Source organism: Amblyraja radiata, chromosome 10 (genome assembly GCF_010909765.2).
Source record: "Amblyraja radiata isolate CabotCenter1 chromosome 10, sAmbRad1.1.pri, whole genome shotgun sequence".
Taxonomy (NCBI): domain Eukaryota; kingdom Metazoa; phylum Chordata; class Chondrichthyes; order Rajiformes; family Rajidae; genus Amblyraja; species Amblyraja radiata.
The window spans coordinates 17,261,709-17,550,066 of record NC_045965.1 but is presented as its reverse complement, the minus strand read 5'-3'; the positions used below and the strand labels follow the sequence as shown (position 1 = coordinate 17,550,066).

Sequence of the window (288,358 nt, the reverse complement as noted above, 5' to 3'; positions counted from 1 at the left end):
AGAGCATTCAGGGTCAGTGTCAGACAAGCCCAGGGGCAGTTGGCTGGAGCATCGCTCGGCATCAGAGAGAGTGCCATCCACTCTTGGTTCTTGGTTCTTGATCCACTGGGTCACTATTCACCAAGGAATTTCATCAGCTCACTAAACGTGTCAGAGTGAATCATGCACCAATGTAAATGCTTCCACGTTTTTACACACACAGACCCTGGCATATTTCCTGCACAGGAAAGCAGTCCGTTCATGTGGAACAACTCATCAGAATGGAGGAAACTACTACATTACCAACAAACCGAGAGGTCACTGAGGTTCAACCCCCTTCCATCATAGATGTTACCCACTCCCTCCTGGCTTACTCACTGACAAAGTTTCCTAGTGATTAAAACATCCCCTGTGGTCTGAATCACAGAAGACACCATCATACTGTTTGTGCTGCTATGCCTCCAGAAACGTGCAGTGGCTGCTGCTTTCAAACCAATTGTATTGTTTTGGCATTGCAGGGAACAAGAAAAGACCCCCCCAAACCTCACCCCCAACCCTCACCCCCACCGCCAACCCTCACCCCCATCCCCACCACCATCCCCACACCCATCCCAACCCCCATCCCAAACCCCACCCCTAACCCCACCCCCAACCCCACCCCCACCCCCAACCCCACCCCCACCCCACCCCCACCCCCACCCCCACCCCCAACCCTCACCCCCAACCTTCACCCCCACCCCTCACCCCCAACCCTCACCCCCAACCCTCACCCCAAACCCTCACCCCCAACCCTCACCCACAACCCTCACCCCCAACCATCACCCCCAAACCTCACCCCCAACTCTCACCCCCAACCCTCACCCCCATCCCCACCACCATCCCAACCCCCATCCCAAACCCCACCCCTAACCCCAACCCTCACCCCCATCCCCACCCCCAACCCTCACCCCGAAACCTCACCCCCAACCCTCACCCCCAACCCCACCCCCACCCTCATCCCCACCCCATCCCCACCCCCAACCCCCATCCCCACCCCACTATTATACCTTTTCCTAGAACGCCACATTGTGGAACAGGAGAGCGGAAGGGGAACAGAGAGGGAATGGAGATGAAGATGTCCCTTATCTAGGATGTCCATTTTGTTGATTAAACCTATCAGTTGTGAGTTGACTGAATAATGGTGTTTCCTGAGATTCCATCAGTTGTACCTCATTGGGCTCTTTGAAATGTTTAGATTGTGTGGTGCTTGGCACTTTAGTTCTCAATGTATCTCCCAACCTACTGAGAGCCAACTGATCATTATGTTGTTGCGTGCAGTACTCTCAGCTGCTGTGAGGACAGTGCTAACAAGCTTCCAACAACGCTGAGCAGGTCAAATTAGATCTTAAGAGTCGAGCTAATTCAAAGAAAGTCTGTTTTGTGAGAGGCTAAAGGGCCTGTCCCACTTGGCCATTTTTTCGGCGACTGTCGGCATCATTGACTGACGTATCATGTCACCGAAAAATGTGCGGCGTGTCGCAGCGTGATGAAGTATTGACGCACGGAGTTTCCTCAAGTGTCGCAACATTTTTTTTGCCGCCACTGGATTTTGAAATGTTCGAAACTGTTCGGCGACCCTGATAAGTCAGTCAATGACGCCGGCAGTCGCCGAAAAAATCGACAAGTGGGACAGGCCCTTAAGGTGCCAGTCATCAGGAAATACTGACCATTGTTCGAAAGCCACTGATGATGTTGTGTCACAGCAAAATATAAGTGATTACTGTGTGCTACCTGGGCTGTCCCAACTGATTACTGGTGTTAAAGATTCTAATGTCGAGAAGGTCACTTTGCCTTGATTAGGAAAAATAAATTATCTATCTGCATATAATGCATATATCTCCATTCCCTACAAATCCATGTGCCCGTCCAAAAGTCTTGTAAATGGCACTAGCGTATCCACCTCCACCATGATGTTGGCAGCACATTCCAATCACCCACCACCCTCTGTGTAAAAAACAGCTCCATTAAACTTTGTCTCTCTCATCTTAAAGCTATTGCCTATAGTCTGACATTTCCACCCTGGGGAAAAGGGTCTGACTGTCAACCCTGTATTTGCTTCCTCATAATTTTACACATTTCTATCCGATTGGTGAAATCATTTGTTCAGGTTAGAATGCTCGGGTGACCTGTCTAATGCCGCAGTGAGCCACAGACAATGAGATGTGGCAGAGATCTGCTGTGACTCTGCAGAAAGAACTGTAGTGAGCCTGACCTCAGTGGGGAGAGAATGACAGGCACAGGGAGATGCCAGAGTTCTTCCTGCTGCGTTTCACGTGTCTCAATGATGACAGCCTTGGAATGCATTGTTTATCCGGTCTAGGATGAGGTGGTGTCTCTAAGGTCTGTGGGAGTGTTGGTTTCTGAGATGAGCATCATTCTGCCTTTTTACCTAGAAAACCCAGTCGATACTATGATGAAATTTCCAGTAATAAACAGCAACCAAAACAATAGCCACAGATGACACAGTGGATCAACATGGCAGCAGCCAAATGTTGGAGCTAATACTCACTGTTGCTGCACACATGGTGGGTGAGGGAAAGTGGTTGGGCAGCCCAGCGGGGTACTTGCTGAGGTCGCTGGACTGAAGCAGACAACGGATTTCCTCAGTGATCCATCAGTAGGACACATTTATCTGTTTTTGTAGTAAATGCCTACTATTTTCTGTGTGCTTAAGCAAAGCAAGAATTTCATTGTCCTATACAGGGACACATGACAATAAACTCACTTGAACTTGAACACTTGATTCTGGTGCTTGTGCGGCTCTCAGTCTATCACTGATTGTAGGACCATGAAGAGTCAGAGGAGACACGGATGTGGCAACTAGTCTTTGCCCCAGAATCCTTTCCCCCAACAAAGTGTCTGGTGATTCTGTCTCTCGGAGGATGGAGGAGGTCACACATGCTTTCCAGAAATAAGGCATTGGTTGTGAAGAACATCTTCTGATCATCTTCCAGTATCAATTATGCAGTGAGAGAGTGGAAGCTTTCCTGTTTATAAAAAGGTCTTTATGACTTATTTCTGTAAAGCATAGGCGACCTACTCCATCCTCTGGGACACCAAAGTATGAGACATTTTCAGTCAGAAGCAGCTGTCGGGTCTCCGACTTCTGCCGTGTGTCTTTTAGACCTGCAGCTCCATTGAGGCGAGCCAGGCCAACGTGTCATCGTCCAGGTCAATCACACCTCGTTCACCATTCGGTAGCCGGTGTTTGGGACAACTGGTGACGAAGTGCTCCAATGTCTGTGTTGGGTCCCCACACTCACAGGAGGCGTTGTCCATGAGGCCCCACCTTTTCATCGCTACTCCATAGCGTCCGATGCCTGTCCTCAAGCGGTCTCCAACTGCCAGCAGCGTATTCAACTTAAGTAACAAAACACCAGAAGTACTTACAGATGAACTGTGAGTCTACCAAAGTTCTTGGTGGCACACAAAATCTCCATTTGATACCATTTCTTACCCTTTTGAAATTACTTAATATTACTCGAGTGGTTAACCATATTATCACTTGCTCACTAACATATGTACAACCTCCCACAATGATACATGATGCTGTATATTCATTCTCTTTTACTGACATTGATGAAAAGTGCTACATTTAGCACATTTTATTGAGAAGTTAAAATTTTATTGAGAAGTCAAACACAAGTTTCCATGTCCTGATGGACGAAAAAATATTATCAATTCAAATACAGACATCCAATAGGTTTCATTGCGATATCAGCATTTAATCGTGTGTTTGGTCTTCATCAAAAACACATTTAAACTTATCTTATCTCGTCATCTCTGGAGAAATAGTTTTCAGCCTGCCTTCTCAAAGCCACCAACAAGTGGCAGGCCACAAAGTCTTGCAAAAAAATAAGCAAATATGGATTCCTGCAGTTTAGTACAGTCAACATGCCAACCTTTAATTCCTTATTTTACCATTAACCTACATTAAAGACAATTCACTGCAGACCTACCAGCATGTCTTCAGGATGCGGGAAGAAATTCATGAGTCAGAGGAAGGACAGACGTTACACAGACATCACCTAAGGCTAGGTTTGAACCCAGGTCTCTGGAGCTATGAGGCAATTAACATAAGGTTCTTTACTCTTTATTACTCTTAGCATTACTCTTTCTTTCCATCTATACAGAAGCTAAAACTATAACAATTTGTTTTTGCCTATTTCACAAACATTTTTGTAGTTTCTTTTATCTAATGGAAGTATTCTAACTGACCACTCTGATGGATCTTTGTATCATTGTTCCTTCAAATGATGGCAACCAGCTTTGCAGTTGCCAGTGGGGATGTTTGTTCACTTGTTACTGAAGGGAGGAATGTCAAGGCTACTACAGCCCAAACAGCAAATAATGAGGCTCTACACCCATTGAACCCAAGAATCTTGCTGGATGTTGACAGATTTTAAAGCAGAAGCTCTGCTCTCCACACTGAGAGACTGAAGTATTGACACTAGGCTAAAGGCTCAATCTTTCATCGTGTAGTGAAATGATCTCACTTTCACCTTCCAAAGTTAAACGAGAACATTTGAAGACCCGGTGTCCAGTGAGTGACCATAATAGGTTTACTGAGATTTTACCTGGGGGAACAACCTGAGTTACCAAGGAACAAGGTTCAACATAAAAACCTCAAATCATTACCTTGGTCATTCTTCAGTAAATCTACTAAGTCCAAACAGTAGAAAATTGGGAATGACCCAGGGAACATCGCAGAACAGCCCAACACCATCCTTAATCAACTTTCTCTGTGTTTTACCTGTAAAGGAGACGGAGGCAGCTTCCATTGTGGCCTTCAAGAGGGAATTGTATAAATATATTAGAAGGAAATATTTGCACAGAGATGGGGGCCAGCGCAAACACAATGAGCTAAATAACGTCTTTCTGTACTGTAATCATTCTATAGAAACATAGAAACATAGAAAATAGGTGCAGGAGGAGGCCGTTCGGCCCTTCGAGCCAGCATTCATTGTAATCATGGCTGATCATCCCCTATCAATAACCCGTGCCTGCCTTCTCCCCATATCCCTTGACTCCACTAGCCCCTAGAACCCTATCTAAGTCTCTCTTAAATCTTCAATTCAGCATATGGATAGTTCATGGATTGGTTACTATGCTTTCCAGTTATTCAATTTTGTTTTAAGTGTTTTGTATTTTTTTAATTTCTGAAACGAGGCATGGTCACAGTTGGTAAGGCCAACATTGATAGTTTATATCTCAGTCCATCAGTAGGTGATGGCTTGGCATCTTCTTGAACAAGTGCTTGCGTTGAGAAGAGGGTATTCCCTAGCAGAGTTATGTAGGAAGTTTGCAGATTCTGATCGAGCATTGGTGGAGTGATGTTATGTATTCCCAACTCACAAGGATTGTGCCTGCAGGGATCTTGCAAGCCATAGTCTCCCAATGTGTCCATTGTTTTTGGTGGTGATAGAGACTGTGGGTTTGACAGGTTCTGGTGAAGTAGCCTATGTGAGTAAGAGGAGTTCACTGCAGCAGGCGACACTGAATGTATATGCTAGTAAATCACAAGGGCTGCATTGGCCTGGATTGTTTTGAACCCCTGGAAGGGCAGCAGCATCCATTCATATAAGTGGAGGGCATTCTGTCACACCCTTGAGCCATGGAGCACAGAAACAGGCCCTTCAACACATCACATCCATGCCAACCCACCAAACATCCATCTACATTAATCCAATGTTTCCTCTCACATTCCCATCAACTCCCTGTCCCCAAACTAGATTCTCCTGCCACCTACCTACACTCGAAGCAATGTACAATAGCCAATCAACTTGCCATGCAATGCTGGAGGAATCCAGAGTACACTGAGTGAAAGATATTTGCAACTCTCCTTTGGAAGCCTTAATGTTCAAGTCTAGAGAAGTTATTTGCATGCCTACACTTGTTTAAAGTGTCTAACTTACAAGTAATTGATGTCACTGTTTTACGAAACAGCTGGCACGATGTTAGCCTTGTGGCAGAGTATTTCTACATTAAGTGACATAACTATTGTATGTCATGACTGACTACACATACTGTAACATCCAGGTAAAACCAGACCCACAAATTCCTCTTGGTGACATGAGATTGACTTCAGATGCTGGAACCTTGAGCATCAAACAAATTGCTGGAGGATCAGGCAGCATCTGTGAAAGGAAATGTACAGAGGACATTTTGGGTAATGGCCCTTCTTCAGACTGATGGAGTGGAGGGGAAATGGCTAATAGAAAGAGAGGAGGGGAAGTGATGGGACAAAAACAAGTGTTAAGTGGATCCAGGAGAGGAGGGGGGATGATTAACAGATGAGGACACAAAGTGCTGGAGTAACTCAGCAGGTCAGGCAGCATCTCTGGAGAACATGGGTAGGTGACTTTTCGGGTCGAGACCCTTCTTCAGTCTGACACTTTGTGTCCTTCTGTGTATAAACCAGCATCTGCTGTTCTTTGTTTCTACATTCTTCATTTTGGATATTGTTGGGGGGGAATGACCTGTCAGAGGTGAGCAGCAGTAGCAGTCAGTACTGAGGCACCGAGCCCGGCTCTGAGGCAGAGTAGGGAAGGGTAATGTCAGGCAGAGCCATAGAGGTAGGAGACTCATTAGTTAGGGGGGCAGGCAGGAGATACGATACAACATACTATACGATACCACTTTACTGTGGCAGCAGTCGGATCTCCATGACGGTGTGTTGCCTCCTTGGTGCCAGAATCCAGGATGTCTCAGTGTGGCTGCATGACATTGTAATGGAGGAGAGTGAGCAGGCAGAGGTCATATTGGCACAAATGGCATGGGTGGGAAAAGGGATGAGGTCCTGCAATTAGAGGGAGTTAGGCAAAATATTACAAAAGCAGGATCTCCAGGGTAGTGAGATACTATTTGGAGTAATATAAATCAATGGCAAATCTTCTAATGGTAAAGAGTAAAAGTGCAGCAGAAATTATTGATGATAACTCAAGCCTTTAGGAAGGACATATCAATGTGATAAAGATTTGCTTCTGTGAGTTCTCTTACATGCATTCACATGTATATATGTGCAGATCAGAAGCAACCACCCAGCATGGAGAAAAATAAAAGGATAGAAAACAATTTGCATTAACTGGTCCCTAATATTCACTGTGTGTTATTATAATCTGTCTCTAATGTATTCAGAGTGAAGCTTTGGAATTATTCCTTTAGTCTGAGAATATGTAGCAATTCTCGTGTAGGGAGCAGTCCATTCCCATGTATCACAGAAGAAGATGGCAAGATGTTAGGATTACTTTACACACACCAATGGAGCTACAGGCATCTTCTGCCGTGGGAAATTGGTTTGCAGCAATATCTGAATGGTTGAGTAAAATGCTCGGGTTTAATGACATGTCGCCTTTGGTTAGCCCATTTTTTATTTATATAGATTGCCAGGCAGTTGCAGTCCTGGTGAGTTGCATTATCTGTATAACACATTATCACCTCGCCCACAGCCACCAATGAACCATTTTGTTGATCATCATTATTTTTTTGCATATCTCTCATTCATTTGTTCATCTCGCTACATCTCTCGTTTCCTTTTCCCCTGACTCTCAGCCTGAAGAAGGGTCTCGACCCGAAACATCACCCATTGCTTTTCTCCAGAGATGCTGCCTGACCCGCCGAGTTACTCCAGCTTTCAGTGTCTATTCCCGAGTTCTGACTCAGGTTATGAATAGATGTCAGGAACAGAGCTGTGTTGTAAACTGAGGAAGACCTGTCTGCATATTCTTGCCCATAACTCCCCACATTTTTGCAGTGAAAGAAGAAGAGCTCAACAAGTCAGGCAGCATCTGTGGAAGGAAATGGATGGGCGATGGTCCAGGTTAGGAACCCTCATTTAGATTGGATGACTTAGTTTATCTAGAATAATGGTCTCAAACGGAAACGTCACCTGTCCATGTTCTCCAGAGAGGCTGCATGACCTGCGGAGTTACTCCAATTATTTGTTTCTGCAGTCTCTTGTTTCCATGTTCAGGAAGTCAAGGATCCAGTTGCAGAGGTGAGTGTTGACTCCAAGCTCCACGAGTTTGGAGATGAACTTGGATGGGATAATGGTATTGAGAGCAGAGCTGTCGTCTATGAATAGAAGTCTGATGTAGGTGCCTCTCTAATGCAAGTGTTCCAGGATGAGTGTAGGGCCATGGAGATGGCATCAGCCATGGACCTGTTGTGGTGGTAGGCGAACTGTAGTGGATCAAACTTGCTTGGTAGGCTGGATATAATGCATTCCAAAACTAGCCTCTCAAAGCACTGCATGATGGTGGATGTCAAGACCACTGATGGTAGTTATTGAGGCATGAGATCTTGCTTTTCTTTGGCACCAGGATGATACGGGTCTTTTTGAAGCAGGTTGGTGCATCAGAATGGAGTAAGGAGCGATTAAAGTTGTCCGTGAACATTCGTGCCAGTTGGTCCATGGGTTCACCCTCAGTAAAGCCGATCTAACCTCTGCAACAATGACCCTGGGAAAAGACACACTCGAGTCTGACAGGACAGATGTCATTGCCCCCTTGGTCGAGCATAGAATGCATTTCAACCTATCTCATTACAGACATTGGACTGTTTTTGTGGAAATATAACTCTACAATTCTGAGAAACTATATGCTGCTCACTGGTATATTTTCTTCGCTCTACTGTTGCACTTGTGTTTGGCTTGATGTATTCATGTATAGTATTACCTGATTTGACTGGATGGCATGTAAACAAAAGGTTTTCACTGTTGCTACACATGACAATAACAAACCTAAACCTTTATATATAATCTCCAAAGCCGAATGATTTTTTAAGGGTAATTACTAGTTGTGAAGCAAGTTACCTCATTTACAACATGCAAAAAAGCCCTGGAAACATTTGTTCAGATGATACATATCTATTCATAGAAACTGCCCTTTTGTTGTGAATGCCTTAAAACCATTGAGAAAACCCAAATTATATCATTCATTTCATGTTTGAACTGCAGAGGAATTTGAGTGGGAGGGGAAAGATCCAATTGCCATGTCCATGTTGGTACCAATGACGTGGGTGGAACAAGGGAAAACAATGGCAGAGTTGTTTGCAAACCAATGTGTGATGCAACCAATGAATATGCTTTATATGATGCATCTGTGGACGTTTGCAGGAGTCTCCTGAGGAAATTGTGGCGTTTTGGCTGCTGAGGGAATTAGAGCAGCTAGGGACTAAATTAAAAAGCGGAACAAAAAGGGTTATAATCTCTCTTAAAGAAGGAACTGCAGATGCTGGAAAATCGAAGGTAGACAAAAATGCTGGAGAAACTCAGTGGGTGAAGCAGCATCTATGGAGCGAAGGAAATAGGCAACGTTTCGGGTCTGAAGAAAGGTTTCAGCCCAAAACATTGCCTATTTCCTTTGCTCCATAGATGCTGCCACACCTGCTGAGTTTCTCCAGCATTTTTGTCTACCTATAATCTCTGTTACCTAAGCCAAAAGCAAATTGGCATGAGGGTTGTTTGAGGACAGAGAATTGAACATATAGCTCAAAAATTGGTGTGGGAGAACTGGGTTTAAACTCGTGGGACATTGGCATCAGTGTTGAGGAAGGAGTGAGTTGTTCTGATGGGACGGACTCCACCAAAAACCTGCTGGGACCAGGGTCCGGGTGAACCGCGTTACTAAAGCTTTAGATAGGGCTTTAAACTATATAGTGAGGGAAGGAAAGTGCAGCAGAGGTCACCGATGTCTGCAGAATAAGAAATACTGCAGGACAGAAAGTTTAGAAAGGGATAAGAGGCTAATGTCAGGCAACATAGGGACCAATGTAAAAAGATGGGTGGTGAAAACAGAACTGAGGATATTATATTTATATTATTTAAGAAAGAACTGCAGATGCTGGAAAATGGGGTTGAGGGGGAAAAATAGATCAACCATGATCGAATGGTGGAGCTGACTCGATGGGCCGATTGGCCTGATTCTGCTAGTATCTCTTACCGTCTTATGGCCTCTTTGGTAGATCCACGCTTTTCAGAACACGTTACAAATATTACCTTGGGAATGCAACAACAATAGAAGAATAACCAATTACGACAAACGTTGAGAACAGGATGATTTATTAAGTCTTACAGCAGTGTATCGGGCTTACTTATTTCCTGCTACTGACCCATCCATCACTATCAGTTCCAGCAGGGCAGCTTCATCACCCCAGGCGTCAATGTGGTAACCTTTATGAAACTATCCTCAAGCTGGGCATATCCTTCCTAAGATAATGAGATCAAAACTGTACACAGATGTTTCAACTTTTGTCTTTCTGATGTCATTATTTAGATGACATTTGGAGCCTGCTGATAGCATCGTGGTTTTCACCCGCATCCAATATAAACAATCGTGCAGTAAACCACTCAATAGGTCAATGGAGGTCCATCTTGTCCCATTCCTTCCACTCATACATCATTGTTTGGACAGAGTATTTTTCATGAGCTATATTTTTATCTGAAGATCCCATTGTTCTGTCAGTTCTCTAAGAGGTTTCAATCATCTTCATTTACACTTTTACATTTGTTAAGTGATTTATGTTAGTTAATAGGAGCAAACACACGTCTCAAAAATTCACAGCTCTCTATGAGAATTGTAACCCGTTAAAAATGTAAGACTATAAAGCACTCATTTTGATTGGATTTAAGGATCTCCTCCAAAAATACTTTTTGAAATCACTCTCAAGACTCCAAGGCATTGTTTGTTTTCACAGAAAAGAACGTTCAGAATTCTAAAAATATACTACCAGCTTCAGTGGTTTCCTGATTACTTTCTCTACATCATAGGGGCAGAAGTGGGGATGTTCAATAAATTCATAAAGCTCAATTCCACTTGCAATCGAGTAATTAAGTTTTCCATAGAAATACATATTAAGGCCTTGATAATATTCAGTTCTACACTGGTCAGTGGCAAGTAAAGGTTGTGTCAGGCAATGATCATCTGCAACTACAAAGAGACTAACCATCTAAACTTGCCATTCACTCCCATTCCCATTATCAACTTGCCATCATTAATATCCTGGAAGGCACCTTTAACCAGAAAGTTTTAATAAAGTTGTACCATATTCTCCTTGTTCTTATATTCTCTGTCCTGGTAATGAAGGCACAAAAGCTGCAAAAGCTGCATCCCAGAGTACTTAAGGAAGTAGCCGCAGAAATAGTGGATGCATTAGTGATAATTTTTCAAAACTCTTTAGATTCTAGAGTAGTTCCTGAGGATTGGAGGGTAGCTAATGTAACCCCACTTTTTAAAAAGGGAGGGAGAGAGAAAACGGGGAATTACAGACCAGTTAGTCTAACATCGGTAGTGGGGAAACTGCTAGAATCAGTTATTAAAGATGGGATAGCAGCACATTTGGAAAGTGGTGAAATCATTTGACAAAGTCAGCATGGATTTACGAAAGGTAAATCATGTCTGACGAATCTTATAGAATTTTTCGAGGATGTAACTAGTAGAGTGGATAAGGGAGAACCAGTGGATGTGTTATATCTGGACTTTCAGAAGGCTTTCGACAAGGTCCCACATAAGAGATTAGTATACAAACATAAAGCACATGGTATTGGGGGTTCAGTATTGATGTGGATAGAGAACTGGCTGGCAAACAGGAAGCAAAGAGTAGGAGTGAACGGGTCCTTTTCAGAATGGCAGGCAGTGACTAGTTGGGTACCGCAAGGCTCAGTGCTGGGACCCCAGCTATTTACAATATATATTAATGATTTAGACGAGGGAATTGAATGCAACATCTCCAAGTTTGCGGATGACACGAAGCTGGGGGGCAGTGTTAGCTGTGAGGAGGATGCTAGGAGACTGCAAGGTGACTTGGATAGGCTGGGTGAGTGGGCAAATGCATGGCAGATGCAGTATAATGTGGATAAATGTGAGGTTATCCACTTTGGTGACAAAAATAGGAAAGTAGACTATTATCTAAATGGTGGTCGATTAGGAAAAGGGGAGATGCAACGAGACCTGGGTGTCATGGTACACCAGTAATTGAAAATGGACATGCAGGTGCAGCAGGCAGTGAAGAAAGCGAATGGTATGTTAGCATTCGTAGCAAAAGGATTTGAGTATAGGAGCAGGGAGGTTCTACTGCAGTTGTACAGGGCCTTGGTGAGACCACACCTTGAGTATTGCGTACAGTTTTGGTCTCCAAATCTGAGGAAAGACATTCTTGCCATAGAGGGAGTACAGAGAAGGTTCACCAGACTGATTCCTGGGATGTCAGGACTTTCATATGAAGAAAGACTGGATAGACTCGGCTTGTACTCGCTAGAATTTAGGAGATTGAGGGGGGATCTTATAGAAACTTACAAAATTCTTAAGGGGTTGGACAGGCTAGATGCAGGAAGATTGTTCCCGATGTTGGGGAAGTCCAGGACAAGGGGTCACAGTATAAGGATAAAGGGGAAATCCTTTGGGACCGAGATGAGAAAAGCATTTTTCACACAGAGAGTGGTGAATCTCTGGAATTCTCTGCCACAGAAGGTAGTTGAGGCCAGTTCATTGGCTATATTTAAGAGGGAGTTAGATGGGGCCCTTGTGGCTAAAGGGATCAGGGGGTATGGAGAGAAGGCAGGTACAGGATACTGAGTTGGATGATCAGCCATGATCATATTGAATGGCGATGCAGGCTCGAAGGGCCGAATGGCCTACTCCTGCACCTATTTTGTATGATCTATGATTCTATGAAAAGCAAACTCTGAAGTTGGGTACTGTGCACAAGTATTCATCTCCTAACTGTATAACGTCACTGTTAACACAAGGCATACGTCCGGAATGTGATAATATTCTTTTCACTCTCCTTGCTGAGCGCAGTTCCAGTAGTACTTGGGAAGCTTGGCATTTTGCACCAATAGCAAATCACTAAAGTCACAGTCAGCATGGATAAAGTCCCTTTGGACAATCATGTCTTTGCTGAACCTCCAATTATCTATCTCGAGCAATCACATTTACCAGCACTTGTTCCACAGCCCTCTATGCATTGGCAATTCACGATACTTCTTAACTGCGAGAATACCTGCCTTCGTCATACACTAGGTGGTTCAGCACTAGAAGGACTGAGCAGATCAGACAACATCTGTGGAGGGAATGAACAAGCAATGTTTCGGGTTGTGACCGATGAATGGTCCTGACCTGAAACATCTGTCCATTTCCTTCCACAGATGCTGCCTGGCCTGTTGAGTTCTTCCAGGACATTTTGCTCAAGGTTCCAGCATTCACAGTTTCCTGGATATCAATAAGACTACTGAGTTTGTGTAATCTGCAAATGTATTAATCCTACCTCCCAAATGCATATCCAAATTATTAATATTCATAACTAGCACTAAGGGTCCCAGTACTTGTGGTATGTCACCGGTCACAGCATTCCAATCACAAATTCAATTATTTACCATCACCCTCTGCCTCATTTTATCAAATCAATTTTAGATCCAATTTATCAACTTGTCCTGGCTCTCGTGACCATTAACCTTTTGGATAATTTTCCCATTTGAGACCTTGTCAAAGGCCTACAGAATGTCAATGATCATGTGAAGCATACTCCCCTCATCAATACACTTTGTTACCTCTGGAAGTTTCAAAATAATCTGACAGTATTAGCTGACTCTGTTATTCTAAGTATAGATGAATCCATTTCTCAGAATTTTTCCAATAACCTCCTCATCACTAACATTTGTCCTCCAGACCTGTAATTACCTGGCTTTTCTCTGCTGTCTTTCTTGAATAAGGCTGCCAATTTTGCAGCTCTCCAGATATCAGGCACCACTTGTAACCAACGTTGATTTACCAGGACACCAACAATTTCCTCACTTGCTTCCCATAGCTTCTGGGGAACATCTGAATAGGGGTTTTAACTACCTTTAAGCTTCTAAAACATAAAATGACTTTAACAAAAACATGTTCCAGACTTTCACCTTCCCCATTCCTGAATTATTCAACTGCAATGTCCTTCTCCTCTGTGAATAAACAAGAAATATTCATTTGAAACCTCACCGACATTCCCTATTGTCCTTCCAGTGCAATCTGTACACTGGCTCAGAAGGCTCTCACTTTAAAAATCCCACATCTTCCCCAACCTTCACACTGAAGTATCCCCAGCTAAAAATAGGAAATTTAAATTCCATTACACAATAACGCTATTATTCTCATCTATCTGTGCTTTGTCTACATATCAGAATAATAATCATAATCATAATCATACTTTATTAGCCAAGTATGTTTTGCAACATACGAGGAATTTGATTTGCCATACAGTCATACCAATAAAAAGCAACAAGACACACAAAATACATTTAACATAAACATCCACCACTGTGACTCTGCCACATTCCTCACTGTGATGGAAGGCGAGAAAAAAAGTATAATCTCTTCCCTTCTTTGTTCTCCCGCGGTCGGGTGTCTCGAGCCTTCCGTTGACGGGACGATCTTGGCTTCCGTAGCCGGCAGTCGGGCCCTCTGCATCAGGGCGATCAAGTTCCTGCATCAGGGGGGAATCTCAGCTCCCCCCCGTGCCGGGCGATCTGACCCCGGGTCAGGGCTGGTCAAAAATATCTGCGTCGTTTGGAGCCTCCCGACGTCTACACGAGACTGCGATCACCTCGATAGTGAAATCCGCAGGCCGCTGTTGGAGCGTCGATCCCAGGCAAAGGATCGACTCCGATGGTAAGTCCACGGCCCCCGCGGTGGAGCTCAAAGTCAGTCCCGAGCAAGGCCGCCAGCTCCATGATGCTAGGCCGGAGATACGATCCAGAAAACAATCGCATCTCCGGCAAGGTAAGAGATTAGAAAAAACGTTTCCCTCGACCCCCTCCCCCACCCCCCACATAAAACAAACAAGAGAACATGAATACAAGCTTTTGAAACACACTAAAAATAACAAAAAAAAGATGGAAAGACAGACAGACTGGTGGTGAGGCTGCCATCGCTCTACCCGGTGGAATGATTCATTATCTCTTATTGACTGTTAAGTGACCTCATAAAAGGATACAATCATCAATGTGATGATCCCCTTCTAGTCCCTAAACACTACCCACCTGGCCTCATTTGTGGAGCCTCAAGGATATGCTCCCTCCTTATCACTGTAATGGATTCCTTAATCCAGATTACTATATCATCTCTTCCTTCACAACCTTCTTACCACAGTCATGCCTGAAGATTATGCGCATTAGAAAATGAAATTGCCAATTCTATCTCTCTTTCAACTATCATATTGCTGTGCTATGATGGTTCTTCTGCCTTACTAATTCCTCTTGTTGTGTTAAAATTTGGATGAGAATGTACATGGCATAATTAACAAGTTCGCAGATGACACAAAAGTGGATGGTTTTGGAGATAATAAAGATGGTTGTCTGAAATTGCAGCAGCATCTTGTTTGGTTGGGCAGGTGGGCTGAGAAATAGTTGATGGAATTTAATACAGAGACATGTGAGGTATTGTGTGAGTAGCAATGTTACAAAATTTTGAGATTTTAAAAATCAAGTCTGTAATTTATCCCATCAGATAAAGCATAAAAATAAGTTTAATTTGACACCTAATTCACTTTCATATCTCAAGTATTTAAAAAGTTATGGCCATTTTCATACTCGGAAATGAGCATCTTGTTCCCTATTGATTTTCTATGGACATAACAAAAAAGTTGTGATCGTGAACAGTCAAAAGCCCATAACTTTCTTAAAAATTAAGAGAACTGAATGAAATTTTCAGTTATCATAGATTGAAGCATTCTGAAACAAATATAAAATAATCTTACTTGGATGACCTGAAATTAAAGCATATAATTAGTTAGTTACCTAATTGTAGCTAATTTCAGACTTCAATTACTAGATCTAAACATCTATCCATTTCTTAATAAATTATTAACATTTTTAAATAGCCTAAATGTCCAAATAATATTCACAAATAATTCACAATAAAACATGATTTTTAAATCTCATTTACATTAATTTATAGACCAAATGGAAGGAATTCAGTGTTCAATTGCTGTAAATAAATGCCCATTTAAATCAGCTTTCTAGTGGGATCCTGTGGAACGCGCTGGTTTAGAACGTTCACATTGCGGTAGATTTGTGCCCCAAATGCCCAGAAAAATACTGCGCGATATAATGGGCCCAAATTGAGCTACTCGCAATATTAAATTTTGTATAAAGGGATCTTTAGAAGCCCTTTTTAATGTAAAAATATACAACCTAACTTCTGCTATTTGCTTTATGAGACTCTGCGGTTGCTGGCGGTCGCGGGTTTAGAGATTGATTTTTAAACTACTATAACTATTATACGAGGCCTTTAAACCTAATAATAGCCTTTGCGACGGGGTCTTCCAGCGATTTTTCGTTAATAATTAACTAGGCTGAACATCTTCGATTTGAACAGCCTAGAGAAAATCGCGTTTTAAACCCGCCCCCTATAAACGGCGCCAAAATCACGCACACCCGTAGCGGCAGATTTTCAAAGACGCTTCAGGTAGGCTTTGCAACATACCTAGTGTGAGGTCCAACACAGGCAGGATCTACACGGTGAATTGTAGGATTCTTGAGGAGTGTTGTAGAGCAGAGGAGTGAAGGTACATCTTTCCTTGAAAGTGGCATCGCATATAGATAGATAGGTAGATAAATAGGTAGATAGGATGGTCAAAAAGACTTTCGGCACTTTGACCTTTATCAGTCAGTGTACCGAGTATAGAAGTTGGGGGGGTCATTTTACAGTTATATAAGACGTGGGTGAGGCCACATTTAGAGTATCATGTTTAGTTTTGGTCCACATGTTATAGGATAGATGTTGTCAAGCTGGAAAGGTTGCAGAGAAGATTTATAAGGATGTTGCCAGGACTCAAGGGCCTGAGCTATGGAAGTGGTTAAGCAGGCCAGGGCTCTATTCCTTATGGGCCTGTCCCACTTAGGCGATTTTTCAGCGGACTGCCGCCGACAGTCAAGTTGTCGGCAGTCGTCTGAAAAAAACAGGAACTGGAACGATGACTGTCAGCGTGGAACACACACACACACACACACACAATCAAGATTTAGTTTAGTTTAGAGATACAGTGCGAAAACAGGTCCTTCATAGAAACATAGAAACATAGAAATTAGGTGCAGGAGTAGGCCATTCGGCCCTTCGAGCCTGCACCGCCATTCAATATGATCATGGCTGATCATCCAACTCAGTATCCCGTACCTGCCTTCTCTCCATACCCTCTGATCCCCTTAGCCACAAGGGCCACATCTAACTCCCTCTTAAATATAGCCAATGAACTGGCCTCGACTACCCTCTGTGGCAGAGAGTTCCAGAGATTCACCGCTCTCTGTGTGAAAAAAGTTCTTCTCACCTCGGTTTTAAAGGATTTCCCCCTTATCCTTAAGCTGTGACCCCTTGTCCTGGACTTCCCCAACATTGGGAGCAATCTTCCTGCATCTAGCCTGTCCAACCCCTTAAGAATTTTGTAAGTTTCTATAAGATCCCCTCTCAATCTCCTAAATTCTAGAGAGTATAAACCAAGTCAATCCAGTCTTTCTTCATAAGACAGTCCTGACATCCCAGGAATCAGTCTGGTGAAACTTCTCTGCACTCCCTCTATGGCAATAATGTCCTTCCTCAGATTTGGAGACCAAAACTGTACGCAATACTCCAGGTGTGGTCTCACCAAGACCCTGTACAGCTGCAGTAGAACCTCCTTGCTCCTATATTCAAATCCTTTTGCTATGAAAGCTAACATACCATTCGCTTTCTTCACTGCCTGCTGCACCTGCATGCCTACTTTCAATGACTGGTGTACCATGACACCCAGGTCTCACTGCATCTCCCCTTTTCCTAGTCGGCCACCATTTAGATAATAGTCTGCTTTCCTGTCACCAAATCTGCGCTGACCAGCGATCCATGTACACCAGAACTATCTTACACATTAGGGACAATTTTATAACTTACAGAAGTAAGTTCACCTACAAATCTGTATGGCTTTGGAGTGTGGGAGGAGACCAGAGCACCCAGAGAAAACCCACGTGGTCAAGGGGAGAATGTACAAACTCCATATCGACAGCACCCTTAGTCAGGATCGAACCCGGGTCCCTGGCGGTGTAAGTTAGCAACTCTACCGCTGCGCCACCGTGTTGCCTTTGACGTATTAACACCACATCCCTGACGGGTAACTTTTTAACACAAAGGGTGTTTGGAATATGGAACGAGCTGCCAGAGGAGGTAGTTAGGCAGGTACTATCGCAACGTTTAAGAAACATTTAGACAGGTACATGGATAGGATAGGTTGATCACTGGCCTGGACCTTTTGTCTCTGCACCATCTGCTCACCTTGGGTATGGAGAATACCATCTACCAAATGCATGGAAGCAACTAAGTAAGTCCTCCCCAATATCACCTCCCAAACGTCGGCCCTCTACCATCCAGAGGAGTATAATAGTGCCCTGTAAATCAAACATCATGTTGACTTGGGAATGATTCACAGTTTTTCATAATTACTTGGTTAAAATCATGGGACACCCCACACGGCAGAATCTAAGGACAGATCTTCACCACACGGACTGCAGCACGTCAAGAAGGCAGATCACATTCCTGGGTACTTTTGGGGATGGGTAATAAATGCTGGTCCTGTTAATAATGCCCTCATCGTGTGAATGCAGGCAATAGATGTGAACACCTCACCCTATCAATGGGTGTCACAATCTATACAGATCCTCGCCAGGGTTCTGTTCCTGAGAACTGTTCGAAACCCAAACAGTTTGCCAGTCAGCAATCCTACTGCCCCAGCAATATACTTAAATAAAAACATAGGCAGCCAGGGGGCAGAGTCCAGATAATAATAATAATAATGGATGGGATTTATATAGCGCCTTTCTAATACTCAAGGCGCTTTACATCGCATTATTCATTCACTCCTCAGTCACACTCGGTGGTGGTAAGCTACTTCTGTAGCCACAGCTGCCCTGGGGCAGACTGACGGAAGCGTGGCTGCCAATCTGCGCCTACGGCCCCTCCGACCACCACCAATCACTCACACACATTCACACACAGGCAAAGGTGGGTGAAGTGTCTTGCCCAAGGACACAACGACAGTATGCACTCCAAGCGGGATTCGAACCGGCTACCTTCCGGTTGCCAGCCGAACACTTAGCCCATTGTGCCATCTGTCGTCCCAAACCAGGCGTTTAACTGAACCATTCAGATATTGCAACAAACTGAGTTCCTACATAGTAGACCTGAAAATCCATCCTGCCTTTCTCTGATAAACACAATCGTGTGTACAGGCTGCACATAAATTGGGTGTTCGAAATCTGAGGCAGATCTTGACTTGCAACTGCAAAGCCAAAATCCTCACAACTCAGACCAAACTCCTTCCTATGAATGTGCCAAATAATAATCTATAATTTTGCTAAAACTCTCATCTAGACCATCTGTGTTGTCATTAAATTTGAGCAAAAACGCGATCCTATATCACTAGGATTTTTTCGCCACCTTTCTCACAGTTCTCTTCTGTACCAAGCCACTTCCAATCGGTGAAATATGAGAAAAGATATGAAGGTTTATAAAATCGTGAGATCAGCAGATTGGCCTTCTCACCTGTCAGTCACCATGAAGGTGAGACAATAGACAAAAGACAATAGACAATAGGTGCAGGATTAGGCCATTTGGCCCTTCGAGCCAGCACCGCCATTCAATGTGATCATGGCTGATCATCCCCAATCAGTACCCCGTTCCTGCCTTCTCCCCATATCCCCTGACTCTGCTATTTTTAAGAGCCCTATCTAGCTCTCTCTTGAAAGCATCCAGAGAACCTGCCTCCACTGCCCTCTGAGGCGGAGAATTCCACAGAATCACCACTCTCTGTGAGAAAAAGTGTTTCCTTGTCTCCGTACTAAATGGCTTACTCCTTATTCTTAGACAGTAGCTCCTGGTTCTGGACTCCCCCAACATCGGGACCATGTTTCCTGCCTCTAGCGTGTCCAAGCCCTTAACAATCTTATATGTTTCAATGAGATATCCTCTCATCCTTCTAAACTCCAGAGTGTACTAGCCCAGCCGCTCCATTCTCTCAGCATATGACAGTCCCGCCATCCCGGGAATTAACCTTGTAAACCTACGCTGCGCTCCAGCAATAGCAAGAATGTCCTTCCTCAAATTAGGCCCTGGAGGCGGGGCTGAGTAAACAAGCCGTACTGATTGAGTCCGCAAGTGGAATCGGGAAAGCTGCTGTGTGGAGTCGGGGAAGCTGCTGTTTGGAGTCGAAGGTGCTGTGTGGTGTCACGCCTGGTGGCCGCTGAGTGGAGTCCCTCCCCTCCCACACACACACCCTCCCCCCCACACCCCTTCTCCCCACACACCCCCATTCCCTCTCCCCTTCCCCCTCCCCCTCCTCCCCACACATCCCCCTTCCCCACACACCCACACCCCCTTTTACCCCTCCCCCATTCCTCCCCCCCCCCCACACCACCCCACCCCCCCCCCCACCACACCACCTCACCCCCCCCCCACACACCCACCCCCCACCCCACCCAACCACGCACCCCCCCTCCCCCCCCAACCCCCACACCACCACACACCACCCCACCCCCCCACACCACCCCACCCCACCCCCCCACACCACCCCACCCCCCCCCACACCACCCCACCCCCCCCCACACCACCCCACCCACCCACACCACCTCACCCCACCACACACCAACCCACCCACCCACACCACCCCACCCCCCCCCACACCACCCCACACCACCCCACCCCCCCCCACACCACCCCACACCCCCCCCCACACACCACCCCTCCCACCCCCACGCTACCCTCACACCCCCCCCACACCACCCCCTCCCTCCCCACACCACCCCACCAGCCCACACCACACCTCCCACCCCCCACACTACCACCACCCCCCCCCACACCACCCCCTCCACCCCCCTCCCCCCACACCACCCCCTCCCCCCCACACCATCTTTGCAGGTTCAGTAGTTTATGCCTTCCTGCAATTATTGTATAATACAAGGAAATAAACAGCAAGGGTTCACAAGCTTTATTATAAACGTCATTTAATATCATTGCTGACGTATATCCACCTTCACATTGTCTCATCTCTTGTGATGTGCCCTGTTTAATAACATCAAATCCTGGCCGCTAAGCTTGAGTGATTATTGTACAATGGAAGCACACACATTGCTCATTAGGGAGTGAAATGTCTGCGTTTTTTATTGTCTTTATCATATTGGGCTAACCACAGGCACTATTCCATTGAACCAGCTCATTCTTGCAGATTCCTTGAAGCCCTATTCCTTTAATGTCCACTCTATCCATCTCAATCATGAACAATAAATGCATCCAGCCCTCTGGAACTTCAAAAATCCTGCTAACCTCAGTCGGATATACCTGATCTTGTATTGTATGCCTCCTAGTTCTTAATTCTCCAGCCAGGGAAAATAGTCATGATGGTATCTAAATGAGTGGATTAGGGGGCAGGATAATGTTGAATCCGAAAATGTGGGGAAGACATACATTCTCCCTACTTATTTTTCAACCATTGGTTTCACAACATCCAAGTTTTGAAGTGTTTGAGAGCTCAGAAACCGTCACGCATTTTTAAGGCTTCCATTGTGTAAATAGGAATCTGTTTTAAATTTCAGTGCAGCTGAGCGGACATCCGTAAGTCCATGAATTCTGGCAGGGAAGCGGAAGCTCGGGCTCCTGACTCCAAAACGATCAGATAATTACCCTGCCCTTCATACAGATCTCACAGTGACATCTGCTCTCCTCAAGACCATCAGACTGATTCACTGATCATGAACTGGATTTATATTTGTGGCATCTTAATGTCAAACTCTCTACAAAATAGCAAAACTGGAGAAACCCACACTGCGCTGGGAAAAAGCATCCACAAATCTGCACAATTTAATTGAACCATGATATGCAAAATGATTTTCCAGATTGTTGGGTAGATATCCGTTTTGTAGCAGTAGTGAAATGTGTTAACTGGAAGATGGCTGGAAGACGCCAATGTGTTGGCTGGAGGATGGACTTGTTCTGGCAGCAGAGGTTTACAATACTGCAGCTGGAATATTGTTGGGTCATGTAGCCTTTGCTGCATCCTGTTCTCTCTGGCACTTCTAGATATCACATAGGGAGAATCACATTGCCTCGGGACTGACTGCTGAGATGGTGGGGGTCTTGGGAGGAAACTAAGATGGATCATTAACTCATCACTTCTGGCAGAACGTGGCTGCAATACTTCAGTCTTGCCTCCGGCTTTCACATGCTGAGGCCTGCAATTATTGAGGCTGAGCATATTTTGTGAACTATTATCTGTTTATCAGTTACAAATTCTGTTAGCTGTTTAACTGTTCACCACTATTCACGACTTGATGTGAGACCGATGCACAGCTTTGATCCACCCATAGTTTGAGAGGTTGTCTATTGCATGCTGTCCTACTGCTCAACATAGATGGAGCTCTGTGTTACAGCTACACCAAGTTGGCACAAGATTTTTAATGTAAATCTGGTAAAGATCCCAGTCTGTCCATCTGCACTCTGTGTTGAACTAAGGATGTTCCTCTTCCTTGATTGTAATGGTGGAGTGAGGCAGATGGGATTAGAGATTTTGATGGTATATATTTCTGATGATGCTGATGGTACACAGTACCTCGGGGTTATGCAGGCTTGAGATGCTAGATTTGTCCTGAATCTCTCTCATTCCGCACATTTTTAAGGCCACCAATACAAGGGAGGGTGTACATGGTATGAAGATAGAACTTTGTTTCCACAAGCTGATTGCAGTGGTCACTTCCAGCAATGGTGTCAGGGTAAGATCCACCTGCCACAGGCAGGCTGGTGAGGATAAAGTTTATCTCTTATGTTCGTTAACTCCCACGCCTCGTGGACTCAGTCTGACAGCTTTGACCTTCAGAACGCAGCCTCCTTTGTCAGTGATGCTATTGCCAAGCCCACTGCTGGTAATGGATATTGGATTCCCCACCCAGTGTACATGCTGTGCAGTTTGACTCCTTGCAGTGCTCCTTCCAAGTATTGTTTAACATGAAGGAATTCTGTTCTTTCAGCTGAGCGAAGGCAATCTGGAGGAGGTTTCCTTGTCCATTGGACCTGTTTCTTTGACAATTCACAACAGTCTGAAATCACGTTGAAGGTTCCCAGAGTTTTTCGCCCTAGTCTGGAACCTGCCATCTTGGGCATCTGCTGCCCCTGTGTGACAAGACGTACCTGGGGATTGTAATGAAGGTGCCTGGAAGATGGTCAGTAGAGGCACATGCTGGGAGTATCCACACTCTGAACTTGGCCCTGAGCCACCGGCATTGGCAGGACCCGCGCTGTTCAGAACGAGGAGAGACCCACGAGCAACCACTAAGAGTGAAGGGACCGCAGAGAACGAGAGGACTGTAGAGGGCAAGGAGGGCGCTGAGAGCGAAGAGGTCCATGGAGAGCTACCCGGCGGGGGCGGCTGAGGACGTAGGGGGACCTGGTGGAAGGTGGGGGGGCTGCAGCCACGAACAGCGACAGGCAAAAGATAGGACTGTTCAGTGAACTTTTATAACTTTGTGGGTGCCAGAAATATGGCGACACTTGTGTAATGCCTAGGTGAGGCCTGCTCTATGATTTTACTTCGGAGTCACGTGAGTAACTACGTGAAGAACCCGCTCAGCGCGCATGCGCGGCATTGCGTTCAGCAGTGCAACAGCGGCCGCATCGGGAGTCAGGCGCTCCCGCTACAGATTGAACGACGGACCGTCAGGTAGGTACCCTGAGGTCGGGTTTCTTTCACAGGAGAGCCTTCTGCTTCGTTTTACAGGCAGAGAACAAAAAGGCTCTTGAACAAACCTGTCCTCCGCTCGACTCCAACGGAGGAGCGTTCCATCTGGGGGGGGGCAGCAACAGGCGGTAGGACCGCTTACCAGGCGCTCCGCCATCCATGACACCGTGCCGAGCCCAGTCCCGCTAGCGCCTGAGCAGCAGGCTGGATGTAAAGCTACCCGAAAAAGCTTCCGGCCGGTGGTTTCCGACTCGTCAGTTGGGGACGTCTCTCCACCCGCACGGGGAGAGACAGCCGCCTGAGCCGCATGGAGCGGCTCCTGAAGCAGGTGCTCCAGCGAGACGCACTGCGTGAGGGGCGCTCTCGCAGGGGGAGTTCAGGCACTCCCTCCATAGTGCCTTTGTGCACTGCCCATCGCTTCCCCCTCATCCGAGGGCAGCTTTGGCGACCAGGACTGGGCTGGTCAGGAAGAAGTCAGGAGTATGCAAGGGGTGCAGGACCAGGAAGAGCAAACCCAAAACAACAATACCCAAGCGGCAGCACCCCATCGCGTCCACCAGTCGACGTCTGCCATATGGGACTGGTGAAAGCTCGGGGTCCGCATTTATCACCGGAAGTCTTTTTTTAGACCAAGGCCCCATGGAAAATGCGCCACCCCACAACATCACCGCCACGTCAGACAACGCGCAAGACTCGCTGGTCTGGGAAGAGACAGAAGAAATATCCATAACCATGGAGGTAGGTGGGTCTGGTTCCTACCAGCATATAGAAAGTAGGGGCTCAATACTAACAGGGGGGAGATTACACCTGTTTAAGGGAGCATGGGAGTCTATCACGAGTGACAAGTATATACTCAATAGCATTAGTGTATACAAAATACAATTTATACTAGAAAAATTGCCACCAGTTCAACATTCACCCCAGAGGGTCTTTTCCCTCAGTTAAATAAAAACGAGAGGGACAAGTTGAACTAGTGACACTAATCACAAAGGGTATCATCGAAAAAACAAAACATGAACCCTTGGAATTTGTATCAAATATATTCACAAAAACCAAAAGAGATGGTGGATGTCGCATCATCATTGACTTAACTTCACTAAATATGTTTGTTAAGTATGTACATTTCAAAATGGAAACGCTTGTTCCTGCCAAACAACTAATTTCCAAAGGATACTTCATGGCAAGCATTGACCTCAAAGATGCTTACTATTCAGTACCCATTCACAAGGATCATCGCAGATACCTGAAATTTACCTGGATGGGGCAACTATGGCAGTTTAAAGCGTTACCCAATGGGTTAACATCAGCCCAAGATTCACCAAGATACTAAAACCAGCCCTGGCAATTTTAAGAAGACAAAAACATATTGTCACGGCATATCTTGATGATATATTAATAGTAGACAAGACCATGGAATTGGCTATATCAGCTGTATCAGCTACCAAACAGTTGTTCGAAACCCTGGGATTTGTCTTACATCCAGATAAATCTAAGTTGAAGCCATCCACAACCATGGACTACTTGGGCTTCACAATTAATTCAGTCCACATGTCTGTAACTTTGCCAAAAGACAAAACAACTGAATTGGCACAATCATGCAACAATTTAATGGTCAACGAGCGACCAACTATTCGACAAGTAGCAAGAGTAATTGGGGAAATGGTAGCAGCATTTCCGGCTACACAATTTGGACCTTTGCACTATCAAAACTTACAAAGAGCAAAGGTACAGGCGCTAAAACGACATGCAGGTCATTATGATCGTATTGTAGTGCGTGGGTCTCAGAATGAAGCACGAAGTCGTGTTTTGAGAGGCACTTTTTATTATGTTCCTCCCAGTTGTAGGGAAGACCAAACGAGAAGAAGATGGCACCCAAACCCCTGCCTTTAAAGCCTCCGGCTAAGGGCCGCCTCCGGACTGAACCACTCCTGTGCCGAGGGGTTCGACACTATGATGGCACGACCCTTGGGAGCCGCCACAGTATCATGAAATTACCCACTGAAGCAATATCAGAACTACAGTGGTGGGCAGAAAACGTTTGGCATAGTTTCAGCCCTATCATCATCATTAACCCTACTTTAGTTATCCAAACAGATGCCAGTGCTCAAGGCTGGGGAGCGACTAACTCCATATCCAGCATAGGTGGTAGATGGACTAACCTAGAGTCACCATTACTACTTACACTGGGCATTAACTATCTAGAGATGTTGGGTGCCTTTTATGGTTTAAAAGCATATGCATCCAATATACATCACTTGCATGTACGGTTACAAATAGACAATACTACGGTGGTGGCCTACATTAACCATATGGGCGGCATAAAATCGATATCATGCAACAAATTGGTCAACACAATTTGGCAATGGTGTGTCGAAAGACATATCTGGCTATCAGCAACTTACCTGCCAGGTAAGCTAAATACAGTGGCAGACACCAGGTCAAGTAAATTTAATGACAACACCGAATGGATGTTAAACCCCAAAGTGTTTGCAAAGATTATTAAGCAATATGGCACGCCAGATATCGACTTATTTGCATCAAGGCTAAATCACCAGGTACCTATGTATGTCGCTTGGGAACCAGACCCTGAGGCAGCAGCGGTAGATGCGTTCGCGCTGGATTGGGGAAATTTCTTCTGCTATGCATTTCCTCCCTTCTGCCTCATCAGCCGTGTACTACGCAACATACAAATGGACTCTGCTTCAGGTATTTTGATAGTACCCGACTGGCCTACACAGCCATGGTTCTCATTACTCCACGACATCCCTCCGAACATCCACAAGAAAACAGTACTTGTCCAGCATCAAAAAGTGGGAGAAGTACTGCTTGGATACAGGGACCACCTACTCAACCGCTACAGTTACCAACGTACTGGAATTCCTGGCGAACCTTCACCACGATGAAGGACTCAGCTACAGTGCCATCAACACAGCTAGAAGTGCCCTGTCTGTCTATTTAAAACAAGCTCCAGGACAACAGGCCATGGGGTCCCACCCGCTGGTGGTCAAACTAATGAAGGGTATTTACAACTCTAACCCCCCCTAGACCAAGGTACACCCATATATGGGATGTCAGTGTGGTCCTGACATACCTCAGGGGATGGCCACCAGCCAGATCCCTCAACCTGGAACAATCTATGCTCAAAACACTCATGTTGATGGCACTTGTATCTGCACAGAGGGTCCAGTCACTACACCTATTGCGACTGGACAACATGATCACAGCTCCAGACCAGATCTCTTTCATTATCCAGGGACTGATCAAACAGAGCAGACCAGGAACACCTAATCCAGTCGTGGAATTCCGGGCTTACCCGCCAGAACCACGGTTATGTGCCATAACCCACCTACTGTCCTACATAGACACAACCAAAAATATTCGAGGGAGTGAAAAAGCCTTATGGGTCAGTCATAAAAAACCTTATGGTCGGGTGACGAGCCAAACCATTTCGAGATGGCTCAAGCAGGTACTAAAAGCTGCTGGGATTGACACTAACATGTACAAATCTCACTCCACCAGGGCAGCATCCACATCAACGGCTGAAAGAATGGACGTGCCGATAGACCACATCCTGGCTACAGCAGGATGGTCGAGGGAAACAACGTTCAGAACTTTTTATATCAAGCCTTTGGCAAAACCTGTTTTATTTGCAGAAAAGATTTTACAGACTGCAAATATTTAATTTAAGCCCAGGGGAGCAGTTTAATTCTTGTTGATATTGTTAACAAATACCTTTGTGTTTTTCTACAAACTGATTCATTGGTTGATTACGATAACACACTTCCTCCCTCAAGGACTTTGGCAGTGAGTGAAGTAATAACTGTTACACGGTTTGAAATCACAGAGCTTTAAAATCTTCACGTAGTCACTCACGTGACTCCGAAGTAAAATAGTAAGATTAAACGAGAACTTACCAGTTTGAAGTTTGATCTGTATTTTGATGAGGAGTTACGATGAGGGATTACGTGCCCTCCGCTCCCACCCTCAATAATATGGGTCAAACTGATAACTGATGTCTCCTTTTCTTTACTATGTTTATTTCAATAACTGTGTCTATCTGTGACTCCACACTGCTGCTTTGAAGTATGCCGCGCATACGCGCTGAGCGGGTTCTTCACGTAATCCCTCATCGTAACTCCTCATAAAATACAGATCAAACTTCAAACTGGTAAATTCTCGTTTAATCTTACTATTTTACTGGGTTGTATGCAAAACAAAGCATTTCACTGTACCTCGGTACATGTGACAATAAAGTATCATTGAATCTGTGAGGTAGACAAAAATGCTGGAGAAACTCAGCGGGTGAGGCAATAGACAATAGACAATAGGTGCAGCAGTAGGCCATTCGGCCCTTCGAACCAGCACCGCCATTCAATGTGATCATGGCTGATCATCCCCAATCAGTACCCCGTTCCTGCCTTCTCCCGATATCCCCAGACTATTTTTAAGAGCCCTATCTAGCTCTCTCTTGAAAGCATCAAGAGAACCCGCCTCCACCGCCCTCTGAGGCAGAGAATTCCACAGACTCACCACTCTCTGTGAGAAAAAGTATTTCCTCGTCTCCGTTCTAAATGGCTCACTCCTTATTCTTAAACTGTGGCCCCTGGTTCTGGACTCCCCAACATCGGGAACATGTTTCCTGCCTCTAGCGTGTTCAAACCCTGAACACTCTTATATGTTTCAATGAGATCCCCTCATCCTTCTAAACTCCAGAGTGTACAAGCCCAGCTGCTCCATTCTCTCAGCATATGACAGTCCCGCCATCCCGGGAATTAACCTTGTAAACCTACGCTTTACTCCCTCAATAGCAAGAAAGTCCTTCCTCAAATTAGGGGACCAAAACTGTACACAATACTCCAGGTATGGTCTCACTAGGGCAGCATCCATGGAGCGAAAGAAATAGGCAACGTTTCGGGTCGAGACCCTTCTTCAGACTGATATGAGGGTGGGGGGTCCTGCTGAGTTTCTCCAGCTTCGATCGTCGGAGCCGTATGGAGTTGTGCGGAGCTGGGCTCCAAAAAACTGACACTGTCCAAAAATTCCTTGTGGCAACGGCCTGCCGGCTCCCAGCCGCATTGAGGCCGTACGCACCACCTCGACGGGCATGCGCAGTGTCTCGACACCGTACGCAGCGTCTTGACGCCGTACGCAGTGTCTTGACGGCGTACGCCAAACGCGAACTTCCCACGGACTTCGCTCGAACTTCACGTCAACTCGCACGGGGATCACTCAACCCCCGCGCGGCCCCCTGCTTCCGGTTTGGTCGCGCTTGCCGCATGCAGTCGCATGTTCGTGGGACAGGCCCTTTAGTGAGCCGGATGCATTAAAATAACATTCTGGTACCGTTGCTAGTTCTAACAAATTCGTTTTTTTATGATATATATTTTTTTATTAAAGGTAATCAATTACAATGCTTCAAACAACTTTATATCAAATTAATTCAATTTGCATTAAGTAAAACACTAGTAATACTTATCTACTATTTTTTTTAGAAATAATGATAGAAAAAGAATAGAACAGTTATAAATCATTAAGAGAGTGATTAAATAATAATTTGATTATATAAAAGAATGAAAAGAGAAACGAAAAAAAAAAAAAAGAAAAAAAAATGAAAAACCACAATATGTATTGTTAATAACACTACTACAAGTGATAGTATCAATAAAGACATATATGTTAATTCCAATATAAAAATGAATTATTCTCACCAAATCCCGCAGGGTGCACGCCGAGCTGTGTTGCCAAGAACAGCTACTTCTCTAAATACTGTATATATGGAGACCATATCTGTTCAAAAGAATTATACTTGTCCAATAGGACAAATCTAATTCTTTCCAGATGTAACGTCTCCATCATCTCTGTTGCCCACATTTTGGTTGTGGGGGATAATGTTCCCTTCCAAAATTTCAATATGATTTTTTTCCCAATTATCAAACAGTAATCAAAGAAATTTCTTTGATTTACTGTAAGTGATAGATGTAAATCCGGAATTCCAAATATTATTAGCTTTGGGTTAGGGTCCAATTTAACTTTGATGACTTCAGAAATAACTTTAAAAATTTCTGTCCAGTAATAATTCAATTTAGGACATGTAACGAAACTATGTATTAAATTTGCCTCTGCTTTCTTGCACTTATCACAAATAGCGGAGAGATTCGGAAAAATACTATTTAATTTAGTTTTCGAATAATGTAACCTATATAATACTTTAAATTGTATCAATATATGTCTGGCGTTTAATGAACACCGGTGTATTCGTTGTAGACTTTCTTCCCAGTTTTCTTTTGTTATAGCCAATCCCATTTCATTTTCCCATGCTTGACGATATATTTCCGTTATTGGATTCTCCTTATCCAAAATGATGTTATATATATAGGCTATTAATTTTTCTGTATTTGGATATAAATTAAACAGTTCGTCTAACAATCCTGCTTCTTTATTTTTATAATCTTGTGTATTGGATTTAATATAATCTCTAATTTGTAAATACCTAAACAAATGTTGTGGAGACAATCCATAAATATCTTGTAACTCCTGGAATAAAAGAAATTTTCCTTTTCTATAAAGGTGTTCTATCCTTGTAATTCCTAAATCATCCCATTGTTTAAACCCCCCATCTAATATAGCAGGTTTAAACGATGGGTTATTCATAATTGGTAATCTAAATGAGAGATTATCCAAATGTAGAGTCTTAACTATTTGTTTCCAAATACGTCTATTATTATATATTATTAGGTTGTCTTTATAAAAAAAATTTTGTACTTCCGTTGGTGCAAAAATTATCGAACCTACATTGAAAGGTAGACAGTCTTCCTTTTCTATATTTAACCATGTCGGTTCATGATCCATATTTACCCACCAGAAATTCATATTCTTAATCTGAACAGCCCAAAAATAATATAAAAAGTTTGGAAGTGCTAATCCTCCATTTATCTTAGCTTTGCATAGATGTTTTTTATTTATTCTGTGATTTTTATAATCCCAAATAAAACTATTAACAATATTATCAATTTTTTAAAAAGTTTGAAAGTTTTCGGAAGAAAAAAAGGAATAGCCTGAAACAAATATAACAACTGTGGTAGAAATACCATCTTTATGGCACTTATTCTACCAATCATGGATATAGGAAGTGTTTTCCAATATAAAATATTTTTTCTAAGTTTATCTAATAGTTGAGGATAGTTGGATTTTATTAATGAGTTATGAGTTTTAGTTACGTTAATCCCTAAATATTTAAGTTTGTCTGTAACTACTTTTAATGGGTATTGTTGTAATGTATTTAGATTTATTCCTGTTATTGGCATAATCTCGCTTTTATCCCAATTAATCCTATACCCAGAAAATGCACCAAACTTAGTTATAATGTTTAGCAGGTTGGGAATACTAATTTCCGGTTTTGTAATATAAATCAAAACATCATCTGCATATAAAGAAATTTTATTAATTGTTGTATCAGTATTATAGCCATATATTTCAGGTTCAGATCTAATTTTTTCCGCCAATGGTTCTATCACCAATGCGAACAATAAGGGTGATAACGGACATCCCTGTCTGCATCCCCTAGAGAGTTTGAATTTGGCTGATAAAATTTGGTTAGTCAAAATTCTTGCAATAGGATTCGAATATAAAATTCTTACCCATTTACAAAATCTATCCCCCAATTGAAACTTTTCCATTATATTAAATAAATACATCCATTCCACCTGATCAAACGCTTTTTCTGCATCTAATGATATAACCGCTAGTTCCGTATCTCGTATTCTTTTTGAATATATAATATTAAACAAGCGTCTGAGATTATGGGATGAATAACGTTTTGGGATAAAACCTGTTTGATCATAATGTATTAATTTAGAGATCACTAAACTTAATCTCCTAGATAAGACCTTAGTTAATATTTTTTGGTCTGTATTTAAAAGGGCAATCGCTCTATATGATCCAGGATCTTCCAAATCCTTATCTACTTTAGGGATGAGTGTAATTGTGGATTCATTTAGAGATTCTGGTAATTTTCCTTGGTCATATGCATATCTATACATTATTTGTAATCTTGGAGAAATCAGATCTTGAAATTTTTTATAAAATTCTGCACTCAGGCCATCCGGGCCCGCTGCTTTTCCGTTCTTTAGCGAACTAATTGATTCTATAATGTCTTTTACTGTTATTTCAGCATTTAACAGTTCTCTACCTTCCTGATCTAAGCTATTGATTTGACATTCTTGTAAAAATATTTCCATACTATCTGTTTGTCCTGTTAGTTTTGACAAATAAAGATTTTTATAATATTGTAAAAATCTATCATTAATATCTTTTGGAGTAGTCAATATATTTCCATACTCAGATCTAATTCCGTGTATCATCTTCTCATCTTCTAATTTTCTAAGCTGTCGTGCTAGTAATTTTTGTGGTTTATCTCCAAATTCAAAATACACTTGTTTAGTTTGTTGAAAAAGTTTAATAACTTGATTAGAATATATTTTATTTAATCTATATTTTACTGATGCAATTTTATTACTTAACTCTTTGGAAGGCTGTTTTATATTTTCATTATCTAGACGTTTTATCTCATTTTCTAAATTTTGTTCTATTTTTCGATTTTCTTTATTGAGATGTGCTTGTGCGGATATTATTGCGCCACGCATGAATGCCTTAAATGTGTCCCAAAATAGTGATGGGGAAGTTTCAGGATTATCATTAGTTTCAAAAAATAATTTAATCTGATCCATCATATATTTACAACAGTCATTGTCCTTTAATATCTGAGGGTTAAATCTCCAGGTAGTAGTTTTATTAGATATATCTTTTAATTTTATCTTAAATGTTAATGGCGCATGATCCGAGATGATAATATTATGATATTTTGCGTCATACGTAAAAGGAAGTAATTTAGAATCTATTAAAAAATAATCTATCCTCGAATAGGTTCCATGTACGGGCGAGAAAAAAGAATATTCTCGTCCGGATGGATTATCTAACCTCCAGATGTCTTTAATATTAGATGTATTGATAAAAGCATTTATGAATTTACTTGATTTCGAGGCAGCTTTCCTTTTTGCAGATGATCTATCTAGGTAGTTATCTAAAGTACAATTTAAATCACCTCGTTTTTTTAACTATTTTGAATTATTAATTTAAATTACACAGCTCGGAATTGAATTAGATTTGAACTAGATTGTTTGTCCTTGCCTTTGAATTATTGGTCTGGTAAACCTAACCTCTGCACCCCCACTGTAACCTTTATGTAAATTTACGAGTCGTCCTTAAATACAGCAGAGGTGTTGGAAGACTGGAGGGTGGCAAATGTTGTACCTCTTTTCAAGAAGGGCTGCAGGGAAAATGCTGGGAACTGTAGGCTTGTGAGCTCAATATCTGTAGTTGTTAATTTACTGGAGAGTATTCTGAGGAATAGGATATACAGGCATTTGGATGGGCAAGGGCTGATTAGGGACAGTCAGCATGGTTTTGTATATGTGAGGTCTCACGATTCTGATTGATATTTTTGAAGACGTGACCAAAAAGGTTGATGAGGGCAGAGCTGTAGATGTTGTGTACATGGACTTCAGTAAGGCGTTAGTCAAAGTTCAGCATGGTAGGCTGCTCTGGAAGGTTAGATCGCATGGGATCCAAGTAAAGATAGCTGAATGGATAGCAAATTGGCTCCATGGAAGGAAGCAGCGGGCAATGGTGGAAGGTTGCTTTTCAGACTGGATGCCTGTAACTAGTGGTGTCTCAGGGTTCGGTGCTGGGGCCTTTACTGTTTGTTATCTACATCAGTGATTTGGATGAGAACATAGGCAAGATTAGCATGTTTGCTGATGATACAAAAGTTAGTGGTTTTGCAGATAGTGAAGAAGTTTGTGAACGATTGCAGCGGGATCTGGATCGAGTGGCCACGTGGGCGGAGGAATGGTTGATGAAATTTAATACAGAAAAGCGTGAGGTGTTGCATTTTAGGACGTCGAACAAGGACAGGACATACACAGTGAATGGTAGGCCTCTGGGGAGTGTTGTAGAGCAGAGGGATTTAGGAGTGCAGGTGCATTGTTCCTTGAAGGTTGAGTCGCGGTTAGATAAGGTGGTCAAAAAGGCTTTTGGTACTTTGACCTTCATCAGTATAGAAGTTGGGAGGTCATGTTTCGTGAGGGGCTGTGACGGCCGGCCCGAGGAAGGAACGGGGCTCCCGTCGGAGTAGCCGAGCTCGGGGAGGTACGGCGTTCCCAGCCCGAGGGAGGAGCGGCGCCCGGTCGGGGCGGCCCAGCCCGAGGGAGGAGCGGCGCCCGGTCGGGGCGGCCCAGCCCGAGGGAGGAGCGGCGCCCGGTCGGGGCGGCCCAGCCCGAGGGAGGAGCGGCGCCCGGTCGGGGCGGCCCAGCCCGAGGGAGGAGCGGTGCCCGGTCGGGGCGGCCCAGCCCGAGGGAGGAGCGGCGCCCAGTCGGGGCGGCCTGGCGCGAGGGAGGAGCGGCAGCCTGGCGCGAGGCTGAGACGGTGGCAGTACTCACGTGAGGGCGATCCGGCTCGGGGCTGGAACGATGCTCCGGGGGCTGGGACGGCAGTTCTGGTGGCGGTGGCCTGAGACCGGGGGTTCGGCCGCGGGCCAGCGGCTGCGTCAGCAGGTCTGGTGAGCGGCAGCTTCGACTACCCCGGGCCGCGGTGTTTGAGCCGCAGGACAGGTTTTAACATCGCCCGGGGGGTATCGCCTCAGCGCAGAAGGAGAAGAGGAGGGAAGAGACTGCAGCCCTAAGACTTTTGCCTCCATCACAGTGAGGAGATGTTGGGTGGACTCACTGTGGTGGATGTTAATATGTGTTTATTGTTGTTTTTTATTGTATTGTATTGTATGTATGACTGCTTAAATTTCGTTCAGACTTCGGTCTGGATGACAATAAAAGGCTATTCTATTCTATGTTGCAGTTGTATAAGACGTTGGTGAGACCGCATTTAGAATATTGTGTTCAGTTCTGGGAAAGATATTGTTATAGGAAAGATATTGTCAAGCTAGAAAGGGTTCAGAAAAGATTTACGAGGATGTTGCCAGGACCAGAGGGTGTGAGCTATAGGGAGAGGTTGAGTAGGCTGGGTCTCTACTCCATGGAGGATGAGGGTAGATCTTACAGAGGTATTCAAAATCATGGGAGGAATGGATCGAGTAGATGCACAGTCTTTTGCCCAGAGTGGACGAATCGAGGACCAGAGGACATAGGTTCAAGGTAAAAGGGAAAAGATTTAATAGGATTCCGAGGGGTAACTGTTTCACACAAAGGATGGTGGGTGTATGGAACAAGCTGCCAGAGAAGGTAGTTGAGGCTTGGACTTTCCCATTGTTTAAGAAACAGTTAGACAGGTACATGGATAGGACAGGTTTGGAGGGATAGGGACCAAGCGCAGGCAAGTGTAGCTGGGACATTGTTGGCTGGTGTGGGTGAGTTGGGCCAAAGGGCCTGTTTTCACACTGTATCATTCTATGTCTCCACATACTCATTGACATAGTTATTTAGCTGGAAATGAGTTTTCATGAATGCCTTGGCTGATATGTTACTCTGTTGTTCTGCTTGGGCAAGATATCAAAACACTACATGAAATCAATTATTTCTAGACCCATCAGAGGAAAAACTTATAAAGATAAATTACGAGTTTTAATTAAATACAAGCATCACCTAAAGATTTGAAAGTTAGTTCAAAAATATTAAACACTTAAAAAAGCTCCAGCTTGTAGCAGGAAGCAGAGATACATATGATTCACAAACGAGTTGCATGCCAGAAAACCGGAGAGAACAACTAGCATTAAGAAATATCCAGCAATGTATCAATGCTCATTCATAATGAGCAATCCTGTATACATCTTATGTATTACTTTACGTGCTGTGGAACATTCTAGAGAAAATGTTATGGAAAGTAATTAAACAACCCAACCACTTGTTTGAACAAAGCCAACTATGCAATTTATTGGATAAGCTGCTGCTTAATAACTAAAACTATGTTTGTCCCACTATAAATGTCAAGCAAATACACTATTAATATCCACAAGTATATATATGACCTTTATTGTTTAAAGGAAACAAATGGCTTTAAGGGACGACAGCAGAGATGGAGGTGGTGATTCTGACAACAACTATGCTTACTATTGAGAGGAATCTTACATTTTGGATTAGCAGGGTTTAAGTGACTGTATTTCATCATGTTTGTATGGAACTTGGGACTTGTGTGGGCTTTGCCATTCATAAATTTTCGTGGAATACTCATCTGAATGCTCCCATGCAATCATAGATTCACGCAATCTAGGAGGTACTTGGCACAAATGACCTGTGCTAATCTCTTTTAAAAAATACCAATCCTATGTCTTTTCCGCAAAGGATAGGATGAGGCTTTTTTTTTTAGAATTTATCCCAATGACTTTGGAAAGTTATTCCTGGAAGTCTTCCCCTTTCAGGTGGGACATTCTAGATCATAACATCTCAATGCAGAAGTAAATATTCTCATGTCACCTCAGATTCATGGTAACAATCTGCTCTCGTGTTAATAACCCAATGCCACTCCAAATAGTTTATTCTATTTCCTCTATAAAACAGTTCTTAATTCAGAACACCTCAGTTAAATCTCTATTTAAACTACTCTGCCTTAAAGAGAACAAATTTAGCTTGTCAACGACACAGAAGTGCTGCATCCAAGGCCGCATTTTAGTAAATTACTTCTTTAAGAGCTTAACATTATTCTGAAAGTGAAATGTCCATAAGTAGATGTGATGACACATGCAGGGCCTAATTCAAATAATGTCCTTCCTTCTGTTTGTAATGTCATTATAGACCATTGTCTATTAACAGCATTCTCATATATTTTACCAGCTTCAATATTTCTACCTGTACCTGTACATTCCAATACCACTTTGTCACTGTACCCACTTTTGAAATTGTACATTTAATTAATATTCACTCTCCCCTCTCCTCCTACCAAATTGTATCATATCATAATTCATGGTATTACATTCCATTATCCAGTTACACAATTCTATCCTGCCTAAATCCTTTTCTTTCCTCCACATTGTTTTCTATGTTCCTAAGCTACATGCCCTCTGCTGACTTTGAAACGATACCCTTTAGCTTCAGGACTAGGGCGTTTCAAAGTCAGCAGAGGGCATGTAGCTTAGGAACATAGAAAACAATGTGGAGGAAAGAAAAGGATTTAGGCAGGATAGAATTGTGAAACTGGATAATGGAATGTAATACCATGAATTATGATATGATACAATATATCTGTAGCCCTAATTTTATTCTTCATGGAACACAAACAATATGTGTCCCTTTGATCTGTGGAATAGTTATTCATCTTTACATGCCACTTTGTCTCTTATTTCCCTGCAGTCACTTTATAAACTCGTAGCCTTTGGTAAGTATTTTTTATCAAATGCTATTTGAAAGCCCATCATCACCTTTCATACATCCCCTTCCATTATTCCATCAATCAAAACAAATTGTCTTTAAAAAGCTCATATTGACTGACATTTATTATCTCTCATTGTGGACCAGATTTATTTTATTCGCTTTTTATCAACAGGATTGGAATATTTTCTGTGCACATTTGCACGCTTAAGAAGCTTTGAAAGATTTGTGGCCTGAGCATCTTTTATATATCCCACCTGGACCAGCCAAATTTTCAGCATTGACCACTGTCAAATGTTCAGATGCTTGTGGACTGTTAAGGGCCTGTCCCACGAGCATGCGACTCCATGCGGCAAGCGCGATCTAATGGACCGGTCCCACCAGCATGCGCCTGAATGCGGCAAGCGCGACCTAACGTGGTCGCTTGAGCCATACGGCCTCCCAGGGCCGGTCCCACTTCGATCGCCGGAGCCGTATGGAGTTGTGCGGAGCTGGTCACGACATCGCGCGGGGTCCGAAAAACTGACCGTGTTAAAAAATTCCGTGCGGCAACGGCCTGCCGGCCTGCAGCTGCCTCGACGCCGTACATCACGCGCGAACTTCCCACGGACTTCGCTCGAACTTCATGTCACTCACTCGACCTCCGCGGGGCCCCCGCTTCTGGTTTGGTCTCGCTTGCCGCATGCAGTCACATGCTGGTTGGATCGGCCCTTTAGGTCGCGCTTGCCGCATGGAGTCGCATGCTCATGGGATAGGCCCTTTAGTATGAAGCACTAAATTCAAACACAAATAGTTAAACACAACCGCTAGTGTAGTTATTAAAGTGCAGCCAGCATTTCCAAGTTCAGAGGGAAGGTTCTTGGGAAAAAGAAGCAGAGTAGAACTGACTAGAGTGGTCGAAATGTGTAGGAAGGAACTGCAGATGCTGGTTTAAACCGAAGATACACAAAAGGCTGGAGTAACTCAGCGGGACAGGCAGCATCTATGGAGAGAAGGAATGGGTGATGTTTCGGGTCGAGAATCTTCTTCAGACTGGTTAGGTATAAGGGAAACGAGAGATATAGACGATGATGTGGAGAGAATAAGAACAATGAATAAAAGATATGCAAAAAAGTTACGATGATAAAGGAAACAGGCCATTGTTAGCTGTTTGTAACAAGAAGCTAGTGCGACTTGGGTGGGGGAGGGATAGAGAGAGAGGGAATACCTGAAGTTTAATTCTCCTTCCCATTCCCACGCAGACCTTTCTGTCCAAGGTCTCCTCCATTGTCAGAGTGAGGCTAAATGCAAATTGGAGGAACAGCATCTCATATTTCACTTGGGCAGCTTACAGCCCAGTGGTATGATTATTGATTTATCTAACTTCGGGTAACCCCGGCATAAGTTTGAAAGACCAATGACCAAGAAACAATATCAGAAAATGGTGAAAACATTCAGCAAATCAGGCAGCATCTATGAAAAGAGGTACAAAATTAATGTATCAAATTTCTAGCAGCTGTAGTTTTTTAATTTCACTCTCTCTTTTGAAAGTGTTTGGATTGAGACAGTTTCACTGAGGAACTCCTGGAGCAATGTTCTGAGACTACAGTGACTGAATTCCAACAACTTTGGCCCTCCTTGCTCATGGGAAGAATGATCATAGCTCTGCCGGAGTTCCTCTTTGAATCACTTTATTTTGCTGGTGGTCTTTGGTGCCCTGCAATTCCAGCTTTATTCAATATTAAAATGAACCCATTTCCCTCAGTGCTAAATACTTGTCATTACCCTTATACATGAGCATACACTTCCTATCTGCTGAGTCATCTCCATTCTCTCACATACATAAAACCACATCCAAGAAAGTAGTTATCTTTATTCCATTTAAAAACTCAAATGTTCAGAATTCCACCGAATTTTGAATTTATTCCAACATATTAAATTAATCTTACATTGAGTCATTTTATGGTCAGAATCTCTCTGTGTGAACTTTCAAGGGTCAGCTAACTGGACCAGTTGACAGTTGCAGTGATATTGTGTTGCAGCCCCACCTGCAGGAGGAAATGTCTTCTGCACTTGGCATTGCGTTCAGCTGTTGTGGGCACGAACCATGACTAAGCAGGAAGTAAACCTGGATGAATCTACTCACCAGCCTGAGGGCAACCTGATTGCACAATCTGATTGAGACAAATTCAGAGAAATTGGCAGGAGGCAGCACATTAGGAGTCAAAGGACAAAGACTCTTTGGAAAGTCACTCATGAAGACAGAACAAGCACCGTGCCCACGTCGACAGACTATAGCCTACTTATTCCCACCCTTGCATTTATGTCCAATTTGGTTCATTTGGTCATTACAAGAATCTAGTTCATGTTCTAATGAACTCTCTGACCTGCTGGCTTTCATGTCATTTCTATTATCTTTGGTCAAGAAACCAAAACAGATCTTGCTAGAGACCAAAACAGATCTAGTGTAGAGTCGTGCTGGGGGTCTACCTCAGGAATGTCCTCATGCCCTTTGGCAGCTTGCATTTCAAGGCCACATTTAAATATTTCTGATACATAAAAGCACTTAAAAGAATTTCAAACATGGGCCTCACCATCTCCATTTACCCTTCTATTTCACATATCACCCATGCTGACTTGGAAGTATACTGCTACTTTCCACAAAGACTGCAACTCAGACTTCATACAGATTTTGGAAATTCAAGATGATGAGATCTCTTTTGAAAATTGCTGTTGAATTTGTATTTATCAGACTCTGAGAGTGCACTCCAAATCCTCATCACTTAAAGTGTCAAAGATTTTCCTCATACCATTACCATTTCTGTTTCTTTTGTTAATTGTGTTACATTTGTCATTTCAGGTTATGTCTTTTTTAACCTTTTTTAACCTTTAGAACTTTCTCCTTCTTTCACAATTCACAATGTCACCATTATTTCCCCCCTTGGACTTCACTGGATAAAAGAGAATGAACCAACCCCATGAGGATATCCAAGAGACTTTGTTCCCTTATTCTGGAAGAACATTTACTATAATGCCCATTATCGGTTTCATACAAGTACTTCGAATTATTTGCTCTTGGCTCTTGGCCGTATGCATTTACAGAACATTTGATTTCTAAGGGCCCACTGCCACAACAGGTGATGTCACAATACCATCCGGGCTTGAGCCCATGAAGGGTTTGTATCTCCAGACAAACAGCCCATATTCTTTGACTTAGATCTTCATGTCCTAGTTCAGTTAATGCTTGCACAAACATGGCTCTCGCTTTATCTTCGTGCCGCCGTCTATGCACTAGTGCAGGTAAGTGTTCACTCGGCTTGTCGTAGCCCATGACACGCTTTACAAGCCCGCTTGTGTCGAGGTCAGTTTGATCGCTCTTTTAGAAAGTCCTCATCCTTGTCAAGACTCTATGAATATTTGATCCTGTGATGAGTTCTTTACATTGTTCGTGCCTCATAGGGTTATTGTTTTGGCCGATAGTACATTCTTGGAGCAATGTTGCTTCTTCCTGAATGTATGCAGTCAGCTTGTGTAGGAACTCAGCAACAGAGGTACACTCTCCAGACAGTTTTCATAGCGATAGCGGGCGCGGCGGGGACTTACCATCTGGAGCGGGGTTCCCTCGCCGCGGATCCCTGGAGGGGAGCTTCGACCGCCGGCCCTGTGGCCGGCGATGCTTCTGGCTGCGGCGCGGCGGGAACTTTAAATCTCCGACCGCTGGCCTGTGGCCTACACCAACTTGAAGCCGCGGTTTCCGGTGGGGGAGGCACCGTTTCACGACTTACCTGGACTTTTTACCTTGTCTGCACATCTGGACGCCCGCAGCGACGGCTGCGGAGAGTTGAGGTCCCGACCATGGGGGAAAATAGAGGAGGACTGGCCAATTTGTGTGCCTTCCACCACAGTGATGAATGCTGTGGTGGATGTTTATGTTAAATTTTTATTGTGTTTTTGTGTGTTCTTTGTCATTGTACCGCTGCTGGTAAATTCATTTCACTTGCACTTTATGTGCAATGTGACGAATAAAACTGATTGTTGTTGTTGTATATTTAGACGTTTCCACTTCCATGGTGCCCATGACATTGAAGTCCTCCTGAACAGCATATTCGGGTGGAAGCTTTGATATCAAGTACTGAGAAACACTTGACTTTGTCACTGTTGTACATAGAGCATTGATAATTCCAGCAATATGTGTGGGTGCAGATTTTGTTGTTGGCTGAAACAACTGTCGCAACAGCGGGTTGATCGTTTCCTGAGATCCTGCGTGTAGAAGAAAACAATAGAACTGAAACAATAACATTGTTACGATCAATTTACAAACTACAGCAACATACATACATGTACAAACATTTCTCAAACTTCCAATACTTTAATGTTGACATCAACAATATAACATTACACTTGATAAAAAATGGGACTGAAATAGAAATCAGAATATTTGGTTTATTTCCAAGGCAATGAAACAAGAATGAAACAACAAAATATCAAGTTCTCTACCTGGTATCATTTGCATTATTTGTACAAACAAATATTTGTACAATCTTCATAAGCACTTTGAAAGAGCACTAATCTTTTAAACAGAAAATACAAGATTCAAAGACGAAAACTTGGACTGAAAATGTACTCACAATTTATACAGCGCTTTGTTCGCTTTAAAAAAAATCCTGAATGACCTTTGACAAATCCCATGATTCCTTGCATTTATCGAAATACCGAACTCGCTTATTGATTGTTCTGCATGGATAGAATGGACTGAAGGATCAGTTTCTGTGTTGAATGCCTCAATGAAACTATGGATTAGCAGGTTCCCTACACATTACTACACTGAATACATCTGCATGTGTTCAGTCATTCCATTGTCCATGCACTATTGGACTACATTAACCCTTTCATCACTGTTTAGTAAACTAATGCTTCATAAGTTCATAAGTTACAGGAACAGAATTAGGCCATTCTCACCCTCAAATCTACTCCACCATTCAATCATGGCTGATCTATCTTTCCTTTTCACCGCCATTCGCCTGCCTTCTCCCTATAACCTTGACACCAGTACTAATCAAGAATCTGTCAATCTCCATCTTAAAAATATCCATTGACTTGGCCTCTACAGCCTTCTTTGATGATGATTTCCACAGATTCACCATCAAGTTTGGATGCTCACTCTCTCTCTTCAAATCTAGGTCATTAATGTATTGATGGGAGCAGCCAAACTATGAAGCTTGGAAACTTTATAGCTTACCAGCCTTCTTATTTTCTTGTCCATCTTGTTACAAATGTTGACCTCGCTGTCATCGTCCGTCCTGAAAAGGACACAAGCCTCCGGTGACAATCAGTGGAAGCTATCACTTGTCGCAATAGATGATGGTGGTGGCAGAATTAGCTCAGGATATTTCTAGTTTCCAGCCCAGCGCCGTGGACGCTTCTGCTATGGGTCTGCTTACCAGTCAAAAGGAATGGATATAATTCCTTTGAATAAGTTTCAGTTCTGCTGAGAAGCATAAGAATCTGCTGCTTTGTGATGCAGATGGTGCACAACCTGTCTGCTGACAGACTTGAAGCTACCGGCCCTTAAAGTAGTGAGGGTCTCTTCGTAGATGGAAGAGGCATCATAATGGTGCTTGGCCCAGAGTTCCAAAGAGTGGGGTTATCTCTGAAATAAGCACAGGAAATTCAGTGAATACTCAGCATCCATAGAGAAAGAAATAGTTGTCATTGGAGGTAAAACACAGTGCTGGTAGAACTCAGTGGGTCAGGCAGCATCTGTGGAGAGAATACACAGAAACATTTTGGGTTGGGACCCTTCTTCAAACAAGGCGAGTGAAAAATTTGGAAAAGAGAAGCTGGCCAAGCCTGGAAAATTATAGGTAGAGAAAGAATGGGGGTGGGGGGAGCTTTGATTGGCAAATGCGTGGAGTAAATGACAAAGACATGAGGTGTAAAAGATGCAACAGGGAAGGGGCGGGGGATAAAAGGGAAATGGAGAACTCGGGAATGAGAGATCAGTGATGGGTGTATAAAGGAGGCAAAAAAAGCAGGATTGGGCAGATGGGAGATGGTGGAAGAACATGTGGGCATCAGTGTAGGAGTGGAAGGCACGGGAAAGAGATGGGGTGGGGGCTATTTCTTGTAGTTGGAGAATGTCCTTTCCTAGAGGAATGGAGGGGATAGTATTTTGATTTTTAAAGTGAGTAATACTGGAACAGCATAACAATTTCCCAACAAATTTCCATGAAATTAAATATTGCGACGAATCACGATTCCTACTTTACACCAGGGTGTGGCATCTAAATTAGCCTTACAACTAGAGGGCAGCACCGTGGCGCAGCAGTAGAGTTGCTGTCTTACAGCGCCAGAGACCCAGGTTCGATACTTGTCAGTACGGAGTTTGTGTGTTCTCCCTGTGACCGCGTGGGTTTTCTCCAAGAACTTTAGTTTCCCCCCACACTCCATTGACGTACAGGTTTGTAGGTTAATTACCTTGGTATAAATGTACAAACTGTCCCTAGTGTGGGATAGTGTTAATGTGCGGGGCTCGCTGGTCGGTGCGGTTTCGGCCAAAGAGCCTGTTTCCGCGTTGTATCTCTAAACTAAACTAAACCTAATTTTTTTTCTCTTTTTAATTATTTTGCCTTTTTTCCATATTGCACTCAATGTCTATTTTGTGTCAAGTTAATTCTTCATCTCTCCATGAAGTGCAGTTTTATGTAATGCAGTTTTGAATTATGGTAGCAGCTCATGGCAATAACGCTCAGCTGATGCTTACAGCCAACATACACTGAGGATAGTACTGCACACAGCAACTATGTATAGAAACAGGTGACAAAAATTGGCCTTCATGGGATGCAAAAGCCAAACACTAATCCTTTGGGATCTTTTCATTTTAATTACATAGTGTTTACTACCAAAGGTGTTGCCAAACCCATAAGAATTTTTAAAACAAAGTTCTTGGAAGAATAAGACGTAATGGGACAGGTGTGTTCAGGGAAGATTTTCCAGAACTAAGAGGAAGTGGCAGTGCAGGTAGCCAGAAATGGAGGAGGTTAATAATCTTGGAGTGATGTATTGATTGAGGATATAGGAAGAGGTGGGGGAATTTGGAAGCAAGACTGAGAATTTACAAATCAAATGTTTCTGAACTGGGAGAAAAGATACGTCACTGAGCTCAGGGGTGATGTGTGAATTGTATTTGGTGTGAGATGGGACGTCAAAGTGGGGGTAGAAAAGTATTGAGATTATCACATCTAAAGAAAACAAAGGCATGAATGAGGGTTTCATCAGCAGACAACTTAAGTAAGAATTGAGTTGGACAATCTCGCTGAGCCAGAAGGTAATTGTGTGTGATGTTGCAAGTTGTGTCATAAGAAAAACAGCTTTTTTTTTCCAATTGTTATCAAAGAATAAAAGGGAGTGGAGGAAGGTTGTGGCTTGTAACAAATATTGGGATGTCATCAAAAATCACCTTATTGTCATTGATAGTTCCTGGAACAAAAAGTTTCAGCATTTTCCAGACTCAGAGCAGACGTAAGATGGAAAATTATAATATCAAGATTCAAGATTCAAGATTCAAGAGAGTTTATTGTCATGTGTCCCAGATAGGACAATGAAATTCTTGCTTTGCTTCAGCACAACAGTATATAGTAGGCATAAATAATACAGTACAGATCAGTGTGTCCATGTACCATTGAATATATATATACACACATAAATAAGCATATGAAGTGCAGTAGGCTAATTAAAGTTCAGATTTTGTTTGAGTTGAGTTTAATAGTCTGATGACTGTGGGGAAGTAGCTATTCCTGAACTTGGTTGTTGCAGATTTCAGGCTCCTGTACCTTCTACCTGAAGGCAGCGGAGAGATGAGTGTGCAGCCAGGATGGTGTGGGTCCTTGATGATGCTGCCAGCTTTTTCGAGGCAGCGACTGTGGTAGATCCCCTCGATGATAGGGAGGTCAGAGCCGATGATGGACTGGGCAATGTTTTCAACTTTTTGAAGTCTTTTCCGCTCCTGGGCACTCAAGTTGCCGAACCAAGCCACGATGCAACTGATCAGCATGCTTTCTACTCTGCACCTGTAGAGGTTTGAGAGCGTCCTCCTTTATAATACCGACTCTCCGTAATCGTCTCAGGAAGTAGAGGCACTGATGTGCTTTCTTTATAATTGCATCAGTCTTCGGGGACCAGGAGGGTTCTTCGGAAATATGCATGCCCAGGAATTTGAAGCTCTTGACCTTTCCACCATCGATCCGTTGATATAAACGGGACTGTGGGTCCCCATCCAAAGTCCACAATCAGTTCCTTGATTTTACTGGTGTTGAGAGCCAGGTTGTTGTACTGACACCATTTGGTCAGTCAGTCGATTTCACTTCTATACTCTGACTTGTCTCCATCAGTGATACGTCCCACAACAGTGGTGTCGTCGAAGAACTTGATGATGGAGTTTGCCCTGTGACCAGCTACGCTGTCATGAGTATAGAGTGAGTACAGCAGGGGGCTAAGCACGCAGCCTTGAGGTGCTCCCATGCTGATTGTTATCGAGGCTGACACATTTCCACCAATGCGAACAGACTGTGGTCTGTGAATGAGGAAGTCGAGGATCTAATTACAGAGGGATGCGCAGAGACCCAGTTCTGAGAGCTTGGTAACCAGCTTGGAGGGAATGATTTTACAGTGTTACAGGGTTACAGGGTTTCCTTTATTGTCATTCAGACCGAAGACTGAACGAAATTTCGTGCCTGCAGTCATACATACAATACAATAAAAAACAGCAATAAACACATATTAACATCCACCACAGCGAGTCCACCTAGCACCTCCTCACTGTGATGGAGGCAAAAGTCTTAGGGCTGCAGTCTCTTCCCTCCTCTTCTCCCTCTGCGCTGAGGCGATACCCCACCGGGCGATGTTAAAAACAGTCCCGCGGCTCAATCACCGCGGCCCGGGGTGGTCGAAGCTGCCGTCCACCAATCCCGCCGACGCAGCCGCTGGCTCGCGGCCGAACCCAGGACTCAGGTCACCGCCACCAGAACTGCCGTCCCAGCCACCGGAGCACCGTTCCAGCCCCGAGCCGGATCGCCCTCACGTGAGTGCCGTTACCGTCTCAGCCTCGCGCCAGGCCGCCCCGACTGGGCACCGCTTCTCCCTCGGGCTGAGCCGCCCCGACTGGGCGCCGCTCCTCCCTCGGGCTGGGCCGCCCCGACTGGGCGCCGCTCTTCCCTCGGGCTGGGCCGCCCCGACTGGGCGCCGCTTCTCCCTCGGGCTGGGCCGCCCCGACTGGGCGCCGCTCCTCCCTCGGGCTGGGCCGCCCCGACTGGGCGCCGCTTCTCCCTCGGGCTGGGCCGCCCCGACCGGGCGCCGCTCCTCCCTCGAGCTGGGCCGCCCCGACTGGGCGCCGCTCCTCCCTCGGGCTGGGAACGCCGTACCTCCCCAAGCTCGGCCACTCCGACGGGGGCACCGTTCCTTCCTCGGGCCGGCCGTCCTCACGGGAGCGTCACAGCCCCTCACGGAAGCCCTGTTCCAGCCCCGAGCCGGACCGTCGTCACGTCAGCGAGCTCAGGGCGAGTCCTGGCGGGCTCTGCCTCCTGAGCCTCGAGGTCACCAGCTCCGCCATTAGGCCTCAGCGCAGACGGAGGCAGAGAAGGGGAATACGACAAAAAGGTCGCATTCCCCCGCAGGGATAGACAGCAAGCCCCGTTTCAACCCCCCCCCCCCCCCAAACACAAACTAAAAAAACAAAAAACTAGACTAACCAAAACGAAAAAAACAACACAAAAAAGCAAAAACAGACGGACTGCAGGTGAGCCGCTGCTGCCAGGGCAGCGCCGCCACTTCCGGTTATTAAATGCCGAGCTGTAGTCAATGAATAACAGCCTGACATATGAGTTTTTGTTGTCCAAGTGGTCCAGAGCGTAGTGGAGAGCCAGTGAGATCGCATTCACCGTTGATCTGTTGTGGCGGTATGTGAACTGCAGTGGGTCCAGGTTTGTGTCGAGGTATGAGTAGATTTGCGCCATGATCAGCCTCTATAGGTCAAATGACAACGAGGAAAACGAGGTTGTGACGTAACAAATATTGGGATGTCATCAAAAATCACCTTATTGTCATTGATATTTCCTGGAACAAAAGGTTTCAACATTTTCCAGATAACTCAGAGCAGACGTAAGATGAAAATTATGGTATCGGGCAAATGACAATGAGGGAAAATCCATGGGACAGCTGACAAGAGGGATTAGACCCTGCTGGGGGTGTTAAGGGTTAGCACTTCAGTGCAGCAATGGCGTAGAATGCAAACTACAGGGTTTACACAGTTGAAACTGCACAGGGGCGCCGCACGATTGGCAGCCTCGCCAACGGTCTGTCTGTTTTTTCGTCTAATTTTTGTTATTTTTAGTGAGTTTTAAAAGTTTGTGTAAATGTTCTCTGGTTTGTTTTATGTGGTGGATGGGGGAGGGGGGTCGGCGGAAACATTTTTTCAGTCTCTTACCTTGTCGGAGATGCAATTGTTTTCCAGATTGTATCTCCGGTCGCTCTGCGGCCTAACATCATGGAGCTGGAGGCCTCGCTCGGGACTGACTTTGAGCCCCTTTCCGGGGGCGTGAACTTACCTTCGGAGCCGATCCCTTGCCTGGAATCGCTCCAACCGCGGCCCGCGGACTTTACCATCGAGAGCTCACAGTCTCGGGAGAGACCGAGTCAGGAGCTGTAACCACGAAGAAGGTTCGACAAGCGGGTCCGATCACCAGTGCGGCGGAACTGAGATTCCCCCCTGATGCAGGAGCTGGATCGCCCCGATGTGGAGGGCCCGACCATCGGCTACGGGAATGAGATCGTGCCATCAATGGAAGGCTCGAAGCCCCTGACCGCGGTAGAGCAAAGAAGGGAAGAGATTGAACTTTTCTTTCGCCTTCCATCACAGTGAGGAATGTGGAGGAGTCACTGTGGTGGATTTTATATTAAAATGTATTTTGTGTGTTCTGTTCCTTTTTATTTGTATGACTGACTTGGCAAATGAAATTCCTCATATGTTGCAAAACATACGTGGCTAATAAAGTATTATTGTATAAAGTATTCTTGTATTGTAAACAGTATTGCTGCACCCCTAAAAAGCTATGACAGATAATGGAATGATACCCCTAGAATCTGCAAGAGCAGGGGTGGAAGAAGGCTCACAAGTAGATTACCCGGCTACAGACCATGGAACAGAAAAGACTATTAGTAGGATTACCGCGTCAATGAAGGACAGTGGCTCAGTGGTAAAGGGAAAGAAGCTCCAGGTCTATTCTTGTGGTTAGCAGAAAGTAACAACAGCAAAGGGCATTGAACGTACTTCTTGAGAAGTCAATCAAATCAGTTGAGTGAAGTCCAGTGACAGGTAGAAAACCACAGTTTGCAGGACATCATTACCTCTGTCACTTTTGAGGAGGGAACAAGCACTGTAGAGGGCAACGTAGGTGGTGGTGAGGCCAATCTGCCAGTCAGGGATTAGAGGACTGAAACCTAGAATTAAATGGCCCAGGGCAAATGAAATGAAGTTATTATAGAACAGTTAATATAGATTTGGTAAAGGCATAGAGAGCTTGAAAGTGACAGTGGAAAAACAAGTTAGAGGAGATGGGAGCGATCATTTATCAGTATGGTGCTGACAAGTTTGGAGTTGAGGGAAAGAAGGTGCAGGTTCTACAGGTGGTTAGATCTAGACGAAGGTAAACAAAGATGCTGGAGAAACTCAGCGGGTGAGGCAGCATCTATAGAGAACGAATAAGCGACGTTTCGGGTCGAGACCCTTCTTCAGACTGATGTCGGGGGGTGAGAGGAAAAAAGAAAGGAAGAGGCGGAGACAGTGGGCTTGTGGGAGAGCTGGGAAGAGGGAAGGGGTAGGAGGGAGAAAGCAATGACTATCTGAGATTAGAGGTCAATGTTCATACCGCTGGGGTGTAAACTACCCAAGCGAAATATAAGGTGCTGTTCCTCCAATTTGCGCAATTGAGGAGGTCCAGGACAGAAAGTTCAGATTCATAATGGGCGGGGGAGTTGAAGTACTGGGCCACCGGGAGATCATGTTGGTTAATGCAAACTGAGCGGAGGTATTGGACGAAGCTGTCGCCAAGCCTGCGTTTGGTCTCGCCAATGTAGAGAGTTGACACCTGCAACTGCGGATGCAATAGATGAGGTTGGAGGAGGTGCAAGTGAACCTCTGCCTCACCCGGAAAGACTGCTTGGGTCTTTGGATGGAGTCGAGGGGGGAGGTAAAGCGACAAGTGTAGCATTTCCTGCTGTTGCAAGAGAAAGTACCTGGGGAGGGGGTGGTTTGGATGGGAAGGGACAAATTGCCCAGGTAGTTACAGAGGGAACGGTCTCTGCGGAAAGCAGAAAGGGAGGAAATGGGAAGATGTGGCCAGTGGTGGGATTCCGTTGGTGGTGCCGAAAATGGTGGAGGATTATATGTTGTATGTGATGGGATGGAAGGTGAGGACAAGGGGGACCCTGTACTTGTTACGAGTAGGGGGATGGGGAGTACGGTTTAAGGTAAGCGAGAAAGAGTGTAAGCGCACTCTGAGGAAAGATGTTTATACCTATAGGGTGTTGGAATCTAGAATGTGTCACGGGGAAATGATGGAAGCAGGTATTCTCACAACATTTAAGAAATGTCTGGACAAGCACTTGGATTTCCAATGCACAGAAGGCCACAGACGAAGTGATGCTCAATAGATTAGTGCAGGTAGTATAAGCGAGTTCGGTATTTCAACTGTGCATGCCCAGGTCATAGGTCATTCGTGATAAACATTCTCGACAGCTGAGCTGCTGCATGTATACAGACCTGTGTTTTATCCACATTTTCCAGTTTTGCTTCTTCGGGGAAAGAAAATACTGCATGCAAAATTATTTAGGCGTATTTATGGTTCATTTGTACAAAACTACGATGATTGTGTTGGTTTTATTGCTTTATGCTTTGGTGAGTTCGCGAGATCGTGACGATGAATAACACACATTTTTTATTGCTTTTGTTTTGATGGGGGGGGAGAATTAAATGAAATGTATGATTTCTATAACTATCAATAGACTTCTGAATCAGTTCTGCATGTACATGTGTAAGTAAAGTTGTGTTGTACAAACTTAGTCACAAGTCTCCTGACTAATCATGTCTCTTCTGATTCCCATAACATTGGATAATTTTAATCAGTATTTGGCATTCTAATTTTCTGTTATAATTTTGTGATTGTATAAATTAATTCAATATACTTGCACCATTTTCTTTTGCATTGTAACTTGTACCGGTAAGTAATGGACATGTTTACAGGACCCTATTTGAATTAACATAAGATTGACTTTGTTATTTGTTTTGTTTTATATGTTACTAGGCAAAGCCATGCGCATTTGTGCAATTTTGGACTGTGGGAGCAGCACGTACCACCTGAATAAGTGGATGCAGAATGTGTGTGACAGCCATAAGTGTAAATTTGCAACGAGAAACTGTTTCTTCCCAACTCCCTTCAAACTCTACCCATTTCCGGCAGAGAAGAGGGATGGAGCAGCCCGGTTGCGTTGGTCCAAGCTGGTCAACCGAAAGGACGAGAAAGGCAAGAATTGGCAGCTTGACCCCAAAGGCAATAGCCGCGTGTGCTCTCAGCACTTTGTGGAAGGCGAGCCAACAACGCTCAATCCAGACCCGGTCCTGAATCTTGGTTATTTGTTATCGAACTCCCCAATGTCCCCATGTACACTCCCTCGCAGAGATGTGTCTTCTTGAGCTTCATCTGCCCATTATCGCTTTCATATAAGTACTTCAAATGATTTGCTGTTGGCTCTTGGCCGTATGCACTTACAAAACATTTGATTTCTCAGGGCTCACTGCCACAACAGGTGCATGTCACAATACCATCCGGGCTTGAGCCCATGAAGGGTTTGTCTCTCCAGACAAACAGCCCACATTCTTCGACTGTTAGGTCTTCATGTCCTAGTTCAGTTAATGCTTGCACAAACATGGCTCTCGCTTTATCTTCGTGCTGCCGTCCATGCACTAGTGCAGGTAAGTGTTCACTCGGCTTGTCGTAGCCCATGACACGCTTTACAAGCCCGCTTGTGTCGCGTTTCATCGCTCTTTTGGAAAGTCCTCATCCTCGTCAAGACCCCATGAATATTTGATCCTCTGCTGCATCCTTTAGTTGTTCATGCCACATAGGGTTATTGTTTTGGCTGATTGTACATTCTTGGAGCAATGTTGCTTCTTCCGGAGTGTATGCAGTCAGCTTGTGTAGGAACTCAGCAACAGAGGTACACTCTCCGGACAATTTTCGTAGCGATAGCAGATTATGTTTAGACGGATCCACTTCCATGGTGCCCGTGACATTGAAGTCCTCCTGAACAGCATATTCGGGTGGAAGCTTTGATATCAAGTACTGAGAAACACTTGACTTTGTCACTGTTGTACATAGAGCATTGATAATTCCAGCAATATGTGTGGGTGCAGATTTCGTTGTTGGCTGAAACAACTGTCGCATCCATAGAGAAAGAAACAGTTGTCATTGGAGGTAAAACACAGTGCTGGTAGAACTCAGCGGGTCAGGCAGCATCTGTGGAGAGAATACACAGACACATTTCGGGTTGGGACCCTTCTTCAAACTGAAGGGGAGTGAAAAATTTGGAAAAGAGAAGAGAGGACTGGCAAAGCCTGGAAAATTATAGGTGGAGAAAGAATGGGGGGGGGGAGCTTTGATTGGCAAATGGGTGGAGTAAATGACAAAAACGAGAGGTGTAAAAGATGCAACAGGGAAGGGGAGGGGATAAAAGGGAAATGGAGAACACGGGAATGAGAGATCAGTGATGGGTGTATAAAGGGGAACCCCCGTTCCCTAAAGAATGCCCTGGTCTGGAACACCTCATCCTGTGTTCAGATGCCACGTAGACGGAGGAATTGGGAGTTGGGGATAGGGTTCTTACAGGAAGCAGGGTGGGATGAAGTGTAGTCCAGATAGCCATGGGAGTCAGTGGGTTTATAGCAGATGTCGGTCAGTAGTCTGTTGCCAGCGATGGAGATGGTAAGTGACGGAGAGGATACAGTTAAGAAAGCAGTGGAGAAAGGCTAAAGTTGAGGGTCTGTTTGATTGATGTAGCAGTAAGCAAATTGTAGTAGATCCAGGTTCTTTTTGAGGTAGGTGTTGATATGCGCCATAACCGACCTCTAAAAGCATTTCTTTATCACAGTGACTAGAATCATTGGCACTTGCCCTGCCATTCAATATCATCATGGCTGATCTACCTCAGGTTTCAACTACAGTCTTGCTCAATCTTTGTAATTTTACTTCTTTTAATCAATTTGCAGTGCAACCTTTTGTCTGAGTTACTCGCTTTCTACCTCATCCAGCAACCTAGTCACATGACCAATTCTGGGAATTAAATTGTTGAGTAGAATTGACTGTGTAGATGGTTTATGCATGCAACCTATAATGTAGCTACCTCAATACCACTAACCACGCCCAGTCATCTCAGTATAACTGTGATATCTTCCCCTTGCTCCTCCCTTGGTTCCAGTACGCCTGAAGACTAGATGCAGTCAGTACTGGGACGTGTTTGACATGAGCCTTTATTAAAGACTCAGTAAAGTTACAGTGTGTCAGACTGGAGAACCTTTACACGGTGTCAGAAGTGGGATTTGACAATCGGGCTATTAATCTGACTGGTGTTGCTATGCCCCGTCGCAAGCAAGACAACGTTCGCCCTGCACCGCGGCTGACTTATGCCGCTCGGGTCCCGCTTGTCAAGAAGTGCCCCAACTGCAATTATGTCCACTCTATGCAGTCGCAGTGCCCAGCATTTGGTAAAGCTTGTAATTTCTGTAAGAAGATGAACCATTTCTCAGCTGCCTGTCGCTCCTGTGGGAACGTTCCTCCAGCACCCAGACAAGTTTTAAACAACCTTCAACAAGTTGATAACGAATTCGGTTCCCAGTCTTCTGTCGACACTGCCCTCGACTCTGAGCCCAGTATTTCCATGGGAGATGCCAGTGTTTATTCTCGCCTCCCCGATCTTTCTGTGCTTGTCACTGTCAACAACAAGTCCTTCACTGCTAAGCTGGACACGGGGGCGAAAGTGAATGTTATGTCAACATCCCTGTTCAGGAAGATAAGAAATAATGAGCTGTTAACTGCTGATCGCTCCATATTGCGTGCTTATGGGGGAGAGGAGCTAAAACCTGTGGGGAGGGCCACCTTCCACTGTGTGCTGAAGAAATCTTTGCGTGACCTGTCGTTTTTCATTCTTGACTGTGACTGTGTGACTCTGTTGAGCAATCAGGTGTGTCAGGATCTCGGGCTGGTGTCCTTTGACCGTACTGTCCACAAAGTGCGGGTGATACTGAATCCACTCTCCGAGTACCCTGACCTATTCGATGATGTTCTGGGTAAGCTGCCCCTTGTATACAAGATCGCAACTGACCCGTCGGTTGTACCAGTGGTCCGTGCTCCACACAGGATGTCGTTTGCCATGAAGGGCAAGGTCGAAACCATGCTGAAGAACATGGTTGACATGGGAGTGCTTGAAGCTGTCGGCGAACCCCCCGAGTGGGTCTCCACCATGGTCGCCACCATGAAGAAGGGTAAGAGCGAGATACGGGTGTGCATCAACCCCAAAGACTTAAATCTGGCAATAAGGCGTCCTCATTACCCCATGAGGACTGTAGAAGATGTTGCTGCCCAGGTCGGTCAGGCCACGGTGTTCTCTGTCCTTGATGCCAGGAGCTCATTCTGGCAAATACCTCTAGACTAACACTCCTCAGACTTAACCACTTTTGGCACCCCCTTCGGAAGATTCAAATGTTTGCGGATGCCGTTCGGCATCAACTTATCTAGCGAAGTGTTTCAACGCTCCATGGAGCAACTGTTTGCTGGCCTGCCGTGTGCCATTATCGTGGATGACATCATGGTTTATGGGAAAGATGCTGCTGAGCACGACCACAACCTCCGACTGATTCTAGACCGCGCTCGCCAGATCAACTTAAAACTTAACCCGTCAAAGTGCAAGTTCCGTGTAGCTGAAGTACCCTATGTTGGCCACATCTTCACAACCCACGGGCTGAAACCTGATCCGCAGAAGACCAACGCTATCTCCGAACTGTCTGCCCCGACCGACGTGACGTGTCGCCGACCTGTAGGGGGGTATGGCTGCCTAGCCTGCAGCTGTCTGTTTTTCATTTCTTTTTTCTTATTTTTAGTTAGTTTAGTGTTTTGTTTTTAAGGAGTTCTAGCTTTTTTATGTGTGGGGAGGGGGGGGGGAAGGGGGAAACTAATTTTCAGGGTCCCTACCTGGTCGGAGATGCAGCTTTTCTCCGGGCTGCACTTTCGACCCGTCCTCGCGGCCTACCAGCGGGCCTGGAGCGGCATTTCCTGAGGGGACCGCCTGGAGCATCGGCATCGGCATCGGCGGCGGCGGCTGCGGTTGCGGAGCTGCGGGTCCGAGGAGCGAGGGGACCGCCCGGAGCCTCGGCATCGACGGCGGCGGCACTGGCGGCGGCGGCACCGGCATCGGCGGTGGCACTGGCATCGGCGGCGGCGGCACCGGCATCGGCGGAGCTGCGGGTCTGAGGACGGTGGTGCAGCGCTGGAGCGCCATTGCGGGGCGGGCGGTGCCTTGCCTGGGTCGCTGAGCTGGAACTCCGGTGAGCTGGGTCTGTTGTGGAGCTGTGGGTCTGTGGAGCGGCTGCGGGCGGCGGCGCTGAACTTTACATCGGGAGCCTGGGATCTCTCGACGAGATCGCCAGTTGAGCTCCATTCGGCGCGGCCTTGTCGGCTCCGGAAGCCACGGTCTCGAGTAGGGAGGCGGCCGTTCCAAGGTTCCCATGTCGCTGAGAGGTTTCTCCCGACGCCGGAACATCATCACCCGGCGAGGACGGCCTGGAACATCGGGCCTCCGTAGAGGCAACTGTGGAGGCCTCAATAGGCCCGACTATGGGTGGACATTGGGGATGGGACTGGACTCTGTGCCTTCCCCCATAATGGGAACCATTGTGGGGGGATGTTTTTATGTTAAAGCTATTTATTATTGTTATGTTTGTATTCTTTTTTATGTGCTGCATTGGCAAAAGGAATTTCACTACATTTAGGTGTATGTGACAATAAATCAACCTTTGAACCTTTGAACCTTTGACCAGCCTGCAGCGTTTCCTGGGCATGGTCAACTATTTGGGAAAGTTCATCCCCGACCTCAGCGAGTTGAGCGCACCCCTGAGGCAACTGATGAAAAAAGACATTGCCTGGTCCTGGTTTCCCCAACACCAGCAGGCTTTCGACCTTCTCAAAACAAAGCTGATTAGCACACCGACTCTCAAGTTTTTCGATCTGCAACGTCCAATTGTAGTTACGTGTGATGCTTCCTGCTTCGGACTCGGTGCTGCCTGCCTGCAACTCCATGATGACGGCTCGCTGCAGCCCATTTCTTATGCCTCGCGTACCATGACAGACACTGAACAGCGCTATGCACAAATCGAGAAGGAGCTTCTTGCGGTTGTATTCGCCTGCTCCAAGTTCAAGGACTTCCTTTTCGGTACCAGGTTCACCGTCGAGACGGATCATCAACCCTTGGTGACCATCCTCAATAAGCCTATCCACATCGCTCCAGCTAGACTCCAGCGCATGATGTTACAGCTCCAGCGGTTCGACTTTCTGATCGTGTACAACAGGGGCACCGAGATGCATGTGGCCGACGCGCTGTCCCGGGCCCCTCGGTCCTCCTGTGACAGGCACCCCTACGAGCAGGAGGATCTGCAGGTACTCAATGTCAACTTTGTTCCCTCTAAGCAGCTGCAGTGCCTGGTTGAGCACACCGCCAACGACCCTGACCTGCAACAGCTCGCAGCTGTCATCCAGCGAGGGTGGCCCAGCAGACGCACCTCACTGCCTGCGGGCGCCCACCCTTTCTTTCTGGTCCGGACGAGCTTGTGCTCCGGGACGGCATCATCATCAAGGGTCACAGGTGGTCGTCCCTGCCTCCCTATACGACTTGTACTACAACACTGCCCACATGGGGCATCCCGGAGCCGATGCCACCATCTCACATGCCCAAGAACAGTACTATTGGCCCGGCATGGCCAAGTACATTAAAGCCCGAGCAGCCTCCTGTCCTGATTGCAACACTCTTGCCCCACATCAGCAGCGCCAGCCACTTCTGCAGCAGCCTGCGTCTGCCATGCCCTGGACCTCGCTGGCTGCTGACATATTCGAATGGCGAGGCAAGCACTACCTGGTGTTGGTTGATTCATACTCCAACTGGTTTGAAGTGGACCTTCTCCCTGCTATCACCTCTGAAATGGTTATCAGTAAGCTGCGCAGACACTTTGCTACCTTTGGGTCCCCGGTCCTCTTGCAGACCGACAACGGCCGTCAGTTCGCCAGTGCAGAATTCCAGGCTTTCGCTGTGAAGTGGAACTTCACTCACTATACCAGCAGCCCCGAATACCCGCAGAGCAACGGCCTGGCCGAGCGAGCTGTCCGCAGTGCCAAGAATTTGCTCGAGCAGTCTCGTCTCTCCAATGGTGACTTCTACCTGGGTCTACTAAACCTTCGCAACATCTCACGGGACCCTACCATGCGATCCCCTGCCCAGCGTCTGATGTCCCGCGTGCTTCGCCCACCGATGCCGATCGTCCAACAATCCCTGGTGCCCAAGGTCCTCCAGCCTGCCGCCGTCCAGCAACGGATTGCTCACAAGCATGAGGTACAGCACCGCTCTCACGACAAGTCCTGCCGCCCGCTCTCACCACTGCTGCCTGGCCAGGTCGTCCGCATGCAGCCAGCCACCGGATTCTCCCGACTCGCAACCGTTGTTGGTGTGGACGATTCCCCTGGATCTTACCTGGTGGACTTTGATGAAACTGTCTACCGCCGGAGCCGCCAGCACCTGTTGGCCGTTAACGAGCCTCAGCCTCCTCCTGTGGATCCCTACGCTCCTCCGTTGCGTTTCAAGCCTGTCATTACTAATTACCCCACAGCTCCCTGTATGCCCCGGTCAGTTCGCTTGCCGCGTTCTCCTCCCTCTGCACTTCCTGGGTTCGGGCGGATGATCTCCTCCCCTGCTCGTTCTCCTTCTCCTCTTTCTCCCCCGTCTCCTCCTCCTGGATCACCTGTGCCGGTTGGGTCACCTTCCGCATTCCCGGTTGGGTCTCCGCCGACTTTCTCCTTCCCGGCTGCTACTGCTGCGCCTCCTCTTCTATCTGGTGGGGAGGGTGATGGTGCTATACGCACACGCTCGGGTCGGGTTGTCAAACCTCCTGTCCGCTACGGTGATTTCGTTTAAATTTGCATGTGTTGTATAATCACACTGCCACTGTTATAACTTCAATTTTAGATTTCTAAGGGAAAGGATGTAGATGGTTTATGCATGCAACCTATAATGTAGCTACCTCAATACCACTAACCACGCGCAGTCATCTCAGTATAACTGTGATATCTTCCCCTTGCTCCTCCCTTGGTTCCAGTACGCCTGAAGACTAGATGCAGTCAGTACTGGGACGTGTTTGACATGTGCCTTTATTAAAGACTCAGTAAAGTTACAGTGTGTCAGACTGGACTCCTTTACAGACTGGATTGATCTTAAAGTGGTTTATGTATATTCTGTAGCTGAATCATATCAAGTATTTGTTTGTGCTTGTTGTGATTTCACAGAAAGATGGTTTACAATTCAAGGTTAATTGTCAATGAAAACATTGTGAAATATTGTGAAATTCAGAAAGATGCAATTCATGACTGGTTGACACACCAGTCTGCACGCTTGTGAAGATTCAATATTCCCGACATTAATTTGCAAAGTCTTGCTCGACTCCGAAGACCGGGAACCGGGGAGGAGGGATGAGGGATTCGGGGTTTGGCAGTGGACGCTGGGCAAAGGGCCATTTTCAGGATGGCAGCGGACAAAGGAGAGGCTTGGTGCTTCCATGACAATGGGCCTTTAAGGTCAAGATAAGACTGCAATCTTAAGAACTTTGAAACTTTGTGGGCACCAGAAACGTGGCAAGTCTTTGTGTACTGTGGGAAGAAACTTTGTGGGATGACAGATGGCACAATGGGCTAAGTGTTCGGCTGGCAACCGGAAGGTAGCCGGTTCGAATCCCGCTTGGAGTGCATACTGTCGTTGTGTCCTTGGGCAAGACACTTCACCCACCTTTGCCTGTGTGTGAATGTGTGTAAATGTGTGTGAGTGATTGGTGGTGGTCGGAGGGGCCGTAGGCGCAGATTGGCAGCCACGCTTCCGTCAGTCTGCCCCAGGGCAGCTGTGGCTACAGAAGTAGCTTACCACCACCGAGTGTGACTGAGGAGTGAATGAATAATGCGATGTAAAGCGCCTTGAGTATTAGAAAGGCGCTATATAAATCCCATCCATTATTATTATTACTGTCTCAGGGGAGTCTACTATTACACTACAATTGTTGCACTTTGTACTTATCCATGATTGTGCTTATCTATAGTATGATTTTACTGTTATATCCAAAACAAACAATTTCACTGTAAACCTTCCTGCACAACTGTAGGTACATGTGACATTAAAGTATCATCATCATCATCATCATCAGCATCATCATCATCATCATCATCATCATCATCATCATCATCATCATCATCATCAGCATCAGATAGAGATGGATTCTGAACATTCCAGGATACATATTGTCAAAATAGGAAAGGAGATTGGGATTAATAAGTAAGGTGACCATTACATGATAGAAACATGGAAAGATAGAAGATAAGTGCAGGAGTAAGCCCTTAGAGCCAGCACTGCCATTCAATATGATCATGGCTGATCATCTGAAATCAGTACTCCGTTCCTGCTTTTTCCCCATATCTCTTGATTCCCTTAGCCCTAAGAGCTAAATCTAACTCCCTCTTGAAAATATCCAGTGAACTGGCCTCCACTGCCCTCTGTGGCAGAGAATTCCGCAAACTCACAACTCTCTGAGTTAAAAAGTTTTTCCTCATCTCAATCCTAAATGGCCTATCCCTTATTCTTAAACTGTGACCCCTGGTTCTGGACTCCCCCAACATCAGGAACATTTTTCCTACATCTAGCCCGTCCAATCCCTTAAGAATTTCATATGTTTCTATAAGATCTTCTCTCATCCTTCTAAATTCCAGTGAATACACACCCAGTCGACCCATTCTTTCATCATATATCAGTCCCGCCATCCCGGGAATTAACCTGCTGCACTGCCTCAATAGCAATAATGTCTTTACTCAAATTAAGTGACCAAAATTGCACAAAATACTCCAGGTGCGGTTTCACCAGGGCCCCATACAATTGCGGTAGGACCTCCTTGCTCCTAAACTCATATCCTCTCGCAATGAAGGCCAACATACCATTAGTTTTCTTCACTGCCTGCTGTACCTGCATGCTAACTTTCAGTGACTGATGTACAAGCACACCCAGGTCTCGTTGCATCTCCCCTTTTCCTAATCTGATACCATTCAGATAATAATCTGCCTTCCTGTTCTTGCCACCAAAGTGGATAACCTCACATTTATCCACATTATACTGCATCTGCCATGCATCTACCCACTCACCCATCCTATCCAAGTCACCCTGCTCACACTGTCACCCAGCTTTGTATCATCCACAAACTTGGTGATGAAGAGAAACGATCTCCTAGGCTGATTATGAGCAGAATTTATCTGCTTCGAAGGTTGACGTAATGAAGATGTGATTAGATCATTGGAATTCTCCTTCAATGCTGTCTCTTCCACGGCTGAAGAGGTAATTTGGAAGATAATAACAGGGATGCGCAAAAGTCTTCAACTGTTCAAATAAAGATTAGAATAGCAGTAATATAAGTCAAGTCAAGTCAAGTCAAGTTTATTCGTCACATACACATACGAGATGTGCAGTGAAATGAAAAGTGGCAATGCTCGCGGACTTTGTGCAAAAAGACAAACAAACAAACAACCAAACAAACTACAAACAGAATCACATATTCTTTTACATGTTAAATATTGTGGGCTGAAGGAAAAAGGTTCAGTAAAGTTAGTCCCTGATGAGATAGGAGTTTACAGTCCGAATGGCCTCTGGGAAGAAACTCCTTCTCAACCTCTCCGTTCTCACAGCATGGCAACGGAGGCGTTTGCCTGACCATAGCAGCTGGAACAGTCCGTTGCAGGGGTGGAAGGGGTCTCCCATGATTTTATTGGCTCTGGAGTTGCACCTCAGGATGTATAGTTCTTGCAGGGCGGCGAGTGAAGTTCCCATAGTGCGTTCGGCCGAACGCACTATTCTCTGCAGAGCCTTCTTGTCCTGGGCAGAGCAATTCCCAAACCAGATGGTAACATTTCCGGACAAGATGCTTTCCACAGCCGCAGAGTAGAAGCACTGGAGGATCCTCGGAGACACCCTGAATTTCCTCAATTGCCTGAGGTGGTAAAGGCGCTGCCTTGCCTTACTCACGAGTGCTGCGGCGTGTGATGTCCATGTCATATCCTCAGAGATGTGGACTCCCAGATATTTAAAACAGCTCACCCTATCCACAGTTTCCCCATTTATCCTCAATGGTGCGAACGTCCTCGGATGATGTGCCCTCCTAAAGTCCACAATCAGCTCCTTAGTTTTTTTGATGTTCAAGAGGAGGCAAAGAAGAGGAGTAGTTGTAGAAGATTGTTCAGAGGCACGTTCACAATCAATATACTCTTGCCAAAGTGCAAAGAAGCATTGCTGGACTTGGTTCTGAGAAGTGAGGCAAGTTAAATAGAGCGTCAGAGGAGGAACATTGAAGAAACAGCAATTACAATATAACCATATGTAGATGTGCTGTGAAACAGTATACATATTGGTCCAAGATAAAATTGGTCAATTATAGAATTGCTAATATCAATGGGATGAGAACTAGAACACTTAATTCACCATTTATTGGAAACTGTACCATTACTGATTATACACAATGGACTTCTTCCCTACAAAATGCAATAATCTATGTTAAAAATGAACTTCAAGCAGCCCAGAAATGGTGACCTGTTAACATAGCAGCAGAACACTGCATTTTCCAAACAGTTTGTTCATTTAGAGGTCAAGCAAATGGTTTAATTATGGTAAGACGCCACATTGCCAACTGTAGGACAAGTAAGCTTTTAAAAGTTGAATTCTGTCATAGATTGGATATTAAACAGAATGTCTGGAAGCTACTGGAGCTTGGGTTGATATGGAGACCTTTGAATGATCACTAAGTTCAAGCATTATTTTGTTTTGTGTGCCCTTCATGATTTTATAAACCTCCACAAGGTCTCCACTCAGCCTCCTATTCTCCAGGGAAAACAATCTCAGGCTATTTAATCTCTCCTTATAACACCAAAGTCCTATGGAGCTGCATCGTGGTATGTAATGTAATATAAGCCAGATGGGATGGGGATGGGGGGGGGGGGGGGGGGTGAGGAAAGGGGTGGGAGTGAGGGGGTGGTGGGGGCAGGATTGTGATAGAAATGGGTACACATCCAGGTGGGGCACAGAGAAGCAAAGGGAAAAATGGGGGTAGACACCAAATGCTGGAGTAACTCAGCACGTGAAGCAGCATCTATGGGGAGAAGCAATTGGCGACGTTTCGGGTCGAGACCCGTCTTCAGACTGCAAAAATGGGGGATTGTGTTGGATTGTGCTGGAGTCTGCAAGGCCCATCATAGCCCGAAGTATCACTAGTCATCCCTCAAAACAGGAGTAGAAGCAAGTCATCCTATGAAAATAGGCAGCCAATGAAAATAAAATTATGGAATAAATAAATGTGCCGACAGTGTCCCATAAATCAAATATAAACGGAGGTGGAATTGAGATGGAACTGAGAGACCACATATGTATTATTCGATACTAGGATGATAGTGGTCTTCTTGAAGCATGTGGGAACCACAGAACAGAGTAGGGAGAGATTAAAGATGTTTGTGAATACTCCCACCTCCCCGTTGGATTGCAACCTTGTCGTGGTCGGGGAGGTTGTGTGTCTCAGTGACCCCTAGAGCTATGCCAGCGGGAGATTCGTCTCCTGTTAGGGTCGCCCATGCTGAGCAGGTCGAAGGGTAGAGGCGAGACAAAGAGCGATCCACTGGTCCTCCAGGTTGGAGGTTGAGTACAGGGCTAACAACCCTGTCTCGTAAAACAAATATGTTACAGAAACAGCAACTGAAGGAATCAACACTACTGAGTGGAGGACCTTCATTGCTGCCCTACAGGCCAGGAGGCATAATAGGCAGTAAGGTAAGGTAAGGTAAGGTGAGTACTCCCACTCGTTGGTCCGCGCAGTTTCTAATAACGCGGTCATTAACTCCGTCTGGGCCGGTTGTTCGCTGTGGGTTCACTCTCAGGAAGGCCTGTCTACCTTCTGCAACAGTGACCTTGGAAAGAGACACCCGAGTCTGATGTGGTGGATGGCATCGCCCCATTGGCCTTCTGCCCAAAATGAGCATAGAAAGCATCAAGTAGGGCCGTAATACAACCAGTGAGGTTGCCTGACTTCGATTTGCAGCCAGTTATAGTATTCAGACCTTGCCATATTCTGTGTGTATTCGAATGATTATACTGAGACTCAAGTTTGTCCCAGTATTGGCTCTTGGCATCCTTGATAGCCTTGCGAAGATCATAGAGAGCTTTCTTATACCGCTCGGGATCATTTGACTTGGCCTTTACCTGTGAATGTGCATCAGGTTCATCCATGGTTTCCGGTTGGGGAACACTCAGATTGTCTTCGTTAAATGAGTAGGCCACTGTTCATCAGCAAGCTCTACGAGTTTGCTGATGAGCAGTGGCCTACTCATTCAGGTTAGCTGCGGAATCTCTGAAAATGGACCAGTCCAATGACTCAATGTAGTCACACAGGATATCATCAGTGTCCGCCAACCAGCGCTGAACAACTTTTTGTACCGGATCCTCCTTTATCAGTTTTTCTTTGGGGTCAGGGAGTAGAAGCAGTTAAGTGATCAAATTTCCAGAAATGTGGCCGAGGGACAGAGCGGTAGGCGTTTTTAATTGATTTGTAGGTTAAGGGTGCCTCTGGTGGGACAAGAGAAATGCTGGTAGTACTTTGGTAGTACGCTCCTGAGGTTGGTTTGATTGAAGTCTCCGGCTACAACGAACAGGGCTTTGGGGTGTTTTGTCTCAAGGCTATTGATAGCAGGCGACATTTCGAGTCAAGACCCTACTTCAGACTGATTGTCGTCAGGGGGAGAAAGCTGGAAAATAGTTGAGTGGGATAAAGCCTGGCGAGTGATAGGTGGATAGAGTTGAGGGAGGTCTTTGATTGGCAGATGGGTGGACAAGGGCCAGAAATGAAAAGGACTCAAAAGACTGTAAGATAAGGAGATTAGGGGGTGTAAATAGCAAAGCCAGTGAAGAAATATAGGTGGAATGGGACAGGCGGAAGGGGAAAGAGTGGGGTTGGATAATGAGACAAATAGGTGTGCATCCAGGCGGGGTGTTGGGAGGGAAGAGATATGTTGATTAGCTTCCTAAAATTGGAGTTGTTCATACCTTTGGGTTTGTAAGCAAAATATGAAGTTCTCTTCCTCCAGTTTGCGTGCGACCTCACTCTGGTAATGGACGAGGCCCAGAACAGAAAGTTCAATATGGGATTGGGAAGGGGAGTTTAAATGGTTCGCAACTGGGAGATCTGGTCACCGAGTCTGCACTTGCTTGTGCCTGCATTTACAAGGTGCATGTATGCCATCTAGTGCCTGACTTGGTGAAGGGTTTTTATAATTTTGGTCAAGTTTACTGTTAACACAAAAGTTCCCATCAGAAGACACATTCCTGCTGTCATCAACAGCAGGAAAACAAAGACATTAGCATTTCTGTATCTCATCCATGGAGACTGCTTGGGATGCCCTAAAAGCCAGTGGGCTAAATGGAAGGGATGTAATGGAAGAATAGAGTGATATTAAGAGCTGAATGTAGACAAAAATGCTGGAGAAATTCAGTGGCTGAGGCAGCATCTCTGGAGCGAAGGAAATAGGCGACCTTTCGGGTCGAGACCCTTCTGTCTGAAGAGTATCTCCAGCTTTTTTGTCTACCTTAGATTTTCCCGCATCTGCAGTTCTTTCTTAAACATTAAGAACTGAATGTAGTATTTTTGCCATATGTTTCGTGAGAAGAATTTGAGAGCAGACAGGAAAGTTACCTGATGGCAGATAGAACTGTAAAATCATAGCACGTAGCACAGCACAACACGAGACCACTGTAATATGTGCCAGTTCTTTGTAGTGCTGTCCAGTTACCACATTCCCCTGCTGTTCCCCAGTGGCCCAGCATTTGGAGGGTTAACTGACCACTGTAAATTGTTCTTACTATGTAGGAGAGTGGTAGAATCTTGGGGTAGTTGTTGAGAATGTGGGATAATAAAAATGGGATTCATGTAAGATTAGTATAAATAAGTGTTTAACAGTTGGTGTGGACTCCTTGGATCAAAGAATCTATTGCTGTGTGTATGTGTCTACAACTATGCCATTCATTTGGCCTGACTGAAACTGCTTCTACATCATCCACATAGGCAGAAAGATCTGGACATTAATCCCAGATCTTCACATTCACCCCACCTCCCAATACCATGTACGTGTATCTTTTAGACACAAAATGCTGGAGTAACTCAGCGGGACAGGCAGCAACTCTGGAGAGAAGGAATGGGTGACATTTCGGGTCGAGACCCTTCTTCAGACTGAGTTGCTCCACCATTTTGTGTCTATCTTCGATTTAAACCAGCATCTGCAGTTCTTTCCATGTATCTATTGCTCTCTCACTTAGGCTTTGATTTCTTCCCTCTAATGCAAATCTCCCCAAATTTGGGTGAAATTGCCCCAGTTGTGGCCTAACCTGATTTAGTGGGTAGCATAAGATACAATGTATGCAGAGTACAAGGAGCATAACAGTAATATCAAAATTTACAATTGAAAGCCATTCGGCCCATCATCCCAATGTCAGCCAATGTTATAATAATAATAATAATAATAATATATCTTTTATTGTCATTGCACGTCAGTGCAACGAGATTTAGTGTGCAGCTCCACTGATGTCCAGGAAAGGTAAATAAATACAATACATAAATAAACAAGCTGAATTGATTGACGTGACCATCTGAGGGAGACTGTCCAAAGGGGGTGGGTGGGGGGGCACTCATTAGGGCCGGTTCAGAGCCGCTATAGCTCTTGGGATGAAACTGTTCCTGAGTCATAGGTTCATAGAGTCATAGGTTCATAGAGTTAGACAGCATGGAGACAGGCCCTTTGGCTCACCTTGTCAATGGCGAGCAAGTTGGTATTCTGGGCAAGACCCATTTGTTTGTATTTTGCCCATATCCTAAAATCATCCTATCCATGTATCTGTCCAAATGTCTTCTGAAAGTAATAACTGTATTTGCTTCACCATCAACTTGCACAGATGCATCATGATGTCCCAATGTTTGTACTCTATCCTTCTCAATATAGACAGGTGTGCCAACCACCTTCTGCACCACCGTCTACCTGACGCTCTACCATCGGGTAACATGCACCTATACTCCGAGATCTTGCTGTCTAACAAGATTTGTCAGGGCTCTACCATTTACCGTGCAAGTTCTGCCCTGGTCTGGCCACTGTGTACTAGCCTTACACTCGTCAAAGTTCCATTTGCCATTCCTTGGTCTACCTTACCCAACTGTGGTAAGCTTAGATATCCTTCCGAACTATCTAATATGCCACCAATTTTGGTGTCATCTGCAAATTTACTAACAATGATAACCACATTGTCATCCAAATCATTAATTTAGATAATACTACCATCACCCACCCCTGCGGCACTCCACTGTTCACAGGACTCCAATCAGAAAAAAAATCCTCCAAACCAATTATGAAACCAATTGGCTTGTTCACCTTGCATCCCTGTGCTCTAACCATCCAGGCTAGCCTATCATGCAGGACAGTGTCAAAGGTCTTGCAAACGTCCATATAGACAACGTAGACAGCCCTGTCCTCTTGATGACCTCTTCAAAAAACTCAGCTAGCCATGCTGGACTATCCCTAATCAGTCCTTGCCTATCTAAATATGAGACAATAGAACTTTATTTATCCAAGGAGGGAAATGGGTGGAAACATTCTGTTGCTGAAGGTGCTCCTCAGGTTGCCCAGCGTGTTATGGAAGGGGTGAGATGTATTGTCCAAGATGCTCCGCAGTTTTAGGAGCATCCTCCCCCAATGAATCCAACTCCACTCCCAGGATGGAGCCAGTCTTTCTGATGATCTTGTTGATTCTGTTGGTGTCTTCACTGTGCTACCCCAGCACACAACAGCGTAGAAGGTGGCACTGGTCACCACTGATTGGTAGAACATCTGCAGCATCTTACTGCAGTTGTTGAAAGAGTGGAGCCTCGTCAGAAAGTACAGACGGCTCTGTCCCTTCTTATACAGTGCCTCAGTGTTCCTGGACCAGTCCAGTTTACTGTCCAGGTAAACAGTAAGGTACGTACTCCTTTGTAAACTGCACATCCACACCCTTGATGGAGACAGGGGACATGGGTGTTCCTCTCCTCCTAAAGTCCACCACTAAATCCTTAGTCTTGTCAGAGTTGAGCTACAGGCGATTCAGCCCACACCACTCAACAAAGTTGTCGACTACACCTCTGTATTCAGCTTCCCTCCCCGCACTGATGCATCCCACAATTGCAGTCATCCGAAAACTTTAGCAGGTGGCAGGAGTCCGAGTTATAACTGGAGTCTTAGATGTAGAAGGTGAACAGGAAGGGAGAGAGGATCGTCCCGTATCGGGCCCCTGTTGCTCACCACCATGTCCGAGACACAGTTCTGTAGCTTGACATATTGTGGTCATCCAGATAGGTAGTTGGTGATCCAGGACAGCAATGTAGCATCCACCCGCATCTCGCAGTGCAGGCAGGATGGTAAAACATGACTCTCAGAGTGCTTCCCGGCTTATCCACATGAACATAGAAAATGATGGAGCAGGTGGATGATGGCGTCCTCCACCCCCACCTTTATTTGGTAAGCGAACTGCAGGGGGTCCAGGTAGGGTTTAACCAGGGGTCGCAGGTGAATGAGCACCAGCCTCTCCAGTGTCTTCATGATGTGTGAGGTCAGAGCCACCGATCTGCAGTTATCGGAGGAGCTGGGATGTGTTCTCTTTAGTACAAGAACCAGGCAGGATGTCTTCCGCATCACAGGAACTCTCTCCAGGCTCAGGCTCAGGTTGAAGAAATGCTGGAGTACACCGCACAACTGGCAGGCACACGCCTTGAGTACCCTAGGGCTGACACTGTGGCATTGGCTGGGCAGAGACTGCTCAGCTCTTTCCTCACCTGCTCAGCCTTGATGATCAGGCGCAACAAAGAAAGGGCAGAGAAAATGGATCAGGGGGATTGAGGGGGAGAGACTGTCGGGGAGCAGAGGCCCCTCCATCAAATCTGTTCAAAAACAGTTCAGCTCGTTGGCCCAGTCCTGATAGCTTTCCCTCCCCAGGCCATTGGTCAGCTAGTAGCCTGTAATGCTACCTCATATCGCTCCACACATCCCTCATGTTGTTCTGCTGAAGTGTCAGCTCCATCGTCCTTGCTGTGTCTTAGTCTTAGTCTCACCCTCAGATCTTTCTGTACCCATTTCACCTCCTCCCTGTCACCATTCCTGAGGGCCCTCTTCTTCTGGTTGAGGAGGACCTTTATTTCACTGGTGACCCAGGCTTGAGTTTCCTCAGGGACAGCGTTATCCACACAGAAATGTATGTAACTAGTAACGCAGTCCGTGAGTCCATCAATGTTTTCTCCATTGGGTCTACAGAGTGCGTCACAGTCTGGTGGATCCCATTTCTCAGGATCCTCTCCAACACCTGGGCGGCACGGTGGCGTAGCAGTAGAGCTACTGCCTCACAGCCCCAGAGACCCGGGTTCGATCCTGACTATGGGTACTTGTCTGTAAAGAGTTTGTACATCCTATCTGACCTGCGTGGGTTTCCTCCCACACTCCAAAGACGTACAGGTTTGTAGGTTAATTGGCTTGGTATAAATGCAAATTGTCCCTAGTGTGTGTAGGGTAGTGTTAATGTGCGAGAAACACTGGTCGGTGCAGACCCGGTGGGCCGAAGGGCCTGTTTCCGCGCTGTATCTCTAAACTAAACTAAAACCTTTCCCATTACTGATGTCAGGCTCACCAGCATGTAGTTCCCTTGCTAGCCCTTGCTTCCCTTTTTAAACAATGGTACAATAGTCACCCTTTGGTTTTCTGGAACTTCACCTATGACCAAAAATGATGTAAATATCTTTGCAAGAACCTTCATTTTTTTCATCCTTAGCTTCTATATGTTCCAAAGATGCATTTGAACAGCCCCTGGAGATTTATGAATCTTAATGCACTTTAAAAATGCAAGTGCCTGTTCTTTGGTGATTTGTATAGGATCCAAGATATCACAACTCCTATGCCTTCATTCCTTAGCTTTCACGATCTTCAAGTAGTTTCAAATGATAATCCCATGAAATATTGTACAGTCGTTAGAAACAAAAAGGCAGAGTTACTCAGCGGGTCAGACAGCATCTCTGGAGAAAAGGAATGGGTGGCGTTTTGAGTCGAGACCCTTTTTCAGACTGATTTATGAGAGTTTCACAATTAGGTATATAATACATTGTAGTCATCAGCAGTTCTCCTCAATATAATCAGATGAAAAATATTAATCTCCCCCATTTCTTGTGGCTCTAGACACAAATAACCATATAATAATATAACCATATAACAATTACAGCACGGAAACAGGCCATCTCGACCCCTCTAGTCCGTGCCGAACACATAATCTCCCCTAGTCCCATATACCTGCGCTCAGACCATAACCCTCCATTCCTTTCCCATCCATATAACTATCCAATTTATTTTTAAATGATAAAAACGAACCTGCCTCCACCACCTTCACTGGAAGCTCATTCCACACAGCTACCACTCTCTGAGTAAAGAAGTTCCCCCTCATGTTACCCCTAAACTTCAGTCCCTTAATTCTCAAGTCATGTCCCCTTGTTTGAATCTTCCCTACTCTCAGTGGGAAAAGCTTTTCCACGTCAACTCTGTCTATCCCTCTCATCATTTTAAAAACCTCTATCAAGTCCCCCCTTAACCTTCTGCGCTCCAAAGAATAAAGCCCTAACTTGTTCAACCTTTCTCTGTAACTTAGTTGCTGAAACCCAGGCAACATTCTAGTAAATCTCCTCTGTACTCTCTCTATTTTGTTGACATCCTTCCTATAATTAGGCGACCAAAATTGTACACCATACTCCAGAATTGGCCTCACCAATGCCTTGTACAATTTTAACATTACATCCCAACTTCTATACTCAATGCTCTGATTTATAAAGGCCAGCACACCAAAAGCTTTCTTTACCACCCTATCTACATGAGATTCCACTTTCATGGAACTGTGCACAGTTATTCCCAGATCCCTCTGTTCACCTACATTCTTCAATTCCCTACCATTTACCATGTACGTCCTATTTTGATTTGTCCTGCCAAGATGTAGCACCTCACACTTATCAGCATTAAACTCCATCTGCCATCTTTCAGCCCACTCTTCCAACTGGCATAAATCTCTCTGTAGACTTTGAAACTCTTCTTCATTACCCGCAACCCCACCTATCTTAGTATCATCTGCATACTTACTAATCCAATTTACCACACCATCGTCCAGATCATTGATGTACATGACAAACAACAGTGGACCCAACACAGATCCCTGTGGCACCCCACTCGTCACTGGCCTCCAACCTGACAAACAACCATCCACCATTACTCTCTGGCATCTCCCATTCAGCCACTGTTGAATCCATCTTGCTACTCCACCATTAATACCCAACCATTGAACCTTCTTAACCAACCTTCCATGAGGAACCTTGTCAAAGGCCTTACTGAAGTCCATATACACAACATCCACTGCTTTACCCTCATCAATTTCCCGAGTAACATCTTCAAAAAATTCAAGAAGATTAGTTAAACATGACCTTCCAGGCCATGCTGATCTTTAAGGGGACATATTATTTTCCTAGCCAACCTTTTATTCATAATATACCTTTCAGATTTTCCTTTACCTTGCCTGCCAGATTTATTTTACATCCCCTTTTCGTCCTCCTTTTATACATAAAAATTAATAAATGTAACAAATTTCATCCTGTCCAAGCCTTTCACACTATGGGAAACATGGCAGCTGGAATCTAAAATGGAAGAATGTAAGGTCATCTCACTGTGTCCAAAACAGAAAAGCAGAGCAATTTTTAAAATAATTAGAGATTGAGAAATCTTGATATTCAAAAGGACCGAGGTGTCCTTGTACACGTCGCAAACAGCTAACATGAAAAAAAAAAGCTAGCATTTAGATGGCAAATGGTGTGTTTGCCTTTATTATAGTTAGACCATACCTGGAGCATTGAATTTAATTTTGATCCCACTTAAAAAATTATATAGTTTTATGGAGTGTAGTGAACATTTGTTAGACTATTTTGGAGCAAAGATTAAATAGACTAGAACTGTTTACTATTGAATTAAAAAAGATGAGGTAATCTCATTAAAACAAATAGAATTTCTTTAGGGTTTGACTGGATGGGTGCAGAAAATAACGTGAGGCTGAGGAGTCTCAGTATAAGAGATGCGTCACTTAAGACTGAGATGAAACAGAACGTTTTCATATCAAGGGTAGTGAAATTTGAAGTTCTCTATGTCGGAAGGCTCACGTGAAGACTCAGCCATTGAGTTCATTCAAATAAGTGATCTATGAATTATATCTAGATATTAAGAAAATCAAGGGATATGGGGACCATGCAGGAAAATGCCACTGAGAGAGATAAAACAGCCATGATCTGAATGACCTACTCTTATTTCCAATTCTAATGGAAAAATGTTATTATACTATAATGTATGTGCTATGGTTAACTATCCCAGCAGGCTTATACAATCACAAAATGTAAAGGAATTTGCAAATCTCAGAAGCAAAAAATGAAGGCAATTTGGTGGCAGCCCATATGCAGCATCTGTTTTAAAATAATGTAAAGATGTTGATGTTTTGAATCTGAAATTTTAATCAGAACTAAAAATAAACAAGCACGAGTATTTCAAGGGCACTTTCGGGAATGGAAGCCAGGGTAGAAGGAGAGAGTCCATGGATACATATTACAGGAAATGAGCGCAGATTCTTCAAGCAAGACTGTTAGATGATATGCAAAATCTGTGAGGTAATTGGTGATATAGATTAACAGATCAAGGTGCAAATACTAGCAAGCTAGAAGACAAAAGAGACAAAAGACAAAATGTAAGGTGATATGGGAATAATAAATAGACAAAGAAAAGAAGGGTCAGGGACCGATTACTTCAGCCACAGAGTTCAAATTTCCAGATTAGTGCCTGCTGTTTTTGGTATTGTTCGTGTTGTCTGCAGTTGCTGGTTCTGAATTAAGGCTTCAACTGTTCTAATGCCTTTGTCTGTCAGCAACTATTAATAGCTATTTAGCTGGGAACTTGTGTGACAATTTGTGTGAATATCTATATTTGTTGTCACAATTGTACTGGCATAAATCACAGTCGTGATTCATAGCTTCTAAATAATTGCAGCAGGTGGTGCTGTGTTCCATGTAGTTTCCAATGATGATCCCATGAAATATTGTACAGTCGTTAGAAACAAAAAGGCGGAGTAACTCAGCGGGTCAGACAGCATCTCTGGAGAAAAGGAATGAGTGGTGTTTTGAGTCGAGACCCTTTTTCAGACTGATTTATGAGAGTTTCACAATTAGGTATATAATATATTACAGTCATCAGCAGTTAAAGGGATTTGAAAAATGGCAGAACTAAATGATATATTGGAAATCAGGAAATGGCACACTTACTAACTGTTATTTTACATCAATTTTCACAGTAGTAGGTAAAGGATAAAATAACAGAGCTCATCGAAAATTAAAAAATAAACCAATAGGAGGAAATAATTATATTTAACATAGAAATTAATGGTCTTGGTCACAGAGAAGCAAATGAAGGTAAAGTTAATTAAATTGATTCCAACTAGAGTATAAAAAGAATGTGTATGGAAATTATTGATCATGATCATCCATGAGTTGAGCGTATAATTGTCAAGTGCTCCAGCAATGGAACAATGAAATTCTTACTTGCAGCTTTATAGACCCGTTAACACAATAACAACAAAAAATAACCAGTGATACCAGTTCTTAAAAGTGCAAAATCGAAGCAAAACCGAAGTGCATTGATAGGGCAACCAAGCCAAGGTGCATAGAAGGTCAGAGTTGCTAAGGGAGAGTTGTGGTACGTGTTGTGCTGTGATCTGATGGTTGCTGGGTCAGAGCTGTTCTTGAACTTAGAAGTCACTGTTTTCAGGCTCCTGTACTTTCTTCCTGTGGCAGTAGCGAGATAAGAGTGGCACCTTGGTGGTGTGGGTCTATGATGATATCAGCTGCCTTTTTGAGGCAGCGCTTCCCCTTCGATGATGGGGAGGTCAATTCCTGTGATGGACCAGGTAATGTTTACCACATTTTGCAGCCTCCTTCGATACTGGGCATTTCAGTTACCAAGCAAGCTGTGAAGCAATCAGTCATTATGCTCTCTACTGTACACCTGTAGAAGTTAATAGAGTATTCGTCAACATTCCAAATGTCCTCAATCTTCCGCGGAAATAGTGACATTGATGAGCATTTCTTTGTGATTACATCAATGTTCTGGTCCAGAACAGATCTCCAGATATGCACGCCCAAGGATTTGAAGATGTTGACACTTAGGGCAGCGCAATGGTGCAGTGGTCGCGTTGCTGCCTTACAGCGCTAGCGACCAGGGTTTGATCCTGTCTGTAGGGAGTTTATACATTCTCCCTATGACCACATGGGTTTCTTCCCACATTCCAAAGCTGTGCAGGTTTCTAGGTTAATTGGATTCTGTAAATTGTTCCTAATGTGTAGGATAAAACTAATGTACGGGTGATTGTTGGTCGGCATGGACACGGTAGGCCGAATGGGCCTGTTTCTACACTGTATCTCTAAACTAAATTAAATTAAATTATCCACCAGCTGTCGATGAAGATCAATTCAATCATCCCTGGCTTTCTCTTCCCATCAATTTTGAAGATTGGAAGGCTGACAATATCAATTCACATAAGAGATGTGAGAAAGTTCAAGGAATGCTTATTTGGCAATTACCAAGCAATTGATCAATGGAATTAGAGAGAGAACTGATGTGAGGAGAATGGCTGAATCATGGCTCATAACGTTACTTGTTTGTGAACTAACGTGATGAATATGAATCACCTGTGCATGTTATTTCTTTGGACATTCAGGAAGGATTAAACAAGGTTTCTTATTCTTCTTAGGCAGTCCTCAGGATTGAAGATGACTTGCTTCGTCTCCAGTTTTCTGGAATCTGACATGGATAATGAGGCCAACATGGAATTGCAGACTCCTCCTGGATGGGGCAGGGGATGCTTGACAGGGCTATAGATGGGTAGCTCGTGAGATGATGAGCACCTTCTGCCATTTATGCAAGGTCTCCGTGTGTACCTGATACTTGGGCCCTAGGTACAAAATGGCATCCTAAATGCCCTTCCTCCATTTTGAGCAATCTTGGGTCAGATTCACAGGAGTTAGTGAAGGTGTTGCATTTTCTCAACAAAGCTTTGTGCGCATCTAAGAATCGTTTCCTCGGACAACCTGATAATTTCTTCACATGTAAAAGCTCGGAATAGAGCATCTGTGCTGAGGAGGAATCATTGTTTCACGTAGGAGACCATGGACAACAATGAGACTACATGGATATGGAAGCAGCTTAGATGGGGAATTGATTAAGAAGTGGAAACAGAGACTGTATTTACATAAAAAGATAGAGACAAAATGCTGGAGTAACTCAGCGATACAGGTAGCATCTCTGGATAGAAGGAATGTTTCGGGTCGAGACCCTTCTTCAGATTGAGAGTCAGGGAAGAGTGAGACTCAAACATAAGGAAAGGTAAGGTGTGAAAACGAGACATTAAAAGGGATACAGTTTAAGGAAAATGTAGAATAGATCATTGTTAGCTAGAAGAAGATGACAACAAAGCAAACAGAGATATAATGTAATCAAGGGAATAGTAGGACTGGTCGGCGAAATAGGTGGGACCCCCAGTAACTATTGAGGAATGAAGCCAAAACCTTTCAATGTTTTTGCAAAGAAACTTTCATGAAAAGCCTTATAACTATGGTAGACCTTATAACTATATTTGCTTTGATACCTTAAACTGGATGATGCAATAAATAATATAGATGGCACCAAGTATTTGTAAGCTAGTAATTTTTGGTGAGCCAATAAAACAACTTGAGATAAATTAATTATGGGAAAGTGTGATGTGTGTTGTGAAGTAATCTATTTTGAAGATAACAAAGATAAACTGAAGTGTTTGCTAAATGATGGGATGCTACTATTTTAGATTTCAGTGTCTAAATAGATAAATCTCTAAAACCCTGGGGATGAGAACAAAAAAGAATTAAAAAGCTGTAGTTTTATCCTACAAGGACTTAAATATCATGGCTTGGTGATTATGGTCATGACATTGCATCTCAGGAAGGGAAACCTAATTTTAAGGGATTCCGTGCAGATTTAACATAAATGGAGCAAAAAATATGAAATTGAGGGCATGCTGCTTCATCCTCTATTCCCTTGAGAAGATGAGGTGGTGAATTAATTAAGGTATTTAGGATAATTAAATAATTGAAAGAGTAGCTGAAGAGAAACTATTTCCTCTTGCTGAAAACAGGCAAAACCTTACAGTTCAATAATGATGTCGAAATTATTTATTTACACAATGGGTGGTGAAAACTAGAGCGCTCGCTGCAGGAACTGTACATGTAAACAGGGTACAAATTTCAAAACTGGGTTTTATTAGCCAGGGACATAAGACAAAGGAACAAAGGAAAGTGAATGAAGCGAAGGCATTGATCAGCCATGATCTAACAATACTGATATAGACTACTTCTTATCCCATCTTCACAATATTGTTCTAGTCTCAATATGATTGCATAGGCCCGTAAAGAACTCTTCACCTTGAGAATCCTTCAGTTCAGCACAGTGTGAAACTCCATGCTATTGTCATTTTCATTACGAAATCTATTGATTACATCCCGCTAAATGCTGGATAAGAAATCTTGATGTGCTATGTTGTAAGTCCTCTGTGTCCATTATGCTCCATTGCCTCCTGGCCCCATGCTCCTTGCTTTTGCAGACTTGGAAGAAATCACTGATAGTATAATCAGCTGGTAATTACCCACCAATAAATTGTTCACTGATGTTCAGTTTGAGCTTTCCTAAAACAAGATTCCAGACTTCTTTGCAGCATTGATCTAAACATGGAAAATGATAGTCAAATTCCAGAGATATTGCACTGACGGGCTTTGACGACAAAGTAACATTTGACCATTTATGGGATCAAGAAACCCAGGTAAAACTGAAATCAGTGTGAATCAAAATGAAAATGAACGAGGCACAACACAAGATAGTTGTGGTTATTGAAGCCAATTATCTGACTCACAACTTCTGTGCAGGAGTTCCTCAGGACAGACCATCTTCAACTTCTTCATTAATAACTTCCTCTTCAGCAAAATATTCAAAGTGAGGATGCTCACTTGTGTTGCACAGCGTTCAATTCCATTTGCAACTCCTCAGATAAGGAAGTAGACTTCGCTGTAGGCAACAAAACCTGAACACATTGGAGAAGCAAAGAACTGCAGATGCTGGTTTATCCGAAAGATAGACACAAAGTGCTGGGGTAACTCAGCGGGTTAGGCTACATCTCTGGAGAAAAAGCATGGTGACGTTTCAGGTTGGGACCTTTCTTCAGGTCTGAAGGGCACCGACTCAAAACGTCACCCATCCTTTATCCTCCAGAGATGCTGCCTGACCCGCTGAGCTGAAGAAGGGTCACGACCTGAAAAGTCACCCATCCTTTTTCTCCACAGATGCTGCCTGACCGGCTGTATTACTCCCGCACTTGTGTCTATCTTTGAACACAGCCAAGCTTGGGCTGATTAAAGGCAAGTAATGTTTGTGTCGCACAAATATCAGGCAACATCCAACAAGTTCTCTCCCTATGCCATTCAACTAGATGACATCACCGTGTCCCCACCATTAATATCTGGGTTCATTGACAAGAAATCTAATGGAACTGGCCAATGCCTTAACACCGTCACAACAGGAGGCCAGAGGCTGGTTATCCACCTGATGAATCACCTCTGACATGCTGATGGAATACACTCCACTTGCCTGGATGAATCCAACTCCAGCAACAATCAAAAAGCTGAATGCCAACCATAACAGATCTGCTCACTTGACTGACACCCCATTAGCTATGCTACATACTTGGTACATCGAGTGCACACTCATCATGCAAAGTGTTCCATCCACAAAAGGTACTGTAATAACTACCCACACTTTCTTTGATCCAGGGCTGCCAACATTGGGTGAGAGTTGGGAGTGAGAAATCGCGAGAGACCAAGCCCGAGGGAGTATAGCGACCGGGGGGGTGGGGGGGAAGAGGTGTGGAACATTTGCATTTTTCAGCTTGAAATTGTGCAATATGGTGCATACTGTAGCGAGTCTTTTAATTTACACTTGAATCCAATATATATGCTTTAAATTGGATTGGAGCGTTTTTGAAAGGGGGGAGGCTGTGCGATCATTGATCACTGGCCTTGGGGGTACCCGGTGAGGGAGTGGAGCAACCGAGTGGGGAGAGGGTGTGGAAGAAGGGTGTGTGTGTCCGTCCCCCCCCCCCCCCCCCCAGGGTAGGAACTTTTTGAAATTTGAAGTATTAAAATCATGTTTTAGTGCACTGTAGAAGTATGATTTCAATGTTTTTTGTATGAAGTATTTTTAAGAGGTAACTTTTTAAAGGGTAACTTTATCCACACAAAGGGTGATGGGTGTATGGAACAAGCTGCCAGAGGAGGTAGTTGAGGCAGGGACCATCCCAACATTTAAGAAAAAGTTAGACTGATACATGGATATGACAGGTTTGGAGGTATGGACCAAAAGCAGGTAGCGTAGCTGGGACATGTTGGCGGGTGTGGGCAAGTTGCACCGAAGGCCTGTTTTCACGCTGTATCACTCTATGACGACATAATACCTCCACCATGCATGAATGCTTCAAAATCAAGTGATCGAGTTTTATTGCCATATACTCAAGCATAGAAACATAGAAAATAGGTGCAGGAATAGGCCATCGGCCCTTCGAGCCAGCACTGCCATTCAATATGATCATGACTATTCATCTAAAATCAGTACCTCTTTCCTGTTTTTTCCCCATATCCCTTGATGTCATTAGCCCCAAGAACTAAATGTAACTCTCTCTTGAAAACATCCAGTGAATTGGCCTGCACTGCCTTCTGTGGCAGAGAATTCCACAGATTCACAACTCTTTGCGTGAAGAAAGTTTGTTCTCATCTCAGTTCTAACTTTATGCCCTTTATTCTTAAACTGTGACCCACAGTTCTGAGCGCCCCCAACATCGGGAACATTTTTCCTGCAGTTACAGTAAGTGAAAATCTAGCAGGCAAGCAGGATGCTTTCACCAACCACCCCCATTTGAAGTCCACTATCTTCCACCGTATCTACCCAGTGCTTGGTACTTACTTCCAGCAGCCACTGGTTGTCCTCCAGGATGCACCGAGCCGCAGCCTGATCCATGCCGGTCACCTGGGCGAATTCGGCACAGAGACTCTCACGGCACGGCAACGCTTCGACGCCTCCGATGGCCCGGGACTCGCCATCCCGGCAAACACTCTCCAGCCCCGCTCCCCGTCCGCATCTGTCTGCTTCCGCTTCCAACACCTGCGGCCCATGCAGTTGATATGTGTTTCGAAATTTTCGTTGATCACAGAATTTCTCACAACAGAGCGAGAGAAATTTGTGATCAGCGTGAGAATTTGGTGAAATGCGTGATTCTCACGCTCAATGCATGGGAGTTGGCAGCCCTGCCTCTCTATCCCCCTCTCCCTCTCCCCCTCTCTCTCTCCTCTCTCTCTCCCCTCTCTTTCTCTCCCCTCTCTTTCTCTCCCCTCTCTCTCTCCCTCCCACCTCACTCTCATCCCTCTCTCTCTCCCCTCTCTCTCTTCCGCTCTCTCTCCTCTCAACCCTCCTCTCTCTCCCCCTCTCTCCCCTCCCCCTCTCTCCCCAGTCTCACCCCTCTCACTCTCTCCCCTTCCCTCTCTCTTCTCTCTCCCCCTCTCTCTCTCTCCCTCTCTCTCTCCCCCCTCTCTCTCTCCTCTCTTCCCCTCTCTCTCCCCTCTCTCTCTCTCTCTCTCTCTCTCTCTCTCTCTCTCTCTCCCCCTCTCTCCCTCCCACCTCACTCTCCCCCTCTCTCGTCCCCTCTCTCCTCTATCTCCCCCCCCTCCCCTCTTTCCCCTAACTCTCTCTCCCCTCTCTCCCTCCCACCTCACTCTCCCCCTCTCTCTCGTCCCCTCTCTCCTCCCTCTCCCTCTCTCTCCCTTCTCTTTCCCCTAACTCTCTCCCCTCTCTTTCCCCTAACTCTCTCTCCCCTCTCTTTCCCCTAACTCCCCCCCCCTCTCTCTCTCCCCTCTCTTTCTTCTCTCTCTCCCCTCTTCTCTCTCTCTCCCTCTCTTCCCCCCTCTCTCTCTTTCTCCCTCCCTCTCTCATCTCTCCCTCTCTACACCACTCTCGCCCTCTCTCTCTGTCTCTTCCTCTCACCTCTCTCTCTTCCCCCCCTCTCTCTCTCATCTCTCTCTCCCTCTCTCCCCCATTTCTCCCTCCCACCTCACTCTCCCCTGGCTCTCTCTCCCCTCTCTCTTTGTCTCTATCTCCTCTTTCTCTTTGCCCCCCCATCTCTCACTTTCGCCCTCTCTCCCTCTCTTTTACCACCCCTCACTCTTCCCCCTCTCTCTCCCATTCTCTCCTACCCTCTCCTCCCTCTCCACCCCCTCTCTCTTATCTCATTCTTCCCTCTCACCCCTCTCTCTCTTTCCTCTCTCTTCCCCCCCTCTCCCACCTCACTCTCCCCTCTCTCTCTCCTACCTCTCTCTCCCCGCCCTCTCCCTCTTCTCTCTCTCCATTCACGCCCCCTCTGTCTCTCCCCTCTCTCTCCTCTCACCCCCCTCTCTCTCCCCCCACTGTCTCTCTGTCTCCTCCCCCCTTTCTCTCTCCACCTCCCTTTGAGAGTCTGTCCCTTCGGCACAGAGACTCTCGCGGCAGCGGCGCAACGCTTCCGACGGCTCCGCGGCCCGGGACTCTTGCACTGTCCGGAGTGCTCCATGGCCGGAGCTGCAGCGTCAGCCCCGCAAACACTCGACAACGCCGCAAACACTCGCAAGTCCCCACTCCCCGCATCTGTTCCCGCTGCTGGTTTTGCTCCCATCCCTCCCGCAGTCCCTGCTCTCCAACACCCGCTGACCATGCAGTTTATCCGAGTTTTGAAATTTTCGTTGATCACAAAATTTCTCACCACTGAGCGTGAGAAATTTCTGATCAGCGTGAGGGCGTGAGAGTTTGCTTGAGGGCGTGAGTCTCACGCTCAAAGCGTGAGAGTTGGCAGCCCTGTTGATCCCTCTTCAAAAATCTGTAACCTATTCTCCAAGGAGAATGATAAGGGCAACAGGTGAAGGGGTACAACGTCACCTACAAGTTCACCTTGAAGTCACATATCAATCTTGATATCCAAAGGACATTGTGAGGCTTAAATTCTGTAACTCTCGACCCACAGAACAGTGGGTGTAACGTCACCAGCAGGATTAAGGAACTCAAGAAATTGTCTTTCGGCCACCCTCACAAGGGTAGTCAGGTATAGGCATTAAGCATGAACTTGGTCAGCTACATCCATGTGCTCAACAAAAACTGGGGAATGCTAAAACTGTGTGCTGTGTTATTTGACGAGCAGGGAGTGCCGGAGTATTAACATAGTACATTGTTTGAACTCTGGGGCGTAATGATCACTATCTCTGAATCGTCAAGCAGGCTGCCTGCTCCAGCCTGGGAGTCACTAAATGAATCCAACTCACATTCCAGGCAGAATTCTTGGTGTCCAATTACACTACTCACCACCTCACGTGGTCTTACACACCTACACAATGAAGCACATCACATTGCTCAACTTTACATTATAGGTTCCCTTAATATACACATCAGGAGGCTTCTGTGACATATTGCATTGAGCAATATATGTATAAATGAGTGCAAAGTTGTGCAATAAATGTTAACGATTTACCCTCAGAAAAATAGGAGATTCAAGTGCACAGCTCCTGAAAACAAGTGCAGAAATTACCAGGCTGCCCCCTTGGCTAACTTGTCTCAGAAGGTAGACACAAAATTCTGGGGTAACTCAGCGGGACAGGCAGCATCTCTGGAGAGAAGAAATGAGTGACGTTTCCAGTTAAGCAATCTGGTAGCCTTTCTGACCTAAGAAACATTCAAGAATGTCATGGTGCTGGAGAGAGCAAACTCTATGATTATCTGTTGTTTCATCGGAACTAAAGCAGCTGTGGGGCAAAATAGCAGAAATGCCCTGAATTGTACAGGCAGTGGGGAGAGTGATCCAGGAGTCAAATTTCAGAGACACGGGTGCCGTGGTGCAATAGGTTCTATGTGTCTACATATATGATCAAGATCAGTGAATACATTTTCAAATGCCACATCTCTCCAGCTCAGATACTGCTCAATAATCATATCGCCACCTCTCATTTAACTACAATCTCCACCAATTAGGACCTGTACCTCTCCGGCAAGATAATTGATTCATATGATGCCTCGCCAACAGTCTGTCAGTCCCTTCCTTCTTTTGTTGTTTGTTTGTATATGTTACATGTATGTTTTTAGTGTTCTTTTGCTTGTTTTATGGGGGGGGGGTGAGTTGGGGGGAAATTTTTCTAGTCTCTTACCTAGACAGAGTTGCGATTTTTTTCCGTATTGTATCTCCATCTGCTTTGTGGCCTAACATCGAGGAGTTGGCGGCATTTGTTGGAGTCCGATTTCGAGAGCTCCACCGCGGTCGCCTGCAGACTTTAACATCACGGAGCCCACGATCCTTTTGCCAGGGATCGACCTCTGAGCTCGACCGCGGGACTTTAACATCATGGTGTTCATGGTCTCTGGTCAGAGACCGACTTCAGGAACTCCAAGCCAAAGATCCGATAGTGGAGCAAGATAATGCACTCAACGAAAAAAGCCGTAGTAGGGTCATGGGTAATCTTCAGCACCATTTCCGTAACCGGCTTCCGCCTCCACACCAAAGATCGCTAGAGGATCTTTGGTCTCAGATACAGTCAAGTCCTCATGGCAACATCCTCGTAAAAATCTTCTCCTCAAGAGCATTTTCTTTCTACCTCTCTACCTCACAATAAAAAGCAAAAAGATGCCAATGTTCCTTCTACAGCGTGTGGGGAGTCTGGCCCAGATCAACAGGGCTGGGACGCCAGGGTAAAGTTGCGGGGAGGTTTGCAATGTATTTTTATGTAATGTTGTCCCTTCTCTGTGCCTTGAGTCCGAAATAAAGTTTATCATCTATATTACTAAAAGTCTGATCTTGACCACTTGCTGTTGTTCTGTATATTGATTTTATAAAAAACGCTGCCACTTACAGCTGTGACTTTTGGCCATCTTACTCAGAGTCCCCCTCCGCTGCACAGGACAAGAGGATTTTTCCCATTGATGAAAAATAAAAGAGATATTAATGTTTAAAAAATGTTGAGATTCTCTCTCCTGAAGGCCACGCCCCTTCCGGAGGGACTATAAAACCCGGAAGTGTTGAGTGCCTCAATCAGTCTCTGCAAGATGGGGGAGCGAGAGGGTCACGTCTCTCAGTCTGAGCTGTGAAAAACACTGAACACGTCTACTAAACTGTGAGTGTGGTTTTACTGACCTTGAGTGCCCTTAATGTGGTTTGAAAATGAAAATGTGGATGATTTGAAATAAAGCACAGCAAATGGGTGGTGGTTGGTTTTAAATAAAGCAAAGCAAATGGTTGGTGGTGGTTGGTTTGAAATAAAGCACAGCAAATAGTTGGTGGTGGTTGGTTTGAAATAAAGCACAGCAAATGGTTGGTGGTGGTTGGTTTGAAATAAAGCACAGCAAATGGTTGGTGGTGGTTGGTTTGAAATGGCAAATGATTAAAAGTCTAAACTTGACAACTTCCTGATTGCACTGCATATTGATTTTAGATAAAACGCTACCACTTACGGCTGTGATTTTTGGCCATCTTACTCAGTCCCCCTCCGCTCATCAGGTGCAGAGGATTTTTCCCATCAATGAAAAATAAAAGTGTTATTAGTGTTTAAAAAATGGTGAGAATCTCTCTCCTGTCAATCACGCCATGAAGGCCACTCCCCTTCCTGTGGGAGGGATTATAAAACACGGAAGTGTGGGTGTGGCTCAGTCTCTGCAAGATGGGGGAGGGAGAGGTCACGACTCTGTCTGAGCTGTGAATCAACTGAACAAGCTGAATGTCTACTGAACTGTGAGTGTGGTTTTTATGTGGTGTTTTGTGTGGTTTTATGGTGGTTTCACCCTGCTTGAAATGGTATGAAACTGCATTTGAATGTGGTGGCCTTGCACCCTGCATGAAATGGTATGAAACTGCACTTGAATTTGTTGGCCATGCACCCTGCATGAAGAGGTATGAAACTGCACTTGAATTTGGTGGCCTTGCACCCTGCATGAAGTGGCACGAACCTGCACTTGAATTTGGTGGCCTTGCACCCTGCTTGAAGTGGTAGGAAACTGCACTTGAGTTTGGTGGCCATGCACCCAGCTTGAAGTGATAGGAAACTGCACTTGAGTTTGGTGGCCTTGCACCCTGCTTGAAGTGGTAAGAAACTGCACTTGAATTTGGTGGCCTTGCACCCTGCTTGAAGTGGTAGGAAACTGCATCTGAATTTGGTGGCCTTGCATCCTGCTTGAAGTGGTATGAAACTCTACTTGAATTTGGTGGCCTTGCACCCTGTTTGAAGTGGTAAGAAACTGCACTTGAATTTGGTGGCTTTGCACCCATGTTGAAATGGAATTTCAAGGAATAGCCGTGAGTCAACTGCCAGCCCACCAGCCGTGAGTGAGCTGCCATACATCAGGCTTGAGTGACTGAGCTGCCACCCCAAGAATCCTTTTGGCCCACAATGTCCATACTAGCCCTCTGGAAACCAGTCCCTTCAGCCCAAAATACCCATACCAGCACTCCAGAAAGCCCCCCCCCCCCCACCCTGCCACTGGCCACCAATATTGGCATTGGTGGATGTGGAATATTGCGTTGGGGGACCAGCCCTCCCGTGTGAACATGGGATCCAACGGGTCCCATTTAGTCTAGTTATATATAAAAATCTGGAGAAATATATATGTGTGTGTTATATGATTATATACATCTAGATCACATTCATATATGTGTGTATGTGTGTATGTGTCTAGATTGTGTAGGATTAGATTTCCTACATGATCTAATCAGTTGTATGGTCGCTGAATAAAATCATCCTTAAGTTACACATCATTTGTTAATCTTGCTCAAAACAAATTTTATTTTGTTAAATACTTCATATAGATAACCCCACCATTACAGACAGATCGCACTCGCTGAGTTTCTCCAGCATTTTTGTGTACCTTCGATCTTCCAGCATCTGCAGTTCCTTCTTGAACACTTTGTCTACACAACTGCGATATCTCATTCCACTCTCTGACTATTGGGATGACCAGACCCATTTCATTGTTGAAAAATAATTCCATAGACACAAACAACCATTAAGGAACATTCCAAGAGTAGAGAAACTGGAATCTTCATATTGCTATTATTTTACCAAATACCGCAGTTGTGAACAGTGTGATTAGATGAATTACAGAGTACAAGTTTAATACAAAAATCAACTCAAACACAGCACATGAGCCATTTAAAAATATTTTTTTTTAACATTAAAAAAGAAAATTAACAGAATTATAATTTATTAACATATTAATCATTAACAAAAATTAACAGAACTATGAATTAACAGAATCATGAATTATGAATATAACCCTATATCACACAAACTGTTCCCCCGCAACGCTGATTACACTGTGAGAGGGATAACCAAAGTTGGGTCGGGTTACTGAAATGGCCGAAGTTCCGCTCCGTTGCATACTACACGTCTGCCCATTGGATTTAGCAGGAGTGGACTATCTTGCTCCGCTATAGGATCTTTGCTCCAAGCCGCAGAAGCTTCGACCGCCCCGACGCGGGAGCTTTGATCGCCCTGACGCGGAAACTTTGACCACCGGCTGCGGGAGCTTTGATCACCCCAACTGCGGAAGGTTCGACTGCCCCGACCACAGGAGAATAAAAGAGGAAGAAGTTTGGACTTTATTGACTTCCATCGCAGTGAGGAACATGGGGAATCCGCTGTGGTGGATGTTTATGTTACCTTTTACGTAGTTGTGTGTCATGTTGCTTTTATTTTAGTATGGCTGTATGGTAATTCTAATTTCACTGAGCTTTAATTGGTACATGGGACAATAAACTGACCTTGACCTTGAAGTTAGCATTTTTGCCTTCCAGACCAGCATTGATTACCTGGCCCTGATGGCTCCTGCACCAGGTGGTTTGATAGGATATATTGGAGGCTGGGAAACATTCAACTATGTGATAGATGTGGAGTCACAGATAGGGCACACATGATAGGGATGGCATTTATTTCCACTAAAGGTTCCCTTTGACTCGTTTGTACTTAAAACGACTCCGTTAAATATATTCAACGACTGTCACCAAAGATCTCTTAGGTAGAAATTTCCAGTAACAAATCTGCAGGCCCGTACGAAGCTTTTCAAAAAGGGGGTGGCATGACAGGATTACAAAAAACTTAACATTGAAATAGTGTGCGCGCAGCGCACATCACGAGCGCGAAGCGTGAAGTCCCTCGATGCCAGGGTCCAGGGCCCGCTTAAGGGCCCTGGAAGCTCAGGGGTTTTAGATGCTCTCTGATGCATTCTGAGCCTTATTTTGGAGCATTTTTGCACCAAATTTATGACCAATATTTCAGAAATTAACAGGAACAGAGGTAGCCTTTTCACACAAAGGGTGCTGGGTGTATGTAACGAGCTGCCAGATGAGGTAGTTAAGGCTGGGACTATCCTAATGTTTAAGAGACATTTGGACACGTACATGGATAGGACAGATTTAGATCGATATGGGCCAAACGCGTGTGAGTGGGACTATTTAGATGGGACATGTTGGTCGGTGTGGGCAAGTTGGGCTGTAGGGCCTGTTTCCACACTGCATCATTCTATGACTAAAAAGTGAAGAAGAAAAATGCATGTAGATAAGTAGAGCAGATTTGAAAGAGGAGTGAAATGTAAAGGCAGAGAGAGGTTTATGGGTGGAAAGGAACATAGGAAAGGAAGGGGGAGAGTGGGCTTGGGCAGAGGGGTGAAGGGAAAATAGTCACAAAGTGCTGGAGTAACTCAGTGGGTCAGGCAGCATCTGCGGAGAATATGAATAGGCGACGTTTCACAGAGTGCTGGAGTAACTCAGCGAGTCAGGCAGCATCTGTGGAGAACATGGATAGGTGACATGTCACAGAGTGCTGGAGTAACTCAGTGAGTCAGGCAGCATCTGTGGAGAACATGGATAGGTGACATGTCACAGAGTGCTGGAGTAACTCAGTGGGTCAGGCAGCATCTCTGGAGAAAAGGTATAGATTATATTTCGGGTCAAGACCGTTCTTCAGTAATATTCATGATGTGACTTGCATAGACATTCCTGAATGTTACCCAAACCATCATGAGTTACTTTGTTACGGTTCTTGCCCTCTCCTATAACATCTCTGCTGCCTTGGGTGATGCAGGACAGGACACAAGCTTTGGGACACGGTGTGAAGCTGTTGACATCTGTCCCAGCCTGGTAAAAACCTGGATGGAGTGGATTTGGAGAGGATGTTTCCACTAGTGGGAGAGTCTAGGACCAGTGGCCACAGCCTCAGAATTAAAAGACATTCCTTTAGGAAGGAGATGAGCAGGAATTTCTTAAGTCAGAGGGTGGTGAACTGTGGAATTCATTGCCACAGACAGCTGTGGAGGTCGTCAATGGACATTTTTCAGGAGATTGATAGATTCTTGATTGTTACGGGTGTCAGAGGTAATGGGGAGAAGGCAAGAGAATGGGTTTGAGAGGGAAAGATAGTCATAGAGTGATACAGTGTGGAAACAGGCTCTTCGGCCCTGCATGTCCCATCTGCACTAGTCCCACCTGCCCACGTTTGATCCATATCCCTCCGAACCTGTCCTATCCATGTACCTGTCTAACTGTTTCTTAAATGTTGCGATAGTCCCAGCTTGTTCCATACACCTACCACCCTTTGTGTGAAAAACATACCCCACAGATTCCTATTAAATCTTTTGCCCGTCACCTTAAACTTATGTCCTCTGCTCCTCGATTCACTTACTCTGGGCAAAAGACTCAACCATATCTATTCAAATCATGATTTTATACACCTCTATTAGATCATCCTTCATCCTCCTGTGCTCCATGAAATAGAGTCCCAACCTACTTCACCTCTCCCTATAGCTCTGGCTCTCTAGTCCTGGCAACGTCCTCATAAATCTTCACTGTACCCTTTCCATTTTGATGACATATTTCTTATAATATGGTGCCCAGAACTGAACACAATACTCTGAATGCAGCCTCACCAACTTCTTATGCAACTGCAACATGACCTCCCAACTTCTATACTCAGCCTGGCCCGCTGAGTTACTCCAGCATTCTGTGAAACGTCACAGAACAGGGCAAGATTAGCAAGTTTGCTGATGATACAGAAGTGAGTGGTTTTGCAGATAGTGAAGATGGTTGTGAAAGATTGCAGCAGGATCTGGATCAATTAGCCAGGTGGGCAGAGGAATGGTTGATGGTTGCATGGTTCCTTGAAGGTCGTGTCGCAGGTATATCAGGTGGTCAAAATGTATTTTGGCACTTTGGCCTTCATCAGTAAGAGTATTGAGTATAGAAGTTGGGAGGTCATGTTGCAGTTGTATAAGACTTTGGTGAGACCGCATTTAGAATATTGTGTTCAGTTCTGGGCACCATGTTATAGGAAGGATGTCAAACTGAAAAGAGTACAGAGATCCCCATCCTGGATCAGTCCAATCAGGGTTGTGTCATCCGCAAACTTGAGAAGCTTGACAGAGGTGTCTGTGGAGGTGCAGTCATTGGTGTGGCGAGAGTAAAGGAGAGGGGAGAGTACGCAACTTGCGGTGCTCCTATGCTGAGCATTTGCGGGTCCAAGATATGCTTTCCCGCCTCACATGCTGCTTCTTGTCTGTCAGAAAGCTGGTGATCCACCGACAGAGGGGTTCAGGCACAGTCAACTCAGAATGTTTGGAGCGTAGTAGCTCAGGCACAATGGTGTTGAATGCAGAGCTAAAATCAATAAAACAAAATCCTCGCATTGGTTCCCTGGCGGTCTAGGTGCTGGAGGATGAAGTGCAGGCCCAGATTGACTGCATCATCCACAGATCTATTGGCCCAATATGCAAAATGCAGATGGTCCAGCAGAGGGATTGTGATATTTTTCAGCTTGGCCAGCACAAGCCTTTCAACGGTCTTCACGACTACAGAGGTCAGTGCGATAAGCCTGTAGTCAATAAGACCAGTAATCCTTACCTTTTTGGGTACAGGGACAATAGTGGAGACTTTGAAGCAGGCAAGGACTGGTTAAGAATGAGTAATTGGGTGTGAAGTGGTGAGTGGAGTGCAGTGATTGTAGAAGGGCCCAGTCTTTGCAGACTGAGGTCAGGCTGTGAGTGGGTGTGAAGTGTTGGTTGGGGTGGGAAAGGGTCCACTCTTTTCATACTGGAGTCTTGCCTTAAGTAGGTGTGAAGTGGTGAATGGGAAGGAGAGGGTGCAGGGTCCATTCTTTGCAGACTGGGGTCTGGCTGTGTTGGTTGGCGAGGGGGGGAGGGGGTGCCAGGGTTACGTTTCTGATTTTCAAACCTGCAGTAAAACTCGTTCGTTCGTCTGCTGATGATTGTCCAAAGAGCGGGGGGCTTTCCTCTTATAGCTGGTGATTTCTTGCATGCCCTATCAAACTGAAGAAGAGTCATTCGCTGAGAACTTGCTCCTCAACTTCTCAGAGTACCTTTCCTTGGCAGCTCTGATTCCTCTTCTCAGCTCTTTATCGATTAGGCTATCTTTTAACTCTTTAACGATTAGGCTATCGGCTTGACGTATATTTGCCCCCAACCCCCCCCCCCCCCCCCGATCTCGAAATTGAAATGTATCTGTATATTATGATCCCATTAAAATGTGTATTTATGTCACAAACTATGGAATTCATATTTTTCAGTATTGTTAAAAGAAAGCAGTTCCAATGGTTTGATATTATTTGATATTGTTTAATATTATTCATATGGAGGAGAAAATATAATAGCTCTAAAACCTACCTTAATTTTGCAATCTCACTAAAGTTAATCCCCCTTTCCCTCTCCCCTCCCCATCTCTCGCTCTCCCCTCCTTTCCCCCCTCTCACATCCCCCCCTCTTTCTTGCGCGGGGGGGGCGAAGATGAAGGTGGCGCGGGCCCAGCGGGCAGGGGGGATGAAGGTGGCGGGGGCCCAGCGGGGGTGGCGTGGGCCCAGCGAGGATGGCGTGGACCCAGCAAGGGTCAGCGGGGGTGGCGTGAGCCCAGCAGGGGTGGCGTGGACCCAGCGGGGGTGGCGTGGGCCCAGCGGGGGTGGCATGAGCCCAGCGGGGGTGGCGGGGTTGGCATGAGCCCAGCAGGGGTGGCATGAGCCCAGCGGGGGTGGCATGAGCCCAGCAGGGGTGGCATGAGCCCAGCGGGGGTGGCGTGGGCCCAGCGGGCGTGGCATGAGCCCAGCGGGGGTGGCGTGGGCCCAGCGGGGGTGGTGTGGAGGTAAGATGGCTTGGCCCCGGCGGCGGGGGGAGGCGAGTGGAACGCCGGGGCCAAGCCATCTTACCTCCACACCACCCCCGCTGGGCCCACGTCCAATCGGGGCCGCAGCGGCGTCTGGTTTTGGGGTTACAGCCGTTGGGTTCAGATTCAGCCTCTCTTGCCCGGCGACAGGAGAACAGAGAACTGGCCGTTTCCAAAGTGGAAACGTTGATTTTGTTTTTCCGATTTTTTTTGGTGATTTTTTCTTAGGGGGGGAAAAGGGGGGTACGGTCGCACCCAACGCACCCCCCCTTCGGATGGCCATGTAATCTCTGAGAAAAAATCCCTCTTCACAGTCTTAAAAAGATAACCTATAATTCTGAAATGATGGCTGCTTATTTTCAATAGCCCATGTAAGGGAAATATCCTTTCGGCATCTATCCTGTCAATACCCTCAATGAAACTTCTGCTTCAGTAACATTCTAAAGATTATAGCCCAAACTTCTCAAATTCTCGTCATCCCAGTGAGCCCTCTCTTCACTGCCTCCAATATTTCCTTTAATACGGGCGCCATAAATGTATGCAGCATTTCTGGTGTGGCTTTACCAGTGCCTTCCCAAAATATTAATTTGCAGGTTGAATCAGTTGTACGAATGGATAGACTTTATTCAAGTAATAAATATACACAATACAGGTACCGTGCAAAAAATGTATCCAACATTCTCTGAGGCTATACATTCAATACTTTTTACACAAATTTATCCCCCACACTTGCCACGCATGTGGCCCACTGGCATGGAATCCCTTCCCTTATTTTTTTTTAGGGGTGTCTCCACCACACCCTGCCCCCGCATGTCCAGCAGCAGAAGAGCCCTAGACTGTGGTCCTCCCCCACCGAGCTTTGGCGTTGACTGCACCAAGCTTCAGCGCATCTCTCAGCACGTACTCCTGCAGTCTGCAGCGGACAATTCGGCCACATTCCCCGATGGACATCTCGCTCTACTGGGAGGTCAACAAAGCTCGGGCAGACGAAAGAGCGTCTTTCACCGAGTTGATGACCTTCCAACAGCACTCGATGTCAGTCTCTGAATGCATCTCTGGGAACAGTCCGTAAATCACAGAGACCTCTGTGACAGAGCTGTTTGGAATAAATCGTGACAGGGACCCTTGCAAACCTCTCCAGACTGGTTTTGCAAATCCACACTCTGCAAAGAGGTGGGCAACCGTCTCCTCCCCATAGCAGCTGTCCCGAGGGCAGCGTGCGCTGGTAGTGAGGTTCCGGCGGTGCAGGAAGGATCTGACTGGGAGGGCTCCCCTCACCGTCAGCCAAGCCAGGTCTTGGTGCTTGATGGTGAGTTCTGGCGATGAGGCATTTCGCCAGACAAGCTGGGCAGTCTGCTCTGGGAACCACGGCACAGGATCCATGGAGTCATTTACCTGCAGTGCCTGCAGGACGTTCCGTGCTGACCACTTCCCGATGGACTTTGTGGTCAAAGGTGTTGGTCCGGAAGAACCTTTCCACAAACGACAGATGGTGCGGCAATGTCCAGCTGACTGGCACATTGCGTGGCATCTGTGCCAAGCCCATCCTTCGCAACACCAGGGCCAGGTAGAACCTCAGCAGGTGGTGACACTTGGTGCCCACGTGCCTTGGCTCTACCCTCCGCCTGATGTATCTTAGCGCGTGTGGTCTGTCCCTCCCTCCTATGCCACAGGGATCACCCAGGCCGTCTTCCAGTTAATCTGGGGGTCGAGGGTGGACCGGGTGTGGCCACCTTCGTGTGTGGCTGCATGTACGAATGGCAAATTTTAAATTTCAAAATAGACTTTATTCAAGTAATAAATATATACAATCCACCAGGAACCGTGCAACAAATTCATCCGACATTCTCGGAGGCTATACAAACTGCATTGTTAGCATTCATCTTGAGATGACAAATATAAATGCAAGGATGTAATGCTGAAGCTATATAAAGGGTTGGTCAGGCCACATTTGGAATATTGTGAACAGTTTTGGACCCCATATCTGAGAAAGGATGTGCTATTATTGGGATTATTGGGTTAATGTATGAGTGTTTGATGGCTCTGGGCCTGTACTCACTAGAGTTTAGATGAATGAGGGGAAATCTCATTGAAAGCTACCGAATAATAAGTGGATGTGGAGAGGATGCTTCCAATACTGGAAGAAGTACAGGACCAGAGGGCAAAGCCTCAGAATAAATTTATAGTGGAAATGAGGAGGAATTTCTTTAGACAGATTGATAGGTTCTTGACTGGTAAAGGTGTCAAAAGTTACACAGAGAAGGCAGGACAATGGGGTTGAGAGAGAAAAAAATGATCAGCCATATATCCTGGATTAATATAATTACTTGAATGTTAACTTGCTAAGGTTAGTTGTGATGTTGACATTGGAGCTCCGTTCTCTGAATTAATTTTAAGGTGGTGGGGCAGTTTCCAAGGATGGCGGGACACGTTTTTTACGCAGAGGGTGGTGAGTGCCTGGTAAAGCTGCCAGAGGTGGTGGTGACGGCAAACACAAACGTGGTATTTATGAGACTTTTAAATGGATATGGAGGGATATACATTATGTGCAGACAGGTAAGAGTTGGTCGTGTCATCATATTCGGCACAGACACTGTGGGATGGTCGTGCGCTGCTTTGTGCTATGCTCTAATTGTCCAAACCGGAATGCTGCACTGTCCTGCACACATAGGAGCTAATCAAAGAGCATGGCTCTTAATGCAAACTTACTGTACACGAGCCAAAAAATGGTAAGCATCAGGAACCTCGAAGGCGATCGGACCTGCGAGTTAGTCTCGCTGCATCACCGAAGGCTGCCAAAGTACGGTATACGGTAGCAAGGCTGCGACTGCGACTGCTCCCAACGGCAGCCTCGCGTGACCGGGTTAGGGGAGGGGCTCGTGGCCACTGCCGCCGCTGCTGCTGCAGAGGAGAGAGAGGAGGCGGCTCTCGCGCTACGATGCCGTGCGATTGTGCTCGTGCTCGTGCCCATGCCCATGCGCGAGCTCGAGCTCGAGCGCCGGGCCCCGCCCTACCCCACCGCGCTGTCAGTTTGCGGAAGCGCCGGGCTCGCAGTGCGCTGAGGAGAGCGACGGTTGAAGCGGCAGCTCGAGCCGAGCCGAACCCCAACCCGGATCAGATCTTCACCCTCCCGCGAGTCCGCGACATGTCCAAGAACACGAGAGCTGACAAGTTCCGTCGGGTCAATGTGGACGACTACGACGAGAACAACTACGTGGACGAGGAGGAAGGTGGCGAGAACCAGTTGGGACCCGACGAAGCCGAGGTGGACGCCTCCATCAGGCAATATCCTTTTTTGTGTGAAGTGGGCCCGCCGGGCCACACCTGGGCCGTGGAGGCAGGCAGCTCCGTTACTGCCGCCGGTCCGGGGCATTGTGTGGCAGCCACTGTGTCACACACACACTCCCTCCATGGGAAGTTGGCGTCTGACTTTTCGCTTTCGCTGCACTTTTCCAGCGCCCTGGGCGCGGCTTTTCCTTCCAGCGCCACGGTTTTAGGTTTAAACATCACGGCTGCACTAGATAGATCTCTGCCTCTGATACAGTTGCAAATGTTTCATTTTCAAGAATGCCTCTTAATTTCAGTACCAGTGCTTGTGTTTACATAGCGACAGCTATTAGCATAGCAGTGGTGAGTGAGGCACAAATGGTAAACTGTGGTTAATAAGAATTGGAGGTATGCAGTGAAAGATGTGGCTCAGTATGTGACTTTGAAGTTCGAAGCTTTGGAGCCAAGGCAGGAAGTATGTCTGAGGGTCAGAAGAGCTACAGTTCTGTGACCAAAGTAGAATAGAAGAACAATAGGCTGAGAGGTGAGAATGGGGAGGAATGTAAAAATGACAGGAGGAAGCACACTGAACAGCAAGGGCAGTTAGTGTCGAAATGCTGAAGAAAGGCTCAAAAACTGGCGTTGCCTCATGCCAAGCGATTCCAACGACACCTACATCTATTTGTCAAATACAAAATATTGCCCAGTTGTGTCCAGAAATCAAGACAAGTTCAATCTAATTGCCATCCTATTGCCCTTAATTCGCTTGTGAATGAAGTGATGCGGTGAGTTGTTTGTAGTATAAATAAGGGAGCATGTTATCAACTGTTTCACTCAAAATCTTGTTTTGGAACATTGCAGCATAACTGATGACTCTTTGTATTTTTAAATGAAATGCAGCTCTCCTTTCAACCAGCTACATTCTGAACCAAAACCAAATTAAAGCAAGCTTGTTTCCATTACAAATCATCTGGTAAACCACCATCCACCCCTACCACCCTTCTCCCCCCCCCCCCCCCCCCCCCCCCCCCATATGTTTGCACGCAATATATGATGAGCTTGCGGGCAAGTTGTGTTTTGTCATGATGCTGTGTGGGAAAGTGCAACCCCAGTTCAAGTAAACTCATTTAATTTTCTTCTTTCCATTACTCGGTTTTTGAAGATGTTGCTTCCTAAACAAATCTTCTAACTTCCTTCAATTCCACGTCAGAATCGCCGGAATCAAATTTCATCTCTATTACAGTAGTGAACCAGTTCTAATAAATATCACATATTATTGCCTCTGAGAATGATCGTGACCATAGTGTTTTCCTGCTCATTCTCCCCAACCTCGCAACACCTTTAAACACATGTGCCCTCTTTTGTGTAGTCCCTCGATTTGATCTCATTTGATTTTGTTATCTATCCAGTCCTAATGAGAAGAAGTGGAATTCTAATTACTTCCTGAGTCCCCCAAGAATCAATCCTTAGTGCTATTCTCTTTCTCTTCTATCTCAGTGGTATCATTCAAAGACTTTGAGCCATTTTCTGTGTCTATTGACATAACCCAGATTTGTTTCTCTACACATTCTGTTTTAAATATGGGAAGTAGGCTTTGCTGGCAAGTCTTTGTGGGAACACAGTGGGTGGTGGTATTTTTCATTGTCTGTTTCCCTTATACTTGCTGCCCATTTCTGTTTGGTCATCCTCATCTTGGGTAAGCTTCATATTTCCTCATTTACATGGATGAATCCCTTTTCTGCACCACAAACTATATAGATTAAAAAAGGAAAATGCTGGATAAACTCAGCAGATCACTCCATATCTGCTGGAAGAGAAACATAATCAATGTTTCCGATTGGAGGCTTTGTTTCTCTTCCCACTGATACATAGTGAATTGCTCAGTATTTCTAGCATCTGGTTTTTATTTTGGATTTCCAGCATTTGCATTTTAGTTTTTTGTGAACTACATAGATTTTCCTTACATCATCATTTGTAGCCACTAACTTGGTTCAACCATCTTTCTAAGTCTAGCATCCCACTCTTTTTTAAGTCAAAAAGGAGATTGAGAGCAGGAAACTGCATGTAAGTTTGCTTTACATTTGTCATTGAGAACATGTTAGAAGTTATTATTAAAGATGTAATAGCAGAGTACTGAGAAAGGTTCGAGGTAATGAGACAAAGTTAACATGATTTTGTAAAAGCGAAATCATGTTTGAGCAACTCAATGGAATTCTTCGAAGAAGTCTATGTCTAAGTAACATGCTATGAATAAAAGGGATTCTGTGAATGTATAATATTTGGACTACCAGAAGGCATTGATGAAATGCCACATCAAACGTTATTGGTGTAGGATGTAGGGCTTGACGAGCAGATTGTTTCCTGTTAGTCAGCCAGACGTGGTTCTTTTTTTGGTTGGCAAGATGTGAGTAGTGGTGTGCCACATAGAATGATTCTGGACTTTAAAAAAAAATTATATTAAGACAGAAGATTTAGGTAAAATTACTGATAACATAAAGATAGGTTGCAAAGTAAGTTGTGAAGAAGATAGGAAGTGGTTAGAAGGAGATACAAATAGGTTGTGAATGGCAAATGAAATATAATATTGCAAAATATATAATTGTCCAATTGAACTGGAAAATACAACTAAGTTTACTGTCAAAATGTGAAGGGACTGGATAGTTCTGAGGTGCTGAGGTATCTTGGTATACTAATGCAGGATTCACAAACAAGCTGGTATGCAAGTGACACAAGTATTTATGAAAGCAAATTGGGTGTAAAGCAAATATCTAACACTAATTTTATAAAATCAACTTCTCAATCTTCAGGTTCCCCGCACTCTTCTACTATTTCTGTAGACATTATGCTATGTGCTATGTAAGTTCTTACTTCCTCTGTATTTTGTTTGCTGTTTGCAACTTTCCACCGGTACACTTTGCTGTATCTCCTTTCCATTCAACATATTGATTCGTTCATAGTTAACTACCATGACCATTGCTTTCTGCTGTAATTCCTGTCATCTAGCTATTATTATTTCTCCCAGTTGACATAACATCAGCAATATGTCTGCAATATTTGGACCTCTTCTATTTCTCATTGAATGTGACTGGATAGTGAGAAAATTAGCATCTGAATTATATTGATGGTTTTGCTGTTGATTTGCATAAAGAGTTCCAGACAAATGTACAAACTTTAGCCTGGGTAATTATATTCTAAATTATTTCATTGCAATTATTTTCCTACTTAATGTAGCAAAGCTTTGGCAATGTTTGCATTGCCGCGTCCTCATCACTTTTTTGGGTTGCATGGTCAGTGTATTTGAATCAGTCTAGTTTCTTGTTTAGAAATAGAAAGCATTTGTATCTTTAACTCATCTGTTTCAGTCTTTTTCAAGTGGCAGCAATAGTTTGTCTTCTTGGGGAGTTGCCCAAGACTGAGGATGTCTTGCACATTTTCAGATTTGTGGGTTCTGAAGTGACAGGAGAGGCCAAAGTGGGACTTGCAGACTGCACAACAGGTAGGGCAAAAAATACCTGAAGGAGTGAGTAGATGGAGATAGTTCAGAATGTACTGCATTTCTATATGCTCCTAACAAATGGACTATGGCTTCTTGTTGCCATCCTGAATGCTCATACTCCTCTGAGCTGGGTTGGGCTATGGTTTCCCAGTTGACAGTGGGTTACCCAGTTGGCAGTGTTACAGTTTCTCAATGCTTTGAGAATATCCTTTATCCACCTGTAATCCCTTGCCATCCTGGAGACTGGAATATTACATCTGTTTCAGGAGTCCAGTGTCAGGCATGTGATCATTGCTGATAGACACAAAATGCTGGAGTAACTCGGCAGGACAAGCAGCATTTCTGGAGCGAAGGAATGGGTTTGAAGAAGGGTTTCGACCCATCATGTCACCCATTCCTTCTCTTCAGTCACTGCCTGTCCCGCTGAGTTACTCCAGCATTTTGTGTCCATCTTTGGTGTAAACCAGCCTCTGCAGCTCTTTCCTACACATGTGATCACTACTCCCTTGTGGACCATGATCTTTGTGCCTTAGGTTTGAGGTATTAACCAAAGATCTTATATACTCTGCTATAAGATCTTTGGTATTAACCTTCAGACTTGTTTCCTCAGATGGCTGAAAGTTGGTCAGGCACACTGAAGCCAATCATTAGGATGTTGATATGTAGCTTTTATTGTCAGAGAGTGATGTTTAGCTGAACAGGTTGAAAGAGGATCTTTGTGGTGCAAATGTTAAGTGCAAGACCCATTCTCTTGTCTCCTTCAATGAATGAGTCAATGATGACCTGGAACTCAGTCTCACAGTTTTTGTGTACTTAAGCTTTGTCTGCATAATGCAGCTTGATAGTTGGTTGTGGTAAATGTAAATGTGGGAGCAGGGGATGTAGTGTGACCACGTTAAAACAGTTTCTCATTTGTCCTACAGATAGTTTCACTCACGTGGAAAGCTTGTTGCAAGTGAGGTGCAGTATTGTGGCAAGAAAACTAGAATAAACTGTTGGGGTAACAACACGGCCTTTCTTCCTCTGCACTGAGGTTTTGATTACCGTGGATCCATTGTGGATACTATCACAGCTTGTGTGGTGTCATGAAACAGATGTAAGATGGAGGTGGATGTCTGCTGGCAAAATTTCAGATTGATTTTCCATAAACCCTCTTCATGACATTGAATGCTTTTGAGATCAGTAAGGCCAGGTAGAGTGGTTGATGCTATTCCCTGCCTTTCTATTGCAAATTAGTTGACGTGTGGTGAAGCTCAGTTTCTTTGTGCCTGTAGAGTGATATACTTCACATTGTGGTTCCATGAACAGCTCTGTGGTGAGTGGGAGGAGGTAGTTGAGGATGATCCTGGTAACGAGTTTCATCATGATACAATGCTGGGAGATCTCTCTGTAGTTATCACAGATTTGTGTCCTTCCATGAGAGTAGTCATGTTTCTGGCTTATTTTGATGACCTGAAACATCCTCCTCATCCAAGAGGTGGGAGTTGAAGTTGTGGATTTGTGATTGAAGTCTTCCAGGTTTCAGAACTTCAGCAGGGATGCTGTTGTTCACAATGCCCTGATGTTTTTCAACTGGCATAGAGCTTTATCAAGTAGTTGGTGAGGAGTGATGGCAAGGTTGAACTGGATAGTTTGTTGAGAAATGGAGCCAAGGGTATGCATCTCAAGGATATGGTTAGATGCTGAATCTGTTTTTAAAAAGTTCAACTCTATTCTCAGCTCCCAGATAGATAAGCCCTTGTTTGCTGAGCAGCACTGAAGAACCTGCCCTTATCAGTGAAACCCAAAACATCACCCATTCTTTCTCTCTCAGTTGTCCAGCTAAATTACTCCAGCTTTTCGTGCCTATCTTTAGTTTAATCCAGCATCTACAGTTCCTTCCTATACACTTATCAGTGAGTGGCTGAGGTGTCTGCAAGAGATTGGTGAACTCTATTGAAAGGTATAAAAATAAACATGCAATAGCTAATATTTTAAGTGAAAGGTGCAGAAACTGCAACAGTTATACATTTGGTGCAAAAATGTAAGGAAAAGCGACCCAACCAGAGCAAAAAAAAAGAATTTAAAGATTGCATTAGATCCAAGGGGCAGTCATATAAAATTACCGGGAGAAGTAGTAGGCCTGAATGTTGGGAGCTGTTTCAAATTGAGCAAAAAAGAACAAGGGAGTAAAATTGAAGTGTGAGAGTATACTTGTAAGAAACATATTAGGGGATTATAAAGTTACAAATGCGTAAAAGGTTTAAGACTAGTGAAAAAAGTATGGGTCCCTTAAAGTCAGTAATGATACATTATGGTAACAGAAAAAGATCAGATATCTAAACAAATACTTTGTTGTCTTGTTGGAAGAGAAACAACTTTCCCAAACATGATAGGGAATCAATAGTAGAATAATGAAAAGGGGAAATTAACAGAAATTGTTTAAATAAAAAGCATTGGCAAAATTATTAAGACTGAAAGATAATATGCATCCCACTGTACTAAAAGAGGTAACTGGAAAAGATGGTGACATTGGTTGACCTCTTCCAATATTCCATAGATTATGGAAAAATTATTTCAGGTTGGATCATAATCTGTAACCTCACCTTTTTTAAGAAGAAATTAAATACACTGATTCTAATATGAATTGGGTTTGACTAAATCAACATGGATTTCTGAAAAGGAAATTGACAAACCCAGTTTTTAGTGATGTAACAATAGTGAATGTTGTATATTTCAGTTTTCAGATGCCCCTGGATAATGCCCCACACAAAAGGTTAACATGTGAATTAAAGCACATGAGAATAACATTAATATACTTGCATGAATTGAAAATTGGTTTGCAGAGGTGGCAGACGATGATCAGCACAGAACCTCAACTGCCCAAGTATTCACCAATGATTTGAGTCATAAACTCAGCATGAAAACAGCCCTTTTGGTTCACAGAGCCCACATTGACCATCAAGAATTTATTTACATGAATCTCATTTTAATCTTCCTATATGCTTTCAACTTTTGCCAGATTCTGCCACTTGATACACACTAAAGGCAATTTATAACAGCCGAATAATGTTACCAATCTGCATGTCTTAGGCACGTGGAAGAAAATTGGAGCACCCTTTGGAAACCCACACTGTCGGGTACAAGCAAACTCCACTCACTACTGAATTAAATCTGGGTTGCTGGAGCTATGAGGCAGCAACTCTCCTGGCTGCACCACCGTGCTTGCCCATTGGGTTGAGGGAATCAAATATAGTATTTCTCAATTTGCCAATGAAACGATAGGATTTTTAATTATAGAAATGAGGCTTCAAGGCATTTTTTATGGATTGTAAGGAAAGTGCTGGTCCAACCCATGTGAGCTGGTGTGAAATGAATGAAGACTTGAGTGCCATGATATGTGAACAAATGGGCTACTGGTGACCATTAACTTGATACATGAATGTCATAAAGTTGTTCTGTATCCAGAATACTTCCCTGTTACAGTTCTGCTTCTGATTATGATCTCATTTGTAAACTTTCACATTGATTGTTTTTAAGTCAAGTCAAGTCACTTTTATTTCCATAGCACATTTAAAAAACAACTCTTGTTGGCCAAAGTGCTTTACATTGGTGGAGGTACTAACGTTATACAACATTGGTTCATAGATTAAGTACATACATAAATACATACATATAGCCCTCACTCAGAGGACGTCAAGAAAGGCTTGAGAGTAGAGATGAGTTTTAAGTCTCGACTTAAAGGAGTCGATGGAGGGGGCAGTTCTGATGGGAAGAGGGATGTTGTCCCACAGTCTAGGAGCTGCAACCACAAAGGCGCGGTCGCCCCTGAGCTTATGCCTAGACCGCGGGATGTTCAGTAACCCCAAGTCGGCCGATCTGAGGGACCTGGAGGTGGTGTGGTGGGTAAGCAGACTTTTGATGTAGGTGGGGGCAAGCCCGTTAAGGGCTTTGTAGACATAAAGGAGGATCTTGAAATGTATTCGGAACCGCACAGGGAGCCAGTGGAGAGAGGCCAGAATCGGGGTGATGTGGTCCCTTTTTCGGGTGCCCGTTAGGAGTCTCGCTATGGCGTTTTGGACCAGTTGCAGACGGGACAGGGACGATTGGCTGATGCCAGTGTAGAGGGAGTTGCAGTAATCTAGGTGGGAGGAGATAAATGTGTGGATGATCTTTTCGAGGTAATCAAACTGGAGGAATTGTTTTATTTTAGCTATCGTCCGAAGCTGGAAGAAGCTAGCTTTTACCACGGCATTGATTTGTTTGTCAAATTTCAATGCTGAGTCAAATATCACGCCAAGGTAAACTGCAGTTAATGTTTCGTGACTAGCTGATGGCTTTAATGTAAGATTTAAATGAAGTACTTAAAAGAGATTAAATACAATGGTATATATAAAGCATTTGCTCCACTGTGGTACATGATTTTAGAGTTTATCCCTTATTTTAAATGGGAGGAGATGAAATTTATGCTGGAAATTTGGCAAGACTGCAGTTCAGGCAGCATTGTGGAGATTTGACGTTTAAGGATGTTTAAGAAGGAACTGCAGATGCTGGAGTATCGAAGGCAGACAAAAATGCTGGAGAAACTCAGCGGGTGAGGCAGCATCTTTGGAGCGAAGGAAATAGGTGACATTTTGGGTCGAGGCCAATCTTCAGACTGATGTGGGGGGGGGGGGCGGGAAGAAGAAAGGAAGAGGCGGAGAGTGGGCTGGGGGGGGGGGGGTGAGGGGAAGAAGGAGAAAGTAAGGACTACCTGAAATCGGAGAAGTCAATGTTCATACCACTTGGGTGTAAACTACTCAAGCAAAATATGAGGTGCTGCTCCTCCAATTTACGGTGGGCCTCACTCTGGCCATGGAGGAGGCCCAGGACAGAAAGGTCAGATTTGGAATAGGAGGGGGAGTTGAAGTGCTGAGCCACCAGGAGATCAGGTTGGTTATTGTGTAACTGACAGACTGTTCTTAAGAGAAAATATTGTCTGTACTTTTGGAATGATACATGAAATGTTTATTTCCCCAGTACTCCCCCCCCCCCCCCCCCCCCCCCCCCCCCAAGACGACTTTTTTCTGTTTGTCTATTTCCCATGTAACTTTTATTTCCTAATCCAATTTGCCTTGCATCCTACAAACAGTGTCCCTATTTCATTAATTGCAGTAAATTTGTGTTATGGAAACGTAATATAGCAGAGCTACCTGAATAATGGTTGGATCTTAACCTTTCTATTCCATTCTATCACTCCCCAAGAAGCATCAAAGTTTTAGTGTTGCTAATAGGGACATCTTGAGGGAATTTTTTTTAATTTTGTATTCTGCTGGAAAAGTGCTAGTAGCAGATTCAATATTGACTTTCAAAGGCTTGAATATGGATTTTAGTGCATGACTCTGTGGGATCCAACCATAATAGATTAAATGTAAAATTCCACTCATGTTTCTAGCATGTTATTCAAGCCTGAACAGGTCTAGAATCAATGGAAAAAACCAGCCCAACTCAAGTATCTTTTCTTTTCTATCTGTTGTGTAAAATAACTTATTTTCCAGTTAGCTCAAATGAAGTAGCAAATATAGATATTGACTTTGAAACCAAAAACAGAATTATTGGGAATTCACAAGTATATAAAGGGATCTGCATATTGTTTTGTGTTAGACGTTAAAACTAGAAACAGAAATAAATTTAAAATGTAGTATACTGCTATTTGATTAATGTTATGGGTAGCCATTTGGATGGAGCATATCAAAATTTGAATTGCAACATTTATATCTAGTAAAGGAAATTTGAGGATAGACACAAAAACGAGTAACTCAGCGATTTAGGCAGCATCTCTGGAGAAAAGGACTATATTGTGGGTCAAGACCCTTCAGACTGGGACGGGAAAGGGAAATGAGAGATATCGATGGCACATAGAACAAATGAATGAAAAGGTATGAAAAGAGCAACGATGATCAAGGAAAGGTGGCGGGTAGATGATTGAGTTATACGATATGATACAATGGCACTTTATTGTATACAGACATTGAAAATCAACAGGATGACATTAAAACTAGTACTACGACTAGGGTGGGGGGAGGGATGGAGAGAGAGAAGGGATGCATGGATTATTTGATGTTGGAGAAATCAATATTCATACCACTGGCTTGTAAGCTGCCCAAGCAAAATATGAGGTGCTGTTCCTCCGATTTCACTTGACCGCACTGACAATGGAGGAGGGCCAGGCCAGGAAGGTTAGATGAGGCAGTAAGGGTCAACATAGCCATACCTCCTCTGAGGTAAAGTGTTTGACAATCAGGAGATCACATAGTAAATTTGAAGTTTGAGTATCAAGCAAACTGGAGGTGGAGAAGACCAAGGAATGCAAATAGTGGAAGCTGATGAGGATGGAACATGGAGAATGAAATGTAGAACCCAAGGAAAGCATAGTAGGTGGAGGGAAGAGGGGGGGGGGGGGGATGTAATGGGGATACTGGTGTAGGAAGTTGTTGTTCCTATAGGAAGAGTAAAGAACTAGGTGACAGGGTGGGAGCAGTGGGAAGACAGATGTATGTGGGAGGAGAATGCAGTGCTGCAGGAAGCAAAGGCGATACTGATGACGGATTAATCTGCAATGCAGGGGTGAAACAATGTTTATTGAAGGAAGAGGATATCTCTGATATCCTAAAGTTTAAAGCCTCATCTTGCAAACAGGTGCAACGGAGCCAAAATAAATGCGAGGAAGAGATGATGTTCTTGCAAGAGGCAGGATGAGAGGAGGTATAGTCACAGTAGCTGTGGAGTCAGTGGATTTGTAGGAGATGTCTGTGGATAATTTGTCTTCTGAAATGGAGATGGAGAGATCAAGAAAGGGGAGAGAGGTGTCTAAAACAGTCCAAGTGAATTAGAGGGTAGGAAGAAGTTGGTGATGAAGTTGTTGAAACTGCAGAGCTCTACACGGGTACCGGGGTTTGCCCTAATGCAGTTGCCGATGTAGTGTAGAAAAAGTTCGGGAGTGGTGCCAGGTATGTTTGGAACAAAGAATGTTCAACATAGCCAACAGAAAAACAGGCATAATTATGGCCCATATCTACACCTTTAATTTGACAAAGTGAGAGGAATTTTTAAAAAGGTTTTTGAGGGCGAGGACATTTCCCTCCAAACAGAGGAGAGCATTAGTTATGGAAAACTGATTGGGTTTCTGCTCTAAGAAGAAACTGAGTGCACTGAGGCCTACATGATGGGAAAGAAGTGTAAAGGTACTCGATGTTTATGGCAAAGATGAGGCAGTAAGGGCCAAGGAATTGAAAGTCCTTGAAGTGGTGGAGAGCATATGAGGTGTCCTTGATATATCTGGGAAGGGACTGGACAAGGGTGGATAAAATAGAATTCAGATATTTGGAGAAGAGTGCGGTGGAGTAAGAGCAGGCAGAAACAGTGGATAGTCCTATAGAAGATAAAAACAAGCATAGTCTGAGGCAGTGGAGATGAGATTGCTGAAAGTGATGAGATCTATAATGGTTTAAGAGATAGTGATCTGGTATCCATTGATGGGGTTATGGTCAAGATGTAGGTATGAGGAAGTGTCTGAGAGCTAAAGAACCTCAGCCAAATAGAGGTCAATCTGCCAGACTACAACAACACTGCCTTTGTCATTAGGTTTGAGATTGGGATTCGTGTAGTGAGTGGAGTGTTGTGCACTCGGGGGATGTGAGATTAATATTTTTTAGGAAAGTTCATATGCTTTAATATGAGTGGAGATGTTTTCAAATTGAACAAGTATGGACCCGTTGGGCCCGTATATTCCCCAACGCAATATTGCAGCACTCACCCATAGCCCCCAACTGTGCAGGCGCGGCTGACGGCAATAACTTGTACATATAGGATCGATATGAACGCATCTCGCTCTCCCTCTTCAGTCTCCTATTCCCCTCCTCAATTATACTCCCTCGCCCCATTCTCCACCAACCCTCCTCTGCTTCCTCCCATCACCTCCTCCCTCCCCTCCCCTCTTCCCCCTTCCCTCATCTATTACCTCGCCATCCCTCTTCCTCCCCTATCCTCCTCCATTCCCCCTCATCCTCCAGCACTCCCTCATCATCCTCTTCACCCTCCCTCTTCTGTCCCCTCTCCACCTTCCCTCTCCACCTCTCTCTCCCTCTCCTTTCGCCTACCCTCAGTCACCCTCCATAACCCCTCACCTCCCTACCCCCTCCTCTCTAGCCCCCTGTTCCCACACTCCTCACCTCCCCCCATCCCACTCCCCACAATGAAAATTGCAGTGTTTTTTAGAAAAGAAATAATCAATGAAAATGGTGTTTTTTCTGCTCCCCCACTCCTCATCGCCCCCCTATCCCACCCCACCCCCAATGAAAATCACGATTAAAAAAAAAAAAATTAAATTCACAATGAAAATCGCGTTTTTTCTTTAAAATAATCTAAACACAATGTTAGCTGTTAATGAAAACAGATTTGATTAAAACAGTTTTTTTTAGAATAAAATCGATGTCAATGGAAATCGCGATTTTTTAAATGTAATTGAAATTCGGGGTCCTATTGTGATGTCAAACGCGGCTGACGGGCAGGGCAAGTGGAAAAGTGGTTTTGTAAAGTTTTTTTGTGAAGTTTAAAATGTCAATAATGTAAAATATACCATCAATCTGGCTAATGCAAACCCCAGGACAATGGTGAGTAAGGTGGGCCAAAAATTGGAGCGCTATTGTGTACCGTTTTGGCAGAGTTTCGGGAAATCACACACATGCAAGCAAACAAACAAACAAACAAGATGAGAGTTCTAGTAATATATATAAAATAATATATACTAGACCAAGTGGGACCCGTTGGGTCCTGTTCCTCCAACGCAATATTCCACCACTCACCGCAACCCATTCCACTAACGTAATATTCCACCACTCACCCATAGCCTCCAACTGCACAGGCCCAGCACTCCCTTCCCCTCTTCTTCATCCTCCCTCTTTTTAAACTTTAAAAAATTGACTTTTCATTTAAAAAAAATCCAATTCCACTTGCTGCACCAGCCCATTACAATGTTACAAATGATAGGACTCCCAGTGTTCTATCATTTGTAACCTTGTAACGGGCAGGGGCAGCAAGTGGAATTGGATTTTTTTACCGTGAAAAGTTACATTTTTTAAGTTTATAAAGTGAATAGCATGTAAAATATACCATCAATCTGAACAAATCTTGACATAGGACAATGGTGAGTAAGGTGGTCCTTTGTAGCGCTATCGTGTACCGTTTTGGCGTAATTTCAGGAGCAGATGGACAGACTGACAGATAGACAGACGTAGAAACAAACAAGATGAGAGTTTTAGTAATATATACTAGACCAAGTGCAGACTCATTGGGTTTGCTCCCCCAATGCAAGATTCCACCACTCTTTCCCCCCCAACGCAATATTGCGCCACTCACGCATAGCCCCCAACTGCGCAGACGCGGCTCATTTCACCTCATCCCCCAGCACTCCCTCCTCCTTCTCTTTACCCTCCCTCTTCAGTTCCTAGAGAGGGAGGGGAGTAGAGAGAGGGGGAGGGGGAGAAGGCTTGAGAGGGAGGGGGTAGAGAGGGTGGGCGTGAGGGTAGATAGGAAAGGGATAGAGAGAGAGAGGGAGGGGGGGAGAGGGAGTGTAGACGTGGCAACTACCCTCTCTACCCCCTTCTCTCCCTCAATCTCCCCACTCTCACTCCAACTCCCCAGGATCTTTCCCCATCCCACTCCCAACCCCACTCCCCACCGCATCTCCCTCCTCCGCATCTCCCTCCTCCGCACCCCCGCCCCATCTTTCTTCTCCTCATTTCCCACATTCTCCTACCCTCACTCCCATTCCCTGCCCCAGGACATACCCAGGGATAGATAGATAGATAAATATTATTCACTTTTCTATAAAGAGGGAAACAATACTTCACATAGTGTGAAATAAGTAAATGATAAACTATGTTGATCTGAGGTACGAAACAAACATGGAGTTGTTAAGGTGTCAATTGTCAAGCAATTAAATAAATTGTTGGCCTTTATTGCAAGTTAGATTGATTACAAAATTAAATCTTCCTAACACCTAACAGAGTGTGAGTGAGACATTGTACGAACAATGTGTAACTTTTGTTTTCCCACCCACAGCTGAATATACTTTCTTTGAAATCTGCAATGTAGATTCACAAGATTGATTTGGGAATGACGAGATTATCCTATGAAGAATGACTGATGAATATTGTTCAGTTGCAGGAATGAGATCTGATCTCAGTAAGATTACAATATTCTGGGAGGCTTTGACCGAATAGGTGCTAAGCAACCTATAATGCATGAACCTAGAACTTGGGGGTTGCATGACCTCAGAATACGCGACAGACTATTTAGAATTGAGAAGAAACATATGCAATTCTCAACAGTGAAAATGTTGTTTGCTCAGCTGTTTAGTTTATGTAGGGTTTGATTTGTTTTCTAGAGGGGAGTCTGTGTGGTTTTTATTCATGTTCGCATAAATTCTTCATTTTTTTTCATATTTTCTCATGACATGTAGCCATTTGGCCCACTGAATTCATGTCAGCACTAAGCCATTCCTATCAGTCCCACCTATCCACGTTCTCTGTTACCTTTGCTCTCAACCACTCTCAATGCCAGTGACCAACAAGGATACTTTCTTAGCTCCTTGCTATTACTCCCTATACAGTCAAAATTCTGAATTCTGGCGGCAAAATTCAGCTCCAATTCCATTTTACAAGTTTGCAGATGACGCCACTGTATTGGGCTCGACCTTGAACAATGAAGAGGCAGAGTATAGAAAGGAGATGGCCCTGCAGCAGATCTGACACCCTTTTGTCTACTTTTCACCTCCAACTTTTGATACTGCACTGATCTGCTAATCAAGACCCTCCTCACCTGTATCCACCTATCACTTGCCAGGCTATGTCCCACCCCAACCATACTTTTCCATCTTTCTCCCCCTTATTACAATCAGCCTGAAGGGCTCTGACCTGCAGTGTCCATTCCCCCACAGATGCTGTGTGACGCACTCAGTCCCTCCAGTAGTTTGTGTGTTTCTCAAGTTTCCACTATCTGCAGTTTCTTTGTCTCTATTGTATATTTGCTTTGTTTCCATATTGGTGAGTACATGGCTCCTCCCATGTCACAGAATTTAAACAGGATACTTACAAATTGATTGCCATGTATATCACTTTCAGCAATGGTAATGTCTTTAATTTTCCATTTTTGCATTGTGTTTCAATGAGCAGAGGCAAATATTTTCAGTCAAGCTGTTGCTCCAGATGCTGTATAGAGACATGCTCATAAAAGGATTCATCTGCTTGGTTCAATATACTCTTAATTGCATCATTGCTCATACGAATTCATGAGTGGCCATATCCTCTTTCTCATGTTTCCCTTTCCGTTTCTGTTGGTGACATCTGTACTGCTCCATTTCTGTTTGTGCTTTCTCTCCCAACTTTCTTCTTTCTGTTAAGATTTTCAGATTTTAGAAGTTGCTTTTCAAGTAAAGCCTCTTTTGGGTTTGTGAACTGAACAGTAGTCCTGGTGGACTGAACAATATGAAGTTTATATATTTGCACAGCTGATATGAACTAAACTTGCCACAAAATGCTGTCATTTAAATTTGAAAACTCTTTTAAATGCCTATCAGATAACAAAAGTCTGGCGTTGAAATTTCAGAAGACTGGACTCTCATTGTCTTAATTTGAGAATGGGTAATCTTAATAATATTAATTTATTTGATCTCTGCAATTAATCAATTTATCTCTAAATCTGAGAGTGGAAGCAAGTTGTTTTCACCCAATCCTCTGCTTTGAAGTTTAAAAGGATAGGAGTTAACCTAAGTAAAATATTTGCTCCTGTCAAGCAAGAGATGCACGGTCATTTCCGTGTGTTTTGTGACATGTTACAGAAAGAGTTTATTGTTGACAGTTGATTAATTGTATGGATCTTGTTAAATAAAAGGCTGTAAAACTAAAGAATATCAGCTGTCAATTTGCAGAGTACCTGATAGATATTGGTTTAAACCTGAGAAAATTGTCCGTGAAAAGGTAGTCATTTGGCATGGGTACTGGAAAACTTAGTTTGAATCATACAAACCATAAATCAGCCCATTGATACAGATGTCATTAATAATATTCCTTGTGCTGTGAAGCTTTCTTCAAAACTGATTGTCTACTATTAAATAAATTATATTAATTTTCTGATTTAATTATATTGAGGACAATGTAGCAAGCTTGTTTAGGCATTCTTCTATGTCACCCTTAATTTAAAAGGAAATACATTTAAAATGCGTGCATTGTGAAACCTTGCCACCCAAAACTACAAAATTGGATTATCTTTTATACAACTATAAGCATTTTTCAAGTAGATTATGATGTGTTGTACTCCTTAATATTTGCGCACAGGAAATCTGAATGCAGCTCTTCAAGCAGCACTAAAGAATCCTCCAATTAATACAAAGAACCAGGCTGTTAAGGTAAAGCTGAAAATTTTAATTGTTGCACAGGGAAAGCATTTATAGTGTAAAGAAGCTGTGGTAATTGTGTTCTGTTTGTTTCTAGGGTTGCACCAATTTTAATACACAATTTTGTTTGCTTGTAATATTACTTGAAAAGCTTACATTTCTTACCGATACTTCTCTACAGGTCAAATTTAGTTACGGTTTGAAAAATGTATCTTAATATGAAATGGAATTAAGTTTGATAATTTGGCATCCATGTTACAGTTCCTACATTAGGCATTTCAGTGAGCTGATGCTAATTACTACAAAATTGATTTTATTAACAATTATTAAATATTGTTAATAAAATCTTGTAATTGCATGAATTATGTCCTGTCTGCCTAAGCAGATGCGTACAGATTTTTGTAAGGTGGGGATGAAAGAGAATGACTTTTTACTATAAACTAATACTTGCTGCTCCATACCTTTACTACATTTAGGGATCTTTCTAATAATTGACAGGCAGCAGAGTGGTATTTCAGTAACTCATCTCTGGTCAGGTCGTAGCTAGATAATTTCATCTGATTTTTTTCTGTTAAGCTTCAATTGATAAAAAATTGATTACATATAAACTAATTGTCAAAGTTTATTTTGTTTTAACAGGACAGGGCAGAAAGTACAGTTGTCAAAGTTTTGACTTCATTTAAGAGTAACGATATTGAAAAGGCTGTTCAATCCCTTGATAAGAATAATATTGACCTCCTGATGAAGTATATCTACAAAGGTTTTGAAAAACCATCAGAAAATAGCAGTGCAATGTTACTACAATGGCATGAAAAGGTTAGTATTATGTGATATTTATCAAATAGGGAAATAAGCTGTGGGTAATGCTTACAGTGGCCTCACTGTTGGATATATTGATCCCACCACAAAATCTTGATATAAATTGTGGATCATAATTTCCTTTTGAAAGACATTCAAAAATGTTTGATATGCCGCCCATCAATCAAAGTCAATTTCTAAAGAACAGTAGTATTTCCCCAAGTCCTTCATTGTATCAGCTATTAGTCTACAATAATTTTGCTCTGCAGCTGTTTCTCTTAGCCATGTTTAAAAATGTAATGTCAGTTCAGCACATGGGAGAGGAGTTTTGTCATCCTTTATTGCCTTTAACTTTACGTACAAACCAAAACCCAGCCTATTGGTTAAAATTACCCTTGCTCTAGTGCACATGTAAAAATATAAGACAAATCTCCACTGTGAAGAAGGGTCTCGACCCGAAACATTACCCATTCCTTCTCTCCAGAGATGCTGCCTGTCCCACTCCAGCATTTTCTGTCTACCTTCGATTTAAACCAGCATCTGCAGTTCTTTCCTACACAAGCAGGAGTGTTCGTTTTGATCAGGTTCTCTTTGGCACAAAGACATGTCCCTTTTTCACCCAACTAATTTTATTCTCTCAACATTGAATTTTGTATCAGTAAATCGCCTTGGCTGCTTTTTCAGGACTAACCTAGTTTAAACAGAGGTACAGTGGCCTCCATAATTTTTGGGACAAAGACCCATCATTTATTTATTTGCCTCTACTCCACAATTTCAGATTAACAATGGAAAAATAAATCACACGTGGTTAAAGTGCACATTGTCAGATTTTAATAAAGTGTATTTTTATACATTTTGGTTCACCATATAACCATATATCCATATAACAATTACAGCACGGAAACAGGCCATCTCGACCCTTCTAGTCCGTGCCGAACACGTATTCTCCCCTAGTCCCATATACCTGCGCTCAGACCATAACCCTCCATTCCTTTCCCGTCCATATAACTATCCAATTTATTTTTAAATGATAAAAACGAACCTGCCTCCACCACCTTCACTGGAAGCTCATTCCACACAGCCACCACTCTCTGAGTAAAGAAGTTCCCCCTCATGTTACCCCTAAACTTCAGTCCCTTAATTCTCAAGTCATGTCCCCTTGTTTGAATCTTCCCTACTCTCAGTGGGAAAAGCTTATCCACGTCAACTCTGTCTATCCCTCTCATCATTTTAAAGACCTCTATCAAGTCTCCCCTTAACCTTCTGCGCTACAAAGAATAAAGCCCTAACTTGTTCAACCATGTAGAAATTACAGCAATGTTTATACATAGTCTTCCTCCCCCCCCCCCCCCCCCCCCCCCCATTTTGGGACACAACAATGTCATGTAAATGATGAGAGTAGTCATGTTTAGTATTTTGTTGTATATCCTTCGCATGTAATGACTGCTTGAAGTCTTCGATTCATGGACATTCACAGTTGCTGGGTGTCTTCTCCAGTGATGCTCTGCCAGGCCTGTACTTCAGCCATCTTTAGCTTGTGCTTGTTTTGGGGGCTAGTCCCCTTCAGTTTTCTCTTCAGTATATAAAAGGCATGGTCAATTGGGTTCAGATCGGGTGATTGACTTGGCCACTCAAGAATTTACCATTTTTTAGCTTTGAAAAACTCCTTTGTTGCTTTAGCAGTATGTTTGGGATTATTGTCTTGCTGTGGAATGAACTGCCATCCTGGAGATGGTAATGATTTTTGTCCAGAAACATAGACTGACACATAGAATCCTCTTTGAGTAGGTTAAATTTAGTTACTCTGCAAGGAATGACTCATTTGCTGATTTCCCCAAACCTTCTCCAACTACAAGTCTTCTGTAATGTCATCACTTCCCCAGGGAAGTATAGATCTAACAACACAAAAGAATCTCACAACATTCAGTCCAACACTGTTTAATGCCCCATTCACCACTGACAAACTGCAATGCATTCTGCCTGAAATACACAAGCAAATCAAAGTGCTTTTTGACCAGGACCCAAGTATCTCAAGTTCCAGTCAGTTAAAAGAACAGGCACATTTTGTAAACCACCAATCCTGGGAAACTATCAATTACAGACTCAAAATACTGGAGTAACTCAGCAGGTCAGACAGCACCTCTGGAGAAAACAAATGGGCAACGTTTCGGGTCAGGATCTATCTTCACTCTCAATGTCACCTATACATTGTCTCCAGAGATGCTGCCTGACCTGCTGAGTTACTCCAGCATTTTGTGTCTTTAGTATAAACTAGCAACTGCAGCTCCTTTTTATTACAAGCTGACAACTATCCTTACTTAGACAACATTGTTGTGTAGATGAAGTTCTTGGATACGTCGGTTAATAACTGTCTCACAATTCACAGGTCAGGAATGGAATATTATTTGAAGATATTTATAATTAGAGGATGTAGCCTTTATTTCCTATAATCAATTTCCTTCTGCTCTGCCCATGCCCCATTAAAAACAAAACAGGAACTTACAATTCAAAATAAAATTGTAGGTTTGTAGTTGGCATAATCATTTCAACTTTGAATCTCGTTCTCTAGGTACTAGCGGCTGGAGGTGTGGGATCTGTAATCCGAGTTTTAACAGCAAGGAAAACTGTTTAAGCCATGGAATCAAGATTACCTGTCTGGTACAGAGGAATTGCTGGTGCAGAGACCAAAAGAACCAGTTTGTGCAACACTGGAGTCATTTTTTAATTATTTTTGGCTTGCTTTTTATGACCAGATTCTATATCTTAGCTCAATTCATTTGTCTGTTGACCAAAATCTTAGGTGCAGTCCAAACTGGTTTTATAAGCTCAGTATTTAGTCCAAACTTTGTACCCAAGCAGGAACATTTCAAAAGACAAGTTTTATTCAAAAGTATGGAAATATTTAAGAAATTTGAGATTTTGTTTTGCATAAATGATTTCTTTTTGTTTTAAATGTTTAATTGAACAAAGGTACAGAGAATGAATGTGTTATCTTAACAGTGAATCCATTGACTCAAACTTAATCCATCAGAGATAGTTAATCACACAGACAGTTAATCATGGGCATTTCAAATTTGAAGCTGGGATATGAAGCTGAGTGATAGAAGCTGAACACATGGAATCACCGGAAACACTTCTGTTTGAAATCAAGTCTCAGTTGGTAAAAATAATGATAAATGATGAGGCATTGGTGTACTTGGGATTAATTCACTTGTCTGTAATCATTCCAGGCATGTGAGTGATCCTGTTATAATGAGGCCTTGGCGATGATTGATTGCTGTCGATCTGTAGATGTAGTGTAACACGTTTCACCCTTCCGAAGATATATTTTTACGTTAAAATTAAGATTAGTAGTATGGATATCCTTACCGAACACACATTTCAGACAATTTTAACATCTAGCGTTTACAAATATATAGTCAACCACAATTTTGTTTTATTGTCAGCAAAGATCAAAGTTTTGCAGACATGACTGAGTTAACACTGATTTTGAATCATCTCAATAATGCTTCAAATTATTTCTTGAAAAATGAAACGTAAATACATTGTTTTTACTGTTTTCAAAACTGTTGGATTTGTCATTCATAAAGGGAGCAGTTGTTCAGAGATGGCACAAAGGCCAGTATTCCTTTAGTTTGTACCATGTTTTCTTTTTCTAATTAGTTCAAAATGGTGCTTTCAGCTAATGGTGAAAAGTAATTTTTCATCTTATAGCAAATCATGCATTCACAAAAAAGGTGAAAGTGGATCAATTGTCCAACTTGTAGATCAAGTTTGTGCCTTTATAAAGGAAGCTGATTTCTCCTACCCCTCTCCCCCTCTTTGTATTCCTGAGCCTTGCTAACACCAAGGTTTAATATCCAACATTAAAGGAGTATTGTGTACATTCCGTCATAGCGAGCTCACTGAAGATTACAGCCAAATTTTTACTTTGACACACATAAACATTACAGACCTGTTAGTGGCTGTGATGGTTGTCTCGACTGTTCCAGCAGACAATCTGTTTCACTTTGACTATTTAATGACTATTGTAAAATATGAACAAGGGTTAAATATCCTTCACATCTCTTATAAAAAAATATGCAAAATCATTGGATTATTTAACATCTAATCATTGTGACTTAAATGTGTTTTGATAACTCAGCCACAATTTTGTATGCCTGAAACAAGAGTTAAGTGTGATCAAGTTTGAGCAATTGCTGTTGTAGTTGGAAGTATTACTTTAATTACGTTGCCCCAAAATTTTTATTGCTTTTATTAAGATAATAAAATATTGCTAAAATACAGTTGTAATTTGTTATTACATGGAAAGAATTTGAAGTCCAAGTACACTCAATTTATTTTTTAATCTGAATCTGGTTTATTTAAGGAGGGGGGATGGGGGGGGGGGGGGTGGTGTGTGAGGCAAGGAGGCCCGCTGCCCACTCCGCCCGCTGCCGACTCCGCCCGCTGCCCAACACACTGCTCACTCCGCTGCGTCAGCTTTATTCTCCTCGCCGCCGGTGAGTGACAGCGGGTGCCGGAAGGGGCGTTTTTTACCTTCATAACTTTTGTACTATTCCACCGATCAGAGCAAAACGTGTTGCACTTGCAGCACAGGAGAATGGCGAGTATGGTGGCGATAAATCGTAGCGCTATCGGGTACCATTTTTGCACAAATGTAAAAAACGCAAACCGGAATAGGACAAGAAGAGAGTTTTATAAGTATGGAGGAGGAGAGGGGTAGGGGGAGTGATGGAAGAGGGACAGAGGGATAGGGGGAAGGGGGTGGGGGGGAGAGGGAAGGGGGTGGGGTAGAGAGGGAAGGGGGGTGGGGGAGAGAGGGGAGGGAGAGGGGTGAGGAGAGGGGGAGGAGAGAAGGGGAGAGAAGTGGTAGAGTGGGGAGGGAGGGAGGGGTAGAGGGGTTGCGGGAGTGGTGGAAGAGAGACGGGGGAGTGGTGGAAGAGGGACAGAGGGGTAGGAGAAGGGGTGGGGAGAGAGGGGAAGGGAGGGGAAGAGAGAGGGGTGGGGGTGGGAGAGGCGTGGGGTAAGGGGATAGAAGTGGATGAGTGGGGAGGGAGGGGTAGGGGGAGTGGTGAAAGAGGGACAGAGGGGTAGGGGGAAGGGGGTGGTGGTAGAGAGGGAAGGGGGGTGGGGGAGAGAGGGATGGGTGGGAGAGGGAAAGGGGTGTGGAGAGGGAAACATAGAAGCATAGAAATCAAGTGCAGGAGTAGGCCATTCGGCCCTTCGAGCCTGCACCACCATTCATTATGATCATGGCTGATCATTCAACTCAGTATCCTATACCTGCCTTCTCTCCATACCCACTGATCCCTTTAGTCTCAAGGGCCACATCTAACTCCCTCTTAAATATAAAAAATGAACTGGCCTCAACTACCTTCTGCGGCAGAGAGTTCCAGAGACTCACCACTATATGTGTGAAAAATGTTTTCCTCATCTCAGTACTAAAGGATTTCCCCTTTATACTTAAACTGTGACCCGCTTGTCTTGGACTTCCCCAACATCGGGAACAATCTTCCTGCATCAGACAAATGCAATTCACAATTTTCTCTTCACAAGCAAAGTCAGAATGACGGTTAGTGAAGAACTCGAATAATCGCTGAGCGTTCAGATGCTTCGCGCGCCTCCTGCACCAAAGAGGGGGGGGGGGGGGGCGTGTGTCGTCACACACAAAAATCTTGTTACGGAGAGCTCCGCTATAAGATCTTTGGTCACATACTAAGCACGCGCCTCCACAAACAGATGAGCGTCTTCTTGAATGGAGAGCGTGTGGCTGCCTCCACAAACAGTCACACACACTGTGGACCCGCCCCCACAAAAAATATTGTGTGAGGAAGGGGAGGAGGAGGGTGGAGAGGGAGAGGGGGAGGGGAGGGGGGGGGGAGGGGAGGACGGGGGAGAGAGGTGAAGGGGGGGGGTGGAGGGGTTGGAGCGGGCGTGCATGAGTCGAGAGAAGAGAGAAGGGCAGAGAGAGAGAGAGGCTGGTACAACAACAAAAATGCTGGATAAACTCAGTGGGTGCAGCAGCATCTATGGACCGAAGGAAAAGGGCAACGTTTTTGGCTGAAACCCCTTCTTCCGGGTTTCGCTCCATAGATGCTGCCGCACCCGCTGATTTTATCCAGGTTTTTTTATGTCTAACTTCGAGGGAAAGGAGAGCGGGGTAGGGGGTGTGAGATGGGGAGAGAGATGTGGGGGAGGGGGGATGGGGAGGGAGGGGAGGAGGGAGGGATGGGGAGAGGGGTGGGGGGGGAGGGGAAAGAGTGGGGAGGGAGAGTGGAGGGGAAGGGGGAGAGAAGTGGAAGAGTGGGGTGGGAGGAGGAGAGGGGTAGCGGGAGTGATGGAAGAGGGACAGAGGGATAGGGGGAAGGGGGTGGGGGGAGAGAGGGAAGGGGGGTGGGGGAGAGAGTGATGGGAGAGGGGTGGGAGAGAAGTGGAAGAGTGGGGAGGGGTAGAGGGGTAGCGGGAGTAGTGGAAGAGGGACGGGGGAGTGGTGGAAGAGGGACAGAGGGGAAGGGGTGGGGGAGAGAGGGGAAGGGAGCGGAAGAGAGAGGGGTGGGGGAGGGATAGGCGTCGGGTAAGGGGATAGAAGTGGAAGAGTGGTGAGGGAGGGGTAGGGGGAGTGGTGAAAGAGGGACAGAGGGGTAGGGGTAAGGGGGTGGTGGTAGAGAGGGAAGGGGGGTGGGGGAGAGGGGTGAGGAGAGGGAAACAGAACCATTGAAATTAAGTGCAGGAGTAGGCCATTCGGCCCTTCGAGCCTGCACCACCATTCAATATGATCGTGGCTGATCATCCAACTCAGTATCCTGTATCTGCCTTCTCTCCATACCCCCTGATCCCTTTAGGCACAAGGGCCACAATGTATTTGAGCATTGGGCATTGTGACATCACACGATGGAACGTTCACCAGGGGCTGGTGCTGTTTCTATGGGTGTGAAGCCAGTTTATTTTTGAAATAGTGTGGGGGGGTGAAGGATTTGATTAAAAACGTGTACTTAAACACGACGAAATGTAATGAGGGGCGGATACTTTGAAAGAAAAGTGAAATCTCTACCGAAATGGAAAAGATGTCGGCGATTCTGCCTTCCCCCTTATCCTTAAACTGTGACCCCTTGTTCTGGTCTTCCCCAACATCCGGAACAATCTTTTTTGCATCTAGCCCGTTCAACCCCTTAAGAATTTTATACGTTTCTGTAAGATACCTCCTTAATCTTCTAAAATCTAGCGAGTACAAGGCGAGTCTATCCAGTTTTTCTTCATATGAAAGTTCTGAAATCCCAGGAATCAGTCTGGTGAACCTTCTCTGTACTCCCTCTATGGCAACGATGTCTTTGAGCATTGGGCATTGTGACATCACACGATGGAACGTTCACCATTGGCTGGGGCTCCTACAAAGGCATATGTAAATGAATCCATTCCGATTGGACATATGTGAACATTGGGCATTGTGACATCACACGATGGAACGTTCAGCAGGGGCTGGGGCTGGTGAAGCTTCTGTGGGTGAGAAGCCAGTTTAGTTTTGAAATATTGGGGGGTGGGGGGGGAAGGATTTGATTAAAAACGTGTACTTAAACACGACGAAATGTAATGAGGAGCGGATACTTAGAAAGAAAAGTGAAATCTCTACCGAAATGGAAAAGACGTCGGCGATTCTGCGTCCGGTTTCGGAGTTGCAGGGAATCAAAGGAAGAAATGCGGCCGGAAATAATTAGATATGTCTTTAACAGTAGATATCTGAGCTAAGTGAAATGGGTGTATCCTGTTCACTGTGTACGCATTTGTTGTAATTGTGCACCATGATCTCTCAACTTTGCCCAAAGGAAACGACCCAATCCTAGCTGGACTTTCATGGTAGAGGTCTTACATTTCTCCTTTACAAGCTCTCTTAAGTATTGTTCATGCGCTTCCAAGAAACAGGCCTGAACACAAATTGGAGGAACAGCATCTTATATTTCATTTGGGTAGCTTATAACCCAGTGGTATGAAAATTGATTTTTCTAACTTCAAGTAACCCTGGCATTCTCTCTTTCTCCATCCCTCCCCCACCCAAGTCGCATCAGCTTCTGGTTTTCACCTAGCAAACAGCTAATAAGGCCTGTTTCCTTTATCATGTTACTTTTTGCATACCTTTCATTCTATATTTTTCTACATCAGTCTATATCTCTTTTCCCTTTCCCCTGAGTCTCAGTCTGAAGAAAGATCTCAACCTTTCAAGAGAGAGCTAGATAGGGCTCTTGAAGATAGCGGAGTCAGGGGATATGGGGAGAAGGCAGGAACGGGGTACTGATTGTGGATGATCAGCCATGATCACATTGAATGGCGGTGCTGGCTCGAAGGGCCGAATTGCCTACTACTTCACCTATTGTCTATTGACCTGAAACGTCACCCATTCCTTCTCTCCAGCGATGCTGCCTGTCCTGCTGTTACTTCAGCATTTTATGTCTATCTTCAGTGTAAACCAGCATCTACAGTTCCTTCCTACACATAATAGAAAGTGTTAGGTGGTCCCGTTTTCTGAATGACCTGTGTTACTGCAGCCATGTTTGTAGAATCATTTCAGAGCAATCTAAACAGAAAAAAACACAGATTCTTTCTGAAACATTTTCCTGGTTAATTCTACACTGAGGAGAAATGTTAAATTGCAACTGGATGAAGAATCGGGTAAGTTCAGCCCAGCCTGGGCTCACAGTGTCGAGGGATGTGGATGCTTTGCAGCCATCAGGTGCAAAATTACCCTTCTTCAGACTGAAACCAGAGGGGAGGGAACCGGAGGTAAGAAAAGGCTGTTTATTATCTCCAGTTCCACCCCCTTTACTTTCAGTCTGAAGAAGGGTCCCAACCCGAAACGTTACCCATCCTTTTTCACCCGAGTGCTGCCTTATCCGCTGATTTACTCCAACACATTGTGTCTTATCTTCAGCCAAAATCCTGTGTAACCTGAAGTGGGAAACTTGTCAGACGGTGCCACTGGCAACTGCAATGGTCATCTGTTGAAGCATTTTGTGCCAGGCACCAAGAGGATAGTGTGAATTGGTCCAAACCCTTTCCCAAGTGTCTTGGAAGCCTTGGCTTCTGTTTGGAAAATGACACAAATGAAATTTTGAGGAGAGTGTGACTAAACACTATGACATTGCAAGTACAGGGCATGGCTACGGGCTTTCACAGTATGTGGCTGCAAGTTGGTGTATTCCAGTGACATTCCATTTGCGCAAATCATAAGATGAGTGGAAACGTTGCTTCATCTATTGTTGACGGACCATGGTGTAAACCACCCTGGTGTTCAGTCTTGCTGGCTGAGCTTTGTACAGCTTCAGTCAAATATTGTTTGTAAAATTACTCTTAAATCCAATGATTCTTTTTTCCTAAGTGTTCTGAAAAAAATGTTCAAATTCAGAGATGAAAGATGCCTGTTGCAGAATAATGCAAAGAGCTTTGAAGCATTAAATGTTGATGGAAGCTACAGTGGAACGATTGCAGTATTAACTGAAACTCCCTGGCAGGCTGCCTTGGCAGGAAGGATTAAACCTTCTATTTGAAAAAAAGGCAAGTGTTCCCTTTGCTTATTCCTATATCTATATAAACATCAGTGACTGTGCAATGAATGGCCTCAGTCTTCCAATCCACACATTTTATTTCCAGTGTGATCGGTCACACAGAAGAGAGTGAAAACATTTTTTGAAAACTAACAAGAACTAACTTATTAGAAAGCTGCAGAATTCAGAGTGGAAAATGATGTGGCAACATTAAAATGGAAAACGGAAGAAACCAAAATATCATTTACTGCACAGGAAGTGCCTTTACTTGAAACATTGGCTTTTTTGTCTTTCAAATATTGCCTGTGTATGTTGCCAGTGTTTCTTTTTATCCCCAGAAATGATATTGATTACCTTTTAAATTAGGCAAAGCATAATTTTCAGATTGCAGAACGTACTGTGGGTCTATATGCCTTGCCTTGTTTCAGGCAACAGGTTGAATCAAATATACTCGGAGTGTTTCTGGACTGAGTCTGAGTTTAATGTATGGGTCCTTAGGATGGGGGAGAAGGGGGAGATAGGAAATGAAACTAGGCATCTGAAGAAAAATCTGATTGAATTTAATCTGCATTCAATACATTGTAACTTGCATTGCAGCACTTTCAGCATTGATTTGAAGCTGGGAGGGGATTGCTACAAGGATGACAGTCAAAGCTGGAAAATCAGCATGGGTGTGTTCTCAAGAATAAAAAAAGGACCTATGTTTCAACCAGTAGGTGACATTTTGACAGCTTTTGACCACAGTGTAAGAGAAGGAAGGGAAACCCAATATTGCGCACCCCCAATGGAAACTGCAGTAAATTAACCCTTTCCAGTTTGATTATCTATTAATGGTTTACATCATGAAATGTCATCAGAGTTGAAAATTATAACTGATTATTGATTAGAACTCAGCATATTGCTTGTTTCTATAAATTGCTATCAAGTTAACATGGTGATGTTCAATTCTTGTGGCTGTGGTTTAATGCTCGCTCACATACCATGTTTAATGAATACAAGCTCCAATGTGTGAAGTTTCATTTTTCCTAATGGATCGGGAAGCGTAGTGTAGAAATGTGTTGTTGGACAGAATCATGGGTTGATTCCAACCCCTACTAATTTCTCCATTATCTCTTAAACCCAGAAGCAGGAGAGGGGATGGAATTAGTTACCAACATTCCTGACCTTCAGCCAGAAGGTTCATTGTCACATCCTATTCCAAAGACCTGCGCACAAAAGTTGAGGCTGACACTTGAGTGTAGTGTTGATTGAGTGCACTCATGCAGATGTATCATTAAGTTGAGACATTTTGCTATCACTCAAATGACCATTAACAAGTTCATTTTGTAGAGGAGCTGGAGAGTTAGCCCAGTGTCCATGCTGACATTAATTCATCAATGCTGCTAAAAATTCAGGTTTCTGCCTATGATCACATTTCTGATAGTTCCTTCACCAGAAACCTACACATAGGATTTGAGTTGGCCCAGTGCACGAAGATCATTGGATTCAGAAAGAGAAGATTTTGACACATCAACCTGAAAGAATAACTTTATTTCTGAATTCCATCTGTTGGTACACACAATTGATGGAGATCCATATCTTGTCTTCTGGAAACATTTTAGAAATGGGCATTATGTTCCATCCATAGATCTCAGCTGCCCTTTAACAAACCAGTGAAGTCTTATTTTCTGAAACCCACTGCTGGAATGTTTGTAACTCTGGATAGAGTTCGAAGCTCATAGTACTATTCATTTTCTGTCCACCTCTCTTCCAAAATTCAAACATATTCCCAAAGTCCTGAGCCGCTGGTCCTCCGAAGGATGCCACGAACTCTCGGAGTGAAATCTGTCACAAATAAATAAAAGGGAATGCATCATTCATATTATTAGCGTAACATTGTCCTAATGGACAGGCAGTACTTTGCTTGTTCTATAATGTATCGCCACAATGTAATCCATTCACCTTGAATAGTATTACGTGTATGTGTGTGTGTGTATAGTTGTGTTAGATGTTTTAAACAGGAAACTGAAATATATTCGAGCTCTTGTTTCACAGCAATCTGATGAGCATTAGTTGAAAGGCCGAGAAATGAAATGGTATAAATGGTGAACTGGAAGGAGAGAGTATTGATGCTGCAATGTCAGGATTCACAAGTTTACAGGAGGGAACATTCAACAGAGGAGGTGATGTGATGAATCTAGCTTTAAATAGAGAGGGAATATATGAATGGCGGGAATGAGAAGATGGAATAACTGAAATTGTAAAGATCAAGACAACAGTTTGAATGCAGAGGGCCCATAATATCACTATTGAGGGGGAAGACCTGTCTATGATCATGCATCAAAGAATAAAGGGACGGATGCACTTCATAAGTTCTAGGAGCAGAATTAGGCCATTGGGCCAATCAAGTCTACTCTGCCATTCAAACATGGCTGATCTATTTTCCCTCTCAACCCCATTCTCCAGCCTTCACCCCATAACTCCTAACACCCTTACTAATCAAGAATCTATCAAATTGTGCCTTAAAAATATCCATTGACATGGCCTCCACAGCTGTCTGTAGCAATGCATTCCACAGATTCACCACTCTCTGACTAAAGAAATTGCTCCTCATCTCCTTCCTAAAGGTACATTCTTTTATCTGGTCCAAGACTCTCCCACTGGTGGAAACATCCTCTCCACATTCAATTAAGTGGAGTCGCCAACTCTGAGGAAGTAAGTAATTTAGTAGTTGTATTTTACAATGCTTTAAATTTTAATACTTCTAATTTTATTTTTAAATGTTTAATGTCATTCAAATAGTTTAGTAATGGTTTGGAATGACAGAAATGTGTAAAGATTGAAAGCCTTCGACAGAGTGAACCATCAGAAGCTGTCAGTGTAGTCAGGGTGGAGCTTGGCGAGCTGCATCCCACCTCACTTCATGCATGGAGGCTCAACTCGGGGCGGCACGGAGGCACAGCAGTTGCTGTCTAACAGCGATTGCACCACCGGAGACCCGGGTTCGATCCTGACTACAGATGCTGTCTGTACGGAGTTTGTACATTCTCCCTGTGACATGCGTGGGTTTTTTCCGAGATCTTCGGTTTCCTACCACACCCCAAAGACGTACAGATATGTAGGTAAATTGGCTTGGTAAAATGGAAAAATTGTAGTGTGTGTGTGTGAAGGGTAGCGTTAATACGCGGGGTCGCTGTTTCTGTCCTGTATCGGTGGGCCTGTTTCAATGATGTATCTCTAAACTAAATTAAACTCGATGGTCGTCTGCCCCCAGAGAAGGTCACTCTGGGCAGGTGAACGAGGGCAGGTGAACAAGTACCAAGTGCTGGCAGGGCGGGTCAGGCCTGATTTGGTTCACTGGCTGATGTCATATTGTCTGCCTCAGGTTTGCATGAAATTGGGATAAGGTTTGTCTGAACCTATTTCACATGGGGTCTTGGAATCACCGTGGAAGAAATTGTCTGCCTGGTTGAGATTTCCCGTGTAAAAGATCAGTGTGCCACACGCCTCAGCTGCTGCTCTCTCACCATGTTGTACAGGGTACAAGTAATCACAAGAAACGGAAATGCAGAAAATCGCAAATGTTGGAAATCTGAAATAAACAACAGAAAATGCTGCAAATGCTCAGCAGGTCAGGCAGCATCTGTGGAATAAGCTAAGTTAACGTTTCAGATCCAGACCCTGGACCCGAGGTGTCCATGCTTCTCTCCCCACAGACACTGCCTGCGTTTGAGTAACAATGTTACAGCATTATCTATTTGTCTTATAAAAATAATCACACTAAATGATCAGCTTCTCTTGATAAAGCCCTACCCGGGCATCTTGGAACTGCTTAGGGTACAGGTGACGGGTGAGGATCTGTGCGTATTCCTGTACTGTCAGCCTTCCCGCAGACAGGCTGCAGCTCTTTCCGATCCAGCGTTCCGGGCTCCTGAACAAGGCTGCCACAATCGGGCCAATCTGCCTGATGCTCACTCCGTCCATCGCAACCTCTCCCATTGGGATGGCTGAAAAGAACACACAATTGCATAGAAAACCTTGTATTTCCATCTGTAAGAATTCAACACCTGTTGGGCACCTTATAAAAGTCATGGCAATACTGATGTAAATTTGAGCATTGACTTTGGCGTTAAAACTTTTACTATTTTTGCCTGATATTTCTGAAAAAGTTAGCTGAATATTACTTAAATTAATCTTATTTTGATGGGATGTTCCAAACCACTGCTTCTAAATGTAGGGACATGGGAACCATATCTAGAGCTAATTGTCTCATTAGCAGCAAATGGTTGCAGGATAATTGTTAATCAGAACAGAACCTTTCTATCTGCCATCTACAGGCAGATGAGTTTCATGTGCAAGATGGCTTCTCTGGTGGTGTTGAGCTCCCTGAGTGCTGTCAGCTTCAGACTGCCTGCTGGCATGCCAGAGTCATCTCTCGTTATCTTGCTTGGCTGTGGCTGCCAGAGGCACAATGTTGCTTTCAATTAAATTGGTGCAAACTACATACAAATGCCCAACATTTCTATTCTCTTTGCAAATAGAATGCCGGCAAGCTGGAGGCCTAATTTACAGCACTTGTCAGATTATTCCTTGCCTTTAAAACCATGCATTTCAGCCTGGTGTAGCAACTGCCTGAACCTAGAGAGGGGGGGGGGGGAACACACACAGATCAGTTCATCACAGGATCGTCACTTCCTTCCATCCAGTCCATCTTCATCAAAAAGGTTGAAATTATTGTTAAGGATGCCTGCCACCCAGGCCATTTCCTTATCCCTCTTCTACCCTCTGAAAGAAGATACAGGAGTTTGAAAGCCCAGAAGTCCAAACTTAAAAACAGCTTCTTCCCCATTACTATCAGACTCCTGAACCAAGCACCATTCTCACTTCCCCATTGGAGGTGCTGTCATGCACTCTCATTCTTAGCGTATTGCACTTGGTCATATTGCACTATAACATTTACACTGCTGTTTTGCACTTGTTATATTTATCATTCCTATGTATTGTTTACTTTGTGAACTTCATGTGAACAAGGAATTTCATTGACCAAGGTGTAATTGACAATAAACTAATTTAATCTAATCCACGACAGAATGGAAAAGTCCCCCGCTCCAGGAAGCAGCTGGTACTCTGTTCTTGAACAATTTCTGTTTGGGCCTTTGGTGCCTGAGCCAAACCATCAGGCATTGAACAAGTGAGTGGCCCAGTCTGATTCCGAATCACATTGGGCTCTGGTTCATGTATTTGCATCATGATGTGTGGCTGTGTTTCATGTGTAAATCCCTGATCATCATCACAGTCCACATGATAAGTGCCACTTACTGGGCCGACTCTCTTGTTTTAAGTGGAGATTTTCATAAACTTCCTAACCCAAAAACTATTTCTGATGCTTATCTCCCGATCTTAAGCCCTCAGAGTGGATGCAAAGATCAGGCAAATGTGAAGTTTGGTGATTTCCCCCTGCTCTCTAATTATGTCCTCCATCTACCGTTTCAATGGGGAATCTCTCGGGTACCTCCTGTGGGTGGTTGGCTGAAATTTGGAAAAGCAAGCAAAACCAGATCCACCTCCTTGCTATCAGTAGCTCATTGCACTGGGCTACAACAGTCTATTAACAAGAGGTGTATTGTAAATGCTTTGGAAATATCTTTGCAGAACATAGAACAACAGGACAGCATATGAACAGGTGCTTTGGCCCACAATGTCAGTGCCGAACATGATGCTAAAGTGATCCCTATCCTTCCACACCATGCATATCCATGTCCTACCTACTACCTTCTTAATTGCTAATATTGCATCTGCTTCCAGCACCACCCCGAGGAAAAAGGTTCTCACTGTCTACCCTATCTGTGCCTCTCATAATTTTAGATACTATATCAGGTCTCCCTTCAATCTCTCACACTCCACAGATAACAGTCCAAGTTTATTCAACCTCTCCCTAACAGGCAGTATTGTGGCAAAGCTATTGTGCACCCTATTCAAAGCCTTCACATCCTGTAATGGGGTGAGTAGAACTGCAAACAATACGCCAAATACAGCCAGTGCCAGAGTTTTATAGAGCTGTAACATAACTTCCTGACTTTTATACTCACTGCCTCGACCGGTGAAAACAAGCATACCATACGCCTTTTTGACCACTCTGTCTACTGGTGTTGCCATTTTCAGGGAGATATGGAATTGGACCCCAAGATCGCTCTGTACATTAATGCTGTTGAGGGTCATGCCATTAATTGTATATTTTCCTCTTCCATTTCACATCACAAAGTGCAACATCTCACACTTGTTTGGATTAAACTACTATTTTTCCACCCATATCTGTAACTGATCTAAGCCCTGCTGTATCCTTTGCTGGCTTCCTCATTGTCTGAAACTCCCACCAATGTTGATGTCATCCTGTTCTCTAGTGCCTCACCTATGGCCACAGATGATTCTTTTAAGATCATATTAAATACAAAAAGGTTTATTGTATTAGTGATTCTCTAAAAGTGAATTGAATTCCTTACCAATTTGATAAATGTTGTTTACAGCTGGTTTTGGTTTGAATTTTGTCAGAAAATCTTCAAAGTAAAATGGAAGTATTATTTCCGTCTTGGGCAGATTGAGTTCGGTCATGTAGTCGTTGATGCAGGCTTTAGCATCCAGGTGGCGGGCTGGGAGGCTGTACTTCCTGTGAACATGATGAGCCCCAGTCAGTACAACGTGCCTGACATCGTGCCTTTTACACAAGTCCGCGATCCTGTATCCCTGCCGAATTTCATCCTATGAGAAAATACAAGAAGCTTTGGTAGGAAGTTCCGACTGTTTTAAATAGTAAGACTTGCAGTGGCATGTTACCTTTGCCTCCCTCAAAGGGCCGGTAGATAGGACAAGTTTAGTGGGATAAGGACCAAATGCAGGCAGGGGGGACTGGTGTAGATGGGACATGTTGGTCAGCGTGGGCAAGTTGGGCCGAAGGGCCCGTTTCCACACGGTATTAATCATACCGTGTGTCCCATCAGCTACACAGGAACAGCTCCGATGCAGACCTACCCAAATGAAAGCCGATTACAATTGCCAGATTGCAGTTAAAATTGCCAGAGTTGGCAATTAACTCAGTGCATTTATTGGCTTTGACAATATATGGCTCTGATAAACTGTCCTAAACTCAAAAACAACATAGGCGTTAAGTAGGATACATTGAAATGGCAAAACGGTTAGTTCACTTGTGACACGTGTGAAAGTCATTTATCTGAAGAGGCTAAAGCTCTGGTTTCCACGATAGTTTATTTGCTGAGTTACTGCAATGGATCAGTGATCATTCTGGATCAGTGATCATTCATTTCTTCCCCAAATCCCTATGCACAGTTTTATCCATAGGCTCTCTGTTTGAAGTTTCCAGGACGTTTGCCTTCACTGCCTGCATTGCGCTCTTTGCCCCTTCAGCAGAGATTGACTTTGAACTTTGTTCAAGGTTTCCTTTCCTATGCCACATACTAACTTTAAAATATCCAAATTAATACTTCTCAGTCTCTTAAATCAGGATTTCTCCAACCTTCCTCACCACCAGCCTGGGACACAGGAGATGGTCAGAGCACCCTGTACTGACTTCATGCCTTGATGGCCTCTCTCGTGTTGTGGTGATGCTCTCCACCGTACAGAAAGCTATTCAATTCTAATTGTTCCTCCCCCCTCCCTTTGTATATGGATTCATATCTTGTGTAGGAATGAACTACAGGTGCTTGTTTAAACCGAAGATAGACATAAATAGCTGGAGTAACTCAGCGGAACTCAGTAACTCATCTCTGGACTGAGATGTCTGTCTGTCCCGTCTATCTTTGGATTCATATCGTATCGTTAAAACTGCCCAGGCTGTCTGAAACGTAAAGCATCATTGAACAATGGAAGTTGCCTTGTGTTGAGATGTTTCACTGTGAGAGACAGTCTCACCGACCTGCAGAGGGTCGCCACTGTTGAAGTCGGTGTGAGTGATGGCAAAGCACCCATGCGCGTCGCTCAGAGCACAGTCCACACTGCCTGGGTCGTTCTCATCAGCCAGCAAGGCATGTGCTCCCGCAGACTGGAGAAGCTGGGTGCTCGGAGATGTTAACTCTTGCACGACCACCCGCACTGTGAAACCACCATCCTCCAGCAAGGCAGAGGCAACAGCATTCCCTAGCCTCCGGTCAGCACCAAAGACTGTCACTGTATCTGGCATTGTCTGGAAAGGAAAGATTCAACGGTTTAATTGGGGAAGTTTGATTCTTCATCAATATTAGAGTGCAGAGGTGATTCTGTGAGGCTAGTAAGGTGACTGGTGACTGAGCTTTCAACGGCCTGAGATGGGAGTGGGTTTGCTTTTTCACTGTTTTTTAGAAAGGAGATGAGGAATTTCTTTAGTCAGAGGGTGGTGAATCTGTGGAATTTATTGCCACAGAAGGCTGTGGAGGCCATCATTGGATATTTTTAAGGTGGAGATTGACAGATTCTTGATTAATACGGGTGTCTTGGGTTATGAGGAGAGAGCAGAAGAATGCGGTTGAGAGGGAGAGATAGATCAGCCATGATTGAATGGTGGAGTAGACTTGATGGGCAGAATGGCCTAATTCTGCTCCTATGAACATGAGAGTTGGAGTAAGTCAGCGGGTCAGACAGCACCCCTGGATAAGTGACGTTTTGGGTCGTGGCCCTTCTTCAGACAGTCCCCGTCCTATCCTTGGCACCAAAGATGCAGTGAAGTGGAATATCTGCGAGTTTGACCACCCCTCAGCTGGAAACACCGACCACATGAGTGAGTGAACGGAGCGAGTTTCAGTCAGTTTCACAACAATTTTCACACAAAGGGTGGTTGGTGTATGGAACAAGCTGCCAGTGGAGGCAGGGACTATCCCAACATTTAAGAAGCAACTAGACAGGTATATGGATAGGTACACAAAATTGCTGGGGAAACTCAGCGGGTGCAGCAGCATCTATGGAGCGAAGGAAATAGGCGACGTTTCGGGCCGAAACCCTTCTTCAGGTATATGGATAGGGCAGGTTTGGAGGGATATGGACCAAATGCTGGCAGGTGAGACTAGTGTAGCTGGGACATGTTGGCCGATGTGGGCAAGTCGGGCCGAAGGGCCTGTTTCCATGCTGTATCATTCTATGACTATAACACGGGCGTGAAAACGTTCCCCAGAGCTCACCGAATCTCAACACCGTCTGTCTTCCTCCTGTTCCTGCCCGTTTGCTGCTTCTGCAGCTGGCCCTCGCTGGGAGACGGCGACTGTTGTGGTTTACTCTTATTTGTTGCCGGGGAAACATGAAGGCAGCACAGTTACTGCGGGAGAGCAACCCTCCCCGGTCCGGCCTGTCTCCTCCTCACAAACACCTTGCAGAAGCTACCCGACCAGTCCACGCATTGGTTTGCAAGCGACAAAAACAAAATCAATAAACACTAAACAGCGGGAGGGCGTGAAGATTACAAGCGGCACAGGGTGTCAATACTCCTATCTCACCCATCCACATCTTTGCAATGGTTATATTTCCACCACCTCATCATCAGCTGGTCCTTGCCATGGTCGCTGAGTCAAGTGGCAAAGTCAGTGCACTGATTTCCTGTGTCACTGGTCCGGTCACAGCTGCAGCAAGTCATGCGGTTACATTGCATTTGTAACGTTTCAGTAGAGGAAACAGAAGCGGCGGCGTCTAGAACTGTGTAGTTTCTGGACAAGCCAGCGCAGGGCCTGGCCAGGGTTTTAGACCCGGGTCCAAGTGCTCCTGACGCTGAAGGAAAACCAGAGCACCCGGTGGTCACGGGAGGAACTGGTCTTGCGGTCATTCATTCAGCGCCGCCGCGGGGCTCCCGTGTGGAAGGGAGAGAGGGACTAGGAGTTGGCGGTTGGCATAAACTGGTTTGTGACTGGATCAAATGGCAACTCAAGTAGGATTAGAGGATGACGAAGATCAAGATGATAGGGCTTTTGGTGACTGAACGTCAGTGTCTAGTCGGAGATTAGGGAGGAATCAAGGAGAAGGAGGAATCAGGCAAAACGAGCTCAGCCAAAACAGCAAAAGGAGTTTTGAAGGGAACAGTTCAGAAGAGGATAGGAGAACGGTTCGGAAAAAGGTTGAAAGGAAGGAGGTTAAAATAATACTGAAATTTAGAAAGGAAGATGAGCATGTCAATTTAAGTCCGATAGCTTTATCCAGGGAGCTAAAGAAGAAGGTAGGAGAGGTGGAAACAGCTAAGATTTTGAGAGACGGGAACTTGTTAATAATATGTAAAACGGAGGAGCAGAAAAATAAGGCTCTGAAGATTGAAAGTGTTTGCAAGAAGATGGTTAGTGAAAGAAAGACTCTGGGTGAGAGTAGAGTGACAAGGGGAGTAATAACAGGTATTCCGGTAGATGAAGACCTGGAGAAACTCAAACGGAGTATTTTTGGTGGCCAGGTGAGTGTAGCTAAGAGATTGTTAAGGACAGTGGAGGGTAAGAGGGTAGAGAGCTTGTCTGTGCTTCTGGAGTTTCAGCAGACTGAACTACCAGAAAAAGTGAGAATCGGATGCATGATCTTTCCAGTGAGGCCTTATATCCCTCCACCGCTCCGATGTTATAAATGCCAGAGGTATGGACATATAGCAGCGGTGTGTAAGGGGAATCAGAGGTGTCCCAAGTGTGGAGGAGAGCATAGATTTGAAGAGTGCAGAGAAAATATGCAGGATAAATGCTGCAATTGCGGAGGACCGCACAGGGTAACGTATGGGGGATGTGAAGTCAGGAAGAGGGCTGTGGAGATTCAGCAAGTGAAAACAGTAAGTAACATAAGCTACTCAGAGGCAGTGAAGAAGGTGCAAGGACAAAGGGGAAGAGTAGATATTAATGGGAGAGAGAATCATCCGTTTTTGAGATCAGAGGAAAGTCAAGCAGTCAAAACTCACACAGAACTGACAGCTGATAAGCTAATTGTTTTCATTGCATATGTAATCAACTGTACTGATCAGGTTAAACACAAAACAGAAAAAATAAAAATCATTGTTAAGGGAGCAGAAAAGTTTTTGGGTTTAAAAGAAGTATCATGGGAGAGTATCAATAAAAAGCTTGAAGGAGATGGAAGGGAGGAAGGTTCTGGTGATAGGTCAAATTGATTATATTACAATGGAACGCAAGGAGCATAATAGCAAATGGACAAGAGTTTAAAGGATTCATTAAAGAGTTAAAGAAGAAACCAGAAGTCATATGTATTCAAGAAAGCTGGCTTAAGCCTTCATTAGACTTTGTCATCAAAGGTTATGATAGTATCCGTAGAGATAGGGGGGAGGGAAGTGGAGGGGGGTGTGTAATATTTATAAAGCAAGGAATACAGAATAGATTGTTGGTGAAAGGAACAGAATTAGAATGTTTAGTGGTGGAAATTTGGATAAGAGAAGGTAAGGTTAAAATTGTTAATTTTTATAATCCGTGTAAAAGGCTTTCATTGGAGTTGATGGATGAACTTGCTGGGTATTTAGGGGGGAAAGTTATATGTTGTGGTGATTTTAATGCTCATAGCACGTTGTGGGATGATTCTAATGATGAAAATGGGATGGTGATTGAGGATTTAATGGAGAAGAATAACCTTGTGTGTCTTAATGATGGAAGTGGGACACGAATCAACATCAGAACAGGGTCAGAATCAGCCATAGACCTCACACTAGTGTCAGACTCATTTGTTCATGGGAAATAATTCGAAGAACAACGGTAGGAAGTGACCACTACCCGATAGAAATAGTAGTAGGAGTGAGTTTAGAGGAGTATAATACAGAGAGAATACAAAAGTGGTCTTTTAGTGGTGCTGATTGGGAGAAGTTTAAGACTATTAGTGATCAAGAAATGGAAAAAATTGATATTTATGAAGATGTGGATAATTTAAATATTTCTGTTTGCGAAGCCATTTTAGAGGCAGCAACAAAGTCCATTAAGAGGAAAGGAGGTAAGCACAACAAAAAGAGTGTACCATGGTGGACTAAGGAATGTGACAAAGCAATTAAGTGTCGAAATAAAGCTTTTAAAATTTTGAAAATAAATCATAATTTTCAGAATCTTATTGAATACAAAAGGTTGCAAGCAAGTGTAAGAAGAGTAATAAAAAATGCAAAGAGGGAATTTTGGAGGACATTTTGTAACTCAGTGGGAAGGGAGACAAAAGTAGGTCAAGTTTGGGGAATGATAAGGAGAATGAAAGGAATTAAAAGTGAATACAAATATCCAATCCTAACTGACGGTGAAATTACAGCAGTGAAAGACGAAGAGAAAGCAGAGATGTTGGCAAAATCTTTTGCTAAAATTCACAGTTCAGACAATGTTAGTGAAGAAGGAAGAAAAGGAAAAGAAAATACCATAGCAGAGAATAGACAGTTAATACGACATGAGGAAGACACTAACGATGTTCTAAACAAACCATTCACAAAGACAGAATTCAACCGAGCTCTTAGAAAAACCAAGATGTCAGCACCAGGTAAAGATCAGATTTGTTACACCATGTTAAACCATCTCAGTGAAACATCCAAGGATTTTTTGTTAGAATTTTATAATAAAGTGTGGGAGGGTGGGAAATTACCGCAAAGGTGGAAGGAGGCAGTAGTAATCCCAATAGGAAAGTCAGGTAAAGATCTGACAAACCCAGGGAATTATAGGCCTATTGCATTAACATCCAACATATGTAAAGTAATGGAAAAAATGGTAAATGAAAGGTTAACATATTATGTAGAAAATAAAGGATATTTATCCAATTACCAGAGTGGTTTTAGGAAGGGGAGAAACACCATGGATCCAGCTATATGTTTAGAACATGAAATTAGGAGAGCACAAATTAACAGAGAAAGTGTAGTAGCTGTATTTTTTGATATTGAGAAAGAATATGATATGATGTGGGGAGAAGGGTTATTAGTGAAACTAGGTAAATTGGGGATTAAAGGTCGTATATTTAAATGGATTAAGGATTTTTTATTTGGGAGGTCAATACAAGTACGAGTTGGAAATCAATACTCAGGAACATTAGATATTGTAAATGGAACACCTCAAGGGAGCATAATAAGTCCATAGTAAGTCCTTTACTATTTTTAGTAATGATAAATGATGTGTATGATGAAATTGTAAATGAAATGGGAGTTTCACTGTTTGCGGATGATGGGGCAATCTGGAAAAGGGGGAGAAATGTGAAGTTTATTGTGCAGAAACTACAGAGGGCTATAATAAAGGTACAAGAGTGGTCTTATAAATGGGGATTCAAATTTTCTGTGGAAAAGACAAAGATAATGTTTTTTACTAGGAAGGAAATTGGTAGTGAGGTTAAACTAAAATTATATAACCAGGAATTGGAGAGAGTAAAATACTATAAATTTTTAGGTTTATGGTTTGATGAGAGGATTACATGGATGGTTCATATTCAGAAAGTAGTGGACAAATGTAAGAAGATACTTAATGTAATGAGATGTTTAGTTGGATGTGATTGGGGGGCAGATAGAACAGCTTTGAAGGCTATATACAATGGGTTAATTAGGTCTGTGTTAGATTATGGTTGTGTGGTGTATGGGTCCGCATCAAGTACTTCTCTTAAGAAAATAGACAACATTCAATATCAGGCATTGAGAATATGTACAGGTGCAATAAAAACAACTCCAACAGCAGCATTACAGGTTGAAATGGGGGAGATGCCTCTAGAGATGAGAAGGATACAGCTTTCATTAAATTAATGGATTAACCTACAGGGCCACAGTCAAGAACACCCAGCACAAGTTACTGTCAAACCATGCTGGGAAAAGGAGAGAAGGGAAACAAAAAGTTTTGGATGGACAGTGACCCAGAGAGCAGTACAAATCGGTATAGCACAAGTAAATGTGGTTCCAACAGTTCCATTACCTTCAATTCCACCTTGGATACTTCCAGATGCAACAGTAGACTTTACAACATTAGAACAGGAAAACAAGGATAAACAACATAGGTATAATTCAGTCATCATACAGGAATACATTGACAGATACTACAATTTTGTCCAAATTTATACAGATGCATCAAAAGATTCAGTAGATAAAGTAGGAGTAGCATTTATTGTACCAGAATTTCACATCAAAGTAGGGAAGAGGATCAATAATGAGGTCTCAGTATACACAGGTGAAATGATTGCAATATTGTTAGCGGTACAGTGGGTCGAGGATACTAGGCCTTTAAGGACAGTTATTTGTTCAGGTTCAGGTTTAGCAATAAAGAGTTTACAGCACAGCCATTCAGACAGTAGACCAGACATTTTGATTGAAATACAACAAACACTATTCAGAATTCAAATGATGGGGCTTACAGTCATATTTTTATGGGTACCAGCACACATTGGCATTAGAGGAAACGAAATGGCAGATAAGGTAGCAAAAGAGGTAGCAAAAAGAAGTAAAATTGATTTAAGTATTAACATAGGTAAAACTGAAATCAAAGACATTATTAAGCAAAGACTGAAGGAAAGATGGCAAAAGCAATGGGATGAAGAGCGGAAAGGACGGTGGTTCTACAGAGTCCAGAGGAAAGTGGGAGAAATGAGATGTGCAGGAAAAAACAGAAAAGAGGAGACAGTAATCTCAAGAATTAGATTTGGACACACTGGTCTGAACAGTACACTTTTTATAATAGGCAAGCATAATACAGGTAGATGTGAATACCGTGGGCAAGAAGAGACAATAGAGCATGTCATTGTACACTGTGAGAGGTATGAGGAGGAGAGAGAACGGATGAGTGAGCAGTTCAGAAAAGAAAGAATACAATTTGATTTGGTAGATATTTTGCAAGGAAGTTCATATAAGTGCTATCAAATCCTGTTGCATTTTCTTAGGGTAACCAATTTGTTCGGAAGGATATAGGTTATTAGTATATGTAATGGTGTTGTTTGATCCACACTCCATGCCAGTTGGTGGCGGTAATGCACCAAAAAAGTTGTTTGCCAACCGCCAAAAAAAAAAACATAGAAGAAGAAGAAGTAGAAGTGGAAGCCAGCGCAGGACAAGACACATCGCTGCCCTCGCTCCCTCACCCACAGCCCAGCATGTCTTTGACCGACACCATCAAGCTGTGGGACGAAGCGATTACAGCGGCAGACCAGCGGCAATGGACAACGGCGCTGGACACGTTCGCTGCCATCCGGGAGCCCAGCTCCAAAATCTGCTTCAACGTCGGCTCTCTGCGCCTCTCACTCGGCCAGCTGAACGAGGCGGAGAAGGTAAGCGGGTGGCGACTCTCTGAAGGATACCCCAGAGCGATGTTACCGCTTCATCCATCCCAAGCGACGTTAAAAGCAAACCAAAGTGTTGCAATTGTAACCAAACGTTGTGGACCTCAGCAGAAGTTTGGAAATAGATATCCTTGGAGAATGCTTAATTTATTTAAAAAATTGGGGAAATGTTGGGGTCTGTGCGACTGGGGAAGGGCGTGGTTGGTGCATAGTGTAATGGGTGCAAGCGATTTAATTGAAAGGGGAAACGAAACTGCTTCAGACGCAGATATAAATTTGATTCCAAATATACCAGAAACAAACTAGCAACGTTACAACATTTTGAGATTTAAAAAAATCAAGTCTGCAATTTATCCTATCAGATAAAGCATAAAAATAAGTTTAATTTGACACCTAATTCACTTTCATATCTTCAGTATTAAAAAAGTTATAGCCATTTTCATACTTTGAAATTAGCATCTTGTTCCCTATTGCTTTTCCATTGACAACACAAAAGCTGTGATCGAGGACAGTCAAAAGTCAATAACTTTCTTAAAAATTAAGAGAACTGAATGAAATTTTCAGTTATTATAGATTGAAGAATTCTGAAACAAATATGAAACAATCTTACTTGGATGACCTGAAATTAAAGCATATAATTAGTTAGTTACCTAATTGTCTAATTACAAAATTCAATTACTAGATTTAAACATCTATCCATTTAATCTATCTTTAAATAGCCTAAACATCTAACTTTAAATAGCCTAAGTGTCCAAATAACATTCACGCAAGAAATCACAATATAACATGATTTTTAAATCTCATTGTCATGAATTTATAGGCCAAATGGAAGGAATTTAATGTTTAATTCCCGTAAATTAATGGGCATTTAAATCATCTTGCGAGTAGGTTTTTGTGGAACGCGATCGATTGGAACGTTGCGGTTGCGGTGAATTTGAACCCCATATGGGCAGGAAAAACACTGCCGGTTCGTATGGGGCCGAAATTGCATTTTTGCCAATTAAATTTGGATTAAAGTCATCCTAAGAAGCAAGTTTACATGTAAAATAAATGGCTTACATTATGTTTTGTCCCCTACGTGAGATCCGTCCCGTTGTAGGCGTTGAGGGCGTTAGAAGTAGCTTTTTTAATTTTACTCCAGCGATTAAATTGTCCCGCGATTTAAAAAAAAAAACTTCCGAGAACAAAAGTCCGAACGATTTTTCTGCATCAGCTTAGCAGCCCGAGGAAATCCATCTTGGACAGGCAGAAGAAAATGGCACTTTAATCCAGCCCCCCCCCCCCCCCCACCTCAAAGGCGCCAAAGTCGCGCACACGGCCAGTGGCAGAACTGCAGCGCCACTGAAGATAAGTATTGTAACATCGCTAAATAAACCTGGTGCAATGGGGCAGGTCAGTTTTATTTTCAAATTAAAATTAATAAAAACAAAGTCTACCACAACATGCATGAAGCATTGAAACATGGCAAGTTTGAATTTACAAGTGAAGTGTCCAAGTTCACGATTCATTTGGCAATTACCATCTTGCTAGAGGAAGAGGCCTAATTACCCCTCTCACTCCTGTCTCAACTATCGCCCTGATCCCACACTGGATATTAACAGGAAACCATCATCTCAAATCATAATTTGAGGACATAGGTTTAAGGTGAAGGGGAAAAGATTTATTAGAAATCTGAATGTCATCTTTTTCACACAAAAGGCGGTGGGTGTATGGAACAAGCTGCCAGAGGAGGTAGTCGAGGCTGGGACTATCCCAACATTTAAGAAACAGTTAGACAGGAACATGGATAGGACAAGTTTGGAGGGATATGGACCAAACACGGATAGGTGGGATTAGTGTAGCTGGGACATATTGGCCGGTGTGGGCAAGTTGGGCTGAAGGGCCTGTTTCCACACTATCACTCTATGACTATAATGTACAAATATCAGCCACATAACGTGCTTTACCAAATTGGTCTGATATGCACCTCTCCTTGTTTTGACAACTCCACCCTCTGTCCATCGAGTTACATGGTCAGAGATTTTAATCACTTCAGAACTGTTATTTATAACTATAATCTAACTCGGCAAGTTTTATTTTTCAATACTAGCAATTGTTTCCCACATATAATATTTTAAAGCTTTTGTTGCACAGAATGTGGCCATTTCTACCCTTTTGTCTCTAGATGGTAAATCACATTTTCAGCTACGCTGTGAAAATGTTTTAATGAAAGTATAAGAAATGGCACCAGGCAGTGTTGGCAGAAGTTAATTGTGATTTAATAGAATGGATAATATGGGACTCAATAACGGCAATTAAAAACTGCACCTTGATGTAGAGATGAGGTATTGTAGGATTTTTTGAAGGGAAAGAAAGATTAAATGGTACTTCTTACTCTCCAGGAGTTCGATAAGAGTATCAGCAGGGATGAGCATTTGGCAGTGGCTTTCTTTCAACGAGGAATAACTTTATATAAAAATGAAAAGTAAGTTACTTTCCTATATCTTTTTGGTGTCAGCCCAGTGAAATCATTGGACACACAATGTATTCTGTCGTAGCAGGAGCAGGCTGATTGGGGAAAAGTTATCAATTCAGTTTATCGATCACTTTTTAAAAGGTGTGTAAATGTAAGAATTATTAGCGATGCCAAGCACTGCTTTTATTTTATATTTTTTGGCACTTTGTGCAGTGTGTGTTTGCTGAGGGTTATTGATGGAAGTCAGAAGTCACATGTGATGTGTAGGAAGGAACTGCAGATACTGGTTTATACCAAAGATAGACACACAGTGCTGGAGTAACTCAGAGAGTCAGGCAGCATCTCTGGTGAACAAGGATGGGTGACGTTACGGGTCGGAAACCTTCTTCAGACTAAAAGTAGAGGGGAGGGAACTGGAGGTAGGAAAAGGATGGCATAAATCGGGGCCGGCAACAGATGACCAAGGGAGGGTGGAGCCCATAATGGCCCATTGTTGGCTGAGGAAGAAGTGATAATAAAGGGGTACAGGGATGCAAACAGTGGAACTAGTAAGATGACTAGGATTCAGTTGGGGGGGGGGGGGGGGGGGGGGGGGGGGGGGGAGGGAATGCAGGGATTACTTGAAATGAGAGAAATCAACGTTCATACCACTAGGCTGTAATATGAGGTGCTGTCCCTCCAATTTGTCTGTGACATCATTCTGACAGTTGAGGAGGCCCACGACAGAAATGTCAGAATGGGAAGGGGCGTTAAATTGTTTGGCAAACCAGGAGATTGCATTGGCCAAGGCTGACTGAGTGTAAGTGTTCTGCGAAATGATCGCCCAGTCTGCGCTTGGTCTTGACGATATATTGACGCCCACTCCGAAAATAACGGATACCGTAGATGAGGTTGCAGGAGGTGCAAGTGAACCTCTGCCTCATCTGAAAGGACCCTCGGGGTCTTTGGACAGAGTCGAGGGAGGAGGTATAGGGGACAGGTGTTGCATCTCCTATGGTTGAAGGGGAAGGTACTTGGGTAGGGAGTGGTCTGGTGGGAAGGGACAAGTTAACCAGGGAGTTGTGAAGGGAATGTTCTCTGCAAAAAGCAGAAAGGGGTGGAGATGGGAAGATGTGACTAGTGGTGGGGTCCCGTTGGAGGTGGCAAAAATGTTGGAGGATGATGTGTTGTATGCGATGGCTGATGTGGTGAGAGATAAGGACGAAAGGGGACTCTGTTCCTTTCACTTATGTGATGTCTTAATGTAGATGTTTCATTCAATACTGCACCAAATGTTGTCGTTCAGGTGTGAAGAGGCCTTGAGGGACTTTAAGGAAGCATTTAATCTACTCCGAGGCAATCAGTTGATTGACTACAAGCAGTTGGGCTTAAGATACAAGTTGTGTGCTTGTCAAGTAAGTACCATTTTAACTCCCTTTTCCATTCCCATACCGGCCTGTCTGTCCTTGGCTGCCTCCATTGCCAGAGTGAGGCCACACACAAACTAGAAGAGCACCTAGTATTCAGCAGCTTGGGTCACTTACAATCCAATGGTATGACAATTGAATATTTCATTTTCAAGTAATACCCCCCACATAGCAAGTCTTTCCCCTGTCCCACCACACACATTTAACCCACAATCTTCAATCATCCTGCTCCTTTCCCCTCCTCTACAGACTTATATTCCATCCCCAAATCCAATTTTCCCTTCCCCACCCCCTCTTCCCCCTCCGTCTGCCCCCTTCAACCCGTATCCCTCACTCACCACTCCTCCTCTCCTCTTCTTCATTGACACCTGTATATCTCCTCTTCACCTCCAGCCTTTGTCACTTACTCCAATCACCCATTCCTTCACCTGTATCCACCCATCACTTGCCTGGCTTTGCCCAACCTCCCTTTTTCCAACTTTTTCTGCCGCTTCCATCAATCTGAAGAAAGGTCCTGATTGAAACATTGTCCTTCCCTCCGCAGATGCTGCCTGGTCCAAAGAGTTCCTCCAGCACTTTATATTTTGCTCAAGTGCTTTTAAAGAATAGGCTCATTCAAGAAAAATTGGCCCAGTTAGAGAGAGCAAGTCCACTAGGGAATGGCCATTTATAAGGGGACAGAAAAGAAGTCCAATTGGTCACTGTCTCTCAGTAGAGTCAAGCATGATCAACCTGTACAGGATTTTCACTACAGGGAGATTTGAAGACAAACCTCATACGTTAGAGCCAGGTGAATGGCGCATATTGACTGGTGTCCACTATACTGAACTATCTCTGACACCTCTCCCCTTTCTTGATCGCTTTGTCTCCATCACATGGGACAGGCTATCGACTGGCGTGCACTATACTGAACTATCTCTGACACCTCTCCCCTTTCTTGATCGCTTTGTCTCCGTCACATGGGACAGACTATCGACTGGCGTGCACTATAAACCTACTGACTCCCACAGTTATTTGGACTACAATTCCTTCCACCCTGTCTTTTACAAAGACGCTATTCCCTGCTCTCATTTATTCCATCTCCATCGTATCAGCTCCCAAGATGAGACTTTCCATTCTAGGACATCCGAGATGTCCTCTTCTTTAATAAATGAGGTTTTCCTGCTTCTGCCATTGATTGATTCTCCCCCCCCCCCTCATGTCCCCTCTGTGTCTTGTAGTTCAGCTTTTGCTCCCCCTCCTCCTAGATGCTACAAGGACAGAGTTTCCCTGGTCCTCTCCATTCACCCCACCAGCCACCGCATACAACACATCATCCTCTGACATTTCCATCACCTCTAACATGATCCCACCATCAGTCACATCTCATCTCCACCCTTTTCTACCTTCTGCAGAGACCGCTCCCTCTGAAACTCCTTTGTTCACTTATCCTTTCCCACTCAAGCCACCCCTTCCCCAGGTACTTTCCCTGCAACCACAGGAGATGCAACACCTGTCCCTATACCTCCTTTCTTGACTTCATTCGGGAACCCCAAAAAGCCCTTTCATGTGAGGCAGAGGTTCACTTGCACCTCCTCCAACCTCATCTCCTGTATCCATGCTCCCGGTGTGGGCTCCTTTACATCGGCGAGTCCATGTGCAGACTGGGCGATCGTTTTGCTGAACGCCTTCGCTCAGTCCCCCTTGGCCTACTTGAAATCCCAGTTGCAAACATTTTAACTCCCTTTCCCATTCCCATAGTGACCTTTCTGTCCTGGGCCTCCTCCACTGTCAGAGTGAGGCCACACACAAATTGGAGGAGCAGCCGCCTCATATTTTGCTTGGGCTGCCTGCAACCCGGCGGTATTAATGTTGATTTCCCTAATTTCAAGTTACTCCTGCATTCGTGGGTTTCAAGTAACTCCTGCATTCTAACCCATCACATGAGATCAGTGAGTGAATGGCAGCAGCCTGTGGGTGAGAACATTGACAGAAGAATGTGGGGATTGTGGAACACCCACCTATGCCTGTTGTAGGTCCATGCTGCTAGAACATAGAACAGTACAGCACTGGAACAGGTCCTTCGGCCCACAATGTCCGCGCCAAATATGATGTTCCTCTACCTGTATGTGATCCCAAACCCTCCATTCACAGCATATTCATGTCCCTATCTAAAAGCCTCTTAAATGTCACCATCGTATCTGCCTCCACCACCACATTCCAGTGCCCACCATCCTGTGTTTAATAAAACTTGTCCACACATCTCCTTTAAACGTTGCCCCTCTCACCTTAAAGCTCTGCCCTCTAGTCTTTGACACCCTGCAAAAAGGATTTCACTCTCCACCTGATGTACGCCTTTCATAATTGTACGTACTTCTATCAGGTCTCCCCGCAACCCACAAAACTTCACAGAAAACAACCCAAATTTGTCCAACCTCTCCTTATAGTTAATAGCCTTTAATCCAAGCAGCATTCTGGTAAACCTCCTCTGCAGCCAACCGCCTATATTTATTTCAAGTTATATTTATATGATAAGACGTTTCCACCACAACCCTCTGTTTCAATGAATGGCACATAATCCAAACGACCAAGTCAACATGGATTCCATATACCTTAATCTTTTAAATAAAATTACCAAGGGGACTTTTATCAAAAGTTTTCCATGCATGTTTGGGATTAAACTCCTGCCAGTTCTAAGCTGGTGCTGCAGGGTTGGAGCATGGAACCCAGCAGTGAGGGTAAAGCTCACAATGTTACCCTCTCGATATCACAATGTTCGTTTGTTGTGAGAAGCTGATGGTTAAAGGTGCAGACCATAACAGTACTTTAACCCTTCTTCTGGTTTCTTCCTTGCAGGTGCTTCACAATTTAGCGCTGGCACATGCCACATTACAGGAATGGGACAACGCCGAACAGGTTGTGAAGAAAGCCTTAACCTTTAAAACTGAAGCCAAGCACAATTATGTGGATCAAGCTCTGGAAGCTGTTTCGGTATTGTCTTTCCTCAAGTGTTTACAAGTCTCCAAAGGCCTTCGATAAGTCACTGCCCACTGGTGTGCCCACATGCCCCTCCTGATACTTCTGATAAGTTGGGGCTTTGTTGAGGCTACGGCTGCTGGGCTGTGTACACTGATCTCTTTACTGACGAGAGGATGGGAATGCATTGCAGACAGTTCGGGGAAGGTTTACTGAACACATACTTGAAGTGGTCAGGTTTTCTTGGGAGGAAGGGTTGGACAGGTTGGGCTTGTATCTGCTCACGTTTGGAAGGGTGAGAAGGGACTTGATTGCAATGTGCTGAGGGCTCCTGTGGGGCCTTACTCGAATGGCTGAGGCACCAAAATATAGCAATGGGTGCAAGAATTTCACTGTGAAGAGCATTTGTGAGAATAAAGAACCATTGAAGATGTTCCTCTTCTAGGAGAATTTTAAACTAGGAGTCACTGGTTTAAAAATAAGGAGTAACCAAATTAAGGTAGAAATTAGGTGATTTTTTTTCCCTGAGAATTAATTGCCTGACTTTGGCACTCTGATCAATGACTGGTGGAAGGGGAATCTAGAATATTTTTGAGGCAGATAGGCCTGAGGGTGAAACGTTATTGTAGGTAAATGGGAATGTAGAGTTGAGGTTACATCTGTCAGTTTATGAAGTGATGGAACACACATAAGGGGCCGAGTGGCCTGTTCCTGCTCCTAATTCATTTGTTCATAAGAGTTCCGTATCACTAAGGAATAGATCAGGTAGACGCACAGAGTCTCTTACCCAGTGTCGTGGAATCAGGAGCCAGAGGACATAGGTTTAAGGTGAAGGGGGGAAAGATTTCATAGGAACCTGAGGGGTAACTTTTCACAAAAAGGGTGGTGGGTGTGTGGAACAAGCTGTCTGGGGAAGTAGTTGAGGGGGGTACTATTGCAACGTTTAAGAAACATTTAGACAGATACGTGGATAGGACAGGTTTGGAGGGATATAGGCCAAAAGCCGGCAGGTGGGACTAGTGTAGATGGGACACGTTGGTCGGTGTGGACAAGTTGGGCCAAAGGACCTGTTTCCGTGCAGTATGACTCGATGACAAATCTGCTGACTCTGCCAATGTACTTAAGTAGAATCATTTGTTTGAGGATAGACAGTTGATCCATCACAGCTTTACTTGGTAACAACTGATTTAGGGCTCTGGGAAGTACCCTGACGTTGTACTGGCTCTCTATATGTCTGGTGATATTAATGCAGGTATTAATCTCTTTAGGAGCAAGTGGAAAGGCCACGTGGAGCTGGCTAACTTGGTGCACACCGGTTTAAATAAATCACCTGTTACTTCGAACACCAACTCCACGCGGTCTTTCAATCTCACATCTATCACTGCAGGAAAGATGAGGATAGAGATCTTTCCTTCAGATGCCATTCGTTGGGCTAATGTTACTTAACTGAAAGGTTGCAAAACAGATGCTATCAGAAATCAAATAAGCCAAAAAGATTTGATAGAAATGCAAGTGAAAGTATACTTAAAATGAATAGAATTGACTTTCCCCATCTTTCCATCTGCTTCCTAAACATTAGATACATTTGTGCTGTATTGGACAATGTGGCCCAGGGGCAGAGGAATCAAGAGATATGGGGGAAAAAGCAGGAAAGGGGAACTAATTTTGGATGATCAGCCATGAACATATTGAATGGTGGCGAATGGTCTACTCCTACACCTATTTTCTATGTTTCTATGATAGCTCAGACTGAGCACAACAGCTCCTCAGGGCTGGCAATGGTTCTGAATATTAAGGGCAGCACAGCAGTAGAATTGCTGCCTTACAGCGCCAGAGACCCGGGTCCAATCCTAACCATGGGTGCTGCCTGTACAGAGTTTGTACGCTCTCCCTGTGACCTGCGTGAGTTCTCTCCTGGTGCTCTGGTTTCCTGCCACACTCCAAAGACGTACATGTTTGTAGGTTAATTGGCTTTCGTAAAATTGTAAATTATCCCTCGTGTGTGCAGGATAGTGTACGTGTGCAGGGATCACTAGTCGGCTCGGACACGGTGGGCCGAATGGTCTTTTTCCGTGCTGCATCTCTAAACTTAACAAAACAATTAAAATATTAACCCCTATGAAAAATTTTTAATTAAGAGAACATTTTTTAACCTAGTTATAAACGTTCATACTTGCCTCCGGACAGCATGTATCTGTTCCCCTCTGTGGAAGTACATGGATACTCCCCGCCGCTCTGACAGACTGTTGCAGGACTCTGTCACAGGGGATGGAGAATCTGTGAACGTCCTGCCTCCACACTAACAGTATGCAGTCAGCAAAACACCAACAAACTCCTGACAGCAACTCTGGGATTCTGCATGTTGGTGCAGCTTGTGTAGGAATCAGAAAGCTGATGACTGTAGCAAGGTTTGATGCCTAGCTGATGATCCCCAGCAGTATCTGGAGTTTGTGTCTTTTTTTAAGTCCCGTCACTGTGTCTGTTTCCTGATCTGTCTCCACAGAAGCGAGAGCTGTTTCAGCTCCTGCTGTTTCCAGAAGGTGAATTCTTCAGACCAAAGAAACAAGTAGTGGCCCAGCTGGAAAAGCAGGACTTTCTGGGAGAAGCCATGGTAAGGACTCTTTGCTCTTTAACTGATCAGCACTGAATGATTGTCCAAGTCCACTGTGGGGGGGATGTGGTCAGCAGAGGTCCAGCTTACTGTGGCCTCCTCAATGCACGAGGACCATGTCTGATGATCATGGTGCCACTGTGAACTCTCCATTGTGTGGGATTATTACCAATGTGGCCAACTAATCTCAGCCTTGAATGGGATGGAGGTTGGTAAGGGGGACAGAAAGAACCTGTCCACTTCCATTTTCTCACTCAAAACTAATCTCCCCACCCCTCACCCCCATCCAGACTGTCTCCTGATGGCCTTTTACTCTAAGGTTTGATCTACTCAGATGTAGTGCCAGTGACGCAGCTGGTAGAGCTGCTGCCTTACAGCACCAGAGACCTGGGTTCGATCCTGACCTCGGTTGCTGTCTGTGTGGAGTTTGTACGTTCTCCCTGTGACTGTGTGGGTTTTCTCCGAGTGCTCCGGTTTCCTCCCACATTCCAAAGACGTACAGGTTTGTAGGTTAATTGGATTCTGTGAAATTGCCCCTAGTGCAGGGAGTGGATGCAAACATTGTATAGCATGAAACTAGTGTGCAATGTTCAGCGTGGACTTGGTGGGCTGCCTGGATCCAAGCTGCATCTCTGAACTGAACTATTCACCTTAATAATCATGAAGTCCATTTTTAAAGGCACTTTTTATATGAAAGGGAGGATTGTTTGATTTATGTTTTAGGAAATAATGGCGGGGGATTTCAACATTAAGTGAAGCGTTTGGCAATATTGGGGAAGTAGGTATTGCAGAACAGAAAGAGACAGATGATTTAACGACTTTTTTTTCAAAGCGAAACCATGAGCTGTCGATGGAGCAGTTTGGTTCCCTTGTTTAATTCATGCCTTGATGTTCCTGCGCCCAGTGACCAGCTGACCTGGACTCAGGCTCACACCAATGCTGTACTTGTTCACATATAAGGGCAGAGGGACCACCAGCCTGAACAAGAAATGGATAAGGGGTCATTATTAAAATTGGGCTGCTGGGATAAGCCTGGGCGGTGGAATTAGTGTTCTGCTGAAATCAGGGTATGGACTGAGGTTGATCTTGGCCTCCAGCACTGCAGTAGTTCTCTAAGAGATTAGTTTAGTTTTAGAGATACAGCGTGGAGTCTGTGCCGACTAACGATCGCCCCTTACACTAGTTGTATCCTACACACTAGGAGCAGTTTACAGAAATCAATTAACCTACAAACTTGCATATCTTTGGAATGTGGGAGGAAACCGGAGCACTCGGAGTAAACCCACGACAAGGAGAAGGTGCAAACTCTGTACAGACAGCACCCACCATCAGGGACAAACGAGGGTCTCTGGTGCTGTAAGGCAGCAACTCTAGCACTGCGCCACTGTGCCGCCCATACTAGACTCCACTGCTGTGCCTTGTTGAGTGAACTCTGATACCAAGCAATAGCACAGATATTCGGACCAGGGTAATAAATCCTTGGATAATGGCATTTTAATGGAGGAAAAAGGCAGTTAAAATTCAAGAGCTTGGGTGTGCAGCTGAGGGCTGAGTCACCATGATTGGGATGATTGAAAACTAGGTTGCTCAACACCAGAACTGGAGGCATGCATATCTTACAGGGGCTTACAGGAAAGAACTGCAGATGCTGGTTCAAACCGAAGATAGACACAAAAAGCTGGAGTAACTCAGCTTTCATAATACATTCATAACAACCAGCCTCCCTCGTCCTACATCATGCACTCGTGACCCAGAACTCTGACACTTTTTACCCTATCCCTGTCCATTCTAACTACATTCGTGTAAGATGGACACAAAAAGCTGGAGTAACTCAGTGGTTCAGGCAGCATCTCTGGAGAGAAGGAATGAGTAATATCTGAAGAAGGGTCTCGACCCAAAACATCACCATTCCTTCTCCAGAGATGCTGCCTGAACCACTGAGTTACTCCAGCTTTTTGTGTCCATCTTACACGAATGTAGTTAGAATGGACAGGGATAGGGTAAAAAGTGTCAGAGTTCTGGGTCACGAGTGCATGATGTAGGACGAGGGAGGCTGGTTGTTATGAATGTATTGGTGGAATCAGCTTTACGGTTACAAATGAATGTTTCAGCTACAGATGATGTACTGCAGGGGTGCTGCTATAGAGTGGGAATTGCCACTTGGTTGAGATATCTGGTTGAACATCATCTCCAGGTTAACATGACACCAAGCCTGGTGTAGATTGCCTGGGAGAAAGAATGAATCAGTGATGGGGTATAAATCAAACTGTTGTGTGGTTTTGTGCTGTACAAATTCTTTTGGAGAATGCTTGTGCTGTTAAGACCCAAACCAGCAATGGTCACCGATGGCACAAGATACTTCAGATGCTGGAATCCGTAGCAAAAAGAGGGGAGCACCTGGCAGAACTCAGCAGAACAGGCCGTCGATGTTTCAGGTCAAGACCATTCATCTAGACTGAACCAATAGAGGGGATGTAGTCAGTATAAAGAGGTGAAGGGAGAGAGGTGGGGCAAGGACTGGCAAGTACTAGGTTGGCGCAGGTGAATAGGGATGAACTGGCAGATGTCAGGTGGGGGGGGGGGGGGGGGGGGATTGAGATGATGAGTAGAGGCCAAACGGCTGCAGATTTTGGAAGCTGAAAAGTGAAACTGAATGAGGGGTAATGGCAGGGTACGAAGTGGGTTGATGGATGGATCAAGTGCGAGGAGTGCGTGGGGTGGGGGGTAATAGAGGATAGGGACCTGAGAAGTTAAATGGGAAGGGGTGTGAGAGAGGAGCAGAGTGGAAAGGAGGACGGAGAGAGGGGCAGGAGGTGTGTGTTACCAGAAATTGGAGAATTTGGTATTCATGCCATTGATCAGTAATGAATGTTCAGCCTGTACAGAGTCTCCACACTCATCTCAGCTGCTCTCCTCTGCTTGTATCCTAGGTGGTCGCATCAATCATCGACAAAGATGCATTCTCTGGTTTTGCTCCCTTGCAGCCTGTGGTATGTTTCATTTCATTTAATAGATTTTTCTTCAAAACAGGAAAGTATGGCTTAACCATGCATATTAAATGTGTTGAGTTAATCACCTGTTTAAATGCTGCCAACTTGGTGCAAATGCTGCTTTTGTTAGCATTGTGAGCATATAAATCCCATCATTCTGGTGATGAAATGTTCAACAGTATTGGTAGAAGCAGGGGAATGAATTTAGAACAGAGATGGTTTCACAGAGAATCCACTCCTACCTCTGCTCCATTTGTCCCTCTCAGACATTTTTGGAGCCTGATGAAACAGAAATGGCCTCGCAGAATCCAACTCCGACCCTTTCAAATGGAATAATGGGCCAGATTTTTACCTGGGATCATATTTGGGTATTGTGATGAGGACATTAGATCAGAGTAGTGTCAGAGTAGCTGAAGGTGCAAGTGTTGATGTTAATAACATTCATGTCTCACAAAGAACACGCGTGTAAGGAAGAAGCAACTCTGTACCTCCTCAAACAACCTGATTAACAGCACAGCGACAGAGAATGAAGGTTGGTAAATTCAAAAATGAACCTAGTGCAGAAAATAAAATATAGAAAAAGGAAACAAGTGGATTAAAAGAGAGAAGAGGGGTCGAAAAGTTTCTGAAAATTCTGAGGCAAATTAGGACCAGAAGGAATAAATTGTACACATTGTGCATTTTCAGTGCCTGAGGCCCAACTTCCCCACACCTGCCAACATGTCCAAGCTACACTAGTCTCACCTGCCAGCATTTGGTCCATATCTCTCCAAACCTGTCCTATCCATGTACCTGTCTAAACCTGTCCTATCCATGTACTTGTCTATTTGTTTGACGGTTATTAACACATGTTGCATTATTTAAGGGGTATTGAAACTTGAAACAACCTGTGCTAGCCTCCTTTGGTATGCTTGTTTTTGTTACTGAGTGACATTCAGTAACTTCAGGCTATTCGATGCATTCCACTGGTGAACTAGTTAGCGAGCAGCTGCTTCCAAGAAGCTCATTACACAGCAGCTTCACCGAGACAATAAATTTGAAGTTTTGCATTTAATTGCACATCTCCCCCTCGCCCCAATGTACAAAGCACAAGCGTAAATAACAATGAACGTCAACAGTACGCTTGTGAATTTTGACTGGAAAATCTAGATTTAATTTGTCCAGAACACTGTGACATTTAAATTTGAATTTGAGTTTTATTATTTTACAGAAGCTTCTGTAGTTTTGATTCTCTTTTGTAACTGGATTTAGGAAAAATATTGTAATTACGCTGGCACTTTTATTGGACAAATAAAATTTAATTTCTTACATTTTTTTTTAAACAAATGTACTTCGTTTTTGTTAATTTTTAAAACATTTTATTTGTTTATATGGTATCTATTGAATACTTTGTTTACATATGTTCAAGAAGGAACTGCAGATGCTGGAAAATCGAAGGTAGACAAAAGTGCTGGAGAAACTCAGCAGGTGCGGCAGCATCTACGGAGCGAAGGAAATGGGCAACGTTTCGGGCCGAAGAAGGGTTTTGGCCTGAAACGTTACCCATTTCCTTCGCTCCGTAGATGCTGCCGCACCCGCTGAGTTTCTCCAGCACTTTTGTCTACTTTGTTTACATATGTCGTGCTGCTGCAAATGCCAATTTCATTGTTAATGTTTTGGGACTATGAGAATAAAACACTCTTGACTCTCCTGACTTCCAATTTAATTTCTTATTGCTTTGAGGAATGTTGATGACAAATGCCATGGCAGCATTTACAGTCCATTCCCAGCTACCCCTGAACGAGGTGTGAGTTATGAATGAACCATGTTGTTGGGTCAGGCTGGGTAAGAATGGCAAATTTCCGTTCCTGAATGAAATGAATCACCAAATGGCTGCTCATGGCAATCTACTAGCTCCATGGCTATTGTTATTGAGACCATTCTTTAAATTGTCTTGACAACTAGTATATCTAGAGGTACACAAGACACTGCAGATGCCAGAATTTTGAACAAAAAACAGTGCTGGAGGAACTCAGCGGGTCAGGTAACATCTGTGGAAGGAATGGACTGACAACGTTTTGGGTTGGGACACTTCCTCAGACTGAAGTGTAAACTTGTCCAGTCCCTCCACAGACCTGTTGAGTTCCTCCAGCACTTTTTTTTAAACTACTATTTCTAATTTTGACCTCCCCATGTTAAATCTGAATTGCTGATCTTTGTCTCTGTGACGTACTTGATGATGTATATTGGAAGGCGTTTGCTGATCACCAATATGCTGCTTTGAATTTCCCTCGTTATGGTTAATTTCATAACCTTGTACCTTAAATAGCAGGAAGATCAAGTCCCCAAAGAAACAACACCAGGAATAAGTTAAACCTTGCATGATTAAAACTTCACATTAAAACTTCATTTTATTAGGCAATATATGGAGACCTCATTACTACATAGTTGCTAGAAATTATAAATGGAAAACCTACCTAAGATTTTTCACTCTGTATCTGTCCCACCCGTCTCCAATGATGCATTGTGGAAACCTAGTTGTGGTTGTTAGCTGCAAGAACATTCCGTATCCATACCTTGGTCTAGGTTGGGTAAATTAAATAGCTAGCCACAAAACCTGCAGGGTAATTTATCTTCGATATTACACCTCCTCTGAATTACTTCTCTTCTGCATCCTGAGCTAACCCTTTTATTCTGAACAAAGTGTGGTGATTTCTAATATGTTAATCTAATTTATTATTCAAATTTAATTAACAGGCACCAGAACCTGTCCCAAAAAGGAAAGTATCTGAAAAGTTCAAGTAAGTCATTTTTACTAGAGCCACATCCAGTTTCTATGTGGCTAGCAGAATGTTCTGGGAGTGTGTATTTAGTTTATTGCTGCAGTGAGTTACTCAGCCTCCGCAAACTCCTGATGTATTGCTAGAACAAAGAGGGATAGACACAAAATGCTGGAGTAACTCAGCAGGTCAGGCAGCATCTCTGAATAGAAGGAAAGGGTGACGTTTTGGTTCGAGACCCTTTTTCGGACTGAGTCAGGGGAGAGGGAGCCTAGAGATATTGAAGGGTAAGGTGTGAAAATTAAGATCAAAGCAGATGTTGATCAAGGAAATGAAGAATGGTTCATTGTTAGCTGAGGAGAAGGTGACAACAAAGCATACAATCTGTAAAATTAATCAGGACGACGGTGAAACTCGTCGGAAAACTGGGGTGGGGGGAGGGACAGAGAGAGACGGAGAGCAAGGGTTACTTGAAGTTGGAGAAATCAATATTCATACTTCTGGGCAGCTTACATGAAGAAAGATCTTGACCCAAAACATCACCTTCACTCCAGAGATGCTGCCTGTCCCGCTGAGTTACTCCAGCATATTGTGTCTTTCTTCGGTGAAAACCAGCAACACAGTTCTTTCCAGAACAAAGGAGAAACAATTTGTTCCCAGTGTTACATGGCCCGAGACTAAATTGCTAGAATTAAGTCACGTTGTTAAGATTGCCCACAAATTTACACTGTTCCATTCTCTGTCTTTCGATAAGACTATCAGCAGGCACAAGCCATGTTTAGCCATGTTCACTTTCTTAGTGGATTGAGCTTCATTTAACCTCCCAGATCCCAAAAGGCAATACACTCAAACTCCAGAATAATCACTGATGCTTGCGTTTCACTACCACACGTCCTCTTCATTCCCGATGCCTCATTTCCAGCAGTTGTGTTCCGTGCCTTGTTCAGTTCCATTGCAATAGCTTTTGCAACCTAACACTCATTGTTGAAAGGGTTAATCAGCTGAACCTTTTTACATAGAAACATAGAAAATAGGTACAGGAGTAGGCCATTCGGCCCTTCGAGCCCACACCGCCATTCAATATGATCGCGGCTGATCATCCAACTCAGTATCCTGTACCTGCCTTCTCTCCACACCCCCTGATCCCTTTAGCCACAAGGGCCACATCTAACTCCCTCTTAAATATAGTCAATGAACTGGCCTCAACTACCTTCTGTGGCAGAGAATTCCAGAGATTCACCACTCTGTGTTTTCTGAGGGTTAACTCAGTTGCCCCCTTCAGACTGATTTCTGCTTATCAATTCGTAGCCTGTAAAGCTCATCCAAGGTGAGGAAATTGGATATGTGACACCTAGTCATCAGTGACATTATTTTCCTGTAGAGATAGACACTCATAATTATACAGTTTACTTCTGTGATATGCTACATTGAAAACTGTAAAGGGATGTGACCAGATTTAATCATGTTTCTTTATGTGTAGAACACTGCAGAGTAAACCTTACCGGGTGTTATTTAACTTCATACCGAGTAATGAAATGGAGCTGGAATTGCAGCCGGGAAATATAGTCTTCCTGCTGGAGCAAGGGCAGGACAACTGGGCCACTGTCACGTTCAATGATAAGGCAAGTTATCCCAGGGCAAAGCTCACCACATCACAGTGCAGGGAGAGGACTGATCACAGGCCACTGGATGCAGCCTGCAATCCCTGAACTGTGTGGCAGTTTTAATTGTAGTAATGTTCGCAGAGATTTTAACAGAATTATGGACACACAATTGAAGACATTCAAAGCAACAAGCTATCATGTGTATTATTGGGGTGGGAGGTTGCAACCTTCACGTGGTCCGCCCTGTTTCGACGAATGCAATCAACCTGGCGTGCACAATCAAATAAGGTCAAATAGAACAAGTTGTCCTACAACTGTAGGCTGTGCACGCCATACCCAAGAGGAAGAAGATGTGTATTATGGTTTATTTGATGTGTAGGAAGGAACTGCAGATGCTGGTTTAAACCGGAGAAAGACACAAAAAGCTGGAGTAGCACCACGGGTCAGGCTGCATCTTGTTGATGCATGGTGTGAGATTCACTTATTTATGTAGAACGCAATACAATTATGAAGATAGACACAAAATGCTGGAGTAACTCAGAGGGTTAGGCAACATCTCTGGAGAAAAGGAATTGGTGACGTTTTGGGTTGAGACCATTCTTCCTACATAACACAATTATGCCCATACACCATGTTTACATTATCATCCCAATAATTATTAGTATATAAGCACAAGCATAACAGAAGCAGGTCTGAAGTACTATCAAAGTAAAAATAATTTATCATTGGCAGCTGTTAATGCCATTCCTAGGGTCCTTCACCACTATGGAGGGCTGTATGTCTTGGTCACACTCTGATAAGTGGACGGATGAGATTAAAACTGAATTGGCCCACCAGTCCAGTCTATGTCCCAATTTGCAGTTACAAAAGGAAAGGATGCTAGCTGTCTCTTGGATTTCAGTCTGAGGAAAAGGAAAAAAATGCCTCTAAGATAAGCTGTCTATTATATTATGATGTAGTGTAGTGCATGTGTCAATAATGTTGTCAGCACAGGAGCAGGGGGCTTGAACAGAAAGTATTCTTGTTTAATGGGAAACCTGGGCTGTTCTATTAGATTCAGAAAATAACCTGATGGTGAAACTTTGAAGAGGGTGGACTCCACTAACATGATGTTCAAACTTGTTTCACCAGAAAGGCTGCTCCGATTGCACATTGTAGTTCTGAATGAATTACTCGAATCTATAATAACTTACAGCAATGTTCTGGCAATGTACTCACTACACATTGTACCAAAAGCCAAACTACTGCATGTGCTGGAACTGCTGTAAAAACAAAACTATTGGAAACATGCAGCAGGTCAGGCAACTAATGCAAAGAGAGAAATAGTTACCATTTAAAGTAAACAACTGTTTCTCATCCCATAGATGTTGCTTAATGCCCCTGTCCCACTTAGGAAACCTGAACGGAAACCTCTGGAGACTTTGCGCCCCACCCAAGGTTTCCGTGCAGTTCCCGGAGGTTTTTGTCAGTCTCCCTACCTGCTTCCACTACCTGCAACCTCCGGGAACCGCACGGAAACCTTGGGTGGGGCGCAAAGTCTCCAGAGGTTTCCGTTCAGGTTTCCTAAGTGGGACAGGGGCATAACTTACCAAGTGTCTCCAGTATTTTTTTATTTTGCATCATTACGTTTCCCCTTAAGCTGTCAAATGGAGTGAAGCTCAGTGCCTGGAACTCTTTGTCATCATTTTATGTTGGTTCATGGTTGCCGGGACTGAGCATTACTGACCCGGGGCTCTGATCATCCAGAATTCAGTACGTCTGTCGCTGCCCCAGGACACCCTGTCCATCGCCTTAGTGTTAGAGCAGCCTGCAGCTCACTGATGTCAGCTGCAGGGAGAGCGGCGAATGGGAAGCTCAGAAACTGGGTCCATTTCCTTGGTCCTCTTGTTTCCATCACTTGACCCACATGGATGCTGCTGCCTGTCAAAGCCAGGTGGTCAGACGTCATGAGCTTGTGCACCGTGGGCACAATCTTACAGAAATGCCTCTAACTGGAGATTGCAGTACCATCGGAGTACAGAGGAAGGGCTGTTTATAGGGTCAGGCTGGTGCGAGAGTCCTTATCTCAGTTGATCTCCATTATAGTTACTGGTTCTTACTATAATCACATTGAGTGGAAGCTGAGTTTCTTTCTTCAGGAAGTTGATTAGACTGTCCCAAGATATGCCCCTAAAGGCACCGAAAGTTCTGAATGACAATAAACGAATCTAATCGAATCAACACTCCTGCTTTAACTATCAACTGTACACATTTAATTATGTCTATAGATTATAAATATATTTGTTCTATTCATTACTACAATGGAGTTTTACAAAGTAGAAATAAACAAACTGCAGCAAAGTGAGCTGACAATGTCCGGTGTAGCTGAAAGCAGCATTACCATTTAGAGTCATAATTTTCTCTTCCTCTTCCTGTCTTCTCCACAGCCCCATCTAGTGGTCTTGCTGAGAACCACCAAAACACACCTGAACTGAAATTGATTTGAAACAAAAAGATAGAAATGCCCAGAATGTCAAGCAGCATAGGTGGAGGGAGGAAGAGGGTTGATGGGTTAATGACCTATCACTGTACTGAAACTGGCCCAGCTCCATCCCTTTGTCTCTAATCTCTTGGAGAGAAAAGGCTTGGATAGAGTGGATGTGGAGAGGATGTTTCCACTAGTGGGAGAGTCTAGGACTAGAGGTCATAGCCTCAGAATTAAATGACTTCTAGGAAGGAGATGAGGGAGGTGAATCTGTGGAGGCCAAGTCAGTGGATATTTTTAAGGCAGAGAAATTATTTTTTGATTAGTACAGATGTCAGGGGTTATGGGGAAAAGGCGGGATAGATAGATCAGCCATGATTGAATGTCGGAGTAGACTTGATGGGCCAAATGGCCTAATTCTACTCCTATCATCTATGACGTTTTGCTCTCTTTGGATTTGGCATGGGTGGTATCTCCACATTGTCTCTCTGCATCGTGAAGTTGATGTTCCAGGTGTGCTGATCATTTAAGACATTAGTTACTCCTAAATCTGTGACTGAAGGAATGGTGACTTTGTCTTTGAGGATCAACAACAATATTCAGAGAAAGGCTATCTGTAACACAGCACTATTCATCCATCCACCAGCTTTCATACCTGCCTAAAATGGAAGGCCCATGATACAGCCAGTTCCTTGGATGGTTATTAGCTCATGGTTGTTATGTGTTTTTAGCTCATAACATATTAAATAGATCTTTCTGGCTGTTGTTAGCATGTTTAGTTTGGTCTCATTGATATGTGATACACACTGATTGTGGACATTTCCTAACTGTTTCTTGTTTGTTAGACTGGATTAGTCCCCTACAATTACATCGAACCACTGGAACACATAAAGGTAAAAGCTTTATTTGATTTTGAGTATTTCCCACAATAGCTACAGAGATCACAGCATTGTAATTACTCCCCCACTTTGTGCCCACCTCAGGGTGGCCCTGTATAACGGGGTTCAGGGGACCTATGCTGAGCAAAGGTGAATCAGTTAGTCCCAATCATACTCTCTTAACAGTTCATGAACATGGCTGTGGACTCAATTCCTGCCCCCCCCCCCCCTCCCCGTCTGTTTATCGGCATCTGAGAATTTCAGATCACAGAGAACATAGAACAGTAGAGCACAGCAACAGGCCCTCCGGCCCATAATGTCTATGCCGAACATGATGCCAAGACAACTCTTATCTGCCTGCGCATTGCCCTTATCCCACCATTCCCTGCATATCCACATGCCTATCCAAAAGTCTCTTAAATGCCACTATCACATCTGTCTGTTTCACTCCTCCATAAGTGTGTTCCTTGCACTCACCACCCTCTAAAAAATACTTGCCCTGCACATTCCCTTTAAACTTTGCCCCTCTCATCTTAAAGCTAAGTATTTGATATTTCCATCCTGAGAAAAAGGTTTTGACTGTCTATCCCTATGTATGCAGCTCACAATTTATGTACTTCTATCACATCTCTCAACCTCCGGCGTTCCAGCGAAAAGAATCCAACTCTGTCCAAAATCTCCTTGTAGCTAATACCCCCTAATCCAGGCATTACTCTTCTACGCCACCTATTGGGCCTCCTATTGATAGTGACCTGTGAATGAAAGCAAGAGGAACACTTAAAAAGTGTCTGAATTCTGTTCCCTTCCAGCACGGGGACAATATTGTGTCCGTAACAGAAAGGGAACCAATGTGCCACATTGAATTATAGTAGCTGATTTAGCATGTACAGAACAGTTTAAAAAACAGCTTTGTGTAATTCTTGATGCAATTTAAAAAAAAAAAGAAAAACTCCTGTTTAAGATTTTGCATAAAAGATAGGAATCTATTTTGAGTGTGCTTTTTGATCAGGCTGAAAGATCACCATCTCCTGACATCCCTGCACCACCCAAGACAGCAGCCCCTGACAGACCACATGGTGTGAAAGGTGAGCAGCTTCACCAGACGGTGAAATCACAATTGGAATCGCACCGCCTATAAAGATTTTGATGCATCCACGAGTATATTAAATATGAAAAGTTATTCAGATTCAAATAAAAATGGAAAATGCAGGAAACATTAAACAAGTCAGGAAGTACTCAAATAGTCAGGATATATGAGAAATGAAATTTTCAAATCGCAAATTTTTAATTGTCTAAAAGGTCCAGGATCTGAAAAAATAGTTCTTCTTGTACAGCTACAGATACTGCCTGACTTGAGTGTTTACTGCACTTTGCTTTTATTTCAAATATCTAACACCAACAGTTTAAAGACTGACACAAAATGCTGGAGTAACTCAGTGGGACAGGCAGCATCTCTGCATAGAAAAAATGGGTGACTTTTTGGGTCGAGACTGTTCTTCAGACTGGTCCCGACCCAAAACATCACCCATTCCTTCTATCCAAAGATGCTGCCTGTCCCGCTGAGTTACTCCAGTATCTGTATCTGTCTTTGGTGTCAACCAGCATCTGCAGTTTCTTCCTACACTGTTTAAAGACTGATGCTGGTGTGGGAGGCACAGGATCCACTCCTGCTGAGTGTAAGGCAGACTGGTGCCTTTTAATGAGTCCTCATTGCTGATATCTAAGAAGAGTGTCCAGTACCCATCTAAAGATACAAACCCTGGGCTGCACTCGAAGGGATGAGACAAATGCTCGTCTCTCTAAGGACCACCTTATGTGAGCTCTCGGCTCAGCTGTCACTGCTGTGCAGAAAAGCAAGGTGTGGTTCTCATTAAAAGGCATAGATAGACACAAAAAGCTGGAGTAACTCAGCGAGATAGGCAGCATCACTGGAGAGAAGGAATGGGTGATGTTTCGGGTCAAGACCCTTCTTCAGACTGACAGTCGGGAGAGGGAGGCACAGAGGTATGGAAGGGTAAAGTGTGTGAAAACAAGATCAAAAGAGATGCAGATCAAGGAACATGTAGAATAGATCATTGTTAGCTAGTAGAAGGTGACAACAAAGCAACAGAGATAAAATGTAATCTGGGACATTCATACTGCTCGGCGAACTGGGAAGGGAGAGGGATGGAGAGAGTAGGAAAGCAAGGGTCTCTTGAAGTTAGAGAAGTCATAGAGGACGGTTACTGCAGATGGGAAGATCTGCTACTGATCCTTCACCAGAATCTGTGCACTGAAATCAATGCACCACAAATCCTAACCATGGCTGGAGCTCGTACCCACGCCACAAATGGTCTTGGGATCAGCTAATTACTGACATTCTCAGCAACGTTAACAGTTTGTAAAATAAGTAGTAGATTAAGTATTCTTGAATATAGTTGTACCTCCATATCTGTAAAGGGAATGACATTGGAGCTACGATAACCAAGCCTGAATGTGCAATTTCATGGGGATTGATGAAGGACTGCTGTCTTGATGAAGTAGATGGTCATTCAGCATCCTAGGCTGCCTCCAATTTGAGATTAAGGCAGTGAGTGGAGGCCAGGGACATTAATTATAAACATATTGAAAATTAATCACAACATTTTCAAATCACTGGTTTCTGCAAAAAAAAAAAATTCTCAATTGTTTTTTTTCAGATGAAAATGTACCCACTATAGCGAGGTCACAGGTAATCGAACCTTCAAAAAAGACTGAGGTAAGAAGCATTGGTGCAGGAGTAGGCCATTCGGCCCTTCGAGCCAGCACCGCCATTCAATATGATCATGGCTGTTCATCTAAAATCAGTACCCCGTTACTGCTTTTTCACCATATCCCTTGATTCCTTTAGCCCTAAGAGCTAAATCTAACCCTCTTGAAAACATCTAGGCATTAAGGACAAAAAGAAAGCAAGTTGGGCATTGATATTATCCCTTGTAATTTTTCTTAACTATTTCATGTATGAGGTGTTAAGCTGCAACAATCATGTACCAAAGGCAGTATCTGTTTTGTGGATCAGAGTCTAAGCAACGGTAAAATATTACCTTGCTTTTGGTGACATTGGGAATGCAGGCAAAACATCAGGGAAGCCTGCTTTTTTTTAACTATCCCATTATAGTCATTATAAGTGTGAAATAATCAAACTGCTAAAGGACATCTGCTGCTCAGGCAACACTAGGCTGTGGGCCGAGCATCAAAAATGGGTCTAGAATTTAACTTTCGTGCCTCATGTCTCGGAACTACATGATGTTTTGCACAGATTTAGATAAAACATAATTGAGAAGGAAGTCATAACTCGTCAGCGCCAAAAGTTGCACATTGATTAATTAAACTAATTAGCAAATGAGATCAAAAAAGTAAACACCATCTAGTGTCCAATGCCCACATTACATAATTGCATGCTGCGGTCTATTTAAACCATATTATATGTGTGTGTGACGTGAATATGACTGTAATCATATATAATTATGTATAATTATATTTATAGCAGGATCTTGATCAAGTGGACTGAGGAATGTCTAATGGAGTTTAATGCAGATAAGTGAGAGGTGGTGTATTAGGGAAGTCAAACTAGGCCAGGACTTTCTCAGTGAACGGTAGAGCCTAGTGAGTGTTGTAGAGCAGAGGGATGTAAGAGTATAGGTACATAGTTTTCTGAAAGTAGTGTGTTGGGGAAATAGTGTTAAAGGCGGCTTTTGGCACATCAGTCAATGCACTGATTATAGCGATTGCGATGTTACAGTTATACAGATGCTGGTGAGGCCACATAGGGAGTACTGTGTTCATTTTTGGTCACCCTGGTATAGGAAGGAAGTCATTGGGCTGGAAAGATTGCAGAAAAGATTTACATGGATGTTGCAAGACTCAAGGGCCCGAGCTGCAGGGAAAGGTTGGGCAGGCTACAACTTAATTACGGAGCACAAGAAGCTGAAGGCTGATTTTTATAGAGGTGTATAAAATCATGAAGGGAACAGATAGAGTGAATGTGCACTTTTATTTACCAAGGGTAGAGGAATCAATAACAAGAGGACACTGGTTTAAGGGGAATCATTTAATAGGAAGTCGGAGCAGGTACTATAACTGTATGTTCTTTCATCCCTGTGGACAGCCAAGCTTGCCTAATTATAATGGTAGCTTGGTATGGATGCTCCATCAAGGTTTCTTCTGCCTCCTGAGGAATAGCATCTAGTTTGCATCAGCTCAAACTCACATTATGGTGGACCTTGGGCACATTGTATAAGCTTACTTTTGAGACATTACCTCATGACATAGCACTAAATTAGGAAATGTTGATTATTTCTAATGGTGTGGGTGTTGCAAACTTTAATTTATTTCAGAAACATATTATGAGCCGTTTAATATAAAATTGGACTAATCTGCAATTCTTTTTTTTACTGGAATAGTGTAAACATCACACTATTCCCAAAGGTTGTATTGTCAAAATACACTTCAAGTATACGATAGCTATACGTGTGAAACCAGGGTTATTGCTCAGCAAGTTGCTGGCTGTCATCTGTCAGAAGTTCGATCTGTCTGAAAAGAGACTTGTGCTGAGGTACGTGAGCCTTTCAAATACTCCTGCTTGTGCTAGATATCCTGCCGTGAGCGACTCACCCTCTGCTAGGCCAACACCTCCCAAGCCCGTAATCTGTATCGTGGAGGAGGACAAGGGCAGATGGCACATTGCATCACAGCCACCTGCAGCTTGTCATCCACATTGTGCAGTCATATTTCAGTGTTCCTTCATTGGCACCAAATCCTGGAACTCCCTTCCCAGTGGCATTATAAACACCAGAAAGCCCATCCATCAATTTAATTTAAGGGTAATTAAAAATGGGCATTAAAATGCTGGCCTCACCGCATCCCAAAATATAAAAGGATGGTGTGCTCCGCCATTGCTATTAAAGCGAATCACTTAACTATCTTCAAGTCTTTGCCTTGACCAAGAGATCTAATTGTAGAATAATTTTATTTTTAAAAAGCAAATAACCAAATCTTGACATAAGATTTGCACAGGTTTTGGCAATTTCACGATAGTGGGCAAGCTCACATACATCTTTATAGCTGAGAAGAGATGTGCCAAATGCCTTTAAGGTCATGGAAATTGGGAGTAAATAAAACTGTAAAAATGCAATCTGTTTGCCTGAAGTTTTTAATTCACTGAATCTAAGTAACAGTAATGACATGCTTTCCATTTTTGGTCCCTCCGGCTAGTTACAAATCACAAGCTGAGGGTGAGCTCATTCCCATTACCACCGAAACCAAAATGAAGAAAATATGGAGCGAGGTCAGTAATCAGCGTTTGGTCATCTGGGTCAAGTTTGTGGAGGTAAGATTCACACATTCCCCCCCCACCGTGTTATTTTCTCATAGTTCCATAATTAACTGTAGCAAAGAGCATAATAGAGCAGGAAATAGAGTATTTGGTGAGTCGGGGAATTTTCAACACAGAAGTACATCCTTCGAATTAAGTTCATAAAAAAAGGTGCTGGTGGTAATATGCATTTGCACAATGTGGGAGGTTATTGGGGAAAAACTGATGCCAGGCATTTTCATGTGAAACAAGGTCTACTTAGATTAGATTTAGCAAAGAGATGACTAGAAATAGCCAACTGTGTAAATGTTTCAGAGCAATAGAAGGAATTCAAGGAGCAGATAATGAAGGTTCAGAACAAATGCGTCTACCCATTTTAAAGTAAAAGTAGAAGATTCCAATTTCAACATCTGGATATTGAAGAAAAAGGATAAAGCAAAAAGGAGAAACTTGTGAGATAGTGTAAGCTCAATGTAGTAGAAACCTGAAGGTGCAGGGGTTCAATTAAAATTAAGGATTGTGGGGAAAAGTGGCGTAAACCATCAAGGAAAATTTCAAGATACTCTATAAACATGAAAAGGGATTAGAAAAGAAAGAGTGGGTCGAATTAGAGACTAGATCAGTACTCTACAAATGAAAAATCATAAAGGGATTAGAATTGTAAGAGTGAAGTATTCTAAAGGATAAACATGAAAGGAGGCAACATATTAAAGGGTTTAGCACTTTTGAAACAAATAGCTCACCAGGCTGGATAAAAGAGGAAAAGGTAAGAGCCTGTTGCAATGATTTTAGTGCTCTTTGGCATTATGTTTGTACTGCACTTGGAAAAAATAAGTGGATGGAATGAGTCTACCAGCAACTTTGTCTTTGGTAGCAGGCTTTTTGTTTGAAAAATTGATGGACAGAATGAGTCTGTATTTAAAGGGGAACAGGTTAATCAATTGGCATGGATTTATTCATGAATGATCATGTCTGATTAATAATTGAAACTTTTAGAGATAACTAGAGTGTCAGTGAGGGAAGTGCTTTTGATGTGGTATCAAATGCAATAGATATCACTCATAGGTATATGCAGAATGCTGGAGTAACTCAGCGGGGCAGGCAGCATCTCTGGAGAGAAGGAATGTGCGATGTTTCGGGTCAAACCCTTTCTTCAGACAGATATCACTTACTTTGCTTCAGTCATCAACAGCCAGAGCAATGAGAAAGTGGGGAATAGTCAGGCAATAGTCCTTTTATCTAGCTCCTTCAACCTTTTGTCTTTAGTTTCTTTCAAGGTAATTATTATTTAGATACATTTAGCAGCAAGTGTAACAAAGCTATATGATAATGAACCACATGGTTGTTAATATTTAGATGATGATTGCAGATACAGTGCCCTCCATAATATTTGGGACAAAGACCCATAATGTATTTGCCTCTGTACTGTACAATTTGAGATTTGTAATAGAAAAAATCACATGTGGTTAACGTGCACATTGTCATATTTTTATACATTTTGGTTTCACCATGTAGAAATTACAGCTGTGTTTATATATAGTCCCCCATTTCAGGGCACCATAATGTTTGGGACGCATGGCTTCACAGGCATTGGTAATTGCTCGTGTGTGTTTAATATAGGTATGAGAGCTCCCACCACCTAGTCTTTCCATCACTTTAGAAACTTTTATTGCTGTTTATTAACATGAGGACCAAAGTTGTGCCAATGAAAGTCAAAGAAGCCATTGTGAGACTGAGAAACAAGAATAAAACTGTTAGAGACATCAGCCAAACCTTAGGCTTACCAAAATCAACTGTTTGGAACATTATTAAGAAGAAAGAGAGCACTGGTGAGCTTACTAATTGCAAAGGGACTGTTGGCAGGCCAAGGAAGATCTCCACAGCTGAGGACTGAAGAATTCCCTCTATAATAAAGAAAAATCCCCAAACCCCTGTCCGATGGATCAGAAACACTCTTCAGGAGTGAATTTGTCAATGACCACTGTCCGCAGAAAATGAACAGAAATGCAGAGGTTACACTGCAAGATGCAAACCACTGGTTAGCTGCAAAAATAAGATAGCCATGTTACAGTTTGTCAACAAGTACTTAAAAAAGCAACCATAGTTCTGGGAAAAGATCTTGTGGACAGATGAGACGAAGATTAATATATATCAGAGTGATGGCAAGAGCAAATTATGGAGGAGAGAAGGAACTGCCCAAGATCCAAAGCATACCACCTCATCTGTGAAACACAGTGGTGGGGGTGTTATGGCCTGGGCATGTATGGCTGCTGAAGATATTGGGGAGGGGGAGGAGAGGGGGGTGACTATGTATAAACGCTGCTGTAATTTCTACATGAAACCAAAATGTATAAAAATGACCTTTCATAAAATCTGACAATGTGTACTTTAACCACATGTGATTTTTTTGTGAATGGGCATATCTTCCATGGCTTGGAATACCTTCCTTATCTTCACTGAGTGTTATGAATCTTTGCAATTCTCTACTAAGAGTGTTGAGCGTTTTGATGCCGAATATACTCAAGTCTTAGTAGTAGACTTGTAGGAGCAGGGACCAAAGCTCCAAAGGAGAGCTGACAATGCACAAATTGAGCAATATTATTGAATGGTGGAGCAGATGCAATGTTGTATTACATGATTTTGACATGAATTCATTCTGTACAATAGGTAGTAGCATTATATGACTATACTGTCACAGCCTCCATTGATCTGAGTTTTCAAGAAGGAGACAGAATCCAAGTATTAGCACAAGGTGAGAAACATTACTGCCGAGTACTGGACAAAATATTTAATTTTTTTGTTGGCATTGCCTTCCCTGTCTTGGATCAGTTGTTTTGTAACTGATCTGTAAATGTAGATTAGTCTGACATCTAATATTAAAAACACACATCCGAATGTCACTTGTGTAGTTACATTGGCTGTTTAACTTCTCAAAAGCTATAACAAGATTTCACCGCCTTTGTAAAATTAAACACACTAATTTGACAAAAGGCCACCCATCCCGTATAGATATTACTAAAACAAGGCATTCAATTTGCACCTATACCACTGACCCCTCTCCCAGTTTAAGCCAAACATTTTAACCATAATATTGTGGATTTTTCAATTAACTCAACTGCTTTTTCCTTTACCCACCTGTTCAGTCCAATATGGTCACCACCTCAATCACAGAAAAGTGTGGCGAGCTTACTTCTAAATGGGATGGCTGTTTCTGACCAATCTTACACATTCTGCATTGTGATTGTGGCCAAACATAATTTAGTGCATACAATATATGACATGATGGGACAAGTAACAGTGCAAAGAAATGAAAGATAATGGCAATAAACCTAGATTGTGTATGTAACAGATTTAATGTAAAGATGAGAGTTCACTTCACTACAAATAATTATATATAACTATATATCTAGCACTTCAACTCCCCCTCCCATTCCCAATCCGACCTCTCTGTCCTGGGTCTCCTCCATTGCCAGAGTGAGCAACAGCGGAAATTGGAGGCACAGCACCTCATATTCCGTCTGGGGTCCTTGCGTCCTTACGGCATCAACATTGAATTCTCCCAATTTGGCTAGCCCGTGCTGTCTCCTCCCCTTCCTTAACCCTCTAGCTGTCTCCTCCCACCCTCCCGCCCTCGGGCTCCTCCTCCTCCTCCCCTTTTCCTTCTTTCTTTCCCCACCCCCCATCAGTCTGAAGAAGGGTTTCGGCCCGAAACGTCGCCTATTTCCTTCGCTCCATAGATGCTGCTGCACCCGCTGAGTTTCCCCAGCAATTTTGTGTACCTTCGATATTCCAGCATCTGCAGTTCCCTTTTGAACAAATAATTATATATAATGGTTTCAACACATTGGAGCACAGTATTATCCAAGGGATGTGATATGCAATTCAGTAAAGTTTGAAAAGATAATTTTAAAAAAGAGCTTTGGTCTCGATACCTTAATCCCTGGCAAGTGATGGGTGGATAGTGTGACAGAGGCTGGCGGACACATGACTGCACTATGTAATCTAATAAGGAAGGTGATGAGTGAAAATGGGTAAGGGATAAAGGGATAGACACAAAATTCTGGAGTAACTCAGTAGGGCAAGCAGCATCACTGGAGAGAAGGAATGGGTGACGTTTCGGGTTGAGACCAGACTGAGTCAGGGGAGAGGCAAATTAGAGATATGGATGGGTACAAAGAGAATGTAAGGTGTGAAAACAACAGATCAAGGAAATGTAGAATGGTTCATTGTTGGCTGAAGGGAAGATGATAATGAGGCATACAAACAGTAAAATTAATCAGGACAGTGAAACTAGTCAGAGAACTAGGGTGGGGATCAGAAAGAGGGAAAGCAAGGGTTGCTTGAAGTTAGAGAAATCAATATTCATACCACTGGGTTTTAAGCTGCCGTGGAGAGAGAGAGAGGGCCCCTTTCGGTGGGAACCAGCTCGAGAGATGGAAAGAAACTGGGTAAAATGGGGTTAAAGTTAAAATAATGTAATTGCCGCATGCATAAATGTGGAGTGAATTAAAGAAGCTATGTGCAAATTCTGCTCTGAGAGCGAGTGTTGGATGTGCTTTAGTGAACGGTGTAGCTACTTGAATTGCTTTGTTTTCTCTTCACAGTAAACGACAACTGGCTGGAAGGGCAATATAATGGAAACACAGGAATTTTCCCAGCATCTTTCATCAAAGAATTAAGCATTGCTTGAATTGTAAATCTTTGAATAAAACTTACAAGTATTTGATTTTTGAAGTGATCCTTTTCTCCTAAACTATCGATTGAAGATACAGTTTGCAGCTTGAATATTTAAAATAGTTTATCCTCACAAGTAGGTCAGTAAGGACCTTGAATTTGTGTTATAGATTGCTCACAAAATATTTGGGAACATTTCTTTCCTGTGCGAGTGCTGAGTTGCAACGTGGGCCAACACAACTAGTTTCAAATATGTAACAGGATTTAGAAGTCAATCTTACCCAGGTCGATTTAAAAGGTACAGGCAGTATAATTTCTTTAAGAAAAGCAATTTTATTTCCATCAGCCTTTGACTATTCCACTTTATCTCAACTTCAAATGGCCTTCTGGTATTTGATCAAATTCTTGCCATCATTATTGTGGACACTATGTCAGAAATCTGGATGATGGGTGATGACACTTAATCTGTAAATAAAGTTGTGCAAAGGAAATCATTTTGGCTTTGAGAAAAGTTGATGTTAGTGGAGAGAGAGAAAGAGAACAGCAAGGGGGTGGGGAATACTACCCTGAGCCAACAGCATCCAGTTTCAATCTAGTCATCTGGACTCCATAGCTGGGCCTTCACTGCATCGTTCCCTTTTCCTCCCAATTTTCCCAAGCCAACGCTATAGTTCTGAACCATAATCAGTGCTCTTGCTCACCTCTCCAGCAGACTCTGCACTCCCATCCAAAAGGTGCCTTTCCAATGATACCACGCTGCAGCCAATCAGAAATAAAAATTATGGCTTCTCACATGCCAAAGGGCACAAATTCAGATATTCAGGCAGAAATCCTCTTACCCAAAGATGAAGTTTGGAGCACATATGCTCATCTCTACTTGACATCACCTGACTTCTTGTGACACAAACCTGCAAGATTCTGAAACCACCATCCACGCTATCTCTAGTTTTGACTATCCTAATTCACTGTAAGGCATGATGACAACCCAAAATATGCTGCTTCCATCTCAACTCCTAGCAGATTTTGCTTACCCAATCTTCCTTTGCACACAATTTTATGTTGGTTTCCAGGAAAGTTTTCTCGCAATTTCAAAATTCACATTGATGTAATTCCTCATGGCCCTCCCATCATTTTCTGCAACACACCATAAAACCTGCTTATACTGTCCTAATATCCCCTTTGCAGCAGTGTCAAATTTTGTTTGATGAAATTTCAGTTCCAACATTTAAAAGTGCAAAATAATGGCAAGTTGTTGGTGCTCTTGAGATTTTGCCAGCTTTAATCATTTCATTCCTCTGTTGGTACCAGCAATGTTAACTTTGTTGGAGAGAGAGAAAACAGAGACTGCATGGTGATGCAGCATTTAACGTCACTGCCTTGCAGCTCCAGGAACTTGGTCTTGGTTCTCACCTTGAGTGTACCACTCGACAGAACCAGTTTTTCTTCTACATCCTGAAGAAATGCTGGCAGGTTAATTGGCTGCAATAAATTACCGCTTCGTATAACCAAGTGGTGAAAAAACTGATTAGCGAATTGATGGATATGCAAGATAGAATAAGTTGTAGGGCTGCAGGGAAATTGGGCTGAGTGGGACTGCTCACCAGGGAGTCAGTAGGGACCAGAATGGCCTCCATCTGTGTCAGAAAAAGACAACATTTTGCATACAGTAGCTTTCAAACCATAACAAAGCAATAACCACTCAAAGTGTAAATTTTACAATTGCAAGTAAAAGTTTTAAAACAGTTATTCAAATCCTGCAACATCAAGATTTTTTTAAATGCCCTTCTTCCGTATGAATGAGTTACTCCAGCCTAAAAGAAAGATAAAACTTACATTATTAAGGCATCTTTCCTGACCTCGGCATCTCTGGTGCTGAAATGTAGGAGCCAATCTGCACATAAGCTCCCATGAACCAGGTGATAATAACAAGATTCATTTATTTTTTATTGGTGTTTATCAAGGGATAATTTTGGAACGGTCACTAGGGAGAATGTCCCTATCTTTCTTCAGCTTCGTGCCATGGGATCTTTTAAATCTGCCTTAAAAAATAGACAAGATATCCTCTGAAATAAAACACCTTCCAAATCCACATCATTAGGATCAGCACTGCACCGGAGTAGTCATCAATTTTTGTATTCCATCTGGAAGGGGATTTGAAACACACAACCTGCTATCCGAGTGACCTGTACATCTCAATCTCCCACGTAGCTGCATTGCTTCACCCAAATCATCCTTCCTTTGTATTCAACTTCAGGCCATTGCATTGTTATTCATTGTTACGTCCAATGTGCTTCTAAAGGGCATGTCCCACTTACGTGTCCTTGGCAATTCGCGACGTAGCGTTGAGGCGCACGGGCATTGTATGGCCTCGCGGGGCTGGTCCCACTGAGAAGCGCGAAGGGGTATGGAGTTGTGCAGGGCTCCGAAATTTTTGTAGCGAACGAAATCTTCGCGCGACAAAGGCCTGACGCGTAACTGACGGCCAAAGTGGGACAGGACCAAGAACCTGGTGCGACGCAACGTCTCACCTCCAACAGCAGCAGAAGCAGGCAAACGATCGTCGAACTCTGCCTGGGGCTCACGGCCGTTGCGGTCCGGAACCGCCCCCACTTCTACTCCCAGAGCAGGGCCAAGAAAATTGAAGATGGACGCAAAATGCAGGAGTAACTCAGCGGGACCAGCAGCATCTCTGGAGAGAAGCAATGGGTGACGTTTCGGGTCAAGACCCTTCTTTTCAGACTGAAGGGTCTCGACACGAAACGTTATCAATTGCTTCTCTCCAGAGATGCTGCCGGTCCAGCTGAGTTACTCCAGCTTTGTGTCCATCTTCAAATGACGTCGCGCGCTCCAGACGGCTGTGCGTACGCATGAAATCGCGCCTGACCTTTGCGGGACTGTCGCGACTCAACGTGACCACGAGGTCGCGTAATTTGCATGCCAAGGACACGTAAGTGGGACAGGCCCTTAAAGCTACAGCAAGTAACAAATTCATTGTTTAGAGTTAACAGGGTATTTAATCCAGGCCCAATCCTACTTTCATTCATTTGCAGCGTAAATCACAACATAATAGCCAGGAAATCGGAGAGATATTTCTAACCTCCATGACTTAAAATATAAAATTAGAACTTAGGAAAATTTAAGTAGCACACAACACAAATTATCTTGCATTTTTAACAATGTTTAATGTAAGTTTAGCACCACACCCATGTTGTAGATTTTTCCTTCAAGGGTCATCCTTAAAAGGAAAACATTGTGCGAAGAACAAGTGATTAAACATAAACTTTTATTTAGAACATGGTTTCATTTATTGAAGGCAAAGCTGATTCCAGCAATTGCTGCACAAGTTCTTACACAAAAAAGACATGAACACAAAAGCTCAGAACAGAAATGTTTTTTCCAAGGGCCCTATAATCTTTCTTGCAGTGCTCCTGTTCCCCAGAAATGTAATTTATTCTGAACAGCATACATGCATGCAGGTTGTGAATTCATGCCCTGGCACTTCTGCTGACCTTCTGGGACTCGTCAGCTCAGTGAGTACACCCAAGGGCAAGGTGATTCAGTACCAGAATTGCTTTAGATTTAGGTGACCAGAGCAGAATGGTGGAATGTTTCAGTGGGTTGACTGTGGAGCTATACCTTTCACTGGCACAAAGTACTGTTGGATTACATTTTTTGTGTTAAGAAAAATAGGGTGTGGAGATTGCCTTAGTTGTTTTAGGTCTTCATACGGTGAAGAAGTTGTTAAATATCATTTCTCAAAAAAAAAACAATTCCTTTTCTATACCTCTCTTTTCTAGTGTTGCACATCTTACCAACTTGACCTAACCCGCACCTGAGCACTGTACCTCTACCCCCACAAGCATGAGATATTGATTTTGAACAGCTCTCAGTAACTCAGACAATGTAACTCTTCAATTGCAAAATACCAGAAAACATTTGTTTTCCTGCAATTACATCAGCTTTTGCCATTAGGAATTCAACTGAAATCGTTTCTACTGCAAGTACTTTTTCCATTGCTGAAGAATGATTTTAACAGACATTTTCACGCGAGTCTGCTTACAATACATTCAGATCTTTCCACAAAGCTCAATAAAAGGACAAATGTTTGTTACATTCAAGAGCCTGAAACCTACTGATAAGATGACCACAGTGTATAACCCATGCTTTTCATATATTTTCTCTTTTAAATTGTATATGGGAGTAGCAGGTGGCCACATGCAGTAACAAACACCCACAAGTACGTGGCCCACTTACTCACTCACTCACATACCTGCTTTGTGCCCCGTTTTGCTGAACCAGCAGCATTGCTGGACCCTTTTTCCACTTTGAAAGACACTGCCAAATCAGGAATAAAAATTACCATCAGACAGAAGCTGACAAAAGCTGTTTTTATCTAATAATTAAAAGAAGCCAGAACTAGAACTAAATAGATAAATTAACCCCTTTCAAGGTTGGTATGCTATAGTAAAATTTATAGCTACTGTTATGATCAAAAACCACTAATTTAAAATCCTTAGCAATGACTGCTTTTTTTTTGTTTTAAGCAGAGCTCTCTGCTGTACGTCTTACCAACATGTTAGCTAGGATTGCTACAGAACAGTATCACAAGTATTTAATATTGTAATTACTACTGCAGCTATTACATTAACAACTAGTTTTTTCCTTTTAAAAAATCTATCAGCTAAAGGTGCAGTGATGTGAAGCTGCTTTCAAACACACAGACCTTTGCTTGTCTGAAAAGTTGCCTTCATATAAATTTACTAACAGAATGCCTCCACATCCTTATGTAATAGGTTTGAGGAAAGCTGACGAATGGGCCAGTGTCACTACATTTAGAGATTACAAGCACACCTGTTCCTTAACAGAGCTGAAAATGATCACTCTCAAAAACCAAGATGAAAGAGGATTAAAAAAACTTAACCACATCCTCACTAGCAGAGCATTCATTAGCTGATTCTCCTCGTATTTTGTTTAACACTACTTCAATCCACTTGGGATTTCTTCCCATTTCACCTCCTTTCATTACCCAACCATATTAGAGATGTTCAAATTAGAGAAGAACATAGGACATCTTTCAGTAGAATCAAGTGGTTAGGAGATAACTGAGTGAGGCGACTGATGGACCATCCTCTGGAAGTGACAGGAAGCATGTAATGTTCTTTTTTTGTTTTTTCCTCAGCAGCAGCTTTGTGCAGACGCAGCACTGGTGGAGTGCTTACACCCTCTCTACAGCAAGAAAACACAGAGAAGAGAGGGCTGCCACCTGCAGGGGACCGTGGGTTGTAATGCAAACCCAACATGCCTTGAGTTGTGTAACCTGGATTCACCGGTCATGCCATTGTGCCTCTCAGTGTGGTGGGTTCATTGTGCCGAGTCCTCGCTGTTGCTTTTGTTTCTGCTGCATTAGCAGCTGCTCCAATGCAGAGGGTCCAGGATGCATCATTGAACTTGACCAGATTGACTGAAGAGGAGGGGAAGAAAGAAAAAATCTGCACATTATGGTAATTCAACAGCCTTTAAAGAAAAGATCTTCAGTATGGACATGGACAATGCACAGATAAATCTTACCCCTAAAATCATAATTTCACTTTCTTGTGACAAACCTGAGACTATTGTCTGTGCTTTCAACTAATCTTATACCTCAAAATTTGTCAAGATGGGAGGGTCAATAATGATTCTTCATAGTATCATCATAACTAATCTCTGTATTAGCATTTATCCTTACTTGAAAGTAATACAAAAAAATAATGATATATGATTTTAACACTCACTATTAGCAAAGCATTCAAAGTATTCACATTAATTTGCAAGTACAATATTTGCTCCAAATTAACACTTCTGCTGGGAATAGTCTTAGTTCCAAATATTTAACAACTAAATATCATTTTAATGAAATATTTATATAACAGTGCAAGTTAATATTGAAATGTAGTCAAGCTTGAAAGAGTTCAGAGAAGATTTACCAGGATGTTGCCAGGACCTTAAGGACTGAGCTATTGGGAGAGATTGAGCAGGCTAGGGCTTTATTCCTCGCAGCACAGGAGGAGGGATGATCTTTATTGAGGTGCACAAATTCATGAGGGGAATAGATTGTGTAAACACACAGAATCTTTTGCCCAGAGTAGAGGAAGTGAGAAACAGAGGACATGGGTTTAAGGTGAGGAGGGGAAAGATTTAATGGGAATCCGAGGGATAACTTTTTTTTTCACACAAAGGGTGGTGGGTGTATGGAACAAGCTGCCAGAGACGTAGTTGAGGCAGGTACTATCGCAACTTTTAAGAAACTTTCAGATAAGTACATGGCTACGGTAGGTCTGGTTCCACGCTGTATGGCTCTGAATATTAAGCCACAACATCTCTACTGACTCTCTCCAACACTGATGGTTTATCGTAGGATTCTAAATCAGAATTTTTTAAATTAGAATATTTAAGAAATGGTCCACATTCTCATAAACATTATCACACAGAAGCAGACTATTTGAAACCATTTATGTGTTTAGCTTAACTGCAATGCAATATTTTAAAATACATTGAGCTGTAGGAACTGTCACCAAGGCCACATCAGTGAACAATTGAAAGTCAACATCTTGGATGTGTGATTAGAATTCCACCCAGGCTAAATACACGAACAGATAGCATACTTCCCTCAAAGGACATTACTGAATTTGAAGTTTTAGGATAAACTAATTGGTCAGTGTTGTATTTCCAAATTCTAATGAAAAAGCTGAACTGAATTTCTCAGCCACAAAGAGATTTGATATCATTCCCTCAATTGGCCAAGTAGCATCTACTATATAATTGCATTAACATTTTTAAAAACTTTAAAATATGTCCTATAAAATTATCAAAATAACATTTAATTAGATAAAGGAGAAGATCATCTGGATTAGTGTGCTTCGCTGAGGAATAAATATTAGTTGTGATACTTTACTCACAATTACTTTTATGAAAAGACAAGGTTTTGGGTTAGAAAGAGTAGCAAATTCATTGTCACTGGACATCCAAAGCAAAATTGTACCATGGTTTCCTGACCTAGTACTAAGAGGAATGAATGGATTTTAGTGGGGAATTACTTTGTATCAAGTTGTTATAGGTTCAATCCATAGAATAAGAAACACAACTTAAACTTTCTGCTTTCAAGGTGAATTCTGTCTCACATATAAAAGACAGACTCCTTTACAACCCCAATTTTTATTGCACATGTTTTTAAAAGCTTGCCAAGTCATTTACAGTGCGACTTTCAACCAACCAACTAGAATTTTGGTTGCCATTTACAATAATAAAAGTTATCAACTCATTCAGCTTGCACCGAGTAAAATCTTTTCTCTTTCCTATCCCTGTCATAGCATTGCGATGGTTTTCACCTTTGCACCAAGTCTAGGAGGGAGAACCTTTTTTTCTAAGCTACAAACAGCTAATGCTGCCACTGATCACCAAATCTGGCTGTACTAGATCACGTGCCATCAGGACACATTTCCTGGTCAACTCTGCCAATGTTTAGCATCATGCAGGAAAAACATTCAGAGCCATTTGATGTGATGCACCTCAGCCTGGCATGGCAACTGTTTTGCTTTTGACTGCCTGAACCTGCAGAAAGTGGTCTACAAAGCCAGTCCAACACAGGCTTGTCAACATCCTTCCATCAAGTCCATCTATATGGTGTGTTGCATCAGGAAGGCTGCAACCCTGGTCATTCCCTTTGCTCTTATATCTTCTCCAAGAAAATACAGAAGCATGAAAGCTGGAACATCTGGACTTAATAACAGCTACTTCCCCAACGAATCACTCCCTTTCCAAAGGTGCTGCAATGTACTCTCAATAAAAACCTCATTCTGATAGTCCTTTCTTACACTTTTTTTTGCACCACAGTAAACCCTTGCAAGAACGGATCATGGTGGGGGAGGGGGGTAAAGAGTAATGTCTATTGCTGATCATCCGCTATAACCAATTGAGGGAGACAAAACGTGAAGTTGGGGGGGGGGGGGGGGGGGGAGGAGGGGGTTAAACAAGAGGGAATTCACGGGCCATCCCAGGCCCCACACGCTGAGATGACCCCTGTACTCATTCCACCACCATGCTGCTCGCTCTCTCCGCTTTCGTAACCAGAAGTATGCAACTGCTCACTCGGAAACTGGCGGAACTGGGGGGGGGGGGGGGGGGGGGGGGGGGGAGGTTTGGTGCAACAGGAGCCTCGGTCCACTATAACTGAAATTCACTACATATAGGTCTATCATTGCAAGGGTTTACTGTACTTCAGATTGCATACAATCTTTGCATCATTCCGCTGTTTTGCATTTGTCACTGTATTGCTGTGCTTATTGTATTTATTGCTTTCACCGTGATCTTCATGCTAACTATAAATTGCATTGCATGCTTGTTTTTATGGCAATAAACTAATCTGAATCTCAATTCTTAGCAAGAACCACAAGGCAGTTTCTAGGGGATGTGTCTATTCATAATCTCAAACTGGAAATATGAAACAATCAGTAGAAAATCGTTCAGATTCAGTATGTTTGTCAAACATTTGTTTGAATACTTTGTGCATATTTTGTTTTATTCCATGTTCCTTCGAGTTTTAATCCTTGTCATGTGCCGCATCTGCTAATTAATGTAGGATCAATTTACTGTTTTCATGTCACTATCCTCAGTATCCCTACATCAAAACACATTTGAAAATCTAGAAATAGACTCGCTCCTGTTTGTTGTCCAGTGCTGCATTCTGGAAATGGGGATCTGGACGTTGTGAGCTCCCACCAACTTATCACAAACCCTTTCATGAGTTTTGAGAATATCTGCTTAGTAAATGATCTATTTCCATCTGTTTCCAACCACATATCAACATGAATCAGCAGAACAGGGGAGCCAAGGGAAGAAATCAGGGCGGCGCGGTGGTGCAGCGATAGAGTTGCTGCCTTACAGATTTGAATTCTGTCTTTACTTTGTGTACTAGTCATGTCTCTACTATTTATTTAATTCCCCTTACATGTTTTTCCTCTACCTGCTAAATTTTTGTACGGTGTCCTTGAGACTCTTGAAAGGCGCCAATAAATAAAATTTATTATTATTATTATTACAGTGCCGGAGCTCCAGGTTCGATCCCGACTATGAGTGCAAGGAGATTGTACGCTCTCCCCATTATCGCGTGGGTTTTCTCAGAGATCTTCGGTCACCTCCCACACTCCAAAGAAGTCCAGGTTTGTAGGTTAATTGGCTTGGTATACGTGTAAATTGTCCCTAGTGTGTATAGGCAAGATAGGAAGGAACTGCAGATGCTGGTTTAAACTGAAAATGGACACAAAAAGCTGGAATGACTCAGCAGGATAGTGTTAAAGTGCGGGGATCGCTGGTCGGTACGGGCTTGGTGGGCCAAAGGGCCCGTTTCTGCGTTGTATCTCTAAAACTAAAATAGGAACTGGGCAGTGACAGGGATGTAGAAATCTATGAAACATCATACCTTGAAACTGTCCATGAGCAGTGTGGACGAGTCATCCAGTGTGGTGTCTGGGGCAGCCCACGTGTTGTTCGGAGTATTGACCTGATGCCAGGTGATGTCCGAAGACGAGGATGCAGCAGGCAGATAGTCCAGGCCAAATCCACTCATTACTACAGTTTTTTATTTTCCCCCAAAAGAAAAACAGATTGTTTTTAATGCACATTTTTAAAAAAGGTTGAAACAAGTTCAGTTAGTTTTCATGATTTTAATTTATCTCATTACAAAAACTAGAGCATTTTTCTGTGGCTGAAGATATAATCACTGTTTTCAGTATTGCTATAGTCCACGAAAACATTTTACTTTTGCTGAATTTTTTTTTTAAGTGGTGAAAACAGAATTACCCTTCTTTCCAAAAAAATTATTTTTTTCTACATTTGGTCATTTCAAAATGATTTTGTTCTGTAGGGCATCCTTTTTCTGAAAACACTGAGCCTGACATAGGATACAAGTTAGCTATATTCATCACCTGAATGATTTCACCATTTCTCACTTCATGGATCAAAAAGATACGAATGTTATGGAAAGCAGATCATGAATGCCGGATGTACACAAAGATACTAAAGTGTTGCAGATACCTTACAACAATTATTCCCTTAAAGTTAAACTTGTAAACATGAAACAGAAACAAATACTCTACCTGGCTTGTCCGTACGTTTCATGTTCCACCGATCAGTCAGTCTTCTCTCACCGTTGTCAGGTGTTCCAATCGGTCCAAAGCCAGCAAATGAGTTTTGGTTGTGAGTTGGTGGAGAACTTGGCAAGCTGCTGGGATTAGAGGAGTGGGGAGACTGGCTTGCTGGTGTCGAGTGGTCTATTATTTGAAGCGCATGGGAAGGAGGAAAAACATTTGAAGTGAGGTCCTTTACTTCGGTACAAGTTCAATTAAGGAAATGCCTGTCATCCCCTCAACTTAGCCTAGCGATCTATTGATTTGAATCAGATCTCACTGGTGAAAGGAGTTTGCATTTTGCCGCCAATATGGAGACATGCAAAGGGCACATCAGTTAACACAAATCATAGAAGAGTACAACATAGAAACGGGCTCTTTGGCCCACAATATCCACACCGAACATGCGCCAATCTCTTCTGCAGGCACATGATCAATATCCCTCCGTTCCCTGCATCTCCAAGTGCCTACCTAAAATCCCCACAAGCATCAATATATCTGCCTCCACCACCACCCATGGCAGCATGTTCCAGGCACCCACCATAGCGTTAAAAAAACTTGTCCCACACATCTTCTTTAAACGTTATCCCTCTCACCTTAAAGCTAAGCCCTTTAGTCTTTGACTTTTCCACCCTGGGAAAATCTTTATATATTCCTCTCAGGTCTCCCTTCAACCGTTGATGCTCCGAACAAAACAATTCAAGTTTGTACAGCATCTTTATTGCTGATACCCTCTACTCCAGGCAGCATCGTGGTAAACCTATTCTGCACCCTCTATAAAGCCTGTACATCGTTCCTGCAACGGAACGACCTGAACTGCACACAATACTGCAAATGAGGTTTAACCAAAGTCCTATAAAGCTGCAGCACGACTTCTTGACCCTGACGTATGAAGACAAGCATACTATTCACCTTCTTTACCACTCTATCTATTGGTGGTGCCACTTTATGGAAACTGTGGACTTGGACCCCAAGATCCTTCTGTACATCAATGCTGTTCAGGGTTTTGCTGTTAACTATATACACGTTCCCCCTTACATTCAACCTTTAATGTGCAACACCTCATACTTGGATTAAACCTCCATCAGCTATTTCTTGACCATTTCTGTAGCTAATCTATATCCAACTGTATACTTTGACAACCTTCCTTGCTGTCCGTAACTCCATTTTGGTATTGTTTTCACACTTACTAACCAACCCATTTCATTTCCAAGTCGCGTGTGCTTATATAAAATGTTTGGAAATACGTTTACATGCTACATGAAATAATCCTAAGCACATCTGTATTCTGAAAAATTAAATTCATATTGAAAACTGTACAGCTATACAGTACCATAAAAGAACATTTTCAGTAATTGTTATTTTTTTATTAGCAAAGACTAAATTAAAAAAAACACTAACCAGAGCTGGCAGGAAGTGATGGGGACCAAGGGTTTCCATCAAATAATGAGTAACAGGAGGTCTCATGGAATGCTTGTGGGAGTGCATTCTCTGATTTGCCACTTGGTGCCAGATTCTTGCCATAAACCTCACTGAAAATGCTGTTATTCTGAGAGTTCTCCTGAAACAAAAAAAGCATGAAAAACTGATGGACCTACATAGAAGCTAAATTGTCTTTCCAATGGTATGTTTGAGAACCACCACAAGATTTGTTCTTATTTAGTTTAAACAAAGCATTATTCAGAACAATAGACACAAAATGCTGGAGTAACCCAGCGGGACAGGCAGCCTATCTGGAGAGAAGGAATGGCCAATGTTTCGAGTAGAGACCCTTTTTCAGAATAGAGTCAGACTAGAGCTCCCCTGACTCTTGTCTGAAGGGTCTCGACCCGAAGCGTCACTCATTCCTTCTCTCCATAGGTGCTGCCTGTCCCACTGAGTTACTCCAGCATTTTGTGTCTATCTTCAGTTGAAACCAACATCTGTAGTTCCTTCCTACACATTCAGAATAATCCATTGGAATACATGACATGATTTGTCTGCACCCTTTTCCACAATGATTACTCCAGAAACTTACTGGTTATTCCACTTCTAGTCTGTGCTCCAGGATAAAGAGACATAAATAATACCAATAAACAATACATCACAACCCCATTAGAACATTTGGCCACTGTAAAGTGCCGTTGGCTTCTAGAGAGCGGATGAGAAAGTGGGAGAACGTGGAACTAGTGTAAACAGGTGATTGATGGTCGGCATGGACTCGTTGGGCTGAAGAGCCCATTTGACACGGGGTTAATAATCACCCTTTTTAAAAATAAAATGGTCAGTATAACGCATCAGCGACCATATGAAATGGCTTAGGGAAGCACAAGTACTGAAGGGCTTAAAACAACGTGCACTTTAGTTGCTTGTCATAATATTTAGACCTTCCAAAGCATACAGATTTTCAAAGCACTTTTTTGTTGTTGTATTTCTTTTGTCACTGATCTGCCTGACCTGCTGAGGAGTCCCTGATTGGAATAAGTTTTTAATGCACACTTTCTGGCGGCAAATTTAACATTCAATTTGCAAACAGCAAGATCTCAAAGGTCAAATGGAATTAATGTTGAGCTATTTTTTTTGTCATTGATGAGGGATACACAGTGAGATTCAGAGGTATAGAGAGATACAGCATGGTAACATGTCCTTTGGTCCATCAAATCTGACCAACCCATTTGCACTAATCCTGTATTAATCCTATTTTTTATTCTCCCCACATTCACAGACATTAAAAGTATTTCCTTGATTTCCAGGGTGTCTTTTTTTTGTCAACTCACCAAGACTAAGTGACAATAGCAAAAACCAGAGTAAACAAGTTGGATACTGAACAATACATGTTGAACAAAGTCTGCATCTTACAGGGCAGGTAATCTGTTAAAGTTGAAGTACTGTATCAGTGAAACGCACCTCATGTAAGAAACATAGAATTTGCCTGGTACAATCAGATTTTTACTCTTCTAGAAATTGACGCAAATGTCTTCAGTGACTTATCTAAACAATACCATAATACCTGGATGATTACTTCATTGGCGTCTTAAGTAATATAACAAAATATAAAGTATAATTAAGTGTTGTTAGTAGTTGTTCCTCTGTGTGTTCAGGTAACAATGCTAATAACACCAAAAAACATTTGTTAGTCATACGGTGTGGAAAAAGACCATTCGGCCTACCTTGCCCACACCAACCAACCAACCAACATTAGTCCCACCTGCCTGGGTTCGGCCTATATCCCTTTAAACCTATCCTATTCTGCCTAAATGGTTCTTAATTGTTGTACCTGAACATATGTCTTTTAAATGCTGTTATATTACCTGCTTCAACTACCTCCTCCGACAGCTCGTTCCATACACCTACCACCCTTTGTGTAAAAACGTTGCCCCTCAGGCTCAAATCTATCCCCCCCTCACCATAAACCTATGTTCTAGATTCCCATATGCTAGGTAAAAGACACTGCATTTACCCTATCTATTCCTCTCATGATCTTGTACATTCTTCTATGAGAACACCCCTCACCCTCCTGCGCTCCAAGGAATAAAGTCCTAACCTGCTCAACCTCTCCCTATAGCTCAGGCCCTCGAGACCAAGCAACATCCTTGTTATCTTTTCTGCACCCTTGCCATCTTAACACCATCTTTCCTATAACATTTAGGTATAACATGGTAACCAAATCTGAACACAATACTCTAAATGTGGTCTCACCAATGTTTTGTGAGATCCTAACATGACATCCCAATTTCTATACTCTGAGTGATGAAGGCCAATGTGCCGAGAGCCTTTTTGTGATTCCACTTTCAAGTAACTATGTACCTACACTCCTAGGTCGCTCTGCTCTACAAAACTCCTCAGAGCCCTACCATTCATTGTTAATTTATAGAAATAGGATTTATTTTACTAAACATACCTGATTAAGTGGAAAAGGTGGCAAGGACAATAAGGATGAAGAGGTAATCAGCTCAGAGGGTCTCTCCAGCCGAGAACGATTTGGCATCTACATGAATAGAAAGGAAAAGTCATTACAAAAATCAAAAGCAATTTTATAGTGTCTACTGCTTAACAATGAATTACACCAATAAATTTGAAAGAACTCATAATACAATTATTCATTTACTGGAAGTTTTCTGTGGCTCACATATGTGGTCATCCTAGGCACAGCCCTCTCCACATGGAAAGTATCTATAGGAGGCACTTCCTCAAGGAGGTGGCATCTATCATCAAGGATCCCCACTATCTGGGCCACACCTTTTTCTCAATGCTACCATCAGGCAGGAGATACGTAAGTTTGAAGTCCTACACCACCAATTTCAAGAACGTTCCTACAAGCATCAAGTTCCTGAACTGGCCAGCACAACTGTAATCTTACCTCAGCAACAGAACACCACAGCCCACCTCTCGCACTACCATGGACTGGTTTCTTTTTTATTGCATTTTTGCACTATTGCCTTGTTATTTGCAGTCGTTTTCTTTTCACTGTCTTGTCAAATTTGTGAAATCTAGGCAAGATGAATGTTTTTGTGTGTAGTCTGAATCTACTGCTGCTGCAAGCAAGATCTATGTGCAGAGGAACAGGAAATGGGCGAGGCATTAAATGACGATTTCTCATCTATATTTACTGTGGAGAAACACATGAATGTGATGTAATTTAGGGAATGCCAAATAGAGATGTCTTGAAGAAAGCCCGCATTGCAGAATAATAGGTACTGAAGATTTTACTCCATATCATGGTGGACAAATCCTTGGGATCTGATCAGGTGTATTCTAGGATACGGTAGAAAGCTAGCGAAGAAATTGCAGAACCCCTAGCAGTGATGTGTATCAATGATGGCCGCAGGTGATGTGCCAGAAGACTGGAGGGTGGCCAATGTTGTGCCACTATCTATGAAAGGTTGCCAGGAAAACACAATGAACTATAGATCAGAGAGCCTAACATCAGTGTGGTAGGCAAGTTACCAGAAGAGATTTGGAGAGATATGATCTATAGGTATTTTAAAAGTCAAGATTAGACTGCGGATAATCAACATGTCAAGGACTACATTTGATACATCGCATCTCAGTAGTAATTAACTGAAATAAGTGTGAAGATGTGCAAATTAAATTAATTCTCGTGGAATTTTTGAAAATTAAACCACACCATTTTTTCAGCTCTCATTACTCGATGCCTGCACATATTACGCAGCTTCACAATATGGAAAATTCTGATCCAGCGTGTTTTTCCATGAACACAACATCCCCTCATCCTCCAAAATGCACGCGTATCCTGCGAGGAATTCCTTGCTTAAATTTTATAATGTCAGCCGACTGCTGTGGAAGCCATGAAATAGCACGGTGATTTGTAACTAACCTGAACTATGTTTAGGAACTATTTATAAAACAATTATACAACCATATTCATGCAACTTATGCAACCCCAAAAAATGTTTTACATTAGCCAAATGAAAAAACAAATTAGTAGCCACTCTATTTAAAACTTGCTTAATTATTCAGAAAGATACAATGGGTCACATACGTACAATACAGCAGTGACTACACTTTAGCAGCACTTCATTTAGTTGGAAGTGCTTTTTGAAAGGCTATTCACACGGAGACAAATTTTCTATTTCCCCTTTTTTAAAGACCGAACAATGAGAAATGCATGCAGAATGTATACTTTGGATATTTGGCAAAATTCAGTATATGCCATTAAAAAAGGCAATTGAAAATATGGCATTCAAATCTCTCCATTGCAGTTTCAGAAAACAGTTGCAAGATGCCAATGAAACTTGCACAATGCCAGAATGGTAGCCCGAGTAATTGTGACCTCCAAACTTCAAAAATGCTTTATGTACAAGTGGTCAACTCGTTTCATACTACTGAGTATCGGCTAAGTTCAAGGATAGAAGTACAATTTAATAAAATCACGTCAATTGAATATATACAAAAACAAACCTAGAGATTAGGAGCAAGAATAAACCACTCAGTCCCTCCAGCCTTTCTCTGTCATTTAATAATTCACAACAGATCTAATTGCAAACTCAAATAGACATTTCCATTCACCAACGATAATCTTTCATTTTGTAAGAAGGAACTGTGGATGCTGGTTTACACTGAAGATAAACACCAAATGCTGGAGTAACTCAGCAGGACAGGCAGCATCCCTGGAGTCTGAAGAAGGGTCTAAAGCCGAAATGTCACCCATTTCTTCTCTCCAGAGATGCTGCATGTTCTGCTGAGTTACTCCAAAAACCTTTCATTGCCTTGCTTAGCACATATCCATCTACCTCTATCTGAAAAATATTCTCAAACTCTGCTGATACTACCATTTAGACTTTAGTTACAGTGCTAAAAAAGGCGCTTCGGCCGATATAGTCTGTGCAGACCAGCGATCAACCCATACACGAACATCTATATACACTAGGGACAATTCACAATTTTACCAAAGCCAATTAACCTACAAATCTGTATGTCTTTGTAGTGTGGGAGGAAACTGGAGCACCCAGAGGAAAGCCTATGCGGTCATAGAGAGAATGTACACTTTGTACCGACAACACCCATAGTCAGGATCAAACCAAAGTCTCTGCTGCAACTCTACCACTGCACCACTGTGCCAACCTTGATGTTGTCTTTATTTTAAATTGCCATCGCTTACTTTTAAATAGCATCCCAAAGACGTGCCAGTTTGTAAGTTCATTGGCCTCTTTAAATTGAGCTTAATGTGTCGGGAGTGGATGAGAAAGTGGGATAATAGAGAACTCTTGTGAACAAACGGGAACTGGATTGTGTGTTGGGACCCTTCGTGAGATTCTTGCTTGAGATTCCAGAATCTACATTCTCATGTGTCTCTGTTCTAACACAAATGCTCTTTTCACAATTTAGTTTTCAACTTCTATTTGTGTGAACCATATCTCCTCTGATCTTCACACTTATTTTTTTCCAATTACACAATCAAATCAGTTACTCCTATTTTGTGTGACTAGGAAGTTATAAACACTCATTCGCTTTAGTTTTAGGCAGGCATCTGCTAAACGTTGATTGTTGCATTGGTGGTACATTTAAAAATGAATTAGCAGAGGTAAAAAAGGGAAAGCAAGAAATAAAGACAAACACTCAACCTACTTTGATCAATTCTAAAATGTACAAACATCAACAGAATTTTTGCCAAACATGGCAATGCTTATTCTGTCAACTGAACAATTAGGCTTACTCAGAAAAAATGATAAAGATGACACTATAATGAACAGTCACATTTTCCCATCTCCCCCCAACCCTGGATTAACTTAATTGATTTTTTAACCTACAACCAGAACATTTTGATTGCAGTTATTTATATCTTAATCCAACAAGGCAATAGTGCACTTAATTTGGCAGTGTCAAATTTCCAGAATTCCAGGAGAAAACTATCCTATTTTAAGGTAGCTTGCAAGTAATTGGAGTACAAGGGGATACTTTTTATCAAGTTTCTTTTATAGTTAGCTAGAATTGTACAACCACATTTTCTGTCCAATCAGCAATAGTGGACATGACAACATGTCTAGGAGCATGGTGCTGAACTTAAGAGTCAAAGCAGAAGGCATTTTACTGAATAAACAGATCATGAGGCTGTGTACAATAGCAATCAATTCCCAACCCATTTCCTCTGACATGCACCTGTACATCAAGCAACCACATAGTAGTCCGCTACTACCTCAGTGTTTACCGGCATCTCCATTGGTACTCAACCTCAACAAACCCTTTACTATATGTCCCCATCCATTCTATGGCAGCGCAAGCACAATCTATGCTTCTGTGAAGCAGTAAGTCTTCTACATGCACAAGTAACCGCTCAGCAAAATAACTGCAAATGGATAGTTCCCCACTAGAAGGCAAGAAACAAACTGTATGTACTGAGAAATTATTGGTATCTTTGAGCTTGAGTTGGGTACCAAAGAAACAATTAAACTAGGGAAACACTTTAAAATAGTCACTGAAACTCAATACCATAGAACTTGATAAGACAAAGGACTTGCAAATAGTTTAGAAAATGCTGATAGTAAGTACTTCCTATTTCTCAAAACATAGCTTAATCGTCGAGTCTGGTCAAATGGCACAATCCAACAGAACTGAACTACAAGTGCTTGATTTGGGTCAGATATTTTTTTTAATTCCTCAGGTTCAAATGTTCTATTGTGTTAAAGGACGTTTTTCAGGAAGCCTGGGCACCCTCTTTGGACCCAACAAACGGCGTATTAATACGGGGAAAAACAAAATTGCAAATACTGGAATCTGAATTAGTTAACATTTCAGGCCAAATACCCTTCTTCAGACAGATAAATATTTCAGCAATTTAGTCATTAACATACTAAAGTTGATAGCTCACATCCACAGATAGGGGCCAGGAGTAGTATGGGGCTGTGCTGTGCATGCATGCAGCTTGCCAACCTCACCATTTTTAATGTCCCATCATAATACGCAAGCAGTCACCAACAAAGCAGTTAATTTTACAACATCAAATACAACATTTCTTCTAAACTTTCTCCGTAATCACAACTTGTCCACAAAACATTACAAGATGTAATTTTACCTGCAGCCACATCTTGTGGTCCATTAACTAACAAGGTTGATTAACTATCTTATCACTGAACTTGACCTCGAGATGAAACAAACTGAGGGAATTAACGAGTTCCTTATTTTAAAGTATAAATGGAGTAAAGCAGAATACTGCAGAATGCAAGGCATAAATTTGATATCTCATATGTAGTAATACAATTTAAAAGCTTACATTGTCACACCTGATTTGAGGCCTAGATAATTTCAATGTATTTCTAGTGCTAAATAAAAACAGAGAAGTGGAAGAATCTAAATCTGAAAGCAAACCAAAAACACTTTAACACAAATATACATCTTTTGAAAAGGTGAATAGAGTGGTTACAATATATGGAGGATTTGTTTAGATGGAATAGGGGAATAAAAGGATATTGGAATACATTGTAGATTACACTGCACATTAGCAAGGCCATTATAAAAACAAACCATGATTTATTTTTAGTGGGGCAGAATTGAAAAGTAGGCAAGGGGTGCTAAACCTGTATCAAACCTTGGTTTAGAGTACAGCATACAGTTCATCTCTTAATCTCCATTTTTTTTAAATGTACTGATGAAGGTTCAGAGATGAGACTAGAAATGAAATTGTATAGAGTTCAAGAAAAGATGAACAGACTGGCTCTATCTTCTCTTGAGAAAAGGCAGCTGAAAGCTTCTGAATTTTTAGAGGCCTATAATGGGCATTGATACAGTGGATACAAAGATAATGTTTCACCTTATGTCTAGATTACAAAATAATCACCAAGAAATGCGAAATTAGATTTTGGAGAAACTTCAGCAAAGAATGAGGAGAATGTCACAGGGAGGGGTTGCGGTGAGCATCAAAGTGAAGGGTTACGCCAATAGTATTATTGGAAGACATTTGGGAGAGGCTCTAAAGGAGCATAAATATTGTCATATTTGTAGACAATTTGGCCAAATCCTGTACAATCATCTGGAAGCAAAATAATGGAATCCAAAGTAGCATTTATTCTATACCAAAAGCAACATTTTCATAAATAGTGAAAATGTACATACTTTTCAATTTTGTAACCAGGATACATCATAATGGATAAGACTTGATAAAATGTCAGGCGTTACAATGACCTATTGTACTGACAAACAATTATGAACTATTCTTTCAAATTCAGATTTTCCCATCTGCTATGTTAATGCACCTTGCCATTTTCAGTCATCACAAATTCTCTTGCTCAATTCTCATGATTGGTATTTAATATTTGTACAACATGAGTAATCATATTTTAATGTCCAACCAATCTCCAATGGCAATGCCCATAGTGTTAAATAATGGGTTATATCATGGCAAATCAATTTATATTTCTCATATAGAGATATTACAGCTAGTAATTCAGCGCCTGAGATCAATGGAAATTTCAAATAAATTCAAAGCAAAAATTTCAAGTACATTATCGATAACAGCAACATTTCTGAGAAGTGTGCAGCATTTACAACTGAATAGCTATTTAGTCTAGAATAAATATGTGAATCAGAATAAGGTTTTACTTTCTTAATAAGAAAACAGGTAAATTCTACCCCAAAAATGAAATATTTTGTGCAACTTTATTAAACAATTATCAAGGGAAACCATTAGAGTGCGAGAAGCCATTTGTCCATGTTTCCAGTGAAACTAAAGATGAAAAGACAACAGATGCAGAGATATGGGTGAGGGAGGACAAAGGAAGAAGAACAAAAATAAAAGGGAGAAAAAGGGAAGCAGAGGCTGGTGGTGCTGATGGCAATAGTAATATAAAAGGCATTTACTGGCAAATCACTATCATAGATTTCCTGTCGGCTTAACGGTCACCAATAAAAACCAATTAAGCTATACATCAAATAAAGCCTTCAGCATAAAAACAAATTGCTAGAGGAACTCAATTGTGCAGACAACATTTGTGGAACCAAACAGACCGATGAAAAAGAGTCCCTCCAGCAGTTTGTTTTTTGCTTCAGATTCCAGCATCTGCCGTTTCTTGCGTCTCCGGGCCTTCAGAACAGATGGAATGGCACAATAAAAAATTGCTACGCAGAAGCCAGAAAGTTTTTGTCATAACACTTGTTCTGTAATGCACACATTACACCAATTTACATCCCAACAATATTTCAGAAAAGGGATATTGAATTCTACTTCCTGGAATTTGTGTTGCCCCCCTTTCACAAGTACATGTCTCAGCATCTGTTTTCATAATATTTATCTAATTGTTCTTCATCCTTTTACAATAGACAATAGACGCAGGACTAGGCCATTCGGCCCTTCGAGCCATTCAATATGATCATGGCTGATCATCTCCAATCAGTACCCCGTTCCTGTCTTCTCCCCATATCCCCTGATTCCGCTATTTTTAAGAGCCCTATCTCTCTTGCTCTCTTGAAAGCATCCAGAGAACCTGTCTCCACCTGAGGCATAGAATTCCACAGACTCACCACTCTCTTTGAGAAAAAATGTTTCCTCGTCTCCGTTCTAACCAATCTCTATGTATTATTCTATGTACACTTGCCATCCTGTCCAGCTAGTCCTCTTTTTTGACTCTTATACTTTATTCCTTCCCTCGAGATCCATCATCAGGCCTTTTTTGTAAACTAATAAATCTAACAGTTTAATGTTCACATCAAATTTGTTTGTGATGTTAATCCTAAAAGATGCACAGCTGCAAATAAATGTGTAAGTATTTGGAGGATTAAAATAAATCAAATTGTTATATGTCACTTGAGTGGAATAATTATTTAAATAAAAAAACGCAGGTGGCAGAATAAAGTAATTTACTGTCATTGCAGCTTTGAATAACTACAATACCAATAACTTAAAAGCACTTATCAAGAACAGAAATGTAAGACAGAAAGCAGAAGATCAAAGAAGTACATACAAAGAAACTACGCCCCGAAGAACTGCCAAGAGGGCCAGCCAAGGCCTGGTAGAAATCATGGGGTTTGGAAAAAGCCAGCTCTTCCTCCTCCTCAAAGTCAGCAATACTTTTTAACAAATCAGGAGGCAACAGAGGTGAGCTCTTGGCATCCTATAGTCAGAAGAAGAACAGAGGAAGAAAGCATACTCAGAGAGAGGAATCAAAAATAAACAAAGTTTCAGATCAGGTCTTAGATGTGAAAAAACTGAAAATGTGTTAATTAACAAAAAGGTCTCTGCCAAAGTGTAAGAGTCTAATCATCATAATTTATTCAATAAGTTCATTTGAAGGAAATAAAGTGTTTAGAAGCAGAGGCCCAAGTTTAACATGTAATAAAACTAGGTAAGTGTTTAAATATTATAAATCACAGAATTTCCAAATGGATTGCTGAAGCCCATCCTTATTGTATAGTAAAAAACAATGAAATATATAGTCTTTTTAGATACACATAAACAATTTAATTTTGATGAATTTTACCTCTTACAGTTTTTAAGTCACCTGCTATTCTAGCTCGTAGCCTCAATTTGCAATAATCTTATACAATTCCACATGTAAATAATTATGATTTTATAATTAAGTAATATTAATAGCCATGAAATACTTTAAATAGAGTTGGTGCAGGCATAAGACCCAAACCAATGAACAGGATTAGTTAGTGTAATGTATTAGTGATTAGAAACAATTAAAAATTGAAATGCACAAACTGAAAATGTAACAAGATTTACTGATTGCTGAACATTAACGGCAATTGCGCAACATAGATCAGAGAATAGAACAGATATGGAATGAGCTGAAGATAAGCAAGGAAGCTGTTTGAAGATTCCTCTACATTACAAAATGGTCTTGATCATCTGCGATTCTGTATCAATTCATTTGTAAGATATTTATCATGTTTTGTTTTAACTGCATTTATTAGCCATCTCTAACTACCACTGACGATGAGCCACCTTCTTAAGTTGACTAACTCTTTGGGGGGGGGGGGTGAAGGACGGGACGGTCCAACATTGCTCTTAAGACCCAGGATTTACAACCAATGTCAAAGATATGGTGATTCCAAGTGAAAACTGCGCAATTTGGAGTGGAACTTTGCAGGCAGTCCATTTTGTTGCATCTGTCCCTATTTTTTTTTCTGACCAGAAGCGGATGCAGGTTTTGGATTTTTTTTTTGAAAAGGCTCTCAAGTTGCTGCAGTGTATTTTATAGAATATACAGGCTCTGACCCGCTGCTGTTGTGGTAGTACTTTGATCATTTTCTTCTCCCCTCTCCATTCCTCCTCATTTTCAAGGCTCTGGGCCTCTGCTGGCAAGGCAAACATTTATTACCCATGTAATGATCCACCCTGTTGAACTGCTGTAGTCCTTATTGAAAGACTATTTCCACAGCACTATCAAATAGGGAGAACCATAATTATACAAAGACAAAGGGTAGTGTGGAATACTTAAAACAGGAGACAACCATTTGGTCTTTCAGCTCCATGCTAATTCCTAACAGACCATTCAGATTTGTCCCATTCCTCCTATCATTATTTCCCCATACCCATGCAGCTTACACATGCCCATCAAGTCACCTTTGATATCTTTAATCTTGAGCAACATTGTAGGTAATTAATCTCCCATCGGGTCGGGTGGGAACCTGCATGTCGGAGTGCTCCCACATGCATTAATAGCAGAGGTTGATGGTGTGGGATTAACATGGATGAGGAACTGCTGTGCATGGAGCACATGCTACAAAGGACAATCACTGTGCAGTGTTGGTGGGGGAAATGAAAATTTAGCATGGTTGATGGTGTGTCAATCGATATGTTTTGTCCTGGGTACAGCATCTTCAGAGCTGTTGGTGCTGCACTCATTCAGGAAAAGAGATGCGTTCCATCACAGTCCCAACCTATACCCTGTGGATAGTAGAAAGGCTTTGTAGCATCAGATGATGGCTCACTGGTTGCAGGATACCCAATCTCTGATCTGCTCAAAACTGTATTATGTAGTTAGATTTCTGGTTAATGTCGACTCTCAGGACACTGATGCTGGGGAGCTCAGTGAAGGTAATGCCACTCATTAAATGTCAACTGTAGGTGGTTATGCTCTCTTTAGCCTTAATGTTGTTTGGGATGATGCATGCAGACACTGGTTGCTTCATTTACTGAGAAGTTGCAACTGGAAGTGAACAATATGCAATCATCTACAAATTTCCCATTTATGACTATTAAGGAAGGTCACTGATGGAACCTGAAGATTGTTCGGCTTAGGACAGGCCTGGAGCTGGGATGATTGACAAAATCAGCTTTTATAGATGTTTACACTAAAAGCTGGAGTAACTCAGTGGGATAGGCAGCATCTCTGGAGCGTAGAAATGAGTGACATTTCGGGTGGAGACCCTTCTTCAGACTTATGACTCCCACCAGTGCAATGCTTTCTCTGATGTTCATGACTTCAGTTTTGCCAATTGCTTTAAAGCCACGTGGTCAAATACTGCCTTGATGTCAAATGAGGTTGGACACTTCTCTCACCTCCAGAATTCAGCTCTCACGTCCATGTTTTCACCAAGGCTGCGATATGGTCTGGACCAAGTGATCCGCACAAATCTCAAATAGCACATCAGTGTGCAGGTTAACATAGCACTGTTTGTTGATGACCCCTTCCATCACTTTACTGGTGATTGTTTGATTAGATAGTAATTAAACAGGATTAGATTTAATTTGCTTTTTGCGAATGGGACATACCTGGGAAATTTTCCACATTATTGTGCAGCTTCCTGTAACTGTACTGGAACAGCTTGGCTGTGGGCACTGCTGTACTGGACAGCAGATCTTTAGTACTATAACTAGTGTTGTTTTGTGCCATAGCCTTGGCATTGTTCTTTGCTTCTCCAGTTAAGTTTATGATGAACCAAAAATATTGATCATGGCAAACACTTTGCTGATAATGTCAATGGTAGGTCGTCAAATTCTCTCTTTTGATCTGTCACACCTCTCTTTTTAATTGGAATGACTTTCAGTGCATAAACAAGATGTGGCAAACTAGCCAATGCCTAAATGATTCCTAGTTCTTGCTGCATTCATGAATGGACTGCTTAATAAAAGTAAATTATTGCAGGTAGTGAATAAACTAAACCTAATGTAATCGTTGTTTAACAATCCACTTGTGACCATACCACAGAGGAAAGGTCATCACTAAAACAGATAATGGCGAGGTCCCCAGCAGTGATGCCCTGGATATGCGGCGATTGATCTCAAACCACTATCATTTTTTTCCAATGCAAGACATAATTCTAGCTAGTGAAAAGCTTTCGCTTTAAACTCAAATTCAAAACTCCAACTCTAAACGGTTATTTTCTCAAATCCTCATATTAATGAAACTCAAAGAAAAATGTAAAACAGAATTAATCTGCTATTTCTTCTCATGCCTTCAATGATTTTAGTTTCATTATCAAAGATTCTTTGCATTGAACAGGTTCCTTCCCAAAAGATGTTAGACAACAGAATGGATTTCAAATCTTAAACTAAATGGTAAAATTAATGTTTTTTTCCCAGGCAAAATTAAAAAACCTCAGAATTGAAATACAAGTTCAACTAATTTAAATGCACATATTTTTTTGTTCATGTCATACTAAATGCAAACTATTTCTATTTACATCTTACCTCGTATGACTGCATTCTAGTCATATTATCCTGATCTGTTCGAAAAACTCCTTGGTGCCGTTTCACCATATGATCGTTACTCAGCTGATGTCCCATCATGTGTCGCATGTCTGACAGAAGAACAAACATTTTAATGGTGTGAAAAGTCACTTAGGTTAGTGTCAATTCTTACATTAAACACACCTGCAAACTCAATTATTTCCACAATTAAGATCCTATTCTCAAGCCCTCCCTGATAGCTTACAATCATCAAGATTTTCTTGATTTCTTCCTCTTACACCGTTTCATATGTTTGACAGAAAAATCACCTGGATTAATGGTAATTCCCTTTGAAATCTTCAAATGGCTTTTTAATTATTGGAGAATTGATGTGTTAAATTAGGAGAGCAGATAATGTATTTGGGCTACAATTAGTGCAGCCCTTTTTTTTACTCAATATATTAAGTAGACAATGTGTTCAAATGTTATTCTCCAGTTAACCTTTTGTGGTGACACAAATAGAAGAGAGTATCCTAATACAGTAACATTTAAAATATCACACCTGGATAAAACCAAACAACAATTCAAGCATGCTAATTGGAAATCTATAATAGAAAAAGTATTTAAAAGCTTCATTACCGTTTATGAAACGATAATCAAACCAGCATATACAAGTCAAACCTGATTAAAGACAGATGAACTAAGTCCTTGTCACCCATTGACTAACTATGTGCAAATCTACATACTCGTAGTCGACTGCATATAATTCTGAGCGTTGGTAAATCGAGGATTTACCACCAGAGTCCTCTTCAATGGTGTCTAGTGAAGTCTGTTTGCTGTGACATGAATTGCGATTGATGGCAAGTACTAAAATATCAACAGTTGGGAGTGCAGTTGGCGCTGGGGACAGGAAACTGAAACTTACATAGATGTGGCTATATCCAATGCCATTCTTAGTGTCATTGTCTTTAATGGTAACCTTTATCTGCAGGTGGTTTAGGTCCTTATTGCTTTTGAATAACAAGGGTTTAGTGGAAGGACATCTGGTTAAATTATATTATAAAAAGCAATACTAGCAATAAATAAAACTTTGGGACATTAAAAGGATTTGTCAAGTGAAAAGAACAGAACAAAACATTGTCTTCTTCATAAAATGAGGTTATGTAAAATGACAATGATTTAATATAATGCAATAACTATGTAAAATAGCTCAATGTTGTTAAAATGACAAGAAGTTAGAATCAAGAATAAACAGAATTTCTATTCCCTGAACTGATGGAAACTTTGCCAGAGTGTTAAGACAAAGCATATGAAATGCTATCAATGATTTTCTGCCACTGGGAAGACCAATGCACCATGCTCTAGGCAGTCTAGCAATTGAACAAATTTAATATCCTTTCGTGGACTGAAACATGATGTCAGCAGTTTTTTGTGTTGCACCAGGAAGCCATTTTTCATTTGCAACATGTTTAACAATAATCAATGGGTTAAACTGCAAGGTAATAGCATGACTGAAGTAGAAGTTACTAAAATTCTAACCCATACTCTAAATGTCAACTTTACAAATGTGTGTGTCTGGAGAATGTAGAGGTAGGGTTGAAAGGCAAGGATGGTTGTGGATGTGAATTAAACAGAAGAATGAACACAGGCAAAAATTGTCTTCCCTAACTACCAGTTTACATAACAATGATACCATCTTACTGTTATTCTAATGGATTAAATCAGAAATGTTTTGGGAGACAATTCCACACTGCATCGAGCAGGTGACACAAGAATACCCATACACATTTAACTTACCATAGTCCCATGCAAAGTCTTGCATTTTTTGCACCTCTGAAGGATTCTGGCTAAATGGTTCCATACCAAAAGCCTTCAAATTCTTTTCCATCTGGACTTGCTGTGATTGTTGTAGTGACTTTTCAAACAGCTTTAATGGGTCCTGATGCATGTAATAGGGCTGTTGCTTCATAGACATCTGGATGGAATTCTTCTGATGTTGAGAAGAGACAGGATGATGTTGATTCCAAAGCTGGTTAGTCTGATCAGCCTGCAGATACTCATTGAGAAAATACAGGATTTTAATTGCAAGAAACTAGAAATTGATTGCCTATTCACATTCACAGTTTATGCATTTTATAATGTTGAAACTCTCTCACTATATTTTGTTCAGTGTTTGAAAAACACCCAGTCTCTTATGGCCTCAGCATTTTAGAGCTCCAAACCATGAAAGTCCCAATTCCCAATGTCAAATGGTAAAAAGCCAGTTTGCTGAGGTCGCCATTCGCTGAATGAGGACATCTAATTTCAATGTCCATAGCAGACCACAAAACAGATTTTAAATAGGAGCATTGATAAACAAAAACAATGCACCAAGTAGGATAGCAAAAGCATGGGAATTATTAAGTTTGATATATAGGTAAATATCATGAATATATATTTAGTTTCAATTATGGATCTTACATGTGAATAACACAATATGTCAATTTGTTCCAAGTACATAGATCTGATTATTTTCTCAAGATACATTCATATATTTATAACCTCTGATCTATATAACCAATTTGGATCAACGATCATGGATAATTCCTGTTAAAATTATATGGTGTGTCAATAATGAGAAACAGAAGTAACACATAATTTCTAATTACGGTTGTATCATACTATGGTGTTGACATTTCTCACATTATCTACTCGTAGACAGAAAAAAGATAATTTTCTGATTTAAGAAATGGATATTTACAAAGCTGATATAATTATTCCATATATTTGCAGTGGGTTTTCAATCACACTTCGATCTGCCACACTTTCCTTACCTGCTGTGGTCCGAGATGATGTTGATTCTTTCCCAACTGTTGCGCCGACTTAGTGGGCGACTGTTGGTTCACAACCTGCACCTGAAGCTGCGATTGGGATGGAGTGACTTGCTGATGTTGCTGAGATTGCTGCTGATGTTGCTGGGGTCCTTGGTTTATTGGCCCTTGCCCAGAAGGACGCTGCTGGCTGTAAGGGACGTGGGATTGCTTCCCACCTGGTACCTGGTTTGCTGATTGTGGGTGGCCAGTAGTTTGGATGAAAGGTCCAGGTATAGACACTCCAGGTGGAAATGTATAGCCAGGAGTCATCTGGAAAGTAACTGGTGGCGACACCAGGTAGGGAGGTGGAGGAAAACCTGCAATTAACACAAAAAAGACACAAATACTGGTCATTATAAGACATGCCAGTCTATTGCGTGCAATGGAAAGGCACCATAAAACAAGTTGTCCTAGCAATGGTCAGTAACGGCGTCAACCCTTTCTCGGTGTTTTACAATTGAAAATTGTGGAGACTCATCCCAAGGAGAAAGAGGACCTTTCAGCATTTCACGACTTCACCGGGTATTTTTTCTATCTCAGCTATTTTCCTGCATTAACCCATTTCCTGGTGTTTTAAAAAATCTATAATTTTCAGTTTTTAATGCATTCAGCAACTGAGCCGCCACAGCCCTCACAGATAGTGAATGAAGATTTGTTTTGTGCCCGTGTTAAAGGCTGACCTCTTATGTTGAGCCATTAACCTTATCTCTATCCTGTCAAGCACAATAAGAATTTATAAGACAGTGCACTTGGCCCTGTTCTGCTCTCTTTACACCCATGACTGCATGGAATAGCACAGCTTGCTGCTATCTGCCAGGGAGATGGTACAGGATCTTGAAGTCCACAGTTTCAGGCACAGCTACTTTCTTACCAACCTGCAAAACCCTAATCCTACCACTGGGAATTACCTCTTGCACAACCATGGATTTGATTTCTAATTGTAGTTTGTACCAATGTCTTGGGTTTTTTTTGTTACAGTTACCTATTTTTTCACTATCTTTCAGAACTTGAGTAATTTATGTATAAAATATGTTTTTGTGTTTCTATCTATTTGCCTGTGATGCTGTTACAAGCAAAAATTTGCATCTGTACCTCATCATGTCTGTGCATATGATAATAAACTTGAGTTGACATAACATCCCATATTGAAGCATGCAACTGTTCACTCACCCGGTCGGCTAGGAAGAGGTGGAAACGCTCCTGGATGGTGAATGGGAATGAACTGCGAGTTGCTGGTTTGGTTTTGTGACTGAGTCACTGGTGTTTTCCTTGCCTCCGTTACAGGCGTCTTTCGCAATTCAGACTGAGCTTTTACCTGATAAACAAATTTAGCATTATAATGCATAATATAAAAAAAGATTACATCTTATTCAGCACAAAGTCAATACTTGCTTAGATTGGCAAGACATATTGCAAGCTTCAGATTTTCCCTCTACTTCGCAAGAATGAGACAGATTAAACAAACTGCAAAATCTTCATGCCCAAAATTCATTTCTAGCGAATATTTTGACAGCCAATTCTAAATCAAATGCCCATTAAAGTTCCTTTTTTTTTTTTAAACTGAAAAGTAAAATACTTCCCCAAGTTTCTAGAATATCTTTCATTGTGCGCCAGATAGATCTGGTCTTGACTTGGTTTGAAGTGTAACTTTGTCTATGGACATGCAGAGTCAAGTATCCTGTCTGACAACCTATATATTTTTAAGTTAAAGTTCTCTTTTGAGAATAGTACATTAAAACGTTCTTCCACCTGAAATGTTAACTCTTCTATTCCTAAAGAAGTGCCTGGGTCTGCTGAATATTTCCAGCTTTTTGTTTTTATTTTAGATTTCCAGTATCTGCAGTTTTTTTGATTTTCAGATTTTACAGACTGTTTGTTTCATGATAATGCTCCAACACAATATTCATTCATAATTTAAAAAAAAGACAACAAAATTCTAAATACATTTTCCAGTGAATGGGGCAAGTTTCCAGGATGTGGGAACCAGGTCCTTTGCAAACCAGATGCCAAATCATTGGGATGTCCAAATGGTCCGATAGCAGATTAAAGTTTTACTGTAATACCAAAGATATATTTGATCTAGCTTGGAACAAGGAACATATTTTGAGTTGCAGCAGAAGAAATGTAATGCCATAAAATATCAGTACATGGAGTTTTAGTAGATTGTGGATTCAAACTCAACCCAGAATTTCAGCGCAAAATAGACTAGCACTTCAATCTTCTCTTCGTAAGCATTCCCTTAGGGATGAAGATGAGTACTTCCATTCTCCATCTAAGTATTCTGCAGCGGCTACTGATCCCAATATACGATACACAAGTGCAGCTTGAATGTGTGGATGGGTGGATTGTCTAATGTTAGATGCCTTTCCAGTTGCTCCTCTTTCATTTTAAATGATCATGAACTGGAGTTGATAATAAGTGGGTGAGGATGTTACAATATTGTTGGGCGATTCAGAGCCATTCTTAAAATATTTTCTGTTCTCCTGGAAATCTTGTTGCTCGTTGGGAGTCTCACGTCAGGGGTGTGGACACTGTGGCTCATCGTACACTTGAAGGATTCTGCAGAGGATACATTGGTTATACTTCCCCTATATTTATGGTGCCTACTGTACTTTGCCCATGTCTGCACAGGGATCACTTCTGCTCTGATTGTTCAATGCTTATCTCTGAAAATTCTTCTCTTCAGTTACAGACAGAGGTGAATTTTGGTAATCATATCTACCTTTGGCAAAATATAGTACCTGAGCAAATTAAAATTGATCCATGTTTTCCCATGCCTTGCTGTGAATCTGACTATCAAGGGCAAAACATGCAATAATTTACTGAGAGGACTTTTGTCTCTGAATGTCTAATGGAAGACCCACATTCTCATAATTAAACTGCCTTTTGATATGTACTTAGCAAGTACTGCATGCATTTGTAGATCAGTACCAAGATTGGGAGGCTTTTGTCTCTCGAATGGAGGCAATAAAGGTTGAACCGTTTCCTGCTCATCCCTAGGTTTATATGTTGTACATGTACATTAGATGTAAGATTAGACGGGACACCGGGGAGGGGACGGGGACGGCCCAGCAGCAACTCATGAGCACCCGTAGCGACGGAGAGCCGGGCCCCTACCCCGACCATGGACGAAACGCAAGCCTGCACACAATGCAGCACCACCGTTGCTGAGACTTTATAGCTAGTGACCTATGACCTGGGCATGAGCAGTCGAATACCAAACTCGCTTATTGGGTGGCTCACATCATCAATGACTTTGCAAGCACATTCCTGTTCATAGAATGATGATTTAATAGTTTGCCACATTTTAAATTACTAACAATGTTTTAAAACACATAGTTGGGAAAAGGTTTCTTCACAACAGTCCAATGCCGATTGTGATTCACATTTAATTTTAAGAAATTTTAAGAAATTAAATGTTTACTCAATTGCCCATATGCCACTTTTTTGTTGATTACTCAATGTAGTATGTGTCAAAGGAGGATAATTCTTTTGTAGTTAACACTACTCAGATACTATTACAATACTCCAAACTGCGCACCAAACTGCTGAAGAAGATAGAGTCATTAATGGTGGAGCAGAGGCAAGAAACATACAAATGAGGCTGATTTTGAGGCATAGACTGTTTAGGGATGCCAAGTTGTAGTTTAGTTCAGTTAACGGTCATGAGTACAGAGGTACAGTGAAACATTTTTGTCTGCGTGCTATCCAATCAACCCATTCATTGTACACAGACACAGGTATAACATTTAGTGCGACAAAGTCCAAATAAAGATAGTTCAAAGATCTCCAATGTGGTTAATGGGAGGTCAGGACTGCACTCTTGCTGATGAGAGGATCGTTCAGTTGCCTAATAATAGCTAGGGAGAAACTGTCCTTGAATCTGGCATTATGATTTTTCAAACTGCTATACCTTTTGCCTGATGGGAGAGGGAAGAAGAGAAAGTGAATGGGTTGAGATTGGTCCTTGATTATGCTGGTGGCCAAGCTGCAAAGATGTGAAAACATACTGAAATGGTATCAGAAGAGCCGATATAAACATGAAGAACTTAAAATTTTAGTTATTGTAAAAGCACATCATAGTTCCCATTTAAATACCAACATGTAGTTCTTTATACTTTTAAGATTAGTAAATTACATGTTTTGAGAGAATATGTTTACATGTCACGAATCATCTTCCTGCAACTCACTGTATGTGGAAACATAGAAAAAGGAGGCAATTCAGCCGTTTGTGCCTGTTTTGCATTCAATACAAACACTGCCAATCTTCTATCTTAATACTACACCCCCACTCTATCTATTCTTGTATCCTTGATATCTTTTATGTCAAGGCATCTATTGATCTCTTTTAAAAGTAGATCTCCACCACCTCCTGTACAAGACAATTCTACAGGATCATGATCCTGTGAGAGAAAATAAATTCTTCTTGTCTCAGTCATAAATGTCTTGTGCTATGTCCTGAGATTAATCCCTTGCTGTCAACACCTTCCAACCAAGGGATACATCTTTTAAATTTGAAAAGGTCGAATTCCTGCTCATTCTTTTCATTCATTCCCAAAATGAAACATTTTTGGGCAACACATTAAAAAATTTAAAAACGGTTCCAATAGATTTTTCTTTGGCTAGGATTACGAAACCAACTATGCAGATGGAGTTGAAATACAAATTGACCATTGGTCTAGTTACTTGGAGAAATAGATTCTTAATGCTGAATAATGAACTACCCTGCCCCTGTTTAATGTTGGTCTTGCATATAAACTCAGACCCCTCTCACCCTGGCCACAAATTCTGAAGTACTTCCCTCTGGGAGGCGACTACGGACTGTCAAAGCCGCCACAACCAGACATAAAAACAGCTTTTTTCCACGAACAGTAGTTCAACAGCCAAAAGTCTGTAGTCTTCTTTTGCTCTGGTATGTTATTTTATTCTTCACATGTTTAAATTATAATATTTTATTTTTAATTGTCTACTGTATATCATGTTGTTATCCTTGCGAACAAAGCACCAAGGAAAATTACTTGTATGCATACATTTTTGGCTAATAAAATTTATTCAATTCAATTAAATGCATTGGCCCTTTAAATCAATCTTCTGTAATAAATCCTCAATCTGATTTGAGGCACACAAACACAATTCAAGAAATAAGAATTCCCTGCACTTCAGTATTATAATATATTTAAGTGAAAGAAAGTGTGTCTATAGAGCACACAGAACCAAAAATAAATTGTGAAATGTACGAAACAGAAAATTCTGCAAACGGTGAGGATGTCAAAAAGCATGTGAGATGAAATGGAACATTAAAAACCAAACATGTTTTAAGTTGCAAGAAGGGGCAGTGGGGGTGAGAACAGGTGGTGTATGAGATAAGGTGCAGTCATGGTAACAGTTACCTTAAATAGTTCAATCTCGTCTTCCCCACTCCCAATAATTTAACCTTATTTTTTTAACGTCACCCCACAATCGCAGTTGTACTTATGTTTCAATCGTATCCATTGAATCCATCCTCTGCATTACTAATGTGTTTCAGACAATTTTAATGTAGATTGAAATCACCCATTATTACTGCAATGTTACATCCATCTGTAATTTCCTGTCTGATGCCATCCCGCACTTCATATGACAGCCTGGAGCCCTATACATAACTCCCACCAATGTCTACTGCCCTAGATGCTTCTTAGCTCCATCTCCAGTGGTTCTTAACCATTTTGGCACCAGTACGCGCATACGTGAACAAAATACTGTGTGTGGTATGTACCTTTGTTAGGTTCCTAAACATGGGCTCAACAAATTGATATGTTATTTGTGTCCCCTTCATGACCCCCCGGCAAAGCCCCAACCGACCCCCATAGGGGGTCACGACCCCCAGGTTAAGAACCACTAATCTAGACTGATTCTACATCTGCCTTTTATGAGCAAATGTATTTCAGTCATAAAGACATACTGCACAGAAACAGGCCCTTCTGCACAACTCATCGATGCCAATCAAGATTTCCCATCGAAGCTAGTCCTATTTGCATTCTTTCCAAATGAATGACATCCTTCTTCTAGCAGGGTGACTAAAACAGAACACAATAGTCCAAATGCACTCACCAATGACTTGTACAACTGAAACAGAACATTCCAACTTCTATACTTTTCCCTTTTGAATGTCCTTGCTAAAGATTGAACACCCTTGGACATTCAACATCTAGCCTTGATTATCCTGTAGTTGTATCTCTAACCGCAATTATATCTATGGCATATTTTTTGTGTAATTAAGTCATCTAACTTAATGTTTCATTGGGTTTTTTTTAAAGTGCATCGGTCTCTACTTCTCTTTCTAGACAGGAAACCAAATTAAAAACAGTTTAATAAAGTAGGTACAATACGAAGCCTTTTAAATGTAGTATTCAGTAATAAAAGTAAGCTGGTGCCTCAACACAAATTGTAGCTAACAACTTTGAATAAGAAGTAAATTCCATGTTTTAATCATATTTTATGTTTCACACATCTTTAAAGGAGATGCAAAAACAGGTAATATACAAAAAATGCTGTAGTGCCTCAGAAGGACAGGCAGCATCTCTGGATAGAAGGAATTAGTGATGTTTCCGGTCAACACCCAGACTTCTCCAGACTGTCTGAAGAAGAGCCTGAAGAAGGGTAACCCATTCCTTCCATCTAGAAATGCTAGCTGTCCCGCTAAGTTACTCCGGCATTATATGTCTATCTTCGGTTTAAACCAGCATCTGCAGTTCCTTCCTACATGTAAAAACAAATTTTGGATACAAGTGTCCTGGGATATTTTTAAGCTTTACTTTATTATCCTTCATCATTTGCCTTTGTACTCAATTATGACGACCTTCAATAAATAATCGAGATATTAAAACCTCAGCATTTTTATCAGTTTTATTGCACCTATACTTGAATTTTTGATAAAAATCTAGATACACATCACTATGACCCATTTTTGAATAAAGTACTCAAATTGTTAAAATACCATCTAAAAGGAACATTTAACATCAACATATTCACTCTAGAGTCAGAAGGCAAGAAGTAAATGCTTAATACAGCACAATGTGACCATATAATTTAAGATGCCACTTCAACATAGATTGAAAGGTGCACTGTAGTGTAGTGTAGGATTAAACCAAATAAAAGATACATTTTGTACTGTCCTATTTTTTCAAAGTATAGTATTGCAATGATCAAAAGTCTTAGTGACTACATAATGTTTTCGTTTTGAGAGGAGCCAATGCTATAATTTTGCGAAGTGAATTTAATTGCTATAAGCAGTAATAGATACAGGCTTGGTCATTAATTTATGTCATTTGTCGGGACATCAAGGACAACTGTACTGCACTTCTTTGCCATGAATCTTTAGTGCTTACCTACGACAGTAAACAAGGCCTTGGTTTAATGTCTCATAACTCATCGGCACTTACTGAAAAGGTACGAGACAATAAATCAAATACAGTGAAGTCTAAAATGTTGTGCTCTATCATATTCAAGTTTTTTTTTTAAATGAAACTTCAACCCACAATCTGACTGAAGATTGCTATCAGTTGACATCGCCAGTAAAGTTTTAAAAGCAATAAATTTCGAAATGAAAGATCAATTTCTATTCCAAGAAACTTCATATTTCAATGCAAAGAAAAAGGCAGTTTCTTACCTGCACTGCCACATTCTGTTTCCGAGCATGTTCCAGGTTCTTGTCCTGATTATTTTTCTTTGGTTCAGTCTTCCTTTTATTGCTCTCTCTTTTTACATCCATTTTGTTTGCAATATCATTTCCTTTGTTATAGTCCCATCTTTCTTTCGTGCCTTCTTTCTGATGATGATTCCGATTCTGTTCGCGTGGTTTAATATTCTCCTTGAAGGTAACCAGTTTCTCTCCACTTTCGGAACTGTTACTCTGAGTCTTGCCTGAAGACAAGACAGACTTTAAACCTTGACCAATCTCAACACTAGTTGGTTCTGAAAAGGGAGGCTCCAGTAAAATCAGGCTGTCCTTTGTTTCAGATGACTCTTCATTAGCCAATTCCGGGATGTCAGTTACGAACACTAGTTTACCTTCTTCATTTCTGCTCTGGATAAGTCTGGGAAATTAACAACTCGTGAGAAAATATGCACACATAACATGCTTTAACGGAATCAAACAGGTTCAATTATAATGGTTTGCATTCACAACATTGGATTCCATTTGGTATAGTAAATCAAAGAATAATATAAATATGTTTAGAATGATGAGGTGACTCGGTAAGATAGATGAAGAGGAATTGGCTCCTATGATAGGAGAGTCCAGAATAAAGGTGACAATATAATAAAAATTCAGGGGCAATATTAGAAATCACATTCCATAGAGATTCCTGGTTGCTGTTCCATTTTTTCCCTTCAGTAAGCTAGACAAACTTTAAATACTTATATTCTGATCTCAATATGAAACATATATTAGTGATAAAACACATTGCCCCTTCCCCTTTTAGAGCAACAAAAAAAGCAGATTTAAAATGTGCTAGCCTGTTGATGCTTGGAGACTGGATTAAAGGGCATTGAAGTTATATAAGGGCCAGAAAGGAAAGTAGAAATGACATTAATGATCAAATGAGGCATTATCGCACTGAAAACCAGAGAAGGTTTAAGAGAGCTATTGCCTGTTACTGCTCATTCTTCAAAATAAGGTATGTGAAGATCTGAAACATTCATTCCCAAAATAAAAGTAGCATATATTTGAAAAATTTAAAACTGCGACAAATATTTTTATTTTGCAAGCATATTATGAATTAAGCTAAGTATGCAGATGGAGTTGAGATACAAATCGACTATAGCCTGATTATTTGAAGAAAATTGGTTTTTAGGGCTGAGTGACTTAACCTACCCAGGGGGATCTTATTGAAACATATAAAATCATAAAAGGACTGGACAAGCTAGGTGCCGGAAAAATGTTCCCAATGTTGGGCGAGTCCAGAACCAGGGGCCACAGTGTTAGAATAAAGGGGAGGCCATTTAAGACTGAGATGAGGAAAAACTTTTTCACCCAGAGAGTTGTGAATTTGAGGAATTCCCTGCCACAGAGGGCAGTGGAGGCCAAATCACTGAATGGATTTAAGCAAGAGCTAGATAGAGCTCTAGAGGATAGGGGAATCTAGGGATATGGGGAGAAGGCAGGCACGGGTTATTGATTGAGGACGATCAGCCATGATCACAATGAATGGTGGTGCTGGCTCAAAGGGCCGAATGGCCTCCTCCTGCACCTATTTTCTATGTTTAACATATGTCTTATTTATAAACTTAATTGCATTGAATAAACCCATTGAAGCCATAAATCAATCTCCTTAATCTTCAACCTATATGTTTGAAACACATTTATGGAATTTTAGAAATGTGATTTCCCTGGATTTCAGCATTATATATATTTTAAGTGAAACCAAGCGTATCTATATAACACTTAGAACTTAAATGTACTAAACAGAAACTTCTGGAAGCACAGAGGATGTCAAAAAGCATCTGTAAGGAGATTAAATCAACATTTCAGGTCAAGGCCCCATTATCTGAAGTGGGCACGTGAAAAACCAAACATGCTTTAAGTTGCAGAAAGGGGCAGTGGTGGCAAGAACTGTGGGTGTGTGAGATAGAGAGTACCCGGTAGTTAATATGGTTGTGATAGCCATAATCTTAAAAAGCAGCAGATATTGTGTCATCTGCCCCCCCCCCCCCCCCCAATTTAACAGTTTTAACCTCACCCCACAGTTGTAGTTATACCTCTGTTTCAATCAGATTTCGTTTCTCGTCTCTGACTGATTGTTATATGAAGTTATGGCAATGTTGGTCGGCACCCAGCATTCTACATGTTTTCTTCACCACTCCTCCTCTGTTCAATTTAAAATACACTTTATATTCCCCTCATACTTCAAATTCCGAAGAAGAATCCACAACCTGAAAAGTTGACTTTCTCTCTGCATGGAAGCTGCTTGACCTGCTGAGTGTTTCTGCCATTTTCTGCTTCCGTTTCAAATTTCCAGCATCTGCAGTTTTGTCCTCCAATTGTTAAATGCACTCATGATATTTACCTTATCTTTAAATGTTTTTAAATCTGCACAAGATTAGATAATGATTGAGCCAAATTATTCCAGATGATGTCTAATGTCTAAATTTTTTTAAATCAATTCTTCAATATTAAGGCCAGATGGGCGAAAGCAATTTTGAAAGCTGTCCACGCCCTATCTTCTGCTCGAATCTGGAATACACCAAAACATTTTTGTGGAAAAAAGGTAGAGATGGTAAATAACAAGAGAACCTTGTTATTTCCTTTGAGGAAAGTGCCCCAAATAACCTGTCCAGAGAATATTAGGTAATCTTATATAGCTTTTCACATTTGCAATTCTGTGCAGAGATTGCAATGCGTCGATACCACACAATTTAGGGAACATAAATTTAATTTTAGGCACAAACTAAAAGTTTTCAAACATATAAATACTCCAACCTACAATTATAATGTAATTAGTTACTGTATATAAGCTTTTACTGCTTGGCCATTGCAACAAATTACAGTGGCATAATACATTATCAAAATTTGCCAATTTCCTCACCCTCCTTTCCTACTGATGCTGATGGATTTCTGAGGTGTAAATCCATCTTCCTTTAATTGCACAATTTATTTTAAACCTTTTCCAAAAATACTAAAAGACACTTTAACTGCAACAAGGCCAACACTGTTCCATATTACATATAATTGCTGTAGAACATTAAACTTAAACCAGCAGCCAATTATTAATACTGCAATGGCAGCAGATAGCTCAATGCAAGTCAGAGATCAAACTAAGAACCCTTCTAGTTTGGAAGGCTCAGACACCATTGGATAAACTTGCTGAGTCATCAGAGAGCAGTCATTGTTTTGTTTTGTTTTTTGGAAAATTCTAAGATGAAATTAAAAGTTAAAATGAAAATGATTCAAATTATCTTTCCTTGGCTAAAGCTACTGTCAGCCAAATGTAATTTGTTCATATAAATCGTGATTTTAAACCCTAATTTCAATGACAATATACCTGGAATGATTTTCTGCTATCCACTTTCCCAAAGCAAGCAATCGCTGATGGCGTGTCCTTAGTTGCTGCCCTTCCTTGTCTCCCACTATTCCTTGGTGCCCGCTCGAGAAATCCAGATTTCTTTACAAGAATGAAATACATCAACGTATAGAGCATTTTGAACAGATTATTATACAGAACAGAAACAATGGTAAAAGTAAAAAAAAGACATCTTTGGATTATTAAAATTAAACATCCTTGGATTATTAAAACTTAAATTTCAATAAATAGACCTAAAGGAAGCTTCAGTGAAAGAAAAACATTGTGGAGGTAAAGCCCATAAAAGTCATGCAAGGAAACAAGATGGGCATATCTTGCCTAATTTTTAAAGATTCTATTTTAAGACTTCTCTGCTGCTAACCCTCTTCAAAGTCAGAAAAGCATCACAGCACAGAGCACAATCATCTCAAAACAATGAAGTACATAGAGTTTAAGGAAGAGTTGTGCAAATGACATTCAATAATGCAACCTCCAAGGGCGGCTGGAAGGGAGAAGGAATCACTGAAACTAGCTTCAAGACTTCGATCCGAACATAAGAAAACTGAAAATGTAATTAGAAGGCATTTGCTAATGCTCTGAACACGAATTTAAAAGCAAAAGTGACAACATAAGAAACCAATTGGAAGTAGGAGACAGTGTGAATTAAAAGGAAATCATTTTTGATTGGCAGCTGCAACAACTAGTGTTCCAAAGGGACATTAATAATGGTTGATGGAAAAGATGTGTTTATTTAAATTGTGAGATAATGTTAAAATAAGAAGGATAAAATAAATGGATTCAGTAGAAGCAGAATAACAGAACAATTACAATGCTGGGAGCTGGAAGTTAAATTGAGGTAATCACTCTGGAAACAAGAAAGACAAACCAAGATAGTTTCAAAAGAGCTGGAAATTAGAATGCATGAAGTCACACGTATATCTAGGCACACGTATTGGAAATCTAGATCACAGGTATAAGACATTATTACGAAGATCCACAGAACATTACTTTCTATTTCAATTTCAGTTGCCATAAAATTTGTCATTTATAAAGAGCTTTGATTAGTTTGCACATAAATTATTTAGCTTAGTTCTGATCACTGAACTAAGCAAGCTTTGATTTCAACATAGTTAAATTAACGCATTGCATACACTTGGGTTTTATCTCCTTGTTTAAAACATGAGTGTGATCTAATTAAGGCATTTCAAACAATACAAGAATCCAATAATGTAGCAATACCCTCTTGTGGGAAAAAAAGTTAAAGATTAAATGCCATATAGGAAGCACTATTACAAATAGCAAATGGAAATGCATAATTCCATCCTCCAAAAGATTCTGATTGCTACTTCCATTTTATCCGGCAAGATAATTAAGTATAAGGCCAGGAGAATATTGTTGAGATAAGGGTCAACCGTAACTTAATAAATGAAAAATGTTTGAATAATTGAATAGGTTACTTCAGTTCTTAAACTCATGGGAGGGAGCAGAATTACTTTGTGTCGTTTCAAACTAATGCCCATCTCCAAATATGGATTCATTAATTCTGTCAAATCAGATACCTCTGATACCATTACAATTATAAGTATTCTTTCACTTGTCACAAGAAATTATCTTGCCCTTTTAGTTAGCAAAGTACATCTTGTCCATTTTTACCTGTGTGCATCTAAATAAAGCTTATAAAACCTATTTTCTTCTTGCTGAATACTAATCTACAGTCGGCAACAAATTAACGCAAGTACAGCTCTGTAATATGTGGATTACATGCAATAAAATCTGACCCATACATATTTATTTCATTACTCTTATATGTTAAAGGACTGATCCACTGTTAAAACTGGCAGAAGACAGGATGGACAAGATGGGAAAGCCAGGACTAAGCACCCATGCTCCTTTCTGTAAAGTGAATAAAATAGTTTTAATGTTGCTTTCAATAATTTGTGTTACGAGAATGAAAGGAACTGGTTTGATGCAACAATTAGTAAAAATACAATAAACTGGAACCCTCATGAGTTTGGCAAAAGAATGGCAAATTTTCCAGATTACAGGGGATTATTCCGATTAATATCAAAGGCCACTGTTAATTCCCATTTTCTTTTCCATAGCTGCTATACACCTAGATAATACATTTTATCAGCAAACCAGCCGAAGTTAATGAAACAAAATAAAATCTGATGTTACTAAGTGGTGTGAGCAGGGCCCCTGGTGAGTTAATAAGGACTGTGACAAGGGAGTCACTGGTAAATTCATAAATAGCATGAGAATAGGTCCCCTGAGTTTAGAAGGAATGCTGGATTACGACATCAGTTTAAAGGGAGCACAGTGAGCCAGATGCTGAATTAATGGGAAGACAGAGCATGTAAACCAGCATCTGCAGTTTCTTGTTACTACATTAATGGAATCCATGAACAATAGGTTTGTGGATTGTAAGACTTTTATTTTATAAAGCAAAGCATGGGGAGTATGACTAGGGTGCAGGTGGTCCTTGATTTTGTTGGCTACCTTCCTGAGGCAGTGTGAAATGTACGTGGATTCTCCGGAGGGATTGGGGGTGCGGAGGGAGGTAGCTTTGCGCGATGCGTTGTGTTCACCAATTTTTTTTGTGGTCTTGATCAGAGAAGTTGCCATACCAAGCTGTGATGTGTCCCTATTGGATGCCTTCAATAGTGCATTGATAAAAAATGGCAAGATTCTTTGGAAACATACCAATTTTCCTTAGACTTCTAAGGAAGTAAAGGTGTTGATGTGTTTTATTGGCCATAGCATCAATGTGGTTGGACTAGAACAAACTGTCGGTGATATTTACACCACGGAACTGGATGCTCTCAAATATCACTTCAACATCATTGACTTCAATTGGGGCGGGTATTGCAACCGCATTCTGAAGTTGACAACCTGCTCCTTAGTTTTGCCGACAGTCAGGCAGAGGTTGTTGCCTTGACATCATGCTATTAACCTCCCTATCTCCTTCCTGTGTTCTATCTCATCATTGTTTAAGAGACCACTCATTTTGATGGTATCATCTACAAACTTGTAAATGGAGTTTGAGCAGAATTTGGACGCACAATTGTGAGTGTACAGGAAGTATAGCAATGGCTAAAATAGCTGCCTTACAGGACATTGGTGTTGACAATGATTGTGACGGATGTGGTGTTGTCTATCCTTAGTTTATTATTTAATATGTACCGAGGTACAGTGAAAAGCTTTTTTATTGCGTGCTATTGTCAATGAAAAAACTATACATGATTACAATCAAGCAGTCCACAGTGTACAGATACAGGATAAAGGGTATATCATTTAGTGCAAGATAAAGCCCGATACAAGATAATTCAAAGGTTTCCAATGAGGTAGATGGAAGGTCAGGACTGTGTTCTAGCTGGTGAGAGCACGGTTCAGTTGCCTGATAATAGTTGGGAAGAAACTGTCCCTGAATCTGGAGGTATGCACATTCAAACTTCTGTAATAGACACAAAATACTGGAGTAACTCAGCAGGACAGGCAGTATCGCTGGATAGAAGGAATGGGTGACGTTTTGGGTCGAGACCCTTTTTCAAACAGTCAGGGGAGAGGGAAACAAGAGATATGGAAGGTTAAGATGTGAAAAACAAGAGATCAATGGGGACAAAGCTCAAGGAACATGTAGAATAGATTGTTAGCTATGGGAAAATGATAACGAGGCATACGATGTAAACATTTAATCAGGCAGATAGTCAGACTGGTCAGAGAACTAGGATAGGGGAGGCATGGAGAGAGAGGGAAAGCAAGGGATACGAAGTTAGAGAAGTCAATCCCTCTTGCCTGATGGGAGAGGGGAGAAGAGAGAGTGACCTGGGTGAGACTGGTCCTTGATTATGCTGGTGGCTTGTCAAGGTAGCAAGTGTAAATGGAGTCCATGTAAGGCAGGTTAGTTTGCGTGATGGTCTGGGTTACATCCACAATTCTGCAATTTCTTGCAGTCTTGGGTGGATCTGTTCCTAAACCATGCTGTGATGCATCCCGATAAAATGCTTTCTATGGCACACCTGTAGATGTTGGTGAGGATTGTTTGGGACATGCCAAACCTCCTAAATCTTCTAAGGAAGTAGAAGCTTCGATGCGCTTTCTTGATCTTACTGATGCTGCCTATGGGTGAGGAAGTCAAGTATCCAGTTGCAGAAGTGAGTGTTACGTCCTAGGTCCAGGATTTGGAGATGAATTCAGTGAGTTACGATATAATGTTGAAGGCAGAGCACAATAAATAGGAATGTCATTGTTAGCCACATTTTCCAGGGATGGGTGCAAGGCCAGGGAGATGGCATCTGCCGAGGACCTGTTGCAACGCAGGTGAATTTTAGTGAATCAAGGCTGTCTAGGAACTGGAGTTGATGTGTGGCATGGCCAGCCTGTCCAAGCACTTCATGATGGTGGATGTCATTCACTGATCAGTAATCATTAAGGTACACAAGCAGCAGCTGTCCTATGGTGACTCCTTTGCTAAGATGTCAGTAAAAGGACTTGTCAAAATAACACTTCATATGACTGCACTGACAGAATAATCCACAGCGAATGTCTCATATTAACTACATTATGAGTTTTGATTTTTTTTTTAAAGGGTGAATAAAATTTAAAAATGGAAAGTGAAGTTCAAAGAGGGGAGTCTAAACAGTAGTGTTTAGGTAACAAAATACGACTAACAATAACAGACCAAAGGGAAAAGATGAACTGCTTACGGATCAAAGCAGAGGCACAAAGACCTGATGAGGCAAGATTATACCTGATAGGGACAGGCAAGCCCATGTATGAATTTAAACAAGTGCAAAAGTTTTGAACTGAAGCTTTGGGATCTACAAATTAATTTATATCTGCAAGGATCAGGTTAATGAGCAGGATTGGAGGTGCTATCACATATTATCAAGTAGGTACTAGGTGAATTGAGGTTTACAATATGCAGAGAATTGAGGATACCCAAGAAACCTCTACAATAATTAAATGTGGAGTTAATGAAGGCATGATTAGGTCTCAGTACCTCACGTAGGATAAGGTACAGATGGAGGCAGATAATGGTGCAGAGATATAGCATTCATCTGTAAACAGGAGAGTGTAAAATAAGCTTGAAAGATTAAATACAATCTTTTGGGTTTTTGAGCTTTAAAATCAAGAGACATAAATGCACTGTTGTGGGGAGAGTTTAATGTACAGTGCCCCCCCATAGAGGGACACAGACCCATCATTTGTTTATTTGCCTCTGTACTCCATAATTTGAGATTTGTAATAGAAAAAAAAAAATCACATGTGGTTAAATTGTACATTGTCAGATTTTGATAAAGGCCATTTTTATACATTTTGGTTTCACCATGTGGAAATTACAACTGTGTTTATACATCGACCCCCATTTCAGGACACCATAATGTTTGGGACATAGCAATGCCATGTGAATATTTAGTATGTTGTTGCATATCCTTTGCATGTAACTGCTTGAAGTCTGCGATTCATGGATATCACCAGCTGGGTGTCTTTTCTCTGTTGATGCTCTGCCAGGCCTGTATTGCAGCCATCTTTTAGCTTATGCTTGTTTTGAGAGCTAGTCCCCTTCAGTTTTCTCTTCAGCATATAAAAGGCATGCTCAATTGGGTTCAGATCGGGTGATTGACTTAGCCACTCAAGAATTTATCATTTTTTAGTGTTGAAAAACTCCTTAGTTGCTTTAGCAGTTTGTTTGGGATCATTGGCTTGCTGTAGAATGAACCGCCAGCCAATGAGTTTTGAGGCATTTGATTGAACTTGAGCAGATAGGATGTGTCTATACACTTCAGAATTTATTATGCTACCACCATCAGCAGTTGTATCATCAATGAAGATAAGTGAGCCTATATCTTCAGCAGCCATACATTCCCAAGCCATAACACCCCCACCACCATGTTTCATAGATGAGGTGGTATGCTTTGGATCTTGGGCATGTCCTTCTCTCCTCCATACAATGCTCTTGCTATCACTCTGATATGTTAATCTTCATCTCATCTGTCCACAAGACCTTTTTCCAGAACTGTGGTTACTCTTTTAAGCACTTCTTGGCAAACTGTAACCCGGCCATCCTATTTTTGCTGCTAACGAGTGGTTTGCATCTTGCAGTGTAGCCTCTGTATTTCTGTTCATGAAGTCTTCTGTGGACAGTGGTCATTGACAAATCCACACCTGAAGTATGTTTCTGATCTGTCGGACAGGTGTTTGGGTTTTTTTTTCTTTATTATAGAGAGAATTCTTCTGTCATCAGCTGTGGAGGTCTTCCTTGGCCTGTCAGTCCCTTTGCGATTAGTAAGCTCACCAGTTCAATTCAATTCAACTTTATTGTCATTGCACAGATACAAGTATGGGTACAACGAAATGCAGTTTAGCGTCAGTCCGTAGTAATAATGCAATATAGAAATAAAAAATACAGAATAAGCAAACAATGTGGACGGAGAGACTGGAGAAATCTATCGGCGGGACTCCGAGTTCAGCAATGTGATAGTGTTGTTGTAGAAGCTGTTCCTCATCCTACTAGTACGAGACCTGAGGCTCCTGTACCGCGTCCCTGATGGGAGGAGGGCAAACAGTCCATGGTTAGGGTGGGAGGGGTCTTTGATGATCTTCCCGGCCCGTCTCAGACACCGTTTTCGGTGGAGGGCATCCATGGCAGGAAGCGGGGCACCGATGATGTACTGAGCGGTTTTCACCACCCGTTGTAGTGCCTTCCTGTCCGCTACGGTGCAACTGCTGTACCATACCGTGAAGCAGGTGGTCAGGATGCATTCGATGGTACAGCGGTAAATGTTGGTCAGGATCTGGGGGGACAGGTGAGCTTTCTTGAGCCTCCTCAGGAAGTAAAGGCGCTGCTGCGCCTTTTTGATCAGCTTGGAGGTGTTGAGGGACCAGGACAGATCCTCCGAGATGTGTACCCCGAGGAATTTGTAGTTGGAGATGCGCTCCACCTCAGTCCCGTTTATATGGATGGGGGTATGTCTGCCCCCTCTGTTCTTCCTGAAGTCAACAATAATTTCCTTCGTCTTCTTGGAGCTCTCTTTCTTCTTAATAATGTTCCAATCAGTTGATTTTGGTAACCCTAAGGTTTGGCTGATATCTCTATAACAGTTTTATTCTTGTTTCTCAGTCTCATAATGGCTTCTTTTACTTTCATTGGCACAACTTTGGTCCTCAAGTTGATAAACAGCAATAAAAGTTTCCATAGGCGATGGAAAGACAGGAGGAAAGACTAGGTGCTGAGAGCTCTCTTATACCTGTATTAAAGGAGGCAATTAAACACACCTGAGCAATTACAAACGCCTGAGAAGCCATGTGTCGCAAACATTATGGTGCCCTGAAATGGGGGGGGACTATGTATAAACACTGCTGTAATTTCTACATGGTGAAACCAAAATGTATAAAAATAATAAAATCGACAATGTGCACTTTAACCACGTGTGTTTTTTTCTATTATAATCTCAAATTGTGGAGTACAGAGGCAAATAAATAAATGATGTGCCAAACATTATGGAGGGCACTGTAGTTAGATAATCAAAATATATAGAAACTTTACATAGTGCATATGTGGCCAAACAATCTAATAATAGCTTAGAGCAACTGTCAGAAGTCAGTTGCAGACAGCTCTCTTCTACAAAACTAAACAAATTAGTAAAAAAATGAAACATAGGATTTTATAACTTTTGCTGGATAATTTAGTTCTGATTTGTTGCTGTCCCAGAAGGCTGCAACATGCTCAAAAACTGGAAAAACATCAATATGCAAAATGCTTCAATTATTACAAATTCTACACTGTTCCTTGCTTAAGTTAGTTTGGGAATGAAGTACATCTTGGTGCACAAAACGTATAATACTTGGATCACATGAATTCAAGACTGGCGAGGTAGGCCCAGAATAAAGTATTTGCTGAGAAAGTAAAGTTCATTATTTAAACATCTGGAGAATTAAAAACTAAGGTAAACTAACACATGGAAAATGTTACTGTAAACAATATGGGGAGCACAGCTGTTTATAAGAGTATATAAAAAAATAAGAATATTCAAAACGTATGGGAGAAATAACAGAATTGCAATTGGACTTTCAGAGAGACAAAGAGTGGAACTATATTCTGCATTGTAAAATTCTATGGTCAGAAGCATCATAGACATTACAGTTTCAGTGGAAAATAACAATGTTTTAGTTCTGTGCCCCCAACTCCAAATAATTAATTGAAGCTTTGGGTAAGAATTTCACGGTACTGAATTGGCACATTGGAATCCCGATGGGTTAAAGTGCTATTTCTAATTCTTCTGTCTATTCTATAAATACAATAAACAAATAAACAAATAAATAAATAAAATAAATAGATAGATAAAGATGAATCTGGTCAATACAAATTAGATTTCCTTCATAAGTTTTAAATATCGGTTATGTGCAAGTCATTTTTTGATTTTCATTTTTCAAACTGTTTTACCTTAGTGAAGGTCTGAGAGCAAGAAATCCCTGCAATTCAAATTCTTCAGGAAGAGGGGTAGCTGAGGGGGGAAAATAAATAATAATCAGAATTTAATTATAGTTAATTATTTAATTTTAGAAAATATTTGACATACTTCTTCCTTTACATACTTGCCAAATTATCTAAGTCATAGCTATTTTTCCCACACAGACTATAATTTCTCTTCTCCAACCTTGTCCCACAGATTCAAAATGACATGCTTTCACCCAGTTCGGTAGGTACTTAAATTATTGATCATGTGCTATCCACAAATGTACTGTGGCAGTAGGTCCCAGATAGGCTTGTCGATTGGATAGTTTCAGAGGTGGTATGTTCTTCCATTATTTGTGCTAGCTTCGGTCTGCTCTGACACATGACAAGAATAAGAATGTGAATGATCTTACAGAAACATACAAGATCTTTTGAGAACATGACAGGGTAGATGCTGCAGTGCTTCAACTAATGAGAAAGTCTTGAACGAGGGCACATTGTTACAAAGAAAGAGTCATTTAAAATTTAGGTGTGTAGGAGCTACTGCTCGCAGAGGCTGGTGATTATTCATAATTCCCCACCTTAGTTGGTTGTGGAGGCTAGATTAAGAGAGACATTTTAGATAGACATTTTATTGTAAGATTGGCAAATTGAGAGCTTTCAAAAATGGCAGAGAGGACGAGCAAAGGGTTGAAGCGTATTGCCCATGAGCATAGCGAATGGCGGGGCAGGCTTTAGATCCTTGCCATCTCTTTTATTTTGAAGAGTTATCAGCCAGGAGTCAGTTGCATGTATTTAAGAAAGTTTTAAGCAAATTATAGGATTATGTCAAAGGTTCAAAGGTTGATTTATTGTCGCATACACCTAGATGTAGTGAAATTCCTTTTGCCAATGCAGCACATAAAAAAGAATACAAACATAACAATAATAAATAGCTTTAACATAAAAACATCCCCCCACAATGGTTCCCATTATGGGGGAAGGCACAAAGTCCAGTCCCATCCCCAATGTCCACCCATAGTCGGGCCTATTGAGGCCTCCACAGTTGCCTCTACGGAGGCCCGATGTTCCAGGCCGTCCTCGCCGGGTGATGATGTTCCGGCGTCGGGAGAGTCCTCTCAGCGGCATGGGAACCCTGGAACGGCCGCCTCCCTACTCGAGACCGTGGCTTCCGGAGCCGACAAGGCCGCGCCGAATGGAGCTCAACTGGCGATCTCGTCGCGAGATCCCAGGCTCCCGATGGAAAGTTTCAGCGCCGCCGCCCGCAGCTCCGCGATGTTTTTAACGCCGGTCCCAGCTCACCGGAGTTCCAGCGCGGCGACCCAGGCAAGGCACCGCCCGCCCCGCAATGGCACTCCAGCGCTGCACCGCCGTCCTCACACCCGCAGCTCCGCCGCCGATGCCGGTGCCACCGCCGCCGATGCCGGTGCCGCCGATGCCAAGGCTCCGGGCGGTCCCCTCGCTCCTCGGACCCGCAGCTCCGCAGCCGCCGCCGCCGATGCCGATGCTCCGGGCGGTCCCCTCAGGAAATACCGCTCCAGGCCCGCTGGTAGGCCGCGAGGACGGGTCGAAAGTGCAGCCCGGAGAAAAGCTGCATCTCCGACCAGGTAGGGACCCTGAAAATTAGTTTCCCCCTCCCCCCCCCCTCCCCACACATAAAAAAGCTAGAACTCCTTAAAAACAAAACACTAAACTAACTAAAAATAAGAAAAAAGAAATGAAAAACAGACAGCTGCAGGCTAGGCAGCCATACCCCCTACAGGTCGGCGCCAATTAGAGATGTGGAGACAGGGTCTGTCCATGGACCCAACTGAATGTAATTAGGGCCTCAGAGCTGGAGATTTTAGCTTAGGAAAGGATGCTTAAGAAGACACAAAATTCTGGAGTAATAGCCGGTCAGGCAGTATCTCTGGAGAACATGGCTGGGTGGCGTTTTGGATTGGGACTCTTCTTGGTCTTCTTGGGGCTTTCTGAAGATTGTCTAACTGGCAGTTGTCAAGTTTAGACTTTTAATCATTTGCCATTTCAAACCATCCACCACCAACCATTTGCTGTGCTTTATTTCAACCAACCACCAGCAACCATTTGCTGTGCTTTATTTCAACCAACCACCAGCAACCATTTGCTGTGCTTTATTTCAAACCAACCACATTTTCATTTTACAACCACATTAAGGGCACTCAAGGTCAGTAAATTCACACTCAGTTTAGTAGACATGTGTTCAGTGTTATTCATATCTCAGACTGAGAGACATGACCCTCTCGCCCCCCCCATCTTTCAGAGACTGACTGAGAAACTCAACGCTTCCGGGTTTTATAGTCCCTCCGGAAGGGGTGTGGCCTTCAGGAGAGAGAATCTCAACATTTTTTAAACACTAATAACTCTTTTATTTTTAATCGATGGGAAAAATCCTCGTCCTGCGCAGCGGAGGGGGACTCTGAGCAAGATGGCCAAAAATCACAGCCGTAAATGGCAGCGTTTTTTCTAAAATAAATTTACAGAACAACAGGAAGTGGTCAAGATCAGACTTTTAGTAATATAGATTACCAGAGATTTTTTAGAACAAACAGCTAAAGGGTAACAGAGTGTAGCTCAATATTTAGAGTGCATGTAATATTTTTCCCAGAAATAATTGCTCACAAACAAAACCACAGACTTTGCAATCAATTTTAAATGAATTGATAATTATTGATAATTTTACCATCAACAAACATTCTTACCATTAAAACAGGACAAATTATCTTCCTGTGGATGAAAACTGTTCAGCAACGATACAATCCAGGGCCAAATGCTGAGGGAAGAGGAAAATAAATAAAGTATGAGAAATTTCAATTCTGGCACTGAACATCTTTTTGCAGAAATAACTGATGGTTCAGCAGTGATGATATCTTCCTGACTAGTGTGGGCTCGAGAAAGACCAAGTAAAGAATTCAAAGGGGAAGCAGAAGTCATCAAACTCATCAATTGTTGACCATCAATGCTGAATGCCTTAGTGACCCAGTGTAAGCAGCAAACACTGCCAGGTGTCGGACAGATAAGAGTACAGTAGGATAAGATGTCTGATAAGAGTACAGTAGGATAATGGTTTATGCGGCTGCTCACACCTTATTTTCAGAAGGCTCGATAAGGTGAGTCACATGAGGCTGCTAAACAGGATAGGAGGCCATGATATTAGAATTAAGGTACCAGAAGATTGTCTAACTGGCAGACGGCAAAGAATGGGAATAAAGGGGGTCTCTTCTGGTTGGCTGCCGGTGACTAGTGGCTAACATACGAGGAGCATTTGAAGACTCAGGGCCTGCACTTGCTGGAGTTTAGATAATGAAGGATCTCATTGCAACCTGCCGGATAATGAAAGGACTAGATGGAGTGGATTTGGAAAAGATGTTTCCAGTAACGGGATAGTCTAGAATCAGAGTGCACAGCCTCAGAATAAAAAGGCACACCTTCAGAATGGAGATGAATTTCTTTAGCCAGTAGGTGGTAAACCTGTGGAATTTATTGCCACAGATGCTTGTGAAGGTCAAGTCATTGGGCATTTTTAAAACAGAGAATGATAGATTCTTCATTAGTAAGAGTGTCAAAGGTTATGGGGAGAAGGCAGGATTATGGGGTTCAAAAGAAAATAGATCAGTCATGATTAAATGGCGGAGTAGACTTGATGGGCTGAATGGCCTAACTTTGCTTCTGTGTCTTATGGTCTTATATGGCAAGGGGCATCATGTCATCAGGTGATTAGAAAAGTTAATAATGACTGGCTGACTCAGCAAGTTCAAGAAATTACATGTTGACCCAGTAAATGAAAGGTCTATTACCTAGATTGTTCAACCCATAATTCCACTATGTTTTGTGAGCATCCAAATTGTTAGCCATGCTATAGAAGTGACAGAATCTGTATAATTCACTCTCAAATTGCAATAAACTATTTCATCAATTAAATTAGCTGAAATATGGTAAGCAAGTTCAGATATGATGCTCCTTGTACTTAAATACTAGAAACACTTGCATGATTGACACAATTTAGAGTGATTTGGTCCTACTGCAGTTGGACAGGGTCCTTGTGAGACCGCACCTGGAGTATTGTGTGCGATTTTGGTATCCTAATTTGTGGAAGGACATTATTGCTATTGAGGGAGTGCACCGTAGGATGACCAGGTTAATTCCCGGGATGCCGGGACAGACGTATGATGAAGGAATGGGTTGACTGGGTTTGTATTCATTGGAATTTAGAAGGATGAGAGGATATCTTATAGAAACATTTAAAATTCTTAAGTGGTTTGGACAGGGTAGATGCCGGAAAAATTTTCCCGATGTTGGGGGAGTCCAGAACCTGGTGTCACAGTTTAAGAATAAGGGGTAGGCCATTTAGGACTGAGATGAGGAAAAACTTTTTCCACCCAGAGAGTTGTGAATCTGTGGAATTCTCTGCCACAGAAGGCAGTGGAGGCCAATTCACTGGATGTGTTCAAGCGAGTTAGATTTAGATGGTGGCTAAGGGAATCAAGGGATATGGGGAAAAAGCCAGATCATCATTTAGGATTATCAGCCATGATCATATTGAATGGCGGTGCTGGCTCGAAGGGCAGAATGGCCTGCTTCTGCACCTATTTTCTATGTTTTTATATACTTTCAAAAATGCACAGAAAGGTAAATTTAACAATTCTATTCATTATGTATGTAAAACTTGCTTAGAAAATTATGCGTCAATGCCTGTTAAAGAAATGTAATACCATTTAAATACAGTAAACCATCATTATAAGACCATAGAAGGGGGAATGGTGTCCGTTATTGTCCGCTATAACCGAGTAGGGTAATATTATTGTACAAGTAGTAGAAACAAACAACGCTGCTGTTGCTGGTTGATGCACAAAAGGGCACAAAATGCTGGAGTAGCTCAGCAGGTCAGGCAACATCTCTGGAGAACATGGACAGGTGGCATTTCAGCTCGAGACTCCTCTTCAGACTCTGGGTCTAGAACCGACCCTGGAATCAAGGTGAATTGACGGCCCCAGCCTGCTGGGGAGGCGGAGTCAATGTTCGTGGGACAGGCTGCCGGAATGCCGCAAGGGTTGCCGGTGGCAGGCACAGCCTGGAAGCGTCTGAGGAAGCTGTGTGGTAGATGGCAGCAGCAGTAGGTACGGCCTAGAAGTGGGCGGGGCAGCCTAGCGAGCAAGCGCTAGAGTGGGGAGCAAGTGGCCGGGAAGGCGGTGTGTGCCGGTTGTGGTGTCTGCAGGTCAGCGTGCTTTAACTGAAATCCATTATAGATGTCCGTTGAAATGCGAGTTTACTGCATTCCACATTTCTGGATCACTTAAAAGATATATTAATCAATTTATTTACTTTGTTAGATCTGAATAAGGAATACTTACTGCTGTCTCTCTTCCAATGCACTTTCCTGAAAGACATTGGGTCTGAGTTTCAGCCAGTCCATTGAAACTTTAACAGCTGGTAGTGGGCATTCACCCAAGGCTTCTTTAAGGTTCTCATCCTGCAGTGCACACTTGCACATGACGCCAAGAAAAGACACTAGAAAATATTAAAATTGCAGCTTTCACAAATGCTTTCCTCTGGCAGTATTTACCCGATTGCATGCTGTATCTTTTAAAATAATCAAACATCTTCAATCACTTCTAAACAGATGCAAGAAATTACTTCAAATTGGTAGAGCATGGTCCAGCTGTTCCATAATCTCTGATAATAAATAAAAAGCTATATACATTTTCTCAATTTTCAGAAGTAAAACCAAGTCAAGAAATCACTTACTGAAGAGACCCAGGAGTTGTGTCCAACACAATAGTTCTTCCTGACTATAGCAATGGTCATCAGGTTCAGTACTGGAGTCGCGCAGATGGTGTAACTCAAACAGATTAATAACTGTGAGGTGAACAAGTTGCTGAGAACTAAATGCCTTTTGAGGAAGAAGTCTCTGAAAATAACCAAATCTAAATCAGAATTATGACTGGTACAAATAACTCCCAAAAATATGAAAAAATAACCAAAGTGATAACCAACACTCAGCAGGTCATAAAGCATCTCTGGAGAACATGAATAGGTTGTGTTTCGGATCGGGATCCTTCCATATGTGGAAGAGCAGTGGGGGCAGGACAAAGCTGATGAGTGATAGGTGGATACAGGTGATGGGGGGTTTGATTGGCAGATGGTTGGACAAAAGCAAGAGTTGAAAAGGCAAAAGATGGTGAGATAAGAAAGCACATTGTATTCCACTTTGGATGCCCCCCCCAACCTTTTTAATCTTCCCTCTTCCGTGTCCCATCTAGATGTGCATCCATTTCCCATTCCTCTGACTTCACATTTCTTGCCAATTCTCTCCTTACCTCAACACCTTATGTCTTTTCATCACTGACTTTTATCCAACCATCTGCCAATCAAAACCACCCTCAGCTGTATCTACTTGCCAGGCTCCATCTCACCCGCCCCTCTCTTCCACCTTTCCCTCACTACTATAGTCAGTCTGAAGAAGGATCTTAACCAGAAACGTTACCAATCTATGTTCTCTGGAGATGCTGTCTGACCTGCTGAGTTACTCCAGCACTGTCCTTTTTTTGTAAATCAGCAACTGCAGTTGCTTGTGCCCAAAGAAAAGTGTTTTCCAAATCACAAAGTAGAGAAATTTGGCACTCAAGGGACCATTGTTTCAAAGAAAAATTATCAAGCAAACTAAATATGAAAAGAGGAAAATTGAAATCTAGTGCTATAAAAATTACCATGTTTCTAGGAAACAAAATCAAAGTATAAAGTACTAAGACAAATAAAATAGTCACAAAACCTCTCTGTATTTACCTCCTGTAAAACATTGAATTGGAACAAAATGTGAGTTTCATATACATAATGGCATATTCAGGATAACTAGCCAATTTTCCGTTTCAGCCAATCCAGAAAGTTGTGAGCATTCAAAACATCAAGTCTTGAGAAGTTTTGGCAGTCTCCAACTTCTCAATCTGTAGATGGCAGGCATCTCCAAGATATAACAATCAGTTTGTATATATTGTATAAGAACAGGCAGGTGAGAAGCAGGTCAAACCCACTTTAATTCAGCTAAACCATTTTCTACCTAAATTTTTCAGTCTGAACAAGGCATATTAGATTAAAATACCATGCCCCTTCCTCAAGTTTTTAAATGGGCCATTGGTAATTTTCCAATTTGCAAATATTTTAAACTCAATATACAATTTCATGACTTGGATTGTCAAAAAGGGCAACAAAAGGAGCAATAAAATATAAATCAATATCTGAACCGTGATTTTATGTTTAAGTGATGTAAAAATTAACATCCATTGCTAAAGTACAACTTTGTCCTACCTTGAACTGGTCTTCCAGCTTTTCTCTCAGCATACACAACTTCTCTAAACTTTTAGCCAAATATACATGGCCATGGAATTTAATAAAAGCCTTTATGAAGTCAGAAACATTCCACTTAGTCTTCACATCATCACGGCTAGATAACAAAATAAAAATCAAACTGTTTGTCTACATTCTTGAGGAATACAACCAAAAGCATACAATTTATTGACACCTTAAGTAAAGTGAATACATACAGACATACCAACAAATAAATCCTATTAGTAACTTCTAGTCCCCAGAATGCCTACAAATCTACTTATGAGAAATAATGGAAGATTAGATATTTTAGATAGATTAGATAGTAACTGAATTGAAATTACCCAGAATTGACTTGGCATGCATACACTTGAATGCTTTAATAATTACTGACCAAAAGATCGACAACGAAAAGTACAAAAAATGTTCAAGATTTGTTTTTCCTTTTCTTTTGTCGCTCCCAACCCTCTTAACAACCTAATCTTTATTTATTTTGTGGTTGGCACTCGATTTGGCATTGAATTTCACTATACTGACTTCATAGATTGGACTCTGCACTTGTCATTAATAATCCTTTACTCATTGGTTATGGACACACACCATAGTTGTCCTGTCCCATGTGTCCAATAGAGGGAGCCACGACACTTGATCCTTTTACTTACAGTGATTAAGTATGAAAGGTATTGGAAATGAAGCAAAGTAAAATCTAATAAACTACATGCATTGTTTTCCATTTGCAGTAAACTGTGCTGCTTCTGGAAGCAAATTTGCTTACCTTTCCAAAGCCTTAGAAAGCGCTTTTTGCAGATTAGTAGAAGCAGCTGGGAATGGAAATTTGACAGCAATACTTCTGCAGTAGTAGAAAATGGTAGTAAGATGATCGCCTTTAGAGGAAGCCAGAATTGCCAACTGATTGTATGGTTGACCTGAAAAAGTGATAAATTGCCATTTTAAATGTATCATTGAAATTCATCCATAGATTGCATTTAGGTTAATAACTTCAAATCCTATTTCTAATTTCAAATTGGAAGGATCACTACTTACTTCAGAAAAAATATTTTACTGAAGGCATCATTTTTATTCTATTCATTTCTTTATAATTATTCAACTCAATCTCACATCTATTGGCACTCTTGCTCTTTAACCATTTCTCTTTTGGTAGACAATTATTTATTACTGATTGGGGATGATAGGCCATGCTCACATTGAATGGCGGTGTTGGCATGAAGGGGCCGGATGGCCTACTCCTGCACCTATTGTCTTCGATCCTGGGTTCGATCCTGACTAAGGATGCTGTCTATACGGGGTTTATACATTCTCCCCGTGACCATGTGGATTTCCCCCGGGGGCTCTGGTTTCCCCCCATGCTCCAAAGGTTTGTAGATTAATTAGCTTCAGTAAAAATTGCAAATTGTCCTTAGTGTGTAGGATAGTGCTAGTGTATGGGGATCGCTGGTCGGTGCGGACTTGGTGGGCCGAGGTGCCTGTTTACAAGCTGCATCTCTAAACTGAATTAAACTATTAGTAAATAATCAACAAGCTATGTGTTGGATACGTCAAGCAAACAGAAAATCTTTAAAAAGACATCAGGCCTGTCAGTATTGCCAGAACATCAACAATGAAGATAAAAATCTATATCTTAAACACCAATTTATCTAATGTCCTCTGGTAAGATGAACGACTGAGTTTTCAACCATTTTAGTTTAATGCTGCATTTGAAATAGGTAATATTACAGATTTAATTAACTTATCACCTATATTGACAAGAATGTACAGGAATAATCACATGGTTGTGATTGTTATCCTGCTTTTTTCAATGGGTGATTTCTTTCTGCTTCATTATAGATAATGCCTGGATCTAAGAAGTGACCATTTGCATACATTACAACAAACCATTGCAGCTGACATCCATGGCTCAATGTGGGAGCATTCAAAGATAGCACTGTAATTTGGCAGGTTACAATACTACAAATAATAAACAATTAAATTAACAGTGGGACTGTCAAAGTCTAAATCTTTGGTCATTCATTTCTATTCTGAGCCCAAGGCGTTGCTTTGCTGCAGGATGCTGCCTCACAAGTGGTATCTAAAAGTTTCACACCACTGAATGGAGTGATTGTGTAGATAATAGAAAATGGTCTGATCCTCAATCCAGGAATTACTGCATTCACAAACACATTGTATGACAACTTAAATTGGAAGTGGAACATCAAATTAGAAGTATATGTTGCATTACAATGTTAGAGAATTCTCCAAATCCAATGCAAGTATTCTCAAGACAGAACTATGTCTTTTCTCCCATCAATGGTAAGCAATGTGATTAATAACAATATGATAAAATTAAGAGAAAACATGTCTTCAATTGACAACTTTAGATTATTTCTTTTAACTATTAAGGATCAAAATATTTAAGTTATTTGAACACTATATTGAACAACGATACACAAACAAAACTTCCAGCCGTACTAGGTTTCATTATTTTTCTAGTAAATCATTGATTTACAATATCTTTTCATCTTCCTACTAAATGCTCGGTGCTTTTTAAAAATATTTGAATGTTACTTTTATTTCTAAAATTTCTTCCAAATAATGTAAAATAAAACATAAATAATCAACATTATTGTGATATATTAAAATGCTGGAGAAACTCAGCAGGTGAGGCAGCATCTATGAAGTGAAGGAATAGGTGATGTTTTGGGTTGAGACCCCTCTTCAAACTGATGTATGGGTGGTGGGGGCGGGAAGAAGAAAGGAAGAGGCGGAGACAGTAGGCTGTGGGAGAGCTGGGAAGGGGAGGGGAAAGCGGGGAAAAGCAAGGACGACCTGAAATTGGAGGTCGACGTTCATACTGCTGGGATGTAAACTACTCAAGCAAAATATGAGGTGCAGCTCCTCCAATTTACGGTGGGACGCATTCTGGCCATGGAGGAGGACAAGGACAAAAAGGTCGGATTCGAAATGGGAGGGGGAGTTGAGGTGCTGAGCCACCGGGAGATCAGGTTGGTTATTGTGAACTAAACGAAGGTGTTGGGCGAAGCGATCGCCAAGCCTCCGCTTGGTCTCACCGATGGAGAGCAGCTGACACCTAGAGCAGCGGATGCAATAGACAAGGTTGGAGGAAGTGGAGGTGAATCTCTGCCGCATCTGGAAAGACTGCTTAGGTCCTTGGATGGAGGCAAGGGGGGAGGTAAAGCGACAAGTGCAGCATTTCCTGCGGTTGCAAGGGAAAGTACCAGGGGAGGGTTACCGAGGGAGCGGTCTCTGTGGAAAGCCAAAAGGGGAGGAGGTGGGAAGATGTGGCCAGTGGTGGGATCCCGTTGAAGGTGGCAAATAAGTCGGAGGATTATCTGTTGTACCGTAAATTGGAGGAGCAGCACCTCATATTTCCTCAGTTTACATCCCAGCGGTATGAACATTGACCTCCAATTTCAGGTAGTCCTTGTTTTCTCCCTCTTTCCCCTCCCCAGCTCTCCCACAGCCCACTGTCTCCGCCTCTTCCTTTCTTCTTCCCACCCCCACATCAGTCTGAAGAAGGGTCTCGACCCGAAACGTCACCTATTCCTTCGCTCATTAGATGCTGCCTCGCCCGCTAAGTTTCTCCAGCATTTTTATCTACCTTCGATTTTTCCAACATCTGCAGTTCCTTCTTAAACATTATTGTGATGTTACATATGACTGATGATCTTGTTTTTTCCCCCCAGAATATACTCAAACTCCAGAACTATAATTAAGAGATACATCTTACCATTTGAAGGAACAAGTTGAGCTGCATGTCTGTAGTAAGACTCAGCCTGGCTAGTCTGATTCCTGTATCGAGCTGCAGAGCAAAGCATGGATACATCAGAGGCAGACATCTTTAACACTCAATAAAAGGAGCTTCTTGCTCATTTTCTTTCTTATTATCATTGTACTATTTTCCCACTCAAGAATCAGAATCCGCTCACCAACAGGAAGGTATCAACAAAGGTATTACTTTACAACGCAATTATTAAATGATTAACATATGAGCCTGCAGACATCAGATAGGCAGTTGATAAAAATTGAGACCATTAGAAATCAGCTTATCAGACAGAACTAACTACATTTAACCAAATATCGTAGCGGAAATCTACAACATGGGATTCTCTCTACACATTAAGATAAGCAGATTTATTCCAATGTCATTGATTCCCCTGCTTGGTTCACTACCGTCTTTAACGTATCAGTAAAGCCGACACACTTCACAGCATGTTCACAAGAAAATATGGATAGGGTGCAAAGTATAATCTCTGAAAACATAAGTTTGAAATCTAAGAGGTAAGCTAGATTGAAAATCTAGTATTATTCACCTTAGCCACCCAATGCCAAGATAAAGTAATTCACAAAGGGGGAATCACATCAGGTTTCAATAGTTTTTCACTTCTATCTGGGACAACATGGAACCTGGAGAGTATGGAATTTCTCGAGATATACAAAACATTGTGTATCCAAGACATTTTGGACCAGACAAAGAACATCATTTCCATTTAGTCCATTCTTAGATATGCAGTGTCTTGACCATATCTTATTAATAAACTGCATACTAATCTAAATGTTTCATTACTCAATATCCACCCACAGCAACCAGTTCATTAAGTACTGAATTTAGATTGCTTTGTAATGTGGAATATAGAAAAAGACCAAACATGTTTCATATTCTTAGTCATACGTCCATTATTCAGTTTTAATCTAAATCCAGTTGAAAAGTAGGTTTTAACCCACTTAACCACTTGATATAGAAACATAGAAAATAGGTGCAGGAGTAAGCCCTTCGGCCCTTCGAGCCATTCAATATGATCATGGCTGATCATCCAACTCAGTATCCTGTACTTGCCTTCTCTCCATACCCCCTGATCCCTTTAGCCACAAGGGCCACATCTAACTCCCTCTTAAATATAGCCAATTAACTGACCTCAACTACCTTCTGTGGCAGAGAATTCCAGAGATTCACCACTCTCTGTGCGAAAAATGTTTTCCTCATCTCGGTCCTAAAAGATTTCCCCCTTATCCTTAAGCTGTGACCTTGTTCTGGACTTCCCCAACATCGGGAACAATCTTCCTGCATCTAGCCTGTCCAACCCCTTAAGAATTTTGCACGTTTCTATAAGATCCCCCCCCTCAATCAATCTATACCAGATGTCCTCAAAAGATTAACAGAAAAGTGTGGATTAAGAATGAAAAACTTCAATACTAAAAAGTCATGAGGAATAGGTCTCCACACTTGAAGATGCTAATCTTTAATACTAGACTATCAAGCATCATTATTGCATTTAAAGTGTATTTTGACTAGAATATACAAGACTGACTAAATAGAGCAACTTATAGTTATTCCATACTTTACAGCAAAAATGTAAAATTTGACATACAACAAAATGTAGCTTCTAAGTAGCTAATCAAGCAAGGCAATTCAAACAGCAGCTTTTTGTAAATTGGGTTTAACTATGCATCCAACTATGTCATGAAATTAATAAACCAATATTTGCACAAACACCAGCAAGCCTCACCATTATTTAAATCTAACCTATCATTAAATGATAATACTCAAGATATGCAGGGAAGGAAATAAGGGATGCTTTCATTATTTGATAAAAGCACCATTGTTCTTTTTAGATACAAGATTCTAAACTAATATTTGAAATAATAAAACTGAGCAGATGCTGCAGGTAATTTATCCGTTTTCTGAAGTGGCACTCCACTTGCTTGGTTTCAACATTGGTTTGATATTCAAACACATCGTCTGCAGGAAGCTCCGGAATGGCACTAGTTGGCTGATCTCCCAAAAGACGTATCTTGGTATCAAGGAGAGACATTAGCAACATCAGCATACTGCAAAGGTTTGTCAGCTGAGTGCACACAAGTACTAAAATTAGATCTAGAAAACCTGTCCCTTGGACTGCTCTGTGTTCCCAGCTCAGTAAGCACATGAAAGTGGTTGTGCTTAAGGATAAGAAACAAAAAACTTCACCACTGCAATTATAGTAACTCATTGACTTCAAAATCAGTCATACAGTGCCCTCCCTAATGTTTGAGGCAAAGGCCCATCATTTATTTGCCTCTGTACTCCACAATTTGAGATTTGTAATAGAAAAAAAAATCACATGTGGTTAAAGTGCACATTGTCAGATTTTATCAAAGGGTATTTTTATACATTTTGGTTTCACCATGTAGAAATTACAGCTGTGTTTATACAGTCGTCCCCCCATTTCAGGGCACCATAATGTTTGGGACACATAGCTTCACAGGCGTTTGTAATTGCTCAGGTGTGTTTAATTGTCTCCTTAATGCAGGTATCAACTGTTTGGAACATCATTAAGAAGAAAGAGAGCACTGGTGAGCTTACTAATTGCAAATGACCACTGTCCACAGAAGACTTCATGAACAGAAATACAGAGGCTACACTGCAAGATGCAAACCACTGGTTAGCCGCAAAAATAGGATGGCCAGGTTACAGTTTGCCAAGAAGCACTTAAAAGAGTAACCACAGTTCTGGAAAAAGGTCTTGTGGATAGATGAGACAAAGATTAACTTATATCAGAGTGATGGCAAGAGCAAAGTATGGAGGAGAGAATGAACTGCCCAAGATCCAAAGCATATCACCTCATCTGTGAAACACGGTGGTGGGGGTGTAAAGCCTGGGCATGTATGGCTGCTGAAGGTACTGGCTTCATTGATGATACAACTACTGATGGTTGTAGCATAATGAATTCTGAAGTGTGTGGGTACATCCAATCTGCTCAAGTTCAAACAAATGCCTCAAAACTCATTGGCCGGCGGTTCATTTTACAGCAAGACATTGATCCCAAACATACTGCCAAAGCAGCAAATGAGTATTTCAAAGCTAAAAAATGGTAAATACTTGAGTGTTGAAGAGATTGAAGAGAAAACTGAAGGGGACTAGCCCCCAAAACAAGCATAGGCTAAAGATGGCTGCAATACCAGAGAAGACACCCAGCAACTGGTGATGTCCATGAATCGCAGACTTCAAGCAGTCATTGCATGCAAAGCATATGCAACAAAATACTGAACATGACTATTTTCATTTACATGACATTGCGGTGTCCCAAACATTATGGTGCCCTGAAATGGGAGGACTATGTATAAACACTGCTGTAATTTCTACATGGTGAAACCAAAATGTATAAAAATGACCTTTATTAAAATCTGACAATGAGCACTTTAACCACATGTGATTTTTTTAAAATTACAAATCTCAAATTGTGGCGTTCAAGTTCAAGTGAGTTTATTGTCATGTGTCCCTGTATAGGACAATGAAATTCTTGCTTTGCTTAAGCACACAGAAAATAGTAGGCATTTACTACAAAACAGATAAATGTGTCCATATACCATGATATAAATATATACACACATGAATAAATAAACTGGTAAAGTGCAAATAACAGACAGTGGTTATTAATAATCAGAGTTTTGTCCGAGCCAGGTTTAATAGCCTGATGGCTGTGGGGAAGTAGCTATTCCTGAACCTGGTTGTTGCAGTCTTCAGGCTCCCGTACCTTCTACCTGAAGGTAGCAGGGAGATGAGTGTGTGGCCAGGATGGTGTGGGTCTTTGATGATAATGCCAGCCTTTTTGAGGCAGCGACTGCGATAAATCCCCTCGATGGAAGGAAGGTCAGAGCCGATGATGGACTGGGCAGTGTTTACTACTTTTTGTAGTAAAGGCAAATAGAGGCAAACAGAGGCAAATAAATATGAACCCTCAGGTTCATAACAAAGCTTTCACCTCTCACCTTCAACCTATGTCCCCTGGTTCTTAATTCCCCAACTCAGGGTTTAAAAAAACCTATACATTTACCCTATCTATTCTTCCTCATGATCTTTTACACCTCTATCCTCCTACACTCCAAAGAATATAATCCTAGCCTTCCCAACCTCTCCCTGTAGCTCAGCTTCTCAAGACTTGGCAACATCCTCATAAATCTTCTCTGCACTCTTTGCAGCTTAACAACATCCTTCTTATAGCGGGGTGACCAAAACCGTACATAATACTCCAAATACGGTCTCACCAGTGTCTTGTACAATTCTAACATTGCATCTCAACTTCTATACTAAATACTCTGACTGTTAAAGGTTAATGTACCAAATGCCTTCTTGTGACACCACTTAAGGAATTATGTAACTGCACCGCTAGAACCCTCCGCTCTACAACACTCTCCAGGGTCGTGCCATTCACTGTGAAGGTCCTACCAAGAAAGTGAAGGCTCCAGCTCCCAAAATGCAACACCTCACACATTAACTTTCATTAACCATCCCCCAGCCCACTTGCCTAACTGATCCTGCTGTATTTTGATAACAATCTCAGCAATGTACGATACCACGCACTTTAATGTCATCTGCAAACTAATCATGTCTTCTACATCCTCATCCAAATCCTTGATATAAAACACAAACAGCAATGTCTGAGGCACACCACTAACCTCAAACCTCAAACCTCTAGTCGAAAAAACAATATTGCACCTTCATCCTCTACTCCCTTCCATAAAACCAATTTTATATCCAGTCAGCTAGCTCTCCCAATACCCCATGCAATGTAATCTTTCAGAGCAGCCTGCTATGCAGAACCTTATCAAATGCCTTGCTATATGGAAAATATTTCTTCAAAACACCCAAATTTGTAAGACACAATCTTCCATGTACAAAACCGTGCTGTCTATCCCCAATTAGTCTCCGTCTATCCAAACGCCCCATTATCCCTCTGAATACTATCCAGTAACTTGCATATCACAGATGTTAGGCCCACTGGTCTATAGTTCCCTGGGTTTTCATTGCAGCCTTTCTTAAATAGAGGCACAACATTGGCCACCCTCTAGTGCCTCAAAAACCGAGATGAGAAGAACTTTTTTCACACAGAGAGTGGTGAATCTCTGGAACTCCCTGCCACAGAGGGTAGTCGAGGCCAGTTCATTGGCTATATTTAAGAGGGAGTTAGATGTGGCCCTTGTGGCTAAGGGGATCAGAGGGTATGGAGAGAAGGCAGGTACGGGATACTGAGTTGGATGATCAGCCATGATCATATTGAATGGCGGTGCAGGCTCGAAGGGCCGAATGGCCTACTCCTGCACCTAATTTCTATGTTTCTATGTTTCTATGTTTCTATCTGTCTAATGATTTATATATCTCAACCAGCATAGGTTTACTCCAAAACAAAAATGACATTCTGATTTTATAGCTGTAAATTTACAATGAAATTTGTGTTCAAAGAATTCTTTGTTGTAAATGACTGAATTAAAATTAAAAATCTAATGATCCTGGGTTTACCGATATCAAGTTATACATATTCATGAAGCCAATACTTAAATAAACATTCATATCTTGTTCTAAATATCAAGAATTGTATGTGATAATCAAATGACATTTTAAAAGAGAACCATGTCAGATAAATAGTGGCAGTTAATTCAAAACTTCTAAAAACAGATAAATGTATTTGTCTCAAAAAATGTTTATTAACATAGTTTATTGTTAAACGGTAATTTGACAGAACTACCTTTGGTCAGTTGATGCCATTTTAACCTCTTAACTATGTATATCTCTAATGTATATCTCTAATTGACATACCTATGTCTCCAAGATGTACAAGGCAGTGCTGGCAGATATACGAGCAAGAGCTGGGTTGAGGTTTCACAATTCCACTGGTGCTGCATTGTTTATTGCTGATGATTCCAAGCTGTGAAGATTTAACACGGCAAGGAAGGTCCACATTGAAGACTGTGCACAGCTCCTGCAGTAACTGTAATGAAACAAAAATCTTAAATCACATTTGAAGAGTAAATTACATTTACTTTGAGTGATTTTTATCAAAAGCACACAAAATACAAAAATCTGATGAAGAAATCTTCACACATTATAAACAGTTATTTTTATTGCTATTGTGAAGGCCTAGTTGGATTTTATTCCATCTCCCCCATTCCTCTGTGCCAGTGAAATTAGGCATTGGATGTTTTGTCACATCAATCAGCATTTGATACAAAGGAAAAGCTGCAAACTTCAGAAGGGTTCAAGATAACATGACTGGCTGTGGGAGGACAGAACCCATGTCCTTTTGCATTGTTCCAGAGCAGGGACGACACAGTGGCACAGCGGTAGAGTTGCTGCCTTGCAGCGCCACACACCCAGGTTCAATCCTGACTATGGGTGCTGTCTGTACAGAGGTTGTATGTCCTCCCTGTAAAGGCTTTAATTTGTTAACTTTGGTTAATTAGGTTAATTTGCTTCAATACAAAAAATGTAAAGTATCCCTACTTTGTAGGATAGCGTTAGTGTACAGGGTGATCGCTGGTTGGTGCGGACTTGCTGGGCCGAAGGGCCTATATCCGCACTGTATCTCTAAAGTCCAAAGATCAATTCTTGTTGCATTTTAATTCAAATAATTATTAGGTTACTATGGAAGTGTAAATATTTCAATGGTTTTATTGAGACCTTACCTGCGTGTAGAAGCCACTAGCTGCCTCTAAGAAGAGCGAAAGGTTAGCCTGTACCTCACTACGGTTAGGATTGGCTCGGTTCTTGGCCTGACCCTGTAGTGTTGTTATCTGATTTTTGAAGGCGTGGTTCCAGCTACAGTGAATAACAGAAATGTTAATATAACTCAAATTTCTATTGCTTCATGCCCAAATATTCAGAACATTCTCAAATAAAATCTCAAAGCATTGAACTAATTTCTTTCAACAACATGTTGTAACATTTTAATAAAGTTGCATTTTACAAATTTGATTCTCATAATTTTGATCCAAAATCCATGGCTATAAATAATGCTAAGACAATTATATCAAACCACCTCGAATGCGGCCAACTTTAAAACATAATAAATAAAATAAAATCTTGCTAGCACACTGCTCCCCCATGTGAACCATTATTTCTCCTCAGTATATTGCTCCCTTGCTAGAATAATGGAGGAATATATTCGTTGGTATATGGTATTAGAATGTAAACTTCCTCATTGGCAAATCTCAACCAGTATGAATTGGCAACACTTGCTCCTCACTAACTATTACTATGGGACATATCAAAGTGCCTTGTGCTCAGTCCCTTGCTCTACTCTATCTGTACATATAACTGGAACCAGACACAGCTCCAATGCCACCTATAAATTTCCCAACAATATCACCACTGTTGGACAAATAATAGCTAACAAAGAGTTAAGAGTACAGGAGGGAGATCGATAATCTGGCTGAATGGTGCCAGAATGTTGTTAGCAACACCCAGGAACTGATGGTTAACAAGGCCAAGGAATTGATCAATGACAATTTCAAAACAATTTTAGGATTCAAACTCATGACTCCAGATAAATGCCTCTGATACGTCAAGCAAACATACTTTTGACATCATACCCCAATGATCTTTGTGAAAATGAACAGTAATTTATCTAATATGAAAAAAATGAAGTCGCATTTCACTGAAGCAAAGAAACCAACTGTAATTTAATACCAAATGAAAACATTTTATAGGGATTAGAAGCTGACGAAAGCTGGATGATGATCCACTAATGGAGATAAAAAGCTTTAGTTCATGAAAAGAATTTTAAGTAGTAATCTTGAGCACTGGTAAAATGGATTCATAAAAATAATTCCACCTGGTATGTGTGAGAATAATTATAGATTTAAATGCACACATCAGGATATATACACAGCCTAATGAAAGCTTGATCAAAATTATTTGACAATGCAAGATTATAGAAACAAAATTACTAGAGTTCTTGGGAAAGTGCTTTACTATTCCCCTGGCACTGATCTTTGAAAACTGATTCCACATTAATTTCATTTATAACTATTCTGCATAAACTATTCAAGTTACAGCTTTAAAAATTCTTTAACAAGATGCGCATTTCCAGCAGGTGTTTTCCTCTGGACTCCATGGAGGTCAAAAGGAAGAAGTGAAACCTTCTAACTGGAGTTGGTTCCGTTATAACATCAGGGCTTTGATGACAATTAACACAAAACTGAGATAGACTGTTCGTTCCTAATAAACATACATGCTTTGTTGTCATCCAAAAATCAGTGGCCATACTAAGCAACTTAAATAGTGTACTATCAGGACATGTTCCTTGAGGGGCTGTCCAACTTGGGCGACCTAATTGGCGAGTTTAGAAGAGTTTGAAAAAATGGACATGTTGAAGACCTCCTTCGACTATGTTGAAGACCTCCTTCGACTATGCTGAAGACCAACTTTCGACCAGCTACGACTAACTTTGGGAAAATTGGACACCAAAGTGGAGAGTGAAGACGACCTCTTACGATCTCCCTTCGACTACGATGAAGACTATCTATGACTACCCTCGATTACCAACGACTAATATGCCGACCTACGACTAAAATCTACGAGTAAAAAAAGTATCGACGTTCTTTAAACTCGCGGGCATTTTTTAACATATTGAAAAAACCGCCTCGACCTAGCTGAGGCCTTGAGTACGCGGGGACCACTCTCGAGCATGAAGGAGAGTTATGAAGGCCTCCTACGACCTCGTATTGACCATGCTGCGAGTATGAGTCGAGGGCAAACTCGCCAGAACTCGCGGATTAGGTCGTCCAAGTGGGATAGGCCCTTTATGTGGTGTTCACTAATCATCTGGTGAAATCAAATGTTGTTTAAAACTGATCTGTGTGCCTATCTTCATCTCAAAGTCTAACTAGTACAAGAATGGACAGCCCAATTTCAAAGTGTGACCTTTTTGGCAAGGAAGTTTTGCAGCTTAAATGCCAACTGCAAATCTGCAGCTTCAAGTTGTGAATGCAAGGGCGACTTCTGTTCTTTAAACTTGTACCTAAGTGAACACAGACAAGCTAATCAGTTATCCAATCCTTTGTAACCAAATTAAAAGCTCCCATCTGCAATGTCGAGTTTGAGAAGATTCATTAGTATGGTTTTCAAGTGTAGACCATCAGTTTGTCTTGCCCATCTTTTCATATGCAGGTCTACCACTGATTTTCCAGCAACTGGTGGTCCAGCACATCCTTTAATCAGAACAAAGTTACAAGAGCACACTTGAAGTTCTCCCCCCAATTACCAATAAAGGAATGATTTATGTGGGCCAGACCTTAAGTAGCTGAAGAGAATTAAAGTAAAAATATAATGCCAAATTTTATATCATTTTCATGTTTCTTTCTTTTACATCATTTTTTATGTATTCAAAGAAAATTGGCTTTGACTTGAATAGTTTATGCAGAAGAGTTTACAAATTAAATTCATGCAAAATCAGGTTTCCAAAAACAGTGCAGGAGGAACAGCAAGGCACCTCCTCCAGAACTCAAGGAATGCTGCTTCCATAATTTTGCATTTGTAAACTTGCTGTGCCCAACCTTGCATGAGTCCGTTTGTACATTTTGATGATGCATATGCAATTAAATTTAAATTTATAATTCTCTCCCATTCTATGACTTCACTGGGACATTGCATACTTACAGGTCCTGCTCCACCTTTTTATCCAATGCATACTCCAAATCCGTGACCAACATCTTCTGATAGAGGTCTTGCAGAGCTTGCCTGGAAGTCCAGACTTCAGCTGGACCCAACTTTGAATCTGTTCAGAAACATTGATTGTTATGGTGCATGCCTCTAAAAAGATAAGCTCCCTTCCTTGGCACATTCATGCCTTAACTTTTCATTTCATTTCAAATTACACAAATATCATTGGGAAAGGTTTCAATAAAGGCACAAAAAAAAAAAATAAGCACATGAGTGCACAGACGAACAATTTTTACCACCTGCAAACATGGATTAATTTAACTTAAACCAACAAACCTTGCATAGCATATGCAAATTAAAGCCACATATTCAAAGACCGTTTACTGAATGGAAAAATGAAGGCAGCAGTAAATTGTTTTGAAAGAGAACAAACACTGCGAAGTAGCTGTACCAGTCAAGTGGCAAGGACATGTATGCATCCTCCACTCAAAGGCAAGCTGATATTCTGTACTTGATCATCCATCGCAAAATCATTGCGATAGAAATCAGCAAGCACGTAATTAGATAGTTACCTAAACTGGAACATCCATAAAACGTTGGCCCAGTGTTTACCCAAATAAATGATATCAAACTGAGGATTTCCATGCGTGGATATAAAAACTGCCACTAGACTCCTTGATGAGCAGAACGTCAGTGCTCCATCATATTGAGATTTCCCAGCAACAGCCTGGAACTGGGGTATGGGTGGGAGAGTCACCTCCCAGATCCTGTACTAGATCATTGATGCAAGATCTAATTGCAGTGCAGCTTTTAGTGTTGTTGAGAAAATGCAAAGTAAGTTTCTACTCTTTCTAAACATTTCAGTTCAATTTAACATCTCTAATGATGTTTTGAATTAATTCAAATTAAATATTTTAAGTGTTGCTAATACCTATAACATTAAAAATATAGATTTTACATTTCAAAAGCAGAAAATGTTTAGGAAAAGGGATTTGCTTTGCTGGTTGTCAAAGCTTTCAGAAGTATTATGGGGCAGGGTTTCCATGGTGTGATGTTGGATATTGGGCTGCCGCTTGGGCTAGCTGCAAGAGGAAGAGTTTAAGCCAACAAGACAGGCCTTACAGATCAGGCAAGTGTGGTTATCAGAAGACGGATGCTTGCATTCCAGGCAATGTGACACTGGGTTTTGCCCCCAATTACATAATGGACAAAGCAGGAGTGGAGATGGGATGTGGAGACAAATTGCAGGACATCAAGGGACAAATACATAGGCAATAAAAAGAGGTGAAAATATATGAACAATTAAATCATAAAGTTAAAATACAAAACCAAATGTCTACATGAACAGATTTCCCACTAATCGAATGCTCTAATACAGAATTATTAAATATAGTGAATTCTGAAAAAATATTATGAGTGCAAATTACTCAATAAGATTAACCATTTGTAAAATCTGGGACAGTTTATTCCAGTAATTTAAGATGTACCTAATCAGTGGATGGATATGCATTTATTCGTAACACTGTTTTGGTGTTCATGATCTCTGCGAGAAATTGTCATTTATTGGCTTTCCAATTAAAAATTAAGGATTTTTCTGTGGCGCAAACTGTTATATGAAGATGGCACTTCATCGCAGCAATCAAAAATGGTTTTGCTAGTTATCTAATCCTGACTCCAGTTAAATCTACATTCACACATTATGAATTCCTGAAAAACAATTCCTATGTTAGAGAAATGCAACATGAGGAATAAAGAATAAACCCAGGGCCAGAAAAAAAGCTGACTGTAACATGTACAGTTCAAACTAGCAAGTAACAAACAAATATAAACCTGGATTTAAATCATGCAAAGTAAAACATGGGCTGGAAAATATAAACATCGGGAGCACAACGTGAAAAGGATAGCTTTTTTTTTTTTAAACTCAAATTTTCATCCAAGGGAATTAATTCACATTGTAAATCCAATTTTTCAAGGACAGAAGAATTATTCAGCATTATTTATTTAATCCTGAAAGCAACAGCTCTAAATGTTTCCAGAAGTTTTTAAATACATATTTGGGAACAAGTTCACACTGTTACATAAATTCAACATTACTCAATTAGCAATGACTGCTGCACCTCTAAATCCCGCAGCCGACACAAAACTGGGTGGCAGTGTGAACTGTGAGGAGGATGCTATGCGAATGCAGGGTGACTTGGACAGGTTGGGTAAGTGGGCAGATGCATGGCAGATGCAGTTTAATGTGGATAAATGTGAGGTCATCCACTTTGGTGGCACAAACAGGAAGGCAGATTATTATCTGAATTGAGTGAAGTTGGGAAAAGGGGAAGTACAACAAGATCTGGGGGTCCTTGTTCATCACTCACTGAAAGTAAGCATGGAGGTACAGCAGGCAGTGAAGAAAGCAAATGGCATGTTGGCCTTCATAACAAGAGGAGTTGAGTATGGGAGCAAATAGGTCCTTCACAGTTGTACAGGGCTCTAGTGAGACCACACCTGGAGCATTGTGTGCAGTTTTGGTCTCCAAATTTGAGGAAGGACATTCTTGCTATTGAGGGAGTGTAGCTTAGGTTCACAAGGTTAATTCCCGGGATGGCAGGACTGTCATATGTTGATAGAATGGGGCGGCTGGGCTTGTATAGGATTTAGGCTTGTTTAGAATTTAGAAGGATGAGAGGGTATCTTATTGAAACATAAAAGATGATCTGAAGTCTGGAGTCTGAAGAAGAGTTTCGGCCCGAAATGTTGCCTATTTCGTTCGCTCCATAGATGCTGCTGCACCCGCTGAGTTTCTCCAGCATTTTCGTGTACCTTCGATTTTCCAGCATCTGCAGTTCCTTCTTAAACAAAGATTATTAATGGATTGGAAACGCTAGAGGCAGGAAACATGTTTCCGATATTAGGAGAATCCAGAACCAGGGGCACAGTTTAAGAATAAGGGTAAGCCATTTAGAACGGCAGTGGAGGCCAATTCTCTAGATGCTTTCAAGAGAGATTTAGATAAAGCTCTTAAAGATAGCAGAGTCAGGGGATATGGCGAGAAGGCAGGAACGGGGTGCTGATTGTGGATGATCAGCCATGATCATATTGAATGGCAGTGCTGGCTCAAAGGGCCGAATGGCCTACTCCTGCACCTATGTCTGTCCCATTTAGGCAACTCTTTAGGCGACTGCCAGTAGGTATGTTGCAAAGCCTACCTGAAGTGTCGCTGAAAATCTGTCGCTTCGGGTGTGCGCGATTTTGGCGCCGTTTAGAGGGGGCGGGTTTAAAACGCGATTTTCTCTAGGCTGTTCCAATCGAAAATGTTCAGCCTAGTTAATTATTAACGAAAAATCGCTGAAAGACCCCGTCGCAAAAGCTATTATTAGGTTTAAAGGCCTTGAATAATAGTTATAGTAGTTTAAAAATCAATCTCTAAACCCGCGACCGCCAGCAACCGCAGGGTCTCATAAAGCAGACCACAGAAGGTAGGCTGTATATTTTTACATTAAAAAGGGCTTCTAAAGATCCCTTTATACAAAGTTTAATATTGCGAGTAGCTCATTTTGGGCCCATTATATCCCGCAGTATTTTTCTGGGCATTTGGGGCACAAATCTACCGCAATGTGAACGTTCTAAACCAGCGCGTTCCACAGGGACCCACTGGAAAGCTGATTTAAATGGGCATTTATTTACAGCAATTAAACACTAAATTCCTTCCATTTGGCCTATAAATTAATGTAAATGAGATTTTAAAATCATGTTTTATTGTGAATTATTTGTGAATATTATTTGGACATTTAGGCTATTTAAAAATGTTAATCATTTATTAAGAAATGGATAGATGTTTAGATCTAGTAATTGAAGTCTGAAATTAGCTACAATTAGGTAACTAACTAATTATATGCTTTAATTTCAGGTCATCCAAGTAAGATTATTTTATATTTGTTTCAGAATGCTTCAATCTATGATAACTGAAAATTTCATTCAGTTCTCTTAATTTTTAAGAAAGTTATGGGCTTTTGACTGTTCACGATCACAGCTTTTTTGTTATGTCCATAGAAAATCAATAGGGAACAAGATGCTCATTTCCCAGTATGAAAATGGCCATAACTTTTTAAATACTTGAGATATGAAAGTGAATTAGGTGTCAAATTAAACTTATTTTTATGCTTTATCTGATGGGATAAATTACAGACTTGATTTTTTAAATCTCAAAATTTTGTAACATTGCTACTGCCAGGGGCAGGTTTTAATGGAATTCACCTACGACACCTGGCGACAACCTACAATAGCACCTACGACAGCAAAAATTGTCGCCACTGTCGCCGAAAATGTTTCAACATGTTGAAAGTTTTGCAGCAGTCACCTGTAGTCGCCAAAAAAATCCCCTAAGTGGGACACGCCCATAAAGATGCCATTGTTAAAGCGAACCTCAGAACTTCTACATTTAAGTGCACTTCTTCTGACAAGCTCATTATTATCGCAGAAACATCCTGAAGAAGTCAGTGCATGTCCAAACATATCCAGCACAATCGTGTATTATTCACAAAAGTCAAAGGTGTATTCTTCAGTTACTCTTTTCCCTCATCTAGATTTGGCACCTCAGGGGTTGGCTACCAACTTTTGATGTCTGATTCTCACACTCCACTAACATCAGTGTTCATAATACTCCAGCACTATCTTCAAATTAACAATGAAATGGTATTCAGGTTCCAGCTCGCAACTGATCCCATTCTTTCAGACTATTCCTTCAAATTTGAATAAAACTGTATTAACCTTCAATATTCTGCTTAAACTTGAGCTTCATAATAGATTCAGCTTCCATTCTTATCTCTAATGCTCAACCTTCAAACCTATGTTTTGTTTGAACTCCATTATGAACTCCCATCTTCGGTGTTCTATTCTTCAGAAAAAGCAGTTTATCCAATTTGCATCTTGCTGACCAGAATTTGTTTCATCCTTCCTGAACTGCGCAGAGGTCATCTATCATCCATTTCTTACATTGTTGGAATGGTTCCAATTGGTTGTTAACCAAGTTTCTCATTATCACAAAAGATACTCCATAAATGCAAATTCTAGACCTACAGTCTATCTATGTCACTTTTGGGCACTGTGCATACATTTGCACTACTTCCATTGCAGGATAGCATGCAACTTATAACTTGGATCTTCCATGGAAGGGGCAAGGAAAAAGGGAAGTTCATTTTTTAATATTGTTATATAAAAAGACCACAGGACATATATTTCCCTTTAAATAGCACAAAATTGTTCATAGGTTCAAAGTAAAATTAGAAAACAATACTAACTTTAGAAAATGCAACCATCTGAGTAAAACATCAAAATGATCAAAGCTGAATTTAATGAAGTTATGCAGAGAACAAATAAGGGTAGTTTAACAAGGCCATATTAACAAAGCCAGAAAAAGTCTTAAGGTGCTTCATGGATCATTCTCTGTGATTTTCTGCACCTTACTGTAATAGCATACGAGCAAAATAAATCAGTTCGCAGTTCTGAAAATCACGACATTACATTTTCATTTGTCAGATTGTCAAAAATAGTACAAAGAAAGAGTTGATCTTACCTGTCATGTCAGCCTTAAGGGCCTCTGCTTGCCTGGAGACAAGAAGCAAAAACAGAAAGTTAACCCCACATGAACATTTCTCAAGCTCAGAACAGACAAATTAAAAATGTCTTCCATTACAATAATGTTTTGATATTACCATCATTTTTCATATCTAAGGGAACATCCAAAGAGTTATGAGCCAGTCAGTAACAGAATTAGTTACATGAATTAGTAAATCAATTCAAACACATATCAAAAGCAAAAGTTAAGTAATTTGAAAAACAGAAGTTGTTCTGTTTATAATTCTTCCACAGCACCTTTAATGAAGCTACTGCAGGGTATTTATATCAAGATACAAGATACATTTATTTGTCACATGTACCAATTGGTACAGTGAATGTGTGGTCGCCATACAGCCAAACAATATAAATAATAAAGAGCACAGGACACGATAGTTTTTAAACACAGACATCCCCACAGAGCAGGATCAAATTCGCACTGTGAGGGAAGGCTCCAAAAATTCAGTCGTCCTCCTCTGTTGTCCTCCTGTGGGGGGGGGGGGGCTCCCGAACCCCCTGCTCTCGGGGCCGCTCCGGGCAGCCCGATGATCAGGCCTGCTCGCCGGGGTGATGGAAGTCCGACATCGGGACTGGAGGACCTCCTCAGCGGCTTGGACATCCGAGTCAGGCACCTCCTACCAGAGTCCGCGGCTCCCGAAGTCCCCAGACCGCGCTGGGCGGAGATGCAATGCTGGCGGCCCTCGGCAAAGGGCCCCAGGACTCCGCGATGTTGTTCAGCGTCGACCAGACAAATTTAAGAGTCAACAGCTAGTAAAAAAGCTGAACAAGTACTAGATGAGATGGCTGCTGCAGTTTCATGGGCAAAAGGTACTGACAGTAATGAGCACATTTTATTTTAAGCTATCTGTTAAAATGTTCATGCATTATGTCAAATCGGTAGCAATGAATTGATTTAAAGTTATCCCCAGAAACAGGTGGTTTTACACTAGAAAATAACCTAAATTAATCATTACTTAGCTCAGGAACCATTGTGCCTGCAGTCTTAATAACATCCACGAATGGCAGAAGCTAAGGAAATGAAGCTGACAAGCAATGTCCTCCCATTGATGTCTTGTCCAACATCCAAAGAACGTCAACTCTAAATATTTCCACTGCTAAACTGAATTTTACTTATGCTGTATTCTGTGCATCTGCTCTACCTACCTTTCAATAAAACTTTTGATTTATGTTGTGACAGTCCCCAATAAGTTTCACGTTCAGTGAAAATAGACTAGCATATTTATACAATTATTATTACAATAGTAGTAAATGGAGAAATGTGTTCCTTTCATTGTTGTAAAAATGCAGTACAGTTGTAATTATACTAAATTAACAGTATTTAATTTCCCTCTCCTTTCTCATCTGGATTCTTGGCATAGCCAACTATCCTTGAGCTAACTGGGGCAGCAAACCTGCTCTCTGAGCTTGGCCATTGCTGCTTGTTAACTAGCTAATAGAAATAGGAGGGTAATCAAACCAAGTGTGTCAAGGATAAATAGATCTTGAACTATTTTTGAGAAAAATCATGATTTCTTGAATATTAGACGAGCACTGGTCCAGGGATATTTTGATTTCGAGAGAGCACTGGTTTCATGGCATAATATACTTAGAACAATAGAGAGCATCAGTAGAGTGCACAGTAGAGAGCATGCTGACCGGTTGCAACTTGGTTCGGCAACTTGAGCGCCCAGGAGCGGAAAAGACTACAAAAAGTTGTGCACACTGCTCAGTCCATCATCGGCTCTGACCTCCCTATCATCGAGGGGATCTACCGCAGCCGCTGTCTCAAAAAGGCTGCCAGCAACAAGGACCCACACCATGGTCCATGGATATAATCTGGAGAGAATCAACAATTTAGAACATTTCGACTTGTGGGGAAACAGTAAAACTAGAAATCAACAATCTCAGAAATGAAACTGAATTGAAAATAAACCGTTTCCCGAAGGGCTAAATACGAGTGGCGAAAGTGAATGAAGCAAACGGTATGAAGCATTGTTATAGACATATGGACAGGAGGGAGAAAGAAAGCTCTTTGTCAAGTGCATTATGGGTTACAGTACTTAAAATTCTCATCCGGTTATTTAAAAACAATACAGACCCTCACTGAGTTGGAGGCGGAAGTTACCAAAAGTAGCTGGAATAATCCTGGGGTAGTTTCAACCATTTCTTGCCATGTGCAAAAGGGAAGATAATCAAATATGTTTTGGACAGGTTCCAATGTGATATCTATCCTTAGTGATTGATAAGAATAGGGCAGTGTATATTATCTGCATTATCTATATGGACTTTAATAAAGCATTTGATAAAGTCCCTAATGGAAGGCCGATCCTGAAGATTATGATGTACGGGATTTACAACTACTTTGTTGTTGGGATTCCGAATTGACTTACTTATAAAAGGCAGGACGGTTGTGGTGGAAGGCCAACATTCAGGCTGGAGGTCTGCGACCAATGTTCAGTAGGGATGTGCGATGTGGATAGGGATGTGTGTTTAGTAGGGACTCTGCTGTTTATGATATATAGATGGGGTGGTTAGTAAATTTGCAGATGTCATTAAGACTGCTGGGGTCACGCACTGTGAGCAAGGCTGTCAAAGAAAGCAATGGGATATAGATCAGCTACACGGGAAGAGAAACAACAGTTGGAGTATAATCTGAGCAAATGTAGATGTTACACTTTGGGTGATTGAATGAAAGGAGAAAATATACAATTAATGATATGACCCTTAACAGCTTTGACGTACAGAGGTTTTGGGCTTCAAGATTATAACTCCCTGAAAGTGGCAACACAAGTAGATGGAGTGGTAAAGAAGGCATATGGTATGCCTGCCTTTACACAAGAGTTAGTAAGACAAGATAGACACAAAAAGCTGGGGTAACTTGCAGGACAGATAGCATCTCTGGATAGAAGGAATGGGTGATGTTTCAGGTCGAGACCCTTCTTCAGACTGGTTTGGGATAAGGGAAACAAGAGATATAGACGATGATGTGGAGAGATAGAGAACAATGAAGACAAGATGCAGCTTTATTGGATATTGGTTAGGTAGCATTTGTAGTATTGCATGCAGCTCTGGTTGCCTCATTACAGGGAGGATGTAAAGGGTGCATAAATTATTTTACAGAATTAGGGAATATTAGCTACAGGGAGAGTTGGACACACTTAGATTGATTCCTCTGGAATGTTGGGGAAACTTCATCATAAAATTACGAGGGGAATCTTTTTCCCAGGATGGAAAAAAATACTAGAACATAGAACATGCTCTTCAGCCCACAATGTATGTGGCAAACCAAGACCTATGCATCCCTCTAATGCCAACACCATTGCATCCCTCTACGCATCCCTCTATTCCCTGCATATCTATATGCCTATCAAAAAGAATTTTAAACACCACTAATGTGTCTGCTTCAGCAACCACCCCCAGCAGCACGTCCCAGATATTTGGACAGGTACATGGATAGGATAGGTTTAGAGAGTTATAGGCCAGGCGCATGCAGATGGAATTAGTGTAGATGTGGCATGTTGGTCGGCATGGACAAGTTGGGCTAAAGGACCAGTTTCCATGCTGTACGACTACTGGAATATGCCAGTTCTGAACGTCGATCGACTGGCCTTTAAATAATTCCCACATGTCAGACGTGGACTTACCCAATAACAATTGCTCCCAGTGTACCCTCCAGAGTTCCTGCCTAATAAGATTGTAGTTTGCCTTATTCCAATTTAGCACCTTCCTCCAAGATTCAGCCTTCACCCTATTCAAAACAATCTTAAAACCTAAAGATTTTTTAGATTTTATCCCTGTCATTATCCCTAAATGCTCTTCCACTGAAACACCAGTCACCTGGCCAGGCTCCTATCCCAACACAAGCACCAGTATGTTCCTTCTCAGAAGATAGACACAAAATGCTGGAGTAACTCAGTGGGACAGGCAGCATCACTGGAGAGAAGGAATGGGTGACGTTTTGGGCCGAGACCCTTCTTCAGACTGACTTCTTGCTGCCACAGAGTCTCCTGTCTGTAGCCCTAAATAACTAGTCTCCTATCACTGTGGCTCTGTCAGACTGTCCCCTTCCCCGCTGTGCCTCAGAGCCAGGCCGACACCACAGCCATTGCTGCTGCTCTCCCCGGCCAGTCTTCCGCCACAATAGTATCCAAAGGAGCACACCTGTTGTCGAGGAGAATGGCCCCAGATGATTTTTGCACTTTCTGCCTACTCCCTTTCTTGGTGGTAACCCATCTACATCCTGCCTGTATCTTGGGTGTGGCCACTTCACTGTAACTCTCTTACCTATGATATCCCTGGATAAACCAGAGGTCATCCAGCAGCAGCTCCAGTTCATTAACACAGTCTTTAAGGAGTTGCAGCTGATCTCATTTACTGCAGTTTGTCCTCTGTGGCACGGGAAATGCTCTGACTTTCAATATCCTGCAGGAGGAGCATCTCACTATCCCACCTAACCGCTGTACGACACCAAAAACCTAGCATTACCCATACAAACTGGTTGTACCTGAACCTGCTATTCCCCATTTAAAAAAGAGGGCATAGCTTTAAGGTTTTTCTTGTTTTTTTTTTACACAGGGGTGGTGAATACCTGGAATGCGCTGCTAGGTTTGGTGGTTGAGGCAGATACAATAATGGTATTTAAGAGACTTTTGGATGGGTATATGGAATGGAGGGATGTGGATTACATAAGACAGATAAGAATTGGTCTTGGCATCATGTTCGACACAGACATTGTGGGCCAAAGGGCCTGTTAATGTGCTGTATGTTATTCATTGGGAGTGAAGCTCTGGTTTCCCAGGGCAGCTGCATCATACCCACTATCGCTTCTCTGCTTGTATTTATAATTACTGCCTAGAAAACTTAGTGGTGCAATACCTTGTCTTACTTTGGAAGCAGAGGTGTATGTCTGCTTCTCTGATGCAAGGGGTTTGAAATAAGAACGAACCCGCAATCTTTTATTTCAGCCACAACCGATAAATGCCACACATGCCATTGCACAGTTCTTACACAAGGAAACTCTCTTCACTAATGTGAGGGTTTATTTCATCAGGTAGCACAGTATAATGAGCACAGCAAATGGGAAACACTAAAGCCAATGCAGGAATCCATGAAGCAAGCAGCAGGACAATTAGACAACACAATTTGTAATCCCATGCTTCAAATACTTTATCACTACTTTATCACAACAGAACCAAAAGATCAATCTGGGTCAAATGGGCAGCGTCGATGTTTGCTAGAAATAGGACCATAGTATTGGATTGGATACCAAGTGATTAATATATTCTAGAAGAATAGCTGCAAAGCCCCAGAAGCACTGAGCTATGGACATGGGCAAGTGATTCCATGTGAAACTTATCTCATTGTAGATCTCTTGCCCACACTTAGAACAACGAATGGTGATGAATGATGACTGAACGAACTAGAGAAGAGGCTTGATAAATGTTACCTTTAGCACAGTAAAGCCATGCAAGTGTGCAAATGATTCTATATAATTGCAGGACTCCAGCCAAAAGAGCCACATTCAAGTGAATGATCCTCTGTCAGGCACCCAACATCCAGCCATCTGGTTCATAACATAAAGCATCAAAGAAAAGGTCCAATAGGCAAAGTAAATAAATTACATTCTTAGAACATTATACTTTTATTCACTCTACTATACTAGAACTGAACTAGCCACTCCAGCAACAATCTATCCCAGTTACACCATTATTGTTTTCTTGATTTTTTTTAAGTTGAAATTTGTCCTAATAATGGCACAGGAAGGCATTAATTTTAGATATACAGTGATCAAACATTGGCATCATCAACCCTAATACTTCAAGGTTTCTTACAAGTACACGTACCTTATTTAGCACTCAGAATACATTCCCAAGAACATGGGTTCAAATGGAATCAATGCTAAAAAGAGGTCATTATTGCATTACAGATTTGTTACTGAGTGCAGATGTAGCAGGACCTTAACACTAATCCCCATCCTCCTCAATGACATGCACTGTTGCACCTGGAAACTAGTAAGAGACCAATATATTGCCCATGGCTTGCTGTTGAGGAGGCTGGCATTGGATGGAATGGGACAACTGGTGCAGTGACTTGGCACGGAGATGCAGGGCTCAGAGTTGGCCGAAGCCAGCGCTATGAAAATGAGTCATTGCTTGGGACAGAAGCACCTGTTTCACAACCTTCCTTAGCCCAGACATTTCATTGTGGTAACAAGTTTAATGGTGATCATTGGCTATGAACTTATGAACATAGAGAAATCTTTGTGTGGGGGGGGGAGACCTACACAGCAAGGTAGGGAGACAGGAGCTCCCATCCCATACAGAGGTAATGACAAACTGCAGGATTCAGGTGATCCATCAACAGGTGCTGCCAGTCCACAGCAATGGCCTGCAGTCAATGTGCTGACGAGAGTGCAGCCCAACTCCCACAACTCAGTGCTGAGTGGACACACTACATGCTCCAGCAGGCCAACACCCCACAGGAAGCCAAGTGATGAGTTATAGGAGCAGCAGCAGCTGGCAGGGATTCATGCCAGTGAGCAAGATCACGGCTTTTCCAGCACGGTATTTGTTAAAAAAGTTCCCTTTACGATGCAAGTTTATATTTCTGGAATGGCATCTTTTTTCTATATTATTCGAATGATACATATTGAAATTTTCATCAAGCTTCGAAAACCACAAAATAAGACATTTTTATATTTCCCTATAACAAGGGATTTCAATCTACCAAGACTATGATGGCTCTCGGAACAATTCTATTCCACCATTTTCCTAATTTCCATGTAGTTCTCTCAAATATGCTCATTCACTCTTCCCCTCTCACTCCTCTCACCCCAACAACAAGTATACACTAGCAGGAGTTTACAGCAGCCAATTGACTTTAGGATGGATGTGAGGGAAAGCCAGAACACTCAGCAGATATCCATATGGTCAATGAGCAAACGCGCAATCTCCACATGGACAGCATCCATGGTCAGAATTTTAAATCAAGACAAAACTACCAGGCAATTTTAGATTCTACTTGAATACCCTATAGAATGCAAAAAATTGTGTTTCAGAATCATTTGATTACATTTTTACATTCAGGGAAGATGCCTGCAGTTTCAGCCTCCTGTGCCTTTAAACAATATGAAACAACAGCAACCATCTCTGCCATTCAATAAAATCACTGGCAAAACATCCCTCAAGTTCTCTTCCCCGCACAATGTGTATTCTTTAATTCCCTGAATATCTAAAAATCTATCAGTTTCAACCTCGAAGGGTGTCTTTGCATTGAACAGCTGCATCCAGATAAAGGATCTTAAAGGATTTACTCCATGTAAAAAAAATCCTCATTTTAATCTTAAATGTCAAATCTCCTGACGAAATATTAATCCGGAACATCATTTTTTTCTCTCTCCACAAATCGTGCACGTTCCTTCCTCCCCTCTCTCCCCCCCCCCAATTTCCACCATGTGTGTTTGCATTACGGACCGCCTTACGCTGTATTAGTAACGGAATTCAAATGGGAGTTAATGAAACCTCTACGAGAAATCAGAGTTGTTTATAGATGGCTAAAAACACCAGGTTAGTTACAGGAGTCGACTTCAGTAATAGCGTTTAAATCTTTGTTGATTTCCCTACATACTGCACCATGTTGCCAAAAGAAGGGGCTTTCAGTAGTTATTTCGAAGTAGAAGCAGCAGCAGCAATATAACCTCGTGGAAGGAGTGTTGAAGACTGGAGTCAGGCACTCCGGGCTCAGTTCATTGTCCAGATCTCAATAGTAAATTGTCGCCGTGACAGCCTTTTCCCAGCTCCCGCGCCAGCGCGTCACTGTTACCGTGACGACCATTTTCTCAGCACGTCAAATGATGGAACAGAATGAACAATATGCACTGATCCGACCAAGATGATTCCAAAGTGTGGCAACAAACAGCATGCACATATTTTATATATGCAATTTGTAAAAAATTTACATCTGCTCCCAATCCATCCAAAGCAATCTGAATTCGAGCGGTTTCCCCACTAAAAACACAGCTGGATACTAGTTACCACTGCACAAAACAACACTTGAAAAAAGCAAGTTTTCGTCGCCTCAGTTATTGGAATGGGTCATTAATGAGTATATGCATTAAAATGAATATAATGGACATGTCATGAAGACCACCCAATCATAGCATTTTAGACTGAATAACTGAGAACAGGGCTCTGGGGCAAAGAAACAGGTGCAAAAGCAAATAAAACTAATGTTTTGTTTTGCCAGTTCTGACCCAGGGTCTTCAAGCTGAAATGTGGGGCTATCCCACTGTGGCGACCTGATCCACGAGTTCAGACGAGTTTGCCCTCAACTCATACTTGCAGCATGGTCGACACGAGGTCCTAGGAGGTCTTTGTAACTCTCTTTCATGCTCGAAAGTAGTCCCCGCGTACTCGAGGCCTCAGCTAGGTCGCAGCGTATTTTTCAACAAGTTGAAAAATGCCCGCGAGTAAAAAAAGGTCGCCATGGAAAAAAATCGATACTTTTTTTACTTGTAGGTTTAGTCGAAGTAGGCCGGCATGTTATTCGTAGGTAATCGAGGGTAGTCGAAGGTAGTCGTAGATAGCCTTCAACATAGTTGAAGGGAGGTCGGAGGTTGAAGGAGATCGAAGGAGATCATCTTCACTCTCCACTATTCGATGTCCAATTTTCCCGAAGCTAGTCTTCAACATAGTCGAAGGAGGTCGAAGGAGGTCTTCTACATAGTCGAAGGAGATCTTCAACATGACATTTTTTCAAACTCTCCTAAACTCTTCTAAACTCGCCAACTAGGTCGCCACAGTGGGATAGCCGCTTATATTTGTTTCTCTTTCCAAGCCTGCTGTGTGGTTCAAGCATATTCAGTTTTCATGTCAGATTTTCAGCCAATATTAAAACTTTATATACTGCCTGTGTTCCCCAGATACCCTGGTTGAATAAAGAAGGAGTGTGGGAGGCGAGCTGATGTAGAAGCACCTGATCTGGGTCTGATAGCTGTGGTAGTAGCAAATGCTTTGGTCTTTCTTACATAACTGTGATCAGGACAGGTCTTCCAGTAGATGTGGTGTCAAAGAGAGAACACGTAAGTCGCCATGTCGCCTGCATTCACCTTGGCACTTACAAATAGTGAGGGGCTCCGGACCCCCAAAGCTGTGAAGTGAAACACCAAGACAGAGACTTTGATAAAGTCTGAAGGGTCCTGACCTAAAACATCATCTGTCCATTTCCTTCCATAGATGCTGCCTGACCCACTGAGCTCTTCCAGCATCTTGTATTGTTGCTCAAGTGAAACAAACATTCATTTTGAAACATAGCAGTTAGGTCAGAGCTAAACGGCAGAGGTTTTTTCTAACTGGTTTGTATTGCTGAAATAACCATACCCATCAGCATATTTCTGTTCAAGCAGATATGTAGTTTGCACTTCCAGCCTCAGTTTATTAGAAAATGTCTCCCTCACTCACAGTCAATCAGGGTCGCTCACAGTCAATCAGGAGACTTGCTTCCACTTTAGTTCTGACTGCATGGACTTGAGAGTGAGTACTGGAGCAACAACCAACTGGTTGAGAATTCACTAACAAAAGACGTGCAAATTTGGAAAAGGTGGTCCAGGACTATCACATCAACAACAAATGTGACTAACACTCCATGTAAACCCTTGTTTCATGCCAAGCTTCGCAATGTACAATTTTTGATTTGATACAATGATTTGCTTCCCATATTACAAAATCGCAAAGTGAATAATCAAAAGGGTTTGCAATTCTCAACCAAGGTCTTCTCTTCCAACCCAAAATGTTATTAAGCCCTTGTCGCATGATGCGAGTTCACCCAAGAGCTTTCCCGAGTTTAAAAAAAAATCAAAACTTGTGCGTAGAATGTACGTAGGACCGCTTGGATGTCCCGTAGCGGCTCGTAATGCGAACGGCAGGTACTCGGGAAACGCGGTAACTAACAGCAGGTACTCGGGAAATTCTTGTACATTTTTCACAGTGTTTAAAAAACTTCACGCGTTACCGCTTTTCCAGAGTACCCGCCGTTAGCATTACGAGCTGCTACGGAACATCCACGAGGTTCTACGTACCAGCTACGTACATACCACGAGTTTGATTTTTTTTTCGCATCGTGGGACAGGGGTTTTAGATTCATAGAGATGCAGCACGAGATAGGCCCCCCACTGAGTCTCTGCCAAACATTTAAAAATTCCTCACTTAACAAATACAAATGTTTGAGCATTTCCTATGCAGGACATTCTCAAATGCCATCCAAAATTGTATTTTTCACTCTTGTTCCAGGTTACTTAATAGATATGGGGCTTGTTTCTTTCATAAAACAGAGGCTGCCAGTTGCAGAAAAAACTGAATAGTATCTCTAACATACTGTGGTCACCTCTGAAGATTATTGCATTCTAAGTTGATCTGTCAAGTATACCTCAATATGAGTGTTGCTGTCTTTGACATTGACAGGGCATTTCAATTATACAATTGCCATTAAGATTCGACTTAAAATATAATACATCTCCAGAAACATTATATTAGGAGTTCAATATAGATGTGTAGAATGGTTACAGCACAGCTGATGGCCATTTGGCCCAACATTTCAATGTTATCACTACCACTTCTTCCACATCCAGCCCTACCTCCGTGATGCTGACAATGGAACCTGCCTCCACCAGATCTGCAGGCAGTGCTTTACAAGTTCCAAACACATGCCAAGCAAAACTTCTCTTTATTTTATATCCGTGATCACTAGTCCTTGACCTCTTTGCCAATCGGAACAGCCTCCTACTATCAACTGTTCATAACTCTAAACATACAAGGTAATGAGGGCTAAGAGACACAGCATGGAAACAGGCCCCTTCAGCCCACCGAGATCATGCCAACCATTGATCACCCGTTCACACTGGTTCAGCATTATCCCACTTTCTCATCCACTGCCTGCACATTAGGGGCAATTTACAGAGGCTAATTAACCTACAAACCCACGTATCTGGGATGTGGCAGGAAACCACCGGGTGGCGCCACAATGGCTGCCTCGCTAACAATCTGTCTCATCCTTTTCTCTCTTTGTTGTTTTTTTAGTATGTGTTAAATGTATATTTTAGTGTTCTTTAGTTTTGCATTATGTGTGTGTGTGGGGGTTGAGGGAAACCTTTTTAAAAATCTCTTAATTCGACAGAGATGTATCTCCATCCTTACTGTGACCTAACATAGAGCTGGCGGCCTCTTGCTGGGGATCGACTTTGTGAGCTCCAACCGTGGGAGCTTGCGGACTTTAATATCATGGAGCTCGCGGGACCCTTGGTTAGGGACTGACTTCAGGAGCTCCATGCCGCAGGAGCTTCGACCACCCCGATCGCAGGAGCTTCGATCGACCAGACGCGGGGACTTCGATCGCCAGCTGCAGGAGCTTCGATCGACCAGACGCGGGGGCTTCGACCGACCAGACGCGGGGGCTTCGACCGACCAGACGCGGGGGCTTCGATCGATCAGACGCGGGGGCTTCGATCGACCAGACGCGGGGGCTTCGATCGACCAGACGCGGGGGCTTCGATCGACCAGACGCGGGGGCTTCGATCGACCAGACGCGGGGGCTTCGATCGACCAGACGCGGGGGCTTCAATCGACCAGACGCGGGGGCTTCGATCGACCAGACGCGGGGTCTTCGATCGACCAGACGCGGGGGCTTCGAGCGACCAGACGCGGGGGCTTCGATCGACCAGACGCGGGGGCTTCGATCGACCAAACGCGGGGGCTTCGATCGACCAGATGCGGGGACTTCGATCGCCAACTGCAGGAGCTTCGATCGCCCTGACTTCGGATGGTTCGACTGCCCGACCGCAGGAGAATAAAGAGTGAAGATTAGGCTTTATTGCCTTCCATCACAGTGAGGCATGTGAGGAATCTGCTGTGGTGGATGTTTATGTTAACTTTTATGTAGTTGTGTAGTTGCTTTTTTTAGTATGACTTTATGGTAAATCGAGTTTCACTATACCTTAATTGGTACACGCCACAATAAAATATCTTTGAACCTTTGAAACCGAAGCACCCGGAGGAATCCCATGTGGTTACAGGGACAACGTGCAAACTCCATACAGGCAGCACCCGAGGACAGGATTGAACACAGGTTTTTAGTGCTGTGAGGCAGCAGCTCTACCAGCTGCGCGCCACTGTGCTGCCCCAAATTTTCACAATATGCTTATATCAAATTTTCCCTTTGCCTTTTTAAAGAAAACAATTCCAGCTCCTCTAATCTATTCTAGTAACTGTGGCCTTCATCCCAGAAATCATTCTTGAAAATCTTTTCTGAACCTTTTCTAATGCCTTCACTTAGTTTCTGTGACACACCCAAGATTTGCTCATATTAGTTCAGCTGAGGCCAGACCAAGTTTATGAAAGTTCAGCATAACTTCCCAGCATTAAGCGCCATGCCACTACTGATGGACCTTAAAATGTGTAGCATCATTAACTGCTCTCTCAACCTGTCCTGTCAATTTCAATTTCATGCATCCATATCCCTTTGCTCCTGCACTTCTTAAAATAGTACCCGTTATTCTAATTGCCTGTCAACATTCTTCACACTAAACTCTCATACCTCACATTCTTGTGCATTAGATTTCAACTGCTGTGCTCAGTCTACCATTTTGTTTATATCCTGCTGCAATTTGTCATTGTCTTTTTGTGTGTTCACAACACTGCCAACTTTTGTGTCATCCATTGATTTAAAAATGTGGCTTGCTCGGTCATTTATATGGATTAATGAAAAAGCAATGACCTTAACACAGATACCTGCGACTGCCACTATTCACCTTCCTCAGCCCAAATATCAACCACTCATCATAACCCCGCTGTCTGCGAATGGACATAAGAGACTGCAGGTGCTTACACCCAGGTCAATCCCTCGTCCATGAGATTGAGGAACAACTTCCCCACTCTAATCTAATGTTTGAACAGAAGTATTCCTTTAAAAAGTGCACCCTTGCCCATTTTAAAAACCTGCCTTTCTCCACAGCTGTAACACTATGTTCTGTTCTGTTTCCTTTCTCTTCTCGAACTACATGCTGTACTCTTGTCAGTGCTTCCACACCTCAATTTTTTTCCCCCCTGAAATAGAATTCCAAATTACGTGGAATTTGATGGTATTTCCCGGCCGGGTAAGCCTTCCCCAACTGCGCATGTGCGACTGCCGCCCCAAAGGAGTACGAGATGAATGACGAGCAGATGGAGGTGGGAAGGAACTAGGTGATGGGGCAGGGGGAATGGAAAGAAATATGTGCTGCGGGGAGGGACGGGGATAGAGGAAAGTGGAAGATGAAGTGAGGGATTTATAACTCAAACTGGAGAATTTAGTTTTTATGCCATTGGATTGTAGACTACCCAATAGGATTACGAGGCACTGTTCTTCCTGTTTACACATGCCCTCACTCTGTCAGTGGAGGAGACCAAGGACAAAGAGGTCAATATGGTATTGGGAAGAATTAAAGTGGCTTGCAACTGGTCTTTCAAGTTGGCCCTGGCAGACAGAATTTGTGCTTGCAGACTTAGTCGCCTACTCTACACTTCAAGTCAAGTCAAGTCAACTTTATTTGTCACATACACATACAAGATGTGCAGTGAAATGAAAGTGGCAATGCCTGCGGAATGTGCAAAAAACTACAGAACTGAATCAGTATTTACATGTTAGAAAATATTTTTTATACAACAGACACAACACAACAGTAAATTAGTACAGTAAATTAGTCCCTGGTGAGATAAGAGTTTACAGTCCTGATGACCTGTGGGAAGAAACTCCGTCTCATCCTCTGTGTGTTTTCACAGCATGACAGCGGAGGCGTTTGCCTGACCGTAGCAGGTGGAATAGACCGTTACTGGGGTGGTAGGGGTCCCCCATAATGTTGCTGCCTCTGAATCTGCACCTCCTGGTGTATAGTTCCTGCAGGGAGGAGAGCGTAGTTCCCATAGTGCATTCGGCCGAACGCACTACTCTCTGCCGTGCCTTTCTGTCCTGGGCAGACTTTTCCCAAACCAGTTTGTGATGTTGCCGGACAAGATGCTTGCTACAGCCCCAGAGTAAAAGTACTGAAGGATCCTCAGAGAGACTCTGAATTTCCTCAGCTGCCTGAGGTGGTAAAGGCGCTGTCTTGCCTTACTCACCAGTGCGGCAGTGTGTGTTGTCCGTCAGATCCTCTGTGATGTGGACTCCCAGGTATTAAAAGCAGCTCTCCCTACCCACAGCAGTCCCATTTATCCCCAGTGGCATGTACGTCCTCGGATGTTGTGCTCTCCTAAAGTCCACAATCAGCTCCTTAGTTTTTGTGACATTCAAGAGGAGGCTGTTGTCCTGACACCAGTGTGCCAGATCAGCCACCTCCTCCCAGTAGGCCTTCTCATCGTTATCGGAGATCAGGCCCACCACCACAGTTTCATCAGCGGTCTGATGGGCCTGGCGGTTAGAAAGTCCAGGACACAGGGACACAGGGGAGTGTTAAGCCCCAGTTTCAGCAGCTTCTCAGCCAGTCTGGTGGGGACTATCGTATTGAAAGCTGAACTGAAGTCAATGAACAGCATCCTCACTTGGATTTACCAACGCAAAGGATGCCATAAGAAGAGCTTTAACTACACTATCCCTTTTATGCCATGCACTTCAACACATAATTTGCCTCAGGAAGTCCATGTGCATCTTATCAACTGCAATACTCTCATCAACTCTGTCAGTTCCCTTAACAAAAACAAATGTGTTTAAACACAATTTGCCCAATCTGTTCTGGTTTGCATGAATCAATTTCCTTCTGGGTGGCTATTAATCCTGCTCACGACCAATATTTTTTAAAGATTTCTCATCACTGACATTAAAAGACTTGCTGGGTTATCCTTCCTCACTTTTCAAAAACATGGAAAAAACATAAGCCGCTTTCCAGTCCTCGGGCATTACCTCGCATCCAAAAAGCATTGACCAATTATGGCAGTGCCCATGTGATTTTGGTTTGTATCTCCCTCAAAATTCTACGATGTATTCCATCTTGTTCTGGTGACTTGCCCACAGAGCTTAAGCCAACTTTTCTAATACTGCCATACTATTAATTTTTCACATGTTCAGTATTTTGCCTACCTCCTCCTTCACTATTAATTTAGAAGCAGCCTCTTCCTTCATGAAAACAGTTACAAACTACACTTTATAAAACCACAGTGCCCTCAGCATCCATGTGCCAATTCCCATTTTAATCCTTGATGATAGACCTTTCACATACAACCTTTGACTATTTATGAGCCTTTAGAATACTTTTGGATTCCCATCTATGTTAGCAGCTAATCTCATACTCTGCTTCTAATTTTAATTTTCACTTGTGTAATCAGCCTGGCTCTTGCCAGTATTTACAACCCAACACTTGTCATGTGCAGCCTTTTTTTGTTTTACCTTCCTCTCTCTACTTTCATCTCAGCCACAGAGCTCTAGATTTGTTTGTTCTTCCTTTGTCCTTCAAAACAATGTCTCAACCATTTTTTTCTTAAAGGCACCCCTTGTAAAAAAATGGACTCCCACCATTTCACTCCATTTACCTGGACCACATTCCATCTCATCCCTTTAAGAAATAGCAACCCTCCAAACTAAGCTTTTTAAAAAGAAATTGTAGGATTCTGCTCCTTTTCCAGTCTGCTTGCAGATTCCCTAACCAGCCTGCAGGACTTCATCCCTCTTTCTAACATACCATTTGTACTGTTTTGGACTTCGTCCTTTGACAGTTCTCCCTTTGAGAGGTGCTGTAGACATTGAGCGATATCCTGAATCCTTGCACCAAGGAGATAACATAACATTCTGGGTCATGTCTACAACTGCAACGACACCTGTCTGCTCTCAAACCATTGAATCCTTTATCACAATTGTTCTCATGTTCTTTGTCTCCCGTGTAGCTGAGCCACTTGGGAGTGGCATGCACCTGATTCTGGCTGCACTCCCAGGTCATAAATAACTATTGTTCAACATGGTAAATGGAGAGAGCTAGTCATTTAATTTCACTATGTTTTTGGAGCCACGGTAAGCATTTCCTTACATTGTGCCTAGACTTTAAAAACACCAAGTAGCATTTGAAACCTAATAGCAATGTATAAATATAAAGAAGATGTTAAAGCTAAATTAAGATTTTCAATTTATATTTCAGCCATACAAATCTGTTTCTCATGAGATAAGAGGCAGCATCAACTTAAGTGTGTAGAAAAGGAACTGCGGGTGCTGGTATATATTCCGAAGATAGCACAAAGTACTGGAGTATGTTAATAGACAATAGGTGCAGGAGTAGGCCATTCGGCCCATCGAGCCAGCACCACCATTCAATGTGATCATGGCTGATCATCCCCAATCAGTACCCCGTTCCTGCCTTCTCCCTATATCCCCTGACTCCACTATTTTTAAGAGCCCTATCTAGCTCTCTCTTGAAAGTATCCAGAGAATTGGCCTCCACCACCCTCTGAGGCAGAGAATTCCAGACTCACAACTCTCTGTGAGAAAAAGTGTTTCCTCGTCTCCGTTCTAAATGGCTTACTCCTTATTCTTAAACTGTGGCCCCTGGTCTGGACTCCCCCAACATCAGGAACACGTTTCCTGCCTCTAGCGTGTCCAAACCCTTAATAATCTTATATGTTTCAATAAGAATCCCTCTCATCCTTCTAAACTCCAGAGTGTACAAGCCCAGCTGCTCCATTCTCTCAGCATATGGCAGTCCCGCCATACCGGGAATTAACCTTGTAAACCTATGCTGCACTCCCTCAATAGCAAGAATGTCCTTCCTCAAATTAGGGGACCAAAACTGCACAATACTCCAGGCAGGGCTCTCACTTAACTTTTTTTCTCTGTTGCCAGCCGGGCAACCTAGGCAGCTTTTTAGGTTGCCAAATGACATTCGCTTTTTTCACTGCTTGCTGTACCTGCATGCTTACTTTCATTGACTGATGAACAAGGACCCCCCAGATCTCGTTGTACTTCCCCTTTTCCCAACTTGACTCCATTTAGATAATAATCTGCCTTCCTGTTTTTGCTACCAAAGTGGATAACCTCCCATTTATCTACATTAAACTGCATCTGCCCACTCACCCAACCTGTCCAAGTCACCCTGCATTCTCATAACATCCTCCTCACAGTTCACACTGCCACCCAGCTTTGGGTCATCTGCAAATTTGCCAATGTTACTTTGAATCCCTATATCCAAATCATCGATGTATAGCTCAGCGGGTCAGGTAGCATCTCTGGTGAAAAAGAATGGGTAACATTTCTGGTCTTGACCCTTCTTCAAACTGAAAGTATGGGGGAGGGAACTAGAGGAATAAAAGGCCAGAACAAGGCAGGGCCTGCAACAGATGACCAAGAAAGGGTCGAGCCAATAATGGCCCATTGTTGGCTGGGGAAGACGTGATATTGAAGGAATTCATGGATGCGAACAGTGGAACTAGTAGGACTACGAGGGTGGGGAAGGGGGCAAAAGGGAGGTAATGCAACGGTTACTTGGAGAAATCAACAATCTTACTACTGGGTTGCCAGCTGCCCACGAGGTGCTGCTCCTCCAATTTGCATGTGGCCTCACTCAGACAATGGAGGAGGCCCAGAGCAGAGAGGTCAGTATGGGAATGGGAAGGGGATATAAATGTCTGGCAACCGTGAGATCGCATAGGCCAATGCACACTGAATACAGGGTTTAGTGGAACGGTGGCCTCGCGCACACTGAGAACAACTGATGCAGTAGAAGAGGTTGGAGGTACATGTGAACCTCAGCCTCACCAGAAAGGACTGGATGGAGTCAAGGGATGAGGTACAGGCTCAGGTGTTTCATCTCCTACAGTTGCATGGGAAAGTTCCTGGGTTGTTTGGGTGGGCAGGGATTAAAGAAGGTGCTGGACCACAAGTTGCCAGAAAATCAGTGGTGGAGCAGTATTGGCAATTAAATTGGCTATGGTTTGCAGGCAAGATCAGCCTCAACTGATCAAATTCATTGCTCCTTGATTTATGTACCAAAATGTTATCAATCAGCCACTGTCTTTAAGTTGCATTGATTGGACTGTTCTGTCTAAACAGTAGCATTGTAAGATATTGGTGATTATTTTGTGTCATACATGGCACTCAATTCTCACTTCCCGTAAGGACCCCAAAGTTGTTAAATCGGTAACCAGACATCCTGTTGTGTTTTGCACCTGCCTAAGTCTGATATATCAATATCCATAGAAAGATTCTGCACCAAATTTGAAGTTTCACTTGGAAACCATTAGCACACACTTATTTTGGAGCACGTTAATACAGATAGAGAAGACAATTGTTCACTTTCAGATACAGAATGAATACATAAATATATTGAGCTCAGTTAGTTTGTGTATGCATAATTTACAGTTTAGACCATACTATTTCTGTACATTACGGAGGAACATTGCTTGACTAGAACTTTACAAGTAAAATCCCAATGGTGGGACTAGTATTCAAGACATTAGAATGAAATAGAAAGTAAGAAGCATTTATTAATCAAATCATATTTCTCATTTGCCTTCAATTAATTTTAATAAACTTGCCACATGCCAAATTCTCACTACATACTGCAGTAGATTCACAAAACCGTTCCATAAGTGCCAGAGAAAATACGAGTTGATTACGACGGGGCAATGCTGGATCTAGTATTGGGAAGAGCAAGATAATAAAGTGTGTGAAGAGCCTTTAGGGACCAGTGACCACAGTTCAATTAGGTTTAAGATAGTTATGGATAGGAACGAAGGGTCCACGTGTTAAAATACTCAACTGGGGTAAGGCAAACTTTTAGGGTATGAGAGAAGGTCTCGCTCAAGTTGACTGGAGCAGGTTATTTGAGGGGAAAGGAACATCGGCCAAGTGAGATGTTTTTAAAAGTGCACTGAAGAAAGTTTGGGATGTGTACGTCCCCGTTAGGGTGAAGAGCAAAGCAGGCAAACGTAAGGAAGCTTGGCTAACGAGGGAAATTGAGTGGTCAGTCAAAAACAAGAAGGATGCATGGGACAAGTATAGCCAACTGGGATCAAGTGCATCCCTGGAGGAGTTTCTGGAACTAAAGAATAAACTAAAAGAGGAAATCAGAAGGACAAAAATGGGGACAGGTGATAGCTGTGGCGGGTAGCATTGATACCTGGTGGGACCTCAGGTATCAATGTGGTCACCTCTGTGTGGAGCCACAGGAGATGGGTAAGGTACTAAATAAATATTTCTCCTCTGTATTTACCAAGGAGAAAGGCAGTAGGATGGAGGAAATTGGAACAGTCACTGGAGGTGTCTTAAGAGCAGTCAGGGTTACCGTCGAAGAAGTACTGAAGGTACTGTTGTATTTGAAGGTAGACAAATCTCCGGGGCCTGATCAGATATATCCGAGGACAATGCGGGAAACTAGAGTGGAAATTGCGGAGCCCTGGTTGAAATCTACGAGTTGTCCTTAAATACAGGAGAGGTGCTGGAGGACTGGAGGGTGGCACATGTTGTGCCTCTCTTCAAGAAGGGCTGCAGGGAAAATGCTGGGAACTATAGGCCTGTGTGCTTAACCTCTGTAGTTGGTAAGGTACTGGAGAGTATTCTGAGGGATATGTTATACAGGCATTTGGATGGTCAAGGGCTGATTAGAGACAGTCAGCATGGTTTTGTACGTGGAATGTCGTGTCTCATAAATCTGATTGATTTTTTTGAAGACGTGACCAAAAAGGTTGATGAGGGCAGAGCTGTAAATGTTGTGTACATGGACTTCAGTAAGGCGTTCAACAAGGTTCTGCATGGTAGGCTGCTCTGGACAGTTAGATTGCATGGGATCCAAGGAGAGATAGCTAAATGGATAGCAAATTGGCTCCATGGAAGGAAGCAGAGGGTGATGGTGGAAGGTTGCTTCTCAGACTGGAAGCCTGTAACTAGTGGTGTGCCTCAGGGTTCAGTGTTGGGCTCGTTACTGTTTGTCATCTACATCAATGATTTGGATGAAAACATACAGGGCAAGATTAGCAAATTTGCAGATGATATAAAAGTTAGTGGTTTTGCAGATAGTGAGGATGGTTGTGAAAGATTGCAGCAGGATCTGGATCGATTGGCCAGGTGGGCAGAGGAATGGTTGATGGAATTTAATACAGAAAAGTGTGCGGTGTTGCGACGTCGAACAAGGGCAGGACCGACACAGTAAATGGTCGGCCTCTGGGTAGTGTTGTGGAGCAGAGGGATCTAGGAGTGCAGGTGCATGGTTCCTTGAAGGGCGAGTCACAGGTAGATAATGTGGTCAAAAAGGTTTTTGGCACTTAGACCTTCATCAGTCAGAGTATAGAAGTTGGGAGGTTATGTTGCAGTTGTATAAGACGTTGGTGAAACCGCATTTAGAATATTGTGTTCAGTTCTGGGCACCATGTTATAGGAAGATATTGTCAAGCTTGAAAGGGTTCAGAAAAGATTTACAAGGATGTTGCCAGGACTAGAGGGTATGAGCTAAAGGGAGAGGTTGAGTAAGCTGGGACTCTATTCCATGGAGCGCAGGGGGACAAGGGGAGATCTTAGAGGTATACAAAATCATGCGAGGAATAGATCGGGTAGATGCACAGTCTTTTGCCCAGAGTAGGGGAATCGAGGACCAGAGGACATAGGTTCAAGTTGAAGGGGAAAAGATTTAATAGGAATCCGAGGGGTAACTTTTTCCACACAAATGGTGGTGGGTGTATGGAACAAGCTGCCAGAGGAGGTAGTTGAGGCTGGAACTATTCCATCGTTTAATAAACAGTTAGACAGGTACATGGTTAGGACAGCTTTGGAGGGATATGGGCCAAGCGCAGGCAAGTGAGACTAGCGGGGACATTGTTGGTCGGTGTGGGCGAGTTCGGCCAAAGGGTCTGTTTCCACACTGCATCACTCTGTGACACTATTGTACAACTCTGCCTCAAATTTCATCAAAAAAAAGGTTGTAAACCTATGATAAACTGCTAATATTGGTCAGCTAAGGACTAAATTTCACCAATTAACCTACCAATCAACACATCTGTGCGAAGAAATCCGAGCACCTGAAGGAAACCCATGCGGTCAAAGGGAGAACGTGTAATCTCTAAAGAGACAACACAAGAGGTTAGAATGAACTGAATTGCTGGAGCTGAGGCAATAGTTCTACTATCTGTGCCATTGTGGCCTACTGGAATCTAATAATGTAAGAAAGGATTTAAATTACTGTTTAGAATCTGAAAATCACAGATGAGAAGGTAAAATTCCACAACAGTTGGAAACGTGAACAATAAATAGAAAATGCACAGGTCATGTGGTGTCTGCATAAAGTATATTTTCCGTGCCTGGTCAGTTCTGTAGAAAAATCTTACGTCTCGAAACAATACTCCTGCAGTCTCCTCAAATGCCATCAGACTTAGTGTATTACCCACATTTTCAGCTGAAACCTCAAACGACACAAAAATTATATGTTTGCTACATAATAAATAGGTGCAGCAGACTCTCAAAGACACCTCCTCAACATCTGGTTGAAAACAGGAATAAATACTTAGCTCTGGTGCTACTGAGAACTTGCTTAGTCAGAGGTGGAGTCGAGTGCTCTGAACTGATCACCACAGTCGTGGCAGCTCCCCGTCTGAAATGCTCTTGCACAGTGCTACCCTATTAAAGGGAAGGACTACATTTAGAGGGAAAGTGGATAGTTAGCATTTCCAAGTGATCAGATGGAAATAATCTGGAACAGGCATATTGCCCATCACTATTTGACAACAGAGATGCCTGACTGGGCAAGTGAACAAAAGGTCTTGATTAAATAGTTAATATATACCTCAACTGAGTCAGATCACACACCTGTTCAGAGCCAAAATATCTAAATCACCAGTAGTGGTAGATGCAACAAACGTAGAAATATCTTCATGTGTTCAAGATCAACTGTTCTCGGATACATCATTTAAGCACCCATTTTTGGGCATGACCAGATTTCTAACAACTTATCAATACTGACAAATGATAGCATGCACAAAGTGACAATATAAACATGTATATGGTGAGGACAGTTAACATTCAACATTCTAATGCTTAACCAAGATCACTACTTAACTAATGCTTAAACAGGGTCAATCACATTGATTCATGACTATTCTGATTGAGATCAACTCAACTAATCTATGGGTTGCAATCTCACCGATGTAGTGATCACATCAAGAGCACCGGATATAATAGACAAAGTTGGTGGAGGTGCATGTAAACCAGTCTCACCAGGAAAGGCTGCTGTGTTCCTGAATGGAGGCGAGGGAAGTGGTCTGCAGTTGGCGAGGAAAGCGGTCCAGTAGGAGGGATGAATGAACCATGGAAGTACAGCAGTAGGAGGGATGAATGAACCATGGAAGTACAGCTGGTGGGATCATGTTTAACTGGCACCAATGACAGAGAATGATGTGTTGGATGTGGAGGCTGGTGTGGCACAAGGTGAGGACCTGGGCAACTCTATCCCAGTACTGTGTGAGGACATGAGGGGTGTGGGGGCAAGAGCAGAACTACAAGAGATGGAGAAGTCATGGGTCAGAGCTCCTTCCACAACTACAATGGGTGGGTGGGTGGATAGGAGATAAATCACATTTCCCGAAGAAAGGCAACATGGATTTCCTGGAGTGAAATTTGAGGGAAGTTTCTGTTCTTAAGCAATACATTAGTATGCACCACACTTCATCAACATATGCTCTACTTTATCATCTATATATGACCATATCCATTTCAGACTCCAGTTGGAAGATAAAGGGAGTAACAGGAGAACTCCCTGCTCCCTTTCAAATAAAGGCATGGTTTCTTTTGTATCCACGAGCACCTGGGCTAAAATCCACTTCTCCAACAGTACAGTATCTTTAACATGCTATGCCAAAACTTCAGTCAAAATGCTCGGGAAATGATTCCGTTTCATGGGGAGAGGTGATGCCGACGAGTTATGGCATCAACAAAATAAATGCCTTTAGTACGAGAATAAACAAGAGTTCACAAGAACCCTCCACTTTTTTTTCAACAAAGTGCAGCTGATCTTTAATGTCAATCTGAACGGGCAGATTTGAACACCTTCGCTCAGTCCACCTGGACCTACCTGATCTCCTAGTTGCTAAACACTTTAATTCCCCTTCCCATTCCCACATTAACCTTGCTGTCCTAGGCCTCCTCCCTGATCAGAGTGAGGCTAAACGCAAATTGGAGGAACAGCATCTCATATTTCGCTTGGGGAGTTGACAACCCAGCTATATGATTTTGATTTCTCCAACTTCATGTAACCCCTGCATTCCCTCTCTCTCCATTCCTCCCCCACCCATGTCACACCAGATTTTCGTTCTCACCTCCCTACAGCTAAAAATGACCTATTTCCTTTATAATGTTATCCCACTTCTTAAGAAAGGTGGGAGAGAGAAAACAGAGAATTATAGACCAGTTAGCCTGACATCGGTGGCGAGGAAGATGCTGGAGTCAATTATAAAAAATGAAATAGCGGCACATTAGGATAACAGTAACAGGATCGGTCCGAGTCAGCACGGATTTACGAAGGGGAAATCATGCTTGACTAATCTTCTGGAATTTTTTGAGGATGTAGGAAAATGGACAAGGGAGGGCCAGTGGATGTAGTGTACCTGGACATTCAGAAAGCATTTGATAAGGTCCAACATAGGAGATTAGTGGGCAAAATTAGAGCACATGGTATTGGGGTTAGGGTGCTGACATGGATAGAAAATTGGTTGGCAGACAGGAAACAAAGAGTAGGGATTAACGGGTCCCTTTCAGAATGGCAGACAGCAACTAGTGGGGTGCTGCAAGGCTCAGTGCTGAGACCGCAACTATTTACAATATATATTAATGATTTAGATGAAGGGATTAAAAGTAACATTAGCAAATTTGCAGATGACACAAAGCTGGGTGGTAGTGTGAACTGTGAGGAGAATGCTATGAGGAGGCAGGGTGACTTGGACAGTTTGGGTGAGTGGGCAGATGCAGTTTAATGTGGATAAATGTGAGGATATCCACTTGGTGGCAAAAACAGGAAGACAGATTATTATCTAAATGGTGTCAAGTTGGGAAAAGGAGAAGTACAACGGATCTGGGGGTCCTTGTTCATCAGTCAATAAAATTAAGCATGCAGGTACAGCAAGCAGTGAAGAAAGTGAAAGGCATGTTGGCCTTCATAACAAGAGGAGTTGAGTATAGGAGCAAAGAGGTCCTTCTGTAGTTGTACAGGGCCCGAGTGAGACCATACCTGGAGTATTGTGTGCAGTTTTGGTTTCCAAATTTGAGGAAGGACATTCTTGCTATTGAGGGAGTGCAGTGTAGGTTCACAAGGTTAATTCCCGGGATGGCGGGACTGTCATATGTTGATAGCATGGAGCAGCTGGGCTTGTATACTCTGGAATTTAGGGGGATGAGAGGCAATCTTATTGAAACATATAAGATTATTAAAGGTTTAGACACGTTAGAGGCAGGAAACATTCCCGATGTTGGGGGAGTCCAGAACCAGGGTCCACAGTTTAAGAATAAGGGGCAAGCCATTTAGAACGGAGATGAGGAAATACTTTTTCACACAGTTGTGAGTCTGTGGAATTCTCTGCCTCAGAGTGTGGTAGAGGCCGGTTCTTTGGATACTTTCAAGAGAGAGCTAGATAGGGCTCTTGAAGATATGGGATATGGGGAGAAGGCAGGAATCTGGTACTGATTGTGGATGAACAGCCATGATCACATTGAATGGCGGTGCTGGCTCGAAAGGCAAAATGGCCTACTCCTGCACCTGTTGTCTATTGTCCATTGTTACATTTTTGCATCATTTAGTTCATTTGTTCTATATCTCTACATCATCGTCTATATCTCTCGTTTCCCTTTCCCGTGATTTTGTCTGAAGAAGGTTCTCGACTCGAAACGTCACCCACAGCTTTTCTCCAGAGATGCTGCCTGTCCCACTGAGTTACTCCAGCATTTTGTGTCTATCTTGGTCAGATTTTCGATGTTGGTTAACATTCCATTCATCATATTTGAAAAGACTGTCAAGTGGAAGACAGAAATTGAATTGACCTAGCCATTTAAAATACAATTCCCTTACACTTCATTAAAAGCTAGAGCCCCAGCATACAGTATGCTATCTGCCCACAAATTAACAAGATTTTTTGATCATATTCCCATTTCTTCCATCACTATCCAAGTAGAGTAAAACAATTTAATGAGCACAACTACAAAATAATTTAAGCATATAACGGGCATAATCACTCCAAGATATTATGAACTTTTGTCATTTGCCAATCTTGTCACTTAATATTAAAAGGCCAGTCATGTCCCACTATTTTCTTAGCCAACAAAATACAATACTCCTTCATTGATCTCCAGCAACATGAAACCGCTTCACTTTTAAAAAAAAGCATTGGTTTCCATTATATAATGATCATCCTTCACAAATCAAGTCCATTTTAGTGAAATTATTTTGTGCCTCCTCTACTTAACACATGAAGAAACACAAAAATATTTTGTTCAGACGAGTGTAAAGACCCCACATTTATTAATCCCTACTTCCATTAATTGATGCAGGAAGACTTGTTTGATACTGTAGCGTGCCCATTAATATAAGATTGAATGGGAAAGCAAAAATATAAGCAATGCTTGAACTGTGAAATAATAACAGAAAATGGAAAACTTAGCAGATCAGGCAACATCTGTCGGGAGTGAGCATTTCAGATCAACAACCTATCTTCAGAACAGAGAATCATAGAGCCTTTAAATGATATCAATAAGGGCAGCAAGGAAACAGGGAACAAACAAAAAATCAGCTGATCCAAACAGAATTGTCCAAAAGAAATAAAAGATGTGGCATGTGATTCTCCAACTACAATTGTTAGGAGTGCAGACAGGTAAGTGGGTCTATTCGAACAGATACTGGATCAGGCACTCTGAAGATAGGTGACAACATCGTCAAAGAAGAGGTATAGGAAAAGAAACTGGAGGTGTAAAAACAGTTTTCTAAGAAAAGAAAAGTGTCTGAAGACTGGGAATAAGCTATAATTTTAAATGTAGTCTGAAGAAAGGTCTGACACAAAACGTCACCCATTCATGTTCTCCAGAGATGCCGCCGGACCTGCTGAGCTACTCCAGCACCTTGTGTTCTTTGTATAAACCAGCATCTGGAGTTCCTTGTTTGTACACAAACTTAATTAGTATGTGGTCAGGAAGAAAAACTGGTCAAACGACATAAACCAGAAAGGAGCACAAGAGGTATTCCATTGGTGAGATCAACTTAGCATGATGGGAAAAACTAGAGAAAGGGAATGTGCTTATTACATAAAAATCTTACAATGGAATGAGCTGCCAGACAAAGATGTAAATACAATTACATACAATACGATTAGAATGTTTAAGACATCCGGACATGCACGTGAATAGAAAAGATCAAGAGAGATATGGGCAAAATGAAGGCAAATGGGACTAGCTTGATCAGTATGTATAAGTTGGGCCAAAGGGCCTGTTTCTGTGGTACACAACTCCATGCTACAACATTCTCTGTAACCCAGGTACAGCAGGCAGTGAAGAAAGCTAATGGCATGTTAGCCTTCATAGCGAGAGGATTTAAGTATAGGAGCAAGGTGGTCGTACTAGTTGTACAGGCCCCTGGTGAGATCGCACCTGGAGTATTGGGCGCAATTTTGGTCTCCTAATTTGAGGAAGGACATTCTTGCTATCGAGGGAGTGCAGCGTAGGTTCGCCAGGTTAATTTCCAGGATGGCGGGACTGACATATGATGAAAGAATGGATCGACTGGGTTATATTCACTGGAATTTAGACGGATGAGAGGGGATCTTAGAGAAACATAAAATTCTTAAGGAATTGGACAGGCTAGATGCAGGATAAAAGATCCCCATGTTGGGGGAGTCCAGAACTAGGGGTCACAGTTTAAGAATAAGGGGTAGGCCATTTAGGAGAGAGATGAGGAAAAATATGTTCAGCCAGAGTTGCGAATCTGTGGAATTCTCTGCCACAGAAGGCAGTGGAGGTCAATTCACTGGATGTATTCAAGAGAGTTAGATATAGCTCTTAGGGCTAACGGAATCAAGGGATATGGGGAGAAAGCAGGAACAGGGTACTAGTTCTGGATGATCAGCTACGATCATACTGGCGGTGCTGGCTCGAAGGCAAATGGCCCTATTTTCTATTTTTCTAACCCACAGATTCATGAACTTTTTTTCTGCACTCTTCTCAATCATCTCCCTCTATTTATACCTTCCCCAGATAGATCCACTGTGATTAACATTCTCTTTGACACACCGAGCCCATAGCAAACATCAAGCACCTATTTACACTGATCCTTCACATCCAAATTTATTCCCCTCAGATTCCATTCAACTCCTTCCCCGAACTCCCCCAATTACAAGGTTAATTCCCGAGATGGCGGGACTGCCATATGCTGAGAGAATGGAGCAGCTGGGCTTGTACACTCTGGAATTTAGAAGGATGAGAGGATATCTCATTGAAACATATAAGATTGTTAAGGGCTTGGACACGATAGAGGCAGGAAACATGTTCCCGATATTGGGGGAGACCCGAACCAGGGGCCACAGTTTAAGAATAAGGAGTAAGCCATTTAGAACGGAGACGAGGAAACACTTTTTCTCAGAGAGTGGTAAGTCTGTGGAATTCTCTGCCTCAGAGGGAAGTGGAGGCAGGTTCTCTGGATGCTTTCAAGAGAGCTAGATAGGGCTCTTAAAAATAGCGGAGTCAGGGGATATGGGGAGAAGGCAGGAACGGGGTACTGATTGGGGATGATCAGCCATGCTCACATTGAATGGCGGCGCTGGCTCGAAGGGCCGAATGGCCTGCTCCTGCACCTATTGTAACTCCATTTCTAATCCTCTTCCATATTCTTGGGTGGCCAATTAACCTAGGAATCCTTGTGTGACTTGCTTATAAGAGGACGAGCACCCCTGGAAACTGACATGGTCACAGGAAGAACATGCAAACTCATCAGACAGCAGGTAAGGACGGAACCCAGGTCATTGGAGGTGCAAGACAGTGTTTCAACAAGCTGCACCACTGTGAGGATTGTTGTCCACACCAACCAAGTGAGTATTCTGGGCTAGTTAAATTTGCCTGTATGTAACCCACATCCCCTTCCACCTGTCAGCTCATTCCAGGTACAGACTACCCTCTGAATGAAAAAAAACCCTCTCACCGTAAGCCTATGCCCTTTAGTTTTAGAATCTTATATCCCAAGAAAAATACTGGACTGTTCACTTTATCCATGCCCCTTAAAATTTTGTACACTTCAATAAGATCACCCCTCAGTTTCCTATGGTCCAAACAAAAAAGTTCAAATCCAACCAGCCTTTCCCTATAACCCAAGCCCACAAATTCAGGTAACATCCCAATGAATCTCTTCTGTACCATTTCCTACTTAATGACATATTTCCTATAGTTCGACAACCAGAACTCCATTCAATAAACCAAGTGCGGTCTCATCAATTACTTGTACAGCCGCATCATGGCATCCCATCTTCAGAAATTCAATACCCATCCCCAATGAAGCCAAGCATGCCAAAGGCCTTCTTCGCCACTGTCCTCCTCACTTGCCACTTTCAAGGAACCATGCACCAGTACTCCCAGATCTGTGTTCTATAACACTTTTCAGGGCTTTACCATTTACTGCGCAATTTCTGCCCCTGGGTTGGCATATCCAGTGCACCACCTCCCTCATAGGCATATGAATATGAGTATATGCCAATGCAAACACCATGATAGTATCAGCTTCCACCACCTTGTCTCTTTTACATTGCAAACACCAAATTAAACTGTAGGAATGATCCCAGGTTTCTAGTGGCTGAAACTAACATACCATCCCATTTCCACTCTGACCTTACAACAAGATCCAATGCCTTGTCTTCCAGCCAGGTATACTGCAGCCTGCTAGACTGAATGTCAATTTATCCAACTTTTATTTCTGTCTGGAACTATTTCTGCCCGTCATCAATTTTCCTTTTTACATACATAGCCTGACCTGAAGGATATGTTCCACAATCTTAACATTAACATATTACAGACGACCTCGCACTAATCCTAACTATTACTTCACCGCCACGTTAAATCACCTGATCTCACTCTATCAGAGGTATTCCCTTTGCCCACCTATTCCTACTTTCTCTGCTACCTAAAATTAATTTTGGTTCTCTCTTACCCAGTTCTGACAAAGGGTCCTGGACTTGTAATGTTAACTGTTTCTCTTTCTGCCCGATCTGCCATGTGTTTTTAGCATCCTATGCTTTTACTTCAGACTTCCAACATATCAGGAACCCAACTCCAAAGAGGGGATAAGAAACATGATTCTCATTGCTAGAAGATATTCAGTAAAGATGTGTGAGAATAAAAGGGGGCAGAAATAAACTATTAAAGCAGAAATGCATAGTGAAAAAGATCAAAAATAGAAACCGATCTAGAAATAAACCATGATAGATATTACTTAACTGAGCTTAAATACAGGCAACATCCACATTACACCATCCCACCCTTATAGAATTCACAAATCACTACCCAACAATTTGAGATACAAAAAAAAAAATAGCCTTCTCAGAAGGTGTAAAAAAAATCAACACACTTTTTATCCCTAAACTCACAGTTCTTGACACATGGGCTGATGCCATGGCTTTGCTTAATTGGGGGGGGGGGGGGGGGGGGGATCCACAATACCGATCATTTTATAGGAACGCAACCTTCAAACCCCCCACCCACTTAATGTGGAAGATACCTATAGTGTAATTCAAACAGTAGAGAAAGACCAGATCGTTTTTGGGTGGAGAAAAACCTCAACACTAGGAGTTACTAGGTTGGTGCGGAAGCAATTCTGTAAAATTTACAAGTACTTTCCTGATTGGTGTTTAACCCAATGAGGAAGAATACAGTGCTAGAATCGGTTTCAGAAATGAATTGGAACAAACAAAGCAAATTTCTTCGCATGGGACCTTTTGGGGAACAATATATCAGCAGCATAATGTTCACATTTGTGCCCACATATGTTTTGAACAGGGAGTATTTCCAGCAATTATACTTCAGATTTCCAGCATCTGCAACATTTTGCTTGTCGTGTATTTTGAGTTCTTGCGTTGTTTTATCATTTTTCTCTTCTCTTTTCTGTATTTCCATTCATCTCCTGCTTACATGCTCCATGCAAATAATCTGAGATTAACAAGCATTCAATAATCTCCCAGTCAGCGCCACTATTTGAAACATTCATTTTCTCTGCATCTCCACCCCAACACAGACATTCCCATTATTCCCCCCATCTCTCCCTCCTTTCTGCATCTCAAACCACATTCACTGCTTTGTTGAAAGTCATTGACCGGAACATCTAATTCTCTCTACGAAGATGCTACCTGGCCTGAATATTTCCAGCATTTTCTGTTTATGGCTGGCATAATCTGGTTTTGAACAATTATGGATATGGACATGCAACAGGTAGTATCTATCTCTAGACCAAGTAGGATGGATTATAACGGGATCAAGTGAGCCAAAAGTATTAGCAATGAAAGGATTCAAAGATGAGAATGCAGTAAATACGCAAGAAATTTGATGCAAAGACAGAGCTATCTAGTGACAAAAAAGATTAATATTGAACGTGGACAGAAAAAGGAATCCATAACAAATGTACGGTCAATTTAAATAGCTAAGAATGAAAATTAGCAAAGTATTTTCCATGCATCAAATAGAAAGGAGGATATTGCCAATAAAGATTAAGGGTGGAAGCAATGATATTGGATAGGATAAAAACAAATGTAAGTAGTATCTTGATGGCAGGTAATCTTTAAAGTGAAGAAGTCATCAGAAAAGATGGGAATCATTCCAGGTTATTTTCCATAGCCTTCCAAACATCCTGAAGAAATGGATTCCGACTAATGTCACCTTGCCACACAAAAAAAAAAGAAAGAAACATAAATCTGGCAATTACAAGCCAAACATCCCAATGGCGGTCAAGGGACATTTTCAAACACTGCAGGACCAAACTAATTCACTGCCACATTGTTATGAGCTGACCAATGATGGGCAATTCAGATTTGTTGAAGGCAAATTACAATTGAATACATGCTCTGCCAACATGCAGAAAGCAGAGAGACAATTGCACAAATGTAATTGAAGTAAAGAGCTTGTTTCCAGAAACTAGCATTTTTGGCTTTTAGTTATTTGAACATTACTACACATTCATAATTTTAATTAAAAAAACAAACAGTTGGAGGAACTCAGTAGGTCAAGACACATCTGTGGAGGAAAATGGATCGATCACTTCTTCAAATTGGACCCAACATCATCTGTCCATTTCCCTCCACGGATGGTGCCAGCACCTGTAGTCTAGTGCCTCCATAATTTCACAATCTGCATATAACATGAAATGCAGGAAACAATGATGGCAAGGGAAATTAACCGAATCGTGAAACAACTAGATACATGGTAAATGAAATTTAAAGCAGATAACTACGGAGATATGTTTTAGCAGGATGAGCAAGTGACAATATTTTAATAAGATGTCAGAACAGAAAGAGCTTGGATTCTAAAGATTGTAGACTAATAATCTTGATATTAATAATAATTCAGTCCATAGAAAACCAAAATGAATATCAACTTACAATCAATAAATTATGATACCACCAAATTGTACTGGTAGAGATCTATTAATTGTACCAGTAGAGTAAGATGATGGCTTCGGCACACATAACAATATCTACCAAATGAGGAAAAACTATCCATGAATCCAATATGTCGAATCAGAAATCAAACTAACCACATCCTATTGTAAAGAGCCTAAGATTTCACCAGCTACATATTCCCCAATATCATGAAAAGCAGGGCCTCTAAGAATTAGTTGTTCCAGACCTTCTTGACTTCACTCAAACATATGTGTCAACTGAATTCCCAGATGAAAGAACAAAGAGAAATTGAATGAATAGACAACAAATATCAATGCCAATGCAAAACATTCAAGTGACTGCAGTCTTACCTGACAAACAGTAAGACAACTATGGCAATCACGAGCCAAATCGCTGCATCACACGATATTTTATTCTTGCAAAAGTACCATGGCATTATAAGCTACATTATAAGTGGCCTTCCATTGACCATAGGCTCAGGAACACATCTCCTCACTGACAGCTGGAGTATTCAGTCCATTCACCGGGCCTCTAATATTAAAGTGGTCCTCACCGGACAGGACAAAGAAAATCAGGTTCTGATGGACTGTGAGACCACATTCATGAAGTGCCAAGGACTGCCCATGCTCAGCTTGGACCAGGCACCTATTTCTTCAATAACTTCTCACAGTCCATGATCTCCACCAATGGGGAGAATCTGAGAACAAACATAGTAGGGACATATAATTTTCTTAAGTTATCTAATTTCTAACTTCAACTAAACAACTCAATTCCTCTATTGTCATAGTCAAAATCCTGAAATACCCTACATTCTGTAATGTTTAAAGAATAAATTTAACCCCTACTCACATGTATAACAACTGACAGAATATGGGGTAGGAATAGCAAAATAAATGTGAACACAAACAAGTTACTTCAATCTCCAAAACAAAACAAAATAAATCAATATACACATTATTTAAAAAATATTGTCAAGAATAAAAGATTACTTTAGTATGACCATGGAAGAGCTCAGTGCTGAAACAATAAAACATTCTGGTAGTTTCTTGTGGATATATTTTCAAATATGTCAAATAACTATTTTCCCTTTTACAACTTTCATTCAAGACAATAAAAAATAACATGCTGATCCAGACACTAATCCAGACAATCATACAAATGTGAGAAAACACAGAATACAAATTGGCATTTCAACTCAAGTCAAATAGTTTCGAAACGTGCAACCTTCCCTACGGTCCAATCAAACACCCCCAAAAAATATTCTAAACACATGGTGCTGGAGGAGCTCAGCTGATCAAGAGGGAATCTGTGGATGGAATGGATAGGCAATGTTCTGGGTCTTTCACCAGAGAGGTTCCTCTGGCACTTTGTGTTTTGCTCAAGATTCCAACATCTACAGTTCCTTGTGTCTCCAAAATATTCTAAATGCTACCTGACAAATTGCTGAATAGTTTTCTCTCTACTTTCAACATTGAGTATTCGCTTTCCACTAGTTATCCAATTTGTGATGAACAGAACATTTTGATTACGTTTAAAAATGTCACCATGCAATATAAATCTAAGAAGTTCATTCATGTAATTTACTCATGGCTAATTCAATTAACTGCTTGTGAATCTTTAAGAAAGATTTTGCCATAGAAAGCTGTTGAAATAAGTTATTTCAAGTGATGTGTTCTTGAAAGCATTATCTATCATTGTTTCTTTGAAATAACCACGATGAAACATAGTTAATGTTAATCAAAAATGCGTCTCCAAGAAACACAAAAGGTCTTTAATTTTTGTGGCCTGTTGGAAAGATTTCACCTGTTTTGGGAACACTTTGATCTTTATTGATCATAGACACAAATGTTTGATACTATGATATGCAGTACAGTACAAACAAATGAATGTATGCAGCCAGGCTTTTGGAAATAAGACACTGCACAAGGAGGCAGCAAAATACTGGAGAAAAGACTCTAGGACTTACCAACATTGCTGGATAGGGTCATGTCCTATTCAGATTCATAGATTCACTGAAGTGGGGACAATGCCACATCACCTTTACTTGTGTCTGCCACTGATTTCAACGATATTGCTTAATGTTTCAGATCATATTTTACCTAGTGTTAAATCAGTTCTGCAAAGTTCAAGGGTATACATACATATTTGACCTCAGATTCTTCACATATATATTTTTTAAATCCTTACTCTAAGTTTTGCTATCATATAAATAAGATACAGAAAGTGAATGAAGCCTTCAATAATTACAACTCAGGTCACACAAGCACAACTGAGCCCTCGTATCCATGTAATAATTTTGCCATAAATACATTTACATGCAGCAAAACTGATGCAAATACATGATTTATCTGATACAGCTAACAATTCATTGACATTCAAGGTCATGGAACCAGTAGGCAAGTATCAATATTTAACATAAGTAATAGAAACCAGAGGATGTTAATTTCAGCCCATATAAGCAATCGATCCAGAGCAAAGTTGTACCTTCACAAAGATGATTTAAAAACTACACACAGCAACCAAAACAGTCTCCAAGTGCCCAAAAAACAATTATGTTTCTGTCAAAAAACACAGAGTTTATGACAGGCTTTTGACAGTAGAATATCTGCTACTGTTCAAACTGATATCTCATACAACCTAAGGAATCACTGTGAAATAGGATTTAATATATGCTTCTGATACCAAAACTGTAGTATTACAATTTTTTATCTATCTGAAATTTAGAAGTACGATATCCCCCAAAAAAACAAAATGTTTATAGTAAAGTTGATTAGCTTTAATCATGGTCCAATAGATAATTAAAAATATGCAAATTCCCCAAAACAAATGCCATCACTATAAATCCAAGGAAGGAGAAAAAATATTACTACTAAATTGCATTCATTTTTTTTATCTTGGAAAATGCAGATGAGAGCAGAGTGACAAGATCAATACATTATTTCTTTATGAAAAAAGGTATTTCCAAATAGGGGAGATAAATTAAGAAAGTAGGGTTTTTTTTTGTTGCATTAATGAATTATGAATACAGGGACGTTTGCATGTGTCTCCCAGCCCCTTGGATTTGATGCCTTCATTTATGCTACATACTATGAGGTCTCCTAACCACGCTTCACCTAGGTCCTGTCACATTTTCAACAGTGAAGTAATGTTTATACAAACACAAGTATCACATTGACCAGTACAAAATAATAAATGTTGCATGCACTAAGTCACCTTCCACTGAAGCAGACTCCTAGACCTCATCAGTTTTAACATTACTCGGCCACTATTCAGACAAGTAAATCATTAAACAGAGGTTCCAGTTTCCTGAATTAATTCGGGCTGGGAAAGGGGCAACATTAGAAGATGTTTACTTTTTGAAACCAGTGCCTGCACCATGCGTGTGTACTGATACTATCTGATGTATGTCTGTGTGAAGAACATTCGAGGTTACCAGGACTATGCCCCAGGACAAGTGCCAAATCTAACCTCCAAACTCCGGTGGCAGATGGCGAGGGGGCAAAAGAATATCTGGCAAGACGAGGCCCACATGCACTGCCTGAGCTGGTGCCAGGGATGGCAACTCTTTATTTGGCAGCGGGGGGAGAGGACACACCAAGCAACCGTGTCGCTTGCAGACGCTCCGTGCACGCAGTGCGGAAACCCAGAGCGGGGCTCAGGGCCTGGTGCGGGGAAGGCAGATAATATACCCGGAGCCCGTCAAAAACCTCCCACCGCTCTCGGCCGCCATTAGCGGCAGGCCTGGACCCCTCTCACGGCCTCTCACCGTAAATACTGCGCGCAGAACGTGTTCATTCTTCCTGGCTAAAGCCCAGCAGCAGCCGCCATGTAATCTCCCGAGTGCTCAACGATCCGGATGCCGTCGGCGAGGAGGAGGTTAAACTCATAGCTCGGCGGAGCTGGATAGAGGGCGAAGAAGAAAAACCCCACACTAAACCGTCAAAATAATCGCGAAAACAATCCGCCTGTGGGGAGAGCAGTGAAGCGAGCGCTGGCGGCAGGGAGCGAGGGAGGGAGGGCCGTGGTCTGGTCTGGTCTGGTCTGGTCACGGGCAGCGGTGGATCTGCGCGTCGTCTCCAGGCCGCTCTCTGCTGGCGGCGGCGGCTTCATCGGTGTCACCGCCGACACCGTCCCCTCACCCCCCTCTCCTCGACCCCACTCACTTCCGGCCCCACGTCGGTGCAACCTGCATTGCCATCCGGCGCAAACACGACAACTAATTCACCCGCAACCCCAAGGAATAAATGCATATTAAACATCGAAGAAGAGGGGTGCGTCAAGTAGTTTGAAAACTACTCACTGTATCAAAAGTAAAGGGTGTAGGTTTGTACTGACAGATGATTGGAATATGAATCTATGCATATGTTTGCACTTTCAGCTCGGGTTTTATCCTAATTTCCTCTCATAAGAAGCACAGCAGATTCAATAATAGTAATGATTTTGTTTCAGAGCCATGAATGGTGTTAGTTCAATTCTCACTCCAGAGATAAGGCCTGGTAGATGTACTAACTACAGGGCAGTGTCAGTACTACCCAATTGATATTGCTATCTTTTGGATAAATCAGGTAAAAAAATGGAAACATTCTTATTGTAATATTTTGAAGTTCTCTCCCAGGACTCTCTTGTAAAAGAGATTTTTAATCTCAATGAGACTTCTCCTGGTTAAATAAAGGTTAAATAAAAATAAAAAAAAGTATCCCTAATCTAATATCATTAAGTGCCTAGGCCTAGTCTCTTCTGTAGAACATGAAACAGAACAGTGTAGGAAGGAACTGCAGATGCTGGTTTACACCAAAGATAGACACTAAATGCAGGAGTAACTTGGTCGACCAATAGGGCTATTGCTGTATTGTTCTGTTCCATAAGATAGACACAAAGACACAGGCAATATTTCTGGAAAGAAGGAATATGTGACATTTCAGATAGAGACCCTTCTTCAGACTGAGAGTCAGGGGAGAGGGAGACACTTCCATATCTCTGCTTTCCCTCTCCCCTGACTCCTAGTCTGAAGAAGTGGCTCGACCGGAAACATCACCCATTCCTTCTCTCCAGAGATGCTGCCTTGTTCCGCTGAATTACTCCTTTTGTAACTTAGTTACTCGCTTTGTGTCTATCTTATGGAACAGAACAGTACAGGAATAGCCCTATTGGTCAACCATATTTCAGCCGACCATAATGTCAATCTAAATTAATCCCATCTGCCTGCATATGGTCCATATCCCTCAATTCCATGTCAAGTATCTATCCAAATATCTCTTAAACATTTTCATTATATCTATTACTTGCCCTGGCAAAGTATTCCAAGCATGCACCATCATGGCTATCCCTCGAGGTTGAGGATGATGTTCTGTTCTGTTCTGTTCTGTTCTGTTGTTTTTATGGACTCCCAGGTGGCTTATGAGTCCAATCCTGGCTTTGAAAGTTCTTCGACATTCAGGACAGGTAATTCCAGATGGCAGATCGGACTTTGGTTGTTGCTGCCTCTCTTTCCGTTTTCTTCTCTTTTCTTCTAATTCTGCGCATCTCTTGGCTTCGAAGGACGCTGTTCCATCTTGGATGATGGTTCGCCAGAGTTTCCTGTCCTTGGCATTGGTTTCCCAATTGTCAATGTCGATTGCACATTTTTTCATGCTGGCTTTTAAAGCGTTTTTGAATCTCTACTTTTGTCCGCTTCTTTTCCGTTTGCGTCTTCCATCCGAACAACATGACCGACCCATCTTAGTTGGTTCTTGATGACGAAGGCTTCGATGCTAGATGTTTTAGCTTCATTCGCAACGCTGACGTTGGTTCTTCTGTCTTCCCAACTGATATTTAAGCTGCTTCGAAGACATTGTTGATGGAACTTTTCAAGTATTTTCAGATGGCGTCGGTATGGTGTCCAGGTTTGATGCATACAGGAGCATTGGAATCACCACTGCCTTGTACACTAACATTTTGGTGTCTGTTCGGATGTCACGATTTTGAATGACTCGTTCAAAGACGTCCAAAAGCTATTCCAGCACACTTAAGACGATGTTGGATCTCATCATCAAGGTCGATATTGGAGGAGAGGTGACGTCCAGGGTATGGAAAGTGATCCACATTTTCCAGGGTTCATGCACCACTCTCTGTGTGAAGTAAACCTTGCCTTGCACATTTCCTCTAAACTTTTCCCCTCTCACCTTAACCTATGCCCTCCAGTATTTGCGCTTTCCACCCTGGGGTTAAAAAACCAGACTATTTACCCTATCTACAGCTCTCAATCTTCTAGACCTATCGAATTACTACCCAGCCTCTGTTTTCCCATTGAAAACAAGCCATTTTCCCAACCTCTTATGTCTAATATACTCCACTCCAGGCAACATCCACGTAAACCTTACACATCCTCATCAAAGCCTCTACATCTTATAATGTGGCAGGCAGAACTGCACATGATACTCCAGATGTGGTCAAATTAACATTTTATCTGGTCGCAATCTGGCTTTTCCATTTTTATTCTAAACGTCCCAACCAATGATGAATAACTCTGATCTTGCACAGCACTTGCTCTATATTACTGTTTTACTCTCATCATTGTATATATTGTTGTATTTACCATCCTATCCATTTGTATTGCCAATTTAGGGGGGTAGGAGATTGCAACCTTCACGTGGTCCGCCCTGTTTCGACGAAGGCAATCAACCTGGCATGCACAATCAAATAAGATCAAATAGAACAAGTTGTCCTTCAACTTTAGGCTTTGCACGCCATACGCAAGAAGAAGAAGCCACTTCAAAGCCTTGTCGCACGGTACGAGTTCATTCCAAGAGCTCTCCCGAGTTTTAAAAAAATCAAACTCGTGGTAAGTACGGAGAATGAACGTAGCGGATACGTCGGAGCTCAGGGACGTCTCTTAGCGCTAACGGCAGGTACTCGGGAAGACTCGCTAACGGCAGGTAAGCACGGGAAGACTCATGAAGATTTTTCAACATGATGAAAAATGTCCACGAGAGCCCCGAGTTCGAATCAGGGCAAACTTGGGAGAACTCTTGGAATGAACTCATACCGTAGGACAGGGCTTTTAGGATGTACAGAGGGATCTTGCACCCAAGATCTTCCTGCACATCCATATGACATGGGAGCAGAATTATGCATAATCATAAACAGTTAATAAACTAATTGTAAGGGTACAACTTTGGATTTGCAGCCAATGTTAGATATTAAATTTGAGAGGGAAAATAAATTGTCACAAACTAAGTTTCCATAAATCCTTAACTTCCTCAAAGCTCTATTATGCATGTGCTGATTCACACCAAAACATATTCATTCATTCATATCATAGGGGCAGAATTAGGCCATTCGGCCCATTGAATCTACTTCGCCATTCAATCATGGCTGATCTATCTTTCCCTCTCAACATCATTCTCCTCCTCGGAACCGTTGACACCCTTATTAATCAAGAACCTATCAATCTCCGCTTAAAAAATACCTAATGACTTTGCCTCCACAGCTGTTTGGCAATGAATTCCACAGATTCACCACCACCACCTGGCTAAAGAAATGCCTCCTCCTCTCCATTCTAAAGGTATAAACTTTTATTCTGAGGCTGTGCCCTCCGGTCCTAGACTCTCCCACTACTGGAAGCATCCTCTCCACATCCACTCTATCTAGGCCTTTCTTTCTTTCTAATGATTCTGCCATTCACTGCATACCATTTTCTTGTATTTGGACTCCAAAAATTCAACACCTCAAAGGGAGAGATTGGGCAAACTAGGAATTTATTCCTTGGAGTGTAAAAAGCTAAGAGGTGATGTTACACAGGTGTGTAAAATCATGAGGAGGAATTGATAGGGTGACTGCACTGAGTCTTTTACCCAGAGTATGGGATTCAAGTAACAGAGAATATAGGTTTAAGGTGAGAGGGGAAATATAGGTCAGCATGGTGGCGCATGACTGCTACCTTACAGCGCCAGAGACCTGGGTTCGATCCCGACTATGGGTGTTGTCTGTATGGAGTTTACGTTCTCCCTGTGACCTCCCATGGGTTTTCTCCGGGAGCTCTGGTTTCCTCTCAGACTCCAAAGACGTACAGGTTGGTTTGTTAAATTGTTCCTAGTGTGTGTAGGATAGTGTTAGTGTGCGGAGATCACTGGTTGGAGCAGACTCGATGGACTGAAGGCCCTGTTTCTGCAATCTTTTCACTCAGAGCCGGTTGTGTGTATGGAATGAGTTGGCAGAGGAGGTAGTTGAGGCAAGTACTATAACAACATACAAAAGGCATGTGGACAGGTCCAATGGATAGGAAAGGTTTAGATGGATATGGACCAAATGTGGGCAAATGCGACTAGCTTAGATGGGCAACTTTGTCGGCATGGATAGGTTGAGTCGAAGGACCTGCTTCTGTGCTGTTTGACTCTCTAACTCTAATTAAGGTCCCAGTGCTGATCCAAGTAGAATTGATCACAGACCTCCAGTGTGAGAGACACCCCTTCACCACTAGCCTCTTTAATGACCAAGCCAATTTTCTATCCAGTATACCAACTCGCCATGGATCCCATATAATTTAATCTTCAGAACTTGCGGATGACACGAAGCTGGGGGGCAGTGTTAGCTGTGAGGAGGATGCTAGGAGGATGCAAGTGACCGATTAGGAAAAGGGGAGATGCAACGAGACCTGGGTGTCATCGTACACCAGTCATTGAAAGTAGGTATGCAGTGAAGAAAGCGAATGGTATGTTGGCATTCATAGCTAAAGGATTTGAGTATAGGAGCAGGGAGGTTCTACTGCAGTTGTACAGGGCCTTGGTGAGACCACACCTGGAGTATTGCGTACAGTTTTGGTCTCCTAATCAGAGGAAAGACATTCTTGCCATAGAGAAGGTTCACCAGACTGATTCCTGGGATGGCAGGACTTTCATATGAAGAAAGACTGGATAGACTCAGCTTGTACTCGCTAGAATTTAGAAGATTGAGGGGGGATCTTATAGAAACGTACAAAATTCTTAAGGGGTTGGACAGGCTAGATGCAGGAAGATTGTTCCCGATGTTGGGGAAGTCCAGAACAAGGGGTCACAGTTTAAGGATAAGGGGGAAGTCTTTTAGGACCGAGATGAGAAAAACATTTTTCACACAGAGAGTGGTGAATATGTGCAATTCTCTGCCACAGAAGGTAGTTGAGGCCAGTTCATTGGCTATATTTAAGAGGGAGTTAGATGTGGCCCTTGTGGCTGAAGGGATCAGGGGGTATGGAGAGAAGGCAGGTACAGGATACTGAGTTGGATGATCAGCCATGATCATATTGAATGGCGGTGCAGGCTCGAAGGACCGAATGGCCTACTCCTGCACCTATTTTCTATGTTTCTATGTAGCCTACCATGGTGGATCCTTATCAAATGCTTTACCGATGTTCATGTAGGTAACATTCACTGGCCTACCCTCCATCAATTATCTTTGTCATTTCCTGAAAATAATAAATCAGATTATTGAAACACGGTCTTCCCCACATAAACCCAAGTTGACTTTCCCTAACACGTCCATGCTTTTACAAATGCAACTAAATCCTGTCCCTAAAAAAAATTCTTTAATAGTTTTGCCTCCTACTGACATAGGACTAACCAGCCTACAACTTCCTTGTTTGTCCCTTTTGTTCTAAAACAAAGTAGCAACATTGGCTTTTCTCCAGTCTTCTTGGTCCTAGCTAAAAAGCTGTGTAGGCAGAGCATTAATCTGACGACATGGAACACACCAGCCGGTTTGTTTACTAAACTAAACATACCTGAAAGTTGTGAACTGTATGTACATTGTTTTGGATTTTTAAATACCAGAGTCTCGCATGGCTTGTGCCTTAATTAAAAGCCTGCACATTCATTATTTGTAATCAAAGGCAATATCTGCAGACTTGATGTACAAGATCAAGATCAAATCCTTTCTTTAGCCGTTGTGTATTAAGCATTAATCCTGTAAAACAGATAAGCCTTATTACGGTGAGGATTTTAAGAAAAGATTTGGCAACACGTTCTAAACATCCTGCGATATGGGTGGAGGGAAAGTCAAATTGATCACATTCACCATCATAAGTTTATATTTTGCAAATGGTAATTTGCACACATGCATGGGTACTTTACTTTCATCTCATGCAGCTTCACGAATGGAAAAAATGCACCTATACACAGAAACTCAGTCTTAAGTTTACTTCCCATACCAAAGGGTTTGATAACATATTTTACTTGGGACTAATCAATTCAAATCAGCCAGCTGCTCATCTTATTAAATTTGTTAAAGGATGGGATGAGGCATGGAATTAGTGAAAAATAACAAATAAATAGATTTATGACCAATTTTTTAAAAGAGGGATGTGGTAGATTCCATGTTACATCGCCACAGGCACTTGAATTCCAAATCTGGTGCAAGATTTCCTGTACCCTGCTGTTAGCTCTACGTTTAGGTTTCGTGGGTTTAGTCACATGTGGTTTGACTTCCCACAACCTCTTCCAATTACCTGGAATTAATCATAAACGGTTAATAAACTAATTGTAAGGGAACAACTTTGGAATTGTAGCCATAATATTATTAATGTTAGATATTAAATTTGAGACGACATATTAATTGCCATAATCCGAGGTTTCCGTAATTCCTAAATTTCCTCAAAGCTCTATTATCCATGTGCTGACTCACATGGATAATAGATATTATACAACATATTCTCAAGGCTTCTTTGCAAAACACCTTAAACAAACACTCTCAACTAGTTAGAATACCGAGGGTAGTACATGAATGAAATATCACCACCTCCAACTGCCCTTCCTGACCACAAACACCCTCGACCCGGCTCAAAAATATAATCTGGATTAATAACTCTTTATGCAAGGAAATTATTGCTGATGATGGGAATTTAAATATAAATATGCTGACTCTCCCAGCTGAGCATTTCGATCCATCCAGTTCCAGCTCGACCCAGTTTAGTTTATCGTCACATGTACTGAGGTAGAGTTAGATAGAGCTCTTAAACATAGCGGAGTCAAGGGATATGGGGAGAAGGCAGGAATGGGGTACTGATTGGGGATGATCAGCCATGATCACAGTGAATGGCGGTGCTGGCTCAAAGGACCGAATGACCTACTCCTGCACTTATTGTCTATTGTACAGTGAAAAGCTTTTGTTGCATGGTAATCAGTTTCTAATATTTTCTGTTTTATTTGGGAATGAGATTTCTTTGTACACCTTTAAAAGAGTCTTTTGACAACTGAGTCATATCTCAGTATCCCCATCCTAAAATGTGCGCACACCATAACTCACATCTCTTCACATTCTTCATGCTTTCCTGGTTTAGGGATGTACCTCCTTTACTGCTCCCGTTACAGAACCTTGTATGAAGTGTCCACTTACAATGTTTGATCTTTAGATAAAGTCATGTGTTCTACTGGGTTTTATGACCAAAACTTTATTTATGGGCATAGTAAGTGGTTCAGTGAAAATGCAGATCATTAAATAATCTTAAAGTATGTGAAAGCCCATCAAACAAAAGGCATGCCTGATCCTATAAATACCTGCATTCTTACCATTTAGCTACATGTTTTCCTAAATATTCAGCCAGTTTTGACAAATCTATCTTGCACTGTATATAATTTGCATTTTAGGAAGTGCTCCTTCAGTCAATTTGGGACTATACAAGCAAGGGGATCTTTAACACGTGGTTTCAGTTTTATCTGAAAAGCATAGTTAAAAGCAGTGTTGTATTTTACAAATTCTTTGCAGGTCTAATTGTAAAACATTAAAATGAGTCACATGTACTGTTCAGGGGGAAGTTGTAGTGCAGATAGTGAAATATCTCCACTCCTTTGGATTTCAGCCAAACTAGGTGGGTAATTTGGGGAACTACTATGGAAATTCTACCCAACTGCATGGGAAATCATGAACAGTTTATGCCTGAATTTGCAACAAAAAAAAATAACTCAACGCTGTCAAATTCTTATCCTCAAGTGCAGAAATGATAATCCATCAAAACTGTGTGTTAGCAGAAATAAGTGGAAATTTCTAACCCAATGTATTTTTTATACAGTGTACAATTGCAAATTCATAGAAGTATGTCTTCTTATTAATTGGCTCCAGGTATCCAAATTTACTATTATAATGACGGCTATGTAGAAAAGAGCCAGAGCACAGCAAGAATATTTAGAAATAGAAAAATCCTATTAGGTTTGAAACCCCTGTCACATTTTGACAACCCTTCCAGCCCTCCTCCTCTCCATATCACTTCAAAAAAGAAAAGGTTCCTTTCACATTGTGTCTTTTGTAACATCAAAGCTTCCTAAAGCACATTCAAGCAGACAGTGATCTCGAAGTGGCTGAAAAGGTAACAAAAAACAGCAGATGCTGGAAATCTGAAATTAAAGACGATTCTTCACCCCGAAAGACTAACTCAGTTTCACTGTCCACAGATATTGCCTGACCTGCTGAGAGTTTCCAGCTTTTTCTGTTTATTGTTATTTTTTATGCACATAAATACCATAATCACCAATGCAATAATGACCAAATCATCCAGTTTAGTGAAGTTGGTTAAGGAATAAATATCTGCCAGAATACCAGAGAGAACTCCTGTTATTTCTATCATTATTGCAATGACGCCCCTGGTATTCATCCAAAAATATAATGCCTTATTCTGAAAAGTGCCACTTTCAGCAGTGCAGAACTTCCTCATTTCTATACAAGATTGGTACTATGTGCTCAAATGCTCAAATGTAAAGAGATTTGAAACTACATGGCAATCTTTTAAAAGGAAGGATGCTAATACTGGCCCACATCAGTGCTACATAAAGAGCTGATGTGGGCCAGTTTGGGCCAGTACCAATTTGTACTGATACATTTAATGGCTTTCCTTAGGTCTACTGACTCTTAAAGTTCTTTGTTTTCTACATTTACTTCAATAGGGAGACATCGGTGTGCCTTCTTATACCTGATGACACTGTAATCTCTGTCTTCTTGCCAACATCAGATGAGAGTGAACCCTCAGAATGCATCCAGTCCTGATGGTGTACCAGGCCACGTACCAAATGGAGTTTTTGCAAATATCTTCAATCTTTCATTACTAAGTTCCAAGGTTCCCACTTGCTTTAAAAGGGCATCAATAATAACGGTGCCAAGAAGGTAAAGGAGACATGCCTCGATGACTTCTGACCAGTCCTTTGAGAAGTTGGCATTTAAACTATCTTTAATTAGATTTTATCAGATTTTATCCCTATATAACTATGATCCTTGTCATATCTTACACTAAATGTTGTAGTGTATACACAATCAAGCTGCCCACAGTGCACTGATAAAGTCTAAAGGTCTTTTCTTTAAATGGATAGCACGCAATCAAAAGCTTTTCACTGTACCTCGGTATGCATGACCATAATAAACTAAACTAAAACTAAACTAAACCTTTGTAAGGACATAAGTCGCCTACCACCATGATAGATCAACGAGGAATGTGATCTCCCTGGATATCCATTCTGCACTGGATCACTTGGACAATAAAAACTTGTATGTCAGGCTGTTGTTCATCGAGTACAGCTCGGCATTCAACACCATCATCCCCATCAAATGTATTATCAAACTCAGAGAATTGGGCCTCTGCTCATCCCTATATAACTATGATCCTTGAAGCTTCAACTTCTGGGCTTGTATATAATCCCTGAAAATCTGTCCTGGACTCAGCACATTGATACAACCACAGAGAAACTCATCAATGCCTCTATTTTCTTACGAGATCGAAGACATTTGTTATGTCGACAAATACTCTATTGAACTTCTACAGGTGCACGATAGAGATCATGCTGACTGGTTGTATTACTTGGTTCATCAACTCAAACACCCAGGAATGAAGGAGATTGCAGAGAGTGGTAGACACTGCCCCATCCATCACGGGTACTGACCTCCCACCATCAAAGGGATATATAAGAGGCAATGTCTTTGGTTGCACTAAAGTCTTTGTTTTTTGCACCATGGTTCTTAATTAATTAATTATATATATATATATATTAATAATAATAATGGATGGGATTTATATAGCGCCTTTCTAATACTCAAGGCGCTTTACATCGCATTATTCATTCACTCCTCAGTCACACTCGGTGGTGGTAAGCTACTTCTGTAGCCACAGCTGCCCTGGGGCAGACTGACGGATGCGTGGCTGCCATTCTGCGCCTACAGCCCCTCCGACCACCACCAATCACTCACACACATTCACACACAGGCAAAGGTGGGTGAAGTGTCTTGCCCAAGGACACAACGACAGTATGCACTCCAAGCGGGATTCGACACAGACACATATTGTCTGTGTGTATGCCTTTACAGGCCTGTTAAGTTGCTACAAGCAAGAATTCTATTGTTCTGTTGTCAATACTTAACAATTAAACACTGTTGAGCCTTGATTAAAATATATTTCTTGGATTAACACAAGAGACAGCACATGAGCGACAGGAGTAGGGGAAAGGGCAAGGTGGTGGGAGATGGTGAGAAAAATGTGTGTGCACTGGGAAAGCAGGGATATGGAGGAAGAGAGGTTTGCAAGGGTACAGAGGAGATATCCAAGGATGTTGCCAGGACTCGATGGCTCGAGCTGTAGAGAGCGGTTGGGCAGTATTCCTGCATTTGTTGGACTGTATTCCTTGGAGCGTTTGAGACTGATTGGTGATCTCATGGAGGTGCATAAAATCAAAAGGGGAATTGATAGGGTGAATGCACAGCCTTTTACCCTGTAGAAGATTCAAGTGCCAGCGGACATACAGTAGATGTTGTTTCAAAATAAAGGGTTGCTCATTTAAGGCAGTGATGAGATAACATATCTTCTCAGGGGGATCATGAAAGTTTTGAATTCTTTAGCTCAGAAAACTATTGACAGAGTCATTGAATATACTCAGAACCACAACAAAAACATTTTTGTTCGATAGAGGAGATAAGGTTTACGGGAACTGGATTGAGGCCAAGATCTGATCGGCCATGATCTTACTGAATGGTAGAGTCTATGGCTCATCTTGTTCACATTTCTTCTATTCCTATGTTCATAAAATGGATTGTTCTATTTAAAAATAAGATTTCTCAAAACATACCTAACATAGTGGCACAGTTAGTGAAGCGGCTGCCTCACAACGCAAGAGATCCAGGATCAATTCTCACCTCTGGTGTTGCCTGTGTGGAGTTTGTACCTTCTCAGCGGCCATGTGCGTTTACTCCAGGTGCTCCAGTTTCCTCCTACATATGTAAAATGTGTAGGTTTGTAGGTTAATTGAGCTCTATAAATTGCCCCCAGTGTGTAGGGAGAGGATGCAAGAGTGGGATATCATAGAACTAGTGTGAATGGGTGATCAATGGTTAGTGTGGACTTGGTGGGTCGAAGGGCCCATTTCTGTTCAATCAATCAATCAATCAATAAACTACTTTTAGTAATGTTTCCATTCTATAATTATACTCATAGGCGTCTGAGTGTTACTCAAGTATTAATAGCAGGAATGTTTGCATTCAGCAGGACTAATAATGGTGAGGCAATCTCTACTGATTCATGTGCTGGATTAGGGAGAGTTGTACTCATTGAAAGGCCAATATATAGAGGGTGTGGAAAATTGTTGAGAAAAATAATGAATTGCTGGATTGAAGCAGTATTTCAAAATATTTATTCCATTTTCTTTTGTACTGCCTATATATTTCAATTCCTCGTATGCAACAATAAACATGTTCAAAGGGGCATAAATAGCTGAATGATATGATCAAAAGTCAAAGTCAATTTTATTCATCACATGCACCCGAAGGTGCGGTGAAATTAATTTGCCAGCACCAATACACTAAAAAAGAATACACAATCTTCTATCTATATAACAAAGTTTTATCTTGACCATTTCCTGTCTGCGCTGTATATTGATTTTTGAAAAAACATTACCATATATTGCCATCATTACCACATATTTTGGCCATCTTACTCACAGTCCCCTCCGCTGAGGCAGCCCCGATCGATGAAAAATAAAAAAGTTATGAATGTTTAAAAAATCTTGAGATCAGCTGATTGGTCCTCTCGCCTGTCAATCACCATGATGAAGGTAATACCCCTTCCGGGGGAGCAGGACTATAAAACCACGGATGCCTCAACGTGAGTCAGTCACTCTGGAAGATCGCGAGGGAGAGCCCACAACTGTGATTCTGCTGTGAGTCTACTGAACTGAGTGTACTGAACCGTGAGTCTACCCTTTATGTGGTGATGCGCCTTATGTGGTTACGTGCTTTATGTGGTTAACCCTTTATGTGCTTGCCATAAGTGATTTGTTAGCCAGCAATGTGCTTGCAATGAATGATGATTTGTTAACCCTTAATGTGTTAGCAATAAATGATTTGTTAGTCAGCAATGTGCTTGCAATGAATGATGATTTGTTAACCCTTCATGTGCTTGCAATGAATGATGATTTGTTAACCCTTCATGTGCTTGCAATAAATGATTTGTCCAAGCCAACCCCTAGTCCAAGGCCTCAACGCGGCTGGAGAAAACGTCGATCGCCGTTGTGATGTTTGTCATGGGCACCATCTCCACAAACTCCTCGGTGACAGTCAAAGATGCATCAACACCACGAATAAATATTCCCAATTGAGCTTCATCAGTCACGTCGGTGCTCTCATCAATTGCAACAGAGAAGGCAATAAATGACTTCACTTTGTCTTTTCGTTGACTGTTCAAATCTCTTGCAAGGTCCCTGATTCTCTCTGCCACAGTATTTCTTGACAAGCTGATATTACCAAAAGCCTGTCTCTTCTCAGGGCACACCAGCTCAGCCGCCGTCAGCATGCATGCTTTGATGAAATCCCCCTCTGAGTATGGCTTTGACGCAGCAGCTATTTTGTTGGAAATAATATATCTGGTCTTGACAGCTCCCTTGACTATTGGTGAACACTGATTGCTATTTTTTCAGAGCTACTTCAAGCTCGTTTACCTTTTGCGTTCTGAGTCGTCCTGCGACTTGTTATATTTTTCGCCATGTGACGTCTCATAGTGTCGTTTGATATTGTACTCTTTTGCCACAGCCACTTGTTGCGAGTATATCAGACACACAGGTTTGTCGTTGACCTCACAGAAGAAAGAACGATCTTTCCAATTATCGTTGAATATCCGACCTTCGATGTCAACTTTACTTTTCTTGGAAAGCATTTTGAACCACAGCAGCAAACAGTCTCATCCTTGCTACATTTGTGCGCAGTGAGCCTGGTATCCACGCATGCGCAGTTGCGAAAGGCTTGCCGGGCCCGCCACCATTTTGAGATCGCCATTTTGACTCGCGTCACAACGGGGATCTCTGGCGTCACAATGGGAATGGGTGAGTGGTGGAATATTGCGTTGGGAGATGGGGACCAAACGGGTCCGCAATTGGTCTAGTTAGAAAGAGTAAATAAAAAAAAGTATATTTACAACCATTTATTATATATTAGACTCTAGTACATAATAAATGGTCAGGAATATAACTTTTTTTCCCCAAATCATACCGCGGGCCGAATTGGACACCTTCTTGGGCTGGATGCGGCCCACGGGCCGGTAGTTTGACACCCCTGGTCTAGGGGGAGGTGGTGTTGAGAGCAGAACTGTGGGAAACAGAGGACACATGGGTGAGGACTCCATCCACATCTGCAAGGGGAGGGGTTGGGGGGGGACTATATTTATTGAAGAAAGATAACATCACAAATGCCCTAGAATAGAAAAGCCTCATCATAAAAGCCGATGCAGTGGAGATGAAGAAATTGCAAGAAAGGGATTGAGTACTTGCAAGACATTGCCTGGGAGGAGATGTAATCAAGATAGCTATGGGAATTAGTGAGTTTGTAGCAGATATCAGTATGTCTCCTGGAAAAAAAGACAGGTCAAGTAAGGGGAAAGATGTGTCAGATGGTCCACGTGAGGTTTTTTGCTCCGTTTTGTGTTTAATCTAAACGAAAGTTGCTAAAATATGCAGGGTCTTCTCCCAATGCAAAATGTCACGGTGAAACACCTTTATAATGCTTTTGATCATAAGAAGATTCAGAATACCTGCACTTTATATTCGAATTCATTTGTGAAATAAATGTGTCACCATTTACTGAGTGTCATTTGTCATGTTGGACTAAAGCCAAGAGTGAATATATTTCACTGATTACAGTGGGTGAGTCCTGCTGCCATTGATGGTACCATAGAGTACACTTAATTACTATGCAATCCTTTTATAATTAAATCTTTTTTACCACGATAAAATCTTTACTGCATAAACAAGTTGATCCCATCCATACCCCCATTATATGCTCATTTTTAAGAGCATTTTATACGTTTTACCAACCAACAGCAAAGTAGTTAAAACATCAGAAAAAAACTGGTGTTACGGGCTTCTGCAATTAAATTGAAATCTAGAACATTAAAGATGATTGCCCTCGGCATTAATTACATATTTTAATATTGCTTGTGGAGTTTTTGCAATTATGTGGTAATATTGATGCTGAATTGGATACTTACCAACCACGCGCAGACACTAGCAACAATCAACTCTTCCTTTCTTCTTCCCCCCCCCCCCCCCCCCCACTCTCACATCAGTCTGAAGAAGGGTTTCGACCCGAAACGTTGCTTATTTCGTTCGATCCATAGATGCTGCCTCACCGGCTGAGTTTCTCCAGCATTTTTGTCTACCTAGCAACAATCAAGCTCTCTTTCACCTCTCCCTCGTGCATGCATTGACACATTCATTCTTTCCATCCTTCATGAACTTGAGTGGCAACCGTTATATATGTGCTTCACTGCCCCATTAAGTGGCTGCATTCTACCATCTTGTGCATATCCGCAGTCCTCCTCCTCCCCCCACACCCCCCCCCCACCCCCCACCGAACATTTATAACTCTAACCTGGTCTAAACAATTTGGAATAAAGACAAAACATCTGGACATATTAATAGTCACACATGTATAGAACTGTCATTTTATTCAGCATGGAGGAGGAAGGATGAGTCATTTCTCATTCTAAGGTGGGCTCTGTAAAAAACAAGCACCATTCCCCGGAAAATATGGTCTTACCAGCATGGTGTCAGACTGGAATGCCAGCCAGGTAAGTAAATTATCTATCTTCATGAATGAATAATAATA

At 42.4% G+C, this 288,358-nt stretch overlaps 4 protein-coding genes and 3 long non-coding RNA genes across 11 annotated transcripts; 4 read left to right on the top strand and 3 right to left on the bottom strand.

Moving 5' to 3' along the window:
* Positions 1-4,947: 4,947 nt before the first annotated feature.
* LOC116978133 lies at positions 4,948-13,681 on the bottom strand. Its single transcript, XR_004413379.1, has 3 exons — positions 13,670-13,681; positions 10,129-10,138; positions 4,948-5,086 (listed from the first exon to the last, which is right to left on the bottom strand). It is a non-coding gene; the product is annotated as an uncharacterized LOC116978133 (long non-coding RNA).
* A 78,237-nt stretch (positions 13,682-91,918) lies between these two features.
* Positions 91,919-113,181, top strand: arpc5 (actin related protein 2/3 complex subunit 5). Its single transcript, XM_033028203.1, has 4 exons — positions 91,919-92,207; positions 108,037-108,109; positions 108,737-108,913; positions 111,465-113,181. The coding sequence occupies exons 1-4, from the start codon at positions 92,068-92,070 to the stop codon at positions 111,525-111,527; spliced, it is 453 nt and encodes a 150-aa protein (XP_032884094.1). The 5' UTR covers positions 91,919-92,067; the 3' UTR covers positions 111,528-113,181.
* Positions 113,182-119,946: 6,765 nt separating this feature from the next.
* On the bottom strand, positions 119,947-133,489 carry LOC116977616 (nmrA-like family domain-containing protein 1). The gene is made up of 6 exons (XM_033028202.1): positions 133,391-133,489; positions 127,572-128,111; positions 126,338-126,604; positions 124,911-125,166; positions 122,224-122,417; positions 119,947-120,255 (listed from the first exon to the last, which is right to left on the bottom strand). Exons 3-6 carry the CDS (start codon positions 126,599-126,601, stop codon positions 120,073-120,075), a joined length of 897 nt encoding a protein of 298 aa, XP_032884093.1. The 5' UTR covers positions 126,602-126,604; positions 127,572-128,111; positions 133,391-133,489; the 3' UTR covers positions 119,947-120,072.
* On the top strand, positions 133,355-163,797 carry ncf2 (neutrophil cytosolic factor 2). The gene is made up of 15 exons (XM_033028201.1): positions 133,355-133,605; positions 135,999-136,081; positions 137,358-137,466; positions 140,314-140,448; positions 142,937-143,044; positions 145,975-146,034; positions 148,771-148,814; positions 150,274-150,415; positions 153,707-153,754; positions 154,749-154,824; positions 156,418-156,476; positions 158,161-158,312; positions 158,972-159,086; positions 161,739-161,823; positions 163,676-163,797. Exons 1-15 carry the CDS (start codon positions 133,432-133,434, stop codon positions 163,759-163,761), a joined length of 1,476 nt encoding a protein of 491 aa, XP_032884092.1. The 5' UTR covers positions 133,355-133,431; the 3' UTR covers positions 163,762-163,797.
* Positions 163,798-166,902: 3,105 nt separating this feature from the next.
* On the bottom strand, positions 166,903-273,443 carry smg7 (SMG7 nonsense mediated mRNA decay factor). Of its 5 annotated transcripts, none has more exons than XM_033028196.1 (24): positions 273,054-273,438; positions 237,637-237,668; positions 232,071-232,188; positions 229,097-229,229; positions 228,231-228,402; positions 222,387-222,458; positions 219,417-219,567; positions 218,624-218,759; positions 217,067-217,229; positions 216,673-216,829; positions 214,024-214,094; positions 211,292-211,352; positions 202,828-202,947; positions 199,455-199,881; positions 192,977-193,121; positions 191,768-192,123; positions 190,752-191,010; positions 188,976-189,085; positions 185,299-185,448; positions 177,786-177,872; positions 175,307-175,466; positions 173,876-174,049; positions 173,200-173,348; positions 166,903-169,206 (listed from the first exon to the last, which is right to left on the bottom strand). In XM_033028196.1, the coding sequence occupies exons 1-24, from the start codon at positions 273,080-273,082 to the stop codon at positions 169,093-169,095; spliced, it is 3,546 nt and encodes a 1,181-aa protein (XP_032884087.1). In that variant the 5' UTR covers positions 273,083-273,438; the 3' UTR covers positions 166,903-169,092. The 5 variants fall into 5 exon arrangements, with proteins under 5 accessions (XP_032884087.1, XP_032884088.1, XP_032884090.1 ...); XM_033028197.1 differs by having other exon boundaries at positions 190,752-191,001; XM_033028199.1 differs by lacking the exon at positions 185,299-185,448.
* On the top strand, positions 205,430-224,753 carry LOC116977614. Its single transcript, XR_004413260.1, has 3 exons — positions 205,430-205,444; positions 209,466-209,470; positions 224,662-224,753. It is a non-coding gene; the product is annotated as an uncharacterized LOC116977614 (long non-coding RNA).
* A 48-nt stretch (positions 273,444-273,491) lies between the features above and the next one.
* Positions 273,492-287,331, top strand: LOC116977612. The gene is made up of 3 exons (XR_004413258.1): positions 273,492-273,610; positions 282,172-283,150; positions 285,719-287,331. It is a non-coding gene; the product is annotated as an uncharacterized LOC116977612 (long non-coding RNA).
* The last annotated feature ends 1,027 nt before the right edge of the window (positions 287,332-288,358 follow it).

Excerpts from the sequence above, each read along its gene's own strand:
- arpc5 (XM_033028203.1), top strand. The coding sequence starts at position 92,068 with ATGTCCAAGAACACGAGAGCTGACAAGTTCCGTCGGGTCAATGTGGAC. Across the intron at positions 92,208-108,036 it reads GTGGACGCCTCCATCAGGCA|AGGAAATCTGAATGCAGCTC; the intron begins ATATCCTTTTTT and ends ATATTTGCGCAC. Across the intron at positions 108,914-111,464 it reads TACTACAATGGCATGAAAAG|GTACTAGCGGCTGGAGGTGT; the intron begins GTTAGTATTATG and ends CTCGTTCTCTAG.
- ncf2 (XM_033028201.1), top strand. The coding sequence starts at position 133,432 with ATGTCTTTGACCGACACCATCAAGCTGTGGGACGAAGCGATTACAGCG. Across the intron at positions 137,467-140,313 it reads ACAAGTTGTGTGCTTGTCAA|GTGCTTCACAATTTAGCGCT; the intron begins GTAAGTACCATT and ends TCTTCCTTGCAG. Across the intron at positions 153,755-154,748 it reads AACCACTGGAACACATAAAG|GCTGAAAGATCACCATCTCC; the intron begins GTAAAAGCTTTA and ends CTTTTTGATCAG.
- LOC116977616 (XM_033028202.1), bottom strand. The coding sequence starts at position 126,601 with ATGCCAGATACAGTGACAGTCTTTGGTGCTGACCGGAGGCTAGGGAAT. Across the intron at positions 125,167-126,337 it reads ACAGTGGCGACCCTCTGCAG|GATGAAATTCGGCAGGGATA; the intron begins GTCGGTGAGACT and ends ATTTTCTCATAG. Across the intron at positions 122,418-124,910 it reads AAACAACATTTATCAAATTG|CCATCCCAATGGGAGAGGTT; the intron begins GTAAGGAATTCA and ends TGTTCTTTTCAG.
- smg7 (XM_033028196.1), bottom strand. The coding sequence starts at position 273,082 with ATGAACACGTTCTGCGCGCAGTATTTACG. Across the intron at positions 193,122-199,454 it reads AACAGAATGTGGCAGTGCAG|GTAAAAGCTCAGTCTGAATT; the intron begins GTAAGAAACTGC and ends TTTGTTTATCAG. Across the intron at positions 177,873-185,298 it reads CTTCGGGGCGTAGTTTCTTT|ATGCCAAATCGTTCTCGGCT; the intron begins GTATGTACTTCT and ends CTATTCATGTAG.